This window comes from Mesoplodon densirostris, chromosome 10 (genome assembly GCF_025265405.1).
Source record: "Mesoplodon densirostris isolate mMesDen1 chromosome 10, mMesDen1 primary haplotype, whole genome shotgun sequence".
NCBI lineage: Eukaryota > Metazoa > Chordata > Mammalia > Artiodactyla > Ziphiidae > Mesoplodon > Mesoplodon densirostris.
Genome location: NC_082670.1, coordinates 6,213,942 through 6,462,519, shown reverse-complemented (window position 1 = coordinate 6,462,519; position 248,578 = coordinate 6,213,942). Strand labels below are relative to the sequence as shown.

At 45.4% G+C, this 248,578-nt stretch overlaps 2 protein-coding genes across 2 annotated transcripts; one reads left to right on the top strand and one right to left on the bottom strand.

Annotated features, from left to right (window-relative positions):
- The first annotated feature begins 73,481 nt into the window (after positions 1–73,481).
- TXNDC5 (thioredoxin domain containing 5) lies at positions 73,482–98,897 on the top strand. The gene is made up of 10 exons (XM_060109616.1): positions 73,482–73,789; positions 77,152–77,301; positions 82,233–82,338; positions 86,815–86,911; positions 89,453–89,568; positions 90,939–91,025; positions 91,618–91,761; positions 94,625–94,707; positions 96,174–96,303; positions 97,339–98,897. The coding sequence occupies exons 1-10, from the start codon at positions 73,518–73,520 to the stop codon at positions 97,459–97,461; spliced, it is 1,308 nt and encodes a 435-aa protein (XP_059965599.1). The 5' UTR covers positions 73,482–73,517; the 3' UTR covers positions 97,462–98,897.
- Positions 98,898–99,168: 271 nt separating this feature from the next.
- On the bottom strand, positions 99,169–245,400 carry BMP6 (bone morphogenetic protein 6). The gene is made up of 7 exons (XM_060109595.1): positions 244,797–245,400; positions 124,067–124,259; positions 110,027–110,175; positions 109,347–109,544; positions 101,634–101,710; positions 100,458–100,568; positions 99,169–100,366 (listed from the first exon to the last, which is right to left on the bottom strand). Exons 1-7 carry the CDS (start codon positions 245,398–245,400, stop codon positions 100,217–100,219), a joined length of 1,482 nt encoding a protein of 493 aa, XP_059965578.1. The 3' UTR covers positions 99,169–100,216.
- Positions 245,401–248,578: the final 3,178 nt, after the last annotated feature.

The window sequence follows — 248,578 nt, the reverse complement described above, 5'->3', positions numbered from 1 at the left end:
CTTACACCATAAAACTAGTAGAAGAAAACATAGGGGGTGAGCTCCTTGACATTCGTCTTAGCAGTGAGTTTTTGGATATGAAACCAAAAGCAAAGGCAACAAAAGCAAAAATAAACAAGTGGGACTACAGCAAATAAAAAGCTTCTGCACAGCAAAGGAAACATCAACAAAATGAAAAGGTAACCTACAGAGTGGAAGAAAATATTTGCAAACTATATATGTGATAAGGGGTTAATATCCAAAAATATAAAGAACTTGTATAACTGAATAGACACTTTTCCAAGGGAGGTTAACAAATGGCCAACAGGTACATGAAACATGCTCAACATCACTAATCATCAGGGAAATGCAAATCAAAACCATGATGAGATATCACCTCACCCCTGTTGGGATGACTGTCATCAAAAAGAAGAGATAGCAAGTACTGGTGAGGATGTAGAGAAAAAGGAACCCTCTGGCACTGTTGGTGGGATTGTATTGGTGTAGCCACTATGGAAAACATCGTGGAGGTTCCTCAAAAAAATTAAAACTATAACTGCCATATGATCGAGCAGTTTCACTTCTGAGTATATATCCAAAAGAAACAATCACTATCTGGAAGAGATCATCTGCACCCCATGTTCATTGCAGCATTATTTACCATAGCCAAGACATGGAAACAACCTAAGTGTCCATCAGTGGATGAATGGATAAAGAAGATGTGATGTGTGTATATATACACACACAATGGAATATTACTCAGCCATGAGAAAGAAGGAAACCCTGCCATTTGCAACAACATGGATGGACCTTGAAGGCATTATGCTAAGTGAAATCAGTCAGAGAAAGAGAAATACTAAATGATCTCACTTCTATTTAGAACCTAAAACAAACACAAACAAAAACCTCATAGAAACAACAGATTGGTGATTGCCAGCGGCAGGGGGTGGGGGTGAGTAAAATGGGTTGGAGGGGGTCAAAGGATACAAGATTTCAGTTATAAGTTCTGGGGATGTAATGTACAGCATGGTGACTGTAGTTAACAATATTGTATATTTGAAAAGTACTAAGAGCGGATCTTAAAGTTCTCATCACAAGAAAAGAATTCTAGATCAAATTCTTGACTTTTATGAAATTGTCCATATGTTTTAAATTACAGTTCTTCAGAGAAACAATTCTGTAAGTATTTTTAAGGCTACTATAATGAGTCCCTTAAAACAGAATTTGTAGAGAATCTGAATAGAAAGCCATACGTTAAATCTTTTTTTTTTTTTTTTTTTTTTTTAATTTCATGTACTCTGAAATGCTTAAGCAGCTTCTTTGGAGATGTATCTTTTTTAGAAAAATAGTTCATAAAATTACAGTGAGGTTGTGATCACACACACAAACCTTATGTGGTCCATTGTATATTGAATAAATTTATTTTAAAATTATATATCAAATATTAAGATTGAAACAATATTTAATTTTACTAAGAAAAATGTTGATGCTAAAGGATTTGTTTTTCACTCAGGATCTAAAATTTGTAGCTAAAAACCAGCAGGTGTCACTGTGATGACAAGATTTTTTTTTTTTCCCCACTAAGCAGTTTTGTGTAGATGGGTGCATACCATCTGTGAACAAAGATGTGTAAGAAATAATGAATTTGAGTTATATCCTGAGCAAAAATGTCAAAATTTAAGAAAGCATATATATAGTATCCCTGGAGGGTTAGGAGTACTTTTGAGAATTGTATTTTTTCCTAACTTTCTTCATGTTTCATACATACAGATTTTTAAATTATATTATTGATGTGAAGGTATTATTAGCAGTAAAAGTACAGTAAAATCCCTGGTGAGGCTTTGGACTTTATATTGAAGTGTAGAATAGTACACAATTGATTAGGTTACATCTTGTGTAACCAAAATTAAGTCAAGAAACAGAGCATTCCCCATAATGTTTTTAAATGGATTTGGGAAAAAAAAACCTTGGTTCTTTCCTCCAAATTATAGTTTTATAACTTCTAAATTAATTTTTAGAGACAAAAATATGGTAATTGGTGGAAAATAATAGTAGGAATTAAAGAGCTAGTTGTCAGGGTATCTTTTTCCCACCAACTATGGAAGCCAAAGTAGAATTTAATACACATTTATTCATTGAAGCATGGTGCTGTGACTGGATTGTATTCCAAGAGAACTATAGTCAATAATAGCACTCCATCTTAATGGAATTTATGATCAGTTTTGCGCATGTAGTAACGAAATAGAAAAACTAGGACAATAGTATTACACAGTATCATATCAAAGACCATGCTCTACCAAGAAAACAGTTTATGATTAAAATAAGCGAATTCCTAGTAGGAACTATCTTTGTAAGTTATAATCAGAGAATCGTTAGTAATAAAGATAAAACTTGAATTCAGTAGGATTTGGAGAGTGAGAAGATTGGCAACATATCTGGTTCAGTTTAGTTCAGTAAAGCATTTATGAAGCACCTGTGGTCCAGCCACTTTGTATTCCTAGATAAATTGTAGGGATTTTAAAAAAATGCATAAAGCTCCGTTTCTGCCCTTGTTTATCAAAAACGCAAATGAAAATACCGGCAAGGTCATACAGTAATTACTAGACTTCTTTGGTGTTGAAAATATCAGATAAGACTGGAAATTGGAAAGTGCACTTGTTTGAGAGTCAAAAGACCTCTAAGTTTCAGTTATGCTTCCATCGCTAAATTTACAGAGACTTAACATCACTTAGACAATTTACACATCACTTCCAACTTTATTAATTTGTGCATATCCTGTAGGTTAATGAGGCTGTGTGGCACAATGACGGTGTGACAGGAAGGTTGCTCTATAGACTCAGATGTGTGACTGATAGAGGAAATTGCTACCCTGCACGTGGGTTTTTGAGAATGTGGCTGAAAATAGCAGTTCCTAGTCTAGACAGGGCAGGGATAGCGATGAAGATCTCAGTTTGGAATTTAAGATCGTGAGAATTTTTAACATCCATATATAGGTATGTCTATGCACTGTTTATATTTCTTATGACAACAAAATTTAGATAATCAGCCCTGTTGCTTTTTTATATATAATCATAATTGCTAGCCCAAGTGACTGAATTTTTTTGCTTTTGAGAACAGCATCACTATTAGGAAGATCAAAAAGATGTTAAGATATCAACAAGATATCTTTATCTTTTAGATAAATATTTTGCTTTTATACATTAGTGAGAAAATACTATGGGCTTTTATTAGGCAGCTAGGCCTATTTAAGGATTTCCCATTTCCTTTCCCAGAAGATTAAGTTATTCAAGGACGAAGAATGTGTTTTGTGCTGTTCCTCTATCCCATGCTTAGAACATGTGCTGTGTGTTTAAAAAAAAAAGCGGGGGGGCGCTTCCCTGGTGGCGCAGTGGTTGGGAGTCTGCCTGCCGGTGCAGGGGACACGGGTTCGAGCCCTGGTCTGGGAGGATCCCACATGCCGCGGAGCGGCTAGGCCCGTGAGCCACGGCTGCTGAGCCTGCGCGTCTGGAGCCTGTGCTCTGCAACGAGAGGCCGCGATAGTGAGAGGCCCGTGCACCGCGATGAAGAGTGGCCCCCGCTTGCCACAACTAGAGAAAGCCCTTGCACAGAAATGAAGACCCAACACAGCCAAAATAAATAAATTAATTAATAAACTCCTACCCCCAACATCATCTTAAAAAAAAAAAAAAGCTCTCTCCATAGTATAAGGCTAGTAATGAGTTTGATTAAGTGAGCTTTGAATTACCCTTGCTACTTTTGTTACATTTGTGTTTCACAGTGGCTGAATATGAAGATAAAGACTAGATGAACATGTTCTGTTGTTTTTAGTCTACACCATCAGGTTTCTGGTCTGTCATCTGGCTTATAATATTTGCTATTTCTCTCAGGAAAGCTTTTTTTTTTTTTTGCGGTACGCGGGCCTCTCACAGTTGTGGCCTCTCCCATTGCGGAGCACAGGCTCCGGACGCACAGGCTCAGTGGCCATGGCTCACGGGCCCAGCCGCTTCATGGCACGTGGGATCTTCCCGGACCGGGGCACGAACCCGTGTCCCCTGCATCAGCAGGCGGACTCTCAACCACTGTGCCACCAGGGAAGCCCAGGAAAGCTTTTAAGATAAACTATATACTGTGAAAGTAGAAAGTTGACATCTTTTGGAAAAAACAGTGACTCCCAATTACCAAATATATATCTGTTTGGGAATGAATCTTCAGATAGAAACAATGATGTACATAGTGATTAGGCTTTTCTAGCCACAAAGATTATTGTGTCTCAAAATATTATAGTACCTGCAGCAGGACCAGTGATGTAAGCTAGTAATCAGCCACTATATTGAAGGCCTTTTTTTTTTTTTTTTTTTTTTTTGGGATGTATTTAGAGTTTCAACTTGTGGGAGCTGGACCGTAGCTCTGGAAGCAGTATTGCCAGGTAGGAACGGGGGTGGAAGAATCCATTCCTGAAGGGAGGCTTCTCTGGTAGAGGCCGAATCCTCCCTCATCCCCAGTTCCAGCCTCCCTGCAGTCTGCTTTCCTTGCTGTTGTTACACTCACTGCCTTGAAACAGAAAAGTTCTCCATCCCACTTCCCAATGAAGTATCCCTGTTTCTTATCTGGTGCTAAAGAGATGTTCAAGTTTTTTAAATGATTTGCTGAGAATAAGAGGTAGATGAGAGAAGAGAAGCGTCCCTCCTCACCACCACCACACACACACATTTTTAACATACTTAGGTGACGGTGATAGTTCTTTAAACGCACCACCGGGTAAAAGGAACCTCCATTTGCAGATTCAGTGAGCTCCCATAACTTTTTGTCCCTGGTCTTGTTAAGGTGGGATATTCTGTGAGCCGACCAGTTGGCTGTGAGGTTGTTGCCCATAGGCTTCCACTGGGGCTGGAGAAGTGACAGGGGGTTGGGGGGAGCAGCCCCCAGGGTTTATTTTCATTTCTTTTCTTCCCTTCTTTCTTGCCTGAACTGATTCCGCCATCCCAGACATGGGTTACCATGAAGTGAGTCGGTGCTGTTGGAGGTGCCGGGTCCCACTGGTGTCTACACGCCGAAGAGGATGACAAAACGCCTTCCTCATCTGTATCGGATACACGTGTTTGTGTGTATCTCTTGTATCGATTCTGGGTTTATTCTCTTATGTCATGGAGGTATTTCATTAGGGACACAGAGTAAGACCACACTTGAGTCCTGAAATGTGTGGACATTCCTAATGTTAATCACCCGAAAAAGTGGTGATTCTTAGGACCAGGCAGGTGTGGAAACCTCCCTCTCCCCTCCTGTCCCCTCCCCCCACTGCTCATCTGGAATTTCGGAAGTCTAGGCACACTTGATAGCAGCCTTAGTAGGTAGGGGTTACAGATGACCTCTGCCTCATATGGAGGTAGTCATGGAGTCTTTGTAGGAGGGCCTGGGCCAAAGATGAGTGAGTGATGCTTTATAAACCAGATTATCTGGTTATATTTTGTGACCCCCAGTCTTTAGTGAAACCCTTTTTTTTTAATGTTCCAACATGATCTCCGCTGTGTGGAGAGAATTAAGGAAGCTGACCCCCAGTCTCAAATATGCTTGGTGGTGACAGCAGAGAGAGGGGAGAGAGCCCCAAGGGGGAGGCGGGTGACGCACCTGTGAGGTGTGGTTTCCATTGCCCACCTAGATTCAATTTTAGTAAAGAAAAGGACACGTTCTTTTTTAAGTGTTCGGAAAAGGAAAACTCAAGGCTACAGCAAGTGAAAAGTAAGAGGCAATATGCATAGTTGCTGTGGCCAGTGGACTGGCTGAGTCAAGTCTAGGTCCCCATCGTATCTTAAACAACCACAAAACAAAACAGAAAAACAAAACTTTGATTAAATGTGTACAGAAGAAAAATGCATGTTTCAAACATTAGTTATATAAAAAAAAACATTAGTTATAATCAAATTAGTTTTATTTTTTAGAAGATGAAAAAATAAAAACTTAAAGATTATGCAAAATCATTAATTTAACATATTACAAGCGGGCACAGACCCGGGCACGAACCCGCATCCCCTGCATCAGCAGGCGGACTCTCAACCACTGCGCCACCAGGGAAGCCCTGAACCTGTATTTCTTTACACCTGATTTTTTTAAGGTATAATAAGAAAGAACTGAGGTATTTCTTAAACTTAATTCTACATTTAGTAATGGATTTTTAAAAATCATTTAAAGATCCTTAAGCTTTTGAATGACAATGCTAGGCATTAGACATTCCATAGAAATAGTTTCCTCTTTATTGAAGTATCATATATAGCACTGCAGCATACTGTTCCAGGGAAAAATAAAATCTCTCTACAGAAACTACTGGAAACTAAAGTTGAATTATAATAGAACTATAGTGTTTCTATTAAAAATATTTAGACTCTAACCAGAAAACGTTCGGTGCTTCTCATTTCATTAACAAACCATCCAAATAATAATCTCTATGAAGAGGAGATAAGATCGTTGTATCATAACTGAATCGGACAGAAGTGTCTGAGAACCACCAGAGGTTCCCAGAGGTGGGATAGTTGAGGGGTAAGAGTATTCACTACGGTTCAGATTCCACCTCTGCTACTTATTAACTAGGTGACCATGGGCAAGTTACCTAACCTCCCTGTGCCTCACTGTCCTCATCTGTAAAACATGGGTAGTAAAAGTACCAAAACCTACCTAGTTTGTTCTGAGAATTAAATTAGTTAACTTACGTCATATATTTTATTTATTTATTTTATTAATTTATTTATTTATGGCTGTGTTGCATCTTCATTTCTATGCGAGGGCTTTCTCTAGTTGTGGCAAGCGGGGGCCACTCTTCATCGCGGTGCGCGGGCCTCTCACTATGGCGGCCTCTCTTGTTGCGGAGCACAGTCTCCACACGCGCAGGCTCAGTAGTTGTGGCTCACGGGCCTAGTTGCTCCGTGGCATGTGGGATCCTCCCAGACCAGGGCTCGAACCTGTGTCCCCTGCATTAACAGGCAGACTCTCAACCACTGCACCACCAGGGAAGCCCCCATATGTCATATATTTTAAACAGAGCCTGACGTATAAGTGCTGTGTTTAATATTTGCTTGTATAACAGTTGTATTATCATCACCATCTATTCTAGATGTCCATTTAGGAATTTACTCTTTGTAATCCACCCATAAAAAGGCTGATAGGTCATGATCATAAGTAGCTTAAGCTTCTTAAAGAGAAGTCCATAGCAGCTCTCTCTTCTTGGAGCACTTAGCTAGATCAGACTGCTTTCTGTGATCCTAAAATACATATTAAAGCCAAAGAAATACTAGTTTTCTAAACCCTTAGATGGCACACCCATACAGCTGGTACCACAGATGATGTCACATGTCAGGAAAACCAGCTAATATATTCCATGGACTCAAAGGTACTTCTCAGGATGAAATGTGTTTTACTTCTAGTTCCCAGGCTGGTCTTTGATTCAGGCCCACATGAGAGAAAAATCAAGCCTTTCAAATAGGTCTCTGCTAAACCCATTTTGATAGCACTTAATTTATTGGAGTTACTCATTTGCTACATTTCGTAGTATTGGTGAAATTTCTCGTTTCTCAAAACAAGTTTTGCTTACACCCTTTCAAAAGAATGTTATTGGTATGTGGGTAGGTTGTCTGGGGCCAGTCTCTTATCTAGAGACCAGATTCAAAAAGTCTGAGTTCAGCGAAGTGACTTAGGCTGCATGCTTTTGTTTTGTTTAATAAGCATGTACGGGTCTGGCTAAAGCACAGTGCCCCCTCCCCCACTAGGAACAATGCCATACACATCATTTCCTGCAATAATGGAGTTGGAAGGCGATTATCTACTCACAAAACAGGCTGAAACAACAGTTCCTGATATTCTTCTCAAATACTTTAACTTCCCAAGGAATCCGGAAAAAATAATTCCATGAGACAGTGTTGTGAATGAAGGTATGACATTTCAGTTTCCTTCACTGGAACCCAGTGACCAGCAGAAATGAATTACTACCCACTTGGCGTTACTGAGAGGGGCTGTGGCTGGGTGAGTTGTCTGTCTTTGCTATGGGACCCTGTACTTGTGAGAGGATGGCCATGGGTTCCTTTCTGTCCATTCATGGGAACCATCCTAGAGATTACCTGCAGCTTTCGGAACTATACTTATTTTATGACATTGTTTCCCTTTACTCCTAAAGAGAATTTGAGACTTCTGTTTCAGACTTGCTGGACAAGAAATGTATACTTTCTAGCAAGAATGAGGCTACATGTTTTATAGTAGTGTGAGAGCTTTTTAAACCCTGCAGCTCCTTTATCTTAAATATGGGTTGGTAAATATTCATAATAAGAGCCTTCTTCTCTGTGACCCTTAACCGTCCAGGCATCGCCCATGTAGCCTAATGATGTGCATATGGCAGAAAGGAGCGATTAAGATGAAGGTTTAGACACTGCCTTCTGGAATTTTCATGTGAAGGGAAACTTTGCAACCAATTATTTCATCAGGGATGCACACATAGGTTTTCTTCACATCCTGAGACAAAATTGGGCACAGTCATTTGGATGCCAGTGTAGGATGCCAGTTGTAAAACTCTTTGAAAACTTCCAGGAGATTGCCTGCTTTGAATTTCATCTGAATATTTGACTTGGTGTTGACATACCCTCCCTACTACATAAAAGGTATAATATATTGTGTGCAAGTGTCACTGGGAGGGACAGTGAGCAGGATGAAGAGAAACTTGAGACACTGTAATTACCCAGGGAGGTTAGAGAAGCTGTCTCCGGAAGTTTGTCGCAGAAAGGTAGATGTTTTCAGGCCAGCTTGTTTGGGTTTCATAAATCTTCCTCCTGCCTGGAAGCTTAGGTATTGATTTAGTGTCTTTCCATTCAGATACATCAAGTCAAAGTGTTTGACATATTTCTCTAAGGAAATATATAACTTTTTAAACCGTAGTATGAAATTGGCATTGAAAATTGTTTCTTTCTGATTGTATCAGAAATTGGCCAGTTCTTCAGAAATAGTGGAAATAGCTAACCTGAGACCTTCTTCCCTTAAGACGTCTTTCCGTTTAGCCTGGCCCTTACTTGACAGTGTAGTTGGCAGCCTCCATCCAGCTCCTAAAGGCCACATGTCCACACTGTGGACTTGTCTCCTTTTGACTCCCACCAGCTCTGTTCAAGTCGAGAGACTCAAATTGAGAAACTGTAGGTGGAAATGGGTCAATTTGTTTTGGTAAAAAGGTGACAGGTAAAACTCAAGGTCTAGCAAAGGGTCCAGGATGAAGCTAAGCCTGACAGGAGGACTTGGGCCCTCACGTGGTAATGGACGGGAAGCAGCCACGTGCAGTCCTGGGACATGCTTAAGGTAGGCCCTGTGGGTGGAAAAGGGCCAGGCGAGGTCTTGGCACCCTCTTCCTTTTGTGGCGTCTGCTGGGCCGGATTTCAGTGGTCTTAGGCATAGTTTAGGAGCTTACGGAGAATAGACCGTGTCTGGAGCCTTAAGTCAGTTGCCTTGGCTGTTTGGCTCTAGTTTGTATCAGTGGAGTCATTTCTGGCTTCTTATCTTGGCTCACTGCCAGGACTGGCTTAATAGAATAGTTAGCCGATTCTATAAATCCCAGTTACCTTCATCGTCTTTCTAACGACCGCAGAGGGAAATCACCAGCTGTGAATAATCAACACATGGATGGAACACTTAAATCCTAATGGCTGCGGTATCTATCTAAGGATGGATGCTATTAATGTTTTCTAGTATCAACATGATTTCCTTGGTAATACAGCAGTTCAGTAAGATATATCAGTTAAGTTCCAGTTTGTTCCTCATTTTCAATTAATTGTTACCCGTGCTGGATAAACGATAGATTATGAATCTGCATTTACCATAATGCCTTTTTTATAAGCACTTTGAAATATAGAATGAAATTTTTCTAAAGCAAAATCTGTCTTAGACTGTATCCAGGGGCTGCATCGCTAATCCAGTCCACATGTATCTCGTTCTTGCAATGTACTTTGCAAAGAACAGGGGATGTAAATGTATAATATGTGGCTGCTGCTTATGAAAAACTTTGGGTGAAAACACAAAAACTAACTTACATGAAATGGTTGGAAAACAATTTGAAACTAAATTTTAGACCTCTTGGGTTGTACAGGAGGAAGAGACCACGGTGGGCTCCATCTGTCAAGGACCCTTCATGGAAGAGGCAGGATGTAAAAGATGAGGGGAATGTCATTGGACAGAAAGGAAAAGAGAGAAACATTTAGGAGCCTCTTTTGGACGGACGCCAGGCTCTTTGGTAGTAGCATCGTATACGTAATCTCATTAATCCTGCTGAGTAGACATTTATATCCCTGTTTATACATGAGAATATTAAGGATTAGAGAGGTTACATAGCTTGCTTAAGCTCATATAACTAGAGGGTTGCTAATGAGTAGCAGTTAAGGTTATTGGCTCTGAATTCCAGGAATTTTTGAATTTGTATCCCATCCGGACTGGCTATGCTTAATGTCTTTGAACTGCAGATTTTTTCGCCTGTAAACTGGGGACAATAACAACGGCTGCCTCTTAGATTTAGTGTGATGAAAAAACTAATGAGACAAAGAACTTGGCAGTTTCTGACATACTGTACCTGCTCAATAACTGTTTTAAAAATATATAGAGAAAGAATGTGAGTGAGATTCATACCTACTCTTGTCTGACTCCAAAGCCTATACCCTGTATTATATGACCCTGCAGAGGGAGCAGGTAGAAAATTCCAGAGAGGAGAAGTACAAGCAGTGTGTCTGCTAAAGAAAGGTGAAGTCCTCTTCGTGCTTGATGTAAGGTCGGGTTGGTAAAGTAATGGCACAGCAATGGGATAAATCGGGTGGACGCTGATTCTGTCGGGCCTCAGAGCTGGGCAGAGGGTTGAGGCTGGAGGCCACAGAGACCCCGTAGGCCAGCGAGCTGGCAGATGGGGCTGAGGGTGTGGCTCTCAGCAGTGTGGGTGGCGAGGGGGGCAGTTCTGGGACTCCGCTTGTGACGTCACCAAGGAAGGCGTGAGGTCACATGGCCCCACACTGGGGACAGGAAGAACAGGAAGAAGGGCCACGTGGGAGGATGCTGGCCCGGGTGTCACCACCTTGCACAGCTGGCAGCACAAGTGCGGGGCCCTCAGTGCCTCCCTCCTTGCTGGGAGGCCCCATCCCGCTGCCAGTGGCTTCCCCGCTGTGGACCTGACCTCCCTGACCTTCTTTACCTACCTGACCTCCCTGACCTCCCAACGCTTCAGTCAGCTTTAACTAGATATGATTTTGTCTTGCTTAAAAGAAAAAGTCAACAGTGTTTTATTCTAGATAATCACAAAATTGAATGAATGAGAAAAATATGGTATACCAGAGAGTCCCTTAGAGTATAATTTTTTGCCTTCGGCAAGCTCACGTACTATTTTGTTTTGTTTTGTTTGTTTTGTCTTAAGCCTCACATACTGTTTGAATGCCTACCTATAATTTACGGAAGATTTAGTAAAGTGACTACACTGCTCAAAAGACCTGACATTTCTAATTTTACATCCCATTTTTTACATTTTCACCAGATAAGATATGTTCAGTTGGAGTACAATAATGCTCAGACTTCTTTCTTAGCAGTATAGCCGAGTGGTTCTACCTAATAGGTCTTATGATTATGTACAAAGGTTAATATCTGAAGATAAAAAGAAATCAAACTGAATGTTTCCTGAGCAAATCCTTTGTTAATTAGACTAAAAGCTGGCATCTGTAAGCACAGGTATTGCCCACATATCAAAGGAGCCCAAGTCTTGCAAATTAATAACTATTGTATGTTCAGCCAGTGGTTGGAATGAAAATATATAAGAATTGTAGGAATAACAGTAATAATTATATCATGTTAGGAAAGAGTATATCCTAACGATGGAAGAATATGGGATCCCCAGAGAGTCATGGGGTTGAGTCCTGACCTCACTCCTCTCTAGCTGAATAAACTTTGCATGTTGTATCATAAATCATAGTTTACAAAAAACCTTGCTCACATGTTTATTTATCTGAACCGGTCAGTCCTGGGACGTAGGCAGGAAAGGGGTTACTATTCTTGTCTGACGTAAGGACTGAAGTTCAAAGAGACATTAAGTAACTTCACTGAAGTTAATTAATGGCAAATCCAAGACTCAAAATCTGGTGCTTTTTCCTCTCCATCGTTCAGCTGCACAGACCAAAAACAAGACAGTGAAGGAGCCCCGACTTCCCTGAATATAAGAGCAGGTCCCTCAAAGTGAGAGTGGCATGGACATATACACACTACCAAACATAAAATAGATAGCTAGTGGGAAGCAGCCGCATAGCACAGGGAGATCAGCTCGGTGCTCTGTGACCACCTAGAGGAGTGGGATAGGGAGGGTGGGAGGAAGACACAAGAGGGAGGAGATATGGGAACATATGTATATGTATAACTGAGTCACTTTGTTATACAGCAGAAACTAACACACCATTGTAAAGCAATTATACTCCAATAAAGATGTTAAAAAAAAAAAAAAAACAGGTCCCTGATAGCAGTGGTTTCTGAGGGCCGGCCCACAGACAGTGATGATGCATGACAGCATTTTCCTGTCTGTGTCATTCAGACTTGAGGGCTGATGGTGAAGTGAGACAATGTGGGGCAGAGTAGGGAGTTTTAAAGAGTTAAACTTATTCAATTTAAAGGACCGCCTTTTACTCTAAGGTTACACCTTTCCTACTTTTGGATGTTAAAATAGTCTTATAAAATGATGACAGAACAGGGCTTCCCTGGTGGCGCAATGGTTGAGAGTCCGCCTGCCGATGCAGGGGACACGGGTTCGTGCCCCGGTCCGGGAAGATCCCACATGCCGTGGAGTGGCTGGGCCTGTGAGCCGTGGCCGCTGAGCCTGCACATCTGGAGCCTGTGCTCCGCAGCGGGAGAGGCCACAGCAGTGAGAGGCCCGCGTACCGCAAAAAAAAAAAGAAAATGATGACAGAACATAGTAATTTGTTGTTGTTGTTGTTGTTAACATCTCTACTTGATGTAGTAGAACTTGGGCAAAACCATATTGGTCGACAAACTTTGTTTTAGAAATTTTTTGAGTCCAGAATTTGAGAATCAATGCTCTAGCGTGATTTCATTATTTTATGTATTAAGAGTGTAAGTTTACAGTGTTATTTAGATATCTACATTAAGCCATAAAATCAGGCACTTGAATTTTTATACACATTTTAATTTTCTCTTTCTTTTTTATTGTCTAAGTCAGTGATTCTTAGCTTTTTTGGCAGCAGTCACAGACCACTTTGAGAATCTGATGAAAACTGTGGATTCCTCTCACTACCCCACCCTCAGAAAGCACACACACAATTAAAGTAGTTTGCAAACTTGGCAGTACTGAAAATAAGGAGCCTCTAGGCGGCGCTAGTCGGTTTGATCATATATCCCATTCTGTTTTTTTCATCTTGTTTGTTTTGCTCTGTTAGGTATTAGGGCTTATACAGGGGACACTGGTTTCACGAGAGACAAGGTAGGGCTTCCTTGGTGGCACAGTGGTTAAGAATCCGCCTGCCAAGGCAGGGGACACGGGTTCGAGCCCTGGTCCAGGAAGATCCCACATGCCCCAGAGTAACTAAGCCCGTGCGCCACAACTACTGAGCCCGGGAGCCACAACTACTGAAGCCCACGTGCCTAGAGCCTGTGCTCTACAAGAGAAGCCACCACAATGAGAAGCCCACGCACTGCAATGAAGAGTAGCCCCTGCTTGCTGCAACTAAAGAAAGCCCGTGTGCAGCAACGAAGACCCAAAAATAAAAAATAAAATAAATAAATTTATATATAAATATATAAATTGATATAAAAAAAGAGATAGGGTAGAAGGCTCAGTGTCAGGACCCAATGTTTATTTGGAGGTCCCTATACCTCGTGTGGTTTTTCAGGTAGAGCTGTCATTTGATGGAAGATTGTGAATATTATTAGATGCTTTGGGCAAGCAAGTGGGGAGCAAGGGTTCTTACATACAGTCGTGACAGTGTAAGTTGATGTAATTTCTTTGGAGGGCAATCTGGAAATATCTATCAGCATTTAAAATGCACATACTTGTATGTGAAGACATGTATACAAAGGTCTTTGTTGGAGCTTTTCATATATGAGTAAACAACTGGAAACATACATATCCATCGGTATGAGACTGGTTATATAAATTATGTATTCAAACTAGAATACGATGCAGCCATGAAAAAGGATGAAGCAGCACTCCTGATGATAAAATGGAATGACCTCCAAAATATGTTGTTATGTGAAAATGCATTTTAAAGGGAGGAAATGCACACACACATGGGTTTGGCTGCTTCTGGAGTTTACACAGCAGTGGGTAATAATGACTGGCTTAGAGGTGAGGCCTGGGGAGACAAGGGTCTGCAGTGGGAGAGATACTTACTTTTTCTATATATTGTGGTGCCTGAATAATTTTAACTGGGTCCTGGTATTACTCAGTTTTTTAAAAAGCTAGGTTTCTTAAAATTTACTAATTAATTAATTTATTTATTTTGGCTGTGCTGGGTCTTCGTTTCTGTGCGAGGGCTTTCTCTAGTTGTGGCAAGTGGGGGCCACTCTTCATCACGGTGCGTGGGCCTCTCACTGTCGCTGCCTCTCTTGTTGTGGAGCACAAGCTCCAGACGTGCAGGCTCAGTAGTTGTGGCTCATGGGCTTAGTTACTCCGCGGCATGTGGGATCTTCCCAGACCAGGGCTCGAACCCATGTCCCCTGAATTGGCAGGCAGATTCTCAACCACTGTGCCACCAGGGAAGCCCCTAAAAAGCTAGTTTTTAAAAAGAACAAAATTTTAAAATCAGTATGCAATATGAGAAAAAGAGATGAAAGGATATTTAGATTAGATGAAATCTGCCTAAATGAAAGGGATGATGCAACACCAACAGACTTTTCTTTCTTTTTTTTTTTTTTTTTTTGTGGTAGGCGGGCCTCTCACTGCTGTGGCCTCTCCCGTTGTGGAGCACAGGCTCCGGACGCGCAGGCTCAGCGGCCATGGCTCACGGGCCCAGCTGCTCCGCGGCATGTGGGATCCTCCCGGACCGGGGCACGAACCCGTGTCCCCTGCACCGGCAGGCGGACTCCCAACCACTGCGCCACCAGGGAAGCCCCAGACTTTTCTTTTTAAAAAAATTTTATTGAAGTAGAATTGATTTACAATGTTGCATTAATTTCTGCTGTACAGCAAAGTGATTCAGTTATACATATGTATACATTCTTTTCCATGATGGTTTATCCCAGGATACTGACTGTAGTTCCCTGTGCTATACAGTAGGACCTGGTTGTTTATCCATCCTGTGTATACTAGTTTGCATCTGCTAATCCGAAACTCCCAGTCCATCCCTCCCCCTTGGTAACCACATGTCTGTGAGTCGAACAGACTTTTCTTTTCGCCTCGTTCGCTAATGTAAGAACAAGGGACACCTGATGGAGGTGAGAACTGGTAAATGAATAAATCAAAGGAAATAGCTTCTCACGCAGCGTGTGGCCAGTCTAAGGGATTTACCGCCAGAGGCATAGAGTCAAATATTGTGGCTGGAGTTTTTTTTGGGGCGGTGGGGAAGTCTGGTCACTTCTGTGCAGTCATAACACTGTCGTTACGCAAGAAAAGATAAGGGTAATCAGACCTGGTGGTGCAGGGTGTAAGCTGATCATTGCAAAGGAAGGAATTTCTCCCCAACCTCCCTTCTTTTTTGGCTTCTTCCAGTGCCTCAGAATAAACATTACACAATTGGCTAGGTCTGCTTTGAAGAATGGACAGTACTTCCTCTGAATCATTAGATATCATCCACAGCCAAAGGAAGGGTTCCAGACCTGCCAGGGCAGCAAAGCTCATCATTCTTTTCTTTCTTTTTCTGCACCCAGAGTGATGGGCCCTTCAGTCCAGAGTGAAGAGCTCTGGCAGAGCCCCCCTCCCGCTGCTGTGCTGCTCCTTCTTTTCCTGGGAAAGCACAGGCTCAAAGGGAAAGAACGGATTTCAGCTCCCCTCCCGTGGAGCTGGCAATCTCGTATAAACAACAAACCCCACAGGATTGAGGGAGGGACTGCATAGACATTCAGGAAATAATTCATGCTTTTTTCTCTTTCTCTTTCCTTCTTTGGCTCCAACTGGTAAGGAATCCCTCCACCAGGGGTAGACAGAAGACATAAACTAGTGCTGACCGATCTCATTGAGCCCCGGTTACCTAGTTGACATTGTTATAGGTCTCGTTTACCCACATGACTCAAGAAATGCTGCACCCGTGTACCTCTGTCTTATGTTTTAAGATTGAGAGTCACGTGTATCAGGTTGACTTGGATTTGAGCAAGTAAATGGGGTGTACAATAGAATAGTATGTCAAGGCGAGCAAGGTAAGTTGCACTTAACAAAACCCACCGCCGAAGGACTCCATTCTGTCCCTCCCATGTGATCAGGTCAAGGGCAAACCTTTAGGTGTCCAGTCACAGGAATAAGAGGACCCTCTTGTTACATTTCTCCCCCATTGTGGAATACAGTCGCAGGCAGACAGCATTTGTTCAGTGTGCAGGATGAATGCGTTTCCCTTTTTCTTTCTTTCTTTCTTTCTTTTTCGGCTGTGCTGCATGGCTTGCAGGATCTTAGTTCCCCAGCCAGGGCTCGAACCCGGGTCCCCTGCAGTGGAAGCGCGGATTCCTAACCCCTGGACCACCAGGGAATTCCCCGCTTGCCTTTTTCAGGGCTTTGCATTGCAAGGCCTTTGCTGTCAGCCAGTAGCTGGATGGTGTCTACACAATTAGTGATCCCGGGCCCACCTAGTGGCCGAACACAGGGGCACGGCGTCTTGTATGTCCTACAGACAAGATTCAAAACAGTCGGTATCCAAACACCCAAAGCCAGGAGACACTTGTTTCGGTCATTATTCTTTGGCTTAATTACATGCTAGAAAGTTCCAGCTGAACTTTTTAAAAAAGATCTCTCATTATATTTAATTAGAATTCCTTTTTTGCTAGCCAAACCCACTGGCACCATGTGCAATTCCAACTTTCCACCATTTTAGGAGACCCAGTCCATTTCCAACATTGTCCAATAGAACTTTCTGTGGTGAAGGAAGTGTTATGTATCTGAGCTGTCCAATATGGCAGCCACCAGCCCCATGTGAGGACTGAGCACTTAAGAGTGTGGCTAGTGTAACCAAGGAACTGGGTGTCTGATCTGATCTGCTTTTCATTGACTTGTAAAACAACGATGCCACCCCAGCTTCAGTGTCCCTTAACGTCTGAACCCATTTTGACATTAGCGTCCTAGCAAATATACAGAAGTGATACAGCTATTTTCTTCCTTCCTGGGCAGAGTACTGGCTCTCTTTTTTTTTGCCAGGAAGATTTAAAAGCAATGTTAAGATACTGTTTCTCTGTTTTCACACAGTTTTAGGGAAAGGGGTGAGGTCTTGTCACCGTGCAGAGGCTGCCATTGTGACTCAGGTGCTGTAACAAGACCTGTGACCCCACCTTATACCTGAATGACAACCTCAGTGAACAGTAGTGAGGCCTCGTTTTCTAAGTGGAATAACCTTGAGTAGAAATCTAAGAATCTAATGTTTGCATAGCCAAGAGCAACATGGTGTACTGGGAAATTCCATCGGTAAGGCAAGCAACTTCTTGGCAGCAGGAACCATGTCTTTTATCTGTTTCCTTCATTCCTACCATAAATTTTAATAACTGCTTCTCCAATGAGTGACATAGTATGTGAATGAACAAATGAATATGGCTCAAAAGGGATGCTAGTAACATAACCTCCCAGGAGTCTCTCATTAAAGTCTCCAGCACCCTAGCGGATATCTTTACTAGCAGAGATGTTATGGAGACACACAATGTAACTAATAATGTTTTGGACTTTTGCAGCAACTGATACAAAACCACTGCAAACTCCTCTGTGACTGCTTTGAGTACTGTACAGTTAAATGGTAACCTACATTTATAAAACCAATGAGTCCAGAAAAAAATTTCCATTTTCCACAAAAGTTTTATTTCTCTTTGAATGTGTTTTGTATGATGGTGCTCCTCCCTTCCTGGCCGGCCATTCCTTTTCGTCTTGACCTGCTTTTCACCATGGCACTGATTGATGAACATGATGTGGCCCACAGCCTCCCTTCGGTGATTCCTGCTCAGTTTCACAATTATTATGGTCAGTTGCATGAAACTGCTTTATAGGGACTTCCCTGGCGGTCCAGTGGTTAAGACTCTGTACTTCCGCTGCAGGGGGTGCGGGTTCCATCCCTGGTCGGGGAGCTAGTATTCCACATACTGAGATCACACACGTTGCTCGCTGCTCGGCAGCTCGGCCAGAAAAAAAAAAAAAAATTGCTTTGTAAACTAAAGCACAGGGTAGTTCCTTTTGCAGATAGCAAAACAAGAGCCTCACTTTTCTATTCTAAGATGCTTCCTTAACAGCGTTCACCGTCTGCATGTTTTTTAAGAGCTGGGCAGCCTGTCCACTTTCTTCATTGTTCTCATCAAAACAGTCCATCAGTTTCTTCACCTGATCAACCTATTTCTGCCTTTAAGCCTTTTTTTTTTTTTTTTTTTTTCAAGTTGTACCTAATGATTGGAATGTCCTATCAGGTCAAGTGCTCTAACCTCATTTCCTTCCTAATACAACATACTTGAAATTCCAACTCAGAAGTAGATGCTTTCAAACAGCAAACCAGGTTGTTATGGAAGGAAGAACTCAGAGCTCTAGGAAGTGTGATAACTGATCTAAAAATCTACTTGGGCCACTAGCTGGTTGTATGATCTTAGATAAATTACTCACCTTGCCTGAGGTCATTTACTACCTCTGTACTATGGGGAAAAAGAAGTCCAGGTGACCCAAATGATCCCTCCATACTGTAAAGTCTGTGGGATTAAGGTACACTGTCTGCTTCCTACCATCCTGTCAGATCCCACAGTGATGAAATGCTCTCTAACAAGTGATGCTGCAAATATATTCTGTAACAAATTAGAAATAATTGCACACTTCATTTACGTGCGATGTATTATGTACATTGCTATACTCTCAGCATAGTACCATGGATGGATAGGTATGTAACATGTGGCGGTGATAAAACATTTATGGTAGAGAGTTGCTTCGGTTAAGGGCAGACTAGTCAATTCAGATCAACCCCCCTCAGAGAACAAAAAAATATTTTTTTAGTTGGTTGAATATATGGAGCGCAAACAAGTTAGTGAATAATTATAGTGCCAAGATCAGGGAAAAGAAAATTACAGAGAAATGAGCCTTTGGGCCCATTTTTTCCTTAGGGACCTCTGCCTGTTCCAGAAGTGGTAGCTGAGAGATTGAAAAGCTGAGCAAAATTTTTGACAAACTCCCAGGACTGGGGATCCAGAAATTGAGTTTGGGGTCCATCATGGCAGCAGGCTGGCATACCTCAAACATTTTAGATTGGAAAGGAGTCAGTATGTACTGAAATAGACCATTCCTCACAGACACTGTAGTTCATCTGTGAATCACCTCAACCCCAGCTTGGATTAAGATAATTGAAACTGCTATAGCCCTAGATGTCTGTTGAGAGCAAATTTATATTCCTCTTTGGAGAAATATAGCCATCCTCCGTGGCCTTAAATTCTCTCTACAACATTTCATATAAAATTTCCATAATTCAGTCAAATATAATCATGCACATGGGAGTTAAGACAATGTGATTAAATCCCAAGAGAGACAGTACACAATAGAAATGGACTCACGGGGGATCTGGATAATAACATTATCTTACACAGACTTTAAAATAACTGACTAATATGTTTAAGGAAATAAGATAGGCTTTCTAGCAGATTAGATACAGCTGAAGCAAGAACTTGTGGAGTGAAAGAAACATCTTAAGAAAATATCCAGAATGAAGCATGGAAAAAAAAAATGTTTAGGAAATACAGAAAAGGGTGAGGGACAGGGATATAATGAAAAATATAACAGTAGGAAACAGTACAGTCTTTCCAATTATTGGCTCTCGGTGAATTGAATACCCACATGGAAAATAAAATGTGGCCCCAACTTCCATACCGTGCAAAAAATAATTAATCCCACATGGGCTGCAGGTTTAAATATGAAAGGTAAAATTATAAAGCTTCTAGAAGATAATTTAGGAGCATATTTTCATGAGTTTTGAAGGGAAAGATTTCTTACACAGGACCCTAAAAGTTTAACCATGAGTGACAAGACTTAGGCTTCCTTAAAATCTACAACTTCTGTTTTCAAACAATAACATTAGAAAGTGAAAAGGCAAACCACAGAGCGGGAGAACTTATTTATAACATCTATAACAAGGGATTTGTAGCCAAACAAATTAGTCATGGAGCCCATAAAGAGAATATCCAAATAGCCAATAAACATATGAAAAAGTGCCCAGTCACATTAGTCATGGGGAAATGCAGATTAAACTAGAGTGCAGCACTATTACACACACACACCAGAATGGCTGCAGTTTAAAGGATGGGCCACACCAAGTGTTGGTCAAGATGTGAAGAAGTGGGAATTTATATATTGCAGGTAGGAGTATAAACTGGCACATTCTGGAAAAACTGGGGCATTATCTACTAAAACTGAACATAGATCTGCTCAAAGACCTAGCAAGTCCATTCCCAACAGAAATGTGAGCCCAGGTGTACCGTAAGGCACACACAGGACTATTTATCAGAGCATGGTTTGTAAGACAGCAAATTGGAAGGAACCCAAATAAACATCAGCAACAGAATGGATACATAAATTGTGGTATGTTCATACAGTGAAGTAATATACTGCCCCCCAAGATGAACTAACTCAGCTATATATAATAGTATGGATGAACCTCACAAATGTAATGTGAGTGAAACAAGCTAAATATAAAATTATATATACGATATGGCTCCATTGATATCATGTTCAAAACAGTAAAACTAATATCTGGTGGTGATAGAAGTCGAAATAGTGGTATCCTTGGGGAGGTGGGAGAATGTAGTGATTGGGGCTTGTGGGGTGGTGGTAATGTTCTAATTCTTGACCGGGTGATAGTCATGCAGGGCTGTTCTCTCTGGATGATTCACTGAGCTGTACACTTTTAAAAGATGAAACCCTATGATTATGTTTATTCAAACTAGGATTTATCATTTGCTGAACTCTAGGCTAAATGCTAGAATTGGAAAGGTGACTCGGAGACAGAGTCGGGTGTCCAGGAATTCGGAGTCTAGCTGTGGACAGTGTCCACAAATTGCTAAGACAGGATGACATGCTAATTACATGATAATGTGCCATCAAGGATCAATATAGAGAATTAGATGAGGAGCAATCCTGATCCTCATCCCATAAGATAGGGATTGGTTTCTCTCAGGAGTCGATATATGCATTGGGTCTTAAAGTGTGATCGGCTTTTCAACAAATGAAGGAGACGGTTAAGGACGTTCTAGATAGAAAGGGTGAACATAAGTAAGGTTTAAAAGTGCAGGCATGATGGACATATATACACTACCAAACGTAAAACAGATAGCTAGTGGGAAGCAGCCGCATAGCACAGGGAGATCAGCTCAGTGCTTTGTGTCCACCTAGAGGGGTGGGATAGGGAGGGTGGGAGGGAGGGAGACGCAAGAGGGAGGGGATATGGGGATATATGTATACGTATAGCTGATTCTCTTTGTTATACAGCAGAAACTAACACCACTGTAAAGCAATTACACTCCAATGAAGATGTTAAAAAATAAAATTTATATGGAGACACACACACACAAAAATAAAATAAAATACTGAAAAAAACAGTGCAGGCATGTTCACTCAGCCACTGAAAAGATAATGAGAAAAACCCACACGTGTTCAGTGTGGCATCAGTGCTGGCGGCTGATGAGAACGCAGGGAGCATGGTCCGCTGCCGGTGGGATGAGGAAGGACGAGCGAGGGAGACGTCTCCCTGGTGGATCTTCAGTCGTAAAGAAGAGTGGACGTACTTTATACACGTGGTAGTGGCCAAGCAGCGACAGAAGTAAATACTGAAAATAAAAACTGTCACGTCTTTAGGGGAAAATGCAGGGGCTCCCGTGCCCCTGTTCACGCTCTGCCCTCCTGTGCTGAGGAGGCTCCCGGGGCACAGCAGGAAACACGTGTGCCCCACGGATTTATGGCTTTCTCTCTGGTCCCACCACTCACGCCACCACCGCCACCCCACCTGTGGGCCGGCATGTACCCCAGCTGATTCTCCAAGTGGGCGGGCGGCTCTTCCCTAAGCTGACGCTTCAGCAGCGCCCAGGTCCTGTTTTGTGCGTCCCTGTGCTGTGCATTTCACACAGGGTGGTCATCTACCCTGCATCTGTCTCACATTCATGTCCTTGTCCCTCCGCCTGGCACAGCGGCTGGTGTGCCGCTGGTGTACCCCGTGGTGCTGAACAAATGTTTGTTGAAACCACATTAAATAAAAGCCCAGGTGGTGAGTGGCCCTAATATTGCAGCTGTGGCATTAGGAGAGCTCATCTTGAGCCCCGATAGGGTGTGGACTGACAGGAGGGCTTACCATCCAAATAAAGACACTTTGGAGTGAGAAAAATGGTATTATGAATGCATATGCCAGGGTCAACCTAGGATTTTCTGGAGGAAACTGAGAGATTTGGTCACCCTCATATGATGGTATCTCTACAGGGTGACATGAGGTGTCCCTGAGTCCCTCAGGAAGTCTCATCTCTCCTGTGATCCCAGTCCTGTGTGACACCACTCTTGTCCATCCTAGACCTCTGAGAGGAAGGTGGTCCTGGGACTAGAGCAGGCTTCTAGTCCTGCATGTCCTCACGAATTCCACTTGTGACACGCCACACCTTCAAGGTTGAGCGCTCATCTTCCGCGGGCCCACGAGGTTCCTGCTGAATCTCTGAAGCCTGGTGTTTGGCCCCTGTGTGACACGTGCAGAGGCCAAGAGGTGCTTGGTCCCTGTGGCCAGTGATGGGATCCAGCATCATGTGTGTTTGTAGGGACACGCGATGTGCACCCACTCTGCCCTGTGCTTCTGCTTCAGAGACGGAGCCTTCCCCAGAGCAAGGGTTCCTGCGCGCCGTTTTTATCTCACTGCAGGCACTTCCGAGGCCACAGTCAGGATGGTTTCCCCGATTTCAGGGGGTCAGTTCAGGAGACTGTAAGCGTCTTGATAGACTGAGGGCTTCCTAGAATATGGGGTCCGACCAAAGGGGAGATGAATGACCAAGATATAAATTCGCCATGAAAGAAGAAAACAGCACTCCCCAGCACCAAAAAATACTTTCCGTGCTATGTAAGTAACACACAAACATCACAGCCAATTCGCACTTGATACACGATGAACTTCCCCATTTCTTTGATAGGAAGGCTGTGAAGTGAGATAAAGCAGAGGCATGCTGTGGGGGACAAACATCTCGGCATCCAGTAAACCTCCACGTGTTTCTTTTTCTGTTTTCAAGACTGGTTGCTATTTCCTCCGTGCCCCTTGTTTGTTAGTGTATTGACTCATCCAGAGTCGAGCTCCTTGTTTCCACACCAGAGAGACGGAGTCGCACATCTGCCAAGTAGAGTCGACAAGAGATAACAGCCAGCAACAACAATAGTCTTCCTCAGTCTGTCGGCCAAAAAAACTTCTGGCAGACCGGGCTGAGAATAACTTATCACCGGTGCCTGTTCTGGAAGCCCAGAGTCGTCGTTTGCCAGACAGAGATAACAAGCAGGATGCGACCAAGAGCCAGAATCGCTCTGGAAGTCGGGGCTCCACCTGGCAGACGCTGAAGAGGAAAGAGGGATGGAGCAGCCAGTTAGCACACGGTTTCCTGGTGCCCCGTCCTGGCTGTCAACACGTGCCAGTGTCCCTAAGTCAGCCAGAAGGATTGAGTTTATTCCTGAGTCCTGTAAAGAATACTTCATGGTTTATGCTGCAGGGAAGAATCTCCAGAGATGTGATTTAAAAAACAAACAAACAAACAACAAAAAACTACTAATGCAAGCAACTCATCTGAAAGAGAGAATCTGTTCATTTTCAGTTGCTTTGGTTAAAAGATACATGATGGTGTGATGAGATGAGTGTTTGATTGTCTTATAAATCACCCTCTCAATGTCTGACACATCCTTCATTCTCAAGGGGTGGCTTTGATTACCTAGAGATGTAGCTGAGGGTTTCTAGGAGCCTGGACCTGCTTATTCTGAGCTGCCGGAAGGGCATCTGAAACTAGCATTAACTGTTCTGCTCACCTCACTTGTCCTTAAATGTCGGGATGGTACACATTGCTCTGCAGGCTGTTTCAGCTTCAGAGGTTAGATGCACCAAGTGACACCGCCCTTGCCCGTTTCCGTTGTCAATGTCTGATGAACATTTCCTTCCTTGTCTCACGGAACTTTTTAGAGTGATAATTAAAACAGCAATAAAGGAATGATTGTTTTAGTAATAAGTTCAATACTGTGCTGTAAATCACTTAAACTACAAGTCCTGTATAGCGTGTGAGTGCTAATAAGCTTTATTCATTTGAGAGAGGGCAGTGGAGAGCAAGGCATCTGAGTTCTGTTTCAAAGTCACAGAGCTTGTTCTTCAACAAGGACTCAGCAGACGTCAGAGCTGCGTTATAGGAATCTTGATACATAATTGATGTTTACAGAGTGATTTCAGATTCCAACGTGAAAGCTCCCTTGTCAATGGTAAGTAACTTCATTACACTGTCTGTAAACATAGTATACTCTTTCCCCTCACCTAACACCCACTCTTGTTCTGTCAGTTATATTGTAAACTAATCAGCATCATCTCCAGGGGTTGTGCTAGGTCACCTAAAAATATCCCTCTGGATTTTACAGCCCTCCTTTCTTCTTAATATGTGGATGGGTTTGTTTTTGTACGTTGGTCATTTAAATCCCCTGAAGAGAGGGATCTCAGAGTATGAGCCTTACCTCAATGAAAGCCATGTTTCCTGGCTCCTCTGCAAAATATTTTCAGTAAGATTTTGGCAGGTGAAGATGAGGTTTAGCTACAGATTGCTTCGGTTTGGGTAAGGACCACACATCTTTTTTTTTTTTTTTTTTTTAGGTAATTTTTTAAATTAATTAATTTTTTTAACATCTTTATTGGAGTATAATTGCTTTACAAGGTTGTGTTAGTTTCTGCTGTATAACAGAGTGAATCAGCCATGTGTATACATATATCCTCATATCCCCTCCTCTTGCGTCTAGGACCACACATCTTGGTTGAAGCATTTTTGTCATTAGCCTCTTGCTCTGTTTAAGATTGTGGTTAGCTATCTGATATCAGTAGCAGCCCATTTCTTGCACTGGGCAGTTCACTAACTTCATATAGATAACTCAGAAATTTCAAGGTCAGAAAGGTATAGCATTGACTTGTTATGAGGGGATTTTAGTGCACAGAGCCCTAAAAAGAGAATTCTGAACCTTATGGATCTACCTCCCTTGGGCCGGCCATCTGGAGGGCAGGTGGGAAAGGACGTAGCAATCCAGAAGCCCTAGGGATGTCTTCTGAGTCATCTCCATATAGAAAAATAGGACCTAGTGGGGAAATGATACCTGCTCACTCCATGGAAGGCCTGCAGTTTATGTGTGTATATGAGACAAAGCTGGTTTCTGTCAGTATAGAAGGCACTAACGGGTAATTGGTGAAGAATTCTTTTCCAAAATTCAGTTAATGTGATAAATTAATTTTTTTCTGATTTTCAGAATGCTTATAATGGAATGAAATAGGCCCTTGTTTTATCTCAGCCACATTATCCCCCATCTAGACAGTTTTTTTTAATAAACAATTATGCTTTGAGACAGTCATATTTTAGAACAGAAAATGGATTAAGGGAAAAGTGATGACACTGAACACCTTTAAGGCAAATCATCTGAAAGTTAAAGGGAAGCAAAGACAATCTTAATTACTACTATATTGCCGTATTTTCTCAAATCTAAGATGCACTTGATTATTTTCTTACATGTTACATTTCTGAAATGAATAGCATCTTACAATGGATCTCTATATTTAATGTGACAGTGTTACTTTCCTTCCCCATCTCCCCCAAAAGTCTGTTATAAACTCATCATCTTAAAAATCAGTGGCATCCTAAAATTAATGGAATAAAGAGGCCTAGAATTAAGCCGAAATAAATTTTCCTATATTTCCTCAGAGTCTGTCATTTTACATATTAAAGTTTAAAGATTAAGTTTTTTCCTTTCTGATTTCATGATTGTCCTCAACGGAGTGTCCCATATGAGGGTGATCGTCTTAACTCTGTATTTCTTGGATAAAATGTATGCAGAATCATCACCCATTGTGACATTTAGTATTTCTTAATTATTGTCAGTTAATGGCTCAGAATGGTGAGAGAGAAAATATAAAATTCAGTCACGTTTCCATTTGGAGCTAGGCTTCTAAAAATCCCTGAACACCTTCACAACCATTGTGTAATACATGTGGCAACTCGGACGTGCTCTGTTTGCACACCAAGCGGGTGTCCTGCGACACAGTCTGACACCAGCTACCTGGAGTGAGTGTCACACTCCACAGGGTTAAGGGCTCAGTCTCACAAGCCTGCCCTCTCTTCTGACACCAACCCCAAGTCTCAGGCACCTGCGATTCTGACAGACAGGCAATAAATGTAAGGGTTCCCCTAGAATAAGTCATAGAACTCAGGAAACCGCTGTACTTATGATTACAGTTTTATTATAAGGGATACAAATGGAAGAGACACCCAGGGCCAGGTCTTGGAGGGTCTTAGACACAGAGCCTTTGTGCCTCTCCATGTGGAATCTGAGTGGGCCCCCTCCCCGCGCGTCAGGGTGTTCACCAACCAAGAAGCCCCAGGGTTTAGGGGGTGGTCTTATTAAGTAGGTACGATTGATTAAATCATTGGCCACATGATTGAACTCCATCTCCAGTCCCCCTTCCTGGAGGTTGAGCTGGTCCCCAATTCCAACCCTCTGATCAAGTGATTGGTCTTTCTGGTGACCAGCCCCAACCTGAAGCTCTCTAGGGACCCACCTTGAGTCATCTCATTAGCATAACAAAGACACTTCTGTCACTCTGGAAATTTCAAGGGTTTCTGGATCTCTGGGCCGGGAACTAGGGACAAAGACCAGATATATATTCTCTGTGGTACCACGGGGCATGATCCAGATTTTGTATAAGGTTCTAGCTTGTGTCTCTGGCTCTGTCCTTTTCACTGGCTTACTTACATAAGGCTCCTCAGGATGTCTTCCTGCCATCTGTAGCTCAGCAAATTCCAAATTATGCTAAGCTTCATCCCCTGAATTAGCTTGTCCTAAATCCCCCATCATGGTTTATAGAAACCACTGTCCTCCTGGGCGTTGAAACTCCAAGTTTTGGGTTCATCCTTGACTCTCTCTGGTTATTAAGATTTTCTGTTAGGTCTTGTCCGATCCCATTCTTTAGATCACTTTACAGCTTTTTTTTGAACGTAGGCTCCCTGCTACTGTGTTAAAAGATCCAAAAGTGAACAAGTCATTAGAACCCAGACCGTGTTAAACTCCACACACTTCCTCACTTGGTCTTTTGCCCCAGAGATGCCGGGAGGTCCCCTCTGGTTGAGAATCTAGGGGCTAGATGATAGCCAGATCACAGTCATCCTCAGCCCTTCAGAATCAAAGGTCATTGGTCATGTTCCAAGGGAACTTCCTCCCTGTGCCCTTGACCACACTGCCACTAGGTATCTCGCAAGGCAGGTTTAGGGACTGAACCCTGAGGTAGGGCTGGGTGGCTTGGGAGGGGCAGGGAGAGCTGGCAAGCAGTAGGAGATTGTAGGTTGCAAACAGACTCATCTCAATTTTCCTTTCCTTTTCCTTGGTATTCTGTTTTATACATCCCACCAATCAAAATTTCCTACCCCACTTCTTTAGTGCATCCATTCATGCACTTGATTGTTCATTGATTCACTCATCCTCAATCTCTTGAGCACTTCCTCTAGGCCAGGCACTGTTCTAGCATCAGGATAGAGCAGCATTTAACAAAACACAGCCCCTTCCCTCTGGGAGATCCCAGTCTGGTGGTAGGGGAGGTAAGTAGACAGATATACAAGAGAATTTCAAGATGTGCTAAGTGCTATGCAAACAGTATTAAACTAGGTTAACATGATAGACAGTGCTGGGGGGATGGGTGGCTGGGTGCCCAGGGAGGATTCTAGGATTACACTGCGCAGAAGCCAGGGAAGTGTGGTAGTTGAGAACGTGGTATTTGGAGGCGAATAGACCTGTTTTAGGACCACAAAGCACCACTTGCCCTTAACTCTGAAATTAGAGAAATTGGGCCAAACTTTGTTCAGCTTGAGTTGGCCTCTGGTTCCCATCAGGGAAACTCTGTGCTTTGAGAGAGGCCTAGAACTCTTTCCTGCAAGTCCAGTGTGATGAGGCCACACAATCCGCTTGCTGTGTCCTCCTGCATCACTTCCCTTACTGTCCCTAAAAGAGCCTCCAGGGGTCCATACTGGTTCCCTGCTCAAGTGAGGGCTCAGGAATGAACCTCTCCGCTTCTGTTCCTGCAGATTCCGTGCCCCTCCCCTTCTCTCTCCCCGCTCTTCTCTCTCCGTAAATAAACCTTCCTTCTGTTTATTTAGGGGGGGCGAGTCTCTATTCCCACACAAGGTCGCAGTCAGCCTCAGGGCCCTCCTTGAGGTATTCTGCATTCAGGAATCTCGGTGGGGGGCACCCCTCTTGGGATTAATAGGAACAGGCAGGGCAGTGACAGTGAAATGTGAAGAATGTTTGGGGGTGGGGAGCGCCCTGCAGGCCCGTGGTGCTTTTTCACAGGCAGGCAGCCCCTGGATGACTGAATGCCTTATTATTAAATCACGCAGGAGGGAAAAAGTCACTTTTGGCCTGAAACCAAATATGGGAACTTTCAACACCAAAGGCAACTTTCTCAGAATGTTTTATAAGGAGCTCTGTTTGAAGTTTCAAGTCAATGTAATATCCGGCTTAAAGATACACTTTTGTTGTAGTCCTTAATCATAACTCATTTGAAATAACAGGTATGTCCATTTCCAGTCGTCTGCTCTGATTCATCAGGACAATGCTATATTTAATCCAAATTAATGTAATAGATTATAAAATACCTTTTTTTTTTTTTTTTTTTTTTTTTTTTTTTACGGTACACAGGCCTCTCACTGTTGTGGCCTCTCCCGTTGCGGAGCACAGGCTCCGGACGCGCAGGCTCAGCGGCCATGGCTCACGGGCCCAGCCGCTCCACAGCACGTGGGATCTTCCCGGACCGGGGCACGAACCCGCGTCCCCTGCATCGGCAGGCGGACTCTCAACGACTGCGCCACCAGGGAAGCCCTAAAATACCTTTTTATCTATACTTGTACCCAGAAGGTCTGGAAATTCATTCTGGCTCCCTATTCTTTTCCTTCTACCCAATCCATGCCCACTAAGCACCCACATCCCTCTGCATGGCCTGGTAAGGATCTCTCACTTTTTCTCTATCTCATTCTGATCTCTGAGCAATAGAAGTAGAAGGAAACAGAAATTAAAAGAGCTTTCTCATAGAACTACCATATGACCCAGCAATCCCACTACTGGGCATATACCCTGAGAAAACCATAATTCAAAAAGAGTCATGTACCGTAATGTTCACTGCAGCTCTATTTACAATAGCCAGGACATGGAAGCAACCCAAGTGTCCATCGACAGATGAATGGATAAAGAAGATGTGGCACATATATACAATGGAATATTACTCAGCCATAAAAAGAAACGAAATTGAGTTGTTATTTGTAGTGAGGTGGATGGACCTAGAGTCTGTCATACAGAGTGAAGTAAGTCAGAAAGAGAAAAACAAATACTGTATGCTAACACATATATATGAAATCTAAAAAAAAAAAAAAAGTCATGAACCTAGGGGCAAGACGAGAGTAAAGACGCAGACCTACTAGAGAATGGACTTGAGGACACGGGGAGGGGGAAGGGTAAGCTGGGCCGAAGTGAGAGAGTGGCATGGACATATATACACTACCAAATGTAAAATAGATGGCTAGTGGAAGCAGCCGCATAGCACAGGGAGATCAGCTCGGTGCTTTGTGACCCCCTAGAGGGGTGGGATAGGGAGGGTGGGAGGGAGATGCAAGAGGGAGGAGATATGGGGATATATGTATATGTATAACTGATGCACTTTGTTATAAAGCGGAAAGTAATACACCATTGTAAAGCAATTATACTCCAATAAAAACGTTAGGAATAAATAAATAAGTAAAAGTCTAAAAAAAGAAAAAAAATACATAAAAATAAATAAAAGAGTTTTCTCACTGATGTTTCCTAGGGATAAGCTGGAGTGTTTCCCCTTCTAGCTACTGCTGAATTGATGGCTGTGCCCCGTGTGAATCCACAGAGAGAGAAAGTCAGCAGAGGAATTGACTCCAAACCAGAACACTAGTATCCACCTAGCTATACTAGAGCCGATTTTGTAAAGACTTCATTAAATATCAGGAAAAGCCTGCTCACAGATAATTAAATTAAAAGTTGCCCAGAAGACCACATTACATTCAAGAGCATAAGTGGTAACGGTGCTCCAGGTAGAAACAAACAAGCCAGCAATTCCCAAGACCTCTCTGTCAACAGCACCTTAAGCCTCCGAGAGCGCGGAGGCCTCGGGGGTTCATTAGCTCCTGAAGCCCTGTCCCAATACTGGATGGCTCTCACTGTTAGACCGTTTTCTCTTATTGAACTGAAATTTCTCTCTGCCCACTGGAAATAGCTCTGCGTCTGGGGAGAAGGGAAGGGATGTACAGAAAAGGCCCAATTTTTCTTTTGGGTTGAAAACACCCTTCTATTTTATCTCTGGGTTAAACAAACACATGGATTTAAGGAAATAGTTTTCCTTCTTTCTTTTTGTTTTTTAGCCACGCCGCGAGGCTTGTGGGATCTTAGTTCCCTGACCAAGGATCGAACCCCAACCCTCGGCAGTGAAAGCGCCGAATCCTACCAGGGAATTCCCAGGGAATAATTTTCACGTGAAGTTTTTTCAGGTCCCCTCAGCAACTTGCTTTCCCTCCCCCTGAATTCTCTGTGAGTTGTCCCTGTGTCTGTCACACTGTCGCATCCTAAACCCCTTCCTGCAGTGTACTCTCCCCTCCCATCCTGACCTTTTCCCCTGATGAAACCTGGGATGGTATCCACCACACGCTACCCCAACCTTTTAAATTTGCTTTTGTGGCTCTACTCTCTATAAAAACAACCACTTATGTTCCTAAAAACATGTGGAGTGTGTGAATGTGTGTGAATGGGAATATATATTCTTGGTGTTACTGGTAATTCACATGTATTTCTGTGTCTGTACAGCCTGGGAAAGGCGGCTATGTGGAAAACAGACAGAACACTCATCCAAAGGCCCTGTGACACTAATAATAGCATTTTGTGTTTACACTGAGTATTATTTGATAACGGCCACTGTTCTAAAAGCTTTACATGGGGCCTCCCTGGTGGCGCAGTGGTTGAGAGTCCGCCTGCCGATGCAGGGGACACGGGTTCGTGCCCCGGTCTGGGAGGATCCCATATGCCGCGGAGCGGCTGGGCCCGTGAGGCATGGCCGCTGGGCCTGCGCATCCGGAGCCTGTGCTCCGCAACGGGAGAGGCCACAACAGTGAGAGGCCCGCATACCGCAAAAAGAAAAAAAAATAAAATTAAAATAAAAGCTTTACATGGCTTCTCTCATGTACCTTAACCCTCAAAAACTTACCAGGTAGATGAAGAGAAGGCTTAGGAAGATTACCTAACTCATCCAAGCTTCACAGGCCGGTAGAGCCAGGAATCAATCCACCCTCACGCCGACTGCGGTATCCTCCAGCCACCTCTGTGGTCTTTGTCAGTATCCAGTAAACACTCATAGGTTTCATTCATCAAAACCTAACCCAATTTTGCCCATTTTGAGTGTTCATCTAAATAGTTTTGAGCAAACGCTCAAAGTGTGTTTGAAGTCAATTCCCTAGATAAAGATCCAAGGATTTGACCATATTAGGGCATGTGCAAAACTTCTGTGTTTTCTTTTAGACGTTTTGTATTTTTAACTTGTGCACTTAGGTCAAAGTACTGTCTTAAATTAATTTTTGTGAATTGAGGACTTGTAACCACTAGTTTGTTCTCTATATCTGTGAGTGTGTTTCCTTTCTGTTATATTCACCAGTTTGTTTTGATATTTAGATTCCACATGTAAGTGATATCCTGTAGTATTTGTCCTTCTCTGTCTGACATTTCAGTGAGCATCATGCCCTCCAAGTCCATCCATGTTATTGCGAATGGCAGACCTTCATCCTTTTTTTTTTTTTTTTGCGGTACACGGGCCTCCCACTACTGTGGCCTCTCCCGTTGCGGAGCACAGGCTCCGGACGTGCAGGCTCAGCGGCCATGGCTCACGGGCCCAGCTGCTCCGCAGCATGTGGGATCTTCCCGGACCAGGGCACGAACCCATGCCCCCTGCATCGGCAGGCGGACTCTCAACCACTGCGCCACCAGGGAAGCCCAGAACTTCATCGTTTTTATGGCTGGGTTGTCTGTTCATTATTTTTCTGCGTCTTCCACTTGTGGACAGCAACTGTGTCTCGTCTCTAAATGAATGAATACCTAGAAGACCCCGAAATACTTGCAGAATGACTAGTGCAGTACCACTCATAGGCAGTTTAACTGAAGGTATATGTTTGTTTCACTGTCTAAAATATTTAGCTTTGTTAATCTGTCTCAGTGTTCCAGGCTATAGGAGTAAACTCCAGTCCTTCCTGCCCAGCCCCTGCGCTTCCTCCTCAGTGGGACAGCATCTTTGGGCTGGGAGTGGGCGGAGAGTGGGAACAGGAGAGGGATGGTATCCCACAGGCCAGACTCCACTGCAGCCTGGAGTGAGACACATCATGACTTCTCACTTTTATGTTTCTGGCTCCTTTGATGTCTTGATTCTTGGTCTTGGGGCTGTTTCTGCTTTGCTCTGACAGTTCACCTGGGAACCTGGCCCCCGTGGTACCTCTGCAGGGCTCCTGGTGCCCCAGGTTCCCGGGCAGCCCCCACACTGTGTCCACATTGCTCAAAACAGTCTGCAGTGCCCGCTTCCCTTGCTAGAGCATAGACGTCTGACATCTGAATGTTAGGTTTCATCTTCTGGGGACTCCCGTTTGCATTCCATTTTAGCGTGCCCTAATTTTTCCTTGTCTTCCATCTGAGAGGATATTCTTTCTTTCTTGGGTGAATTACTTTCTCGTTTACGTGAGGGGTCTGCAAAGGGTGGCGGTATAGTACGTCTTAGAATTGCTCTAAATATGACATTCTGAAATACAGACTCTGATAGTGAAATTAAAACTGTTTTAGGATTGTAACTTCTCCCTGGAAAAAGTGATTTAGTGGTCAAAGCCTCTGCTGGATGAGAGATCGTGACCTTCTAGAACCCCAGAGTTGGGTCCTTACTGCTTACACTCAACTTTAGCTGGCTGTTGCCCTCCTTCTAAAGACTGTGATACCTTCTTTTGTACCTTAAAGCCACCAGCATTTATATGGGTGAACACAACCATCTGGGAAAGAACTCACTACTTAAACTAATACTCAGGAGATTGAAGTTAATTCCATTAACAATAGACAGATCAGTCTGTTTTATTTTTACTATTTATTTTTACTATTTATTTTACTATTTTTCAATAATAATAATTTTAACATGAGTGTTACCTTTGCTTTCTAGACATGAATAAATAGCTTTCTACCTTCTATATTTGGGAACAGTTTTTATACTATAGATTTTTTTTTCTTTGTGAATTGGATAAGATTCACCAGTAGAAATATAGAGCCTACTGGGAGGATTCTTTGATGACTGTCTACATTTCTTTCTTCATATTTGGTCTATTCAGAATTTCATCAGTTTCGGTAACATTTTTTCCAGAAATGTTTTCCATCTCCATGAGTTTGTTGAATCTGTAAGCATGCAGTTATATAGACTCCTCTTATAATTTCAGTGAATTTTCTGATTATTTTTAGAAAGTGAAAAAAAAATCAGGGAGATGGTTTTTAAGATTGTTTTAATATTTTATTTGGCCGGGAAACGCAGAAATCTCCAAGTCGGGCTGTGGTTCAGTCAGCCCTCTTTTCTGAAGAGACTCCAACGGAAATATAAGAACAGGGTGCAACAGCAAAGTGAAACAAAGGAAAGTCAAGTTTAATTTCATCTGGGACTTTGCCTTTGCCCTGCAGGGTGGGATGGCAGTAGGCTGAGCTGGGTCTGGGTTGCACGGCGTCTTCTGGGTCATTGAGAATGGGTAGAACCGAGCAAGTTTCCCCTCGTCCCCCTGCAGTGATCCAGACCAAGAGGAGGAAGAGCAGGCACGAAGCACTGGCCCCAGTGACGAGCATTGCGCGGGTCCAGGGGTCCGCCCCAGGACATTTCTGACAGGCCAGCAGTTGCCTGCCTAGCTGCCACATTGGCGAGAAGACAGAGGAGAGAGGGTGAGCAAGTGATACATCAGGAGAAATAAGAAGCCCTGAATTGTACTTTTTATTTTCATGTTTTTACTTAGTGCAACGTTATTTTTTTAAATTTATTTTATTGAAGTATAGTTGATTTACAATGTCGTGTTAATTTCTGCTGTACAGCAAAGTGACTCAGTTATCCATACATATATACATTCTTCTTCATGTTCTTTTCCATTATGGTTTATCCCAGGACATTAAATATAGTTCTCTGTGCTATACAATAGGACCTTGTTGTCCATCCATTCTATATGTAATAGTTTGCATCTTCTAACCCCAAACTCTCACTCCATCCCTCCCCCAACACCCTCTCCCTCTTGGCAACCACAAGTCTGTTCTCTATGTCTGTGAGTCTGTTTCTGTTTCATAGATAAGTTCATTTGTTTCATATTTTAGATTCCACATATACAGGATATCATATGATATTTGTCTTTGTCTGACTTAGTTCACTTAGTATGATAATCTCTAGGTCCATCCACGTTGCTGCAAATGGCATTATTTCATTGTTTTTTATGGCTAATATTCCATTGTATATATGTACCACATCTTCTTTATCCATTCATCTGTCGATGGACGTTTAGGTTACTCCCCTGTCTTGGCTGTTGTAAATAAGTGCTGCTATGAACATAGGGGTGCGTGTATCTTTTTGAATTGTAGTTTTGTCCAGGTATATGCCCAGGAGTGGGATTGCTGCATCACCTGGCAAGTCTGTTTTCACTTTTCTGAGGAACCTCCACACTGTTCTCCATAGTGGCTGCACCGATTTACATTCCCACCAACTGTGTAGGAGGGTTCCCTGTTCTCCACACTCTCTCCAGCATTTGCTATTTAGTACAACTTTATTATTATACATTTTTTGACAAATCTTAATACTGACATTATAGTGGAAGCACCGTCACTTCTCAGCCCTGTCAGCCGCTGGTTTGCTCCTGAGTCACTGTGATGCATATTTGCAGTATGAAATGGACACGTACTTTCAAAAGAGGCCAAAGAAAAGGCAGAGATTTGCGGGTCCAACATTTTGCTCTAACGCTTTCCTCTTTTCTTCATTTCTTATATTCTTTATTTTATCTGGTTCGAATAGGATTTATCATGGGTGATATTGTGCATGATTTAAGTATTTTTCCTCCTTGTGAAAATCTGATGGGGTGAAAATGGACATTCTGCTTTTAATTCATCTTCGTAAGATGTGAAGAATTGCCAAATAGGATTTTCTCTTTGGCCAAGATGAAATTTAAAACAAACAAACATATTGATATATATTTTTAAATTATAAATACTAACTGTTTTATTAAGAAAATAGGCTGATGATCTAATCTCCATTATATTCTTCTTCAAAATTTTATGACATGGGTTGGCTAAAAAAGAATTAATGTTTTCCCAATATCTACCTAGTCCACTCTCTTCCACAACTGTTTCTATTGCCAGCTTTGTTCTCTATGTGTTTAACTATTTGAGAGTCGTTTTGTTCTTTTTTGTACATAAATTAATGGTTTTCATGGACATCATTAATTATACCATTTTACTCTTGCATAGCAAATATATGTTTATATTTTAACTGACCGGTAGACTTTCAACCTATAAAGTATACAAAATTTTCATCTAAGTTTTATTAAGTGACTAATCAGATATTACCAATAAGTTGGAATGACACTGACATGTCTTATTTTATTTTATAAATTTATTTCATTTATTTATTTCTGGCTGCATTGGGTCTTCATTGCTGTGCGCAGGCTTTCTCTAGTTGCGGCGAGCGGGGGCTACTCTTTGTTGCGGTGTGCGGGCGTCTCATTGCAGTGGCTTCTCATGTTGTGAAGCACGGGCTCTAGGCGTGTGGGCTTCAGTAGTTGTGGCTCGTGGGCTCTAGAACGCAGGCTCAGTAGTTGTGGCGCACAGGCTTAGTTGCTCCGTGACGTGGGATCTTCCCAGACCAGGGACTGAACCCATGGCCCCTGCATTGGCAGGTGGATTCTTAACCACTGAGCCACCAGGGAAGTCCCTGACATGTCTTATTTTAAATCGATGTGATGCTAATTAGAAATTTTGGTCCCGTGGTCATTGATGTCATTCTCAAATTAAGGAAGAGTAAAAGTGAAATAGAATTCAGCCCTTTGGCCTTCCAGATGCCCAACAGCAAAGCTGAGGCAGAAGAGCACACTTTTGCCACATTGGCAGCTGCAGCTGAAATTTGGTGCATCTTAACATTTAACTTCCTATGTTTTAGATGTTTTTCTGAATAGTTATAATTATGGTGTTATATTGTTTTAACCACTTGTTATTCGGGAGAATGACTTTTGGAATTTCCAAATAGTTCTTTTTTATGCAAACTAGTACTTATTATATCTTCTTTGGGTATTTTGCATTTTTTCAAAGACACTTTTTATTCTCTTTGATGCATTTTGAATTCTGCCTGGTGTCAAATTCACATAGTTGTTCCTGATTTCTTTTGGTTTTTGTATGCCTGAAATATCATTTCCCTGTTGTTGTTGTTTTTCTTAATTGTAGTAAGATATACATAACATAAAATTTGCCATTTTAACCATTTTAAAGGGTAGAAGTTATTGGCATCAAGTACATTCACAATGTTGTAAACCATCACCACTATCCATCTTCATAATCCCACACAGAAACTCTGTCCCCATGAAACACTAACTCCCCATTCCCTCTCCTTCCGGTCGCTAGTAACCTCTATTCTACTTTCTGTCTCTATGAATTTGCATTTTCTAGGTATCTCATAGAAGTGGACTCATACAGTATTTGTCCTTTTATGTCTGTTTCACTTAGCATTATGTTTTCCAGGGCCATCCATGATGTAGCATATGTCAAAATTTCATTCCTTTTTATGGATAAATAATATTCCATTGTATGTATATTTATATTTTGTTTATCCATTCATCTGTCAGTGGACACTTGGGTTGTTTCCACCATTGGCTCTTGTGAATTATGGTGCTATGAACACTGGTATACAAGTATCTGTTTGAGTCCCTGCTTTGAATTTTGGGGGTATCTGCCTGGAATTGCTGGATCATATGGAACATATAAAGTTCTATGTTTAACTTTCAGAGGAACTGCCAAACTTTTCCACAGCGGCTGCTCTATCCTTTTATTTTTAACCATTCTGTGTGGGTCTGTTTTAGTTGTGTTTCTTGTAAGCAGTGTATGGTTGGCTTTTACTTTTTAACCCCAAACTTTCCTTGACTTTAACCATCCCAGTAATTTGGCAGATATATACTCTTTTTGTTTTATTAGGGCTTGTCTTTAATGTTTTTCAAAACATAGTCTCCAATCTATATTTTCTGACTCTAAAATTAAAAAATTTAAAAGATGCTTTTTGACCTACCTTCCTGCCTATAATTCCCATGTAAGACCTGAAATTTAAATTATTTTTGCTTCTTTATCTTTACCCTGTACTTTCACCTCAGATACTGAACTTCTTTAATATAAATAGGAGTTTGAAATTGAGGTTATTGTTACTATTTTATAGTTTTTGTAGGTGAATGCATGTTAATTTTCAGATGTTATGTTTCACATTTGCCTTGAGTTTAGCAACCATATTTGTGACAGTATTTTCTACAACTCTACCTTTAACTGACTTAGTGCTCACAGCTAATGCTTTTAGTCTCGTTTTCAGCATTTTTGGTTTCATTTCTTAAGCATCTCCAAATAATTTTTCAAGAGAAAATGAGTGCCATGTATATTCAGACCCGAGGTAACTTTTCCAGGATGTTTGTGAACTTTATGCTTCAGGGCTTCTCACTCATAACACCCCCGCCAGTGCCTCAGCCCTAAAGTTGCATTCGTAACACTACATACTTTTGAAAGTTCCCCAGATTGTACTTTAGAATCCACAGAGCCTGGATCCGCCCTTGATTCTTACTGATTAATCTCTGAGTACATTCATTTTTGGCTTTCTCATGGGAAACGATTACGGAGCTAAAGTCAAAAACCAATCAGATTTTTTACTCTTTCTAGGAACTATATTTTTCCTATCCAGAATTCAAGGGAGGTTGTTTTTGTTTGTTTGTTTGTTTGTTTTGTAATTCAAACATTTCTCTAGACTATATCACCCCCACCACCCACCAATTCCTGTGCTGAGTTTCTTCTTCCAGTGGTTACTGTCTTTGGATGACTGTAGAAAGAGAGCTGCCGGATGAGAAGGGGCACTTTGCTCAGCTGGTCTGAAGCATCACCACCAAAGAGGAGATGGCCAGATTTGAGAGTCCAGGCTTCTATTCCAGGTTTCAGACAGTGAAGTAGGAATGACATATTGGCCTATCTTCTTCCAAACATGGTAGAGCTGTCATAATTTGAGAGAGACATGGGTTATTTTTCTCAGTCCAGTTCCACTAGTCTTATAATTTGTGGAAAGATCAGCAGATTGTTTTTTAAATAACAGTGTTATTGACATATAATTCACATACCGTATGACTCACCCTTTTAAAGTGCCCAATTCAATGTGTTTTTTGTACATTCACAGATATGTGCAGCCATCACCACACTCGATTTTAGAACATTTTCATCACCTCTGAAAGAAAACCCGTACTCCTTAGCTGTCACCACCCCCAGTCCCCTTATCCATTCATTCCCCTTCATCCGTAAACAACCACTCATCTACTTTCTGTCTCTGTAGATTTGCCTATTTGGGACATTTTTTATAAATGGTATCATATAATATGAGGTCTTTCGTGATTGACTTCTTTCCTTTCACATAATGTTTTCAAGGGTCATTCATATTGTAACACGTACCAGTATTTTGTTCCTTTTTTGTCCAAATAACATTGCACTGTATGAGTATTACATTTTATTTATCCATTCATCAGTTGATAGACATTTGGGTTGTTTCCACCTTTTGGCTTTTACGAACAATGCTGATATAAGCATTTATGAAAAAGTTTTTGTGGGCGTATGTTTTCATTTCTCTTGGATAGACACCTAAGGGGTGGGATTTCTGAGTTATATTCTACCTCTACATTTAACCCTTTGAGGAACTACCACACTGTTTTCCAAAGTAGCTGCACCGTTTTACATTTGCACTAACAGTTTAGGAGGGTTCTGATTTCTCCACATCCTCGTCAGCACTTGTTGTCTTCTGACTTTTTCTTTATGGTGATTCTTGTGGATGTGAAGTAGTATCTTCTTGTGGTTTTGATTTGTATTTTCCTAGTGACTAATGATGTTCAGCATCTTTTCATGTGTTTATGGGCCATTGTATATCTTCTTAGGAGAAATGTATATTCAGATACCTTGCCTATTTTTATATTGGATTTTTTTGTGTTTTTATTGTTAAGTTCTTATTAAGAGTTCCTTATATGTTCTGGATACTAGCCCCTTATAAAATATGTGATTTGCAAATATTTTCTCTCTTTCTTTGTGTCAGCTTTTCACCTTCTTGATATTGTCCTTTGAAGTTTTTTATTTTGATAAAGTCCTATTTATCTAATTTTTCTTTTGCTGCTTGTGTTCTCGGTATCGTATATAAGAACCATTGCCTAACCCAAGTCATGAAGATTTATGCCTATGCTTTCTTCTAAGAGTTTCATAGTTTTAGTTTCTACATTTAGGTCTCTGATCCATTTTGAGTTAATATTTTTATATGGTGTGAGGTAAGGGTCCAACCTCATTCTTTTGTATGTGGAAATCTAGCTGTCCCAATACCATATGTTGAATAAAACTATTCTTTTCCTAGTGAACTGTCTTGGTACGCTTGTCAAAAATCAATTGACCTTAAATATAAGGGGTTATTTCTGGATTCTCTATTCTCTTTCATTGATCTATATATTTGACTTTATGCCACTATCACACAGTCTTGATTTCTGTAGCTTTGTAATAATTTTAGAAATCGAGAAGTATTAGTCTTCCAACTTTATTCTTTTTCAAGATTGTTCTGGTTATTCAGGGTCCCTTGCAATTCCATATGAATTTTAGGACCAACTTGTCTATTTCTGCAGAAAAGCCAGCTGCAATCTTTTTTTTTTTTTTTTTTTTTGGCGGTACGTGGACCTCTCACAGCTGTGGCCTCTCCCGCCGTGGAGCACAGGCTCCGGATGCGCAGGCCCAGTGGCCACGGCTCACGGGCCCACCCACTCCGCGGCACACGGGATCCTCCCGGACCGGGGCACGAACCCACGTCCCCCGCATCAGCAGGCGGACTCTCAACCACTGCACCACCAGGGAAGCCCAGCTGCAATCTTAATAGGGATTGCATTCAATCTATAGATAATTTGTGGAGTGTTGCCATTTTACCAATATTAAATTTTCTAATCCAGGAACACAAATGTCTTTCCATGCATTTAGGTCTTGTGAAATTTCTTTCAGCAATGTTTTGTAGTTTTCAGTGTACACGTCTTACACTTCTTTTGTTAAGTTTATCCCTAAGTATTTTTTTTTTTTTTTCTTTTTGTAGTATGTGGGCCTCTCACTGTTGTGGCCTCTCCCGTTGCGGAGCACAGGCTCCGGATGCGCAGGCCCAGCGGCCATGGCTCACGGGCCCAGCCGCTCCGTGGCATATGGGATCCTCCCAGACCGGGGCACGAACCCATATCCCCTGCATCGGCAGGCGGACTCTTAACCACTGCGCCACCAGGGAGGCCCCCTAAGTATTTTTTATGCTATTGTAAATGTAATCATTTTCTTAATCTTATTTTTAGATTGTTCATTGATGGTGTATAGAACTACAATTGGTTTTTTTATATCAGCCGTGTATTCTGCAACCTTACTGAACTTGTTTATTAGTTCTAATACTTTTTAAAAGATTCTTTAGGATTTTCTTGGTGCAAATAGTGTTAATATTACTTCTTTCCTCCTTTCTGGATGCATATTTTTTCTTCTGCTTGGCTAACTGCCCCAGCTAGATTCTCCAGTTCAATCTTGAATACAAGTCCTTGTCTTGTTCCTGATCTTAGGGGAAGGTTTTCAGGCTTTTGGCACTAAGTATGATGTTTGCTGTGGGTTTTTCATAGGTGCCCTTAATTGGATTTCAGAAGTTTCTGTCTATTCCTAGTTTGTTGAGTGTTATCATGAAAAGGTGTTGGAATTTTTCAAATGCTTTATCTGGATCTATTGAGATGATCATATGGTTTTGTTCTTTATTCTATTAATGTGGTGTATTACACTGATTAATTTTCATATGTTGAATCAATCTTTCATTACTGGAAAAAATCTCACTTTATCATGGTTTCTAATCTGATTTATATGTTACAAGATTTGGTGTGCTAGTATTTTCATAGGTATTTTTGCATCTATACTTATAAGAGATTTTGGCCTCTAGTTTTCTTTTCTTGTGAGATGTTTTTCTGGTTTTACTATCAGGGTAATACTAGCCTCGTAGAATGAATTGAGAAGTGTTCTCTCATCTTCTATCTTTTGGAAGTGTTTGTGAAGGACTGGTTTGTAAAGGACTTCTTTATACATTTGTCAGAATTCACCTGTGCAGGCGTCTCATTCTGAGCTTTTCTTTGTGAGTAATTTTTGATTAATAATTTAATGTGTTTACTGCTATAGGTCTGTTCAGATTTTCTGTTTCTTCTTGAGTCAGTTTCAGTAATTTGTGTCTTTCTAAGTTTTTGTACATTTCATCTAGGCATACAGTTGTTCATAGTATTCCCTTAAAATCCTTTTTATTTCTGTAATGTCAGTAGTAATGTCTCTTCTTTCATTTCTAATTTAATAATTTGAATCTTCTCACTTTTTTCTTGGTCAGTCTTCTGGCCAGATTTCTAATTTCATTTCACTGTGGTCAGAGAATTGTGTTTCATTTCAATCCTTTTACATTTATTGAGACTTGTTTCCAACCTGATATATTGTTTATCCTGGGTAATGTTCTTTGTGTACTTGAGAAGAATATGTATCCTATTGTTATTGGGTAGAATGTTCCATAGATATCCATTAGGTCTAGTTGGTTTATCGTGTTATTCAAGTCTTCTATTTCCTTGTTGATCTTCTGTTTTGTTGTTTTATTCATTACTTAACATAGCGTATTGAAGTCTCCAACTATGAACTGTTGGAAGTTCTATTTTTTTCATCAGTTCTGTCAGTTTTTGCTTCATATATTTTTGGGTCTCTGTTTATTAGATACACACATATTTATAATTCTTATATTTTCTCGATACCTTGACCCTTTTATCTTGACTCTTTTATTAAATGTTCTTCTTTGTCTCTGGTCTTAATGTCTACTTTGTATGATAGTAGGATAGCCATCCCAGTTCTTTTGTGTTTAATATTTGCTTAGTATCTTTTTCCACTCTTTTTCTTTCAACTGATTTGTATCTTTGAATCTAAAATGTGTCTCTTGTAGACAGCATATAGTTGGGTCATTTTTTTAAATTTTAATTTTATTTATGCATTTTTGGCTGTGTTGGATCTTCATTGCTGCATGTGGGCTTTCTCTAGTTGTGACGAGTGGGGGCTACTCTTTGTTGCAATGCTCAGGCTTCTCGTTGCGGTGGCTTCTCTTGTTGTGGAGCACGGGCTCTAGGCGCGTGGGCTTCAGTAGTTGTGGCATGCGGATTCAGTAGTTGTGGCTCGCAGGCTCTAGAGTGCAGGCTCAATAGTTGTGGCGCATGGGATTAGTTGCTCTGCGGCATGTGGGATCTTCCTGGACCAGAGCTCGAACCCGTGTCCCCAGCATTGGCAGGCGGATTCTTAACCACTGCGCCACCAGGGAAGCCCAGTTGGGTCATTTTTTTTTTTCCATTTCTGATCCATTCTGCCAGTCTCTGCATTTCGATTGAAGTGTTTAATCCATTTAAATTTAATATAATTACCAATAAAGTAAATTTTACATATGCCATTTTCTATTTGTTTTCTATATGTCTGTGTCTTTTTTTTTTTTAATTCCTGTATTCCTCGATTACTGCCTCCTTTTGTGTTAAATAGATAATTCCACCCTTTAGGAATGGGCCTTTGGACGAACTCCAACACCATCTGCCTCCTCCAGTGACTCCCAGTCTTATTTTCACTGTGATTGTGGAGCTGTTGGTTTACAAGATTATCACAGAGGCTGGCAAGAGGGATGGGTACATGGAAAGTTAAAACATCTCAAAGTTTGCTCTTCTTACTGAAATTCAGGTCTTTTTCTTAAACCAATGCTTCTCAGATTGTTGCAAGTCTTTAGTTAATTTCCAGAGTTTGGAAAAAGTTGATTTGGACAGATTTTTAGTGTTCTTATTGCTTTTATGAAGGGAGATGATTTTTAGGAGTTTTTACTCCACCATTCGTGCCCATGTCACCCCTTTTAAAACCTTTAAGCAGATTATATCACAACCTCCATAGAATCTTCCAAAGACTTCTCTTTACAGTTAACATTCCAGTCCCTAGCAGGGCCTGTCAGGTCCTGCACGATTGTGCCCCTGCAGCGCCTCTCACCGCACCGCCTGTTGCTCTCCTCCTTCTCACTACATAGCCTCTCCGTCCCTTCTATTGCTTGAATACGCTGGGCTGGTTCCTTCTGCAATTAATGTCTCAGCTCATTGTCACCTCCTCATAGAGGTTATGCCTTACCTCACCCTGTCCCTCTTTATCCCATTACCCTGGTTTCTTTTATTTTTAACATTTAGCACTATCTGAAAAGATCTTGTACTTTATTGTGTATTTGCTCTCTCCCTCACTAGACTGTAAACCCGATGAGAGCAAAGGCCCAATTTGTCTTCTTCTCTGCCACATCCTCACTGTGTAGAACTCTTTGGCATATAGTTAGGTATTCATTGTTGAATGAATTAAGACCTAAGTTCATGGTTTACAGGCAACAACAAGAGACCCACTTCAGTTCTTAAAAAGGATTAGAACTTTATTTTTCTCCCTTGAAATTTCTCCAATCTATAGTCTGGCTGTTAAAATGAAGTTAATAAACTTTCTCTTAAAATGAAGTTGAAACAGTTTTTTTTTAATGTTCTAATTTCACTCTTTTACATGTAGCTGTCCAGTTTTCCCAGCATTAAAACTGTTTTCACACTTGTTTTATGAAACTAGTTAGAATCTACATTAATTATGCCCGATATATATTCTCAATCCCTATTCACTCCTGGCCTCATATCTTAAGACCTCTGTTTATTTTAGAATTCAACGTTGTATATTATATAACCTCAAAGATCATTTTCCTTCCCTTAACACTAGGAAAAATATCACAGGAAATTCTGAAGAATTTTAGTCTCTAAAGTGGGAGACCTTAAGATCTGAAAGGAAATTGAACTCTAATAAGCTGTAGGAGGTAAGATCTGTGGAAGTTTGGGTTATAAATTAGGCTCTTCAGAATATGAATCTATTCCTCATGCTATCACTTAATTTACTCCGTGCTAAATTATTCCCACAGAGTAACCAAACCCAATCTGTGTTTAATATAAGGCTATGCAACATTTCCCTGCCATTTTTATGTTTAAGAACCATTTTTCCTCTTGCGGCATTCCTTGCAGAGATGAAATCTGTGAAATTATTGTGAGTCCTTTCTTAGGGTCCTTGTGGTGAGTAGTGAGGTGTGGCCTGATGACTCATCCTGTGTAACTAGCGCCACTCTATCCAGGAACCGAGCCATATCCATAAATATATGAGCTCCAACACCAGATGTCAAAAAGTCAGCATTTATTTAGGAAAGTAAATATGTCATTGAGTGATTAACTCCTAGAAGCAACAGTTAAACTTTTGAATCATCTGAATTTATTTTAAAGTGCCACTTTTCTTCTTTACTTCGTAGTTGGAATTATTTACTAGGCACTTGGGTTTTCAATGAGAAAATAACATGGACACCTGTCCACATCAAGAGTTTTCTCTTTGTGGTTAGTCTGTAAAATTAGCTGGAGAAACTCAGCAGTTAATCATTTCCTGCTTTGAGAGGAGCTTTTGAACCTTACCAGGATGGTACCTGGGTGGATTCCATTCAGGTGTCCATTCCCTGAGTCAGGAGCAGCCTGTACACGTGGAAGGATGCTGGGAGCCAGACGCAGGTGGCATAGTGACATGGCGGTGTAGGCTGCTTCTAAGAAGAGTTTCATTCAAGGAACATGTGGCCCCAAACATCTTTCCCAGTGGTTAGAATTCGACGCTTTCACTGCCATGGCCCGGGTTCAGTCCCTGGTCGGGAAACTAAGATCCCGCATGCTGCGCAGTGTAGCCAAAATAAATGGAGAGCACACGGTGGCTCTGCCCTTCCACTGTACACAAGTCACGGGATATCTCGTTGACTTGCACACCGCAGGCTGAGAGGCACAGGCAAGCCTGCTCGGTTGGTTTGGTTGGTGACAGCACGATGCTAACAGGGCCCAAGGATGCCCTGTCTGGTTTCCCTCAGGTCAGCTTGCCTGGTTCAGGGAAACAGAGTCTAACCCAAGGCCACAAACATGACCCTTGGCCATTCACCTAAACCCAAACCACTCAAAATCCTCTTACACAGTTACGTTCTTGGTTCTACAGAAGGAGATAATGGTAAACAGGCTGTAGAAGTCACTTTCTAAATGCTTTCTTGTTCATTTGTCCAAGTTCCAAGTTTAACTCTAGAAACGTTTCTTCATGTGGGTGAAGGCTTTTTTTTTTTTTTTAAGGCGATAATGACTCTTTAAAAAATTTCATTTATTTTTTTACTGTGTTTTCGGTCTTTGTTGCTGCGTGCGGGCTTTCTCTAGTTGTGGCGAGCGGAGGCTACTCTTCGTTGTGGTGTGTAGGCTTCTCATTGCGGTGGCTTCTCTTGTTGCGGAGCACGGGCTCTAGGTGCGTGGGCTTCAGTAGTTGCAGCACGTGGGCTCAGTAGTTGTGGCTTGTGGGATCAGTAGTTGTGGCTCGCGGGCTCTAGAGTGCGGACTCAGTAGTTGTGACGCACGGGCTTGGGCTGCTCCGTGGCATGTGGGATCTTCCCAGACCAGGAACTGAACCCATGTCCCCTGCATTGGCAGGTGGATTCTTAACCACTGTGCCACGAGGGAAGTCCCAAAGGCATTTTAATAGATACATAATGGGAGAATTATACAGATTGTATAAGACATATTTAAACATTTGTTAGCCTATTCATTTAACGTATACAGAGTATGTGTTTGGGACCAGGTTCTAAGAATACAAAAGCCAGAAAGAAATCATTCCTGCCTGCCCTCAAAAAACTTACAGTGTAATTAATACTGAGTTAATTGGAAGTTCGAGTTATTTGGAAGGCGGGGGGAGGAAAACTATAGGGGAGGGAAACAGTAATATGTGGTCACATGAAATTCAAATATTCTCACATAGTCCTAAAGGTAAGCTTTTTATTTCTTTTCTTCTCATTAAAACTATCAAACCTATTTCTCTTGTTGCTGAAAAATAAACAGTAAATAACTACTCTGAAACTTTATTTCTGATAAACATAATATACTCACATAATAATATATAAAAATTAATGCCAGGTACTTTTAAAAAGGAATATAAGTTGAGTATCCTATTTAAGAATATAGTTCTTAAAAAACCTAATTTTTATTAGTTTTTCATTCTTACATATTCATCGTAGAAAATTTAGACTACACAAACCAAAAAGAAGAAAATAAAAATTATCCATCATCCTATTACTCAGCTATAACCAGATACCACTTAGATATATGTTTCAGAAGGTACCTTCCAGCCTTTTAATTATATAATAATAATGAACATTTATTGTATATATAACAATAGTTAACATGTTAGCATGCTGCTAGGCCTATCACTTGCAGCATCTCATTTAATAAATGGCCTCAGGCTTTGCATGTGTTTCGTGGCAGTTTTTAATTTAATATATTGTGTGATGCTTTCCTTTTCACTAAATATTCTACTAAGGCATCATTTTAAATGGCTGCATGGCATTTTAACATATGATGCATTTAGCATAGATGTATTTAATCAAATGTTTAAAATTTTTGAACTTTTTCCTATTATGATAAATGCTAGTGATGAGCATATTGTTTATAATAGCAAACAAAACAAAACAAAACCCAACAAGCAAGAAAATATTTTGTAACCTCCAAAATTATTTCCTTAGGATAAATTCTTAAAAACAGTTCTGAAAACAAGCACTTGGATAATTTTAAGACTTTCAATAGGTATTGCCAAGAGAATATCCCTTTTTGCATTCAGCATCATATTTCCAGAACATAAGGATGGGCTGATATTTTTCCATCATGTAAACAATCTGTTAAGTTAGGACGCAGTGAACTATGTTACTCCTCTTGGTCTGTCCCTTCAGCAGCTGCAGCTTTGGAGTTGCCAGGAAGTCACCTGACTGGCAAAATCATGGACATCTTGGCCATCATCAAAAAGAACACAAATAGCAAATGTTGGTGAGGGTGTGGAGAAAAGGGAACCCTCCTGCACTGTTGGTGGGAATGTCAATTGGTGCAGACACTATGGAGAACTGTATGAATGTTTCTCAAAAAACTAAAAATAGAACTACCGTATGACCCAGCAATTCCACTCCTGGGTATATATCTGAAAAAAAAACAAGAACACTAATTTGAAAAGATACACACACCCCAATGCTCATAGCAGCATTGTTTACAATTGCCAATCTATGGAAGCAGCCTGAGTGTCCATCAACAGATGAATGAATAAAGAAGATGTGGTGTATATGTACAATGGAATACTACTCAGCCATAAAAAAGAATGAAGTTTTGCCATTTGCAGCAGCATGGATGGATTTGGAGGGCATTAAGCTAAGTGAAATAAGTCAGACAGAGAAAGAAAAATACTGTATGATATCACTTACATGTGGAATCTAAAAAATACAAGAAGCTAGTGAATACAACAAAAAAGAAGCAGACTAACAGATATAAGAACACACTAGTGGTTACCAGTGGGGAGGGGTGTGGAGGGGCATTACATGGACAGGAGAGTGGGAGGTACAAACTATTGGGTGTAAGATGGGCTCAAGGATGTAAGGATGTACAACATGGGGAACAGAGCCAATATTTTATAATAACTATAAATGGAAAGTAACCTTTAGATGTTGTATAAAAATTTTTTTAACTTTTTTTTTTTTGCGTTATGCGGGCCTCCCACTGTTGTGGCCTCTCCCGTTGCGGAGCACAGGCTCCGGACACGCAGACTTAGCGGCCACGGCTCACTGGCCCAGCCACTGTGCGGCATGTGGGATCTTCCCGGACCAGGGCACGAACCCGTGTCCCCTGCATCGGCAGGCAGACTCCCAACCACTGCGCCACCAGGGAAGCCCAAAAACTTTTTTAAAATAAAAAAAAAATCATGGACATTCTACTGGGTTCATGGTACCTACTTGTAACAGTAGGGGAGGCAATGCAATTGACTTTCTTTCAATTCAAAGAAATGAATCCTATTAAGTTTGTATAAATTCAAATACCTAGTGAAAGTTTTTATAGGTTAAAACATACACTGCAACTTTTTTTCCCATAGTCCCTCCTATCAACATAACATCCAGTTTCTGAGATGTGGCTGAGGAATTATCAAGAAAGGTTAGAAGGAGGTGGAAGTCTAGCCCATCAATGTGGGGATACTTGAACTTGGAGATCACACTGGATAATCTTACACCCTTCTGGGCTCTGGGCATCTTGAGACATGCAGTATCTACCCTGGAAAAGTCCCCAAAAGGTTCTGGATGTTCTCAACTAAGGCACTAAGGAGATTGCTTAGATCCTCTATATGACCTCACCAGTGTCCTGCAACAATTGATAAAATAAATTTGAAGATCCTATGTAATGTTGACATCAAATAGTAGAGACATTAAGAGGTCAACTCTAATAGACCCTTAACACAAAAGAAGTTTATAATTTTCTTTTAAGACCAAAGAGGATGCTGGTATTGGTTAAACATTAGAGAACTGTAAAAATTCCATCTCGGGAGACAAAAAAGAATAATAGTGTTCAAGGAAATTTGACTTCAAACCTCTCCCCCACATATATGCTTCCCAGTTGCCTCATTGGTTTAGATTTTATTCTGAAACTTTCTCTCTGGCATCATCTGGTACTATACTTGTGACTTCATTTTGTCCCCTAGAGAAAATGGTGTAATGTAATTAGAAACTTTAAAAACTTTTTTTACTCACAAAAATACCAAGCACAAAAATTAAAAACAAAACAAACAAAACCCTAAGTAATTATGAGTCTCTCCCCCTCCAAATAAATAATTAGACTCAAGTGTGGGTTATTCAGAAAAGGAATTCACTGATAAATGACTGGTAATAATAGTTCCTTTTTCTTTGCAGAATCAAACTGTAAAAAAAATAGTTAAATATCATTTGCACATGGGTGGGCTTATCAGTACTTTGTCAATCCACTTCCTGTGTTAGGTTAGAAGGTGGGAAGTAGTTACATATTTACTTTGGTCGCAGTGGCTGCTGTTTGAGAGTTCTAGTTTGTTCCAAATTATATTACTCACCAGTCATTTATAATAGGCTTCCTGCATTCATACTCTACCTACACCTTTCAAAGAAGCACTTAAAGTCAGTCCAGAATTATTTCTTAGGTTATAGTATTTTTAAGGCTAAAACAACTTCTTGTATCATCAATGGTACACTTAGTACATGTTCACTGATGAGCATGTGGTTTAAAAAATGAATGTTTTGCCTTGAGGGAGAAATAAAATCATGAATTTAAAGTAGGATATTCTTCTCGCTTCTGTTAGATTTAGCTAAGCCCCAAAGAATATAATTCCTGGTATAACATTTTAAGTCTCAATATTATACATTGAGTTTAAATATTGATGTTGCTTTCCAAACAAGTTTTCCATTGAAAGTGTTACTATTTCAAATTTGCATACTTCTTCACTATGGTATTTATTGCATGTTGGACTATACCTTCAATTTTATAAGGAAAGTTAATGATGATAAAATAAGCATAAGCTTATGTTCTCACCAACTTTCAAAAAAGAGCTCTACCCAATAAATGAGATATGACTTGGCTGGTGTGAAACCTATTAAAATGTACTGTAGCTTAAGTGATTATATGTAGTATTTAACAACATCTTTTTACTGAATTCAGTAGACTTAAACATTATTACGGTTGTTTATAGCCTGTATGTATGTATACACATGCACACACTTCTTAAAACTGGGCACAATATTTAAAAAAGAAAACATGATTCTTATATATTCAACAAGGACATTTATTAATCATGTATCAAACATTTATATGCCATGTCGTTACAATAATTTTTTTTCTTTTTTGCAGTATGCGGGCCTCTCACCGTTGTGGCCTCTCCCATTGCAGAGCACAGGCTCAGCAGCCATGGCTCACGGGCCTAGCAGCTCCGCGGCATGTGGGATCTTCCCGGACCGGGGCACGAACCCGTGTCCCCTGCATCAGCAGGTGGACTCTCAACCACTGCGCCACCAGGGAAGCCCAAACATTCATCTTTAAAATTGCACTTATGGCTCCTTTAGTTATTTGTGGATGCTTCCATTTTTAAAGGCAGCTTTACTAAAAGTTTTCAAGATATGTGGAGATGCTTAATATAGGATCCTCAAATTCTTTTTTTTTTGGTCACACCACGCAAGGTCTTAGTTCCCCAATCCCGACCAGGGATTGAACCCAGGCCCCCTGCAGTGGAAGCTCGGAGTCCTAACCACTTGACCGCCAGGGAAGTCCCTCAAATTCTTAATGATGCCCTCTTATTATTTTGCCTGTGTGTGTGTGTGTTTGCCTTTCCTTAAGCTCCTTCATTTCCCCCACAAACTCCCATCGTGTGGCTGGATCGTGAGAAATTTTATGCCTTTGAATACACCCAGAGTTGCTGCAAAATCCCTCTTCGTGACAATTCTTCCTTCTCTGATGGATTTCCTTTCAGACTCTCTCCTTAAAAGATGCCCATACCTGACTTTATTAAAACTAGGACTTCCAAGAAACATTTGGGTAATTGAAACAATATAGAACTTAAAAATGGGGGCAGAGGGGCTTCCCTGGTGGCGCAGTGGTTGAGAGTCCGCCTGCCGATGCAGGGGACACGGGTTCATGCCCCGGTCCGGGAAGACCCCACATGCCGTGGAGCGGCTGGGCCCGTGAGCCATGGCCGCTGAGCCTGCACATCTGGAGCCTGTGCTCCACAACGGGAGAGGCCACAACAGTGAGAGACCCGCGTACCGCAAAAAAAAAAAAAAAAAAAAAAAAAAATGGGGGCAGAGGAGACCAGCATCCAGGAACCTGGCTCTCCCCTGGGTCCACCTCTGGCTTGCAGCCCTTTCACGTGGAAGCTGCTCGTTCTCCCTCGAGGCGTTCCCAGAGCTCAAGAGATGCAGTGCGCATCCTCCCTGCTCCACACTGCTGATTTTCACAAGGAAGAGGAAAAGTAGTAAACTAGAAGCAGCTTTTCCACCCTCAAGCAAAAGATGGTTTCTCCTTTGAAATGGAAGAAATATCATCTTTGTCATTAATTCACAAATCTTTATGGAGGGTCCTCAGAGTTGTGTTAGGCCTTGGGGAAACAGAAATGCAGAAAAGACAACCTTTGACATCTCTGAGCTTCTGGTTTAGGGAGGGAGGGAGACCATCAACAGGTAATGATGCGAGGAATAGTCTCCAGAAAAGAAGTGTCTCCTTGACTGCTGAAGGCAGAAAATCAGGAATGTTCCCAGAAGTCAACACCTTTTCTGAGGGCATCATTCAATACAGCAGACACTTATTGAATTGGTACTTTGAGGAGAATATCAAGATAAACAAGAAGTGATTGCTGCCCCCAAGGAATTTGAATTATAGTGGTGAATGCATTTCCACTTAAAGTTAATGCAAATTACATTGAAATCAATGCTGTAACAGGACTATAGTCAGAGAGCAGAGATGGGTGAGGGTCCGGGAACCCTGCGGGGGAAGGAGGGGTCCAGACTGCCTGGGGGAGGTTGAGAGAGAACTGTCTTAGGTCCTGACATTTTCATTCCTTTTTCTTTCTAAGTAATACATTGTGTTGTTGACACCTTTCTGTGAGATCTAAGAGGCCCTAAGGAATCAGCATTCCCAAAATATTCCCAGGGTTCTGAGATGCACTTTAAGGGCTACCACTCCTTTAGAATTAGGGCGAGCAGTAGTGAAGAGTCTTCCGAACCAGAGGGGGCGCTGTTGTATGGAGGCTGTCTCACCCAGATCTGGTGTTCCCAAATTCGTTACCTGAAACGGTAATGTTAAAGCCCCCTTACTTTTCCCCCTTTGGTGGTTGATATTAAAACACATTGGTGGGGCTTCCCTGGTGGCGCAGTGTTTGAGAATCCACCTGCCAATGCAGGGGACACGGGTTCGAGCCCTGGTCTGGGAAGATCCCACATGCCGCAGAGCAACAAAGCCCGTGAGCCACAACGACTGAGCCTGCGCGTCTGGAGCCTGTGCTCCGCAACGGGAGAGGCCGTGACAGTGAGAGGCCCGCGCACCGCGACGAAGAGTGGCCTCCTCTCTCCACAGCTGGAGAAAGCCCTCGCACAGAAACGAAGACCCAACACAGCCAAAAATAAATAAATAAATTTATAAAACACATTGGTTGTAAGGCCACGCAAAAAAAGTAGTGGACAGTGAAGGAATATTTTATTAGTTAAGGAAATTTAATGTAAAAGAAGTTACTTGTAACTTCTCTTTGAATATAGGTAAGTTATTTGCTTTTCCCTTTGAATATAGGTCCACAACCCTTCATTGTTCTGTTTTATTGTTTGAAATCCAAAGAGCTTTCAAAACAATTTTTAGAATAAGTTGGATTAAAACATAATTAAAATCAGTTTTACCACTAAATCCTAGATGCACGAGACCAAGCCCTGAAAGTGAATAAATGGGAGCAGAGGAATTTTTTTCCCCGCAAAGCCTCATTTGTGTCCAGGTGACATGGTTCTGGTGCCATTTGTTCCTTTGAAATTGTACCTTTTTGATTTCTTTCCACTTTTATGATTACAGCATATACAGCTCCGTAATATGGATAGAATAGCATTTCCAGAATCACATGTAAAGAAGGTGTGTGTCCTTTAATGGAAGAGAATTTGAGCACAGAAAAATGTGTCCAGCATTCCGTCAAACACAGGGGAACAGCTGCAGGATTAGCAGGCAGGAAGCACCCTCTTTCTGACCTTTGACAACTTTGGTCTATACGTGGCACGTTTGAGTTCTGGCAGCCTCACTGCAAAGTCCCTGTGATCAGCGTGATATCAGGAATAGCTAGCAGAAGGGCTAACAGCACAATCGCACAGGTACTCTAAAACTCATAATTCCTCGCAGAGGGAGCATTGATCATGGCTCTGGGGGAAGCTAATGGCTTGTTGTCCTAATGGTCTTAATTTTATGGTACTGACAGTTGCAAAACCAAAAAAGAACACAGAGAAGAGATAACTGTTATGAAAATGTTTCCTCTCAAATCCACAGAACCTGTCAGTTTCATTGGAGTTGTCTTCCTTCAAGCATATGCCATCTTCCGGGCTGTCAAACTCCTAAGATTTGTGGGTGGCAAGATGATGTCATTTGTATTCAGCAGCTTGTAGTAATTTCCACTCCCAGCCCCGCTCAGAGGTTGAGATTATTGCAGTTAATGGGATCCGAGCCTGCAGATGAAAGCTTCACTTTTCTTTTCCATTGAGATCACAATACTCTTCTCTTTAGCAGGATGACAATTGTGCTGTCACCAGCATTACATCAGTCTGTCTCCCTTGAAATGGCATCATATAAGCGTGGGAGCACAGCTGTGAAAACAAAACATTTTACTGGGAGCTTGGTAAATCCTCAAGGCACAGATTAATTCATTTGCCTTTTTTTTTTTTTTTTTTGCTGTACGCGGGCCTCTCCCTGTTGTGGCCTCTCCCGTTGCGGAGCACAGGCTCTGGATGCGCCGGCTCAGCGGCCATGGCTCACGGGCCCAGCTGCTCCGCGGCATGTGGGATCTTCCCAGACCGGGGCACGAACCCGTGTCCCCTGCATCAGCAGACGGACTCTCAACCACTGCGCCACCAGGGAAGCCCTCATTTGCCTTTTTAAAGTAATATCGAAAATGTAATGTAAGAGAGATGGCTGCGACAGGTAGTCAAGAGCAAGATTCAGGAGCTCAGAAGGCCGGAGAGATCAGACCTGTGTGCAGTGGCCGGGCCCAGCAGATGGTGCTCGCATCACGGGTCTTGCTTCTGCGTGCAAGTGAGGGTTCCACTGCGGGCTGGGGAGAAGTGGTCCTCAACAGCCCAGTAGAAACCACCTACCCGCTATGCAAATTCATGCTTAGACCACAAAATGGGGTCCACTTACACCACCGGGTTATCACCAGGTGGTAACCGAAGGGTGATCACTGATTCCTGCATATTCTGGAGACGACGTCTACTGTGCTGCTGTTGAAATCTGAAAAAGTGGGTACCCTTTACAACTAGCGATCCCCAATCTAGAGACACGTCTCCAGGGAAGTAGAACAAGTGTACAGGGATCAGATATTGTCACCTAGCTGTGCAAAGCCAAAGAGGTTCCTGGTGTTGGAAGTAAGCTTCAGCCGACCAGCTGTTACACTGATGGATGGGAGAGGATTAGAAATGGCGGAAAGTGAATTGAAACGTGAACCTGAGGAAGGTTCACGTCCTTTATTCCATTGATGGCAAAAAGCTGTCTAACTCACCGACAGTGCCTGCTCCATGGTTACATGGAAGCAGCGGCTTCACCCATACTGTTACCGAGTCCACGCTCAGACTGCTCGCCGCGCGACAGGCCGATACATCGAGACATAAGTTTTGGGGGCCAGGAATGGCGACTTTATTCAGAAGCCAGCAGACTGAGATGATGACGGACTAGTGTTCCAAAGAACCACCTTGCCCAGGTTTGATGCTAGTTTCTTTTAAATAACAAAGAGCGGGGAAGCAAGGAGTTAAAGTAAAAAAGGTGGTACGTTGTTGCAGATACGTCCTGGCTCCGGCCAGACTCCGGAGGGTATGTGGCAATATCTTCTTTCCTGCGGCCACTCACAGGTGGACCTGGTCAGGCTGTTTGCTGAGAGCTAAACATAGGTATTCTAGTGTAGTGCTCAGGCGTGGGAGGCCCAAGCCTGGGAGGGTTCTGGGAGATGGGCCACTATGTATATTTTAAGTTATAGGCGACATCCCTTTAGTGATTAACTCATAGCAAAAGCAATAGAATACAAATGTCAAAAGAAACAGATCCAGCATCGAGTCATATTTGTTCTTCCCCATTAACAATACTTTGTGGGGGGCTTCCCTGGTGGTGCAGTGGTTGAGAGTCCGCCTGCCGATGCAGGGGACACGGGTTTGTGCCCCGGTCCGGGAGGATCCCACATGCCGTGGAGCGGCTGGGCCCGTGATCCATGGCCGCTGAGCCTGCGCGTCTGGAGCCTGTGCTCCGCAACGGGAGAGGCCACAACAGTGAGAGGCCCACGTACGGCCAAAAACAAAACAAAACAATACTTTGTGGGAAAAGGGCTCCTCCTGAGAACGCTGGGACATGTCTGTATAGTCACAGATGGAGTGGGCTGTGAGCAGGGTGGGCGGCTGCAGGCTGTCCCCCTTCCCAGGCAGCCGGCACCGTGGCTGGAGCTTTCTTAGTGACTTTGCTTGGTTTACCTCTCACTGGTCTCATATTTTGCTGTGTTAAGAAACACAGAGAGGAAAATCAGGAAAGGGAGTTCACTGGGATACCAGAGAAGACGTGGTTCCTTCAAAGAGCTGCGCTCCAAGGCGCAGAAGCCATCTAGGCTGCTGTCACTATCCCCAGGATGCAGGTCTCCTTCCGACACAGGAAGATATTCTGAGACTCAGTCTCACCCAGTGAAGGGAAGGCTTGGATGGTGTTTGACTCTGCTCAGGCCGCCACAGCAAAGGACCACAGACTGGGGGGCTTAAACAACAGAACTTTGTTTTCTCGTAGTTCTGGAGGTGTTGGGGTCTTCTGAGGCGTCTCTCCCTGGTTTGCAGATGGTTGTCTTCTCCCTGTGTCCTCACATGGTCTGTCCTCTGTGTGCACCTGTCCTAATCTCTTCGTCTTATAAGGACGCCAATTATATTAGATCAAGGCCGATCCATATGACCTCATTTAACTTAATTACCTCTTTAAAGTTCTCATTAACTTAAATACGGTCACATTCCAAGGTACTGGGGGTTAGGACTTCGCCATATGAAGCGGAGGGGAGCAGATTCAGCCCATAGATGACAAACAGCACCCCAGAGTCTGTGTCTCTCACCAGCTAAACCCAGGCACGCTTACTGGCCAGACAGGATGGGATGATAGTGGTGTAACTAAGAAGGACACCTCAAGGACCTCCAAGGCAGCCCCATTTGGACTTAGCTTTAGAGCTCTAGTGTCAAGTCCTGTCACTAGGCCTTTTTTTTTGCATTTACAGAAACAGCTATTGTCTTATACAGGGACCAAATTTAGAGCTGCTTTGGAAACACTTTCTTCTAAGGAAAGAGTGGATTTCTTCCTTCACTTCTTCCAAAACAAGAAGGGTGTAGGGCATTGCTTAAAAATCCATATGAGTCCCTTGCTATTGTGTCTGTTTTGCAGACAAAACACTTTGCCAGGAAGTCTTTGGCAGACAGCCCCGTAACTCAGAAATTCCAGGCTCCATGACAGATGTGAGTAGCTACCTTGGTGACGGGAGCTGCCCAACTGCACGTAGCAGGACAATGCCCCCAAGATGCCTGGTGTCTTCCTTGATAGGAAAGGGAGAATGCTGCTGTGGCTGTTGGGATTTGGCTGGAAGAACAGGAATAATACCACTATGTTAATGAAAAATGCAAAGGGAGTTTTAATGGAGCAGAAAAGTTACAGTTACATCACTGGGGTTTGCCCATCATGAAATACATTTGGTTTATTTTATATTATGTCTGACCTACGTGTGTGGGGCTGTAGATTCTTCCATGTTTAGTAAAGTTGAGCAAGAAGTCACAACTGACTAAATACTAGATATTCAAGACCAAGTTTTTGGTGTTGGTCAAAAGGTTCACGGTTCTCCCGTTATTTATAAGCATGGAGACTGAAGACCTGATTTTGTTGCCTTAATGGAATCAGTTATTAAAGTATCTTAAACTTTGGTCTTCTTTACACACATGGATTTAAAAAAAAAGAGAGAATAAAAAAATAGAAGATAATGACATATCTAGAGGAAATTAAATTTGGACTAAAATTCTTTAAAAGGAGATTTTTATTTCTATGGAGATATAATTTTACTAAAAATTTAAAAAGCAGTAGATGAAAATGTACTTGTTAACACAAGTGTTTATAAACAACTTTAAAATTAATTTCATTGCCTTAAGTGTCAGAAATTTTGAGTCAAACAAAGGAAATTTGGACCTGCTTATTAAATGAAGTAGATATACTGAATGAGGCATCATTCTTTGAAGAGGAATAAACTGATGCTAATTCTTTAGACACTTGAATGCACCAGCACTGAGAGGTTTTGTTGTTTTTTCACAGATGGGTGTTAATTCACTCTGAATTGGCATACATATAATAAATGTTAACAATATTTCTAAATCAGCTGTTCATAAAATAAAATACAATAAAGGCTGAGGAATCTCTCATTGGATGGTGAGGGCATTAACTTTCACTTGAACTTCTCAATTCAAAGGAAACAAATTCATGAATAGATTCTCTTTCATCATGAAGGCAGTATCTAATTTACAGTCTATTTATCTGTGATGCAAAAAGGGAATGAAAGTTATAATTTTTCAAGTTTAGAAAGTGCTTTTTAGGAAAACCATGTTGTTTAAAAGCAAAAGAAGGGGAAGAAAGCCCTGCTATAATCACTACACCTAAAGTAATTATGCTCTCATTAAAAAAAAAAGTCCCAGATTGCTATAGATTGAGTATTCATATCTCCCCAAATTTCATTTGTTGAGAGCCTAACTCCCAATGCGATGCTGCTACCAGGTGAGGCCTCTGGGTTCTGATTAGGTCATGAGGGGGGAGCCCTCATGAATGGGATTAGTACCCTTATAAAAGAGACCCCAGAGAGCTCCCTTCCCCCTTCTGCCATGTGAGAACACATGGAAAAGACAGCTGTCTATGAACCAGGAAGCAGGCACTCCTTACCGGACACCAAATCTACTGACACTTTGATTTTGAACCTACCGGCCTCCAGAACTGGAAGAAATAAGTTTCTCTTGTTTATAAGCCACCCAGGCTCCAGTACTCTGTCATAGCAGCCTGAATGGACTAAGACAGGGACTTTTCGGGTAAAGAGGCTTGGCTTTTGGATACAATTTATTTCTAAACACTTATCCGCCACCAGTTCCTAAAGAAATAATCTAAGAAGTATATAATTGGGGAAAGCATCCATTTACACAGAAAGCTAAGGAATCAAATCATCAAAATGGCAGAATAAACCCCTCCTGAAGGTATGGCATGGCCTTCTGGGGAGTAAGTGGGTAAAGTGCTGGCCCCCAGGAATCACTGGGCTTGGAGGGCTGAGCTCTGGAGAGGAGGGTGGGCTGTGAGACTAACCTGGAAAGCGCCCTGTGAAGGCCGTGGGTGTGTGGACTGTGGGGCTTCCCCACTGACAGTGTCAGTGCAAGACTCAGAGATCTAGGCTGCCCTCATTAGTGGAGAGCTGTGGTTCCCTGCTCTGGAGAGGAAGTTTCCCAAAGTGCAAAGGTGATTGTAATTGTAGTGATAAGTAGCCTGGTGAAATTGGGCTGGAGACCCCAGGGGGAAAGGACCACTTCCTTGAACAAGAGGCTGCTGGCAGCATCCCAGGATGGTGGCCAACCTTTGCTGACACAGTAACAGCTGTTTAGAAAAATTGGGCTGAAGAGGCAGATTTTCATGGGAGTTCCAGCCATAAGCCTGGGGCCGGGCGAAGTGGCTTCTCTATAGATAGAGGAGGAATTACAGAGACCAGACTCCCTCATCAGCATAGCGTGTGGCTCAGTTGCTCTTTGCTACCCTCATACTGGATCACTGGATTAGCAACAATCAGTAAGCAAGAATAAAACCAATGTGGTGTCTATGAGAAGATTCTTTATCATGAAGTCCTACCAGGAAGATTCAGAGAAAGTGTACATTTCTGGAAAATATTTGTGGCCAAAAACCCCAATGAATTTCAGATACCATCTGCTCTTTACTCTCAATAATATTTAAAAATGCTCCGCATAAAATTAGATGAACTGTAAAATGACGTGACAGTGGAAGATAATGTTGAGATGTAAGCAGCACTTAAAGGGAGATAAATGAGGTGTGAAGAAATGATTTAAAACTAAGCAGGTAACATCAGTGTTTCAAAACGTATTAGAAGCAGTAAAGAGCAGACTCAACCCTGCCAAAAATTATTTCAGTGATACAGAAGACAAGCTAGAAAAGATATATGTATATATAATGCAAACAAAAAAGAGAGGAAAAAATTGGGGGATTTCATGGTCATACATGGAGATCCAATATGTGGAAAACTGTACTTCTGAAGATGATACCAAGAACAGATGGAAGAAAAACAATATTTGAACATATATAAAACTTCCTAAAGACTGAAATCTTCCAATTAAAATGGCCCACTGGGTACTAGGCAAAATGAAGAGATTCAAACACTTAACATACCCCGGTGAAAGTTCTGAAATTTATGTAAAAGTAAAGAACCCTATTAATGCCATGAAAGAAGGTTATATATTTTAAAAAAAGAGAGAGAAAAGAACAAGGAAGGAAGAGAAAGAAAGATAAGAAAGAAAGAAAGAAACAGAAAAAAAGAAATACAAGCTGGTCTCAGGATTTTTTTTTAAATAATGCTAAAATCAATGATGCAGTCAATGTCTAGAGGTTTTTTTTTGATTTTTTTTGTTGTTGTTGTTTTTGCGGTACGCGGGCCTCTCACTGCTGTGGCCTCTCCCATTGCGGAGCACAGGCTCCGGACACGCAGGCTTAGCGGCCATGGCTCACGGGCCCAGCCGCTCCGTGGCATGTGGGATCTTCCTGGACCGGGGCACGAACCCGTGTCCACCGCATCGGCAGGTGGACTCTCAACCACTGCGCCACCAGGGAAGCCCTGTCTAGAGTTTTGAGGGAGAAACTTTGTGACCCAAAATTCCTTATGTAGCCAATCTTTCACCTGTCAAGAACAGAAAAAAACATTTTCAGAGATCCAAGGGCTCAAAACTTACAGTCCATGTGCAGCCCCTTGCTACTCAAAGTGTGGCTCACATTTAGCAGCATCGTATCATCTGGGACCTTGTTGGGAAGCAGAAGCTCTCCTCAGGCCCCACATCAGACCTACTGAATCAGAATCTGCATTTTAACAAGATCTCCATGTAATTTATATGCACATTAAAGTTCGAGAAGTACTGCTCTAGTAAACGAAGTAATTAATCAAAATGTAAACTGCACCCCCTCCCCCAGTAGTGAATCACAGTTGAGGACCACAGTGAACATTTAAATTAAGTACCATAGACTCAAATCTTAATAAGTGTATATTGAAAGTCTACATATACACTTATATAACATAAAATAATAACTTGAAAATAACTGTCTAAAATCTGATATAAATAGGGAAGGAGAATAGGTGACAGAAAATAAAAAGGCTATTGCATCATATGGTTCAGCAACATTCAATAAAATTCTTAACTTTTGGGACGTTTTATCCTTGGAATTGGTAAACAAGTATGTATATGTATGTGTGTGTGTATGTGTGTGTGTGTGTATATATATATATATATATATATATGTATATATATATATTTTTTAAATATGTTAAAGACAAATGATACCCAAACTATAAACTACCTTTAACAGAGGGCAAAAATTCACATAATGTAAAAGAAAAAAAATCAGAACATATTCTTTGTGAAAATAAATGTAAATGGGATAAACTCCCCTATTCAAGAAAGTAGGCAGATTTTTGTCAGTGAAAATAGCTTTATTAATTATCTTCAAATCAAAGAAAATATAAAGTACAGAGCAGGCACAAAAACTCTCCCGAGCTCCCATTATACACAAATAATCATTATAAATGTTCTGATGATCATTTTTCCAGAAAACAAATCCATCTGGTTTTTACAAATGGGACAATACGATGCATGTACTTTTTAAAACTGCCCATTAAATATGATATGTCTAGGTGTATTTGTAGTTGTTATTTGTTTGTTTCATATTTTCATGCTTAGGGTTCTCTGGATCTGTGGTTTGATGTATTTCATTCATTTTGAAAATTTCATTTAAAGTATTTTTTTCTGCATAGTTATCTCTCTCCTCTTCTTCTGGGAAACTAATTACCCATTGTTACTTCTTTTTCCAGCTCTTGAAGCTCTGTTATGTTTTATTTTTCACTCTTTTTTTTTTCTTTTTGTGTTTCAGTTTGGGTAATTTCTATTAACCTATTTTCAAGTTTATTGATTCTTTTCTCAGCTCTCAAGTCTGCTGAAGAGCCTATTGAAGGCATTTTTCATCTACAGTACCACAGTTTTCTTTCCCCTAATATTTCCATTTAACTTTCTCTTCTCACTCCCACTTCTCTGCTGAAGTTTCCCATCTCGTTATGCATGTCATATGCTTTTTTCCCCTAAACGTCTAACATATGAATGATAGTTATTTTAAATTCCTTGTCTGATAGCTCCTATACATGGATTACCTCTGAATCTGGTTGTGTTGATTGCTTTGTCTCTTGACTTTGGTTTTGCTTTGTTTTTTTTTAAATTTTGTTTTGTGTGTATGTCTTTAATTTTTGATTGAACGTTAGACATCATGTATAGAACAGTCGGCACTGAGGTAAATAGTATTTTCACATGTAAGTGGTCATGCCTCTTCGGTTAGACCTTTAGTGTGGGTGTTGAGTAAATACATTCAGGAGTTGAAGTGGGTTTGAATTTTCTTGTTGTTATGGTTCCCGTCCATGAAAACTGGCTTCAGTTCCTCTAGCATTAGCTTGTGCTTAGGGACTGGGGTTCCAGAGGGTCTTTCTCAATATTCCTGCTCTACCCTCAACTTCCAGTCTTCCCTGTGTACCTGTGCCAAAGAGGGGGAGGTATCTCTTCATGCTCTTGCCCCCTTTCTAGAAGTAGACCGTTCTTGCGTATCACTTGGTGCTTGCTAGCCTTATGGTGGGGATAGGGAAGGTTGTCCTGGTCCAGCTTCAATCTTAGGCTGATCCTCTCTGCCTGGGTCTTAGGGGTGGGGCTTTCACAGTGATCCCACTCCTTTTCCCATGATAGCCAAACTGCCTTGTATCTGTGGTGAGTCTTGTATGGGGTAGTTCCTGCCCCTGCCCTGGATATAGGAGACTTCTATTCAGTCCCGAACCAAGAATTGTTTCCTGCTCCTTCTCCAGAGGTAAAGGATGTTCCTTTTTTTTCTTTTTCCTTTTTTTTTTTTTAACTTTTCCCCAGCCGCCCCAGCTTACCAGTGTCCCAGCAAAATAAAACTTTTTTTTTGTTTTTTAATAGGGGATTAGGGTCCAATCAGAGTTTTGTGCCTTTCCTATAAAAGCAGCCACTCCCATTTTCAAGGTCTACACAATCAAAGGAGTTTCTCTCGGCCTCCTGCTTTGCTCCCGATCTTTCTTGTGAGCATTCAGTGGAGGTCCCTGTAGAAGACCCTGAATGTGAGTGCAAACTCCCTCTGTGTCTGTGCTCTCAGGGGATCTGTACTCTACTGCTAGCCTACACTTGGCCCTATGCAACTCATTTTAAAATCTAGCTGAATTCTTCTTACTCACGTGTATGGTCCCAGCATCTCTTCCTCCTGTGCTCTGCCGTAGATGAGTCAGTACTTGTGTCCCATTTTTCCTTGGAGGGGCCTGACTTTCCGTGCTTTTAAGGATACTTTTTTTGTGCTGTGGCCTCCGCTCTCTAATAAGTTCATGAAAGTTAAAATGTTGCCATTTTCTGGATTTTTTCCCCATTGTTCGAGTGAGGCAGTTCTTCCTGCTCTCCCCGCCTGAGGTGGAATCAGGCAGGGTTTGGAATGCTGTACAAGTAATAACTCATCACTTTCCTTCAACAAATCTATAAGGTAGATATTATTATAGTCCGCATTGAACAGATGAAGAAACTTAAGCACAGACATTTAAATTATCCAAAATCACATAGCCAGAAGGGCGAGAACTGAAATTCAAACTTAAGCAGTCCGATGCAGAGGCTGCACCATTCACCACGAAAATGCAACTGCCGTGCATATTGTAAATGGTCTGAATATACCATTTTTTAAAATCCAGTGCTCTCCTAAGGGATATTGGGTTGTTTCCAATAGTTTTCTATTATAAACAATGCTGCAATTAACTTGTGAAGTTATCTCCCAAAGATAAGGCCCTCAACCTGTTGTGGGTCAAGGGGTATACATGTACTTATTTAAATTTAAAATACCTGTTGTCAAATTGCAATCATTTCCTTCATTAAAATTAAATTTAAAGTTTTTTCAATTACAGAGTTATAAAAGTGATATAACTTTTTTTATAACGTGCTTACTGAAAAAAATTCAGATGAAAAATATTATATATATATACACCCATATACTTACGTATATATGTGTACACACACAGAGCTCACTCCAGTCCTACTCCAGTCCCACTCCTTTCTTGTACCTACCACTATCACAGTGTAGTATATACAGCGGTAGAATTTTGAAAAGCAGAGAGAGCATTTCATTCAGAAAGCATAGCATGAGCAACATCTGGCCGGGGCAATCAGGAAACCAGCCTTTCTGGAGCAGGGTTACACAGTATAAGAAACAAGTTTGCAAAAGCAGAGGGAGCTGTTAAAGCCGTGCAGAGGATTTGTGATTCGATGTAATAAGAAATAATAGAGCTGTTCTTTCTTAGGGGCAAAGAAGTGACATACTAAACCTGTTATCGCAAGATGATCTTGGCAAAAGTGGTTGCACGTGGTTTGGATGGGAATACACGGAACTGGTGATAATAGCCAAGATACTAGAAAGACAATCCAGGCAGGAAGCGTGGAATATGACTTCCCGATAAACTGACACGTGACCTACTGGAACTTACTAACTTATCAGAGATGTAACGAACTTGTGCATTATAGGTAGACACGACTATTACGACGTCGTAGGATACCTGTTTGATTACTTTAGCCTGCTTCAACTCTGCAGTCAAGTACTATCACTTCTCCCCTACCTACGCTCTCACTCTGCTGCTTCAGTTCTTTGCTGCCTCCCTTGGCGAAACCCAACTCCTCGTCTGCTCTGTGGCTGCCCTGCACAGTGGAACATACCTGGAGGAAGCCCAGGTGTGTCCCATTGGAGTCAGGTGGGTCCCCAGGCCAGCAGGCAGTCATGCCAAACCGCGCTGGTCCATCACTCTCCCATGCTCTTCTAGACCTCAGACTTCCTCTTCCCTCTCCAAACTCCAGTACTTCTTCCCCCATCTTCAGCCTCAGCTCACGATACTGGCTCCCGTTATGGTGACAAAATGGAAACCACCAGAAGAGAACAGATACAAGGGACGGGGGAGGGGCGGTGGTGGTGGGATGCATTGGGAGACTAGGATTGACATGTAGACACTAATATGTATAAAATGGGTAACTAATAAGAACCTGCTGTATAGAAGAATAAAATAAAATAAAATTTAATTCTCTCCAAAAAAAAAAAAAAGAGAACAGATACAAGCTCTCACCACCAACCACACCCACACACTTCTCGAGATCAGTGCTCACCCCCCTGTGCAGCCCTTCTCTTCTTACAAACAGCGGTTTGTACTCCTTGGGCCAGCCAACCTCTCCTCCTGTGCACCTAGTAACATCTCCCCACACTCACTCAGGGACATTGCCCCCCAAATTCTCCCTTCTCTCTCCTACAGCATCAATGTTGCCTTCTTTTCTGGATCATCCCCATCAGCTTAGAAACAGGCCGATTCTTCTTTCAGGTTAAAAAAATCAAAACCCTCTTGGCCGCATTCTCCCCTCCAGCTACTGTGTGTGCCTCTCCTTTTCTTTACAAGAGAAGTTTTTGAACGTGCTGTTTGCACCCATTGTCCCCGTTTCCTCCCTTCCTGCCCCCTCGAAGCCACTCCAACCAGACTTTGCTGCCACCCCTCCACCCAAACTACCACGATCGAGGTCCCTGGTGACGTACACACTGCCAAATCCAGGGGTAAGTGTGAATTCTCATCACACCTGACCTATCAGTAGGAGGACCTGTCACTTGTCCTCCAAACTGGGGCACATTTGAGAGTGAATAGGGTTGTAGCAATGATTAAACCCAGTCCAGGAGTATAAGCTGGGATGGTCCAGGGCAAACCAAGACAAGTCAGCAGATACGAAGCAGCTGCTCGCTCCCTCCTCTTTGCTCCTGGCCTTCAGGCCAACAGTTAGCAGGCTGTCCTCCTGCCTTCCTGGCTGCTCCTTGTCTGTCTCTTTTTCCTATTCCTCCTCATTGGCTGGTCTTCTTTTTTTTTTTTTTTTTTTTTTTTCATCTTTATTGGAGTACAATTGCTTTACAATGGTGTGTTAGTTTCTGCTTTATAACAAAGTGAATCAGTTATACATATACATATGTCCCCATATCTCTTCTCTCTTGCGTCTCCCTCCCACCCCCCCATCCCACCCCTCTAGGTGGTCACAAAGCACCCAGCTGATCTCCCTGTGCTATGTGGCTGCTTCCCACTAGCTAGCTATTTTACATTTGGTAGTGTATATATGTCCATGCCACTCTCTCACTTCGTCCCAGCTTACCTTTCCCCCTCCCCATATCCTCAAGTCCATTCTCTAGTAGGTCTGTGTCTTTATTCCCGTCTTACCCCTAGGTTCTACATGACATCTTTTTTTTCTTAGATTCCATATATATGTGTTAGCATACGGTATTTGTCTTTCTCTTTCTGACTCACTTCACTCTGTATGACAGACTCTAGGTCCATCCACCTCACTACAAATAACTCAATTTCGTTTCTTTTTATGGCTGAGTAATATTCCATTTATATATATACCACATCTTCTTTATCCATTCATCCAATGATGGACACTTAGGTTAACAGTGAGGTGCCACAGGGCTCAGCCCTTGACCCTCTGCTCTTCTGTATACTCGCTCCCATGGTGACTAATCCTATCTCAGGGCTGTAAATACCATCTTACATGCTGATGACTCTCAATTTTATCTCTGGCCCCATCTCTCCCCGGAACCCGCATATCCGGCTGCCTATTCTATGTATCTGCTGACTTCTCCAATGTAGTATGTTCACCATTGAGTGACTTTTTCCTCCCAATCCTGTTTCCATTAAAGTTAATGACACCTCAACCCTCCCAGTTGCTTTGTCTAAAAATCTCAAAGTCATCCAGAACTTGCGTCTTTCTCTCACAACCCTCCTCTGCTCAAGCAGAAAATCCTGCTGGCATTTACACCAAAACAGATCTAGAATCTGACTACTTCCGTCAACCTCCAGCCTCCACCCTGGTGTGAGTCACAAGCATCTCCAGCTGGGATTGTTGTAACAGCATATGTCCGCCCTTGCCCCCTCTCCATTCCTCAGCCCAGCTCTCGGAGCAACGCTGCGTGCAGAGGAAGTCAGAGCATGTTGTGTTCCTGCTGAAAACACTTCCCACTGATGAAAGCCAGTGTTCTCTCACACTGGTCAGAAAGGCCATCATCAAAAAGTCTACAAATAATAAATGCTGGGGGCTTCCCTGGTGGCGCAGTGGTTGAGAGTCCGCCTGCCGATGCAGGGGACACGGGTTCGTGCCCCGGTCCGGGAAGATCCCACATGCCGTGGAGCGGCTGGGCCCGTGAGCCATGGCCGCTGAGCCTGCGCGTCCGGAGCCTGTGCTCTGCAACGGGAGAGGCCACAACAGTGAGAGGCCCACGTACCACAAAAAAAATAAAAATAAAAAAAAATAATAAATGCTGGAGAGGGTGTGCAGAAAGGGAACCCTCCTGCACTGTTGGTGGGAATGTAAATTGGTGCAATCAGTATGGAGAACAGTATGGAGGTTCCTCAAAAAACTAAAAATAGACCTACCATAGGATCCTGCAATCCCACTCCTGGGCATACATCTGGAAAAGATGAAAACTCTAATTTGAAAAGGTATATGGACCCCAACGTTCATTGCAGCACCATTCACAATAGCCAAGAAATAGAAGCAACCTAAATGTCCATCGACAGATGAATGGATAGAAATGTGGTATATTTATGTAGTGGAATACTACTCAGCCATAAAAAAAGAATGAAATAATGCCATCTGCAGCAACATGGATGGGCCTAGAGATGATCATACTAGGTGAAGTAAGTCAGACAGAGAAAGACAAAATATCATATGATATCACTTATATGTGGTATCTAAAAAAAAATGATAAAAATGAACTTATTTACAGAACAGAGATGGATTCACAGACTTAGAAAACAAACTATGGTTACCAAAGGGGAAAGAATGGTGGGGGAAGGGATAAATTAGGAGTTTGGGATTAGAAGATACAAACGAGCAGATACAAACTACTATATGTAAAATATCAATAGATAAACAACAAGGACGTACTGTGTAGCACAGGGAACTATATTCAGTATCTCTTAATAACCTAAAATGGAAAAGAATCTGAAAACATATATGAAACTGAGTCACTTTGCTGTACGCCTGAAACAGTGTAAATCAACCATACTTTAATTTAAAAAGGAATGATTTTTTAAAAAAAGCCAACGTTCTCCCTTTCACTTGCCTCACTCTTTGCCCAGGACCTTCAGTCTTTTTCTTTGGACTTTCTCTGTTGAGAGCAATCCTTCAGCTCTGCCCTCTTCCTCAACAATCACATTTGAACCATCACAAAAGCTCCTTGAGAAAACTACGGTTTCTCTTCTTCTTTAGATGCACCTTCCAGAATGTTCTGACCAACAGTTAGAACAAGAGGATGTCAGTGCTTTCAGTACCTGCCTAAAAGTAGCATTTGTAGCCCAATAATAACTCAGGATGCACCTGTTAAAGAGGTTCAAATGGTGGCATTTCAGTTTCCATATTAAGAGAATGTTCTGTGGAGTCCTCTTCTCAAAGTGGCAACACATTGGGGGTTCATTTCAGTCTCAGCAGGTGGAAGACAAAAACTGTAGTTTTCCGCTGTCAGCAGCAATTCCTCCCAATGGAGCTCTTGGAAGGCTGCAGATTTACAGGAAGAGGGCAGTGTATCAACACTATTTGTTAATGGTGGTAACACTGATGTCCCTGCCTGTTGTCTTATTTGTTTGGGACCTGGCTATGATTGTGAGGATTCTTTCTCAAGGAAGCCCATCATCTGAGTGAAAACAAATGGGACCTTTGTTCATTCATTCCACAAACATGTATTAAGTGCCTTCACCAGACATTGTGTTCACATCTCACCCCATAGAGACTAGAGGGGAAACCTGACACTGCACAAAAAACTACACAAATACATAGTTACCGTTCTGTTTGGGGGTCCAGAGAGAAAGGACAGGTATTAGGAGAGCGTAGTGGAGGTGAGGGCTAAGCCCTGAAAAAAGTCTCCCCGGAGAGAACTGTATTTACTTCGTTGTTATAAAAATTCAATTTCCCCACTCTTAGGCTTTCTGGAGCTAGAAGGCAGGCTGCTCAGAGGTGGGAATCTAAGTAGGGGCGCTCCTGGCTGCTGCCCTCTGACGTGGCATGTATGTTCCAAGCGGGGCCTGGGAATTCAGAGCAAGGACAGAGCACAGCCAGCCGGGGATGCTGGGTCGTGCAAGAAAGGCAGGCCTGTGGTGGGCTCAGAGAAGAGGAGAGTCATTCCAGGCAAAGGGAGCAGCTTGAAGTCTGTCTGGAAGAGAGCACGTTATTTAGTCTTAGTGGAGCCTGGGAGAGACAGATGGGTAGAAAGAGGTAGAAGGATGGGCTCTACGTGCCAGGCGTGTGGGTTTCAGGGAGAGAGTGATGAACGTGACAGATATAGCCGTAAAGCTTACTGATGGAGAAGGGGGCCAGTCAACCAAGTGAGCACATATATCCGCAACAAGATGACATCAAATTGTGAAAAGGGCCACGTGGGAACTAAACTCGGAGGTGGTGGAGAGAGTGTGGTGAGCAGAGGGCAGTGGCTCCAGAGGGATGCTCGGGGTGGGCCGGGAGGTATGTCCCCCCCCCCCCAGAGGTGATCTGGGGGCAAGAGACCTGAGCGCACCACGAGGCCAGTCACCGGAAAAGAAGAGAGAGGGACCAAGCTCGGGCCTTGCAAGTGCAGAGGCAGGAAGTGTCGGAGGGGATTAGAGATAATCCAACAGCTAGAATCCGGGGCAGCAGAGGGCACGGGGTACTGGGTGAGATGGCATCTTTCCTGAAGGCCCTTGAAAGCCGAAGCGAAGAGTTGGGGTTTTATTCTAAGAGAAAAGGAAGCCACTGAAGGGAATTAAGTGAAAGAGTCGTATGATTCGTTTGTAGAAGCTGTGTGGACAGATTGGAGGGCCTCTGGAACCCAGCGGTCCGGAGACTCCCGTAAATGACACAAGGGACGTGGGGTAGTGGGGAGGGGGACGTTGACTGGAGCTGTGTTTCAGAAATGGAAATGACAAGCCCGCTGATGTGACCTGGGGACTGCAGTGGGACTGAGACCAGCAATAGGAAAAGGGGAGCAAAGTGTGCAAACTGGGTTTCTGGTTTGAGCCAACAGCAGGGAAGTACCGTTTTCTGAGATGGAGAAACTGAAGGCCAAGTGGGTTGCGGGGAATCCCACGTGTGGGATAGGCTGGTGGTGAGATCAAATAGACAGTGGGCGCTCAGAGGTCTCGGCTCGGCTCGTAACAGAAATGTTGGTGTCATCAGCTTGCAGGTGTGTGTCTTGCCAGGGCTGTGAATGAGGTCAGCTAGGGAGTGAGTGGACAGAGAGGACAAGCAGATTGGAGGCTGAGAAGCTAGCTTCTTGGGGCTGGGCTGAGGGGCTTGAGGAGAGATGCATGGGGTAGGAGGTACAGCAGAGAAGTGTTGGTCCAGATGTGGATCCAGAGGTAGCCAGTGCTGGTTGTCCCGAAGCTGCCAGGAAGCCCAGTAAGATGAGAGAGCGTAGCCTTCCTCGGATTTGCCAGCGTGGACATCTTTGGTGACTTTGGTGTATGGTGGGTGTGGAAGTCAGGGGGGCATGGGCTGAAAAACGAACTTACAGTGATGTGTGTGTAGTTCTGGAAAGATTTTGCTATGAAGGAAAACTAAGGAATTGGGATAGTAGCTGGGGGGTCATGAGGGCAAGGGATGTTTTCTATTTTTAAGTTAGGGAACGCTAAAGTATGTTTATCTGTGAGTGGGAATGATCCAACAGAGAGGGAGCGGTTGGTAATTAACGCAGGTGAGAGAAGTCTGCGTGGGAGCAAAGCCTGGAGCAGGTGAGGGGGGAGGGTGCCGGGGTTTTGGCTGCTCTAACAAACTACCATGAACCTGGGGGCATAAAACAACACACGCTTCTCCTCTTACAGCTTGGAGGTCAGAAGTCCAAATCAGTGTCACTGGACTAAAGTCAAATTGTCAGTAGGGCCAAAGGTCGCTCTGGAGGCTCTAGGGGACAATCTGTTTCTTGCTTTTTCCGGCTTCTAGAGCTGATTGCTTCATTCATTGCTGCTCCCTCCATCTTCAAAGCCAGCAGGGGAGGGTCTTCGAATCTGTTTCTGCTCTGGTCACATCATCTACTCCTCTGTCTTCAAATCTGTCTCTGCTCTGGTCAAATTTCCCTCTGCCTCTCTCCTGTGATTACATTTAGGGCCAACCTAGGTGTTCCAGAATAACCTCCCCACCTCAAGATCCTTATTAATTACACCTGCAAAGTCTCATTTTTCCTGTAAGGTAACACTCAGCCAACATGGATAGGCTGCGGAGCGCTGCGGAGGACTGGCCTTGGCTCGGAACGGGGAGACTTCCTTCCTTCTTGTAACTAGAGGGGAAAAGGGAAAGGGACCCGTGCAGGGCTGTGTAGATTTGGTGGCGCAAAGATGAAGGAGTTCCTGCTGTTGGCTTCAATTTTCTGCAAGAAGTATTGACAGCTGAGAGGAACGGGGACTGAGGGAGGGCGGACAGGGGAGCGGAGGGGGTAGAGGTCTGGAAGTGTTGCACGGAGTGGGAAACTTAACCACCTCTCAGGCAGGGTCCCTGCGAGAGAGCCTGGCCAGGTGTTAAGTATAGGACGAGAATCTATGGGATCCAATCAGGAGGCGGGGAAAACAAAGCAGCCGGGTGGCTTCTCAGGAGCCTGTGAGCAGAAGAGGGACAGGATCGAGAACGAGGGGACACTGAGTGAGAGAGCTGTAAGTACCAGAGGGGTTGGGCAGAGTGGGATATCGCTAATGCAGATTTTGGAGACAGTGCAGATTTAGGTGATGACAAGTTCTGGGGTTTCGCTGGGGGAGGGAGTCACTGGGGGACAGAGAGATGGGTCATCCACCTGGACGCTGAAGAAAACAGAGTGGGAAACAACCACCTCTCAGGCCTGATGCTTAACACCTGGCCAGGTGTTAAGTATAGGGTGAGATGGGTCATCCACCTGGTTGCCGGGAATGAAAACAGGACAGAGGTGGCCAGGAGTACTGTGAGACCGGAACCAAAATCTTCAGTGAACGGGGAGTGGGGAGCGACCCGGAAGAAGTTAGATGCTAGAAGAGGGTGGGTGACCGGAACCGGAAGAGCAGTGGGGTGCCCTGTTCAATAGCATCCGTGGAAAGGGAGCTGGTGGTTTGCTGGAGGAAGGAGGAGAAAGGGTGTGGAAGGAGCAATGCAAGCAAGGAAGCCCAGCTTTTCTTCCCAACTCGGAGGAGTCAAGGTGTGAAAGACAAACCTCTAACACTTGAGAGGGCTCCCGTGCTTCCATGTTTGTATTAAGATAAGGAAAGTAGCTGATACTCTAAGAATGTGTGCTAATGCTTTGGTGGGAGAGTTGGGAGGTCTGAGGTTGGTGGCACATTGGGTTGGGAGTCTGGCTAATACTGGATTTTTGGAGAGGATCCCTGGGCTTCCAGTGGTGAGTGAGTTTCACAGGACAGAGCACATGGAATCACATAGCTAAGGGCCTTGAGCGGCAGTCTGAAGACTCGTGTTTTACCCTGTAGATGGGGGCTGGGGGAGGGTGTTCACAGCAAACTATCATGGTCAAAGGCAGGCTTTGGGAAAGTTAACTTTCCAGCCTCGTGAATGAAAGAGGCCCTTAGAAGGCTACTGCACAGGCCAGGATTAAGGTCTGATCAGGGTATGAGCACTGAGAATGGTGGAAAGAAATGGTATTTGGCAAGAAATGTGGTTGGCTTGAATTATCAGAGATAAGGGAAAGGAGGGAGTAATTGGGAAACGACTCCCATGTGTTGAGTGTAACTGGTTGGGAGAATCGGTTTTGAGGGGAAATTGATGACTTGGTATTTGGCAAACCTTGGTTAAAGGGTGCGTAGTGGCCGGAGCAGCGTAGTGACAGGTGAATCACTGGGCGCTTCCCCTGCTGTGTCAGCAGTCACTGCCTGGAGTTTCCCAGACTGAGGATAAATCAAGGACAAGCAGGATCCCGGGAAGCAACCCAATGAGTCTCCTGATTTAGCTTCGGATCCCTAGGGCGGGGCCTAACCTTCAACTACCACGTGCAATCAGGCTTGCGCCAGCAGATGTGAATTGTGAGGTGCCCGATTCACACGATTCACACCTGGGGAAGCCTCGCAGTCTTTCCACGGGAGGCAGTGCAGCGAGAGTAGGCGTGTCTTTATACCCTTGATGCAGTTGGGGAGTTAGGGCGCCATAGGACGCCAGCCAGGCGTTTTTGGAGGAGGAGGAGCCCTGCGGGATTAGTGTCTAAGAGGATGCTTTGAGCTTTTCTCCTTCTCACCCTCAAGGTAAGGCAGGGCAGGGCACCCCCGCACGGGTTTCTCTTGTTAAGCGGCTTTTCATCAGTCCGTGAGCTCAGGCCCAGAATCACAGTTGAGGTCCAGCCAAGAATTTGACTCATTCAGGTGTAAAGCCCGCCCATTCTGCTCAGTTTCCTGAATTCTGCTGACAGCCGCTCTTTCTTCCTTTTGCCTGAAATCCTGGGGTCTTTGTGTACGTTGAGATGAACCGAGGCTGACATCCCCCTCTGTGGCCTCCCGGCGCTCCAACACTCAGCCCCGCTCCAGGCCAGAGCGGACAGAGCCTGGGTTTGGGGAGGCGCAGCGCCCCGCGGGAGTAACCAAAGCCGTCCCGGGAAGTGCTGGAGGCCGGGCACGGAAGGCAGTCGGGGGCCCGGACCCCCTCCTTCCACGGGCTCCCATCCAGGCTCTCCGGGCGCGCGCGGGCCCAGCCTCCACCGGGGAGCGGGCGCGCGCCGGGAGGGGCGGGGCGCGGGCGGGGCCTCTCCGGGGCGGGGGGCGGGGCGGGCGGCGCGGAGGGAACCGGCCGCCGCGGCGAGAGCGCGCCCAGCCAGCCGTGATGTCCGCGCGCGCCGGAGGCCTCCTCCCGCCGCGGCCCCGGGCCCTGGCGCCGGCCGCGCCTCTGCTGATGCTGCTGTTGTTGCTGCTGCTGGACGCCGGCGGCGGACGCGGGGGCGCCTGGGCCCAGGAGCCGGGAGCGGCGGCGGACGGGCCCCCCGCGGCCGACGGCGGGGACGGGCAGGACCCGCACGCCAAGCACCTGTACACGGCCGACATGTTCACGCACGGCATCCAGAGCGCCGCGCACTTCGTCATGTTCTTCGCGCCCTGGTAACTGGCCGCACCGCCCGCCTCGGGCTCCGCGGCGCGGGTCGGGCCCGGGTCCCGCAGTGTGGGCGCGGGGGGCGCGGGGCCGCGGCCTGGGGGCGCCCGGCGAGGGGCTGAGGGTCTTCCGGGCCGGGGGGCGGCACGCGCCGGGCGCTCGCGGCTGACGTGGCGCTAGGGCCGGGGTGGAGCAGGAGGGGGCGGTCCCCGAGGGCCGAGCCGGAAAAGGCCGCCGCTCCGGCTCCCGCGCCCCCTCCCCCGATCCCCTCACCGGGGGAGGGGAAGGGGTCGTCGCCCTTCGGGGCCGCTGGGAGCTCAGAGCCCGTCCGTCCTCTGGCCCCAAACTTCTGCGCCGGCCGGAGGCAGGCCGGGACCCGGAGGCCACGTGCGGTCGCCCCGGCGACCAGGCGCCCGGCGTGCACACTTGGACTTCGGAGGCTGTTCGCTCGCCGCACGGCAGACCTCCGGCCTGCGGGTTTAATTGAAACACAGGGACTCACAAGGCGTGATTTCCCACCCTGCGGGAAGGGGTGGCCCAGGCAGAAGAGGGTTCCTGCGCTCCCCCGGGGGGTGGAGAGCAGTGCGGGTTCTGGGGGCCTGTCCGCAGCCCCCGGGCGGTGGGGAGCTGTGCTCGCGGTGATGGGAGCCACTGGCCCCGGACCCAAGGCCGACCTCTGGCTCCTGCTCCTCCCTGCTCTCTTGGGGCCTGGTCGTCTGCAAAGTGTGAGATGGGAAAAGTTACTACGTTGAGCAGACGGTCCCCCTCGCCGTGGTTCTCGGGGGGCGGGGGGCTTTGGTGTGGCCTCGATGCCGAACCCAGAGACGTCTGCCCTGTGGGTTGTCCTACAGAAAGCCTTCCCGTCATCCGCACGAGCACAGGGACTGAGTGCCTTCCTCCTAGGGCCTAGATGCCCGCTGAAGGGGGTCCTCCGTGGGCGGAGCAGACAGCCAGTCTTCGGGCCCAAGGCCCTTTGCAGGCTTTACTGCAGAATTTGGCATTCTCCCCCAGAGCGGAGGAGGCTCCTTGAGATGTGGGAAGGGGATGCAGGAAGGAATAGGGAGAAGATGCCCAAGAAAAACGGCCTGTTCAGAACATGTGCTGGTGGAAGTTGGAGGAGACTTTCTCGTCCTCCCCATGTTCAGATGATGACTGTACTTCAGTTCATTTGGAGTTAAATCAGCACTTTTGGTCTGGGTCAGAGCTGTCCTGTAGATACATTGTGTTTCCAGCTCCCAAGAACCAAGAGTTGAATTTGTAGAACTACCAGTGGTGTAGAAAATACTTTGTAGTGTAAAATAATGGGCATCGATAGTTACTTTGTGAAGGGTATTATTCTCAGAGTAGCTATTCCAATTAAATACACTACTTAAGTGAAGCCTATTTTTGTGGAATAAATCTGCCCATGGAATTTTTTTCCTTATATTTTAAAGAAAAACTGACATGCAGACATCGTAGGTCCGTGCAGTGCCAGTGGAGTTTTAATTTTGGAGTCTCTGTAATACTCACCAGCTAGTCCTGGGCTGAGTGAGGGAGAGGACCGGGCACTTGGTATTAAGTACATTCCTTAAAGTAATGTAATGTTTCATTGTGTGTGGCTTATAGACTTTTAGGTGGATGCTCCCAGAAAAAGTAACTTTCAAAGTTTTTGTTTGCTTCTTAATAGTCTACTGTGAAATGCTTAAATAGAGATGTGTGGGTTTCGGTGACAACATTTAAAAGTTAGACTTTCAGAGCAGGTTGGAGCTCAGACGGAAGACACTGTGGGCTGCCCCTCCTCTTTCCATTTCAGTTTCTGGAACGTTGGGAGCCCACGTGCGATTTGGGGGCAGGAGCTAATGAAAACATCGATCTGTGTGTATCTGCTCTGAACTGGATAGTGGCCGGGCTGTCCTACTGCTGTAGATCTTGTGCCAGCGTCAGGTCATAGCTTCTCTATGGCCAGTTTTCAGGTCACATTGAATCTGGGGACAATGAGGTCAAGGTTGGAGCCGCTTCCTCAAAAGGACCAGGTGGCTTTGCTCTGTTACGTGACCACAAACTGCCTCTGAATGCAGCTGCCGTCTCAGAGGTTCGTGCTGTAGCCCCAGGGGTCCAAACCCAGAAGTGCCAACTGCACGGCACCCATGGATCCATCACTAAGAGATTGCCAAGCACTTCGTACGTGCCAGACACTGGGGATCCAGTGGTAGAAAGGATGATGCTTGTCTTCTTGTACCGTATATACTTAAATCTAGCAGGGGTTTTCCCTCACCATTGTCTTCCAGAAAAGAGGGATTCATGTTGTATTTGAACCTCTTATAAAGCAGGATTCTCTTCCCTGGCCAAGAAAGTGCTTAGGGAAGACAGGTTAGCTTGAAGCAGAATTTTCCGGTGCTTCCTTTAGGTGCTTCCTGGTGAGGTCATCTGTCAGAAAAGAAAAGAGGCAAGGAGACTTAACACTGATTTTATTGAGAAATTATTTTGAGGATGAACTCAGTTATTAAGTGTTGGGTGTTCTTACCACACTTTAGAAAGCAATACAGCAAGTAGTTACATCGTAGACATCATGAATACACACTTACCAGGTGAATGGGGAAAAACACCCCACATGCCATCATGTTTGTGTATAGTTAAATTCATACAATGAATATTATAAGTGTATGTTTGAGTATATCAAATTTAGAAGTTTGGGCCGGCCACAAGCTTTTTGTATGCTTCTCACTGGAAAGAATGCAGAACTGATTTCATTTCGAGGCTGCCTTGCATTTGGGGAGACTCGGTTACATGGTAGAGGTGACCTGACCGTAGAGGAGCCATGGCGAGGGGAAGTGCTGAGCCACTGCCACAGAGGTGGAGCGAGGGAGCTCTCCAGAAGAGGGGGAGAAGAGAGTGGACACCAGACAGCCTGGGAGTCAGGGCTGACTTCCTGGAGGAAGTGACACCCAAACTGAACAAATAGGAATGAGCCAGGTGGGTTTAGGGAGGAAGTGTCAGAGAGAAGAGGGTGCTGATTCCCAGGGCCTGGCCAAGCTGCGGCCCTTTCAGGAACCTGGAAACTCAGCAGCGTGGCCCAGCGGTGGGCAGCACGGGAAGGAGGGCAGTGTGCATAGAGGTCAGGTGGGCGGTCAGCAGGGGCCAGATGGAGGGGGATCGGGCACCTGGCTAAGTTTTGATTTCACGCTGAGAACAATGCGGCGTCTCTCCGGAGGGTTTAAGCAGGGGAGCAGGGTTCTGCAGACACTGTGAGCTGTCTGGCCCCGTCTCCACTGCAGTGTGAAAAAGGAGTTGGATCCGAGAGCCCCGCCACCCTGGGAAATGGCTGGGCGGGTGGGTCAGGCACCCTCTGACCCTGGCTCTCAGCGTGCTTTTCACTGTCACCTGGCCACAGGTGTGGACACTGCCAGCGGCTGCAGCCTACCTGGAACGACCTGGGAGACAAGTACAACAGCATGGAGGACGCCAAGGTGTACGTGGCCAAGGTCGACTGCACGGCCGACTCAGATGTGTGCTCCGCCCAGGGCGTGCGTGGCTACCCCACGTAAGTGACCGGCGCTCGCATCCTGTATCCGCCGGGTCCTCCTTGGCTTTTTGCCAGCCGCAGTCGGCCAAGAAAGTTCAAGTTAAACTTTTGGCGCCTTCCTTGTAGTTCTGAGGAGTGAGGGGATGCCGAGTTTAAGCAGGCACTCCCTGTTGTTGGGGAAAAAGGTTACATTTACACCGTGTGTGTATTAGGTGCCTTTTTTTTTTACTTTGTTTGGAAAAAGCCTTTAATTAGTCAGTTGAGTTTTCCTGTTTATAAAAGAACGTGTTTGCCAGACAAAAATGGCATTCTCCACGAGATCCTGTCACATTTGACGTTCACATGTACGTTTACACGATGAGCACTGACTGTCATGAAATCTTCGTCTGAATTTTTGGTCACTCTTAATTCTTAAGCCTCCTTTCTAGAGTTATTTCCCACGTGACTAGCCCACGGGCTGTTTTTGTTGGAAAGAAAGTGCAGCTGTTCTGACAAGTGATACTTGCTACCTGCTTCCTTGACAATTAAAATAATTTTTTGGTTTTAAGAACAGAAATTGAAACTGGCTTAATGAACAAAAGAGGGAATTAATTTGAAGGCTGTGGGGGAAGGCCTCTGAGGCTCGGCTCCATGGGTTTGGAGGTCTGTTTTTCTGCCCTCCCACCCCTTAAGGTGACTTAACTCCCTGCTCTGCATCTCTCTGTTGCTGTGGCGGACTTGGGCCCATTGGCCCAGCTTGGATGGAGTGTTCATTCCAGAAACTATGTTTGTGACCCGAGAGGCAGGATCTTGTCGGAAGACGACAGCCCCGCTCAGACTCAACATTTACTGGTGGAGTGAAGAGAGCTTCTCCAAAAAAGGGAAGATGCTCTTTCCAGAAGGGTGGGGGAGGGGTTGGGCACTGCAGGTCCCAAAATATTTGTTCAGGTTGACAAATGAAGTCAATCCTTTGGGAAACCCGAGCTGATCTTCAAACTTGAGAGGCCGCATGGAAAATGGCAGGAGCTCTGGGCTGGAACCTGGATGCCACGGTTTGGACCCCAGCTCTACCGTCTACTTATCCTGTAGCTCTGGCCACTCACGTTCCTCAACTTCTGAGTCTGAAGTAGGGTGCTGACGCACACACCCCCGTAACACTGTCGTGTGTAATAACGTGTGTGTAGAGACCAATCTGAACACACCCAATGATGTTAAGGTTTCCTGTAACCTTTGGAGATTTGGCATTTCCATAAAGGGCTCTGGAACTCTTGGTCTTTGGTGACTGCTTGCTAATGTGAGTGCAGTAACTCAAGTGTACATCACATCAGAGCAACAGAGACAAAATTTCCTGCTGTGTGTACCTACCTGTGGTCATCACTGTCCTTTGCTCCACTGCGTTGCCTTTAAAGGAAACTCTGCTTGTATGAAGAGCATCCCAAGGAAGCAGCCAGTGAGAAGTGGGACCAGTTACCTGTTGAGAACCTGTTACTTTCAAGGTGCAGGAGCAACAGAGATGGGTGGCCGTGGTGTCCACTCTTAAACAGCTGGCTGTGTGTGGCCCTGTGGCTCTGTGCACCGTAAACCACGCCATAGGGAAGGTGAAACAGGACCAGTCATAGGGCTGAGAAGGCAAGTGTCAGAGGGAGAGTAGAGGGTTCCACCTGCACCCAGTCATACGCGCTCTCTGGCTGCAACATCAGTCACTCCACAGATGCTATTCACAGATACCGAAAGATCCATGTTGGATCAGGTGTCCTGATTTGTTTTTTAGAAGATATGGTCTCCCCAAGAAAACCACGCACTGGTTTTGTGTTGTTAAAAAGAACTATACAATACAACGAGCTGCCACTACATGGTTTGGGAAGGAACCTCGTGACCGTCACAGCCCGAGAACAGATTTTTTTCACAGAATGCCGGAGGTAGGGTCATGCTGCCTAAAATGTAGTGGCCTTAGGGCATTCATAGATGTACCTGTGTGAGCTTTTACTTCTAGGGATGTTTCGAGGCCTGAATCAGATGACAATGTAAATGCTGAGGCGGGTTGCGGAGCGGGGTGTCAGCACATTAGCTTTTAGGTCACCCCTCCCCTGTCACCTTTAACTGGAGTAAAGGATTGGAGAGGGAGGGAGTTTGGGTTCCCAGGTCCCTGGAGAAGGCTGCCTACGCTCGGGAAGACGTTTTGAGGTCTTGCTGTTGAGCCAGTAAAGAATCTTTATCATCTGGGAAAATGCTGGCAGGGGCAGGGCTGAAGGAGGTTCCCTAGGGCTGCCATGCAGACTGCCACTGAAAAGAATAGAAACGTATTCTCACAGTTCCGGAGGCCAGGAGCCCGAAATCAAGGCATCAGCAGCGCCGTGCCGCCTCTGAAACCTGTCAGGGTCCTTCCTTGCCTCTTCCTGGCTCCTGGTGGTTGGAGGGCAGCCTTTGGTGTTCCTTGCCTTGCAGAAGCATCACCCCAGTCCCCTCCTTAACTTGGCCTTCTGCTGTTTGCATGTCTCTCTCTGTGTCTGAATCTCCCCTTTCTATACGTACTGGATTAGGGCCCACCTTCATGACCGCATTTTAACTTGATTGCCTCTATGCAAATCCTATTTCTAAATAGGGTCACATTCCATGGTAGCGCGGGTTAGGACTTCAGCAAATCTTTTTGGGGACACAATTCGACCCAGAACACCATCTCATCTATAGTAGTAGAACTTCCATCATGCTGTTTTCCAGAGGGACCCAGCAATGGGGATCTTTTCCCTTGTAGTCTCCTGACTGAGGAACAGATCACCAGGAAAACAAGCGCCCGTGTGGGGGTTTGGTAACAGCAGAAGAGTTTGGGGCCGTACTTGGGGCATGAACCCCATGGCCCGCTCTGCATTGCTGCCTTCATCTCCACGTACAGTGGGAATGAAGTCAGATGCCCCGTAAGGGAAGCTGTGCCCTCCCTAGGCTCCGTGAACTTAACCAGAATCTCAGACTCGAGCTGGTTAGAAAGATTTTTAATCCAACAACAGGAAGAGATTTTAAAAATTAGTTTTGCTTCGCTCAGTGTACACCACATGAGGAAAAAGTCACAGATTAGGTTTTACTGCATTTTAACCTTAGCAAAGAAATGGAGGATGGGTTCAACAACGCCTGGTCTGATTTCTGATTTTTTTTTTTAATTCTTATATAGTTTTATTGTTACAGTTAATATTTAAGTCTTCAGATTTTCTTTCTTTTTAACATCTTTATTGGAGTATAATTACAGTGGTGTGTTAGTTTCTGCTGTATAACAAAGTGAATCGGCTATACATATACATATGTTCCCATATCTCCTCCCTCTTGCATCTCCCTCCCACCCTCCCTACCCCACCCCTCTAGGTAGTCACAAAGCACCGAGCTGATCTCCCTGTGCTCTGCGGCTGCTTCCCACTAGCTATCTAATTTACGTTTGGTAGTGTATATATGTCCATGCCGCTCTCTCACTTCATCCCAGCTTCCCCTTCCCCGCCCCCATGCCCTCAAGTCCATTCTCTATGTCTGTGTCTTTATTCCTTTCTGATGCTTTGAGGATCCACTTGTTTCCATCCTGAAGCGCTTTGGTGGAGGGAGGCACTGGGGAGAGAGGGAGGGAGTGGAGAGGGACAGCAGCTGCCTCTAGTCCTTTGTGGGCGCAGCTTACGTTTCCAGAGCATCTCAAGGTGGTGGATGCGGGTGTTCACAGTCCGAGAGCCTGCTTTGGAGTCGCTTGAAATGTTAAACTTCGTGAAGGAGGGGGCATACCGGCCAAATCGAGTTAGATTGTGTCTTTCTGTCGTGGCTATATGAGTATAAGCTGCTAGGGAAGGGCACATACATTCTTCATGGAGACACATTGGGATGTCCCCTAGCCCATCACAGGATCTGAGCTTCTGGGTGAGGCCAGTAAGCCCATTTTCCCCTGAATGCCTTCTACAGCCAGTGTGTTGGTTTTCTTGTTTGGTGTGAAACTTCATTTTAAGACCTTTGTGGGGCTAGCTATCCAAACCCACAGTTTGATTTCTGTGTATCTTCACTTCTCGCACTCTGACACTGTGCATTGGGCATCTCCTAACAGAACCCACGTATGTGCCAGGAAGCGTTAGGGGTGTTTTAGGTGAGCAGGCTCGCCCCTGAATGCCAGCCTGTGTTTGCTTCCTGTCGGCGGCCGTATTTCCCCCTCCTTCCTGCTACCTTCTGTTAATTCTGTCAATAGAAGAATTATTCCCTCCCCTCCCCCCATTCCTTGACGCAGTCTGTTAGGTTTTACCTGGACCGTGTTGTCCCGTCACCAGTGGAGTGACACAGGGTCTGGACGTGTTCATCTCGGCCTCTGGTGGTGTCTTTGCTCCCCTCCAAAGGCAGAGCTCCTTGCTCTGTCTGCAGATACCTAGTGTGTGTGGAAAATAGAAAAGATTCCTTCTCTGGGGGCAAGTGAATGGGCCATATCAACCACTGTCAAGGTTGTCCTTATAGTTGGAAAGTTGAACTCTCACAGTAGCTGGATATTCATGCGTTGTAAGAGTTGAATAGCTGACAGTGTATCCTGGAAATACATTTACTGCAGAGCAATGCTATTTCTACTACAGTTGTAAATTGCTTTTCAAAGTGCAGAAGGTAAAAACTACTGAAGCTGGGGAAGGATAACAAATACGGGGCAGGGGAAAGCTAGAGAGTTCTGCACACCTGAACCCTCGTAGCTTGGGGTTTAACTCACGGCCTGATGTGTTCACCCCGGTTTTGTTTTTCAAGAATAACATAAGAAACTTTTAAAAGTTCAGGATTAAGTGAATATGTTATCGCCTAGAACATGACTTTTCTTTCTTGTCCAAGTATTATCAGAGAGGGGCAGGGGTGTGCTGGCTGCAGCCCGCCGACACCTCATTTTTTATGATTGTCCCGCTAACCGAGTTTGCTCTCTGCTCAGAGTGGTTTGAAGTGCTTTAAAATCTGCTGCAACTAATCCTCTGTTACTGTTTCAGCTTGAAGTTTTTCAGGCCTGGCCAAGAAGCTGTGAAGTACCAGGGTCCCCGGGATTTTCAGGCCCTGGAAAACTGGATGCTGCAGACGCTGAACGAGGAGCCCCCCGTGAGTGCACACAAAGCCGCCCCCTCTTTCTTCCTACATTTTTGGGGTGGTCAAGAGGCCAGTTTAAGTACCATCTTAAAGCAACTTTTATCATAAGTAAAGATTCACTTTTTTTTCTTCTCAGTTTTTCTTTTTATTGTGATAAAATACACACACTCTAAAATTTGCCCTGTTAAATAACTGTTTTTCAGCGTACAGTTCAGTGGTATAAATACATTCAGAACGTGGTGCCGCCGTCACCACCGTCCATGCACAGAAATTTCCCGTCTTCCCGAAAGGAAACCCTGTCCCTGTTAGACCCTGACTCCCCTCCCTCTCTGGCAGTCCCTGGCGCCCAGCGCTCTGTTTTCTGCCTCTATGAATTTGGCTCCTTTAAGTACCTTATGTAAGTGGGAAAAGATGAACTTTTAACAACTTTCTGTTATGGAAAAGTTCAAACAGGCACCAGAGTAGAAAGAAGAGTCCAATGCATGGTGGGCAGGAGTGCAGGGAAGGTGGCCCCGCGTGCCCGCCTGAGCCCCGACAGTGGTTCCCGTTCTGGGCCTTATCTTGTCTCCCCTGCTTCCCCGGCCCGCGTTTGGCTGCACAGTCAGTGTCATTTGTAACTATTTCAGGATGCAGCCCACAGATGAGGACTTACTACTTGTTAACATACCCTCTGTGCCCCCGTCACATGTAGTTCAGCTCACAGTAATTCCTCAGCACCCGAGATGGACTCGTGGCCACCCAGGGTCAGGGCCAGGCCCCCGCCAGAGCGTCCAGGCCGGGCCAGCCCCGCCCTTCCTCCCCCGGGACCTCACTCCCGCGGGCGGTACCCACAGTGTGAATCTTCCCTTTTCTTCTCAACCCTCAGCCCCACGGCCCTAAGTGGCTTTGCTGATAACCGAATTCGATACCCTTCACACTCTCCATGTCTTAATGGCCTCCCCCGTGGTAAGGATCATATCAGGAAATTGTGGAAACTATGAGTTCTGAGATTTCTTTTTTAATTGTAGTTGATTTACAATGTTGTGTTACTGAGATATTTTTTAAAGACATAGTTATAGGTAGAGTGTTACAGAGAAAAACCTGTACTCCTCCTCCAGCTGATGTCAGGAGCCTTCATTTTGTTATAAATCACTGCGATCGTGAGCCCTGCAGCAGCGTCCCTTCATGTGTGGTGCTTTCGGATTAATGCTGAATGCTCAGGCCCACAGAGGCTGAGCTGTATTTGGACGGGAGTAGAAAGATGGCCAGTGTTCCCATGCTGTACGTTTCTGATGAAAATATTAAGAGCATCTGAAGTCTTTGAATGTAATTTCCAGTTCGACACTGGACTAAGACCGTGGTATTGCATCAGGTAGGCGTTCCCTGACTTGAAGGTTGTCTGTGCTCCAGGGCTCTTTTGGGGGCCCTGGTGCTGTCGGTGTCATCTTCCAGGGTGGGGCCCTTCAGCTGTCCCCCAGATTCTGTGTACAGGTCACAGCTAATCAGAAACCCAGCTGCTTCCCAAGTGCTACTTAGCTCACATTTTTAAAAGTTTAGAACCACGTGAAGAATGTCGGCATACGGTACTGAATAAGTGTTGACCAGAGACGTGTCTAATTTTAGGCAACGGGGGAAACCACAAACCTCACAGAGAATAAATTTGCATCTTTGTCATGGCAAGAAAGCTGGAGGAGCAGGTGTAACTTTCACATAGATTTAAACTTCAAGTTTTTTTTTTTTTTTTTTTTTTTTTTTTTTTGTGGAATGTCCTCTGAGGGGAGGAAGCCAGTTTTAAAGGGGAGTTCATGGTCTCCAAAAACATTTAAAGTAAACTTTTCAGCAAAAAGCCAGTCTTCTATGATGACTTTATTCACGAAACCATCCGCCAGTGTCAGGATGGCAGAAAGACTTCATCTCATGAGCCGAACATCTTTCTGGGGAGCGGAGCCCAAAGCACAGGCTGGGGATGGGGCAGCCAGGCTGAGGCTCCCGTAGCCATCCTCAGCGGGGGTACCCCGGGGGCGTGGCCACATGGGACCCACCCCTCCCCACCTGAGACCTCAGTTACCCACTGGCCATATCTTTGTGTCTCAGAGCAGTGGGGATCTCAGATAATTGCTAGAAATGATGACAGGGTGCCTTATTATAGAAAAGTTCAAATATTCAGACTTAATATTGCAAACCGAAGTTCTTTTCAATATGAATTTTGCCTTATAAGCAAAAACTTTTTAAAAACGTCTTCATCTGTATTTATATCTAAATAACTTAATATATACATTTTCATCTTTAAACAGGATAAATTTAGATTTTTCCTTCCTAGCATTATGGCAGTATTAAAGGAAGTCAAAGAAAAGAAAACCTGCCATTTCTTAAATTTTACCCCAATTTTTATATTTCCATGTTTCCTTCTGTAATTTTTTTTTTCTTTCCAGCTTTCAAACCAGGTTTGTGGTTTTCCCTGTTGCCTAAACAGTCATAATCAAATAAACATGGTTCATTTCATTAATCTTTTTATATAGTTGAATCATCTTTATATTGATCATATTTTTATTTTTTTATTTTATTTTTTTTTTTTTTTTTTTGCGGTACGCGGGCCTCTCACTGTTGTGGCCTCTCCCGTTGCGGAGCACAGGCTCCGGACGCACAGGCTCAGCGGCCATGGCTCACGGGCCCAGCCGCTCCGCGGCATATGGGATCCTCCCAGACCGGGGCACGAACCCGTATCCCCTGCATCGGCAGGCGGACCCTCAACCACTGCGCCACCAGGGAGGCCCTTGATCATATTTTATCTCATGGATTTGCCATAATTCAGCTCTTCTCTGTCCATGGATATTTAGGTTATATATATTTTTTCTGTCATCAGAAATGCTATAAGGAACATTTTTATCTTTGTAAAGGATGGTTTTTTTTTCTACTTTGGAGTGACTTTTTAGAATATATTCCCAGACATAAAATTGCAAGGCAGAAAATAAAAAAGCAAGACCACTTCTATGGCTCTGATGAATACTGCCAGATTGCTTTCTTAAGACTCTAAGCCCACATTGTCACCAGCCCGGGGAGAGGGGAGGGTGCCCATTCTGTGATACACTGTGGTGTTCCCATAATGGCCATCCCTACGTGCCACCGAGGGACATGCTCCTTCGGTGCCATGAATGGACATTTTACTACTGCGAGCCCTTTGAACATCTTACACAGGGTGACACATAGTCTTTCGTTTCACGTTATTGGAACTTAACTGACTGTTCACTTAGCCGTCACTCTCGGGCATCCTTTGTCTGGCTACTTAGCACTTTGAAAGTTTTGTCAAGCCAGCAGTGGAAAAGAAAACTTCATGGTGTTTACAGCCCAGCTTTGAGCTGTCAGCACTTGGAAAGCTTTTAAAGACTGAACTTAGATATATTCTTTTTTTTCTTTTTAAGTTGTTTTTTTTTTTTTTTTTTTTTTTTGCGGTCCGCGGGCCTCACTGTTGTGGCCTCTCCCGTTGCGGAGCACAGGCTCCGGACGCGCAGGCTCAGCGGCCATGGCTCACGGGCCCAGCCGCTCTGCGGCATGTGGGATCTTCCTGGACCGGGGCACGAACCCGTGTCCCATGCATCGGCAGGCGGACTCTCAACTACTGCACCACCAGGGAAGCCCAGATATTCTTTTTAATAGAAATATGAACCGCTAGATAAAAACTGAGTAATACACACCCACATGTCTATAGCACAGTGGGGATTCAGTGGTCTTCTCTTCACCTCTGCTTGCAGGCCGTGGCTGTGTCGGCCTAAACAATTGAGACATTTCGAATGGTGTGGTAGAGTGGTTAGTAGTTAGTTGTCACACTGGTGTCTGCCAGGTACTGGAGAAACGCCACTTCTTGTCCGTTCACTGTGTGTTTATGTCCCAAACTTAGCCCCATGAACTATATTCTTGCTTAAAAGTGCAGCCCATGTTTGCCCTGTGGTTTTCTCTTTGCTGCCTCCCGTCCACCTGAATCTGCTTTCTCGTCACCTTTCTCTTTTATCAGCCCTTCAGAGTTTTACCTTCCTTCCGAGGTTTTCTTATGTTTGTGTAGATAAAGGATGGCCAGGCCCTCCTGTTCTCTGATGGTTTCCTGTTCCCCGTTGTGTCCCTTTTGCTCCCTCTGTGTCTTTGGGTGCTGCTTCCTTCTGTATTCTGCAAGACGTCTCAGGTCATGTTTCAAAGGACGGGACAGGGTGCTGGTTTGGGGTGGCCCATCCTTCAGCTTGTCTGCTCTGTTGGGTAGGGTTTGGGGACAGCAAAGGACGGGTTGGGACAGGGAGGCCATCACCCAGCTGCCTGGAGCATCGGTCCTCGAGCATTTGCCAAGGGTGACAAAGTCGCTTCTTTGCCCGGGGCGCCACCTCAACACAGCAGTGTCCCTCGAAGCCTCGAGGTGGCAGGGGAGGGAGGAGAGCATAGAAGGTTCCAGACAGAAGCCTCCATGGGCTCCACTGGGTCTTCACACACACACCCAGTGCCTCTTGTTCCGTCTCTTCCCATCAGACGCCGGAGCCCGAGGTGGAGCCACCCCAAGCCCCCGAGCTCAAGCAGGGCCTGTACGAGCTCTCGGCCGGCAACTTTGAGCTGCACGTGGCACAAGGTAGGCGGGCGGGTGCGCCGGGTCTGCACCTCTGGGCACCCCTGCCCGGGCCGTCCTCCTGGGGGGCCTGGCTTTTCCTCTTGCCACTTGAGGGCTGGTGGGTCGCAGCATGGGTGGCGCTTGTCAAGAGCTTCTCTTCCCCAACCCCGATGACATCAGTGTTTAATGCTCTTCCTCTCGGAGATGATTTCTCCTTTTGTCTCTGTCCTTAGGGAAAGGCCAGTTCTAATACTAAGCTAAAGCCTCAGGTGTGGAAAGCTCACTGATGGTGAGTGGGTGCACTTACTTGTGTACTGGCTGGACAGTGCGTCCTTGGATAAGAATGTGTTTGCTTATGTTAATGTTAATGTTAATCATATGCTTATAGACCTGAGGCAGAAACAAAGGTTTCTCTTACCTGTTTAAACCAGAATTTATTGGGACCATTGTAACACACAAATCGAATCAGCGTAGGTGTTCTTTACACTTAAAATATTTTTCGATACCAAATCTCATTTTTTGAACATAGTCTCCTACATGTCAGAATGACCTGAGGACGACTTCTAACGTTAACAACGTCTAAGGCCTTGCTTCACACGTCCGGAAATGCTGGCTCAGCAGTGAAAGGCCTGAGAGTGACTTCAGCCTCCTTGCTGACCTGCGCTCTCAGAGGCTGTCATGGAGAGAAATCCTCCTGGGAGACGGGGTTGGAAACGCTCTTAAAAGGGCTTAAAATTGTGTCCGGCCCTGAAGCTTCCTGCTTGCTGGGAGTTGAAATACACCCCATTTAAGGTCTGACATCGCTTATGGTGATGCTTTCAGTCGTTTTTAATTAAAGGTGGCTGGTTAATTGGTACAGATGCTCTGACAGGGTTTCTATCCTAAGGGGAGTCGCTTGAATTTGAGACGGGCTTGGGCTCCCTGCAGGATGCACGCCCGGGGCCACCCCGTGGCAGACCACCGTCCGAAGCCCGGCCCTGACCCTCCCTGAGCGGGTCGCCCACCGAGGGGGCCATGTGCCCGCGCACCGTGGCCTCGTGCTGCTGGCATGAGGGTCTCTCCTCGGAGAGCGGTGCGGCCCCGCCCCGCCTCAGTTCCTGTTGATGCTCCAGGAGACCCTGGAGCTCCTGTCTCCACCTCAGCACACAGTAGCGACACACCTGTCTGGAGATGTGGTTTCAGCCTTGCAGATCAGCTGCTCATGTATATTTAAAATGTTTTCATTTAAATTTCTTAACTGGAGTATAGTGGATTTACAGTACTGATTTTGAAGCAAGTTTTCCCCCATTTCCCTCGAACGCATCATTGCAGCGGTGACAAGATGCCGCCGTGAGCGTTGCCATGGCAAAGTCCGACTCTGAGCCTGAGTCACACGTCAGCGTCCGTTGGTTGGTTCTCTCCTTGGCCACAGCCTGATTTCGGTTTGGTCTCAGCCTGACACCGTTTTGGCCCTAGGCTGGTCAAGGTAGAAGAGCCTAGATAAAAGTTTTCAGTGCCTAAATCATGATGTTGTGAGGCTTGTTTTTATCCTAGCCAAGGGAGTGATATTCAGTCTTTTTAGATCTTCTATCTTATTGTGAAATAAAACCCAGATACAGAAAACAATGTAGGGTGTAGTGAATGGTCATAGAGCGGTCACCCGGCTCAAGACAGAAAACTGCTCGCTTCCCGTGCCCCGTCCCAGCCCTCCCCCCATCCCCCAAAAGGCACTGCCCTGGCTGTAGGGAAGCCGCCACTTGCTTCATGGTGTGGAGTACAGTCTCCCTGTCCACATCACCCTGATGTCTCTGTTCCCTGTGAGTTGGCCGTTGAATCTAGGGACTTTATCACTTTCTGTTTGATGTTTTGGGGGGGTGTGAGCAAGACTACATAGCTGGGAAGTCTGTGATGTCAGTGGCCTCGTCCGACACCGCCTAGAGCCGTAACTCACGAGGGATGCAAAGCCTGCTGCTGTAATTCAAGCATCGCTTCTTCATTTTTACAGCAAGAGACACTTGCTCTCGTTTATCACTTGGTTATCCAGCGGTGCAGTTCACGTGGGAAAGACAGGCTAAGTGCCTGATTCTTTCCCTTTATTGCCCGTTTTCCAAATAATGAGTTGGGTCCCTATTGTCCTCCAAAGATGACAGATTAGTTTTCTTTTGTTGTTTTTTTTGTTGTTTTTTTTGCGGTACGCCAGCCTCTCACTGCTGTGGCCTCTCCCGTTGCGGAGCACAGGCTCCGGACGCGCAGGCTCAGTGGCCATGGCTCACGGGCCCAGCCGCCCGCGGCATGTGGGATCTTCCTGGACCGGGACACAAACCCGTGTCCCCTGCATCGGCAGGCGGACTCTCAACCGCTGCGCCACCAGGGAAGCCCTGACAGATTAGTTTTTAAGGATCGTTATGAACTCATGGGTAGAGACATATCTGATGGGGAGTCACTTTTTACCAGTTCAGGGGTTCATCCTGAACTGAGCTTTGCAGGAGGACAAAGATGAGACGCTTCCATTCATGCTCTAGTCGGGTGGATGTAAATCACACTCCTCTCCCTTTCTCCTGCCTTCCTCCCCCACCCCCGAAGGAGACCACTTTATCAAGTTCTTCGCCCCGTGGTGTGGTCACTGCAAAGCTCTGGCTCCGACCTGGGAGCAGCTGGCTCTGGGCCTTGAACATTCCGAAACTGTCAAGATTGGCAAGGTAAGTGAAAGCCCTTATTAAACCAGAAATAGGTCGCCTTTGGCTGGATTAATTAGCTGAGTAGCCCATTATTCATTCTGTGCACAAAGTCGCAAATTTGATTTATTAATTCCATTTAGCGTGCCACTTGATAATTCATTTCACCTTCACAGATGGCAGCCAGGTTTCGAGTGTGCTGGCTTTTCCACAGTCTAGAGATAAATTATGGCTTTGGCTCCTTTGTTTATTTTGAAGCAATGGCCAATTCTGAATTGGCAGCCCCAGAGCCCTTTCTGCAAAGATATGGGGCAGAGCCTTAGAGAACGTTCACTGGACGTACTTGGAGACCATCCACAGTCGAAATCACCCAAGAGCTCTTTCCTAAAAGGACCTTCAGCTCTGTGCTCACACCCTGTGCGCAGCCTGCGTGCAGAAGACCCGCCCGTGGGGAGCCTTGGCTTGCCCTGCTGCCTGGAATTCTTTCCCACTTTACGGAGGGAAGCCAGAAGTGATGCCTTGACAACTGGGTTTTCGGGAAATATCTAGAGCAGCTTCCGGGCCTTCAAGCACTTTTAATCCGTCCATCCTCCAGCACCTACCAGACACCCTGCCTGAATTGCTTTTATAAAAATCTCATTTTCTACCTTGCCGGGGGCTGATTTGTATACAGAAGTAATGCTGCGTGTTCAGGAACTGTAGCTAATAAGGTGATGTGCCCAGCACAGTGAGATGGCCAAAAGCATTAACGTGGGATTCGGACAGACCTGGCCAGCCACCCTCGAGCAGCTTCTCCACACCTCAGTCTCCCCCTTTGCAAAACCAAGATGAGATCTGACTGGGGCGGTGGTGAAGGTAATGGTAAAATGCTGAGCACGACGCTGGGCACAGAGCAGATGCCTAGGAAATTGTAACAGTTGTTAAATGAATTTTTCACTGTTGTGTGTTAAACACTTAATTTGACATCTTTTCAGTTTTATCTTGATTATATTCCAAATGTTCCTATTTAAAACTCCTGAACCTGAGAATACATTTCTGAGCTAGCTTTGTGACGGGCGTGGGTCTCTGTCCACGACAGCTGGCCGTCCCCTTTTCCAGATGTCAGGCGAGGCTCCCTCTCTCCATCTGCTAACCTCCTCAAGGTAAACTGCTCCCCCAAAACTGGCATTTTTGAGTGAAAAGAAATCATGTCTCTAAATCCCATCACTCTGCTCCCTAAGCTCAGGTGTATTTTGGGGTAAAGTCTCTCCAAAAGCTGCAACTTGCTGGCGGAGATGCTACAGATGGGGAGTTTTAGAAATTTTCTTTCTTTGAAAAAGTACTAAGTGTCCAAGAGCCCATTTACCAGGAAGGCTGGCAGAGAAGCTGACTGGGCGCGTGATCTGTATCTCTAGGTTGACTGCACGCAGCACCATGGACTCTGTTCAGGAAACCAGGTCCGAGGTTATCCTACGCTCCTCTGGTTCCGAGATGGTGAAAAGGTACGTTCTTCAGGTCTTAGTGTTGAGACAAGATGTGTGTCTTAACCACGGCTGAACGGTTGAGTGGTTTAACAGGGGTGGCGTGTTGCCAGCACAGATTGTTTGGGCACTGGTTTAAAGGAATACGCATCACGGAGCGAGAATGTCTCTCTCTTTGTTGGTAAGGCCTGGCAGGTTGAGAGAAACCGTCAGGCGTGATGCACTCCCGGAGCATCTCAGCTGGCTCAGGTTAACTCTAGAATAAGCCGGATCGACGGTCCTAGGGTAACTGCCCTGATTACGACCTTTGAGAGGGGTCAGCGCTCGCTCTTGGTAAAAAGGCTCCTAAATGCTGGCTTCGTCCCTGGCCGGTGGGCAGTGCCCAGACTTTGGAAACGCTTAGCTCTGCAGAAGGCAGGCGCTGTAAAGTTCTTTGCCCAGAGCCACACTGCGGTTGATCATCTCTGCTTTGCCTTCACCTTTGAGCAGCAGACACCACAGAGCCGGGACACCCAGACAGAGACGTCCGATGGGGGTGGGTCGTGCGTGGGCAGGTGGAGGGTTGAGGATTCACATCCCTGACGTGTCTTCGTGTGGCCCGTGTCCCGGACAGGTTGATCAGTACAAGGGGAAGCGGGATCTGGAGTCGCTGAGGGAGTACGTGGCATCGCAGCTCCAGAGCACGGAGAGGGGCGCCCCGGAGCCCACCCAGCCGTCGGAGGCCCCCGCGCTGGCCGCTGAGCCCGCGGCCGACCAGGTGGGTGCACGGTCAGCTCCTGCCTCCAAGCGATGGTGCATTCACATGGTGGGCTGGGGTCCACTTTTCAACACAGCGTTTTCTTGAACTCCTTTTACATGCTTGTTAGGGGGTCAGCGTAGACAGAGCTTCCCTTTAAAGAACCTGGAGTGGGTGTGAGACAGGATCCCGCGAGCATTTGGTGTCAACATTTCTGGACAGTTCTTCCCTTTGGTTCAGCACTCACTAACTTGAAGGTATTTGCTGTGAAAGCTGGGCCGTTGCCTCTTGGGCCCGTTCTGCTCGTTTCCATAACTTGCTGCAGTCAAGGTGGTAAAGGCCCCTGAAAGAGCTGCAGCAGAAAGGCTCTGCGCGTTGGAATGTCAGAGGCAAATCACTGCAGGATATTTCATTTGTCCAGACGATCGCTGACTTATCGAGGTGTCCTCTTCATATATTCAGAGCCTAGGGCTTCACGTTCGTTCTGCGTTTATCAAGCCCTTGTCGCGTTCCAGCCACCGTCCTAGGCCGCCAGGACCCAAAGCGAATAAGGCCGTTTTCCGCCTGTGGAGAGCGGCGGGTGGGAAGGGGGACACGCGCGAAGATGTCGGCGCTGCGACGCAGGCCGGGGCGGGGAGGCAGGGAGCCCGCCCCACGGGTGAGTCGGTGTCCGCCGGAGAGCCGTGGGGAAGGCCGCCTGGCGGCGCGTCAGCCGGCGGGAGCGAAGAGGGTGCGCGGAGGCCAAGGGCACCGTGCGGGACGCGGAGGGAGCCGGCAGCCGGCCTCCGGAGGGCCTCGTCCGCCAGCCGGGGATCTCAGGTCTGCAGGGAGCCAGTGGAGGGCTTGGAGCCGACGTGGACTTTAAGAAAGCCGGCTGGCTGCAGCCTGTGTGGACGAGACGGAAACCGCTGTATCTGGAGACGAAGGAGGCGGGGACGGCGGGCAGGGGCGTCCAGCTCCCCCTGCGCAGTCGGGATGGGGGACGGGAGGCAGGGGGAGAGGGGCTGGAGGCGCCGGGCGGGGTTCTGGCGTGTCCCAGGAGTGAGATGAGGACCGGGTGGGAGGGAGGGGGTGGGTCCATTTTCAAGGTGTTGGTTCCAGGGCTGTGGCAGTCTGCAGGTGGCGACAGGTAAGAGTCCGGAGCTGAAGCCGGATGCCTGTCTAGACGAGGAGGTTCCCACATCCACTCCTGTAGGTAGAAACTGACGCCGAAACCATGGGTGAAGATGAGATTATTCGGGGGAGTCAGAATAGTGTTTTCCCAGGAAAACAGTGCTCGGATTTCCTAGCTGAGAACCATAAGGCCTGTTTGTCAGTTTATTTCCAAAGCTGAATCCTTGTGTTGCCGCTTCAGTTCACACAACTACACTCCACAGCACGTCAGGTTCTTACCCGGGACAGCGGGCAGGGCAGCCCTGGTGCTGGGGAGGACGCTTCCCTGGTGACTGTCCAGCCTCAGTATTTACAGGAGCCATCGTGACTCGCTGGGGCCGTCATGCCTGGGGCCCGGGGATCAGACTTGGAGGATCGGCAGCCGCCGGCCTCATCCTCCCAGGGTGGGGCTGTGATGGGGCCTCTGCCCCCCAGGCCCAGCCCCTAGTGGGACGCTTGTAGGTTGGGGACTGCGTGGGTGTTAGTTAAAAGTGGAAGTTTTGGTTTAAGAAGTAAACAAACGATTTCGTAGTTAAGGGACCACGCGTCAAGGGAGCATGTGTCATGGTGGTTATAAAGGTCACCCCACATCGAGTATAATTATATACTGTGGATGTTTTTGTCAAACCCAGAAGGGTTTCTATTTATAATAAGGTTTTCCACCACTAAGTGGGTCTTTCAGTGAGTGTGGTGTCATGTTTCCGGACATAAAGATGGCAGCGTCTGGATGGCCCCCTCAGTGCCCCTGCGTCCTGGTCACGGACACATGGTACTTGGTGCTGGACTCGAGTGGGGCAGCCCTTTGCCACGTGACACGCCATCCATATTCTTGTTTATTTATTTATTGTTTACTTGGCTGCCTCGGGTCTTCGTTGAGGCATGCAGGATCTTCGGTTACGGCGTGTGGGCTCTGGAGCGCGTGGCCTTAGTTGCCCCGCAGCGTGTGGGATCTTAGTTCCCCGCCCAGGGCTCGAACCCACGTCCCCTGGATTGGAAGGCGGATTCTTAACCACTGGACCACCAGGAAAGTCCCCATCATCCATATTCTCAAGAGAGGATCACATATCCGTTTTTGGAGGAAAACACATAGACATAATTCTGTGAAAAACCTTCAAGATAGAATCGCTTTAGAGCAGACTGCCATGTGGCACCTTTGCCCTGAATTCTCCAGCCTGAGTTCAAATGAGCAGTTTTCACATTTTGAATTTAAAAATGGAAAGCAGCCTGTTATCTGTAAAGCACATATTGCCTATGCTTGTGTAACTAAGGTCCTTCTATCACATAGAGAAGATAATTATGAATCTGTAGGCTGAGAGCGGTAGAGTCAGTGGGGAAAGCAGTGTGTACAGACTTCAGGGAGGCCAGTCAGCTTGGGCTTCGGTCAGTGTCCGAGGCTCCACGCCCAGGAGGCGCACACTTGGGCCCTGCCCACCCAGAGCCCTGGAGACAGCGGCTGCACCTGAACCTGCCTGGGCTGGCTGGGGGCAGAACGCTGCACGTGTCCTGTCCCCTCCATGCAGCATCTCCTGGGCTCAGGACCGTGGGACTGGTGACGAGTCACTGCCCTTTTGTGCTTGTGAAAAGTGAGTTGTGTAGGTATTTGTGTGTGGCCTCGGAGCACACGTCACAGCATTTTAAAAGATGACGGACTTGTATTTCTGCGATCCCAAAGCATGATCCCCCACTCTGCTCTACGTGGTGTATTTGACTTGTGGTTTTTCCCTCCCCCAAGGGCACTGTGTTGGCACTGACGGAAAATAACTTCGATGACACCATCGCAGAAGGCATAACCTTCGTCAAGTTTTATGCCCCATGGTAAGTGGCTGTTGAATTAGAAACTTTGTCGTCGTGCACTTGAGTCACATCCTATTTTTCAGCTCATAGGCCAACCCTGCGGACTCCGTGTTGGGCAGATACTACATTTACTTGTAGTTATACTATAGGGAAAAAGGAAATGTTATGGTGTGTATGTTAAAGTTCGGTGGTATTCATAAAGTTATGGAGAATGAGGTTAACTTAAAGTTCAGTCTGCTCTGGAGAAAACAAAAATGGAGGCTTATTATTGTGGCCATATAACACTGAAGTTTTGTGGTATCTGGGCACTTTGCCAGATAGATGGCTTTTGGGGTTAAAAACACCGTGAGCATCATGAGGTATTAATAGCTTTGCCCCTTCGTCTCTGGATGTTGTAGAGAAATCGAGTAGAGCTCAGCTTTCTGTTAGAGCCATGCGGTCTGTCAGTCACCTGACCTTCCTGGCCCGTGGCCCTCTGGGACCAGGGCAGAGACGGGCTGCTCGGAGCCGGAGACCACGGCAACCGCGATCGGCGGGAAGACGATAGGTTCCAGGGTGTGCCGGGAACCACTGCGGCTTTGGATGCCCTTTAAATCCTTTGAACCCAGTCTCCTCAGCTGTAAAACGGGGAGAACGCTTTGTCTTGAAACAACCCATTTGGAAAAATAGTGTTGAGGAGAGAGAGATCCTGTTTCTGAACACAAACACACACGTGCCATTTTCACTGTTTCATTGCGCGTATTCATGAGAAACAGTAACAGCAGAGATAAAAAGTTAATGAGTGACCTGTATGACTTGCGCAGGTTTTATTCTTAAAGAGTAGAATCACTAGTAAATGATGCCTTTAAAACTATCATGTATTTTCTATTTTTTAAAAAAAAAAAACTAAAGCTGTACAGATCACGTACAGAAGAGCCCCTTTCACTGAAGGGGAGCAGGTCCTAGAGGGGAAGGTGGTCAGGAAGCGGGTAGAGTAACAGGTGGAAAGAGTTTGAACCAAACTTAGGGCCTCGGTGCTCACACCACATCCTGGAAGCTTCAGGGAAGCTTTGAAGCTCTTGTGAACATTTAAGACCATAAGAAATATAATCTGTTTTTGGCATTCAGGTGATTTTTAAGAAAGTGTCTGGCGTCTTTTCTTTTGTTTCCTGCTCACGGTGCATTCACAAACCAGGGAGCCCACAGTTTACCGCATCGTAGAGATGGTTGCAAAGCTGAAGCTGTTTTCAGACCATCTTGTTGCTATCCGTCAGGTTATCCGAAAGCCTGCTCTGGCTTGGGTTTGAATTCCGTGTTTGGGGTGGGAGAGGACGAGCAGGTGCGGGGTGGGTGGGGGGGTGTTAGCGCACCCCGCGGGAGAACCTGCCATTTTATCAGCGTGTAGGCAGCTGTTGGCTGCTTCCGACAGAAGAAACAGGCTGGGCGGTGAAATGCAGGCGCGTGAGCTGGACGGGACCCCAACAAAGCTGTCGCTGTTCTGTTCCCAGGTGTGGGCACTGTAAGAACCTGGCTCCTATCTGGGAGGAGCTCTCTAAAAAGGAATTCCCTGGCTTGGCGGAGGTCAAGATCGCCGAGCTGGACTGCACCGCAGAACGGAACATCTGCAGCAAGTACTCGGTGAGTCCACATGCATGGAAACTCATGGGGACAGAACTGGGGGCGGATCCCAAGTGGAGCTGTAGTTTGGTATTGTGGACTCAACCAAGATAACTCATCCTCTCAACGAAGAGTTTTTTGTGTCCTTTGGGGATTTTTTTTCCATTTGAGAAGCAAAAGAGCTGCTCTCTCAAAGGAAGCCTGTCTTCTGTGAGTGCACACAGTTCAGAGGGGGTTTTTCAGGCCTTGCCACCCGGGCGAAAGGCTGGCAGTACCTGAGACTCTGAGCTTGAGGGCAGGGCGCCACCTGCGTGGCCCTTCTCATTGGCTAAACAGTCAGCTGGCTTGTAGCCTTCATCGCACACACAGACACAAGGCAGCACTCCATGCAGAAAGTATTTGATCCTACACTTCCCCCTGAGAGGGCCACACCAGTGGGCCAGGCTTGGGTTCTTTATGTAACTGTTGCCTTCTTTCCAAGCTATTAGCACCATCGAATAGCCCAGAAGATTTGCAATTTATATTTTTCCATTTGTGGTGTTTTCCTTAAAACATTTTTGAGGTCTCTGGAGTTTATTAGAATAGATGTATGTAGCACAGACGTCATCTACTTACTAGAAGATGCCAGTCGTTTTTTAAGATTTTTTTAATTTTTTTGATGCTTTAAAGAGAAAAGAGGTGGAGCTGTAGCTGACACGTGTGTATCCTCGAGGGTCTTGCTGCCACTCAGCACGGACCACAGAGCACCCTGGTGTCGCCAGGGAGCTTGTGGGCAATGCAGCCTCAGGCCCCCGCCGTCCACACCAGCTCCCCAGGCAAGACTCCACTCTCCGGTGAAGTCACTCCTTGTTGCTAATCTTGAAAGTAGGTTTGGGTTGGAAACTGAATAAAGAGCCCCAAGGCTCTGCTTTCTGAACTCTTAGGTACTTTTTTGATGGTCTGTACGTTCTGAAAATTTAACTATAGGCTTCCCTGGACACGACTCTAGGATCTTTTCTGATTTTATTTAAGAAGCAACTTTGTGTCCGTTTTCAATTTTTTTTTTTTTTTTTAAAGGTACGAGGTTATCCCACATTGCTGCTTTTCCGCGGAGGGAAGAAAGTCAGCGAGCATAGTGGAGGCCGAGACCTGGATTCCTTGCACCACTTTGTCCTGCGCCAGGCGAAGGATGAACTGTGAGCTCGGCTGGAAGCTGTCTCCTGCCTGGCCCTGGGCAGGAGCTCAGTCCTGCGGCCGCTGCCCGGTCCCTTGCGGTGGTGACTCAGATCCGAACGTACTAAATTTGTGCTATCTCCTCCATGTGTGTGCTTTTTAAGCCAACACACTCCACAGATTCTTTCTTAAGTTTCTCTAAGTGAATGTGTAACTCATGATCCCTTTGCAAACTAAATATTTTCAGTGGCAAGCTACCATCCATCCCCTTTAACCTTCTCTCGGTGAAATCTCAATGGTTTCCTTTGAGACTAAAATAGAGTCAAGGAAATTCCAATTGCCAGACTGTTTTTGGCTTTGGAGTAATTTTGGTGAAAGCATCATCCGATGCATAGTTTTCGAACCATCCACGCACAATTTCTGGAAAGGTGGCCTTGCCTTGTGGTGGTATTGCGTTGCTCTGATCTGAAGGTCCCAGTTGACTTGTTAATAGTGTGGTTGGTCCGTAGCTTGGAGCAGATTTAAAATGCAAAACCCCGTCGCCTCTGGAAAAGCCACCTTCCCAGCCCCTCCTGGATCTTCTGCCTCTGTTGATACCTCTCTCACGGAGAGTGGTAAGCCATAATGAACACAGTGGTAGTCCTGACGCGTGCCTGAGTAAGATAATGCTGACGCCATAGTCGTGTGTGTGTTGATACTTGACCAGTTGCTTATTACTGTTCAGGGGATACTTCTGTCCTTCCTGAGTGAGAGATTTCACTAGTCAACACGAAGCCAGAGTCCACATGAACTTTAAGGTTCGATGTCTCACGTGGAAAGTTCCACAAGGCTTGTCCCGACTATTCTGCTAACTCCTAGGAAGGTTCTGGTTGGCTTGGCCACCCGGGGCAGGAGGACTGGATGAGCTTCCCCAGGTCTGGGTGTCAGGGACTGAGGAAGCCCCGCAGCCCCACGATGGAGCCCTAGCCAGAAGCAGCTTCGGACTCAGCAGTCCTTTTAGAGGCCGTGTCCTGTACTTCACCTGCCTTTGAGGAGGTCAGTCTTCTACTGTACGAAGAGTGGGATGAACTTGACCTCAAGGTCACAGGAGGAGGGAGGCAGGGCCGGATAGGCCGCATTACCGGCGTCCTCGTAACTCACGCCGTCCTGGTGGATAAGGAGCACGCGTACCCTCACGCTTGGAAATCAGCAGCTGCAGGACCGGGCTCCCTCCAGGGATGGGCCCGTAGGTTCTTCGCCATCCATCGCTCCTGTGATAACACTCTTCACCCCACCGCCCATGCTCAGGAGATGTGGCCACTCAGCACAAAGTACCTGGTGGTAAGGACCTTAGAAACAAGACCCCGTCCGCTGTCCACGGCAGACAACAACAGCAGGATCCCGGCCAGCCTCTGCCTTAAAGGAAATCTTTATTAATCATGTATGGTTCACAGATGTTCTTTAAAAAAAAAAAAAAACAACTTTCTAGAGAAGCACAATCCTCATGAGTGGGTGGATTCATCTTTGCATCATGAGTCTTGTTTTAAAAAGAAAAAGTGGTACAATTTGTTTACACTATGATACTTTCTAAATAAACTCTTTTTAAAAAAAAGAAAAGTCTGGTCTTAAATGTTACAGCAAAAGATACAAAATAGACAATAAATTATAGTTTATATTTACAAAAAAGCTGTAAGTGCAGTTATAGATCATAAATGTATTATTTAATCAGTTTAGTATGAAATTGGTTTCCGAGTACATGATCGTGAAAAAGACATTTAAAAAATATTCTCAGATTTAATCTGAGTCTTACTTTCTACAGGAGAACACCGTGATTTCGGTTTCTAGACCGCATACCCATCCTAACCTCTTCCTAAGGCTGGGTGCCCTTGCTCAGCTCATCGCCTTTGCTGGTCTAACCCCGAGATGCAGGATGCTGTCCAGTAAGGGGCAAGGAACCGTTTTACCGACATTCCAGATGAGGGCCGACATTCCCGACGTAAACGTGCTTTTTCAAAGAGCCGTCCCTCGAGAAGAGGTGCGGGCGTGTAGCTCGGTTAAAATGATGGCTTTAAAAGGACTTCTCATCCCCGGAGCCTCGCCTCAAAGTGGGATCACTCTAGTCTCTGTTTTTGGTCCTAGCAAAGAAAACAGCAAATGCTGGTGGGGGGGTGGGGGGGGGCGGTGGAAATGATGTGGTTGAACTGAGATAAGGATATTTTCACACGGACAAAACGCCCGCACAAACATGTAACAGCACGACTGAGACAAAAGGCACCTGCGGGCTGCCCGGCTCCCTCCCGGGCTGTTGATCCCACGTGAGAAACCGACCTCCCTGGGGTGAGAGCTCAACAGAGACGTTCTTCCCCCATTCCCGTTCTCTGCAAAATCTCCCTGTGAGCAACTACTGAGCCCGCTGATATCTGAGCCAAGAAGAATTTTACTTTAAGATTATCTTCCCTATTTACTTACTAAAACCACGAAGAGCTTGATCTAAAGCAAAATAATTTGGGTGGGTTTGGGGGGCAGAAGGGAACCTTCAAAGTTAGGTTTCTTCAGTCACCAGACTTCATGCTACAGACACTCAAACTCAGCTTCCTAGAGACCGACAACTACTCACGACATTTACTACGTGAGCAGGTTACGGACAAGGTCCTTTAAGATGTCTTAGGGCGGAAAGGCAGCAGCCAGCACGAGATGGTGTCGGCGTCTTATCCCGCTTTCTCGGTGCTTCCGGGCGCCTTTTAAGGCGGATGTGATGCAGGAGTCCAAGGCAGTGCGTGTGTCCCCAGCAGCTCGTCCCGAGTCAGTGGCACCCACAAGCTCTGACGACCATGTTCCTGTATTTTTTCAGGATGACATTGGAGTTGTCGTCAAAGTAAAGCACGGAGATGGCATTCAGTTTCGTTGGCGCACAGCACGGTTTGGGGACGTACTCGGGATTCATAAGGTGAACCTGTTGCAAACACAGAAGGAGGGGAGGTGTCGTTAGGAACAATACCTGGTCCGGGCCCACTCCCCAGTCACGTGGAGATGCCGGCGCTCACCAGGGTCTGCACGATGGCATGGTTGGTGGCGTTCATGTGTGCGTTGAGAGGGAAGGAGCATTCTCCGTCACAGTAGTTGGCAGCGTAACCCTTGGGTGCAATGATCCAGTCCTTCATTCAAGGCAAAAGGAAGCAACAGAGAGAGTGATGTACACACACGCCTCGTATCACCTGTGCCCTCAGGAACCCTGCGAGAAGCTAGCGCTCACATGGGGCAGCCAAGGAGACGGACACGGCAGGTCGAGGTCACACTCGAGGGGCAAAGCGAGGCTGTGAACCCGGTCAGTCCGACTCGGGAGCCCTCGCTCCTTCCACAGGCCTGCAAGGGCCTGACCTGCTCCTGGCCCGCCTAGGCCTGGAGGCCTGCAGGTGGCTGGCTCCATGAACTTGGACCAAAGGAGCCTCTCCAGGAGCCCGGGTACTCCCTGTCACCGCAATGCCACCTGCACACGGGAACGATCTTCCATCACTGGACGCCTAGCATCTGCGTCTTCTCTCCTGAACTAGCAATGGCCCCCCGGAGGGCGGCGGAGCAGTGGTGTGTTCTGGTCTGGGCGAACCGGCCTGCGGCCCTCGGAGAGGGTCACCGTGAGATGCTCCTCCAGCCCGTTCTCAAAGCACAGTGGACGCTTGTGTAAATGCCCAAAGCAATACAGGCCCTGTGGACCCTGAGAGAATGAGAGAAGAGCCCTGGGAAATGGGCTACGGATTGGGAGGGACAGGGAGCCTGTGCACCTGGAAAGGAGCCGGGGGGCTTCATGCACGAGTGGGCGGGCCTTTTGCCACCCCACTCCAAGACCCGGGCATCTGGAAGGGCTGCTAAGTACCCTCACAGGAGGAACCTTCTCAGGCCTCAAGTTCAAGGTCTTTTTTTTTTTTTTTTTTTTGCGTTACGCGGGCCTCTCACTGCTGTGGCCTCTCTCGCTGTGGAGCACAGGCTCCGGACGCGCAGGCTCAGCGGCCATGGCTCACGGGCCCAGCCGCTCCGCGGCATGTGGGATCTTCCCGGACCGGGGCACGAACCTGTGTCCCCTGCATCGGCAGGCGGACTCTCAACCACTGCGCCACCAGGGAAGCCCCAAGTTCAAGGTCTTTGATGATGGCTGCCGCCTCTGGGATGAGCAGAGACTCTGCTGAGAGAGGGCCCCCGTCCCCCTCGCTGTCCAGAGCACCCACCTGCCAGCCCAGGTCTTGGAAGCTCACGTAGAGCTCGTGCTTCCTGCAGGCTGTTTTCAGTTCGCTGCTGTTGTAATCTGTTGGAGGTCAGAAGATGCAACAGTTAACTCGTTCATTCTTCACTCACAGACTTACCCGGACAGTTAACCACGGGCCAGCCGTGCACAAGGCCCCCGCTAGACACAGCTGGGGCGCCCACAGCTCTGCAGCCTGCCAGCTGCTCAGGTGTTTGACTTACTCCGTCTCGTCCACTCTGGGGTCACTGCCGGGCACACTGGCACACGACACGTCATTACTGACCTGAACGGACTCCTTTCAAGCAACAGATGTTTGTCGTGATCCCCTGTTGGACCAAGATGCCCCAGACACCCCGGGGCCCCAACTTGGAGGACATCGTATTCACAGGCAAGACACACCAGGCAGGTTCCGCTCGCTTTCTAAAACCGGGACTGTCCTGAAGCTGCGCAGGGGCTGGGAGGACAGCTGCTGGGCCAGGAGAGCCTCCCGAAGGGGGCGCCCTGGAGCCAGGCCTGCCTGGGAGGCCGGGAGTGGGGACGGGGCGGGAGCACCGCGTCTGCTGAAGTGCACGCACCTGCTCTGTGTGTCAGGACCTGCTAGCCTGGCTTCATTAACCGACCGCTGGCAGGAGGACAAGGGTGCCCTGACTCATCTAGGCCAGACGGAGCGGCTTCTATGTGACGTGCCCTCTGTGAGGTGCCACGGGAAACACGAGAATTCGTTAGGCAAGGCTTCTGGCCTCCAGCGACTCGGGGGACGGACGGGGTGCCGGGAGACGTGCAGAGCTCACGCCAGTACAAAACAGAATCTGAACGCCGTGCGCAGGGGCTGGAGAGAAACCCCACCGGGAGTTCAGAGAAGGGACAGTTAAAGAGGGAGAGAGCGAGGAAGAGAGAGCGGTTCTGGTGGAATGAAGCGAAGGACACGTGAAGAGCTACCCAAACCGTGGAATTTCCTGTGTGATAATCCAGCTCCTAGTGGGGCCCCGGAGAGCTCAGGATGGGGCTGCTCACCAGAAAGACCACGTGATCAGAGGTTGGAACGCGGGCCAGCCTGACCTCCAGGGAAGGGAGGACGACTGGAGATGGAGTTCAAGTCGTGAGGCCCACGTGACAAGTCTGGACACGGGGCTCGGGGGGTTGTTGGGTGAGCACGTCCGTGCGCGGGGAGGGCGGCCGCCGGGTCCTCTGGGGAGGGGGCTGCCCCTCCTCCGCGTCCTTCCTGATCCAGCTGGAGTCCCAAGGGGAGCACTTTCCTGCGTCCCGTGAGTTGCTCCAGTGAATCAGCAGACCCGGGAGGGGGCGCTGCGGGAGCCCCTGAATCTCACCGAGTGGGACAGAACCGCAGGTGGCATCGGCAGGGGGCCAAGCCCTTGACCTGGTGGCATCTGTGCCCCCCCCCAGGCCGTGAGGATCAGACGGAACTGGGCTGCAGGACCCCCAGTGGGCGTCGGGACGCAGGCAGGGACAGTTGCTGCTTCTGCCGGACGGAACCAAGAGGGCGTGGGGAAGGGCCTCGGCCAAGAGCGCGCTCTGGCTGACCCCCCGCCGTCTCGGCAGTACGGCCCTTGCTTCCCTTGGGCAGAAGAGATTCTCAGGAGAGCGGGGCTGGGATGAGAAGGGCAGGGGCCCCATCACGCCGCAGGCGGGGCCGGGCGGCCACCGGGGAGGCGGCTGCACCTGAATCCCTGCGGCCCCAGCTCGGCCCAAGTCCCAGGGGCCCAGGTAGCCGGGCTGCTGTCCTTTCCAGCCCCAAGAGAAGAGGAGAGAGGAACAAAGGGGAGACTGGAGAGGCGAGGAAGCAGGAAAGAGAGAGAGTCAGGGCGGCCTGAGAAACCGGGGGTCAGGGGAGGAGCGGGAAGGCTTCTGCAGACGGGCCGCCGGGGCCGTGCAGGGCTGACCGCCTCCCCTGCCCCAGGCCACACCAGCTGCAGGCCCCATGCTCGGCCAGGAAAACACCAGAACAGCAGGAGCACAGAGCCTGCTGTCCGCACAGCCCGGCTTTTCGGAGCTCAGGCTGCAGCGTCTTCCCAGAGGAAGCTTGGCTTTTAGAGGGAACAATTCGCTGCTCTCATTTCCTTCTCTCCTAGAATGACAGGGGCAAAGAGCAGCTGGGAAAATGGTACCCCTGCCTGCACTGCGCTGGCCGCTCCTCCCCAGTCTCCGGCCTGAGCCGCCCAGCTTATCCCAAAGGCATCTCCGGCTCCCACGTACCCCACAGAATCAGCGGGGCCTTAAGAACCTGCGCGAGGAAGCCCAGCTCCCGTGCCACTGACACTGTGGGACCCCGGGACCACACTGGGATTTTGATTTCTGGTGTCAATAATCTCGTCAAGTGTTGGGCGGGGGGCAGGAGTGGGGGGACAGGTTGCTTTTCAGAGGCTCAATTTTGTTAACTACAAGACGCTTAGAATGAAAGGCAACAGTGAAGTCCTGTTCCTTTGTGGCTGCAGGATTTCAAGGTCTTACAGAGCTCCATTGAATCTGAGCGGGGCTTTGATCTCAGCCTCGGTCTTGATTATAAAAGAATATGAGGCTGAGTATCTTGAAAACAGACAGAGGCTCTCCTTAAAGACTGAGCCCTGAGACTCCCTGCTTCACACATCTCTGTCCCTTCCTAGAGGGACCCTGGCCCCCAGTGCCCTCTCTGGAGTTGGTAGTAGTTGGTGAATTATTCGGGCATCTTGCAGCACCTGTTCACGCCTCTTTATTATTCAGCATGACCGGCCATTAGCACATTCATTAGGGGTGAACCTAGGGATGGAGCACAAGGTCAGGTTCTAGTTGGCTTCACTCCTTGATAACTTTTATCCTAAAGGGGCGTAATGGCAGACGAGAGTCAAGTATTATAAATATGGAATTTGGAACAATTCTAATTTTCCAATCACTCATGCCCTGCCTGTCCTCCACAGCTGTGGAGAATTAAGTTCTGATTTCATTTAGAAAGCCCTGGACGAGCCTCTACCTCTTGACCGAGACATCTGGGAGCCGAGCTCCAGGCCCTAAAATTTGAATTTAAGATCAAAATGACACATTAAAATTCGCAACGCCTTTGAAGAACTATGAATGGCTAAGTCACAGCCCTGACCCATGTCCATTCTTCCCAAGCGTTGGGTGTCCACGGTGGATGAGCCCTCTCATCTTTGGCATGTCAACCCATGGAAGCAAGTGCTGAGCTAGAGGGGACACCTGCCAGGAACCAAAAGGCCAAGCAAACATTGCTCTGGGAGAGTGAGACCCCCTAGTCTGTGCACTGAAATTCCCTGAAATCTACAGCAAAACATGTCATAGTCATAATAAAGTACCCACATCACTGCTTTGCAAGCGTTGAGTTCTGGTTACCTTTCCTATGCTGGAAGCCTACTGAATGGTCCCAACTGGAAAGTTCAAGGGATAGAAGATATGAACCAACGAGAAGGTCACCAGTGTATTTACATGTACCAGAGCCACCTCTTCTCCCAGGACCCTTAAGGATACATGTTTGGGGACTTACCTGGTGGTACAGAGGTTAAGATGCAGGGGATATGGGTTCAAGCCCTGGTCCGGGAGGATCCCACATGCCACAGGGCAACTAAGCCCGTGCGCCACAACTACTGAGCCTGCGTTCTAGAGCCCGTGAGCCACAACTACTGAGCCCGCATGCCACAACTACTGAGCCCGCTCACCTAGAGCCCGTGCACCACACAAGAGAAGCCACGGCAATGAGAAGCCCGTGCGCCGCAACAAAGAGTAGTCCCTGCTCGCCGCAACTAAAGAAAGCCTGTGGGCAGCAACAAAGACCCAACACAGCCAAAAATAACAAATAAATAAATAAATAAAAATTTTTAAAAGGATACATGTTTGGGTGGGTTGGAAAGAGACAGGAGGAGAATTTAAGAGATGCTCACAGGTAGCATGTGAATCGATGAAGAGCTCATTCCAAAGAAGAGAGAGGGTCTTGAGAAGTTGCTGGTTCAGAGACAGTCGGCAGGGCTGAGGGACGGCATCATGAACATCAAGGGTGAACGAGGCCCAAAGGTCAGCTAATCCAACCTGACATGAACTGTTCAAAGTGTCAGAAAATGTTTCAAAACTATTCATCTGCCAAAACAAAGAGCCATTCTCAGTCACGGTGCTGGCAGCCAGCTGGTGGACGTGGCAGAAAACCTCAGGCTCACCAGCTGAACTGAAATCACATTCACTACCCCACGCCCCAAAGATGTCTTGGAGAGATCTTGGAAAATGAGCTAGAACAGAATCTAGAATCACCACATGGAACCATCCCTCAAGGCCGTTTGTTCACAACCTTTGTAATGGGTCGGTCAGGTGGTGCCAGTCCCCGAGGAGACAAAATCATGGATGCTGAGAGAAAAATACCATGAAAGAGGGTGAAAGGCAGCAGGTAGAAGGAGACCACCCAGTGAGAGCTCGGGGGGCCGTGGATGGGGTGAGGAACAGTGGGCTGGCTGGTACCTGGAGGCCGAAAAGAATGGCCAGAGGCACTAGAATCCCCAGTGGGCTGCACAGCACGGCTTGGACCAGGCCTAGTAAAACACGTGTCAAACGATGAACAATATGGTCCAGACAATATCCAAGCCCACTGGAGAAGTGCGACACGGCCAACAGCGACAGAGAAGCCAGGGCAGGTCAAACCCATCCAGGGAGACTTCGGTCCAAACCCCGTGCTTGGTGCATGTGTTTGGGAAGTCCAGCTTGAAGGCCAAGGACAGGTGTGAGAGCAGATTTTGGTGGGCAGGGGGCAGGGGAAGAGGCGGGCAGGCTCCTGGCCTCTCCCTCACTGGGGACGGGTCCCGCCGTCTCCGGCATCGGCAGCTCAGTTCCAAAAATAGCCACGGGTTTCCCTGCCATGTTTCACCCTGATGACAGGCAACTGGATGGATGATGCTGACTTCTTTACCCAGAGGCAGGATGGTCTCTGGTGGGCTGCTGCTGGTGTTTGTTTCAGTGGAGAAGTGTGAATTCCCTGGGAGCAGCCCACTGTGGAAGACGGGGGGCAGCAGAGGCCAAGCCATCTCTTCCTTCAACCTCCCGAAAGATCTACAAGGGGCAAGTCCCGCCTGGAGTCACACCCGAGACCACAGCTTTTTGTCTCGGCAGCATCTACCTGGTTCACGAAGACCCAGCAACATCTGGCCCCACCGTAGCCCGGAAAGAAAGCGCAAACCGATGGTCCGTTCCCCTGGGGAGCAGGCCATCTTTCTGGAAACACCGTCTCCAAGATCAATCCCCTCTGCACCTCCATCCCCGTTAATGGCAGGAATAAGGAAGCAGGAAAGGGCCAAACGGATAAAGCACTTTAGTGAGCCTAACCGGGGCCACTTCTCGGACCAGCTTGAGAGAGTCTTTGAAGAAAGTGGGAGGGAAGGAGGACCCTCCGTAGCAATACTTTCTTGGGGGTCTGGGCCTTGCAACAGGTGAGGCCAGGCCCATTGGTTATGAACTCTCTGCCTTAGTGCTGCTGAAAGGAACAAAGCATGTTTGAAAGTACGGGGCTGGGGGGTGGGAAGGCCAAGAAAAAGCAGATATACTGGCCTCTTCTTACAAATTAGACCACCTTTACTGTTCATACTTAATTGAAACTCATCAAACTGAAAACAAAATGCTGAAAGGGATTTGGAAGAGAATAATTCCGTGATGCCACGAAAACCCAAATCAGAGATGACATGTTTTCTCGATTAAAATAGAAATGTATGTGTGTACTGGTGGGGGAGGGGATGTGGAGTAAATCAAGTGAGATTTTCATTTTAAAAAGCAATCGAGGGCTCCCCTGGTGGCGCAGTTGTTGGGAGTCCGCCTGCCGATGCAGGGGACGCGGGTTCGTGCCCCGGTCCAGGAAGATCCCACATGCCGTGGAGCGGCTGGGCCCGTGAGCCATGGCCGCTGAGCCTGTGCATCCGGAGCCTGTGCTCCGCAACGGGAGAGGCCACAGCAGTGAGAGGCCCATGTACCGCAAAAAAAAACCAAAACAAACAGAAAAAGGCAATCGACACCTCAAGAGCCACCTTCAGGCCTGAGGTCCCAGTACCAAACTGACCACAGTTCATGAATGAATGGATGCCACTGGCTGGCCGCACCACCGTACCCTGAGGACAGCACTGCGATGATTACTGCTCAGCAGGTTTCCTGCCAAGCGGATAAAGGCAAGCAATCATTTCTTCTTCTTCTTTAAACCCCAACCCTGACTGTTTCTAGCGGTAAACACAGGAACACCCATGCTGGGCGAAGCCTCCAAGAAACACCAGGGGGACAAAGCAGCAAAATGTCACATCACACCAGGTGGTGCAAGTTCCACATCCAGGTTACTGGTAACAGAAACCGCTGAGTCAGAACCCAAAATGAAGACGCTCTTTCCCAAAGGAAAACGGGGAGCTTCGGAAAGTTCCAAGAACTCTTGCCGGCCATGGAAGATGACACCGTTAAACAGTCACCTGGAAGAATCAATGCGTCTTCCGGAAGTATTTTACATCCCTTCAGAGGAGTCTAACATACACCCCGAGACCTTGCCATGCTTGGAGGCAACTCATCTTTGAGCCAGAGCAATGCTTCTCATTTAATTCCAGCAAAGCCACCGAGGATCAATCATCCCCACTGAACAGCTGGGTAAACTGACACTGAAGTAGATTAGGTTTGTCCAAAGTCACAGAGTAGTAATGAGGGAAGCAAGATCTCCAACTGCAAATCCTACAGCAAATCTTACTTTGTGCTTGATTTCTGGGCTATTTAAAGGAAAAGGAAACCCAGAACTTGAAAGCACCAACTTTAGAGTAAGATGCACCTTGGTTTGAATTCAATACTGACTAGCTCTGTGAGCTGGGTGTCAGGAGGGAACACCTGCTACCCCCCACCCACCCACCGTGTTCTGATGAGTGGGCTTCCGTGCCTCTTCCCCAAAAGGCATGGCATGGGAGGGAGCATTTTGGAAAGACCTCTGAATTGACACTCGGGCAGCGGGAGCTGTTTCCTCTCTCCTGCACTTTGACCCTGCCTGTTCAGGGCAGGAGGGGGCTGACTCCATCCCCTACCCTCCACGGGGTGACCGGGGCCCAACCTGGCTGGCTGAAGCTACCACGAAAGAGGTGCTTTCTTTCTGAGGCTGAGGTTGCCTTCTGGACCACCACATCAAGACAGGCTTTCTGAGAATACCACCAACAGAGGAAGCTAGGAAAAGATCGATTCCTAGTATCACCTGAGCCCACGGATCTAAACACATCTGAAGGCAGAACCCTGAACCTGCCAGTCAAACGCACCAGTGAAATCCATCAGCGAGGGCCGCTGGAGCTGACTGGCCACACCACTTCCAGCCAAGAGCACCGACGAACGCCAACCCACCTTACACGGATATACCAAGTTTGTAAGTCACGGTTTCCCCGGCGTAACACAACTAGGAGAAAAGCTAGGCGCTCTAAGGCTCGGCACGGGCATGAAAAGAGGTGGAGAGACCTGACCAAACAAAAGGACGCTTTTCTGGAAAAACAGACTCTGAGGCTGTCTGCAGCCTGAGACAACCTCGGGGCAACAAGTGCTCCCCTCTGACGGCCTAGGGACCGTCTAGGTTATCGGGGGCTGACCAGGCACCTGCAGCCTCCGTGCGCGTCTGCGGAAGCCACGCAGCGTCTGCAAGCCTTGGCGGGTCCTGTGTCCTCACGGACGCCCCAGAGCCCACAGGGTCCTGCAAAGATGGGGTCGCCCAACCCACCTGAGGCGCTGGAGGCCCGCGACACGTCCTGGGCCGGGGCGGAGCGGTTGCGGCTCTGCTGTCGCCGCCGGCCGGCAGCCGAGCGGGTGCTGCGCACGTGGACCTCGCTGGCCTTGAAGAAGGCCACCATGAAGGGCTGCTTGTCGTAGGGGCCGTCCCTGCCCACCAGGCCGGCGGCTCGGGGGTTGATGTCGAGCCCTGGAAGGCAAACCAAAGCAGGAGGGCGGTGGGACCCCCAGCCCCCCGGTTGTGCTGCTCTCGCCCCGGCCTGTGCATCCTTCTTCCCGGTCACGTGCCTCCCGCCGGCGAGGCAGCTTCACAGGCTCCGGGTGCCGGGCCCGCGGGCCCAGCGGGGACCCGAGGTGCGGGGAGGGCGCCCACTGACCCACGCGGTGTCGGCGCTCGGACCTGCTCCCACCTTGCTCTCTCTCTCGACGCGCCCCGGCCTCCGCCTGGGCACTGCCCTCCGCGGGTACTCTCGGACCCTGGACCATCTCACCGTCTCCAAGTCCTTGCCAGGAGGCTTGGAGGGGAGGCCTTGCTGGCCCACAGTGGCTCTGAGGAGACAGGAAGCCAAGCCATCCTGGAGCACGGGGCCCACCCGGAAACCACGGCTCTGCCGCGCCTGCCGCAAAGGAGACGAAGGCCGACGACCCTCGGCCCAAGCTTGGCCAACTCACCATCCCGCGTGACCACACTCAGCTGCAGCCCCATGTTGTGCTGCGGGGTCAGGACCCACAGGTTGCTGGTGGCTGTGATGTCAAATTCCAGCCAGCCTTCTTCTGAGGCCCACACGGCGCGGGTGTCCAACAGAAACAGGTCAGAGTCTCTGAAAGAGAGAAAAGGTGGCAGGGTGAAGGGTGCAGGGCCCCCAGCTCATCCCCACTCCGTCCTGCCCGGTGTCAGACGACAGAGGCCACCGCACGGACAGCAGCTGCCTGCTGACATAGGGGGGCCCCTCGGTGTCACCAAAAGCCTCACGACAGCTGCTCGGGCCACATCTTCTTTAGAATTAAGGTAAATTCAAAATAAATAAATAAACAGTCCTATTGTCGCATGCTTTGCAGCTAATGAACTCTAAAAAGAGAGGCAGTGGAGGGGGCAGTGAGGAAGAGGGTTAAGAAAATATTAAAATCAGGATCAGTAACGATGAGCATTTACTAAGTTGTACTTTGTTAATTTTTTTAAAAGCTCAGAACCCGACAATCCTCACGTGAGTTCCTGTGAAAGGAGAAGCCAGGATTCACGTCCTCTTTCTGAGTAATCATCAATTCTTTTCTTTTAATTAAGGCGTTTGCATGGCCTGCGGTGACAGCCGCGTCCTTCCCCACGTGGACGGGGAGTTTCAAGTCTGTCCTAGCCCTGCTGGGAGCCACGCTGGGGCCCTTTGAGGCAAACTCACCGAGCCCGTTCCTTCCACTGGGCTCCACTTTTACTTTTTTTTTTTTTTTTTTTTTAACAGTTTCCAGCTGATATAACTAGCGTGGGAAGATGGGGTGAGGGACCCACATGCCATGACAAGGCAGCGTGTAGGACGGTCACCTTGGTGTGTCGCAAGGACACAGTCTGAGTTGACGTCCCAGAGACACTGGCACGAAATGGCCTGGAATTCCCATGACAGGGAAGGGGGAGGTTTTAGCCATGGAAAGAGTCAAATCCCCTGGTGCTGGAAATATTTTGCTGCAAGAGCTTACAGAACAGAAAAACTACTAGAATTCAATACTAAATTTAAGATGACCATCACAATACTAACAGTGTACATTTATTTATTTTATAAATTTATTTATGTATTTATTTTTGGCTGCATTGGATCTTTGTTGCTACGCGTGGGATTCCTCTAGTTGCGGCGAGCAGGGCTACTCTTCGTTAAGGTGCGCGGGCTTCTCATTGCGGTGGCTTCTCTTGTTGCATAGCATGGGCTCTAGGTGTACAGACTTCAGTAGTTGTGGTGCACGGGCTTAGTTGCTCTGCAGCATGTGGGATCTTCCTGGATCAGGGCTCGAACCCATGTCCCCTGCATTGGCAGGCGGATTCTTAACCACTGCGCCACCAGGGAGGTCCTAACAGTGTACATTTAAATCGGTCATAAAGCGCTTGCATCTACTTTGCTTCAACCATCCTGAAAACTAGGTAGAATATCATTACCCCCATTTTACAGCTGGGGAAACTGAGACTCAGGTGTGAGTTTATGGACACATGACCAGTAATTGCAAGAACAATCTGGTGAAAAGAAAGTAAGTGGATTCAGAGTTTTCCACAATGACTTCCTGCCTTTTAAGATTATTATGAAAGACAACCTGTGACAAATGAATACAATGTATCTCTAGTCCATCAAACGTTTGGGAGGCCAGTGAAACATCTGAGTTAAAAATGTTAGACTTCTCAGGGGGGAAATAATTTTTCCTGTTTACATGGCTCAGAGTTAGAAGGCAATGCTATTGTCATCTTTTCCAAGTTCCAAGCAGTAGGTGTGCCTACACGTCGTTTACTCAGCTGGTGGACAGAGTCTGCAGGGGGCACACCGCCGCCTGCCATCTATAAAGCACCCCCCCTCCCCGCATGTGTCACACACCCTGCTGAGAAATTACCCCCCCCCGCATCCCTGAGGTGGCTGTGGGCAGGCAGACAGGGGGTGTTCGTGGAAAACAGCAAGAGGGGGTGGCGAGTCCAAAGCTTTGAAGTGAAGATGTAAAAAGACATCAATGCTGGTCTGGAAGGTTGGAGAAGACCTTCATCCAGAAATAACACAGACACTATGAACGGCAATGTGGGAAAAGTCACGCTGGTCCCAAAGGATGCACAAGACATGTTCTTGTCAGAGGGGCGGCTTCTAGAATGAAGACGCGGTGAGAATGTCAGGGCGTGAGGCTGCCCCTGAGGTGAAGAGGGTCCGTGTGGGGTTAGAGCCGAGGGCCACGGGTCACTAAGAGCTTCGACGGGGCCACCGGTACATGTTTTCAGGTCTTGTCACAAGGATGCAGAGAAATACAGCCCAAGATATGAGCGTAGCACAGCTGGTAGAAGGAGCTAGAATGCGCTTTTATATTTAAAAAGAATTAATGATGAAGGAACGGGGGAGTCTGTTAGCAGAGAAAGAGGGGGAATGGGCCAGGAGACCGTCATCCAAAAACGGGAGAGAGAAGCAGAGAAGAAGGAAGAGAGGAGAAGGGCACGACATGAGGACGGAGGAGGAACAAGGCATAACCACGACGGGGAAGAAGTGAAGTCTACAGGGTGGGTGGGCTTTGGGGGACACGGGAGCCCGCGTTTCTACCCTGACTCTGCTCCGGAGTCACACGGGGGTCCCCAGGGCTTGGTGGTGCTTCTGGGCCACACCTCGCTGACTGTCCAGCGAGGACAACGCCGGTCCTCACAGCTTAGGAGACCCGTGGATCCACCCACGCGGGGTGGCAGCTGAGCCTGGAGACGGGAAGAGCTCCGGGCTCAGGGCACCGAGGGCGAATCACATTCAGCCACTTAAACCTAGGAGGCTCAGGTCCCTTAGAAGGGAAGTGATGGAGAGCATGGGCTTGAAACAGCTGGGCTCAATGGCTGGAGGAACGGCAAATATTTCCCGTGTGCTTTCACCAAGCGGGGCCTCGAGAAGAGCTCCCGCTGCTCCAAGGGAAGCCCGGGGAAGGCAGGTCCTATTACGTGTCTCTCCTAGAGCTGAGGGCATGCAGCCTGGAGAGGGTAAGGGTGTGAAGGCCACATAGGTGTTAAGTGGGGTAACCACAGCTTGAAACCGGAGTTCAGGCTTCAAAAGCAGAGTCAAGAAAAGTAGGGCTTCCCTGGTGGCACGGTGGGTGAGAGTCCACCTGCCGATGCAGGGGACATGGGTTCGTGCCCCGGTCCTGGAAGATCCCACATTCCGTGGAGCAGCTGGGCCCGTGAGCCATGGCCGCTGAGCCTGTGCGTCCAGAGCCTGTGCTCCGCAACGGGAGAGGCCACAACAGTGAGAGGCCCGCGTACAGCAAAAAAAAAAAGGAAAGTATAGGCAGACAAATATCACATGATATCACTTATTTGTTGAATCCTAAAAAATGATACAAATGAACTTATTTACAAATAAGAGACTCACAGATACAGAGAACAATCATGGTTACTAAAGGGGAAAGGGGGTAGGGATAAATTGGGAATTGGGGATTAACAGATACATACAACTGTATGTAAAATAGATAAACAACAAGGACCTACTATATAGCACAGGGAACTATATTCACCATCTTGTAATAACCTATCATGGAAAGGAATTTGAAAAAAGTATGTGTGTGTGTGTGTGTGTCTGTATGTACACACACAAAACTGAATCACTTTGCCGTATACCTGAAACTAACAAAATATAGTAAATCAACTCTAGTTCAATAAAAAAATTTTTTCTAAAGTACAGGGCAGAGGTAGTAATTACCCAAACAAGGGCTTAGAAGAAAGTCAGAGTTTAAAATCCACTGCACATCAATGCCAATGGCGGCTGGATACAGAAAACACATTCAGATGCTCAGGGCTGGCACAGGATGAGAAATCATGAGTGACTTCTCATGTCAGGGTCAGTGTCGGAGGGGGTGAAATGTCATGCAGGAAGTAAAGGTTGAGATGCCCAACGCCTGCTGCTGGGACTCCAGTGGCCTCCCGGTCTCACCCTCCTCCTCTTCCCAGGCACAATGCCCTCTGTCTAGGCTGCAAACACCACCGACACACACTCAGACAGGGGGAGGAGCTTTCAAAAAGAATGACAGCATTGAGGAGGGACTTCACTGGCTCAATGCTTCCAGTAACTCAGGTATTTAAGAGACACTATTTATGGCAAGTCACTAAAATGGGTCTGGTCTGACCCACATCTATTTACTTTTCTTCAATGACACATGACCTTCTCAGTCTACACGCTCTGTCAAAGTGTTGCCTCAAACAAGACGCTCCTGATTTTGCTACGCAAACAGCAGGGGTTCCCTTCTAAACCCCTCCAGTGGCATCGAGGTCTTCTTTAGGCGAGAAGTACAATTTTCAGATAGAATGAAAGTCAAAAAGCAATGAAAATTAGACAGTAAGGCAAGGATTTTTACTTTTTTCTTATGTAATGTATATAGAGGATTACGTCTAAACTTTTACCAACTAAAAAGACAGAAAGAAATAGGATATTTGAAAACAAAGCATTACAAATCAGAGTAAACTACACACACACACACACACACGTGGATTTGAGTAACAAGGGTGAATGAACATTATTATTATATAATCAGCCAAGCTCTCATTGATTTTATGGCACTTGAATTTACTCAATTTGCACCTCTAGGATGAGCATAAAGAGGAAAGGCACTTCCACTCTGTAAGGGATATTTCATCAATAAACCAGTACAAGTCACTCTGCTGTCAGGATATTAACACAGCTCTGCCCTTACATGGTGTTTCCCATGTAAACATATGTAGGACTGCTCCTACATATGTTAGCTTCTCACGACCACCCGAAGAGGCAAACAAAATACTATTCATACCACCACAGGTTTACAGAGCAGGAAACTGAGGCACATATGGGTTAAGCAACTTGCTCACACTCACTCAGCTGGATTTGAACCCAGGCAACCTGGATCTTAACCATCATAGCAGAGGTTCTCGAGGTCAGCCTGCATCAGAATCCCCTGGAGGCCTTGTTAACACACAGACTGTTAGAGTTTCTGAGGCGGGGCCTTGCAAACTCGCACTTCTAGCAGATTCCCGGGTGATGCTGGTGCGGCTGGTCCGGGGACCACACTCAGAGGCGCTGTCCTCCAGCACTCTCCCTCTCGAGTGTGAGGAGAATGACCTTGGCCTGCTTTTTAGACTTAAGGTTCAAAGCTGTCGACTCTCAAAATATCTTGCTCCTGTCCTTAAAATCATGCAAAGTCATGTAGGCTTCACAAGTGTTTGATTGTCTTAGGGGTTGGCCTTACCCTCAGGGAGTTAGCGTTAGACTGATAATCAGAACCACAGGTTAGATCAAGTCCAAAGCAGCAGTATTATTAGACGGCTTGCTTCTATGTGTCCAAGAAAGGGAGAGAGGGGGAAGGCAGAAGATTACTTCGTACAAGTTCATGGCCACCTAACCTGTCCTCTTTGGCCACGCAGACACAGTAATGTTCCCAGACACCGGGGCAAATACTCCAACACGCCCTAGTGATCGAACACAGATTGAATGAAGGGTCTGCCACCTTTTAAACATGTCATGGGCAAATCTTACATGTTTTAGTTCTTATCACCAACCCCACATCCATGTCCTTGCCCAATATGGGGAATTAAAATGGTAAAAATACTGTTAATTTGTGATTTTAAAAGAAATAGCAAAACAAAATCTTGACCACAACCATGGCCCAACTCCCACAAAGCTGGACGTCCTAGGGGAGATTCTGGCAACCAAAGCAACCTGTTTCTGTGAATGAATAATCCAGAAGGCATAGTTCCAGAAACAAAGACCTATGTTCTTTCTTTTTAAAAATAAATTTATTTATTTTATAAATTATTTATTTTATTTATTTTACTTTTGGCTGCATTGTGTCTCCGTTGCTGCATGAAGGCTTTCTCTAGTTGCAGCGAGCAGGGGCTACTCTTCATTGCGGTGCACGGGCTCTTCGTTGCAGTGGCTTCTCTTGCTGCGGAGCACCAGCTCTAGGAGCACAGGCTTCAGTAGTTGTGGCATGTGGGCTCAGTGGTTGTGGCTCACGGGCTCTAGAGCACAGGCTCAGTAGTTGTGGCGCACGGGCTTAGTTGCTCCGCGGCATGTGGGATCTTCCCGGACCAGGGCTCAAACCCATGTCCCCCGCATTGGCAGGTGGATTCTTAACCACTGCGCCACCAGGGAAGCTCAGACCTATTTTCTTTTCTCTGCCACATTTACCAAGTGGATAAACAGTTCCAAGCAATAGTTCCTCTGGCTCCCCATGCCCTGACATCCCCCTCTCCCCAAACTTAGCATTATTCTGAGTGTATCCAATTCTGTGTGATAATGTTAATTCCTCTCTAACCCTCTCAGCTCCCCTGTGCCCTTGCAAAGAACAGAACGTAGACAGGCAGAGGAAGAAGATTTGGTAGCTTCCTGAATCCTTTTTTTTTTTTCTTTAACTTCAGGGAGATGATTCTAAGTCTAAGGAATATGTTCTTGACTAAGAAGATGAAACGAACGGGTTACATAACAGCAGTTGTGGGTCAGTTACATTATCCCCTTTTCAGGGGCAAAGGAACAAATACTGAAAAGTTCAGTGCTTGCCCGGGGCCCACGCTGAGTGCGTCAGAGATTATCAAGCCAGCAGTAAGACTGCAGGAGTCCCTGGGGATGGGACCTGTGAAAGCCAGATACAGAAAGAGAAACAGGTGTGGCTGGGCACAGCGATAAAAAGGCTTTGATTTTCCTCCACCCAAACGACAATAGGGTTCTCCTATTCCTGGCTTTCTCAAGTTTGCCCTTCTCTTCATAAAAGAAAATGGTCCCAGGTATCTCACTTTCATGTCGGTGGAGATAAGAGTTCACGTTACTTCACTTTGGGGAGGCAGCATTGAACATCCGACGGAATTCACACAGCAAATCCGTTTATGAGAATCAGTCTATGAGAAATGCTCTCCTAAGAAAACCACTCGCCTAGATCCCTGGCTCAACCACCGCATTCAGGTCTGCTTTCCAGAACTATACTGTTTGGTTAATGACTCAAATGTCAACATTTGTGGGGGTTCATTATAAAGATTTCCAAATAAAAATAATAAAAATATGATTACTTCAGAGGTGGATGCTTCTGGCTACGATGTATCAAACTAACACTCCTGCTAAGACTAAAAAACACAAACCTTTTTGAAGCCATCTTAGAGCAACCGAGAAAGGCAATGGTTGATGAGGCAAGAGCTCAGAGAGAAGAGAAATGCATTGAGGTGAACCCTGTATTGGCTGTTGCTTTTTCATCTCAGGGTATTTGTTAATTCCTAGCATGACGCAAGGATGTCAAACAGAAAGGAGAAGCAGCCAGGAGCCTGGAGCAATATCGCTGGCTGGGGACGCAAATTGGAGCTTCAGGAAGTTATGACTTGAAGGGCTAAGGTCCCAGAGGAAAGAGGCTGTAGAGAAGTGAGCTCATAAAAGTGATCTCATAGAAGTTTGGGTTCACTTCCTCTAGGACCTTGGCTCTTCAAGTCCTGGTGTCCATGAACTCCAATATTTCCATTTGAGATGCCTGCCAAATATTAGACTGTGTTTGCATGCAGGAGGAAGCTGAGAAAACAAGCAGAAAGAAACTGCTTAGAGGATAAAAAGCAAAGCAGAGTTTTTGGCAGTCTCTCAATACTGGAGAGTTAAAAAAATTAGAGTTCAGAGGCCACCAAGGAAGTGAACTTCTGGTAAACAACCTAGATCTTCAGCTGAGACCCCTAAAGAGCTAAACTGTAGGAGAAATGGAAAACCAGAAACAGAGAAGCCTTAACACATCTGGAAACCCAGCCTCAGTTAAGACAAAAGAACAAGGTGATCTGCCTGTCTGTATTTTTTCTGCCTTCCAGAAGAAAATGAAACCCAGTCTGGAAGGAGATACCAGTATCTAGAATTGATTTCATAAATAATGCCCGGAATTTAATTTTAAAAAATTATCAGGCATGCCAGGAAATAAAACCAAATGAGGAAAAACCAAGGGAACAAACAGATAATAGAAATAGACCCACAGGTGATCCAGATAATAAAGTTTTCAGACATGATCTTAGAATGTAGCCTTATATTAAAAGGATAATAAATCACAAGTTGGGTTTGTTCCAGGGCTGTGAAGTTGGTTTTACACTTGAAAATCATTTAATGTAGTATATCACATTAACACTATAAAGGACAAAAGTCATATATAGACATCCCTCAATATCCCTGGGGGACTGGTTCCAGGACCCAAACCTGGATACCAAAAACACCTGGATACCAAAATCCCCATATGCTCAAGTCCCTTATATAAAATCATGTACAGTATTTGCATATAACTTACCCATATCCTCCTGTATATTTTAAATCATCTCTAGATTACTTATAATACCTAACACAATGTAAATGCTATGTATCAATAAACAGTTGCCAGCACACATAAACTTCAAGTTTTGCTCTTTGGAACTTTCTGGAATTTCTTTTCAAATATTTTGATCCATGGTTGGTTGACTGCACAGATGCAGAACCCATGGATATGAAGGACCAACTATAATCATCCCAAAAAATTCAGAAAAAAGATAAAATCCACATCAATTTCTAATTTTAAAAAACCCATAGCAAACTAAGAATAGAGGAGAATTTCCTTAATAAAATAAAGAGTATCTACAAAAACATTTATAGCAAACATTATCCTTAATGGTGCAATATTAAACATTCCCCCCACCTTAGATTAGAAATCTGACAGAGATTTCCAATCTGAGATTAGAAATCTAACAGAAATCTGAATGGAATTCAACATTGCACTGGATATCTAGTGAGCACAATAAAACAAGAAAAAGAGAAGTAAAAATATAAGAATTACAGAGGAAAAAATAAAAATATTTATAGATGACATGATTATATTCATGGAAATTCTAAAATTCTGCAGAGAAAAATTATTAGAATTAATATGTAAATTTGCAAGGTTGCTGGATATAAGGTCAATATATAAAAATCAATTGTATTTCTATATGTGGGCAAAAAAGAATTAGACACTGAAATTTTTTAAAGCTAATAACATCATTTACAATAGGATAAAAACTTCAATTCCTGGAATAATTCTAATAAAAACATTCAAGACCCCCTAAACTGTAAAATGTTATTGAGAGTAATTAAAGAAAGCCTAAATAAACATATTCTTGGACTGGAACACTCAATATTAGGGAGAGTCAATTCTTCCCAAATCAAGCTCTAAATTTAATGAAATTCCAAACAGAAGCCCAGCAAGTTTCTTTTGTGGAAATTGAAATGCTGGCTTTACAATATATATGAGAATGCAAAGGGCCATCAGTAGCCAAGAAAATCTTAAAGAACAAATTTGGAGAACTTACACACCAGATATTAAGACTTATTACAAAACTAAAAGAATGAGAGTTTTTATTGATACAAGAAGAGAAAAATCAATCAACAGAACAGAATAAAGATCTCAGAAACAGACCCAAACACATGTGGTCACCTGATACATGACAAAAATGCCACTGATGTGCATGGAAAAAAGATAGTATTTTTAATAAATGGTCCAGGGTCAGTTAGGTTTTTCTATTCTTACACAGCTATCTAACCTACATCTGTAGTTCACCTGTGATCTCAAATATCCATTCCTGTAGAGTTTGGCTCCTTCTGCTGATCTAAGCACTCCCATATCCCACTGCCTCCTGGGCGTCCAACCACGACTCAGACATGTCCCAACCCGAACTCATGTCCACCCCCCTTCCTAGACTTATTCCTACATTCCCTGTCTCTGTGAATGGTTCAGAGCAGCAAATCAAATTAAAAATTTTGGAAAACTGTTTTTTTGCCTTTTGACAGTTACTTTCTCTCCTGGGACAATTACATTCTATCTTAAAAAGCAGGTCAGAAATGGTGAACTTGGTCACAACTTTAAACAATATATCAGTCTGGCATTGTTTCTGGGGACTCCACCGGCATGGCCTCTGGGTGGCCTAAGGAAATCTTTCTTGGTTTTAAAAACCAGCTTTTAACACAGCATTGCCCTGTTCCCTTGATTCAGAGATGGACATCTTCCAATCCTAAGGATTCTGAAGTTAGGATGAAACATATGGACCAAACTGGAAAAAAAAAACAAAAAACAAAAACCTGCTTTGCCTGTCTGCAAACAGAGTCGTGATATCGCTTATACCAGGAGGAAGTGAATTTTGAATTTGGTAATTAATTCTCACTTTAAATGTCTTCCAAAGGACTGCACCATGATAGAACACAAAAAAGAAAAGTTATCCTATACACAGAAGATAGATGATCACTGCCAGGCAATACAACTGCCAAACCATAGAGAGTAGAATATGGGATGTCAAAACTATCAGAGGCACGTGTGGCCAGTTCATGTACCAAACAGAACCATCTTTCAGACACTGAAAAAATTTCCGGCTGGCTTTCAAGAGATGCTGTTTGACTTTGACTTCCAGATATACAGAATTGAAAAAGAAGAGTCAAAGTATGTCTTTCACCAGATAGAAATGTAGATGCAAATGATATTCTTAAAGGCCCCCAAACTGCACTATTAATCTATAGGTGCTATAAAAGTAAAGATCATGAGTACTTGTTATGAAAAGCAACATGCTACCATCACACTACTACACATGACAATGGAAGGTTGACCGTTAATCTGAGCAGCCTTTACCCTCCAAGTATGAAGACAGCTTAGTGTGTATGAGATTCAGGAGAAAATGGTAACATAAATGGACAAAGATATAATACTGTGAATAAGGACAAGTACTTTTATGTACATTTATTCTAGTCTTTTTTTTCCTCCACACCCCCTCCTCTAGAAGAACTGCTACTAGATCCACGGCTGACCAGAAGGTTGATGAAGGTTTGCAGAGGTTTTCCATCGCAAGGCCTTAAAAGCCAAAGTATCAACACCAGGGCCTGAATTCTAACAGACACATTTTTACCCCCAACGGAGCTGTCTCCTATGCCGTCCAAACAGAAGCATCCTTGAGATGTTCGCGTCCAAGCTAAGGAGATGAAGATGCAAGGCATGCCATAAGGGGACCGCTTACCTCTTTCTGGCACTTCACCTTTATCTCGGGACTGTCCCCATGTCACTGGCATGACTTTGAGGGAATCAAAGCAGATCACAGCTTAGGCCTAATTTGGACTTGGCAAAATCCATATGTGCCACGTTTCATCCTTCTAAGGATAACCTGCCTGCCCAGCTGTCTGATGGGGTCATGGCTAAATCCTAAGGAAGGAACATGGGGGAAGGTCTTTCCCAAACTCTAAGCACTGTATAAATGCCAGTTTCCACCAAGGTCATCATAAAGACATAACAATTTCTTACATCAGATAGTAACACCAAACTCATCTTAAGATATCAACCCCACACCATACTCTAGAGTAAAATTTTGAAATAAACCACAAAGGGCCCCCTGTGCTCCTCCGATAGGACCGCGTATGCTGTGGGGTCGCCAACCCCACTCCACTCCGTGAGATGCTCCAGATCTTTTCAGGACTTAGATTCCATCTCTTGGCTTAGTCTCAGGTTTTGAATACGGTATCAATTGTTACCCTGTCCTACCTCAAAGCACCATCTCTTCAACTCATCACTCTTTTGAACTTACCTGGTCCAGTGATTTCTTACCAGTCAGAGAAATAAGGTTTCTGCAGAGCTCACAGCAATGGCCTATCTTCCAAGAGACGTCTCTGACCCTCCCTGGGTCAGGCGCCCTAGCTGCCCTTTACACGAGGAGGCCCAACACAGAACTGCTTCTGCCTCAGCTGAGGGTATGACTCAGCACTGAAACACCTGCCTTTTTTCTTTTCCAAGGAGGCCAACGCTTTTGCAACACACACGTGTGTTAAGCTGATCCATCAAATGCTACAAATTTCACTGAAACAGATTAGACAGCTACGCTTCTTCACAGGCCTGGAGGGTCCTTTTCAGCCAAGACACCCCAAGATGGTACAGATGGGGAGATCGAACCTTCCCCAGAAGGGGTCCCACAGTTCAATCTGGAGGCCTCTGGAAGGACATGAGCAAACCACAGGCAGCCTGGGCTCCAGGCCCACTGATAAGAAAATCTTCTCCTGGCCAACCTGGAACTCTTGAAAAGCATGAAATTCTCCCAATTCTCCCAGGATTTCCCCTTGCCTATGCACAAAAATGAAACACATCCACTCACCAAATGCTCCCATCCTAAAACGCAGAGAAATTACAACTGTGCTTTGACACGGAGTCAGCAAAGGTTGGGACCATTTGGGAGTTTTGTTTTCCAAGCTCGCTGCTGGCCTGAAGGAAGCATGACACCACGATCTGAAGCTCAAGGCAGCTGTTCGTTTTTGGCTGGAGTTCAGTATAAACCTTACAAATGGTCTGCCAGCGCGTGCTCTCTTTTTTAAAATAATAATAATTTTGAAAAAAATCCATAGTCACAAAACCTCCAATCTAGTGTTTTCACTCTAAAGCTTTTCCTGCAGAACACAGAAAACTATGTTTTCCAAACAAATGTCTGAGCCAAAAAAGGCACCAGCAGGTTATTTCCATCAGAGAAAGGCAATGGGACCAATACTTAGGCAGATTGAAAATCAATGGCTAAAGCAGTTCCGGAGAATCACTGAATAGCAATTCTCTCTGAAATATTGAAAGATGAAAATCTAGCAATGAATACTTTACTTTTCAAAAGAGGCCCTTAACAGGTAAGTCAATGAATACACTTTTATTTAGGAGCAAAAATCAGACATCAGAAAACCTGCCTTGCATTCTGAAATTTTGGTCTGTTATAAAGATCCTGCAACAGCTCTGTTTTACCTACAATTTAACTGCCACAACTAAGAATTCATGTCCAACACCAGGACATGTCCCCACAGCCTGGCATGTCCCTCCTCCTCCAGTTCCCTCATTACAGACTTGAATATGCATCAGGGCCAAATGTTGGCAGTGCTCTCAAAATGGTGTTTGTATGGGGCAAGTTCATGTTTGTTATTATTTTAGTGTGTGTATTTGCGACAGACCCACACACAGATCCATAAGTTCAGGAGAGATCCAACTCCTTCCTTTGGACCTTCTTAATCCAAACTTTTGGACCTTCTTGGGAAATTAACAGATTTCCAGGACCAAAAGCAAGAATCTGGAGGTGGTTTATAAAACAAAAGCTAATAGAGGACATAAATGTCCCTCCTCCTCTGCATTCTCTTCCTTTCCCTTTTATCTTCGTATTTACCATACAATTGCCAGAATGTCCTATCACGGGCCGAGTTCCTACCTGCTGCCCGCTGAGAACCACGGGCAGTGCTAACCTCTGCGTCGGACTCTCTGTTCTGGCCAAACCACTCAACTGAGCCTTACATACAAGCAGAGTTCAAGGTCATGGGCTTGTTTTCTGTGTGCCGTATGTAGGACTGAAATAACTACTGTAATACTTCATCCCAGCCTCTCCGAGGCTCTAGAAATCACTCCATGGAAGTTTTCCTTTATTTGCTAGGCAGCCCCAAGAACACAGTTCTTCTGTAAAACAGTGTGGCCTCATTTCAGGAAACAAGAATAATATAGACATGGGGAAAAAAGTCTACCGGTCCCTTGCAACTACATGATAAAAAATACATTTGAGACATGTATACACACACACTCACTTACTCAAAGACATATTATATCATATATGTGTATATTATATGCACAAACACACAGCCTTCTATTCGCTTGAATCAGCAGCATTTGCAATTAAGCATCCTCATAGAATTTCCGTGTGCGAACTTACGTTAGCCACCCTCATCCACCATTCGAAGTAGGGACTAAAACATAGTGGGAAACATTTTAGTCCCAGTGAGTTATATGTTTTCCAAACACAAAGGATGCTTAGTAGATACCATTCGCTGGCTTGCTTCGGAAAAGAAAACTCTTCGGGAAATTTTCACCTTAAGAGCAAAAAAGTCGTCTTGCTGGCTCAACGCGACCATTGGGAACACAGCCCCCGTCACACCCGTGTGCTGCCCTTGAACTCCAAGCCACCTTCCAGAGACAGAGTCGGGGTTATAAGGTGATGGGGTGAGAAACGGGGGCCAGCCCCACCCTTTGGGGTTCCTCGAGCCTCCATACCTGTGCTGCTGCTCCTGTAAGACTTGGTAAATGCCGACAAGAAAAGTTTGGTTTTTAAAACTCCCAACAACACAGTCCTTGTAGATTCGGAACTCTGCAGCCGTCACCGCCTCACCCTCAGGAATCTGGGATAGGTTGAACTTGAACTCTTTGTGGTGTCGCTGGCGAGGGGAGAACTCCTTGTCGTCCTCCACTATAGGATTAAACAAGAGAGAGTGACAACTATCGTTACTTGGCTAGGTGCCACAGGCTCACATCTAGAAAGTTCCCCCGTGTTCATTCCTAAGTGGCTTACCGTTACCCTTATTAGGGGGATTAGCGGGTGGTGGAAAGGGCCACGGGCGAGGCTGCCAGGCTGAGACTAAAAGCCTTCATTCTCCCCAGGGATTAAATAAAATGCTTAGATTCTCTTTAACGACTTGAAACTATTTAACCAAGTTGCATAACAGCAAGTTATTTAAACTCTTGTCTTCCGGCTTCCTCATCTGCAGCACGAGAGGAAGAGGGCTTCCCAGGGAAGCTGCAGGGACCCAGGCAACAGTGACTAAGAACGCCTCTGCCGTCCTGGCCCCGTCGTCCCTTCCCAGCCCCCCTTTCCTGCCGCTGCTCTCTTATCCCCTCAGGTTGGTTCCTTCTCTCCCCACCAAGCAGTTGCCTAGACCAAGGGCAGCCCTGAGCTAACCTTTGCTGGGGGAGGGGTGTTCCGTGGTCGGAGATGGGGGTGGGCAGCGCCTTCTGCCCGGGTCTGAAGCTCGAACGGTCCTCGTATTTTGCCTGATGTCCAGGGGGAGTTTTTGTTGAGGGGTTTAGTGTGAAACTTCATAGAAAATATTGCTCTAACTGAAGTCCACTGCCCTCCCTCTACTGGAGGAAACTGAGGGCTGAACGCCTCTGAGGGGAGGGACCCTCTGGGTTGTGAAGCTGCCGGGGTCTCCATTTAACCTGCCTGTAGAACCCACGTATGAGGACAGAGACGCAGAAACACATCACCAACGGGATAACATGCTATTGTCTAAGGCTTTTTTTAAAAACTGGGAAAGGATCGAGTCTAAAAGCTTTTTTTTTTTTTTCATATTTTGGCCATGCCACGTGGCTTGTAGGATCTCAGTTCCCCAACCCGGGCCATGACAGTGACAGCGCCGAATCCTAACAATTAGGCCACCACGGAACACCCTAAAAGGTTTTTTTAAATGAAATCTTTTCCCTGCATAAAGACAAACTATGGAAAACTACAAACTACTGATTACCATGCTTCAGAGTCAGCCTTCAGATGGCTATACAAAGTCCTGGGTGAGAGAAACACTGTCAACCTCGGATGCTTAACCCATAATCGTTGTAGGAGAGAAAAACGAGCACCCTGCTTCCCACCACAAATCCTGACTCTTTTCCCCAGAGCTCAGAAATGCTTCTGCCCTGCTGCTCCTGTTAGGTTTTTCTTAATGGCAACCGCAGTAAAATCTCATGAGCAAATTAATCCTTGATGGCAGAGTTTTTCCAGGGCTTGTGGGTAGGAAAAAAAAAAAAAAGATCAAGTTATTTGCCACCTCCAGTGGCCCACTTTCTCCCCCATGTGCTGTTCTCCATAATCACCAGAGAAAAGCTCTTCAGATTAAGCTCCTTTAAAGCCAATAACTTTACACGAACTTGAGACCTCGATGGCATTGCAGAAGCTTGGGAAAGTTAAGCCATCCATCGGTACAAGGTTTTTAAATAAAGAATTTCTGAAACTGCCATGTGACTATGCAACAAATCTTTTAGATTCAAGTTATCCCTTTTCTGGGGGCAGGGCAGGGAGGGAGTTGTTAAAAAACAGTAAGCTTTGGCTTGTGTAAGAGCTTGAATATAAGTTTAAAAAAAAAAAAAAAAAAGGTCCAGCCAGAAAGTAAACCATGGTTCAGTCCCAACAAGAGAACAGGTTTTTTAATTAGTGGCTAAGCATGAAAAGCAATATTGTTGGGGAGTTCACCCAAGGACACCCACACCTGATGGTGGATCACTTTTCCCTAAAACTGATCTGCCTTTTCAGTTTGATATGTTATCATCAGTGGTTAAAAAGTGAATCGAATCTGATTTCCCAAAAAGACTTTCTAAAAAATAGTCACACAGCTTTTCTAGAGGGCCTCTTGGGTGCTTAAAAATGTCAATATCAAGAAATGAAAGCATATTCTTAAGATTCTTTTGAGAGAATGCATAAGAATTCCTCAAGAAGTCTTCCAATCACTCCTCACATAAACAACAGAAAGAAAAACTATGGATGCGAAGCAAGATATAAAACAGTGACTTAAAAATAAAAATAGAACAGTGACTTAAGATATTTCAGTTATAAGGAGGAGAGAAGGCACAGACATTTCAATACATGAGAAATATGTCAGTTAGTCTTTGGAGAGGTATACCACCCCCAGTAAGCCACACCTTCCTGTATGGACACCCTTAGGGGGTCCCTTCTCCCCTGGGCTGGTTCTGTGACCTTCTCTGGACCAATAAGAGGCAGCAACCGTGGTGCTGAGTGATTCTGAGGCTAAGTCATAGCTTGGAACTTCCATTTAGGTGTCTTGGAATGCATGTCTAAGGAAAGATGGCTACCACGTAAGAAGTGCAACTACTCTGAACCCCCTAGACTATGAGGAAGTCCGAGGTAACCACATAGAGAGGCTGGGTGGCGCACAGAGACACAGAGGGAGAAGGAAGGAGGGAGGGAAGGGCCCAGTCACCTCAGCTGAGGCACCAGACATGGTATGAAGATGCCATCTTGGATGTCCAACCCACTGGAGCCTCGGGATGACCCCAACCCCAGTGACCACCTGACTGCAACTGCATGAGAGACGCTGAGGGGGGGCCACCCAGTTCATCCTAGTCTTTTCACCAGACCGTGAGAGATGATAACAGTACCTCGCTGTTTGAAGCCACTAGGTTTTGGGTGATTTGTTACACAGTCAGAGGCAACTGACACAAGATGAGAAGAGAGGGAAAGAGAGAATGAGAGGGGAAGAGGGAAGGGGGGAAACTGCATGCAGTTCTTAAGAAGAAGGGATTCTGAAATCCTGGGAGGCAGTGTGTGTGACTAAGGAAGGATCCTGGCAGCCGCTCACAGACAGATGTGAACAGATAGATAAAGAATCTAAAAATGAGAAAGTGGAAGTGCAGTTCAAAGCCTTCCATTTTATTACTGTGCGAATTAGAACGCATTGCCTTATATGTACATTTCCCCAGTTCTCCTCTGGTCTGTCTTGAAGCACTCCACTTTCTCCTGCTTTTCCTTAATCCTTCTTGGAGGAGAGGCGTGGTCTCCTTAGCCCCCCCCCCCCCGTGAGTCTCCGATTGCCGCCCACCTCGTTATAAGCTCTCCCACCTAAACTCTATTGTCGCCTGAACCTCTCCTCGTGCCTCGTAGCTCAAAGCTACGCCATCTTCCTCCCTCTTCCCACCAGACCTCAGCTACTGGTCATTGGAGTTTGCTTGGAATGCCTCCTCTCTCCCCAGATCTTCTGCCCACAATTAAAGTCACACAGTGCATTTGCTAATGTCTCATAGGGATACAAGAAATAAGTACAATTAGGTCACTGCCTACATGTGCATTTGAAGACCACCACAGTAAAATGGTAATGGTTCCAATGAGATTAGCATTTCCCCTTGGAGCTCTGTGACCTGGGCTCCTTAAACATCAGACAGTTCAAGAAAAATGAGAGATGGCTGAGGTGGGGATCCAGCGCTCAGTACCTATTTGTAGCCCCTGCATCTGGCTTCTCAAAGATGGTGCCGTGTGTGGAATAGGCAGTAGCGAGGTAGTGGCCAAGAATGTGGACGAGATGTGATGCTGACGACACGGTTTTGAAATCCAGCTCCCCGTCATCTTACTCAGGTGATACCGAGCAAGATATCAGCCAAAGTTTCAGTTATCAGTTAAATGGGAATAACATTTCTGAGGATTAAGGGAGACAATCTGTACAAGACAGTCAGTGATAGAGGAAGGGCTCAGCAAATGGTCGTTGGAAGCATCGTTAGCGGTATTTGACAATCCAGCTCCTCTGAGCTGAGAATATGTCTTTGCTGTTATTCAAATTTACTCACGTCTCTCAATGAGCTTTTTACAGTGGAGGACTTACATTCTCTGGAAAGGGAGGTGAGTGAAATCACTGCCCTAAGCCATCCATCGATACAAGGTTTTTAAATAAAGAATTTCTGAAACTGCCATGTGACTATGCAACAAATCTTTTAGATTCAAGTTATCCCTTTTCTGGGGGCGGGGCGGGGGAGTTGTCCTAAGTGGCATCAGCCCTGGTGTTTGGCTACTGAGCACAGTACTGTGTTCTCTGAAGCAACAATTCCTAGAATTTTTTATTTCAAGGACCACTGAAAACATTTTTTTTAATGGTAATGACCTTACACAAGGACATCTACTGTTTCTGTTTTCCTTTTGTAAGGACAATAAAACAAATAAGACAACAAACTGCACCCTTTTAACACTCTGATTTTATTTTTAAAGGTCCTTTTAACACCAAATCAAGTAGGGAGGATGTAATTCAAGAACATATACAATCCTTGAAATCCAATCAATTTCGCTTTATAAAACTCACTCTGTTCTCTCTCTTTGCCTCAGACGATACCAGCTGAAATTTCAGACCAGCACCAGACCTCTGGTCAACAGGCAGGAGCCACAGCCCAAAAGAATAAACGTTACTAGGTTAAGATTATAAGTGTAAATTATGTACTATTATACATGCAAAAGTATGTATATATATGTAATTTATGGAGGTAATGAAACATAATAATGAAGCACAAATGAGACTAGCACCCAACCTAAAAACTGGAAGGTGAACAGTATTCCTCCCCGGTGCCATCCCCCACTCCCACCCACAAGGGACCTCGGATCATGAATAATGACTGGCAGTCCCTTGCCTTCATTTATTTATTTATTTAATCTGGGCTTTCGAGACTTTAGTTCCCTGACCAAGGATTGAACCCATGCCCTCGGCAGTGAAAGCATGGAGTCCTAACCACTGGACCGCCAGGGAATTCCCAGTCCCTTGCCTTTGAAAAAGTTTTACTACATATGTATGTATCACTGAATCATAGAGTGTTTTCATTTTTCTTTTTATCTTAAAGTCTTTCCTTTCAGAGACATGATGGAAGTTTTACAGGCACCCAGGGAAAATCTAGTCACGGCCACAGCTAAGCTTGAAGGCTGCCCAGGCAGGGGGTTGTGCTGCCCATCGGCTGGTGGGGTGCTGAGGTTCTCTGGGGATGGATGACTAGCAACTTTTCTCCTTCTGCAGCCCTACCACGTGTAGATCTATTACAAACACGGGCATTTTCTTAATATGTGCTGGTGGGGATGTGGAGAAAATAAAACCCCTGTGTGTTGCTGGTAGGGATGTAAAATGGTGCAGCTGCTGTGGAAAACAGTGGAGTGATTTCTCAAAACATTAAACAGAATTACCACACGATCCAGCAAGCCCACTTTTGGGTGTGTACGGGTACCCAAAAGAATCAAAAGCAGGGACTCAAACAGATATTTGTAGACCATGTTCATAGTAGCTTTACTCACAAAAGCCAAAAGATAGGAAGAATCCAATATCTACAATGGACGAATGGATACACAAAATGTGGTCCATAAGTACAATGGAATACTGTTCAGCCATAAAAGTAGAAATTCTGATACATGCTACAACGTGGATAAACCTTGAGGACATTTTGTTAAGTGAAATAAGACAGTTACAAAGGGACAAATATTGTATGATTCTACTTGCATGAGGTACCCAGAGCAATCCAATTTGTAGAGACGGAAAGTAGAATGGTGATTTCCAGGGGCTGGGGGTATGACAAGTTAGTGTTGAGTGGGTACTGAGTTGCAGTGAGGGAAGATGAAAAAGTTCTGGAGAGGATGGAGGTGACTGTCGCACAACAATGTGAATGTACCTGTACCTCAAGTGGTAAATTTTATGTTATGCATATTTTACCATTGTTAAAAAATAAAAAATGGACATTTTCTTACACAGTCACAATGTATGATCACACCTCAGTTAAAATAATTCCTCATTGTCCTCCTATACCCAATCCATAATTAAATTTCCTCAAATGCCTCAAAAATTGTCTTTCTACATTGGGTTTGTTGGAATCAGAAGTCCAACAGGGTCCATTCCTTACACTTGAGTCTCTTCTAAACTAGCAAACCAGCAGGTGGTGGGGATGGTGGTGGTGGGATGAATTGGGAGATTGGGATTGACATGTATACACTAATATGCATAAAATAGATAACTAATAAGAACCTGCTGTATAGCACAGGGAACTCCACTTTGCTGTACGGTAGAAACTAATACATTGTAAAACAACTATACCCCCCCCCCAAAAAAGAGCTGCTTATCCAAAAAATAAATAAATAAATAAATAAAAATAAACCAGCAAACCAGGAATAGAAAGAACTCCATTAACCTGATAAGAAGTCAACATAAAAACGTACACTAACAACAGTCCTAATGGTGATACGTTTGAACCACTTCCTGTAAAACAATGAAGAAGGTGAGGGTGCTCATTTCAGTCTTGTGTTGGAATCTAGCTCAGTGCTGCTAAGGTTAAACAATTGGAAAGGACGAGGCACATTACAAACTGTGGACCTAATAAGAAGTTCAGCAAACTGCTTCCCTGTCTCAGCGAGTTGTAACTGCTGTAACAAAAGTACTACAGACTGGGTGGCTTAAACAGCAAACATTTATTCCTCACAGTTCCAGAGGCTGGAAGCAAGAGATGAGAGTGCCAGCAGGATGGGGTCCTTGCTGAGGGCCCTCTTCCCAGTTAGGTCCTCACATAGCCTCCCTTGGTGCATGCTCGCAGAGGGAGAGAGTGTGTGGGAGCTGGAGTCTCTTTTTCTTATAAGGACACTAATCCCATCCTGGGGCCCCAACCTCATGACCGTGTCACCTAGACCTATTTATCATCCAAAGACCCCACCTCCTAATACTGTCTCATTGGGGATTAGAGTTTCAACAGTATGAATTTCAGGGACACAAACACGCAGTCCATGACGTTGACCTGAAGGTGTCACGTCATGTGTTCCACTACCTTTCCAATTTATGGTTTGAAATTTTTGCATTTGTTTTCATAAGTGACCCTGGTGATGGTCTCATATCATCATGTTGTTTGGTTTCAAGTTACACGTGCTCTTGGCATAAGTTGGGAAATGTTCTCTTTCTTTTCAAGAAATGATCTCTTCCTGGAAAGTTTGACAAACTTATCAGTAACATCTGATCCTGGAATTTCCTTTGGGGAATATTTTTAATTACTCATTCATTTTCCTTTAAACATATAGAAATATTCAAGCTACCTTTTTTTTAAGTCAGTGTGTATTTTCTAAAATGTGTTAATTTGGGTTCAATTCTTTAAATTTATTGCCATAAACTTTTTCAGAGTATTCTCTTATTATTTAATCTCTGCTCTATTTATGTTTTTCTCATTCTAATATTGTTTATTCGTGGATTTCCTTTCTGACTCATCTTACTGAAGGTCACTTTTTCTTTCTCACTACTGCTTAATTTGATCGTGATAAAGATATGTTAATATAGGTATTTTCTGAACATCATTCCACAAAATCTGAATTCTATCAATTAAAGTTGTCTAGAGAAAAATAAAGGCACCACCTACTTCAACTGCAAATATAAAAGAAGAAAGAGGGAGGGAAAAGTATGGAATACTCGTGGGATAAATTGGGAGATTGGGATGGACATATATACACTACTATGTATAAAATAGATAACTAAAAAAAAAAAGAAGAATGGAACACTCTAATACATTTAAGAGAGTCCATATTCATTACGTTCTCACTAACTGGACTCACTCGGTGGTTAATTCAGTATAGCTCAGTTCAGGGAATTACAGTTGACCCTTGAATAACTCGGGGGTTAATCTGAGTGTGACTTAGAGCTGGCCTTCCACATCCTCAGTTCCTCCAAATCCATGGATTCAACCAACCACGCACTGTGTTGTATGAAGTATTCACTACTGAAAAATATCCCCAGGTAAGTGGGCCCACGCAGTTCAAACCCCCGTTGTTCAAGGGTACATTCATTCCACAATAAATTCTACATTTTCCAAATGCTTAATGCTTCCACTTATAGACCAAACTTGAAAAAGCTGAAACCCTTTTTTAAAAAAATTACCATTCCATTGATAACTATAAACATTTTTTTTCATGCTATGGCACAAGTTGATTTCATTTTAGGCAACATAGAAAGTTCTGGCTAGTTTTCCAAGGGTTGTAACAATGGTGGCCTTTTGACTTCTCTGTTGCAAGCTTGCAACCTTAAATAGTGACAGAGACACTGAGTTCAACTCTCCTACTCACTTTTTTAACCACAGTGCCATGACCCTTCCCTCCAGGGTTCACCAAATATTCCTAAATATTTGTATTCATGTTCTATGGGAATCACAGATATCAAGAAGAAGCTATTTTCCTGGCTACCATGCTCTAAATGACTTTTTTAATCTAAACTTTACTTTTTATTTTAAATAATTATATAGATCTATTAAGTGGTTGCAAAAATAGGACAGATTTTTTTTTTTTAAAAAGCAGAGAGGTCCCATGTAACATCTTGTATAACTAAGAACAATAATAAAACCAAGAAACTGACACTGGCATTAATACCTTAGCAAGACTACAGACCCTCTCTCTGATTTCCCCAGCTTTATTTTTATTTTTTTTTAATTGGGGTATAGTTGTTTTACAAAGTTGTGTTAGTTTCTACTGTACAGCGAAGTAGGGTTCCCTGTCCTATGTAGCAGGTTCTTATTAGTTATCTATTTTGTACATATTAGTGTATATATGTCAATCCCAATCTCCCAATTCATCCACCTCCCCCACTCTACCCCCTTGGTGTCCATATGTTTTTTCTCTACATCTGTGATTTCACCAGCTTTTACATGCACTTTTGTGGGTATGTATGTATGTCATAACTCTATGACATTTTGTCACACGTATAGATTCCTCTAACCACCACCACAATCCAGATCCAGAGCAGTTCAGTCACCATAAAGGAACTCCCAAGGCTGCCCTTTGATTCCCAATGACTTTTAAGACCAGACTCAGTGCATATATTATTAAAAGATTTAGGACCAAAAATCAGTGCCTACATACCATCATTAGGAGTAAGGGTTAAGCAAGTCATTTTTTTATTTTGAAAACCTCATTCTAGAACCTTCTTCCCTACCCCAACAGATGTTAAGCTCACTTTAGGCTGGGAAGAAGTTCAGTCACTTCAACCACACATGTCTTACAGCAGAAACAAGGCACAGACCTCAGCTAACACGAGGGAGTGCACTCAGGCTCCTAATAAACATGTGTCACCAGGAAAGACTTAAGCTGAACAGGGGCAGCCTTGATAAAGTCCCATGGATAGCAAATAACCACCATTTTGCCTCCTTCTAGGGACTGCTATAAAGAAGCAATCAGATTACATTTAGTAAACATCAGCATACATAACATGCATTTTTCCACAAATAAATTGAACATCTTCAGTCAAAACAGACAAATGGGACGGCCCAAAGAGAAAAGTCAACTCTCCCACACCTCTGGTTTCAACGGCACAGCAATATCGGGCGCGCAGAATGTCCTCACTGTGATGGAGAGGAGAAGTTAAGTCTGTATTCATTACACCAGACTCATCATTTCTTTTTGGATGATCTGGTTTCTCGGGTTGCTTTTATGTCCTTGTGCTTGCTGTGCTGCAGCTTCACTACAATGCCCTGAGCTGTGCGTTTCCTTTTATTTATTGTGCTGGGATGACACTGGGCTTCATATGTCTACGGCTGCCTATCTCCCATCGGTTCTGAGAAAGTCTTAGCCACTAGCTCATTGAGAGTGGTCTCTCCTGGCTTAACTTCAGTTTCCTCTGAGATGAAAGTTAGATGCATATTATATTAGGCCTTCTCATTCTAATTTCTGCCTCTCTTAAATGCACGTTTACATCACTTACCTCCTCATATGCGGGCTGAACCATCTCTCTAGACCCATCTACAAGTTCACCAATTCTCTCTTTGGTATTTAATGTACAGTTTAAGGCATATATTAGTTTGTCATTTAATGATTTAAATTTTTTCCCAATAGCTTTCTTTGTTGTTGTAGTTGCTCTGTGGTCTACCTGGTCATTTTCCATTGTTCTGTATCACTATTATGTATTATTATACTATTCTTCATTTTTTGTATTTCCTACATAGTTGTCTTCCCTTTTCTAACTTGGTGTCTGTTTTCTAATATGTGAAATCCTTGGGGAACTTAATCCACATTGCCCTCCCATCCCTCTGATGACTTTCCTTTTGCTGGTTTTACCTCCTTGGGTGTCTGGAAATTTTTAGGTAATTTTTGATGGAAATTCATCCTGAATGTTTAAACTGGTGTTGCTTTTCTTTAAAAGAAAAACAAAAAAAGTACATTTGCTTCTGAGAGGACTACAAAGCTGGAATCAGTGATCTCTTCTGGAAGCTTGGAGGGCCCTGGCTTCACGGGGGAGCCTCCAGGACCGCTCTCCCACCTTGGCCTGGCCCCTGAGCTGGTCTCGTGATCTGAGTGGTGTTGGTATTTGCACTCGCAGACACCGGCTTTTATGTTTGTTTGCTCACAGTAACAACCTCAAGGGAGCCCTCCAAGATGTCTCGGAGTCCCTGACATTCCTGACGGAGACATATTTGCCTCTGTTTATCCTGGACTAGTCATCTTTTAGCAGGAGGGCCTGATGGATTATCTAGCTTGCAACACTTCCAGAATTTGGGGCCTTTATCTTCTGTGTTTGGAAAATAACATTTGGGACACATTCCTCTCCACTCCGAACGATGTTATAAAACCCGCCTAATGTTTGAAGAGTCTACCAGCACCGCCATAGACATCGTGTCATCTGTTTCTCTGAACAGTCCCAGCAGGCAGGCAGAGCAAACAAGATCACCACGGTATCAACAGGACTCTGAGGCCAAAGGCAGTGAAGGGGCTTCCCTAAGCTGCTCACTTTTATGATTTCTGCTAGGATTTTATGCTGATGCCTCCCACCTGGCATCTCCAGCCACTGCTCTCCCTTAAGGAATGTGTTTGTCTTACTGCTGTGTGCACGTCATCGTCCAGATGCCCCTGGTCCCCTGGAAGCCCCAACACACACAGAGGAAACTCATCCATCCCCCAACTGAGCTGCGCTGTAGCTTCACCTCTGTCCACCTGGCCAGGCCCAGCTGGCCGATCAGTCCCCGGCTTGTGTGGGTTTCACCTTCTAGAAACGTGCTGTAGCCACGAGTAGCTATTTAAGTGTAGAGTGGTTAAAGTGAAAAGTGCAGTTCCTCTGTCACACCAGCCACGTTGAAAGTGTTCAGGGTGGGGCTTCCCTGGTGGCGCAGTGGTTAAGAATCCGCCTGCCAATGCAGGGGACGTGGGTTCAAGCCCTGGTCCGGGAAGATCCCACATGCTGCGGAGCCACGAAGCCCGTGCGCCACCACTACTGAAGCCTGTGCTCTAGAGCCTATGAGCCACAACTACTAAGCCCACGTGCCACAACTACTGAAGCCCACGTGCCACAACTACTGAAGCCCGCACGCCTAGAGCTCGGCTCCGCAACAAGAGAAGCCACCGCAGTGAGAAGCCTGTGCACCACAACAAAGAGTAGCCCCCGCTTGCCGCAACTAGGGAAAGCCTGCAAGCACCAACAAAGATCCAACGCAGCCAGAAATAAGTAAATAAATTTATAAAAATAAATAAATAATTTTAAAAGCGTTCAGTGGCCACATGCAGCTGGTGGATGCTGTACCAGAAAGCAGGTCGGGGAACACTCCCGTCGTCACAGCAAGTTCTCCTGGACGGCACTGCTCTAAGGGTCTCTCTGACCCACCCGTTCTACTCCCTCCACGCCCACTGCCCCTGCACAGCCTGTGCCACTGCCCTCACTTCTGCCCCTTGTCCATCTATCCCCACACCGCAGCTCGTACCACAGTCACACCCCTGACCTATGTTGCGGCGTGCCTGCCTAGAGCCTTCAATCCCGACCCCCCAACCGCCTTCCCGTCCCGCCCCTCACCTTCCCCTGCCTCAGCTCTTCTTAGGAGGAATTAAACTGCTCTGTTTTTCTGACCACACTCCCCAGAACCTCATGCCTTTGCCTTACTTATACAATCGCCTTGCCCTTTCAAAGATCTTTCAGATGAATGATAAAGAAGATGTGGCGTGTATGTATACACACATACACACACACACACACACACACAATGGAATATTACTCAGCCATAAAAAAGAATGAAAACTGGCCATTTGCAACAGTATGGATGGACTTGGAGGGCATTATGTTTAATGAAATAAGTCAGACAAAGAAACACAAATACTGCATGTTTTCACTTATATGTGGAATCTGAAAAATAAGATGAATGAAAACAACAAAACAGAAACAGATTCACTGATATAGAGAACAAACTAGTGGTTATCAGTGGGGAGAGGGGTGGTGGGAAGGGCAAGACAGGGGTAGGGGGTTAAGAGGTACAAACTACTATGCACTAAAATAAGCTACAAGGATACATTGTACAGCACAGGGAATAGAGCCAATATTTTATAATAACTTTAAGTGGAGTATAATCTACAAAAATACTGAATCACTATACTGCATACTTGCAACTAATATGAAATTGTAAATCAACAATACTTGAATTATAAAAAAAAGATCCTTCCCTCCCTCACCTCCAGGATGAAGACTTTACTTACAGGCCCCCAATTTTGAAAATGCTTTGGGGCTCCTATGTAATGCTAAAGAAGGACAATTTATTAAAGCCAAAAAATAAGGGGAGGTAAATCAAAGTTCTTATTTCCTCTGTAATTACTAATGCTTTGGTGAAAAATATCAAAGTGAAACTCTTTTTTAAAAATGTGTTTCCACTCAGTTTTAAGTGTTTCTCTTTTGCTAGAACTAAAACCATTACTTGCAGTACTTCATGGGCAATCGGCACTCTTTTAATCAAGGCTGAATTCCAGGAGGCCTTCCTTAACTGCCTTCCTTCTCCACCCTACCCCCATCCCCACTGGTTTGGGGACCCTCCCTCTAAGGTCCCATAACGTCCCATGGAAATTGTACCCCGACCTTATACTACGATGGCCAGCTGCTCATGTGGCTGCCACCCTCCCCTGCTAGACCATAAGCCTCTCAAAAGCAGGGTCCATGACAGGTTCACCTTCATACCCCCAGGAGGGCTCAAAGAATGAATGCAGAAGCCAGGACTGAGGCCTGCCCTGTGCCCTTTCCTGGGCACCACAGTGTCCCCAACAGGCAAAGGGAGCCAGAACAAACTCAGGCTTTGCACTCTAGCCCCTGCGATCTTTCCTCAAGCCCCAGGGGCATCCTCCAGAATACAGCGAAACCAGGGGACCGACTGGACACATCTGTCCAGCTTTGTTTTTTGAAGCCGCAATACTCTGGGCCCAGAACACCAATTTTCATATTGCTTTGCACTCAGCGTGCAGGATGCAAACTCCAAGCATTTTAAATGTTAAAGAGCAGAGGGAAAAAATTAATCAGCTCAAAATACTTCAATAATGCTCAAGCCATATCACAAGGTCACCGTGCACAAGACAGAATGGATTTTTAATCTCATCCTGAATTCAGAGAAACAGACCTCTGACATTCTCCCTCCCTTCCATTCTTCTTTTTTTTTTAATTGAAGTGAAATTTACATAATAAAACGAACCATTTTAAGGTGAACAATTCAGGGGCGTTTAGTACATTCACAGTGTTGTGCACAACTATCCCTATCTGGTTCCAAAATATTTTCATCACCTGAAAGAAAACCCATGTCCATTAAGCAGTAAGCTCCCCATAAGTTCCTCATTCCCCCCTCCTCCTCCACCTCCTGCAAGCAGCAATCTTTGCCCTACCTCTATGGATTTGCATATTATAGATATTTCATATGAATGGAGTCATACAGTCCTTTGTGACTTGCTTCTTTCACTTAGCATAATGCTTTCAAGGTTCATCAGTAGTGTTAGCATGTATCAGTATTTCATTCTTTTTTTTTTTTTTTTTTTGCGGTACGCAAGCCTCTCACTGTTGCGGCCTCTCCCATTGCGGAGCACAGGCTCCAGACGCGCAGGCTCAGCAGCCATAGCTCAAGGGCCTAGCTGCTGCATGGCATGTGGGATCCTCCCAGACCAGGGCACGAACCCATGTCCCCTGCATCGGCAGGTGGACTCTCAACCACTGTGCCACCAGGGAAGCCCACTTCATTCTTTTTTGTGGCTGTATAATATTCCACTGTATGTACACACCACATTGTATTTACCCATTCATCCATCGGTGGACAGTTGGACCATTTCCACCTTTTGGCTGCTATGAATAGTGCTTATAAGAAGGTGCATGCACATGTATTTGAGTGCCTGTTTTCTATTATAATACCTCTTTCATTCTCTTTTGTTCTTCCTCTTTTTTTAAAAATAAAATTTATTTTATTTATTTTATTTTTGGCAGCATCAGTTCTTCATTGCTGTGCGCAGGCTTTCTCTAGCTGCAGCGAGCAGGGGCTACTCTTCGTTGTGGTGCGCGGGCTTCTCACTGCAGTGGCTTCTCTCGTTGCATAGCACTGGTTCTAGGCATGTGGGCTTCAGTAGTTGTGGCGTGCGGGCTCAGTCGTTGTGGTGTGCAGGCTTCAGTAGTTGTGGCGTGCAGGCTCAGTAGTTGTGCTGTGCAGGCTCAGTCACTGTGGCTTGCAGGCTCCAATAGTTGTGGCGCATGGGCTTAGTTGCTCCGTGGCATGTGGGATCTTCCTGGACCAGGGCCCGAACCTGTGTCCCCCACACTGGCAGGCAGATTCTTCAGTGCTGCGCCACCGGGGAAGCCCTCTTTTGTTCTTCCTCTTCATCTCTCCTTCTCAGCCACAACTTCCCCAGAGTTCATGCTGGAGCCACTGAAAATGCTCTATTAGAATTTAAACACAGCCTGTCCCCAGAAGCAGGGCGATTAGCTAAAGCCCCTCCTCAGGACCAAGCTGGGCAGGACCTCTGAGCAGAGAGAGGCTGGAGAGTCACTGAGTGTCGAGTGAACATGCCCGGCACCGTCTCTGGCGCATAGCAGGTTCACAATAAATGTTTGTTGACTCTGATTACAAAGGAGGTTAATTCAGAGGAGTTACAGGAGGGACCACGAGAAGGAAAAATAGATGCACAGACCAAGCAAGTGTCAAGAGAAGAAAAGGGCACCTCAGAGGGCAGCAAAGTGGGCAGGGTAACAAGAGACTGAAAATCAAGCTCTGATGAGAGAGGCACCTTCTCACCAGAAGACATCCTGGGAAAGGTGGAAAGGGAGGGACCCTTATCAAAGGGCTACCGTTTCCTTTTTTGAAAGTCCGAAGTCTAACATGCAGGAAAGAACACAGGACCAAGAGGTGGGGGCTTCTTTTTAGCCTGTCAGCTGACCCAACTGTTTTCAGTCTCTTGCCACATCTACAGGGCAGCCTTAAATCTGCAAACAGGGGCTTCCCTGGTGGCGCAGTGGTTGAGAGTCCGCCCGCCGATGCAGGGGACACGGGTTCATGCCCCAGTCCGGGAAGATCCCACATGGGCCCATGAGCCATGGCCGCTGAGCCTGTGCATCCGGAGCCTGTGCTCCTCAACGGGAGAGGCCACAACAGTGAGAGGCCCGCGTACCGCAAAAAAAAAATCTGCAAACAAAGATAATATTACTTTATCAGGTACTAGAACGGAATATCAATAACCCACTTAGCAGGGGTACTAGGCCTGTGTGTACCGACTTGGTGACCACCCTCCACAGGTGAAGTAACTTCCATCCATGAGGCAGAGAGAATTCAGACCCTGTGCACCAACATGCTCAGGCAATGCCCGGCAGGGCTATAAAGTACTGGATGATGCGTCCTTTTTATTAAGATCACGCCCATCAGGGGTCTTCTTCACATCCACCCTTGCCCGGCCAATACACCCTACCTCTTCCATCTCCTTTTGCAGAGACCGGGCAAGAGCATAAAAATCCACAAAATGGAAAATCAGTCCTTAAATAGTTGAGAAGTGAACTATGTGGGACTGGTTTCTCTCGCTGGGTGGCAGCTTAAATAAACACTAAATCCTGTCTTTTTCCACAGTGGACTTCTGACCATGACAATGGAGCTATTTGGTTTTGATGAAACGTTCAAGTTTTAAAGTTAAGAGTAACTGGCAGCCCAGCTCCTTGCCCCGGTTCCCGGGGTGACCGCGGTTTCAGATTCCTGGTCAGTTACACCGCATCAGATGACCCGTTATTAGCCGAGGCCCAGTGTCGGACATGCCAAGCAGGGGACGTGGGGAGAGGCCTTTCTCATGCTCCCGTCCAAGCCCCGGGTGGCCTGACAGCGGGGGCCCGCAGCACACGACACTGCCTCTTAACCCCAGTCACGCCCAAACCCGGGGACCATGGAGAAAGAAAACGCGTACCGATACTGAGGGCGAGAACCGCTGCCGGTGTGCATGCACAGGGGGCGGGGCGTCTTGTCTTGTCCCCTTCTGTGTCTGAGCGCCTGGGCCAGCAGCGGCACAGAGCAGGGGGCCAGTGTGTATTCGCTGAGTCAGGGAACCACCCACATGGAGGCAATGGGGTCACACCTTCCAGAGCACGGGCCGGCCTGGCCGCAGTGACAGATGCTTGAACATCTCCTGGTCAAGCTAAGCCCTCGGTTCTAAACTCAGATGTGATCACGGCTGCCGTGTTCTAAACAAGAGAATGGAAGGGTCCCCCCATGGGGAGGTCCCCGCAGCACGGCCCAGCCATCTGAGCGCAAAACACAGAAGAGGGCTGTTCCTTCCCTTTCAGAGACAAAACTTGGATCGCCATATCCTTGCAAAAACACAACAAGACACTTCTCTCAGGGCTGCTCCCGGAGAATCTCTTTCCCTTTCTGGGGCACCAAGCTTTCCTGCCCGCCGGTGTGTTTAGCCCTAATTGACTCCAAGTGTTTATCGGCAACACTTTCTATATTAAAATAACACAACAGAGACACCAAGGTTAAGCATTTGAATGTATGATTTGGAAGAAAAAAAAAACACAACAGAAAACACCTATAAGAGGCTCCAAAGAGTGGAAAACACAGGACCTCACTGCTCCCATCTTCCTGTTTCTAAAAACAATTATCATGCAACTTCTGAGTGAAGTGGCTAACTAACACTGACCTGAACAATGTAATTTCTCAGGCAATTGTATTTATTTATAAGAGTAAAACGGACTCCGACCTACCAAAGTGCTTTTGGGTCCTCAGAGATGATGAGGATCACAGATAATATAAAGTCAGAAAGACAGATATGAGCTGGGAAGTGTTCAAGTGTGACAGATGGGTGGTATGCACTTGTTTGTTTTTTTTTCGTTTGGTTCTGATTTCCTCACTAACAAGTGCTACAAGGAAAACATCTCTGGGTTGAGCTAGAAGCTCAGGTCCCTGTCTCCTCTTCCTGGAGCCCCCGTGAAACCGTCATTTTGGAGGCACTGCTCTGGGATAATTTCTGTGTCTAACACGGCCTTGTCAATTCACCGCAAGGCTGAGTTTAGGAAAAACCAGGCTGGAGAAGATTCTTATCCAAGCATCTATCTGTGGGAAGGCAGGGGAGGCAGAGGAACAAGGCAGTGACAGCCAAATGTTTCTCAGTAACTCTCCCTCCCTCTCCTAATTCAAAACATTATACTTCATTATTGCTGTAGCACCAGAGTACATTCTTTGCTCCGGTGATTCACTTCATTTTCCTGAGAACACAACGGAGAGAGGCTCCCAGTGTAGAGTTACTGATCTGCCTCCAGATTAAGTCCAAGCTAAACTGCTCACTTAACATTTTGTTTTCCCCGAAGCACAGCGGGTCCACAGGGTGGGGGCAGTCCACAGGGCGGGCAGCTCCCTCGGCCAAGTCACAAGATCTGGGTTCTTTCGGGATCTCAAATCACAGGCTGAGGAGACCAGCAAGCAGGCTTGGGAGAAGCTGGGCTCCAGAAAGAAGTGAGGTGGCCTATGGTGCTAATGGTAAATCAGTGAGGGCTCTTGCCTTAGGAGTTCAGATGCACATGGGGCTGTGACTGATTTGGACCAAGTCCAGCCTCACTCGGGCACTGACATGATCACAAGTCGCGGTTCACAGGACAAAAAAAGACAGGGGAGAGGAAATGAAAAGAGGCTGCCTGGGGATCCCAAAGGGCACCCCACATAAGTCAGGCAGCATGGCGTTAACAAGGAATCCACCACGCAGCCGTGGAAGGATGAGGCTGGTTCCCATTCAGTGGGTGGTTTTGCCCTGGACCCCGCTGTACTCTCAATGCACGGGGCTGGGGCCCGTGCACAGTGGGTACCACCAGGTGCCGTAGCTTGGTTCACCCACATCGGTCTTCCCCTTGCTGTTTCTCTTCCTGTCTGGCATTGGCAAAACTTAGACAAACCAAGTCCAAAGGAGAGTAAGAATGAGAAAAAGTCACGACTAATTTTTCAAGCTACCTTTGATCATCAGTGCCTGCCCCACAGAACTCGTCACCAAAGTCATTAGCAATCAGTGCAACTCATGGGCTGGATTTTAGCCTTTCTCTTTTTAGAGCCTTCAAATGCCCCAGGATGGCAGCAAGGAACCCATCCCCAAATACACCATGAATGAAATAACTAGTCCTCAGGTAATTCAAACCCGGGCTGACAACAGCATTTCCAGAGCCCCTGCAGGTGCGGGACCATCCCGGCCCTCTGAACTCGGCTTCATCCTGACGATGAGAAAGCCACCTGGGAGATAAACACACCAAAGGCCTTCGCCACACGGGAGAGGGAGAAGAACAACAGAGAGTGACACGTAGGACAGGAAGGGCTGATTGGCTGGAAGTGATCTGTCAAGTACGAGAAAAGGAAGCTGTTGCTTTACGGCCCTTTTGAACCAAGAAGGAAGTCCACCCAACTGGGCTTGGAAACAGAGGTAGTCAGTCGGCCCCAATCCTCTCTGAGTGTTCTGGAAGGATCCACAGCCACTGTGGCATGCTCTCAACTCAGATACTGGAGTCCACACCATCTCTGAGGTCCCCCTTCATCCTGCTCCTGGCTGGAAAGCCTTATGAGTGGGACCAGGCAGGGCCAAACAGGGGGAAATGGACCATACCTATGGGTGCGAAGCTACAGAAGAGTTCGGAATGACATTCCTTTTTTGTGGCTCTGCCTCAGACAAAATGCTGTTAGGGAAGAAAGAGAAGATGGGAACGTTCTCTGGGACAGGCTGCCACTGGACTATGGTAGATGGCGCTTCTGATATCCACGCGGTTGGAAAAAGCAGTGCATACTTCAGATGACAACTTGGGAAAACACTTTGTCTCTTCAAACTATTAACGCTTTAAAAGTTACCAGATATGGCCAGATTTTATGCTGACCTAACGGTGTCAGCAAATCCAGCAAACGAAGACCCTAGAAAGGGAGCATGGGTTGAAGGTTTGCACACGTTCAATGGTGCAACAAGCGTGTGAATCCTGAGACCAAACGCCTGGGATTCGGCCCGGAGATGCTCCTGCATGTTTCTGGCTTCCTCAGCGGGGAGCCAATGGTGTCTTCTGGCGAAGTGCCTCCACTTTCCACTTTTCCCATCTCAGTTTCCTCATCAGCAAAGAAATGGAAACGCCAACACTAATCCCACCTGAAAGTGAGGTGTGACTGATCACCGGTACCCAAAAGAGGATGGAAATATACATGTTCCTGAAAAAGCCAACACTGGATATTCACCTAAAAAATAAATCACTAAATTCAGCTAAATATTTACCGAACATCTATCATCTATAAGGCATGCTAATAAGCCTTTGGGATTATCAGAGCATCCTCTATAGAGTTCACATTTGCACACGAATAATTTTAAAGGTCATTAATGGGCTTTTAAGGATATTACCAATACTAAGTGACATGTTTAATTGGATATTCCGTTAAAGCTCCCCCATCCCCCTCCATGTCCTTGAAATAAATTAAAAGATGACACAACAATAACATACTAACCCCTCCCCTCTATTGTGTTCCAGTCAGAAAGGATCAATAAATGTCTATGGTCAAAGTGGGTTTGATAGAGGGAGAAAGGGGGTCTTGTAGCAGCCATATCACTTCTTAGAAGACTCACAATGGCCATGGGGAGAAGAGCCCAGCCAGAGGAAGACCACTGCTAGTCACTGACCCTTGCTCAGAATGTTCTGGAAAGAAGGCCAGGAGGGGCGTGTCACTCAGGAAGTCTGGACCTGCCATCCGTCAACAACGACATCATATTACATCCCTTCCTGAATTCTTCCTCTGAGCTTAGAGCCCTTCTTGACCCCCTCTTTCTCTCACAGCCTCCTCCCCGACTCCAGCCAATCCTGCCTGCTCCATCTTCAAAATTGACCCAAATCCAGCTGCTCCCCAGCTCCCCACTGTTATCTAAAGTACTGCAGTAGGCCCCCACCATGTGTTTCTGGTTCTACTTTGCCCCTACGGCCTATTCTCCACACAGTGGCCACAAGGACGCTTTTAAAACATAATTCAGATGATGTCATCCCCAGTACATAACTCCCTAATGCCCTCTCTCTAGGAGCTAGAATACAATTCAAAATCCTTAAGGTGGTACACAAAGCCCCCCCGCCCCCGATTCAGGCTCTGGCTTGCTCTCTGACCTCACTTCATACCCTTGAAGGCGTTTTTCAATAGGGCAATTCCGTGAACTCGCCAAGCACGTGCCTGCCACAGGATCTTTGCACTTGCTGCTTCCTCAGCAGTAAGATGCCCTTACTCTCGAGAGCCCTATAGCTCACCCTCTCACTTCCCATGTCTGCAGGCTCAAATGCCATCTTCTTGGAGAGGCCTTTCCTGACCACCTAACTGCACATCTGGTTACTCCCCATCCTTGTTGGTTGGGTCTCCACAGCATTTGTCACCACTGGGCATTATACTGAATTTATTAACTCACTGTCTGTCATCTTGTCTAGAAAGCATGTTCCATGAGCACCGGAAGTCTGTTGTGCATTTTTATATCCCATGTGCCTAGAACTGGGCATGGCATGTGGTTGACAGCCACTGATCCTTTTGAATGAATGAGTCACCTCCTTTGTTTTCTTCATTGGCAAAAGGGAGGTAATAGTAACTCACCTGCTTCCCAGAACTGTTCAATACTTAAATGAGATAATACATGTGGAAGCATTTTGCAAAGTATAAAGTGCAAAATTCTCTAAGTGAAAGGTATTATTTCTATTTACCCACTGGCCTGGGGACAAAGCAGAGCCAGTAACTCAATCAGCATCACCTACAAGTGAGCTGCATAGATAGATATTCAGGAAAACATAGTTTTGGACATGCAGTGGTGGTAACTGCAATCCCTCAACTGAAAAACCTGTTCCATGCAAAAAAAAAAAAAAAAGAGAGAGAGAGAGAAAAAAAAATCAGGGAGAATGTAAGATAGAAAAATGTAGGGTACTGAGTATTATAGAAAATGTGGAGCAGGCCTGCTGTAATATTTGAATTCCATATTCACAAACTTTAAAATGAATCAATACCAGAAAAAAGGAGGAGGTATATTCACTGGGACAAACACACACAGCACGGATCCCGCTGCAGCGCCGGGGGTCCCGCCGCGGTTTCCACAACTAAATGGCCTGGAGGAACCAGTTGCTATGGCTTAAGACCCCAGCACATCAAAAGCCTGAAGGCGGCCCTGACGACTTCTGTCACTGGAGCTTTGGAAAGTCACACCACTCCTTTGGTAATTTGTACCATTTTGCCCCATTTTGTCCCGCTGCTCCCGGAGAAGTGGTAAACAATTAAGAAGGAGCATCTAACAGAGGGTGAGAAAAAGGAGTGCCTAGGGCTTGACTGTGCAGTAAGAAGAGGGAGGGGTGGGCCTGAAGGGTGGCAGGAGGCCGTTTCCACACCCACCCCCAGGACGAAAATAAAACCCACAGAAATAGGTCAGCGAAGCAGCTCCGGGCTGTGATCTGGTGTGAGATGAGGCTCAGGACCAGGGCTCCAGGGGGCAGGAGGCGATGTGGGGAGAAAGGACTTGAGCAAACCCTGCACAGAGAAGACAGAGAAGGCAGAGAAAGGAAGGTACCTCCCCCATCAAATGCCAGGGCCCACGGTCAGGACACCACGCAGTGAGTCCTCGGCTGCACAGGGAGGAGGGAGCATATGCAGGGTTGAAATCATAACCTTCAGGCCTGTGTGGGTGAAACCCCATTCGCAGCAGCTCTTCCTCCTCAGATTCCACATGGCCCGAGTCCCTCTTAGACCCCTTTCTAACGCCCCTAGTGTCGAATATTCTTACAAAGTAGGGAATGTCTGGGCTTCCCTGGTGGCGCAGTGGTTGAGAGTCCACCCGCCGATGCAGGGGACACGGGTTCGTGCCCCGGTCCGGGAAGATCCCACATGCTGCGGAGCGGCTGGGCCCGTGAGCCATGGCCGCTGAGCCTGCACGTCCGGAGCCTGTGCTCCGCAACGGGAGAGGCCGCAGCAGTGAGAGGCCCGCGTACCACAAAAAAAAAAAAAAAAAAAGAAAGTAGGGAATGTCTTTCTTAAATAAAAATATATTAAATATTGGCTGTGTGCTAGACAGTTTGCTAAGTGATGGACACACACTGTCCTACCTAAGCTGCATGATGCCTGAGTACAGCCGTCACTGTTACTCCACCACTGTCCATTTGGGAAGATGGACTCTCAAAGGGGCAAGGAACCTGCTCAAGGTCACGTGAGTGACAAGGACAGCACTGAGACCTGGCCCCAAAACTCATGCCGTATCCTCACCCTGCAGCTACAGGTCCTACGAGAGAGATTCTGGGAGCACACGTGGCCTAAGAGCTGCCCCAAGGCTTGGAAGTCTTGACGGGCACATGTGAGAACCCTAGACGTAACCCTGAGTCCCCCGCTCAGACTAGGTGAAGCCAGCCCTCAGGTGGGGAGGGGAAAGTCAGAGCCCAGGGCCCCAAAGCTCTAAATCTTGGCTCCAATAGCCAGACCCTGAGGGATGAGCAAAGCAGAGCCTCTAAGATGCCTGGGGGTCCCGTTCAGCTCAAGAAGGTTGAGGTTTCGCTGCAATAAAGGGCCACCTGGAGGAACAGCCCACGACAGGCAGGAGGACGTTCTCGGGGAGAAAGGGGCCTGAGGAAAGTACAAGATGAAGCAGGAAGAACTTCAGGTCTAGAGAAAGGGCTGCGCCCTTCCCCTGGGCCAAGCTCACCTGCCTCAGGGGATGAGTGGACAGCCCTTCACCCGCCCCCCCTTCAGGAGCGCAGGTACTGAAGGTGGTGACAGTGACTAGGCCATGCCACAAAGCACTCAGAGCTAGAAAAGCTCCTGGACACGGCTCGTTCGGGTGGGGAGAGGGGAAGGGGCCACACGAGGCAAAAAGAGCAGAAGTGTGCAGGCATCAGCAAGTCCTGAGACCCAAAGGGAACACTTTTCTGAGAGCATCTGAGCTTCCCAACCCCTCACACACCCACCAAGGTTTGAATTTATTGTCTAGAGGTAAGAGCTTTAATCCTGCATAGAGAACAACACAACGTCCAAAGCGATCTTGATAACGAAAAAGAAACTGCATTGCATATTTGAAAGTTGCTAAGAGTGGAGATCTTAAAAGTTCTCATCGCAGGGAAAAAACCTTGTAACTATGTATGCGGATGAATGTTAACCAGACTTACTGTGGCGACCACGACCACTTCGCAGTATATACAAATACTGAATCATTATGTTGTACACCTGAAACTAACCTAACATTATATATCAATTATATCTCAATTAAAAAATGTTTTAAAAGAATAAACCTTTACAGTGTATCTATTTACTAAAGTGTATGTCATTTGTAGCACACATATATATTAAAATGTACATACATACACTTTTTAAAAGGCTGAAAGGATATACAATAAAATTCTAGTTAGCAGGGATGATAGATTATGGATAATTTCTATTTCTTTATTTTTGGTTATCTCTATAAATTACTCACAATGTCGTCTATTTACAATAAAAATCCACTGCATTATTTAAAATAAAAAAGATTTTTAAGTACATCACTTAAGTGGACCACAAAGGCCCCTCATTTCACCAGCCTCCTAACTTTATCTCTCAAAGAAGTTGTTAAATATTCTCAGATGTCTAGAAACACAGTTGGGATGCCTCTTTCCATCTGATTAAAAAAATTACTCACTGTAGGCCAATTTATGGTAACTCTACTACAAAAAATGCAACGTATGCTTCTGGTTGAAAATCACAGCATTACCTCAACTTCAGCTGGAAGATAGAGAAACAACATTTAGGATTGAAAGACTGAGTTTTAGAAGAAAATTGTAATTGGAAAAAAGAAATTAAATACAACTAAAAAGAATTTCCAGAAAGGACTCTCGGCTCCCACGGAGGGGCTTACTTTGGTCCAGTGTCATTGCGGAGACCTTCCAGGTAGGGCCTAGGCAGTTCCCCAGTCCTTCCCGTTCTCCCTTCTCTCCTCCTGCTTTCCCCTTTCACATCTCTCACTGCCTAATTACTGGCCAAGTTCAAACAATTTCTAGATCTCCAGACCTGGTAGTAAAATATGCTGTGTCGTCAGGCACGCAACCCCTAAACATTAGCACATAAGCTGACCTGGATGAACTCCAGCCAGCCAACTGCAAGCGATAAGACAGGCAAAGAAATAGGTGTGCAACATGCCCTGTCCACTCGGGTTTGAAGTTCCTCTGGATCATTTTCACCAGCTGGATCTTAAAGATGAATCTATAAATAAGAGGTACCCTGACTTACCATGCTGGTTTGCCCAAGTCTGATGGGTTTTCTAGGACACGGGCCTTTTAGTGCCCAAACTGGGATAGTCCCAGGCAAACCAGGACGAGTCGGTCACAGTACTGCCATAGGACATCTATGCCGATAATACCTCAGACTCTAGAAGTTACCTGGTTTAGAGATCATACGTATGTGCACATGGGCACACACCTCTCAGTCACATACACATGCCTGTAGGGACGTGCCTGTGTACATCTCACACCAGAGCTGGTCCCTTTCTTTCCCTCATCTTCTGCTCCAGCCAACTCTCACAGTTCATCTTGTCATTATAAATGATGTTTCTCCCTCTGATTACTCATGTGTTTCCCTGGTTAGACATGGGATACTTCTCTCTGAAACCTGAAAAGAATATCTTGCCAATTTCATGTGTTTATGTATTTCTTAAAATAAAATGCAAGCATCAGCTCATTAAAAGGATCTCCTTTCCCCAGATTGTGATGGGCTTTTCCTTTTTTAGATAATATCAACATGTCTGCACATGACCTCTGACCCAGGGGGACCCTGACAACTGTATGTGACGTGATCCTGAAGATCAAGAGCAGCTCCATCCCCTTTTCACTTTGAAAACAAGGGCTATGGAGCCAGATTCCAGGACCCCAAGCCCTGGACAGGGAAGCCTTGTTTGAGGAGAGGAAAATCAGGGCCCTGGCTTCATGTGACTGTGACCACACCAGCCGGGAGCACTTCCCTTTGGGGCTTGTTTGTGACTAGGGTTTAATCGTAGACAGGGTCCACAAGAAAGGAAACCTCAAAAAGTACCAGGCCACAATGCAAATCACTCCAGTTGTCAACAATGTACAACTCACATAGAGATGTCAGTTACTGCCCACAGCTGCTGGCAAGTTTGGGGTAAAAAACTCCCCAAATCAGGACTAGAAGTGCTGAAATATTCACAAGTGGTGGTAGTGAGCTAAATAATATGATCCTACGAGGAGTATTAAAGATTCCAAAATCCCAGGCTTCCCTGGTGGTGCAGTGGTTGAGAGTCCACCTGCCGATTCAGGGGACACGGGTTCATGCCCCGGTCCAGGAAGATCCCACATGCCGTGGAGCGGCTGGGCCCGTGAGCCATGGCCGCTGAGCCTGCGCGTCCGGAGTCTGTGCTCCGCAACGGGAGAGGCCACAACAGTGAGAGGCCCGCGTACCACAAAAAAGGAAAAAAAAAAAAGATTCCAAAATCCCTTCTGTTTTCAATCTCCTTCAGTGGAATATAAAACATCCCTGAAATATAAAACAAACATGATGCTCTCTCTCATCTGACATAAAAAAGCAATGTTTAGGAACGCTTTTTTATACTTCCATGTCAGTGAGATAAGCAAAACTGGACCTCTTCCCTGGCTCTAATTTGTATGTATTTGCTTACTTTTGATTTATGCAGTTCTTTGTGTTTTGTAAATTCTGAGAAAAATCAGCAGAACAAAATAGTCTAAGCCACGGATTTGGTCTATTTCATGCTCTGAAAAGATTTCTCCAAGTAAAGAGTCCAATTATAAATGTGTTTTAAAAAAATAAAAGCAAAAACAATGTTTGGGCATGGAGACATGATCTAAATGTATTCACCTGTTGGACCCGTAACGTGATTACCCACAACAGACGGGGACCAGCTGAGTCATGTTGGGCAAACAGCCTGACATTCCGGACCTCTGTTTCCGCACTTTCGACAAGATGATAACCAAAGCCCATTTTTTCCAACGCTGCATTTCTATCATGACAGGAGGTGTTGGGGAAAATCTAATATTTGAGTCAGATGAAGGTGCAATAAAATTTTAAGAAACACTTCTAATTCAGCTTTAAAACATAAGGCAGTTTTCTGCCTTAATAAACATACATCATTCTTTAACAACTGAGGCTCCTGCAGAATTATGGTAGCTCCTACTGAGAAATAAGGTCAGAAGAAAATAATGTTGTCTGGTTGAAAGAATCCTGAAGACACAGCACACACCTCTCTCCCTCACACACGCACAAAATATAAGAATCAAATGAGCTCATTCACACATGTAAGAACATTTTGTAAACTGTCAAGTTCATGGGCAGGGCATTATTTTAAATTAGACTGAATGCTTGCTTTGCCAAGGACCTACCTAGAAGTTGGTTTCTCCAGAGTGATAAAAGTGGGAGCCTAAATCTTTGCTTGCCTTTGTTTTGTTTTGTTTTTTTAACTGAAGTATAGCTAATTTACAATATTGTGTTAGTTTCAGGTGTACATCAAGGTGATTCAGTTATACATACCTATCGACATATATACGTATATATGCATATATATTTTTTTTTTCAGATTCTTTTCCCTCATAGATTACAAAATATTGAGTAGAGTTCCCTGTGCTATACAGTAGGTCCCTGCTGGTTGTCCAATTTATATATAGTAGTGGGGATATGTTAATCCCAAACTCCTAATTTATCCCTCCCCCTCCTGTTTGTTTCTGAATTTGTCACTTTCTTTCCTTAGTAGAGTTCAGAATAATAGATAATCCTGATTAACTGAAGGATCTGTTCATAGTCACTGAAGTATTATCACAATACGAAGATCAATCAGCTAATAAGCAGTATTAGAAACAGTAGACGGATAAATTTTTTGCATTCTACAGGATTTTCTCCTGATACCATAGTGGGTTTTCTTTTTTTTTAACCTAATATATAACCCTATAGGGAAACTGGACATTAAGGGGAAAAAATAAAGTCAAAAACAACCACCAGGAAAACAAACAGACTATACTCTGATGTGCTCACGCAGTTTGATAAATAGAACCAGTTCAGAGTTTAATTAGTTGGTCTAAAATAGAGGTCAGCATACACAGACAATGTAATCTTTCCTAATTAGGAATTGTACTTTGGGCCAGAATCTGAAGTAATATACCAGTGGAAAATGCATGGCTTTTTGTGGTCAGATAGATCTGGGTTGAAATTCCAGCTCTATCACCTATCAATTCGTGTGATCTTGAAGAGTTATCTGACCTCTGACTTACCTTTAAAATGGGGAGCAATCTACTCTGCAGATTCGGGAGAGGACTCAACTAATGGAAGCAGGTGTCATACAAATGTAAACACCATCCTCTTCCCCCACTTCATCTACTTATTTTTCCATTCTTTTCTTTTCTTAACATACCTGTCAGGAAAACATACACACAAGCCTCTCTAGAAATTTTCCATCCTACTAGTTGATGACTTTGCAACCCAGAGGGCAGGACTTCCGTAGGTTCGCACTGTGGGAAATGTTTAACATAAAAGTCCTCAACCCCTCCAAGTGTCACAGACTCTGACTGCAGTCACTCTGCCAGCAAGCACAGGTGAAGCTACATCGATACACAAATGATCAATAAATGCCCCAACAACCATTGGATTTATGGCCAGAACTACTATTTCTATGCTACTATGTTCTATTTCCTCTTGCTCTATTTTTGGTTAAATGGGTTGTATTAGGAAGTCCAGCAACTGGAGAGACAAAGGAAAATGTTAATACTAAGCACATCCTTGCTGTGAAATGCTCATTAATTAATTACAATGGGAATGAATTTAGCCATCTTCCTCCATTCTTAAAGACCTCACTATAGCATTTACTTTTTGAAAATTTAGTATTAATGATTCAACTATATGACCCTCCTATGTTCATGTCAACCTTTGAAATGTTTCATTATAATGTGATTTTAACCAAGACTATGGTATTGCTATTGCCACTATTAATTCTTAGCAGCAAAAACAATAATACCAACTAGTTATTGAATACTTGCGTGCCAAGCAGTGATAGGCTCTCTACAAACATCTAATTCATTTTTTGCAACTCCCAATATCATTCTAATTTACTGATGAGAAACCTGACCAGATTCCCAAAGCTTATCACCGTCAAAGCCAAGATTTCAGGCCATATATTTTTTATCACCAAGTCCACGCTCTTAGCCTCTCTGCTATTCTGCATGCACAGAGGAGTTACCACTCACCCAGCATCATCTCCACACCCATCAATTCATCAGCGTTTTAGTACCACAGCTTCCAGGAAGCACCTGGAGTAAAGGCTGATTGCTTAGTGAAAGAATCCACGGCTGATCCTTTGATTAAATCCCAGGAGTTCTTGGTCTTATCATGAGAGAAAAGACCCCAGAAAGAAAAGAACAAATAATCTCACAATAGGTAACTTAGGAGCCTGGCATCACATAATTTGAATATCTTGAAAGACATTTAAATGAGCTCATTTTATATCCTAAACAGGTTAACTGAGACATGTTTGTTCCTGCCTGCTGAGGACACTAAGGGATCAAGTCGCATCCTTGTTTTAGGGACAGACTGGGCTTCCTGACTCAGACCACTACATGGCTCCTCCCAGTGGCCTGAGGAAAGAGTGAGATGTAACTGTGGTTGTTACTGAAGAATCCAGAGATGACAACAAAAGATAAGATTAAGAGGATATGTGTGCTTTATGCAAAGGGATAAAAAAAAACACCTGAAATAAAACTGAAGAACAGGGAATTCCCTGATGGGCCCGTGGTTAGGACTCCACGTTTTCACTTCTGGGTTTTCATTCTGAGTCCCCGGCTGGGGGACTCAGGAGAGGGGAGAGGGGAGCAGGGAGGGGACCATGGGAGTGAGGAGTTCAATACCTGGTAGGGGAACTAAGATCCCACAAGCCACATGGCACAGCCAAAAAAAAAAAAAAAAGATCAGCAGAAGGTAATGAACAACAGAAAGACAGAAAGGGGGAACACAAGAAATACCATCTTAAGGATGAAAAAAGTTAAGGGTTTTGGCATTTGGCTGTGGCAGGCAAATTCCTAAAATGGACCCCATAGACCTCTTGCCGTAATCCCCAGGAATGAAAATAGGATGAGGTATCACACCCTGATTATATTACCTGGCAAAGGGATTTTGCAGATGTAATTAAGGCTAATGATCAGTTGATTTAAAGTTAATCCAGACAGAGGTTACTATCCACGTGGGCCTAATCTAGTCCCCGGAACCCTTTAAAAGTAAAGTTTTCTCAAACTGGTGGCAGAAGGTGAAATCAGAAAACTTCCCGGCATGATGCCATTGCTGGCTCTGAACGGGGGGAAAGATGGTCTGTTGAGACTGGCTGACAGTGAGCAAGCAAACGGGGACCTCAGTCCTACAGCCACAAGGAAATAACTTCCTCCCAAAACTTGGACAAGTTTCAAGGTAGATGCTTCTCCAAGCGTTTTCAGAGAAGAAGCCAGCTTGGCCGATATCTTGATTTCAGCCTTATGAGACTCTAACCAGAGCACCCAGCCAAGCCCCGCAGATTTATGATCTACAGAACGGTGAGCTAACACGTGGATGGTTTTTGTTTTGTTTTGTTTTGTTTTCTGCAGTACGCGGGCCTCTCACTGTTGTGGCCTCCCCTATTGCGGAGCACAGGCTCCGGATGCGCAGGCTCAGCGGCCATGGCTCACGGGCCCAGCCGCTCCGCAGCATGTGGGATCTTCCCGGACCGGGGCACAAACCCATGTCCCCTGCATTGGCAGGCGGACTCTCAACCACTGCGCCACCAGGGGAGCCCTGGATATTGTTTTAAGCCCCTAAATTTGTGATAATTTGTTATGTGGCAGTAGAAGACGAATATAGTGTCTGACTTGGGTTCAAATCTTAGCTCTGTCCTTTCTTCAATTTGTGATCTTGGGCACGTTACTTTAGCTCTTTGTTACCCCATCTGTAAATGGAGATGATGAAGTGCAGCCCAGAAAGTTGGTGGGAGGACTGATTAGCTGCCTGGTCCTGGCACCTAGAAACTGACCACGTCTGCTACCTGTGAGGAAGAATCAGAATAAACTAGCTACCAGGTGGTGCTACCAAACACGAACAGCTGGGTTTTCATTCTGAGTCCCCGGCTGGCCCAAGAGAGAGGAGCAGGGAGGGGACCACGGGAGTGAGGAGTCGATGTCTGGCTATTTATACCTATGACTGTTCACAACTCCAGTGTACAGAATCAAAGGGATTTCAAAGGTAAACTGCAGAGAGATGCTATGGAAAATCCGCAGAATTTGTAAACTATTTTATGTAATGATCTACTTAACACCCGTGTCATTCCAAATGTATTTGAGGTAGTCTACAAAAAAAAAATCGTATACCAGGATAAAAATGAATAAGCGAGGAAACTGGGGAAATGGAAAGAAAACCAGAGATATACAAACTGAGTGGAATTAAGATCTTTTACCCACACTAAGGACTGTGTTTGATCTTCCCACTAATCACTGAAAACAAGGGTATAAGGACAGTTACATCATTCACAGAGAAAGTTGCTCAGAAAAAGTGTAGACCTGGGAGAGAGTCCTCTTCTGGGTCCTTATAAATGGGACACCACATCATATTGGGAAAGAGTTGTTGAAAATACACCATAGACACATATTTCTTTCTCGATGTTTTTTTGGTGACTTTTGCATATTTTAACTTTGAATTTAGTATTTTTCTTCATGATTTGTATTGGTTTGTTATACAAAAAGAATACCTTTTTGTCTTATTTGTTGCTTATCATATTTGCAACAAATACACCAAGGAGTTAATATCACAAATGTATTTATTTTAATTTTGCTTATAGTGTGACATGAGTTTTAAATTTTTATGTAGTCTAATATGTAGGTATATATATTCCTTACATATATGTGTAAGGAATATATATACATAATGTACATATATATTATACAATTTCCTATTACTTTATAGCTAGAATGCATTTTTCCATCCAGAGACCAGTTAAATAATTACCTCTTTCTTCCAGTTTGTAACGGTTTAATTTTTTAAATTTCTGTTGCCTACTATTTACAATAGCCAAGACATGGAAACAACCTAAATGCCCATTGACAGAGGAATGGATAAAGATGCAGTATATACACACAATGGAATACTGCTCAGCCAAAAAAAGAATGAAATAATGTCATTTACAGCAACATGGATGGACCTAGAGATTATCATATTAAGTGAAGTAAGTCAGACAGAGAAAGACAAATACCATGATATCACTTATATGTGGAATCTAAACTATGACACAGATGAACCTATCTATGAAACAGAAACAGACTCACAGACATAGAGAACAGGCTTGTGGTTGCCAAGAGGGAGGGGGTGGAGGAGGGATGGATTCAGAAGTCGGGGTTAGCGGATGGATAGGATGGATAAATGTGCTCCCTTAGAGCACAGGGAACTATATTCAATATCCTGTAATAAACCATAATGGAAAAGAATATGAAAAAGAATGTATATATGTATAACAGAATCACTTTGCTGTACAGCAGAAATGAACACAACAGTGTAAATCAACTAGACGTCAATAAAATTTTTAAAAAGAAAATCTAAGAAGCTGGAAAAAAATTTCTGTTGCCTATGACCATTGAATTTCAAAATGCATCTGAGGTTCAGGCCAATGTTCGTGAGAACTGGGATGGGTAGTGTTCTTTCAGCAAATAAAAGGAAACTTTTTCTAAGATTGAAAGTTTAGATACTTGTTATCTGGAACTAATTCACTATCGGTCCTGAGAACAAGTAAACAGATTCCCTTATTTCTTCTCCCCGAAGTCCTTCCATTTTCTCAATCCAATTATAACACAGCTCTATCAAAGTCTATAAAATGTACCAAAGCTTGATCTAACTCAACCCTAACCCAAAACAACTAAATTGATGTTGAATTTGGAATCTCAGCCCTTGGTCCGCTATCCCCGCCCTGTTTTCCCCACTTGAACACCTGCCTATGTTTACACAGAGCTCTGAGCAGAGGCACTGCCCCGTTCTCTCATAACCATGTGCAGGCAGTAATTTTCACATATACATTTTTCCCCACTTACTTAGGAATCCCAGTTTAAAAACAAACACCTAAGTACTTGCATCACCAGAGGCTTTTATGGCCAAAGAAAAAATGAGGCGCTTCCATTAACAGAAGTTATCTGTAGAAAGACTTTTCACCTCCGTAGGAGTTTAACTGAAAAGTTTAACAGGAGGGCAGAGAGAACCCATGTGAATTTAATAAAGGGGAGGGGGGAAGACGTTAGAGAGACAATGATGAGGCCTGGAATCTATTAGGTCAAATTATACCCTGTGTTACCGTCAAGTGGAAGAACAGAAAAGAATACTACCCTGAACTTGGACCCTATTTCAGAACGCTGAGTACTATATAAACAATGTCTCCTAAGTCACATTGTCTCAGGTAGACAGGGGGTCAGAAAGGGCCCCCTGAAAACACTTCTCTGTAGGGGATAGACATATGCCCCAACAGGGGGCCCATCCCCATAGCAACTAGTTATCAGGCCAACAGTTTTGCCTACAAATCAGACCTTCTTCCCAAATATTCTTTTCCCATTCCCTCTTCCACCGCTGATTTCCCCCACTCCTGTCATTTATCCCCAAGCAAGCATTTCCCACTCCACGACCTGCCATGTACCCTGAATCTTGGCCCCCATGGGCCTCCATGCCCGTCTGACTCTGGCTCCAAGAACTGGACCCTGGGGACCCCCAGTTTATGCCCCCAGGGGAGCCAGGAAAGCAGGGCATCTGGGTGGTGTCTTGGATTTCTGGGCACAGGAGAGAGTGGGGTGGGAGTCGGGGGGCAGTAGACATGTAGCATCATTGCTACAATACCAGAGGACCGCGGCCAGGGAGGGTGTTAGGAGCCTGGGATACAAGGGCAGGTGGGTGTCATCTGAAGAAGACAGCAATCAGTTTACCTATGACCTCTGACACCATTTAGCATGAGCTCCATCATTCACCAAATGGCACTCTCTAGCCACAAAGTGTGAGCTGAACTGAGGTAACCGTGCACTTTTCAGGCCCTTGACATGGCATTTCCCAATCAGAGGAAAACATACAACAGCTGGGGGCGGACAGCCCTCTGTTTCAGACCCAGGGTTTCAAAGCACAGCTCTGGCTGGGTCAGAATCCCAAGCCCAGCAGTCAGATTCCACACAGTTGCTACCCCCATGGGAACACACCAGAAGCCCGTTTCATCTCAAACGCCCCGTCCCTAGGAGTCACTGCTGGCCAAGGGGTGGCTTCTCTCATACCCTCTGAGATTCCCCTTCTCTCAAGAATATATGTATCTTGACACTTTACAAACACTTTTAGGAAAATACAATGAGCACTACTATTACATAGAATGAATCCTTCACAAAATAACCGTCCTAACGGATCCTCTGGTTAATTTTCACACTTTGCAAACTTCCACTCTGCAACCTTCAAGGAAGAAAGATCTCAAGGCAGAAACACTGTGAGCTACACCAGGGCGGCGACTTTCCATTTTGTTTCTTTATTGTGTTAGTCATTGAATGCAGCACTGGGGCTGGAACCAAGTCAGTACCTCCGGAAGGGTTTGGTGCCAGTCGAGCACCTACCCCGAGGGAGGCAACACGGCCCCTAGGCTTGGCAATCTCCCCAGCTGCCTCTGGTGCCTTGGGACAGCCACTTGAGCTAAGCTCCGTGTTCTCATCTGTACATTAAGGCTAATGAACTGGATCTTCTCGAATACCTCTTGGAGCTTTAGGATGTTCTGTTCCTGTTTTCTGAAACTTTGGGTGTCACACAACTTGAGTAGCACCATTTTATTATAGATGGATGAGCAACTCGGCATGGAGAAAATGTCTCATTCTTATTCTTCAGTGAGCCGGATAAATGTATATTTTTACCTGTTTTTTTCTATCAATATGTACAGTTAACCAAGAAAGTTAGATCTAACTTTGGGAATCCATAGAGCAGGCAATGGAAATATAGGTCCATATATTTTTTTAATGGCTTAAAAGATTTAGACTAACAATGTCTAGCTTTGTCATAATAAGCAGCCATCAAATATCTGCTCAGTGAACAAACGTATGAATAAGTGACTTCACCATGTAAGAGATTTGGGAGAAGTAATACATGTTCATGATCAGATTCTGTTTCCCTTAATTTTGCTGTCTCTGATGTTTTATCCCCTAGAAGACTTCCGAAGCCATTCGGGCCACTTCGGCTAGTTTGTACACAGCCTTTCTCTCAAGCCGAGTGTAGTAGAAATTCAAACACGATCACGTGCTGTCTGCCGTTTGGGCTCTAAACCCTAAAATACAACAAATAGCCTTTGCAGTGATAACCGCGGCCACATATTTCACAGAGTCTGAAGGTCTCCACTGGATGGCGGTGGGTGGGATATCGTCAGTGGTCGGCAGTATCTCCTGGATTATGTGCCTTCTGGCCTTTTTCAGAGAAGAGCAGTTAGTCTGCATTTAATTTTTAAACCGTGTTTCATCCCTTTCCACCTCTACACAACCACACGCAGGAAAAAAAATCCTGTTGCTCTTGCTATACGTTCTTTTTCCAGTTCTTCTGGGCTGTTCTTCCATTTCTGCTTAGAACAGCTAATCTTCCCCAAACCAGGGCTGAGTGCAAGAGACACATCTCGCATATCTCTAATCACACAAACAGAAATAAGGCTTGGACACCGTTAACCCCTTGAACAACGAACAGCTTTCTCCTGGCCACAGACCCAAGGAAGGTCCAGGAAACATATGATATCTATTTCCCACTCATCCCAATGAGTTTAGTACAGGGTGCAAAAAAGCTGCCAGAGAGTTCCATTTAAAGAAACTCAAGCCAGAAAATTTTTAAAGGATGAAGGTTTAAGCGTTTGCTTTTAAATCTGTACCATCATAGACATTCAACAGGGGTATATTTCTGTACTCTATGCCCATGAGAAGAAACAGGGCCCCTGCCAAAGCAACTTTTTTGTATTTAAAAGAATTAGTTCTAGATTTTCCTATGATCATAAGTTCTCTGGCGTCTCAAGGCCCAGAAGTGCTTATGGGAAGGGATGGTTCTGATCCCAGTAGCTGGACCTTCGCCTCGTTTGCTCTGTCAAGGTAAATAAAATCTGACAAGTTTTGTGCTTGTTGGAAAGGCAGAGGGGGAGGTGTTTCAGAGACCAGCTAGGTCTTTAGACCTCCCATGTCCTAAGAATAAATGCAAAGTTGAAAATGGACAATTCAGAACTTGCAATCTTGAGAAATTAACAGCAGCACAGAAGTTCCAGGCAATTGGTTTTGGCATGTTGACAGTGGTCCGCCATGTCCCTCAGGAGGCACTGAGCAGCTTCCGGTCAACGGAATAGGGGTTAATTGGTCTACCTGAGAAACGCTTCTCCATTCATCTATCAGCAAATGTCCAGATTTTATAGAAATTTGACTTCTACCAACCAAAAGCATAAGCTGACTTTAATTCTAAGTACAATCCCTTAATATGCATACATAGTTTCTTTTAACATTTAAAACCTTTCAGTAACACAAAAAAGAACAGGCATCGTTCACAGGCATGGGGGTACAGTAGGGTGGCATTCCATGCTTGACTTCAAGATGCATTTGGAGTGGGATGGAGGGCCAGGGAAGTCTGCCCTTCTTGGGGTGATCCGAGTTGTCCTCTGCCCTTTGGGACTGCCTCTCCCCAGCTTCCTCTATAACAAGGCTTCTCAAACGTAACATGCCTCAGAATTACCTGGAGAGTCGGTTAAAAACACCAATTGCTGGCCCCAACTCTAGAGTTTCTGATTTAGGAGTCTGGGGAGGGGCCTAAAAGTCGCAGGTCTAACAATGCCCTAGAAGGTGCCGATGGAGCTGATTTGTGGACCACACTCAGAGAAGCACTGCTCTCTGTGTATGGAAAGGGTGGAGATGGCTCAGGACATATAAGGTTCCTCGGGCACTATTCTCTCCATCAGCCACAGTCATAAGGAAAGCATTACATAAGAGGATGACCCACGGCTTCCTACTCATGAGAGTAAATGGAGAATTGATGATCTGAAGCAAGAGATGTTGAGACTAGATGTTTATAGAGTTGTACATGTTGAAATGGCATGGCAGGGAGATGGTGGCATCCTCTCGTCAGGAAGTTACTAAGACTAGAGGCAACTTTTAGTTCAATGCTATGATTTAAACTGAAGACGGGGGTGTAAACCAATCCTTTCCCATCCCATGATAGGTGAAGTTTTTCTTTTCCTACCTGCCTAGCTACACCAGATTAATCAGCCTCTTGATAAAGCATGAAACTTTAAACGACATTTTTGTTTTAAAACGTAATCTAATTAAGATGGACTATTAAGTGGAAAAATAATTTCATTAGGATGTAAAATATTTAGAGTTGTCCAACTCAAAGAAAGAAAAAGATAATGGAGAAAAGGCCTTGGTATCCATGGATTTACTGCTTCCAGGACCCACCTTGGATACCAAAACCCTCTGATGCTCAAGTCCCTTAAGTAAAATGGTGCAGTAATTGCGTATAACCTACGCACATCCTCCTGGAGACTTTAAATCATCTCTAGGTTACTTATACTTAGTACAATGTAAATGGTATGTAAAATAGTTGTAAATACAATCTAAATGCTATGTAAATAGTTGCTGGCGTGGCAAATTCAAGTTTTGCTTTTGGGAACCTCCTGAAATTTTTTTTCCCAAATATGTTCGATCCCAGGTTGGTTGACTCCATAGATCTAGAACCTGTGGACACAGAGGGCCAACTATTCTCTATAGGCTCCTTTGATACACTCTCTTTATTCAAATCGCTTTCTTTTCTACTTGTTAGGCCCAGAAGTAGTATGTGTTCCTTAGAATCAGAGAAAGTATCAAGAGCCAATAGAATACACTTGTACACCCACGAAAGCCATATACTTGCAAGTCAAAAATCTAGGTAGGGAAGAAGTTAAAATTTACACATGAGAAAAGCTACAAACATTTTCAGGATGAGAATGCAAAGGATTATAAAGATGTTTGTCCACAAGGAAATCAGCTGGTGAGCAATCCTAGAAACCGAACGGAGAGGAGATAACTTGTAGGTTGCTTACACTTGCTGTAATAGGTAAGAACCTTTGTATTCTATTACAAGTTAATCACTAAAGGGATGTTGCCTATAAGCTTAAATTATACATAGTGACCCAACTCTCGGAACCCTGACTCCCAGGTCATGAGCATTAAGCTAACATACCTTTGTTTAGCTCACAGGAAACATCCTGACCAGGCCCACCGGTGAACGACTGCAGGGAGGAAGAAATGAAGGCACCCCTTCCGGAGGCTGATGGGAGCCAGGAAATGTTTGACTTTACTCCCTCCCCTTTTAGTATAAAAGAAGCATAAATTCTAACTCAGGCAAGATGGTTCTTTGGGGCATGAGCCCACCATCTTCTCGGTTTGCTGGCTTTCAGAATAACGTCACTATTCCTTGTCCCAAGAACTCGTCTCTCGATTATTGGTCTGTCGTGCAGCGAGTGTAACATTGCTAAGAAGAGATCACTACAACAGAAATCGATGTCCCCGAGCTGGGTGGGTAACAATGCCTGTGTCACCATCAGGTGAAGATCCTGTGCCCCAGGTGAGATGGAAAGTCCGCAGGGGCTGGGACTCCAGAAAGTGGTGATTGCCTCCTGCTGCCGGGCCCCTGGGAGCCTGGCACCAAGCGGTCAACTGGACGCGCTGAGCAGGCTTTGCAGAAAATGTGTTCGATGTTAATCTTCTAAAAAGCGTCCAGCCGCATTGCTGACCCCACGTCTCAGAAAGCAGCAATGCTCACATGTGGGAGCCTGCCTTCTTTCCAAGCGGACACTTCACACTTGAGCAGTAATGAGATGCAATGTGGCTGGAGTTATGTGTCATTCCAACCAGAGATAAACAGACCCAAATGTGCTGTCCATGAGGACCCCGTTCTGTGTGGGAAGCCTTGCTTGGGACATTTTTCACATCGCAGAGTATTTAAGATTTTAATGGCCTTGTGACTTCTGTGCTAGAATATTTTATGATCTCTGCTGACCCTCAAAATGCTCTTTGCGGGGTTTTACTTTGCCTTACATGGTCCGACAACAGCTCTTCTAAAACGGAAGCACTCTTGAACCCAATATTGACACTGTTTGTTTTCCCCAGTCATAATGAAATATGTGCTCGCTGGTTCTCATTCATTCCTGTTCTTTGAAACCCACCCCTCCCCCCGCCCGCACAGAACTCTAATGGGGTTAGATCTGCTTTCCTTCCAGAGTATGCGATGCAGCCACACAATTAAAATTCCATCCAGCCCGAACCATTAAAGTAAGACAGGCTGGACTCGGTTCTTTAAGTGAACTTCGGAGAGAACCACAAAGCATAGTAGCATCTCAGTGTCTCCAATTAAAACGATACACATCTCAGGCTACTTCTTAAGATGACTGCAACTGCGATAAAAAATGTGCTGAAGAGCTACAGACCACTTCACATACCTGTATGTCAGTGTGTAGCACTGCAATCCAAAAGATAACATTTATGAATTCCACATCACACACGGTATTGACAACGAGCTCAGGGATAACTCTGGCTCCACTGCACGGATGACAGATGGAATGACCAAGGGAGCTCTTTGACACGGGACAGACTCAGGCGGGCCCCTGAACCTCTGGGTCGCTCTCTGTCTGCTAGATCTGATTGACTCTCTAGACTAGGGATGAAAAATTGAAATGGGCCAAGAAAATTTACAGCAGATCAACAACAGTAAATAGGGTTACATTTTGCACAATAAAAGTGCTTCAAATAATAATTTGCCTAAGAGACTCACAGACACAGAGAACAGACTAGTGGTTGCCGGGGAGGGTGGGGTGCGGGAAGGAAGGATTGGGAGCTCGGGATGAGCAGATGCAAACTATTATACATAGAATGGATAAACAACAAGGTCCTACTGTCTAGCACAGGGAACTATATTCAATATCCTGTGATAAAACATCATGGAAAAGAATATAAAAAAGAATGTATGTATATATATATAACAGAATCACTTTGTTGTACAGCAGAAATTAACAACATTGTAAGACAACTATACTTCAATTAAAATAATACTTTTCTTTCTTTGAAAGACTCTATCACTCTGGTGTGACCTGTGAGTGCGTTTACAAGCATCAGGTTGGTGGAGAAAGGGGACAGTATTTCTGGGTAACAGTTGTTATTTATACACTAAAAATCAGTCACAGAAAAAGATGGAAGGTATTTTTTAAATCACCCACTCCAGTCATGGAAATCACCTAACTTCAATCAATCCAGTACAGAAGGTTGTCTACACATGTCTAATAAGAGTCCTAAGTATGCTCTTTCTCACCCTAACACTGTAGATAAAACCTACTAACCAACTCTGTGTTTAGAACAGAAGCTGCTTGAAGGAAGGGAACCCATTTTTTTTTCTGTGTTTTGTGAACCCAGCATAGTAACTGGCATGCAGAAAACACTAGATGTTTGCTGAATGAATGAATGGATTTTCCAATAATGGGGAAAGAGAAGTCTTCCAGCCTTGCCCATGTGTCTCTGAGATCTAAAATCTTTATTCCCACTGAAGTTCAGGTTGAATGTGAAGTTACTAATTTAAATAAAGGCTTTAGAAGAGGCACATGAAAAGATGCTCAGCATCACTAATTATTAGAGAAATGCCAATCAAAACCACAATGAGGTATCAGCTCACACCAGTCAGAATGGCTATCATCAAAAAATCTACAACCAATAAATGTTGGAGAGGGTGTGGAGAAAAGGGAACCCTGTCACACTGTTGGTGGGAATGTAAATTGGTACAGCCACTATGGAGAACAGTATGGAGGTTCCTTAAAAAACTAAAAATAGTTATCAGATTAACCAGCAATCCCACTCCTGGGCATATATCTGGAGAAAAACATGATTTGAAAAGAATACACGCACCCCAATGTTCACTGCAGCACTGTTTACAATAGTCAAGACATGGAAGCAACCTAAATGTCCCTCAGCAGATAAATGGATAAAGAAGATGTGGTACATATATACAATGGAATGATACTCAGCCATTAAAAAGAATGAATTAATGCCATTTGCAGCAACATGGATGGACCTGGAGATTACCATACTAAGTGAAGTAAGTCAGACAGAGAAAGACAAATATTTCTCTCTTGTATGCAGAATCTAAAAAAATGATACAAATGAACTTATTTCCAAAACAGAAAAATAAATAAAGCCCTTGCGTAACGGGTCCGATAGTCACTGAGCTGCCTGAAAATTCTGCCCGGACATTCATTATGTGTAAGGCCGGGATCTCTACTGAATAATAAAGAGAAAAGCAAAGAAGAAAAGGGTGGGAGTGTTGAAAGTCAGTTTACACGGCAAGATGGCTAGTGGCAAAAGAAGGTAGGATCTTTAAAAATCTAAAATGTTTTAAGTGGGGAGAATCATGAAAAAAAAAAAAGAAAAATCAGAAGTGGGGCTTAAAAGCAAAAGGAAGGTAATAATAACCCCCTCTTATGTTTTCACTTCTTAGTTAAACCTCTGCTTTAATTTCCTGCTTCAGTGGCTTAGTTCAGGCTGCTATAACAAAAATACCACAGATTGGATGGCTTATGGACAACTTATTTCTCTCAGTTCTGCAGGCTGGGAAATCCAAGGTCAAGACACCAGTGATTTGGTGTCTGGTGAGAGTCCGCTTCATGGTTCACAGAGGCCACCCTCATGCTGTGTCCTCACATAGCAGAAGGAGGAAACAAGCTCTCATGACTGTTATGAGGGCACTAATCCCACTCACGAGGGTCCACCCATATGACCTCACCTAACCCTAACTACCTCCCAAAGACCCCACCCCTACTGTCATCACATTTCACCACAGGAATTTTGTGGCGGACACAAGCATTCAGTCCGTAACAGTGACTTTGCATCTAACTTGTTGTCTGAGATAATCCTAAAGAGAAGATCAAAGTTCTTTAGCTTGGGATTTGGACTCAACTAAACTGGTCACCTACCCCGTTCTAGACATTTCCAGCTCTGATAATGCTCCAAGTAGGTCCCTCTGATCTCACTGGAGTAAAATTATTGCTTCCTGCACATTTTTCTCTCATTTATCATTTTAGGTTCATTATGGAGCAACCAACTTTGCATGTCAGCAAGTGTGCTTACCTTGGAATACAGAAAGGGGTACCACGTGGTCCCTGAACTCAGAGCCCTCATTTCAGGAGGATAAAATGCAATCATATTGATTACAGTAGTACACAGTAAACTGATTACCATGTTTCATCCAATCTAAGATTCCATTGGTTGTAAAAAAAAAAAAATTATTTATGCAACTGCTAAGAAAGTTTAAACCTCTGCCAACTAAACTATGATATACCAAGTGTCAGGCACAACATAACTTCAGAAGTTAAATGTGGAAAAGAAGTTCATCTCGAAATTAATAAACTAGTGGCAGTCAAAAGCTGGTGGAGAAGGGAGATGACATCCAGTCTGGGAAAGCTATGAAGGAAAGGTGTGGTGAAGGGGACGCCATGTGAACTGAGACTCGACGGGGGTGAGTTCTCTAAAGATGGAGAGAACGACAAGTACAAACGCTCGAGTAGGAGAGCACAGGGAGGAGACGTGGACAGGACACTGGACCTTAGTTTGCATGAAGCAAGAAGATAAAACCCAAGACAAGGGGCTTCCCTGGTGGTGCTGTGGTTGGGAGTCCGCCTGCCAATGCAGGGGACACGGGTTCGTGCCCCAGTCCGGGAGGATCCCACATGCCACGGAGCGGCTGGGCCTGTGAGCCACAGCCGCTGAGCCTGCGTGTCCGGAGCCTGTGCTCTGCAACGGGAGAGGCCGCAACAGTGAGAGGCCCGCGTACCGCAAAAAAAAAAAACAAACCCAAGACAGGTGGAAGGACACTGAACACTAGCTGCAAGCTGCTGGCGGGTGGTCCCCAAAGATTTTATGTAACATAGTGACCCACAGAGACCACTAATCTGGTAGAGGTATCTAGGATTATGTCACAACTGTATTCAAACACTTCGATGGAGTCTAGTTAGGACAGATCCAAACTCCTTTTCAAGGACTCTAAAGCCCTGAATGATCTGGCCACTGCCTCTCTCCTCAGCCTAACCTACCTCTCCCACTGGACCACTGATCCAGCCGCACTTGAACCAGCCAAGGTCGCCTGCCTTAGGGTGTTTGCACCTGCTGTTCCCTTTACCTGTGATGTTCTTCCTTGGCTCCTCACAAAGCAGGTCCTTTCCTTCCTTCAGTTCTCTCCTCACCTCCTCAGATGGAGGGACCAGCCCTGGCCAACCCCATCCAAAGACTGTTCTTTTCCTATTCAACCCTTTCTACGTTTCCCTCCTAGCACTCATCAAAGCTTGAGGTGATGCTATTTACATTCTGTTTACTTGTTTCTAGTTTGTTTCCCTCTTAGAATGCAAGGTTCATCAGTGGATGGACCAGGTCTCTCTTCACTCCTGTTGTGTCCCAGCCCCTGGCAGTGTCTAGCATGAAGCAGGCACTCAGTGCAGATCTGCTGATTGATGAGTAAGCGCCTGACCCACTCCTCCCCTCCGGCACACACACTCTGAGCCAGGAGGCCAGATGGACCCCAGATTGACCCAGTCTCAGCATCTGGAAAGAGGGCGTTGCCTAAGGACGTCTCTCTGGGATGGAAGAAACCATGGTGATGCTTCAAGGTCAGAAGACCATCCAGAGGAAAAGTCTCGGTCCACTCAAGGGCACTAATCCCTCCCTCTCCTTTTAGCAACCTGCTCAGAGGAAGCCCATGCTACCGACGGCTGCACCTTCTCTACTGGTCAGGTGTCCACCCTGCCTTCCTCCCTCCCTGGTGGAAGGTGAAACTCAAGCTTATCAGGTAAGAGTGTTCTAATTCCGCCATGATTCGAAACCAGGGCCACGCTGAACTCCATGCCCCATCCATGAATTCTGACCACTGTATGAAAAGCCCCTTACTTGTGAATCTTCTAACCCTTGGAAATCAGGGTTCAAGAAAGATGAGCTCTCAGGGCTACCCTTATGAATGACACTCTGTTATACAAATCAACAGCCTGCAGGACAGGGACACATCTGTTTAATCCACCACTGCATGTGGTGCCAGGAACACAGGGGGACTCAATATTTATTGACCGAGTGAATGAAAACTTCCAATAAGACACTCTTCTCATTGGACTCAGTCACAGTTTTCTTTTAAATCCAAAATATCTGTAAACAATCGGGCTTTTCCTTTAATAACTGATGATACTAGCTGCAAGCTGCTGGCGGGTGGATGAGAGAGAGATGAGCTGAATTAGGTAGTGAATTATCTGACTCACATAAGGCTCTCATTCATGCTGAAGATCTCTTGAGTGGTCCTCCAAATGCCTTCTAAATAGCCTGCTGGCCAGCTCTGTGTTCAGGAAGCTGATTTGGAATTTGCCCTCTGGATCTCTGTCTGGTTAAGGGCACTCTATCTCCCTGACAGAAGGGGCTTTCTACAGATCTCAGGGCAGCACACATGTCACCCTGACCTAGATCAAGCTGATCTTATCCACCAGTTCCACTACAGAACCATCTGCATCCCACCTTGCTAGCTGTCAGGCAGGCTGTTGCTTCTGCCAACCAAGAACCACATTTGCTGTGTCTTCTCCAGAGCTCGCTGTCATGAGAGGCACCCCCGGGGCTTATGTACAGAAACCGTGTGGAGATACAGAAGGCAACTGTACTCCTGGCTGCACTCTGCAAGTGCTGAACTTCCACCCACCCCAGTCTGGCACACAACTCCCAAACTTGGGGGGGGGCAAGGGGGGGAAGTGGAGGGAAAGTGTTTCCTCTGACACTGCTCTATTATCTGGACAGACCTCCTTCGTCCCTGAGCTATTTCATGAAACCACCTGAGATCACGGGGGTGCCAAGCCCCGTGGGCAAGGTATGACTGGGCAACATCCAGTTGTCCCCAGGCCTCCATGTCTGACCACTGTGGACCTCAGAGCTCCATGCTGACCAGAAGGAAATGATTTCCTGTTCACCTGGATTTGCCCTTAAGGATGTATTCAGGTCCAGCCTGGCAGAGCCCAGCCCGAACGTCAGACGCTGCAGGTGCGTCTCTCTCGAGTTTCTCAGTGCGTCACTACTCCACGATGAAGAGCCGGATTGAAGTCCAATGGTACCAGGCAATGCCAAAAATAAGAGGACTGGTCTTCCAGCAAACAATAAACAACGCAGTTGGGGAATTCGGCAAGAAAGTTTTTCAGAGGATACGGTTTGAGTTCATAAATGCTCTATTAAAACGTTAATGCTAAGCCACCAGAATGAAGGAATACTATTCATCTGCCCGGGAGGGATCATCCATTCGGAGATATTTTGCTTCATCATTTTTGCCATCATTACCGCATTCTGGGAGACGTATTTCTCCTTCCAAATTAAGTGGCCAAACGAGAACAATATCAATTCTGAAAAGCTTATGTACAGCTCCTTCCAACGTGAAGCGAGCTGATGTTTTTCCCCAAAACTGATACAGAAATGGTTGGGATTGACCAGCTCAACTGATTGGAGTCAAGGCCAAAGTTCAGGATTTGTGGCCCACCTTTGATTTGTTTTATGGCCACAACCTGAATACCTCCCCCTGACCAGTTCAGGCAAAGACTCACTGACACTAGAAAATATGCATCGAATATAATTTTTTAAATTAATGAAGTATTGTTGACAGCGATCCCAATTCTAGACATATATCTGATGAAAACTCTAATTCGAAAAGACACATGCACCCCAAAGTTCACAGCAGCACTGTTTACAACAGCCAAGACATGGTAGCAACCTAAGTGTCCATCAACAGATGAATGGGTAAAGATGTGGTATATGTACAAAATGGAATACTACTCAGCCATAAAAAAGAATGAAATGCCATTTGCAGCAACATGGATGGACCTAGAGAATATCATACGAAGTGAAGTAAGTCAGAGAAAGACAAATATCATATGATATCACCTGTATGTGGAATCTAAAATATGATACAAATGAACTTATTTACAAAACAGAAATAAACTCACAGACATAGAAAACAAATTTATGGTTACCAAAGAGGAAGCGGGGGGAGGGATAAATTAGGAGTTTGGGATTAACATATCCCCACTACTATATATAAATTGAACCACCATCAGGGACCTACTGTATAGCACAGGGAACTATACTCAGTATTTTGTAATAACCTATAAGGGAAAAGAATCTGAAAGAAAGTCAATATATACATATGTATATACATATGTACTCGGTGTCTTGTAATAACCTGTAGTGGAGGGGAATCTGAAAAATGTGTGTGTGTGTGTGTGTGTGTGAGAGAGAGAGAGAGACTGAATTGCTTTGCTGTGCACCTGAAACCAACACAGCATTGTAAATCAACTGTATTTCAATAAAATTATTTTTAAATGTGAAGTATTATTGAATCAATTTAATCAGTTGGTTTGAAAAATAGTCATTCCAATAAATACTTCCACTATGCTCGTGAACATGGAAATAAAATGGACAATAAAAGGAACCCCAGAATCCAGAATTGCTAATATATAAACTCACCCCCCAAAGGAAAAGACAACTTTAGTTAGTAGAAGAGCTACTCCTGAAACCCCAGAGCTTCATAAGCACAGAACCAAGAGATCCCACCACACAGATATGGTTTCAGACCTGGCTTCCAAGAACTGTGCAGCAAGAGGAGAGAGGCAGAGGAAGAGTAGTTTCAGGATATAGGTGTTAACAGATTTTGCGAGCCAAAACGGCTCAAAGGCAAAGGTCAATATGTGGCAGTGCATGAGCTCTAATATTTGATGGACGTTAATGATTAGCTACAAAGTTTTCCACTGAAACTACTGGACTCCATGAGACAACTTTTTTTAAGTCTGTATGGAAAAGCTCTCTCCTTAAAAGTTCGAAGAATGTTCATATTTATTCTCTCATTTGTCTCTACTACTTACTGTGAGGTAGGAAGGACCAGGATTATCCCATTTTACAGCCTTTATCGGAGCTAAAGGATAGCAGCCCATGTGAGGTGCCTGGAGGGGGTCAGGAGAGGAGGGAGGACGTCACAGGGTAGGGAGACTGCTTTTAGATAAAACACACATTCACACACCTTCCTTTATTGTAATAGCATTCGCCTCTTTGGGATAAGAGAAGAGAGACTGATAAAGATAATATAAACAACACAAAAACTCAAAAAGCATCAGCCCTAGAACCTCATCAATTCAGGACTTCATTCATTTGGCATGTCTGCTTTCTGGATGGCGCCTATCGACATTTGCACTTATCCATAAGCAAAGGGTTCCCTAAGCAAATGGAAAAATGTTCCCTATCAAGGGAACAGGCTCAGCTGTTAATGAGGGTGGGGATTAAAATCAAAGCTTTCAAGTTTTAAAGATTCTAAGATTATCTGCTTTGAAGCCCTGTAGACAATTTTTTTTCTTTTTTTTAATACAAACACTATAATACAGGGAAAGTAGTTTTGGCTGGTGCTCTTGTCAATTCTAAATCACAACTGTTTATTTATAAAAGTGAGCTGATTGGTCGGGATGCGTGATTAGCTACATTATCAGTTACTGCAGGTATTTTAAGTGATGGCCCCGTGCTTATAGGGTGTTGGCACTGCAAGAGACCTTAAAATTCATCTTGGTCTATCCTCCTTCTTCACAGGGAAAATCCGAAGCCCAGAAGAGGTAAGTAATTCACACAACGACATTCAGTTGGCATCAAATGGCCTTTCTTTGAAAAAAAAATATTATAACTTTAATCTCTCCAATAATTTCAACAGGCTTTCCCCAAATTAATCCAAGTTACTGGCAGTTTTCTGAAATTGACTTTATACAAAATTACCGATTTAGCATCTGACCCTCTGCTTTGATTGGCTGAGACTTGGTGACCATTGAAAATCCACAACATAAATAACCCTTGAAATGGATAACTGCGAACCAAGTGTAGTAATTTTAACAAATTAGCTTGGCACTCAGGCCTTAAAATGAGGTTATTCTGTTGAATAAGCGGCTCTCTCCTCTCTGCCCCCTTTGGAGTCTTTGCCAGATTTTACCATCCGAACCTGGGAATTCGCAGCAGCCGAAGTTTTCGTGCTCTATGTTGGAAAGTTCATGTAGGCTTGTTACTCTTAGGCTACTGACCAATTAAAATCAGTACATGATGTGGTGTGAGAGAGAGTGAGGTCAAGAGGTAATAATTAAAAATGATGTAATGAGATGATCCAATCTCCCTAGCCCCGCCAGAAGGTCCGTCAGTGACCACGTCCCTGGTTTGCCTGTATCACTCTGGCGTCTGGCCGTGGAATTTGTGAAATCAAGTCACCTCTAATCCTAGCTGGGGTTTCTCTGGTTCCCGAGCTGAGGCAAGTCATTAAGGCTGAATGTAAGGGAATTACTTTATAGATCGTCCTCCTTGGGCTACATGTGGCGTGAGGATCGAGGACTACTTAGAAATACTTCACATTAGCTGGTGTATGATGGGTCTATGCACCCTGACCCTGAGGCCCGTGTGTGGCACCAAGCAGGTCCGAGCACAAGTGTGGAAGGAATATCTGAGTTCCCACCCTCAAGATGAACAGGACTGACAAGATGCCACCCTTTGGGAGGAGGAAAACACAGACCTGGGAACACGTGGAACATGAACACTAAACTGGTGTGTGTTTGCTTGCTTCCAGCAATGATCTGGGATGTTTGATGAGACAACAGGAGGGAACTGGACTGGATGGTGGTCATCCAGCACCAGCTCTAAGAGCCTGCATGACTGTAAACAGGCACTTGACCTCCTCTGTCTCAGGTCTGCATCTGTAAGGCGAAGATGATGACCAAGGGCATCTCTGCTACAGACTGAACATTTGTGTTCTCTGCCCCCCATATTCATATGTTGAAATCCCGACCCCCAATTTGATGTGATGGTATTAGGCGCAGAGCCTTTGGGAGGTGCTTAGGTCACGAGGGTGGAGCCCTCTTGAATGGGATCAGTGCCTTTAGAGACCCTGGAGAGCTCCCTCGCTCCTTGCACCATGTGAGGACACAGTGAAAGATGGCTCTCCAAGCCTGGCTAGGAAGCAGACGCTCACAGACACCAGATCTGCCAGTGCCTTGATCTTGAACGTCCCAGCCTCCAGAACTGTGAGGAATAAATGTCTATTGTTGATAAGCCACCCAGTCTGTGATATTCTGTTATAGCCACCCTGACAACTAAGACAATCGCTGGGGGTCCTGCTGAGACCCCAGTCCTCAGCCCTCTGGTCTCCCAGCCTGTTTGAAACTTAGGACTCATGGCAGGAATGTGGCTCGTTCGGCCTACAAGTAGCCTGTGGCCCTTAAACTGTAAGAAGACTGATGGAATCTACAGAGATAAAGGTACTCCGTCCATTTATGTCCATACATGAAATACAGGGTGATTGTCATATTAAATCCAAGACTTGGTCTCCTGAGTACTTCACTCAACCAAACAAGTCAACTAATTAAGAGACCAAGATTAGACAACTAGAGAGTTTCTAGAGGCATATTTAGCTTAAGGGAAAGGATGATGGACAAGCATGAGGTTCACAACATAGTGGCAGGTAGAAGTCATGTCATCCCAGGAGAAGGATGGACCCACTGACACGTCAGATCTCATCAACTGCTAGTTTCTGCATTTCTCAAAACATCGTGATGAAAGAAATTATCATAGAGAAGTTCATTTAGTAAAAAAAGAAATACACAAGAAACAAAAGAGTCGAGTCTAAACTAATTTCTCTTTCACCTTGGCGCCCTCGAAAGCTTGCGTCAAACCGGTTTTTCGTTGCTGTTGAAGTCTAAGAGATGAACCAAGCGATCTCCTGGCCCATGGAACTTACTACTCATGCAGTTTGTCCTCCAAGAAAGAGATTTACGGACCCAGCGAGAAAAATAAATCAAAGGTACGCCTGTGAATAATATCCAACGAGGACAGTGGTGTGATGACATGTCGCCATTTGAAGTTTGATGGTTTATTGCTCACTCTCAACACCCACTCTTGTGTCTCACCTAAAACACAATTTCACATTGAAATAATCTAAGTATCAATTTGAAGGCTGATTGCTAACCTTCACTTTTCACGCAATGAATCTGTAGGTGTTTGTTAGGATTTAAACTACATCACCTCTCAGAATATTAGTTCTTTGCCTTTAGATGCCAAGAGAAAGTCGAAGCAACTATACACTTCATTGCTTGGGATCTGTCACAGCCCATGTTTTGTGGTGGATGGAAGGGGTGGGGGCTGCCTCACCAGATTTATTTTGGAGCCTGAGAACTTAGGGGCACATTAAATAGAGCATACATTTAAAAATAAGCACCACCTGAAATTTCCAGTGTGTCATCTCCACAAAGAGTCTGATGATGTATATTTGTTGTAGTTACTGCAAAGTTTCCTATTGCTTTACCAAATTCCCCTCATTATTGGATTTGTTAGCCTACGTTGAAGCGTGTTACGAATAGGTAGTACTTTAAGAAGACATTTACGTCCAGAATTTTATAACTTAAATTGATAAATAAAAATAAATCCCAACCCACGTGACCTCCCCCCACAAAAATAACTACCCAGGGCTCCGTTTATGTACCTCAGAATGTGCCAATATCTGGAAAAGAGAACCAATTATCCAGGAAGATTTGGATAGCTATGACTTGAGAATCAGAAGATGATTTCACTGAATTATTTCACTAATTTACAAAATTTAAAGATTTGATTTGTGAATCCAGCAACTTTTTGTTTTAAAAAATCTGCTATTAATTTCTTTACGGAGTAAAGATTGTATGAAATGGAACTAAAATTCCGTTATGTATTGATTATACTAAGAGTAAAGCAGTGAAAAAGAAAACATTGTTTTCTAAGTATGACTTTTCCCTGGCAAAATAGAAACTCCTTCGCTATGATTTCTGGGCCCCATAAAAGTTGACATTTGACACATATGGATAATTTTCTCTTTCTCTAAACAGACTGTTCATAATATAACTGAAAAGAATTGACGAAAAATTAGCTAAAATATTCTGGCATCAAGACAAATCCCAGAACTAATATTCCTACATATGAGGAAGGGAGAGATGTTATTTAACATGCCCTCATGCAACGATGTGGGGAACCAGGTGAAAATAACATACTATTTTTCCACCAAGGCAGAAGGATTTTCCTGCTGCAGAACCAAGGCCTTCACAGCCATGATGGCTGTGGTCTGGCTGCATCCTCGGAAAGGCTGCCAAGTATTCCTCCCTCTGGTCAAGTGAGCTCCCCACTGGCAACCAAGATGGCCCTCCCTGTCTTCTTCTTTCAAGACTTCTCTGCAGTGTGACATTATTGATCCCACCCGCCCTCCTTCCTGAATGCTTTTAGATTTCATGCATTTCCGATTCTGTTCCGCCTCCTTCCCAGGTTCCCAGGATCGTCCTCTTCCACGTGCATAATGAAGGCACGTTCTGTCTTCACCCTAGGAACTCTCCTTGGGCAATGGCGTCCATCCCATGGTGTTAACAATCGCTCCACGCTGCAGACTCCAAATCCTACACTTCTAGTCTTGACCTTTCGTACAATTACAGACTTGGTTCCAACTGCCTGCTTGATATTGGGTGACCAAAAAGTGCCTTCGGTTTTTAAGTAAAAATAAAAGACACATTTTTCATTTTCAACCAAGAACTTTATTGAACAACGTATTCACCCTTTTGTTCCACTACCTTCTGCCATTTTTCAGGCAACTTCATAATTCCATCTTCCCAAAACTTTTTATCTTTTTGAGCAAAGAACTGTTCCAGGTGTCTTTTACAGTCTTCCAGGGAATTGAAATTTTTTCCATTAAGGGAATTTTGTAAAGACCGAAATAAATGGAAATCTGAACGTGCAATGTCTGGTGAATATGGCAGATGAATCAGAACTTCCCAGCCAAGTTATGACAGTTTTTGTCTGGTCACCAAAGAAACTGCGGTCTTGCGTTATCCTGATGGAAGATTATGTGTTTTCTGTTGACTAATTCTGGATGCTTTTCGTCGAGTGCTGCTTTCAGTTGGTCTAATTGGGAGCAGCACTTGTTGGAATTAATCATTTGGTTTTCCGGAAGGAGCTCATAATAGAGGACTCCCTTCCAATCCCACCATATACACAACATCACCTTCTTTGGATGAAGACCGGCCTTTGGTGTGGTTGGTGGTGGTTAGTTTCACTTGCCCCACGATCTCTTCTGTTCCACATTATTGTACAGTATACACCTTTCATCACCCGTCACAATTTGTTTTAAAAACAGAATGTTTTCATTACGTTTGAATAGAGAATCGCATAAGGAAATACGTTCAAGAAGGTTTTTTTCGCTTAACTTATGTGGAACCCAAACATCAAAGCGATTAACATAACCAAGCTGGTGCAAATGATTTCCAACACTTGATTTGGATATTCTGAGTATGTCGGCTATCTCCCGTGTGGTATAACGTTGATTGTTCTCAATGTCTTGATTTGATCGCTATCAACTTCAGCTGGTCTACCGGACCATGGAGCATCGTCCAGCAAGAAATCTCCAACACGAAATTTCTCAAACTGCTTCTGAGGCGTTCCATCAGTCACAGCACCTTCTCCATACACTGCATAAATCTTTTTTTGCATTTTGGTTGCATTTCACCTTTCTTGAAATAATAAAGCATAATATGCTGAAAATGATGTTTTCTTCCATTTTCAATATTAAAATGGCTACACAAAAATTCACCAATTTTGATGTCTTTTTTTCAATGCACGCTGATATGACAGCTGTCACATACAATCTAACAAAATGTTTCAAATGAAGTTAAAGACAACTAAGTGCTGCTAGAGCCATCTTATGGAAAAAATTGAACGAACCTTTTGGCCCACCCAATCTTTCCCAAGGGGACTTCAAACTCAATGTATGTCCAAATGAACTCATCATCTTTCCCCCAAACCTACTGTTTCTCCTTGTGATGATAAATTTTATGGGTCACCTTGACCAGCCACTGAGTGCCCAGATTAAACACTGTTTCTGGGTGTATCTGTAAGTGTGTTTCCAGATGAGATGAACATGTGAGTTGGGAGACTCAGTACAGAAGGCGGTCCTCCGATAGGGGTGTGCATCATCCAATCTCTGGGGGGTCTGAATAGAACAGGAGGCGGAGGAAGGAGGATCGTGCCCCTTTTTCCCTGTATCGTTGCCTGAGCTGAGACATCTCATCTTCTCCTGCCCTGGACTGGGATTTGCACCGTCGGCTCCTCTGGTACTCAAGCCTTTGGACCCAGACTGAATTATACCAGTAGCTTTCTTGGGTCTCCGGCTCACACATCCTGGGACTTTTCCATCTCATAATGGCATGAGCCAATTCCTCCTAACAAATATCTATCTATTTATATAAATCTATAATATATTGATGATATATACTTTTAACATGTAAATATATACTATATGAATTTATATAAGTATATAAACCCAGGATGTATCCTAACAGTTCTGTTTCTCTGGGGAACCCTGACCATCACAGGCCTCATCCTCTACCTCATTTAGAGGCATCACCTCCACCCACACACCCAAGACAGGCGTCTGGGGTCGTCTTCAACACTTTCCTCCCGCCCCACGCCCTTCCCTTTCCAATCAGTGCTAAGTCCCACCAGCTGGACTTCCCTGGTCTCCTGAGAACTTGCCCCCTGCTCTCCACCCGCACTGTCACTACCACGGCCCCGGCTCTCATCTCTCTGCTTCCCACGGTCACGTTCTATCCCATGAAGCCTCCTCACTGCCGCCCAGCAGTGCACTTGGTCATGTCACTCCTGATCACATTCCTTCCATGGCTTCTCACCACCCACAGGGCTGGATCTAAGCAGCTTCGTGACAACCTGGCCCTCTGTGGCTGTGACCCTGCATCCCTGTCCTCCCCGAGGGAGCAGGGCACCTCACACCTCTGTAGCCCTGCCCGCCCACCTCCTCGGTCGGGAGGACCCCCTCACCGCCCAGCACACCCCCTACATCGTCTTCCTGGGCCAACTCCTCCTTCCTTAGGACTTGACGCTGTCTTCAGGCTTAGCTAATCAGTTGAAGGCCTTAAGAGCAAAAGCAGAGGTTTCCCAGGTGATAAAAAAATTCTGCCTCAAGACCGTGGCATCAACTCCCACCTGAAATTGCAGCCTGTTGGACGCCCTGCAGATCTGGAACTGTCAGCTCCCACCACTGTATGAGGCAATGCCTTGAAATAAATGTCTAACCATCCGTCCATCCATCCTTTTAGTACTGTTTCTCTGATTGATACAGGAACCTAACCTGTCTTTGTGAGGTCAAGGAAGTCTGTAGGGTACTGACCTTTAAATGAGATGAAGGGTGGGGAAGGATAAAAACAAGTAGACTGGGAGACCTCCCTGGCAGTCCAGTGGTTAAGAATCTGCCTTCCAATGCAGGGGACGAGGGTTCGATCCCTGGTCAGGGAACTAAGATCCCACGTGCCACAGGGCAACTAAGCCGGCGCTCTGCAACTACTGAGCTCACGCGCCTCAACTAGAGAGCTCACGTGCTGCAACTACAGAGCTCGTGTGCCACAACTAGAGAGAAAACCTGCACGCCACAGCTAGAGAGAAGCCTGCGCACCGCAACTAAGACCCGACACAGCCAAAAATAAATTAATTAATTTTTTAAAAAAGTAGACAGGTGTGAAATACACTAAGAAGGTAGAATTGATATGATTTGGCAACTGAAATGGGTAGGTGGAGGATAAGAAAAAGGAAAAAATTAAGATAATACCCTCTTTGCTGGTTTAGGAAGCTGAGTGTGTGTTGATGTCACTCAGTAGCCGGGGAACACTCCTGGGCACGGAAGCCTTTTTGTCCCCCATTTCTTTTAGACAAGACTCCAGCCTCCATGACCTTCCCTGAATTCCAAAGGGCAGATTCGAACAGTTGCCAATCAAGGGAGGATCAGCCAAGAAACCACCTGGGGCCAGATTAAAGGGACCAGAGAAGCCCATCAAGATGAGGAGACCCTGCACACACCCTCATCTTGCCAGCGACCCCAGCCTTGAACTATTCCTGTAAAACTCTTCATCAAATCCTACCAGGTTGGGACACATAGTTTTCAAGGGCAGGAGCCCACTGTGGTCCCCCTTTGCCTGGCAAAGCAATAAAGCTCTTCTTTTCTACTTCACCCAAAACTCTGTCTCCAAGATTCGATTTGGCACCGGTGTACAGAGGCCATTTTCAGCACTGAGAGGAGTGGCAGGCTTGGGGGACGTGATGAAATTAAGTTTCCTATGTGTTGAATTTGAGGGGCCTCTAGGACTTTCCAGGGGTGATGTTCAGAGGGCAGTTAGGAGGGTCTGGAGGAGGGGGAGAGAGAGAGAGAGGGAGAAGGAGAGAGGGAGGGAGGGAGGGAGGGAGAGGGAGAGAGAGGGAGAGGGAGAGAGAGAGAGAGGGAGGGAGGGAGGGAGGGAGAGAGAGAGAGGGAGGGAGAGAGGGAGAGAGGGAGGGAGAGGGAGAGAGGGAGAGAGGGAGGGAGGGAGGGAGGGAGAGAGGGAGAGAGGGAGGGAGAGAGGGAGAGAGAGAGAGAGGGAGAGAGAGAGAGGGAGAGAGAGGGAGGGAGAGAGGGAGGGAGAGAGGGAGGGAGGGAGGGTGAGTGTTAGAAATACAGACTTAACAGACATCATTTCAGTGACAATCGAAGCCCTGGGAGAAGGTGAGGTTGCCACAAAGAGCGAGAAGCCACGCAAAGGGCCCAGGGCAAAGAGCAAAGAACTCTAACATGTGAGCCATCTGTGAAGATGTCAGGGCGGGGGAGGGAGCCAGGAGGTACAGAGGAAAGACGGGGAGCAGCAGCACGGACACCAGGGGAAGGCGATGCTTCCCAAGGGAGAGAAGCCACAGCAAGAGGACATCAGGGCGCAGCCTCGCTATGCTGGTGGGAGCAGCCATGAACACACCGCAGGGTGATGTGTCTACTGGAAACACTTCAGAATCGTCCAAAGTAGCTGAAATTGGTTAAGTAAACTGTGCAACAAGATGTGACTCTGTTTGTGCTGGGAGAGTGTAAAAATCAAAATTTGAATAAAGAAAGGAAATAAAATGTTGCCACCTCACATGCAATCACGCACCCGCCATCTGACTGGGGGACGCAAGACAGGGGTGTCCGGGGAGGCGGGGGGGTGGGAGGAGCCAGTGCACTGGCCGAGGGGGAGGGAGAACCGACGTGAGCCTGTTTTCAGGCTCAGGGAAGGAGCCTGCAGAGAGGATGGATCTGAACCTGTGGACGGGCGGGACCACCAGTGGGTATGGGGAGATGGGAAGGGCAGGACCTGGCGGACAGAAGGCGTCAGAGCTCTTCCTGTGACAGGAGGAAAAGAGAAAGAGACGCTCCTTAGAGAAGCTTAGACATGCGGTGGCGGGAAAACCTGCAGGAAGAAGAACGTGGAGGTGCAGCAGCATCTTACAGGTGTTGAGAGACGAACTGAGTGGCTTTTGTTCTGTTCTGTTTTTACTACAAAGGCCCGAAGGAGCACGATGAACACTGCCAGACTCTGCCAACACCACCGACTTGACACTCGCTGCCGCACGCTAGGAAAATTCTCCCCACGTCGAAGGGGCAGGAGGGAGGGGACCATGTGCAGAAAACACTTGAACACAAACTGGAATAAACCACCCCCCAAGTAAGAACAGCTGTGCATACGAGGTCCTGAGCCAACATCACAGCAAGTGGTCCAGGTTGAGAGACCCGGCTGAGTGAGGCAACTGGTAAAACACAAACAGCCTCCGGAACCCAGGGCATCACTCAGAAGAACGGACAGACGGGATGATCCCAAATGGAAGCCTGATGAATACCAAGCCATGCCTCCAGCACGGGTGACACTGAGAAAGCAGGGGACGGGGGCCGGCTGGCAGCCTCCACCCCAGGCCAGTCGGAGGGTGTGAGAGCAGCATCCCCCAGTTCTAGAGAGGCCACTGCACACTGGCCAGGGTCAGCACAGGCCCGGAAGAATCTTCTGCATCTTGAAAAGATACGAGGGTCATTATTTAAAGGCCAGTCAGGGAGAGTCTCTGAAGAAATCCTACAAGCTGGGAAACGATGACCAGCCCAGAGCACTGCCAGCAAGGAAGGTGTCAAGACATTTTGGAATTGGCCAACTAGGAGCAAGTTATCTGCTGTCCATCAGCCTCGGAGCGTCTGCCAGACTGTCTGTCTGTCTCCCCCACTAACATTATCCCTACGTTTTCCCTCCAAGGTCCATGTGAACTACAGTCTCCAGTGTTTCACTCTGCTTTGCATTTTACTACCTATTTTTAAACTTCCATCTATTCTTCAGATATTTTAATTTTACTTTTTTTTTTTTTTTTTGTGGTACGCGGGCCTCTCACTGTTGTGGCCCCTCCCGTTGTGGAGCACAGGCTCCGGACGCGCAGGCTCAGCGACCATGGCTCACGGGCCCAGCCGCTCCGTGGCATGTGGGATCTCCCCAGACCGGGGCACGAACCCGCGTCCCCTGCAATGGCAGGTGGACTCTCAACCACTGCGCTACCAGGGAAGCCCCTGGAGGCCCTTTTCCTTGACCTTCCTCTCTACATAGATGGCTGCCAAGAGTCATGTGCTCTAAATCAGTCATCTCCCAACTGGGGTCCACAAGCCCTGGGTGGGAGGGTGACAGATTTTCTGGAAGGGGAATGAGCACGGATAGTTTTTAAGAGTAGATTCCATTTCCAGAACCTCAGTTTCCCTATGAATCCTTTCCTAAACCTGATTAGTCTGAGATTCTGTTGGTTCTCCTTTGTTACCTCCTCTTCCTTCTTGCCCCTCCAGAATCTTAAAGCACATTGACAGGGGAGTAAGAGCATCTGCGGTGCCGAATAAAAAGAGTAATTCAAGGATGCATTCCTGAGGGAGAGCTCTGGAGAGGAAAGTACAGAAAATGTCTCTGTAAAACAAAGACAGATGATAATAATAAGGGGGGAGGTGTCTTATTTCTACCAGGTGACACATTCACTGCAAGGCCCTTGACTTTCCAATCTATATATGTTAGAGCTTAAATTCAGAAGTCAGACGGTTGCTTGGAGATACATGTTGACATGTTTACTTAAACTGGAAAAACACAGTGACCACTTCTGATCTGCCTGATTTGTTTTACAAGGAGGACTGGCTTTGCCATTGTTTGTTTTATGATGAGGACTGGCTTTGCCACTGTTAGTTTCACATTGGTGGATGGTTTCCAAATATGAAAATCCATAACTTCCACATTTTGATGAAAATATAGTTAAAGCATATATACACTGTTACAATGGACCTTTAAAACTATTCAAGTTTATAAGGAATCTTTAATTGTTGGCTTAAAAATGTATAAAGGGGTTCCTGGTTTCTTTACATAAACATGGAGGACGGTATTTGGAGCACGTGACTAAGCGTCTCCCCATTTGGCACTATATACAATCTGTATATGTATATACAATAATAGACGCCGTGTTCTTTCTTTGAAGTTGAAGTCACTCTCAGTATACATAGAGTTTAGCTGGGAAGACCGATACATAACCCCTGGTACTTTCTATATTAGGTTCAAAGGGTGACTCGCCTTTCTCTAGGGCTTATGAGCACTAGACAAATTACTTCCAAGCCTCTCTGCCCAGGAATACCTGAAGGTCTAAATTCAATTGATTGAGCACCAGCAAAATGCTTCTGAGGACTCCATCTTCTTCCACAGATTTAAGAAATGTTCTCTAAGACACACAGATGGCCAATAGGCACATGAAAAGATGCTCGTCATCGTTAATTATTAGATAAATGCAAATCAAAACAATGAGGTACCATCTCACACCAGTGAGAATGGCCATCATTAAAAAGCCTACAAATAATAAATGCTGGAGAGGGTGTGGAGAGAAGGGAACCCTCCTACACTGTTGGTGGGAATGTAAATTGATACATCCACTATGGAGAACAGTATGGTGGCTCCTCAGAAAATTAAGAATAGAGCTACCATATGATCCAGCAATCCTGCTCCTGGGCATATACCCAGACAGAACTATAATTCGAAAAGATACATGCACCCCTACGTTCATAGCAGCACTATTTACAATAGCCAAGACATGGAAACAACCTAAATGTCCATCAACAGATGAATCAGTAAAGAAGATGTGGTACATATATACAATGGAATATTACTCAGCCATAAAAAAAGAACGAAATAATGTCATTTGCAGCAACATGGTTGGAACTAGAGATTATCATACTAAGTGAAGTAAGTCAGACAGAGAAAGACCTATTATACCATATGATATCATTTCTATGTGGAATCTAAAACACAACACAAATGGACATATCTACGAAACAAAAACAGACTCAGACATAGAGAACAGACTTGTGGTTGCCAAGGAAGAGGAGTGGGGTGAGAGAGGGAAGGATTGAGAGTTTGGGGTTAGCAGATGCAAACTATTATATACAGGATGGATAAAAAACAAGGTTCTACTGTACAGCACAGAGAACTATATTCAGTACACTGTGATAAACCATAATGGAAAAGAATATGAAGAAGAATATATATATATATATGTACAACTGAGTCACTTTGCTGTATAGCAGAAATCAACTCAACATTGTAAATCAACTAAACTTCAATAAAATTTAAAAAAAAACTTTTCTCTAGACTTGAGCAAGGACTCCCCATACAGTAGGGACTGACCACTCTTGTAGCTAAACATTAATCATCAGTTTCTATTATTTCTAACAGGTCACACTTATCACATATGGTGTGAAGGAAGCCACACTTGAAACAGGCACCCTGCTTGATGTAATTTTATCAAAATGACTTTTGATCTAAAAAAATCAACCTACCATAGTCAGCAATCCAGAAGGTGGATAAAACATGCCAAATATAAAATGTGAGCCCACCAAGCAGTAAAAAGGAAGGAGAACTCTAGGAGGAAATGCCAGGATCAAGTGATTTATGGGATTCTGGGTAAGCAATCTCGTTATTACCGTAATGAAAGTAATAAACATTCCATAGGAGTTAAGGAATACGAATTCCAGAAAAGTTCGACCAGTGTCGAATAGTTACTAAATTGAGAGTCTTCATTCCAACCTAACACACAAATATGCCAGAGTCAAGTGTGGCCTTGACCCTTTCAGACAGAGCAAAGAGTGGCCAAACGGCTCGCCACGCGAAGCAAGCGGCCCCTTGCCTTGCTAACAGGGTTGCAAGGAAACAGCTCCCCAGTTCTGAGAGTGGAGTCTAGCAGATTCCTCTTCGAGCTTTTTCGCAGCCTGCAACAATTCATCTGTCAAACAAGTGCATGAATGGGAAAACTCCAGCAGCCGAGCCAAGCACTGTGCTGCACGTGTCCCAGAGTTTTGAGAGCTGTTCAAACACGCCTTTATGGGTTGTTTTCACTCTCTTGGCTTTGCAGCCCCTCACCCCGAAATCCTTGCTAACTGTTTTAGAGGTGCAACTCCAGTTCAGACACCGACTCCACTTGGGCACTTTGAGAGAAATCCATGCACATTTTTCAACACAGATGGTGTCTTGGCATATGGACCACTGGCCAAAGGACAAGTCAACACATTTTCCTTTTCCTGAGGGCTGATCCACACTTTGCGAGCTCGCTCTTCAAGGACTGATCTCCCAAACTCCTTACTCCCATTTCCCTCCCTGCCCTCTTCCACAGGACCTTTGCTTCTCCCCACTGTCCTTCTCCGAGGATCGGTGGAAAGGGAACAAGAGGAGGTTGACCTCAAACTACATAACTGAGCTCCATGTGGCAGCTCTGGGGAAAAGATCACGAAAGGAGGATGTGAACGCCATTACCCCAATTTGGGGATTGTCTGTGGATCTTAATTACTCCTGTGCTTCCTACCTCGAAAGGTCAGGGACGATTAACAGCTGGCTGCTGGTGGAATTCCAAGTGGGACAGCCTGTCAAAGTGGTGGACCCTCAAGGCAATCCTTCCTTTGACCCCTGAACTAGGTCACCTGTATGGGCTCTTCTGCTGATGCTCTGAGTATGCGTTATAAATCATTGCTTTCCCTTCTTCTTTCTGGGTTGCCTCCTGAAACGCTCAGGACGGCTTTCTTGTCACGGGGGGCCATCTGTTCCAGGCCGATTGAACCTACAGGGGTTTGGGACATATACACAAAATTCTAAGTCACAGAACAGCAACCTGCTAAGGCGATGGCCAGCCTATAGTGACAGGGCTGGTCAGGGGCATGGCATGGCGAGGAATGTGAGGGCTTTTACTAAGGAAGCACTGCCAAGGATGTGAGCTGAAAGGCTTCCGGAGGGATTTTATTTAAAAAAAAAAAAAAAAAAAAAAGGAAAAACAGACTAAAGAAGGGGAAAGCAGCTGTTTGGAAATAAACTGTAAAACATCTGTAGCACACGAGCAGAATCCTCCAAGTATGAGCATGCAGTTTTAAAGGGACCTCATCTTGCAGAAACAACACTCCGACTCCATAGCAGACACCAAAAGCAATCCATCCTTTGAGGTGCTCCTAGCAGGGCAGAGGAAAGGTGTGGCCAGATGTGCTGAGAGGGGAGAATCCAGTTTTCCTGGCAGCCCCTGAACACAACTGTCCTCTACCGCACCAAGCCCCAAAGAAGGGCAAACTCAGAGGGAACTTAGCAACCTGGAACTACTGTCGTATTGTGGATGGAGCTTAAAGGGCCAAACACGCATGGACCTGCTCTCTCTCTATTGGGAAGCCTGGGCTTCTGCTTCGTGCGTTTTCAGGACTCTTTGGGGTACTTTCGTTAACAAAAAGGCAAAGAAACTTTCTGCATAGTTTCTTGGGCTTCATTTGCATCACTGCAATAGAATTCAGAGATTTTTTTTTTAATCAAGGTTCAAGGGTCTAAGTAGCTCAATTTATTTTCAGTAACTAAGTTACCAGAAACTTGTAGCGTGGCTGTATTTATTTTCTGAAGGAGGCTCCAAGTTGGCAAAAGGGTCCTTGGAAGGACATATTTCTTCACGTTCTCTTGATCTCAGTGTGTGGAGATTCGCTTAACAGCTGTTTTATGTACAAGTGTTTTTTCAGCCATGTCCTCCCCCTCCATAAACAGACTTTTTTTTTTTTTTTTTCAGGCAGGAGAAGCCTGCAAGACACAACAAAATATGAGGCTGCTCCTCACGCCTCTGCCAGCAGCAGACAGAGGAAGAGTTTAAGAAGATCGTCGTGTGGCATGTCCCCATTTATTCCTTTCATAGCCTGAGACGAAATTGGAGTTGAAAGATGCTCCCTCTCGCCTCTGTCAGCCACAGAGGCCTCTCCCCACTGATTACCTCTCAAAAAGACAAATCATAATAAACACGCCAATTCTACTAAGTGTCTGACAATTCTGAATTTCAAACACAAAGACCCTTTTCTCATGTATCAAGGAAGCTCAGAGCGAGGACTCAGAGTTGTGACACATGAAAAGAAATGAAGAGGAAGAAGCCAATTAAGCATCACTCTTTACACTCTACCTTTGTATTAATTACAGCAATAATTCCTTACATTTTTTAAAACATTTATTTGAAGAGTGCCAAATTCAGTAAGCCTGTTAGCTTCTTTCCCTCTGTAGCCCTGGTGGGTAGGAGACAAGTACTGTTTTTGTAAATACGGAAGAGGATCGTCACAGCCATCTGGTATACCACCACACACAAACCTCGACGGCCCTCCTCCAGCTGCCTGGAACAGGTGTCTAGGGGGGGCATCTGTTTCCTCCAGAATTCATCTAAACTTTCTCATCTCCATGACCACTCCTCTTGGTTTGCCAGTGAAGTATTAGTGATGCCTTGTTAAGTAGGTGGCACATGGGTCTAGGGACCTCCCCTTCCTGCACTGAAAAGCCCACCTCAGACCGTAATAAACACAAAACCCTCCTCCACCTCCTCAGCACACTCTGGAGGCCGGGAAGGAGGAAGTGGCCAGGTGACTGGTGATCCACGGTAAGGGGCAGCCGGTCTCTGTGGGAATGACAGAGACCTCTGCTGCTCCTATAAGCTCAGGGTTAGCATCCTACTGAGAAGTAAGAAGAATTCTAACACCCCTTCCAAGATCAACTTACTACACTTCCTTCTCTTCTGTGTTTGATCTTCTCTCATGCTCGTATCAAATACTATCATCTGAAGTTCAAAGGATTTTCTAAGAAAAAGTGAATTTTGCCAAATGTGTTAATTGGGAAAGTGAGGGAGTGTGGGGGGCAGAGGAAGTCTGGAAAAAGTATCTAAGTTGAGGCATGAATTTTTTAAAATGTATCCTGGCACAGAAAAGCTTTATTTTGCAATAATACTCGTGATAACAGTCTGAACACATTACTAGCACATGATGTGAACACCCACTCAGACACATATACCTAGGCCCATTAAGCTACACTTAAGACAGCCAATTCATTTCAAAAGAAATAGGCACTGAAGATTACTAACATTCATATCTCTCTTAAAAAAGATTGATTTAGATAATATGCAGGGGAGATTCAAGAAGATGAGTCACACATCTAATAATGAATTGCAAAAAATGTCAACAATCACAAAAGGAAACTGGAAAGGAGGAAACCAGATCTTAGAGCATTATGTGTATTATAGACTGTGAAGGTTAGAAATAAAGGCATCTTGGGGCTTCCCTGGTGGCGCAGTGGTTGAGAGTCCGCCTGCCGATGCGGGGGACACGGGTTCGTGCCCCGGTCCGGGAAGATCCCGCATGCCGCGGAGCAAGTGGGCCCGTGAGCCATAACTACTGAGCCTGCGCATCTGGAGCCTGTGCTCCACAACAGGAGAGGTCACAACAGTGAGAGGCCCGTGTACCGCAAAGAAAAAAAAAAAGAAATAAAGGCATCTTAAGACATGGAAAGGAAACCATAAGCAAAATGAAAAGACAATCCACAGAATGGGAGAAAATACTTGCAAATGATGCGACTGACAAGGTATTAATCTCCAAAATTTACAAACAGCTCATGTGGCTCAATATCAAAAAAACAAACAACCCAATCAAATGGGCAGGAGACCTAAATAGACATTTATCCAAAGAAGACAGACAGGTGGCCAAGAAGCACATGAAAAGATGCTAAACATCACTAATTATTAGAGAAACGTAAATCAAAACTACAATGAGATATCACCTCACAGCAGTCAGAATGGCCATCATCAAAAAGTCTACAAACAATAAATGCTGGAGAGAGTGAGGAGAAAAGGGAACCCTCCTATTTTGTTGGTGGGAATGTAAACTGGTACAGCCACTATGGAGAACAGTATGGAGGTTCCTTAAAAAACTAAAAATAGAGCTACCATATGATCCAGCAATCCCACTCCTGGGCATACATCCAGAGAAAAACATGGTTTGAAAGGATATATGCACTCCAACGTTCATTGCAGCACTGTTTACAACAGCCAAGACATGGAAGCAACCTAAATGTCCATCGACAGATGAATGGATAAAGAAGATGTGGTACACATATCCAATGGAATATTACTCAGCCATTAAAAAGAATGAAATAATGCCATTTGCAGCAACATGGATGGACCTAGAGATTATCACACTAAGTGAAGTAAGTCAAAGACAAATCTCATGATATCGCTTATATGAGGAATCTAAAAAAAATGATGCAAATGAACTTATTTACGAAACAGAAACAGATTTAGAGAACAAACTTATTGTTACCAGGGTGGGAAGGGTGGGGGGGGGGATAGACTGGGAGTTTGGAATTGAGATGTACACTCTGTGATATTTAAAATAGAGAACCAACAAGGACCTACTGTACAGCACAGGGACGTCTGCTCAATACTCTGTAATAACCTAAATGGGAAAAGAATTTGAAAAAGAATAGATACATGTATGTGTATTACTGAATCACTTTGCTTACACCTGAAACTAACATATTCTTAATCAACTATACTCCAATATAAAATAAAAATTTAAAAAAGAAAAGAAAAAGAAAAAAGGAAAGAAAACACACAAAATAAAACTTACAAATTGTTTATTTCTGGAATTTTCCATTTGTTTCCCAATGACAGTTGACCTTGGTAACTGAAACCTCAGAAAGTTAAATCATGGGTAAGGGGGTACTCGTATATACTCTTTGGATTAGAAAATTGCAAAGGATACAGGGTAAAAATATAATTGTCTCATATTTAATAAATACTTATTGACCACTTACTAGTTAGAAGCTGTTTAGGACATAAAAGAAGGATTTAGATTAATTCAAGGATTAAGGAAAACTAATAGAGTTTGAAGGGTCTTCCTTGCCTTTAAAAAGTACCAAAAATGCTGTTGTGGTGGATGGTCAGTCTGGTACCATAGACACAGACCAGGAGACGCGGAAATAAATTGGTCACAGAAACACATCATATGGGTGAGAGCATCTCGAGTCCCCAGAATAAGTTATGACACATTAACACTACAGTTAAGTAGAAGCAGCACAGAAATAAATGACTGGGTGTGTACGCTATCTAGATTTGACTTAATTCAAACACACACACAACCACACGCAGCCTATGAAGTAAGGTAGAATGAGGTGAACCATAGCTGCAAATTGGTTTCCCAAAGGCAGCCTGTGGTTTCAGGGAGGAAAAAGCATACGCACCCAAACCCTCCCCCCAGACACCACAAAAAGACACAGTGAGCACCAAGGAGGCACCAGTAAAAGGCTGTTTCTCATCAATCCCTTCTTGACCTCAGATGGCATCTCTCTGCTATTTAAGTATCCTCCCTGCTTTGGTGTCCCCATCTCTAAAATGGGGCTAAGGGCCTCGCGAGAATACACTGCAGAGGAAGTGAAACAGCACACCTGAGAACACTTTGGAAAATATAGAGCTTTATGTAAGAGCAGTAACACTTATGACCATTCTTAGTAAGTACACAATTTGCAAATTAAAAGCTCCTTAGAGATGAAATCCACCCAGGTGAAGAGTGGAGGTTATAACTTGAGCATCCCCCAGAGGGCACCATGGCAACTTGGCATTATGGCCAGCACACCTGAATTTAGTGTCTGGCTGGTTGGGTGCCCACCACAAACACCTGCTGAGCTGTAACCTGGGTGGCAGGGTAAGCACGCGGGTCCTCTTGTTCAGCTCCTTTGGGCGACCCACAGGGATCCAGAAATTGCCAAAATAATCCACCCACCAGCACCAGAGTCAGAAAATACTACTACTACTCCCCAAGTTGTATGGCGTGCCTAATGTTACATCACAAATATTTGAATACCTACAAGTCTGGGGGGCTGGACAATGAACCTGGGGAAAAACAAAGAAGTTGGACAGTACCCGTCCTCAGAATGTTTATAATCTTATTGGAGAAATAAGACATGAACGGAGAAGAAGATAATCAGCAAGGCAAGAAGATGACTAAATACCTAAAGAACGAGAGAGGTCATAGAAACAACAGATAAGGGGGAAGAGTCTGGTGTCCCAGACTCCAGACAAGCTCTGGGAAGTCACTTCATAGAACCAAACTCCAGGGAAACAGTGCAGGGTTAAAACAAGACCACCTCAAACTCTTTTCTAGGTGTGAAATCCCAAGACTGTGAGAGCAGTTCCAATTTCTCTACTTCTTTCAAGTTTTTCCTGTCCTTCATTTAAAGAAACATTGCAGCCACAGAAACCATGTCTAGGAAACAGCTCCACGTTCACTCATTTACAGAGAGGCAGAATCCTCCAGTGGTCAGCGGGTGGGGTGTGGAGTCAGACACACCTGGACTCTTGCTGTCACTGACTCTGAGACCCAGACAAGGTGCTGGGCTTCTTCACAGGTGGGTTTAACACCAAAACCTCCAGGGTTATCGTGGAAATAAAATCAGACAGCACATGTACAGAACGGAGCACAGTGTTCGCTGCATCGTACTCAATACAGGTTAGCTGTTAATAATGGTTGTGTTTTAACATTACACACACACACACACACACACACACACGTCTATTTCCCTACAATGTGCATTTATCCTCTGTGTACTCCCACTGCTTTGAGATGAGGGTACTTAAAAGGTATGTCACATCTGGTATGACACACCTCTCTCCCCACAGCCTCACACTGTGCCCTGAAGCTTGGCTGACAGTCAGTAAACAGTTATTTAAAGCAATTTCCAAATGGCTCAGCCGCCCACTCTGAGGAGGTGCTCCTCTGAATGGAAGCAGGTAACCAGCCTTCTGAACCACCAGGTCATGTTCCTTATATAGAAGTTATTAGCACTCATTTTGGGAAAGGAGGGAAAACAGAAAGGCGATGCCATCACTGTTTGACGTTCCAGAAGCCAAAGGAAACATCAACATATACAGGCGAGTCCCAGGGAGGCGGGGGCCACAGGGCTCAAAGTCACTGCCTCCCAGGCAAGCAACCTCCAAGAAAGGTCACCTGAGCTGCTCCAGCTCTAAATAGAAAGGTGTGTTTGCACAGAGTACTAATTTGGTAGTTCTGATGTGTTTGCTCGGGTTTTACGCTTTACTTTCACCTTTTTTTCCTCCCGTTTATTAAAAAAAAAAAAAAAAAAAAAAAAAAGATGCGAGAAAGATACAGGTCTTCATTTGGTTGATGTGTTTGCTTTGCTTTATTTTAATACTGGCCCCAGTTCCCTCTCTTCCCAGCTTCTCTCCTCCACCTCCCACCTCCCTTCCCCAGCCTGCAAATGCCAGACGTCTTCTAAGAAACAAGGCCCTCCCTATGCCTTCAGCTGGCCTCGGGGAGCTCCGTGTACCCTCCATCTCCCTGTCTCAGTACATGTACCAGAGGGAGAGGGGGCATTGCCTCTGAGCTGGTCCCCTCGGGGGAAGCTGCAGAATGCTCTAAAGAACATGCCCTTATAAAGCAAGTATTCATGGATTACTTTGTATGATTTTTTAAAACCACAATGTGTAAAAATGTACCAAGTCCACTCTCTCTTAACCTGATGGCTGCCTATGTGAAGTATACGTTCGCGCACACTTGTGCAGTGCACACACAGGATAGGTGTTAACGGTCTGGCAGCTGAGGTGCACTCGGGGGCCACCTGCCGGCACCCAGGGCTGATGTGACCAACCCAGCCTCTGTCTCCCTTCACCTCGCCATGCGCCCTGACCGAGAAGATGCCTCCCAGTTCCGAGGAGGACCTTCTCAGCTGGAAGGTGTCTTTCCTTGACAAGGCATAGCAAATGCTCCACTTTCTGTGGGACCCCTCAGGTGAGGCTGTCATTCAGAAAACTATGGGACTATCCCTAGCTCTACAGCATCAACAGTTTCTGATTATGACCTCCCCGTGTTGGGGTAATGAGGGTGCTTGACCTTCTAAGAAAAGGTCTGGGACTAGATTTAAGTTGTGACCATATTAAATCCCTAAGGTCTCGATTCTCACCCTACTGTATGCCTTTTTTTGGTATATATACATCTTCTCCCTTTCTCTTCACTCCTACTGTCATAAGGAAGTCAGGGTATGACCTGAGTGACTTCCCATATCAATAGAAATATTAATGTAAGATACATTATCTAAATATTATAATTAATACTCTTTTTTTAAAATTAATACTCCTCTTTTTTTTGGCTGCACCATGCAGCGCTCAGGATCTTAGTTCCCCAACCAGGGATGGAACCCCGGCCCGCGGCAGTGAAAGCACAGAGTCCTAACCACCTGACTGTCAGGAATTCCCTAATTAATACTCTTTTAATCTGACAGCAACCAATAGTAAAGTTGGGAAATGAGGCATAAGAACAAATTTGGCAGAGCAAAGCACTGAGGAAACAGCCCTCGTGACCAAGCTGACGCTGTGAGGTTCTTCCTCCTGAAACACTGGAAATGGGCAGGGGAGACTTGCTGACAAGATAAAAAGGAGGGGTCCCTTGGGCACCATCCTTTTTCCTAGGGACCCAAGAAAGCAAGCCACATAAATAAAGCAGAGAACCTAATGTCACGTTACTTTCATCATATCAAAGTCTCTATGAAAGTCTCTTTTAAATGTTCCAGTCCAGTTCCAGCTAGTTAAAGCTCTTGGCCAAAGTGAAAACATGGAAGGGGCAGTGTGAGAGGGTCTGTCAATGCATTCATGTAGAACTTGGGCAACTATCTCAGTGACTGGATTCCTTATTTCAGCTCTGAATTTTGCTTAATCAAAAGTAAAACATTTCATTTCCAAGCACTGCAATACTTGCCTCTGATTCCCTCCCTTGGCTATAAAACAAATCAGGGGTGCTGTCTAATAGTTTCATTAATATTTTTAAATTAAAGAAAAATGTAGAAAGTCCTATATTTGAAGTACTATTTCATCCTAATGTGAGCAGAATGGATGGAAAGTAAGTTACTAAAAATGTATGTCATTTCTTATTAAGAGATGGTGAGGGCTTCCCTGGTGGAGCAGTGGTTGAGAGTCCACCTGCCGATGCAGGGGACACGGGTTTGTGCCCCGGTCCAGGAGGATCCCACATGCCGCGGAGTGGCTGGGCCCGTGAGCCATGGCCGCTGAGCCTGCGCGTCCGGAGCCTGTGCTCCGCAGCGGGAGAGGCCACAGCAATGAGAGGCCCGCATACCGCAAAAAAAAAAAAAAAGAGGTGGTGAATATTGATGCCTTCTTTGTTGCCCTAAATGTTTACCTTAGTTTTAGAATCACGGAGGAGAGATTATAAGTACTGAACTAAGTCACTGGAATGAATGAAGAACATTAGCAATTTCCTCCCCAATAATCAGGAAGAACTAATATGACCTGGAATGCCAAGCAAAGAAGGCGTCATTATTTGCCTTTGATTTGGGATGCAAGATAGTGGGAAGGTGACAGAATCAGAAGTGACCTTCCACATTCCTCCAACTGGGAGACATAAGCCCCAGGTCCCTAGACTCTCTGCCAACGAGTGGTCAGCTTCATAGGCTAAGGGTGCATCTTTTTCCTGGGGATTCCATTTTACTCATTAGGTGACAACTTACCACATTATTTTACATTTAAAATAAACAAGGTGTACTATGGACAGAAAGCAAAATCTGCATGATTTTTTGAGTGAATGCAAGAAATTTAAAAAATATATATCTTAGGCCTTTGGTGATGGCTGTGGGTGCTCCAGACCATTCCAGAAGACAAACTGGGTCTCCACAGCCACTGAGGTCATTTCAGCAGCCCTGTGAGTCTCAAGATTTCCTATCAAGGTCATCCTTGGAGCAGAGAAGAGAGTTTTATGACCAGATATCTCCAGCTAAGCTACAAGTCCACAATTTAACCTTTCATGCCTTATCTTAAACATTCATCTGAATTTCCAATGTGTTTCACAATATTTCCATATTTGTTTTAATAAAGAAATAATGTCTTAAGGCCTTTACCACTGAGGAAAACAGAGGGTCTGGGAAGATGTGCTGTGTGATCCTTTGTACCTCAGAAATCCTCCAAGGCTATGTTCTCCCGTGGAAGCAGCCGGTGGAAAGGACCCTAGGCGGGAAGTTGGAAGGTCTGGATTCTATTTCAGTTCCTGACACTAGGTAGCTGTGGGCCCCTAGGTCAGTCACTACCTCTTTGAACTAGATAAGCTCGGCGGTGATAAATTTTCTGTATCAGCTTGACTGGACCACAGGGTACCAGATTTTGGTCAAATATTCTAAGTGTTTCTGTGAGGTTCTGGGTGTTTGGGGATGAGCTTAGCATTTAAATCAATGGAGTGCATAAAGCAGATTGTCCTGGGGACTTCCCTGGTGGCACAGTGGATAGACTCCATGCTCCCAAGGCAGGGGGCCCAGGTTCGATCCCTGGTCAGGGAACTAGATCCCACATGCATGCCGCAACTAAGAGTTCACATGCCACAACTAAGGATCCCATGTGCCACAACTATGGAGCCCCAGAGCTGCAACTAAGGAGCCCGCCTGCTGCAACTAAGGAGCCAGTGAGCTGTGACTAAGGAGGCTGCCTGCTGCAACTAAGACCCAGTGCAACTAAATAAATAAATAAGTAAATATAAAACTACTAGAAGCTAACACAGGAGAAAAGCCAGGTGACATTGTGCTTGGCAATGACTTAAAAAAAATAGGCAGATTGTCCTCCCTAATGAGGGTGGGCCTCACCCAACCAGGTGAAGGCTTGAATATAACAAAAGGCTGACTCTCCCCCAGGTAAGGGAGAATTCTCCTGCCTGACATCCTCAAACTGGAACATCAGCTCTTCCTGCCTGATGAGCTGGGACATTGGCTCCTGCTGGTTCTACAGTAGCTTCCAGTCTTTGGTGTTAAATTGGGACATTGTGTCTGCAGATTTTGGACAGGCTAGCCTCCAAAACTGCATGAGTCAACTCCTTATAACAAATCTCTTTCTATATATGTATATGTACACACGTCCTATTGGTTCTGTTTCTCTGGAGAACCCTAATAAATACAAGCTCTAAATCTCCACCACCTCCAAAGTATTATAACCAGAATTATACATTCAATGCTTTTCACTGCCTCTCTCCCCCACCCAAATTCTAAAAATAATTGGCACTTACTTATTGGACACACTTTGCTCCTTCCTTCTTCTAGCTTTTGTAGCCCTTGAGCTAGTATTACTGGGGTTGGGAGGGGGAGAGGGGAGTGGAACTCCATTTTTTTTATGTAAAATATGACAACATTTCTTAGAATTTCACAATGTACCTTAATGTGAAAAGACTAAGTCTTGCAGAAATAAATCTTTTAAACTGTTTGGAATCCTTCTCTAAAAAAAAGAAAATATAATGTCTGTTAACTCTACCACCACAAAAGTTCAGCACACATTTTGAAAAATGGCAAACTGGAATAACCATTCACCCCCCATACAATGGCCTCTCTCTTCTCACCTACCACCCTATTACTGCAGACACCAGGTAACTAAGTCGTGATTCACCCAGGTGGCCATACAGAGGGAAGTAGGTGGCTCGACTCTTACTGAGAAAGTGTTATGAAGTTCCCATCTTATATTTCTCCCTGGGACTTATCAAGGTAGTGACAGGGGTGGAATTACCCCTCTTCACCTCAATACCCTCCAGCTGCCCTTGGCTTCCAGTGGAATCTAAACTCACCTGTAGGATCCAGGATAATTTATCCTTGACCCACACCCCCATTAGGATGTGCCTGCTGGTCAGGGTTGCCATTTATCCTCTATCTTGTCCTCTGTCCTAGGAACCAAGAGTTTCATCCATCCTGTATCCCCTGGCACAGTGTTTAGAATAAAAAAAAGCACTTGATAAGTATCTGTGGAATATATAACTAAATGAATAAAAGTGCAACACAGCACTTGAAATGCTGGAACTTTCCACAGTGTGAACCTAATTCTGACAGCCTTTTGGCAATGATGGTGAGAACCCATCATAGGGTCCTTCTCTCCATGGATCTCAAACTCTTCCTTCATGACAATAACAAGGAATAAGTAGCCCCCTAGGATGTCGGGAATGCAAGAAGGATATACTGAACAGTATACGGAGAGGACAACACAGCGGATTGGTGCCAACTTGAACACTTATAAGCTACAGCTTGAACTCAGACTCAGCGAGGACTCCTCGGCATGGGGGGGTGGGCGTCAGGACAAAATGAACTCAGCAGGCACAGGGGGACATCCCACCTATTGTGTGACGTGGATCTGCCCCTCAGCTGCCCAAGAATAAATCAGGCAACCAATGCTATTAGGATGGCAGCCACGGGGGCCAGTAATAACTTACAGATTGAGATATTTAAAGCCAGAAAGGATGCCAGAAGGATCTATTCAAACCCTATCATCCCACAAATGAGAACAGCAAGGCCAAGCGTTGCTAAATAACTCAGCTCAAGTTTAAGATTTCAGAGCAAGGACTTACACCCAACTCTTCTGGTTCCAAGTCCAGTATGTTTCCTACAACACCACTCTGCTTGGGCCTTGCTCAGGCCTTAAACCTGCCGCTGAGGCTTTTAACACAAATGTTTTGAAATTGTTTTGAGCAATTCTTGGAAACATCTGCTGACATTCTTTCAAGCTGTCAGAATCTCCAGACCCCATGTGCAATCCACCCAACCACAACACACAAGGTTACTGATGTTTCCCATCCCACTGCAATTACTCATCTCTATTAGGACACCAGATCCGCCAGTGCTAAATGATAACATCAGCACCTGCATATAGAATTACTACGAAAACATGTTGTTACAAGAACGGTTTCACTAACGGGGTCTGTGGGGGGGGCCAGGTAGCAGGAACGTAACCCCAGGAGCACATCTTTGCTACTTCTACTACATGTTCATCATCCAGCGTACACGTGAACTAAGCAAGAGGCTGACCCAGGGTTCCTTCGATGGATTTCCTTTCTGTTCCCAGTACTTTGGAAATGCTTTTCTTCTGGTTGGAGAAATGGAAAGGAAGATACAGGTTTCAGGTCTTCCTCTTGCAAAACATGTACATGGTTATAAATTCTTTCATCCGATTCGGTTAAACCATTTAACAGACATGACATCACAGCTTTCTTTTTTTTTTTTTTTTTTTTTTTGCCGTACACGGGCCCCTCACTGCTGTGGCCTCTCCCATTGCGGAGCACAGGCTCCGGACACGCAGGCTCAGCGGCCATGGCTCACGGACCCAGCCGCTCCGCGGCATGTGGGATCTTCCCGGACCGGGGCACGAACCCGTGTCCCCTGCATCGGCAGGCGGACTCTCAACCACTGCGCCACCAGGGAAGCCCTCTTTCTTTTCTTTTCTTTTCTTTCTCTCTCTCCCTCTCTCTCTCCCTCTCTCTCTCCCTCCCTCCCCACCCCCCCTCTTTCTTTCTTTCCTAAACTTATTTCAAAGTAAAAAGTTTAAAAAAGAAACAATGGAAGAAGGCAGGAAGAAAGGATGGGAGGTGGAAACAGTCCCATGAGCACAGAGCCTTGCCTGCTGTGCCATCCTGGCAGGGAGGGTGTCTGGGTGCCACCAAGCAGTGACTTGTCTGTATAGTCGGGGGTCAAGTGCAGACACAGAGCCAACCAAGCAACGTGAGGCGGAAAGGATCTTAATTCAGGCAACGAGGTGCTTATAAAACTGGTGGAAGAGCTGAAAATGCAGGCTCTGGAGTGAGCAACAATCCAGAGTCACCTGCCCAAGGGCGCTGCCAGCAAGGCAGTCAGGAAGTTACTGCCCCATCATGGCCCCTGGACCATCTCAGCCACCCTCAGAGAAGCTACCGCCGGCCCAGTTGGCTGGCTCCAGAGGCTCACAGGGCTCGAGAGATCGCACCGACCAGCGAGTGGGCGCCTCCCACCCCCGAAGTCGGTTCCGACTTCAGTTCCTCCACAGTATGTCAATGGGGGAATGTACATCACATCTAGAAAGGTACTCTAGGAGGAGGATGGAGTGGATGCTGACCAGGCCGGCGTAGCGTACGTCCTGCATCCACCAGCCAGAGAAAGAAAGCCCTCCTTCCACGAGCAAACACCTCGAGGCAGGAGGTCGATCCTCACTCCTTTCTAGAGGATCGTTGCTCCAGTCCAAGCCCTCTTCCGAGTTAGCCAGATCTCCATAAAAACAACAGGCTCCAAAGAACAGGTTCCAAAAAAGACATCCAAATGGCCAACAGGTACATGAAAAGACATTCAACATCACTAATCATCAGGAAATGCAAATCAAAACCACAGTGAGATCCAGTTATAAGCTAAACAAGTACTAGCGATGGAATGTACAACATGATGAATAAAATTAACACTGCTGTATGTTATACATGAAAGCTGTTAAGAGTAAGTCCTAAGAGTTCTGATAATTTTTTTCTATTTCTTTCATTTTTTATCTATATGAGATGACAGATGGTCACTAAACTTATTGTGATAATCCTTTTATAATATATGTAAGTCAAATTATTATGCTGTACACCTTAAACTTATACAGAGCTGTATGTTAATCACATCTCAAAAAAACTAGAAGGAGCAAATAATGAGAGATCACCTCACACCTGTTAGCATGGTTGCTGTCAAAAAGACAAGAGATAAGTACCGGTTGGGAATGTGGAGAAAAGGGAACTCTTGTGCACTGCTGGTGGGAACGTAAATTGGTACAGTCACTATGGAAAACAGTATTCCTCAAAAACTTTAAAAATAGAACTACCATATGATCCTGCAATTCCTGTTCTGGGAATCTATCAAACAGAAATGAAAACACTAACTCAAAAAGATATCTTCACCCCCATGTTCATTGCAGCATTATTAACAGTAGTCGAGACATGGAAACAACCCAAGCGTCCATCGATGGATGAATGGAAAGAGAAAATGTGGTATATATACATGCAATGGAATATTATTCAGCCAGAAACATAAGCAAAGCCTGTCATATGGACAACATGGATAGACCATAAAGGCATTATGCTAAGTGGAACGAGTCAGAGAAAGACAAATACTGTATGATCTCATATGTGGAATCTAAACAAAGAAAACAAACAAACTCATAGATACAGAGAACAGATGGGTGGTTGCCAGAGGTGTGCCCAAGTGTGTGTATGTGGAAGGAGGTCCAAAGGTACAAACTTACAGATATTAAAAAAAAACAACCACCCAATAGGCACAGGGCGATCTCACTGGAGTCGTCTGGAGAGCAGACCCTGGACTGCCCACCCAGCCACCCCGGCCCAAGCCAGGAAGCCATCAGGAGACTGACCGCTGCTAGCAACTGCCCTCAGTCAGGCCCCCTGTCTGGGCCCACTTCCCTCTTGGATACCGGGACTGCCCTAGTATCACCGTTGAGACTGGGATCCCACTCTACTCCCGCTCCCAGAATTCCCGGGCACGACTGTTCTTCCCTGACCCCAGTCACTCGAGCTGGACCCTGCCACCTGCCACCTGCTAAGTGAGCCAGCGGCTCTGATGTGATGCAAAGAACAAAAGAACTGAGTTTAAATCCTGGCGCTGACACTGACAGCTGAGTGGACGAAGCGAGCCCGCCACACACTGAGCTTTAGTCTTCTAACGTGTAAGACCGCGAGCCTGGTCCACCCAAGATGTTACAAGACGTTGAGACAAGATATCCTAGGGCCTGGTGGGCCGGGTCCAGAATGAGCACTCAAACCGTGCTTCATTCTTCAGGTTTTGCCCACGGTGTATGGCTCTGTCTCCACCTTCCTTGCCCCCAGTGCTTGGGGATGAGCAGGGCACGCCTGCCGTCAACGGCCCACCTCTCTGGACCTCCCCTGACCGCCTGCTGCCTGCACCGTCCCGGCCAGCAGCCCCTTCCGGGGCCTCTTCTGAGCCTGGTGGTTTTTCAACCACAGTGAGTCATAACCAGATGTAATAAAATACTGGAGTCTGCAAAAGAGTCACTTTTTTTTAAATAAATTAGATGAATCAAGGCTATCCCCCCAGTCTTGCTCCTATCCTAGCACTTTCTTGGGTGGAAAGGAAGAAGTCAGGTCGGGAGCTAGCAAGCTGAGGATTCTGTCACAGACCTGATGGAGCCACCCAGACCCTGGAGCCGACTGGGCACCACGTGGATCTCTTCCTAGAAAAGCAATTGCTTCGGGGAACCTTATTCCAGTGTGTAGGACCCACTTGGCAAAATCCAAGTTCTGTCACTAATTGCCGTCCACTTGTTAGCTTGGCTCAGGACTAGCCCTCCCTGGGCCAGCAAGGATGGAACGACCTGGACCCCTCTTCAGGGCTCCTGGCCCTTTCATACAGTCCCAAGAAATCATTACAAATGGATTAACAAGCCATTTCCCCCAAATTCCAAATAAGCTCAAGAAAAGGGTCTCTCCCAGAAGAAAGAAATAGAGGGAAAGAATCTGTTCCACTACCTCTGCCCCAATATGAAGACCAAAAGCAGGAGAGTAAACACGTGTGGAAACTCCAAACGATCCACTCACCTGCACTTGGATTAATGGCACCAGAATACTCACTTTAGGATTACCTACCATTAACATTTTTTTGTTTTTTTTTTTTGCAGTACGCGGGCCTCTCACTGTTGTGGCCTCTCCCGTTGCGGAGCACGGGCTCCGGACACACAGGCTCAGTGGCCATGGCTCACGGGCCCAGCCGCTCCGCGGCATGTGGGATCTTCCCGGACCGGGGCACGAACCTGTGTCCCCTGCATTGGCATGCGGACTCTCAACCACCGCGTCACCAGGGAAGCCCCACCATTAACATTTTTAAGTCCTATGTTTCAGTCTACCCGTTGTTCACATTTCTCTTTGTCCCTATTCCTTTAAAAACCTTTGGCTTTAGGATGCTCTTTTGAAAGTCTGCAAATGCACACACACGCTAATGGAAAGAGAACTACAGTATACACTCTATAGTCATTTGAATAATTTGCATATTCATTGTGAGCTTATGTTTATGCATGGTCCAGGCCTGTGGCCAAGTCTGGCTCACCTGTCCATCGTTTCCCTGTCCCTGACTGTGTCTGTATGGTATGCTGCACAGCCACCTCTGCTGTCCTGTTCCTCCCCAGACTCTGCCCAAGCACACTCACCAAGAAAATGCACTGTGCTGAGTGAACACAACTCATAGCAGATGTTCTCTCCGCTTCTGTTCCAAAGGGAAATAGGACTTACCTGGCTTTGCCAAAAATGCCATCATAAAACTGGGTCTATTGGGCTGTGTACATTTGTGTAGACAGAGGTGGGGGGCAGAGCGAGGGTTATACTGGGGTTTTATGTGTACCACTTGAGAGCATGTACAAGTGGAAACTACAGAAACAGCATCCATTGGGCAAAATTCTATGCAAACTGAGAACCTAGGTTCTTCTAAGCACCTTTCTTTTGTCATCTTCCTGACCATGACCAGCACAGAGGGGCTATAGTGAGAAATCCCCCAAGAATCTGAAATAAGAGAAAATTGCCTTTGGAAAATGAAACTTTAAATCAACTTGTAATGAATCCAATTAAGCCACCATAAAGAGAAAGCCTGGTTCCCAGGCTTGCAAGGCATGAAAATAATCAGATCAAATGTTCTGTAAAATATCTAAAGAAAGAAGGTAGGAATGCACTAATCGACAGTGAGCACAGTGGGTGCCTGTCACTACTGGTCACGGGACCTTAGGAGGGAAGGGTCCAGAGATTCAGACAGACAGGTTCTACCCAAGCACGTCCGGCGTTAGGGGAGCCCTGGCCTTGGGGATTCCGGGAAGAACCCTGATTTTAGAAGCTCCTGCTTTCTAGCTCCTGTTCTGCATAATTACCTGTTATAATGTGATTCCCAAGGCATCACGAGAGGCCCAATGCCTCTCAGGAGAGCACGTCCCGGGGGGAGGACACAAGCACTTGATCCCGTTGGCTGTATCAATCTCACTGTAAATCAATAAGCTGGCATCACGCCTGGGACTTGGCTTTTGCTGACAGCCCCACCCACAGGGGGAGAACGTCCCCACCATCTGACTATGTTTGTCTGGTCCCCTCAGTAGTTATGGTCTCATCATAAGTCAATATATTCATTAATGACTGAACGGCCTGTGGGCCTTTACAGCTATAGGACAGACTCAAAATTCAGCAAGGAAAAGACTCCCCGACAGGTGTGAATCTGCACGTGCGAGAGTGAGAAAAATGATATGGGAACATCCCCCCCCCATGAAAGATGACAACAAAATGGAGGGTGTCCCCATTTCCTGGGGGCCCCTCGCTTGGCTTAGGATCTGGATGAGTGTGGCAATGCTGGGTGAGGGCGCGAGTGCATAAGAAAACAGAGGAAGATGAACGTGGAGTTCCCAGGGGTGATCCTGAGAAGGGAGGATGGGGACAGGGGTGGCCGGTGCTGGCACTGCCGTGGGCACAGACCAAGTGACAAGCCCCTTTTAGCGACAACTAAAAGGACTTCTAGTAAAAGGAATGACTGGGGGAGGTTTCAGGTTTCCACTGTGCCATCACCCCTTGTGGCCCCCCTCGAAGCCCTCTGTCCAAAGCCTTCAGTAAAATCTACCACTCAGGCACGATCACGTGACTATAAACAGCATCAAACCACAGACTCTGGGGCTGGGCCGCGTGAGCCCGACGCCTGGCTCTACCACTTACTGCTGCACCTTGGAGAAATTTATGTAACCTCCCTCTGCCTCAGCTGCCCCATCTGAAAAATAGCACTAACGACGGCAACGACCCCACATAAGGGCTCTGTATTGGTGGCATTACTATGTGCGAGCGAAGATTTCACAGCCGGGTCCACTCAAGGCAGAACTTCTAGGCACCAAAGCAGATCCCCAGGGACTGTGGCCAACAGAACCAACAAACACCAAGGCAGCAGAGAGCTTGAGGGGGATGTGGAGGGGAGACAAGGCAATCAGGTCTAGGGCTTAAGGAGCTGGATGAGCCCAGCTGACGCCTGGATTAGACCAATAGTAATGAACGTTTACTGAACATTTACTACGGGGCGGGCACACACCTGTTTTCCTGCAGAGGTTTAACTTGGTTGACCAGTTTGATTTTTAAAAGAATTAAATCAAAGAGAGAGGAGGAGGAAAAAAATAAACATCAGAGCAGAAGGAGGGTCTCCGCCTCACCCCTGTTATGCAAAGAGACAGAATCTACTCAGTTACATTGATTTTCCAACAAGATGAGGAATCGACGATGGCTTCAAAGAATTCCGCTCAGCTCTCGGGAATGCTGAAGGTCAAGGACCCTCAATGCTGGTGCTGAACATTTAAAACGCCCGATGACCAGCCTGCTCCCGAGAGATGGAGTCATTGGTGGGTGCAGCCCTGCCACAGGAGTTCTAAAATTCCCATTTGATTCTAACATGACTTCAAGGTTGAGAACCATCGCTGTCATGAATTTTTTTTTTAACAGCTTTATTGGAGTATAATTGCTCTACAATGGTGTGTTAGTTTATGCTGTATAACAAAGTGAATCAGCTATACATATATCTCCATATCCCTTCCCTCTTGCATCTCCCTCCCACCCTCCCTATCCCACCCCTCTAGGTGGACACAAAGCACCGAGCTGATCTCCCTGTGCTATGCGGCTGCTTCCCACTAGCTATCTATTTTACATTTGGTAGTGTATATATGTCCATGCCACTCTCTCACTTGGTCCCAGCTTCCCTTTCCCCCTCCCCTGTGTCCTCAAGTCCATTCTCTACATCTGCCTCTTTATTCCTGTCCTGCCCCTAGGTTCTTCAGAACCTTTTTTCTTAGATTCCACATATATGTGTTAGCATACAGTATTTGTTTTTCCTCTTTCTGACTTACTTCACTCTGTATGACAGACTCTAGGTCCATCCACCTCACTACAAATAACTCAATTTCATTTCCTTTTATGGCTGAGTAATATTCCATTGTATATAAGTGCCACATCTTCTTTATCCATTCATCTGTCAGTGGACATTTAGGTTGTTTCCATGTCCTGGCTATTGTAAATAGAGCTGCAGTGAACATTGGGGTACAGCTGTCATGAATTTTAATCTATTTCCAGGTAGTTTTGTTTCTCAAGCTTTCCTGATAGAGAGCACCGGGGATAACTGTTGAAGCTACAGATTTCCCCAGCCCCTTCTCTAGGATTTCTGAATTAGTAAATCTAGGATGAAGCCCAGGAACCTGCATGTTTACAGGCACCCCAGGTGATGTACATACTCAGGGAGGTTCAGAAAACAGGTTGTACTTTTAGGAGAGCGCGGAGACAATATCGTAAAATCAAAGGGGAAGTTACGTTGCTAATAACAGCTCTAAATACAGCTGTGCAGCCCCAAAGTACCCTCTGGGGCTTAGTTCCAGGACCCCCACGGACACCAAAACCCACAGAGGCTCAAACCCCTTACACGGGGCCCCCTGCATCCATGGGTACGCGGGGCTGGCTGTATACATGTTTATATCCCTCTCTGGAGTTGTTTTCCAATCCCAATCTGCGTCCAGGACTTAAATGAAAGACAAAATGTGAACAAAATTCCCAGTCCTGCAGATATTCGATCTTTACTCGGTGGGCCACAGGCCAAGAGAAAGAAGAATCATTGTGACATGTGGTTTCTGCCTCTTCTTAAGGGATCATTTTTTTCACTATTATTTGGACCAAATCACCAGGACCTAGAATTTGAAATTCATGTAAGCTATACACACATCACTGAATAAGCACTCAGACAGCAATTCATGTAAAAGTATATTCAACTGCGTAAAAACAGGATGTGGCTTATTTTTATTTTAAATGTTTTATACTGTATTATTTAAACTGTTCCATACACTTTAAAAAAAGGCAGAAAGCTTCCACATTCAGTTTTTAAGTTCACACTATAAGTAGCTATATAACCCTGATATCAAAACTGAACAAGGATAGAAAATAAATGGAAATGCATAGCAATCTCATTTGACTATATCCAAAGATCCTAAATATAGGAGTCTATTTAAATATTTGTATATGAGAAGGGTTTATTCCAGGATGCAAGAATGTTTCAACATTAGAAAATTTGTTTATGTTAAATCACTACTTTGAAGGATGCCCATTGTTGCCATAATATTTTTTAGGAACTCTCAGAGGTCCTAGACAATGAAGGACAAGGAAAAGACAGTTATGAATCCTGGAAAGAAAATTTCAAATTTATCTTTATTTGTAGATGATATGATGGTCTACCTCAAAAATCCAAGAAAATCAACCTCTCTGCATTGTTTTGTTTCTGGTTTGATTTTTTAAAAATAATTGCAATTATAAATTATGAATTATAAATTATGATAATACTTTTCCAAATATTTTTTCCCTGACATTCCAAAATGCTTAGAGTAACTACCTTAAGTATTTTCCCACGCTTGATTTCTCTGTGACCCTACCAGGTAAGTCTTTCAGATGTTCAATTCACAGGCTAGAAAATGCAGAAAAACAAAAACCTGGCAGAGGTCATAGGAATAGGGATGTGATGATCGCAAACACCTGTGCTGAACTTGACCCCAACTCAACACATCTGAGCATAAGCCCCTGGCTTTCCAACTTTGCTGCACCCCTCAATCCGCTGGGGTATCTTTAAGAGATGTGTGATACCAGCTCCCACCCCAGACACTGTGATTGATTTAGGGTGCAACCTGGGCACCGGGTTTTTAAAAGCACTTCAGGTGATTCTAAAACCTAACAAAGTCTGGGAACTGCTGACTTCAGCGGTTCCCAGGCTGCTCGTCATTTTGGCAAGTCTGGGCTCTGAAGAGCTGAGAGCATAGCTCTGCTTCGTCCTTTCCAACATCTGGCTCAGGTCCTTTTACCTATAACCCATCTCTGTTCTAGTTCAGAAACTACCTGCGACATCTGAGCACCTCTTTGGCCTTTGGCTTTGTTCATCCTATCTGCACTGACCTACTAACACGTTACGTACTTACTGAGTATGTTGGTTTGGGGGGGAAGTGTGTATCCCTTTAGGATGGTTTATCTAGTTAGTACAGCAAAGCTCCTATCAGATTTACTGACCACCTACTGTGCAGGTGCTGTGGGGTGACAGCAATGATTAAGGCCCCATCTTGAGCCCCCTGGTGGTCACAGTTTACCATGTGGCAGAAGAAGACACAAAATAACCATAACAACAAAAAACATGACTGAGCATAATGAACTGAGATAAGTACAACAAGAAAGGCACAAATCGGGACTTCCCTGGTGGTCCAGTGATAAAGAATCCACCTTCCAATGCAGGGGACGCGGGTTCCATCCCTGGCCGGGGAGCTAAGATCTCACATGCCACGGGGCAACTAAGCCCAAGCGCCACAACTACTGAGCTCACGCACCTCCACAAGTGAGCCCACGTGCTGCAAACTACAGAGCCCATGTGCTCTGGAGCCCATGCACCACAACTAGAGAGGAGCCCGCACACCGCAACTAGACAGAGAAAAACCACACACTGCAACTAGAGAGAAGCTGGCGTGCCGCAACGAAAAGATCCTTCGTGCTGCATGCCTCAACAAAGACCCCACATGCCGCCACTAAGACCCAATGCAGCCAAAAACATAAATAAATAAAAATTTTAAAAGAAAGGCACAAATCAAGGGAAAGAGAAATATCCCTTTACGTCGCAAAATAATGAGACGGGAAGAAGTAGAAGTAGCCAATCCTAGAGGGTTTCTCAAACAAGAAAGAGGAGACTCTCAGGCCCCTGGCAGGGTAGGGAGGTACCACAAGGTGATGCCAGCCTGGCAGGGGTGACCTGATGAGCACACGTGGTGAGGAAGTCAAGATGTGGCCTCTACAAGGCTGGAGACAGGTTCAAAAGCAGCTAAGAAGACAGCCTGGAGAAGCAGGTGCAAAGGGGGCAGAGCCCATGGGAGACGTCAGTGTGTCTGAAAAAACCCAGGGGACCCAGCTCTGACGAAGGCAGGGCACCAGGTGCAAGTGAAAACCAGTCACTTTCAGTTTCCGGTTTGGCGTGTAAGGATTTGGAAGTCACCAATACATCCTAAGAACAAGTGAAAAAGCTAACAAATTGAAAATCAGCAACTCTTCTTGAACTCATCAGAGAAGTGAGGTCAAGGGCAAGGCACTGCCCCAGAACTTGGACAGACAAGCAGAGACAGAGGATTGCAATTTAGGAGAGCAGAGACTCATGAGCAGAAATCGCTATGGGAACCAGCGCTGTGGTAGGAAATCCTGAACTGTAATGGATGAATTGCTGGTGGGTTTCTGTGAACAATTCTGAGAATTAAAACTCCAGGGGGACCCCATGCTTCTGTGAGTTTCACCTTCTTCGGGAACTCGATCAGGTTCTCACAGTGAAGATCAGAGAATAATCCCCACGTGCTTTCAACAGGAAGAGGGCAAAAGGGGTCATTTTGAAGTATACCAGAGCGCTCTGTTCTTAACAAGGCCTGAAACCATGAGAAATTATTTCACTAGAGCCCAACCAACCTGGGAGAAAGGAAATACCCGACTGCTGGCCCCTGTAGCCATCCTGTCCCACCTAAGGGGGAAAAAACCACAGAGCCTGGTGAACTTCAGGGCCTGGGGCACAGGTTCACTGCAAGATGGAGATCTAATCACAGGCCTGGAGAACACTCTCCCCTCCTCCCATCTCACCACCACATTCCTTGGGGCTTATTTACCCACAGTTCCTGTGACCCAGTACGTCATGTCTATCTTTCAACAAAAAATTACAAGGCATACTAAAAGGCAAAAAACAACACAGCTTGGAGAGACACAGCAAGCCTCAGAACCAGGCTCCGACATGGCAGGGATGTTGGAATTATGAGATCAGGAAATTAAAATAACAATGACTGTCAGGTAACAAAAGATTTGCCCGCTAGTACCCGAATAAAAACTATCCCTGGCTTGAAGGCACTAAGAGTATTACATTTTCACCTAAGATAACAAATAAGAAAAATTACAGCTCTGTACCTGGGAGAAAAACAGCTGACAACTGAGTTTCCTGAGCTCGCCCCCACCGACCTATTAAATCCGACTCTCCAGGTGGGACTCAGGATAGGGATGGTATGTAAAATATCTTCAGGGACTTCCCTGGTGGCGCAGTGGTTAAGAATTCGCCTGCCAATGCAGGGGACACAGGTTCGAGCGCTGGTCCAGGAAGATCCCACATGCCGCAGAGCAACGTCTCAAGAGAAGCCACCGCAACGAGAAGCCCGCACTCGCCACAACTAGAGAAAGCCCACGCACAGCAATGAAGACCCAGCGCAGCCAAAAATAAATTAATTAATTAATTTTTTAAAAAATCCTCATCCATGTCACCCGGCAAAGTCTCCTGCATAAAGGACATGCCTTCAAATATATATATAGATTTTATTTGTGTGCATTATTCTAATAACAGCAAGCCTACATTTAGGCACAAGTAAATAGTCTGCCATTACATGCTTTCCAATTAATTATTTCTAATAATCCACTTTAGCAAACTCATCATTAGAGGTAGACTTCAAAACCACTCAAAATCTGCAGATAAGATACAATCCTAAAAAACACTCTACAGGATCTTCCTCAAAAGACCACCTGGGAGCACATACTGAATGCAGAAAGAATCTCCCACTTAAACATGCTCAGCCATCGCAAGGCATCAAATTTACTGTAGCAGACAGAATAGTGGCCCCCAAAGATGGCCACGTCCTAATCCCTGGAACCAGGGAATGTGTTACCTTACACCGTCAAAGGGATTTTGCAGATGCGATTAAGTCACAGATTTTGAGATGAGGAGATAATCCCCGGTTATCCAGCTGGGCTCAATGTGGGACACAGGAGAGTCAGGAGGAGAGGTGATGAAGAGGGTGAGAGAGATCTGAAGATGGAGGAAGAGGTCACAAGCCAAGGAATGCAGGTAGCCTCTAGAAGCTGCAAAAGTCAAGGAAATGTATTTTCCCCTAGAGCCTCCTGAAGAAACACAGCCTGGCTAACACCTAAAATTAACCCAGGGAGACCTATGTCAGACCTCTGGTCTACACAGCTGTAGGGGAAGCTCATGTTGTTTCAAGTCACTCATCTTGGGGTAATTTGTTACAGCAGCAACAAAAGCACGCTTGCCATCTACCAGCATGTGCCAAAGTGGGTCAGGCCAGCGAGTTAACATGAAAACAGGAACCGGGGTCCCTCACCTTGGGAGGTACTGATGACGGCAAGGTGAGGAAGGAACTTTGGTTGATGGCTGCTTCTGATGCACTTACATGTCCTTGCTGATGGGAGGTGGGATCTCAACACAGAGTTAACCTGCCTCAACCAACTGAACCAAACAAGGACTGACCACCCAAGTTGTTTGGTTTTTGGAAGGGCAGGTGAAAGGGACTCTTCTCTTATCCTGTAACAGTGAGAGTTGATGCAATTACCTCTGTCCTTCTTAAAGTCCTGAGAAGCAGGTAAGATCATGAATATGTTGAAATGAACTGGCGTTTCCCCTCCCTGGGAAGCAGGCTTGACCTCTTTGAGAGATAAACCTACAAGACCGGGCATCCCCGGGCCAACCTATCAGGAGGGAGATGCAGAAACCAATTATCCATAAATTCAAGGCTTTAAAGTCTCAAGACTGGTGCATTCCTGGAACATTTTGTAAGTCACCATTTGTTAGAACGCAGTTTCACAACGAAAGGGAATGAGATGCGTCCCAGTGAGAGTGAAGCAGGTCACTGTGTATGTGTGACCAAACCTTCATGGTGCAGCTGGAACCCCAGGTGACACAGTCGCCCCTCACCCTTGGAACACACAGCATGTCCCTTCTGAGTGGCCAGCGACCCCTGCAGGGTGTGCCCCACATTGGTCTCTGCAAAACCAGCCACGAAACACCCGCTGATTGGTCTTAACAACTCCAAGGAACAGCTAAGGAATAAGACTGGATTTGCACTGTGGAGGGCATGCAAGTTATTCAAGTCAAACATTTTAAAAGTTCAATCTATGGGGCTTCCCTGGTGGCACAGTGGTTGAGAGCCCACCTGCCGATGCAGGGGACACGGGTTCGTGCCCCGGTCCGGGAAGATCCCACATGCCGCGGAGCGGCTGGGCCCGTGAGCCACAGCCGCTGAGCCTGCGCGTCCGGAGCCTGTGCTCCGCAACGGGAGAGGCCGCAACAGTGAGAGGCCCGCATACCACAAAAAAACAAAAAAGTTCAATCTATGATCCCTCTTTAAAGGGGCCAAGAGCCAAGGTGACAGTGACACACTATGAATGATATTGCATGTAGGCAGAGGAGAGGAAGAAGACTGGGAATGAGACAAAATTCAAACGTGTCGCAAGTCTCCCACTATGGAGAGAAGATGTGAAGTCAAACTAATTCCCTGCATGCGGTAAGTATTTAACACAAGTCTATTCGGTGAAGGCAGGAATAGAACCCTCAAGCTGTCAAGGTGACAAGATCTCCAGGCACAAAATAAACCCCTGCTTGGCTTCTCTCTCCCAGTCCCCCTTGGGCCTCCTTACTGCTGGGGACCCTGCAGTTCCAGCAACAAGAATGTGGTAGCAACTGGACCACAGAAATCTGACCTGCACATAATAACATCACTGGAATGGACCACTGACGAGCATCCTCACGTGTGCTCTGTGTGCATTACAGACCTCCTCCCTACCAGACAGCAAACCTACGTTTGTGCAGTAAAGGGGGAAGAAAACGGGAGTGTGGTCTGAGACTTCATCTTAGTGGGAATCGTTACAAATACAGGTTTTGGGGCCCATGAACTTCTAACGTCTTCTTCTCGAAGTTGCAGATGATTTTAAAACAAGTGGAGAAAGATAAACACCCCCTTCCATCCCCTCCAGAAAAGGACAGCTCCCTGCTTGAATATTCAATAGAGGTTTCATTTGAGGAAAGTAGATGAAATTTCAGACTCCCTTCCCCCCAAAGCATTCCCACACGAATCATTCTAAACCCTTGAACCGCCTGAGCTGAAAATCCAGACTCACCTCTCTACCTGCCCCGTTTCCCCCAGAGCGCACGGCAGATACCCAGTCACGTAACCTCCCTCCCCCGCTGGGGTCCCCCTGGCAGGGCATCACTATGTTTTTTCACCATTTCTGAGGACAGATCCTTCACTCAACAGCTGTGTTTGTTTACAGGATGAGAAATGAACACGGGACACACGCACTTGATCCAGCAGAGTTTTCCTTTTGGCATCTCCCTCTCCAGACTACACAATATACCCGACCTTGTAGTCCGGTTAGAATTTGCCATCGGCCGGAGCCAAGAGGGTGGGTAGAGAGGACGTCGCCATGGAGGGGAACCTTGAATCATTTGCTCTATAGACAGACATCAATTTTTCCTTGAAGCGGCGCCAACAGGCCACCCCGTGTGTCCCTCCGAATCTGCCATTTCTCTACAGCGGAGGGACAGGGTCCCCACTTCTCAGACACCAGGGGATGGACGGCTCTGTGAGTCCCTCAAGGTCCTGCCCAGGCACGATGGAGCCAACTTGGCTGTCCAAGGCCACAACCCACACTTCCATATCTGGCAAACTGTCGCCCGTAGCAAGGTGCTCTTTGAATGAAATTCACCAGGCTCCTTTCTATGTGGTGTTTTAAAAAGATGAGGGTAAAAGTCTCCTACATAAAAGAAAAGGCAGATGTTTTCTTGAAACTTTTTCTGTTCAGAAAAAGACTTTGCTTTTGGTGGTTTCTTAAAATTCCCAAAAGAATGCTCCCTCAACTTTTTAAAATAAAATCATCTGAAAGAGGATCACTATTCTATATAAAAATACCAAACTTTATCATTCCTTTTTTTTTTTCTTTTTGGGAAGCGTATACTTCCGATCTTCTTGTTTCAGAGTAATGAGGTGTCTTGTGCTTTCATTTCTCTGCAATGTCTTTTGGATTATTCCTCACCCAGGGCTGGCTGCAGAAAGCAGAGGCTGAAAACACTGGTGAACTGTCTCCAAGTTTTAAATTCACTTCTGGGATGTATGTTTTGTCTTTCAAAATGCGGGTTTCTGAAAGCTCACCTAGTTATCTAAGACTTAGGGAATCCACAGGAGTATCTGCAGAGCAGAGCGTGCGGTGCAAACACGCAAGGGAGTCCCAAGGGCAGGTGGGAAGTAGGGCCAACATACACGGCCACGTTTTATGGGCTGCATCCCAGGTGTTCAAAGGCCCAGCCTCTAGGCTCCCAGGACACCGCAAATGCAAAGCAGACGTCAGCTGGCTGCACACTGGTGTCACTAGGCAGCTTAAACATCAAGCCAAGCATGGAGATTCCTTTCTCATCTTACTGCTGCTCCCCTCGAGGGGCAATATGAGAATATGAATGCACAACCAGCGTTCTCATAGGATGCTGTGGTCGCTGGAACAATACTTAAAATGTGTGGACACACACACACTCAGACACACACAGTGAGTCGTATCTTTCTATTAGAGCAGAATATAATATCGTTATAGACGCTCTAACATTTAGAGCCAGAAACAATATTTCATACGCCACAGATTAAGATTAAACTCACATTTCTAATAGTATGTGTTGACTGTTTTACTCAGCTAGCTCCTAGAATATATTTATGTCCTAACTTTTTGTTTTATATTCATCTTATCTCCCCTGATAGGCTGTAAACTCCAGGAGGTCAAGGACTACTGCATAAGGATTTGAACCCTAGTCAACCCTTAGCAATAGGAGGGGCCCAGTAATACGGTGAAAACTACCTCCTTCTTAAAGCAAACCTTCAGGTCTGAATAAAATGTCAACCCAGGAAGTCACTGGTGAGGCCCAGACACGTCCTCTGAAAAGTAACACGTAACACGTCATAAACACATGGCTGCTTCCATTTTAATGAAGACACCACCTCTTCCCTACACCAAATGCAAAGTAAGACCCTGCCCATGTCCTCCAGGAGGTGACAGATGAGTGGGGATGGGAAAAAGTGAACAAATGACAGCCGAGCCATCAGGAAGTGCCAACCAAATGCTATGAAGACTTCGAGGAAAGGGAGTTTGCATCTACCCCAAAGAGGTCAGTAAAGGCTTAAGGAAGGAGCTACAATTTGAGATGGGCCTTGAAGGGTGGCTAAGAGCACGTAGGAAGGTGGTGAGGGTGGAGATACAGAGCCCACTTCAGCGGCTGCGTCTGGGTCTTGAATGCTGACCCAATCCCTTCAAACACAAACCATGGCTGCTGCGGTGGATCACCCCTCAGCAGGACTGGAATTTTCTATGCTATTAGCTGATCACACTGAGTCCACCACAGAATATCATATGTCCTTCTCCACCTTACAAAAAGAGACTAGTGCACGTGGAATTCTATGTTAAAATAATACACTGGGCTCCTTCTGTCTCCAGCCCAATTCTATGATGTTGGAACACTCTGCTGGAAAACTTGCGATAATGACCAGCCAGGGCTGAAGGGCATAATGTTTCGATTGTCAAGCAGGTTTTTGCTCATGATGCAAATCTATGACTTCAGACGTGATTTCACAAACATCTTGGTAACAGCCATCTGACTCATAAGCTCCAACGTAGTCTTATAAAGCAGCTGTGTGTGTAAGTAATCCAAAGATGGTCCTTGAGAAATGTTACAGAGAAAAGCATAAAATAAGACAAGAGAGCCTGAATCTTGAAGAAGGTATCATTTCGCAGTGCAACTTTAACACTCAACGTAAGGCAAGGGCCAAGCCAACCATGCAAAATGTGCCAGTGCAGGGCATCGCTGATCCAGGGGGAGAGAACACATGTAATAGGGTTATGTGATTTTACAAAATTAATGGGAGACTGGCCACCCGCTGATTACAGCACTAAGCAAAGAAAACTCACTTGGAGGTCCCATAAGACAATCCTTATTTCACACAGAACGTTTTGATCCATTCAAGACTTTTACTTTGATTTTTACGTTTTATTCTCCAGGCATCTGTTGTTTATGTGTTAAGAAGCTATGGCCCAGGAGAGGTAAGTGACTTGCCCAGGGTCGCCCAGCAGTCAACTCAGGGTGGGGGGATGGTGTCTCTCACTCCACTGATTCCTTCCCTTTCATCCACATGCAGGCTGACAAAGACACTCAGGAAAAGGGCCAAATATGTTATAATTCTGCATTTTCTGTTTCAACTTCACTGCTGTTTATCACACCAGCTCAAAAAAATGTGAAAGTCTGGTTTCTTAAAAATAAGAATGGAGGGCTTCCCTGGTGGTGCAGTGGCTGAGAGTCCGCCTGCCGATGCAGGGGACGCAGGTTCATGCCCCGGTCCGGGAAGATCCCGCATGCTGCGGAGCGGCTGGGCCCGTGAACCATGACTGCTGAGCCTGCGCGTCCGGAGCCTGTGCTCCGCAACGGGAGAGGCCACAACAGTGAGAGGCCCGCGTACCGCAAAAAAAAAAAAAGAATGTCTAACAGCATCTCCTGAATCACTGAGTGAGTCCCCAAATCAGCAGTGAGAATAGCATTCTGAAAAAGGAAAGCCTTCCTTGCACCAGGTTACCATTCAGAAGGTAATTCCATAGCTAACGTGTGCCAGGCTCTGCGCTCAAAGAAACACAGGAATAAGACAGCCCCTGCTCCTAGGAGCTCTTGGTCTGGCTGGAAGCACTGACGAGTGAACAGATCACTGGCGCTGGTCTGACATGAGACACCTCTGCTCCACCACTGCCCACCACCTCTCCTCACACCGCAGGTGCACCTGTGGGCAGGTGAGCAAACAGAGAAGGGAACATGGGCTCCACCTCCCGTGGTGCATGTGAGCCCGTGGTAGGCGGCTGGAGAGAGGGTAAGGGGGCTTGTTGTTGGGTCAACAAAGAGACTGGACACCAAAATTGCTAAGCACAGCCTGACCCAAAGGCTGCACTCTTCTCATGTGTCAGGTTTGGCAATGGGCCTCCTGTGACCAGCCCCTCTGAAGCATCCCCAAGCTTCACCTTCTAGCCACTACCACCACAGCTATTCAAAAGAAGTAAAAATGAACATGCAAAGACCACAAAGCACTGTAGGGAAGAGAGAGGGTTTGTTGATCCTGTTTTAAATAGGTTTGGTTGCAAACCAGAGCTGTCGGTATGACCGTTTTCAAAACACAAATCTGGTGAGGTCCTACAAGGACCTAAGAGGAGCCCAGATGAATTTCTTAGTCCTTAAATAAATGCCTGGGGGTGAGTGTTCAGCAGAATTCTCTAAATCTATTCCTGATTCTGCCAGTCATTCCTAGGCTTGAGTGAGAATCTTTGTTCCTCTATTCAGCTCCCTGCCTGGGTGGAGCAGGGATATCATTTATCTAAGGGTGTTGGCTACTCAACTTGCATTCACATCCTCGGTGTGAATTCAGAGATGCTGGAATCTGCACAGATCACCATCCTTCCAGAAAGAAGCCGAGCTACAAGTCCAAAAGGTAACGTGTGGAATGTTTGTGGAAAATGCTATATATTTGGTTGGTGGTATCCCCATGCGTGAGCATTCTTCTCTAACCAGAAAGACTACTTTGCCATGATTCTATTTCTCCTCTGCAGAGCCTTGATCTAGAAAAGAAGCCACTTCTAGAGAAACGGGGGAGATAATTTGAGGCAGGATTCCCAAACACGTGGACTTTCAGAGAGTGGCCATTTTAGCAGGCTAGGGAGTGGAGACCACCAGTCATGACTGAGGACTGTGGAAAGAAGGAAGAGGAATCCTTCCTGCTCTGCAGAGCAGGGAGCCTTCAAAAGGAGAGAGTGCAGGAATATCTATGAAGACGAAGCTCTGGGTATAACCATAAAAGAACACCAACAGGTTGCTGGTAAGGTGGGGAGACAAAATGGGAGAGGTCTGGAAAAGAAGCAAGCAGCATCTCTGAAACCAGTCTTGTTTCAGCATAAAGAATTTCCTCGTCAAGAGTAATCGTTGAGGTGTGTTCCTTTTTCTCTGAGGGAGAATGAAGAAATTAGAGACAATTCATAGCTTCAAGGGATCAAAGGAACTTTGGGGACTCACAGTTGCCATATGTATTGAGTTGGACAGTATCCCCGCAAAATTCATATCCTTCCCAGAACCTCAGAATGTGACCTTATTTGGAAATAGGGTCCTTGTGGATATAATTAGTTAAGATGAGGTCATAACTGGAATAGGGTGGGCCCTTAACCCAATATGACTAATGTCCTTATAAGAAGAAGTGAAGAGACATAAAAACAGCAGAGAGAAAAAAGAATACCACATGAAGACAGAGGCAGAGATTGCAGTGATGCTTCTACAAGTCAAGGAATACCAAGGACAGCCAGTAACACCAGAAGCTAAGAGAAGGGCATGGAACAGATCCTCTCCTAGAGCCTTCAGAGAGCACAGCCCTGCCAACTCCTTGATTTCAGACTTTTAGCCTCCAGAACTGTGAGAGAATAAACTTCTGCTATTTAAACCCACCCAATTTACGGTACTTTGTTGTGGAAGCCCCAGGAAATTAATACACCATACTATGCATTTTGCAAATGAAATAATATAACTAGTACAGTCTTTAATTTGACTTCTTTATACCACACAATGGGAATTTCCCTTCTGTCCATGAAGACTAAACACTATGGAATTGCACTCCCACCATAAAACAATTAGAAAACAAATGAATAAAAGTTATGAAACAAATGATGTGAGCCCTACGATTGCCCCAGATCACTGCCTAGAGAATTTCAGATGGGGGGGGTCATACAGAGCCCAATAATCTCACTGAGTTCAACAGACTGAGACTGGAGTTTGGGGAGGCCAACGTAGCTAAATTTGCAGGGCTGAATACCAGAAAAAAGGGAGTTACACAGAGAGAGCAAGCTCCAAAGATATGCAAAGGAGTCTTCTCTAGCCTTTAGCTGAATTCTGAACTGCTCATGTCTAACAAAACCTCCAAGACATGGAAAGAACCATAGCAAAAACAAAAAAAAAAAAATTACCAGAGCTCACACAAGGCTGGGAAGTTTGTATTCCCAAGAACCAGAGTGTTGAGACATCATAATCTATGGAGCATTAGGTAGAATCTTCAAAAAGAATGTGCCTTAGTAGGGGAATAAATTTTTCCTAAAATAAAAGCTGACCTGTGCCCACTATAACAAAGCAAATGTCAAAAGGATCCTCAAATAGATCTGCAAGTAACTTAACAGCATATCAAAATAAAATTTACCTTTCCTTAGTGGAACATAACAAAATCCAGCAGCACACAACACACCAAATCAAAAATGAATGGGCATGCAAAGAAACAGGAAAATATAACTCATAACCAAAAGAAAAATCAATCAATACAGACTCTTTTAAAAGAGATAAAGAGTTATAATAGTAATAGTAGGCAAGGGCCTTGAATAGCTATTATAAATCTTAAATATATGCTCAAGAATGCAAAGGAAAATATTAGTATGTGGAGGAAATAAATGGAAGCTATAAAATGTGCAAATGAAACTTCCAGAAGTCAAACAAAGAATACACTGGATGAGATTAACAGCAGTTTAGATAATGAAGAAGAAAATATAAGTGAAGTTGAAGTCGTAGCAACAGAAACTGTGCCAAATGAGACAGAACAGAGACAAAAAAAGACTGAAAATAAATGAACAGGGTTTGGTGAACTGTGGGATAACATAAAGCAGTCTAGCATTTTGGGAATTTCAGTCCCAGAAGGAGGGGAAGAAAAGGGGAAGACTGAAAATTGATTTGAAGAAGTAATGACCAAATTAAAAAAAACAAAAAAAGAAAGCAAACAAAAAAACCTATGAACTCACAGACCCAAGAAACTCAAATAACTCCAAATAGAAAAATCATAAAATAACACCAAGGCACACGATTAAAAAAAATTGATGAAAAACAGTGATAAAGTTAAAAATCTTAAAAATCAGCCATATAAAAAAAGACACATTACATACAGAGGACAAAGATAAACGTGATAGCAGACTTCTCAACAGGCCATTCAGAGTAGAAGTCAATAGAATGATATCTTTAAAGAGATATCTTTAAAGACATATGCAGAAAGAAAAAAAATACTGACAACCTAAAATTATAATTTGAAAAATTAGAAGTTGAAAGTGAAAAATCTTTCCAAAATGGAGATAGACTTTTTCAGACAAATAAATGCTGAGAGAATTTATCACCAGTAGACCTGTGCTACATGAAAGTTTTTAAAAAAGTTCTTTAAGCAGAAGGAATTAGAAGTTGAAAGTGAAAATTTTTCAAAAATGGAGATAGACTTTTTCAGACAAACAAAAGCTGAGAGAATTTATCACCAGTAGACCTGTATTACATGAAAGGTTAAAAAAAAAGTTCTTTAAGCAGAAGGAGAATGGAAATTTAGATCTACATAAAGGAATAAAAAGTTCAGGAAATGGTAAATACATAAACATAAAAGACTTTTTAAAATTTCTTTAAACATAATTGACTGCTTAAAACAAACAAAAATAACAGAATATTGAGGACTTGTAATGTATGCAGAAATAAAATATATGACAACAATAACACAAAGGACCAGAGGGAGAAATTTAAGTATACTTTGTGAAGTTTTTAGAGTATATGTGAAATTGTGAAGAATTTGAAGGTAGACTGTGATAAATTGATGGTAATGGAGATCAAATAAAATCATAAAAAATACACCATTAATCCAAAAGACAGCAAAGAAAGAGGGGGAAAGGAAAAAGAACAGACAGGACAAAGAGAAAACAAATAGCAAAATGGTATATTTAAACTCAACTGTGTTAATAGTTGCATTAAATTTAAATGGTTTAAACATTCCAATTAAAAGGCAGAGACCACCAGATCACTTAAAAAACCAAACAAAATCTAATTACACACTATTTACAAGAAATCCACTTTATGTATAAAGTCTAAAGATACAAATACATTAAAAGTAAAAGGTTGGGGGCTTCTCTGGTGGCACAGTGGTTGAGAGTCCGCCTGCCGATGCAGGGGACGTGGGTTCGTGCCCCGGTCCGGGAAGATCCCACACGTCATGGAGCGGCTGGGCCCGTGAGCCACGGCCACCGAGCCTGTGCATCCGGAGCCCGCGCGTCCGGAGCCTGTGCTCCGCAACGGGAGAGGCCACAACAGTGAGAGGCCCGCGTACCGCAAAAAAAAAAAAAAAAAAAAAAAAAAGTAAAACGTTGGGAAATTATGCCCTGCAAACACTAATCAAAGAAACTATAATGGCCATATTAATTTCAGATATAAGATGGCTTCAAAACAAAGAATATTACCAGAGATAAAAAGGAATATCTCATAATGCTAAAGAGTCCAGTTCATCAAGACATGTAACAATCCTAAAAGTGCATTCCCCTAATAACAAAACTTCAAAACACATGAAAGAAAAAAAAAATGATAGAACTGAAAGGAGAAGTGGGCAAATCCTTAATGATGGTTGGAGATTTCAACTATGAGTAATCAATGAAAGTAGATGGAAAGTCAGTAAAGATACAAGACTTGAACAACACTATCAACCAACTTAACCTAACTGCCATTTATAGAACACTCCACCAACAGCAGCAGAATACATGTTCTTTTTAAGTGCGCAAGAAACATTCACCAAGATATGACTCCAAAACAAGACTCAAATTCAAAATGACTGCCATCATCCTGTGCTCTCTGACTGCAGTGGAATTAAATCAGAAATCGGTAAATCCTCAGATATTTCAAAATTAAACAACATATTCCTAAATAATCAAAAGGTCAAAGAAGAAATCACAAGGGAAATTGTAAAAATATTTTGACCTGAATGCAAATGAAAACATAACAAGAGGAAAAACTGGTGGTGAGGGGGAAATCTATACCATTTAACGGTTATTTAGAAAAGAAGAATGGTCCATACACCAGAGTGATGAGAGTACTTATTTATAATTTGGGCACTCAGAATTAATTTTAATTTGTAGATTTGGGGGCAGAGTCTCAATGACCTTGGAAGCCTGACTTCTCTCCCCGGCTTATCTCCCAAGAAAGGAACTCAAGCTCTTTTTAAATAGGGGCATTTCTGAAACAAAGATACCATCCTGTCAGCTCTGTGAAGAAGGAAGGCTGTGAACTAGCTCAATACCTCTCAAAGTTTAATTTGCCTATGAATCACCTAGAGATCTTGTAAAAATGATATTCTGAATCAAAAGATATGGGATTAGGCTTGAGATGATGCATCTCTAACAAGCTCCCTAGTGAGACAGACCACACTTCCAGCAGCGGGGAACAAGAACCCTCTCCTCCAAACAATACATCAGCCTCTTTTTAACCAGGAACAATTTCTCCCACTGAATCTGACTTTTTTTTAACTTCCTCTTGTGTCCTCTTCCCTCTCTGGAGAAAATGCCAAGAAAAGGTCCGTAGGTGATGGGGGCAAAATTACTTAATAGAGAAGAGACAGGGCTGGCCACTGACCATTTGATCAGTTAAGTAGTAGGTGCTTGATTGAGATCAGGACTGGCTTTAATAACCATTATTTTAAAAGTTCTGAAACCTTTTTGAATGCCTAAAATTACTTTGGACTCAGACCAGTTTTTTTTTTTTTTTTAAGACCAGTACTATTACCACATATAATGAGAAATCTTAAAAACGAGGTTGGTTCTGTGCTTAATATTACCTGCTCCTGCAGCTTGATAGACCCTGACTCCTAGATGACCCTGTTTCTTGATCCCCTGAGCTAGGTGTAGGTGTTCATTATACCCAGCAGATAATACTCAGGCACACCATGGTCCTATAGAAGAGGCTAATCAGTAAAGAGGAAAATACAAAGAGCAAGAGAAGAGGGGAGACCACGTGAGCTGGGCTTCAAGGAACTATTCTGTACATCCATCCACAGTGATGAAAGGATGGCTGTATTCAGAGCTGTAAAATAGTTTGCACTTTGGGGGACAAAGATTTTTGTTCACCTGCATCTTCCTTATCTGCAAATTGCCAATCCCAGCCAAGAAACCTCAGTGATGGAACACTAAAAGCTCTTTTTTGAACTTATTGCTTCCTGGCATGGAAAATTATGCAGAATTAAATTTATCCCCATTTAAAAAAAAAGAGAAAACTTTAATTCCAGTTATAAATTCATTTCTATTATGACTTAAAGACTTCTCTAAGATAGATTGAATGACTGTAGATAGACTTTCTTAATTAAGTCATCCAGCAGAACAAATGGAGAGTAAGTGCCCCCATATATGTCATGGAACCAGCCTAGAATTAAAAGTTTAAGTAATTCATACTCAGGATCTGGATTATACAGCTTTAGAACAGAAGCCAGCAAACTACAGCTCATGAGCCAGCCACCTAGTTTTATAAATAAAGTTTAATGGGAATATATTCCAATTAAACTCCCATTTTTTTGAAGTACTGCTTTGCACTACTGCAGCAGAGTTGAGCAGCTGCAGCAAAGACTCTGCCTGCATCAGGCCCTTTAAGAAAAAGTTTCCAACCCCTGCTCTAGAAGAATGTGCAAGGACCAAGAAGTTTGAAGGAAGCAGAAAATTCTTACACTGAGCAGAAAGCTCTCAATATCACAGTACGAAATTTAAATGAAGCATCTTTGTGAAGTAGTGAGTTTCCTGTAACACAAAGGGTTTAAGCAGCTCCTAGATGACCACCATCCTAGAACTGTGGTGAAGGGGATGGAGGGTTTCTTAAGTCACATCTGTGATTCCGCCTCATCTTATGCTATCAATGGCACAGAGGCCCACACTGGACTTCTCGAAACATAGTCTCACTTGACCCACAAAGAAAAATATCTTACGTTACAGCGAAGAGAATCTAAAGAAAACATGCATCTTGAAAAGGACAGCCCTGGGTACCTTCTGGTGGCCAGTTTGTCTACAATTGGCCCACAAAAGTGACTCTGCTGGACAGAAGCCATGTCTAATTCTGTGGCCATTACAGCTTTTAACATGCCGTGATTGCTCCACAGAGATTTGTAAATATAATTTAATGATGTCTCTGTGTAATCCAGATTGCCAAATCTTTCTGCAGTCTTACTCATGGGCACAGAATGTACGTGTCAACCCAATTATAGACTTCAAAATATGTGCGGCACCACTGGATCTTTTACAACAGTTAAGTATTGTTTTCTAGAAATCCAGGTGGGTGGGCTCATGGAGAAAGAAGGCCTAAAAAGTCAAAGATTTATCTTTGTTTTTCACTTCTTCACCATATTGCTTTTATAATGTAGCAAATTAAGTGGGTTTTTTTTTTTTTGACGTTTCCAATTAAAGTATTTGACCTGTCTGCTGCATTTTAGTAGACTGAGCTAGGCTCCATTCTTCTGCCAGAGGAACACACTTTGCAATTATCAAGCCAATTCTTTCTCTGACCAATTTGGCAGTGTGATTGGCTGGGCTTGCAGGTAGTAGTGAGAGCGGAGCCCTCCCAGTAAACCGTTCATTTTTATGGTGTTGGCTTTCACCTAAGTATCAGCAGGAGGCAATACCACTTGGTCAAATCTGCCTTCAGGCGACATCAAAGGCACTGAGCTTAACGTGGCTGAGTACGGACTAATCCAACAACATTTGAAGCTTTGGGTTGTAGCCAAGGACAAGTAGGTTGACACTTTCCATTCTGGCTCTAGATTAAGAGTAGCTTAGGCAGCATCCTGAGATGGACCCATTCCCCATCACAGCTGAGACAGTGCAAGAAGAGACACAAAGTAGATAGAATCAGAGCTCTGACATCGCGGAATTGCGGCAGATGTGGAGGGAAGGAGGTTACGTGACGCTTAACCTCAAAGTGTTTGATGCCCATGGAAACCAGACTAAAAAAGAAATGTTTAGCCAAGTTATTAAAACTCTTACCATTTATTAAGGCTCTCTTGCAAATAAAGAATGTTCACTTTGTTTTTTTAAAGAACAGAGAATTAAAAATATCAAAGAAACTTTGATTTTATTTTTTAACTTCAAATTCCAGAACCAGCTGGAAAAGTCTCAAGATACACCTACTGGAGGTCCCTATATTTATGGAGTTCATTTAATTAAGGAGCGAAGGGACAGGTAAAACACAAGCAAACCAGCCAATGAAAATGAAAATTTACTGTAAGAGTCACTCTGGGGCATCTCAAGGTAAATCACGGCCATTGTGCAAGTTCAGAAATTCAGGAGGAGGAAAATACCGGCTCAATATCCAGATCCAGAACCCTTCTGCTTCCTCAAGCTGCGCTTACCATTCCCTAACTGATACACCCCAGACAGATTTCTATCACAGAAGCTCTACACTCCTGAAGTCCTGTGTATCTACGCATCAGCCGCTTCCTTCTGAACAACCTTCTGCTGGCATGATGTGGTCTCTAGATTTCAGTATCCTTGGCGCCTGGCAAAGCAGCTGGCACATAATAGGCACCTCCAAAGTTTAAGGGGCTGGATATACAAATGGCATTGACAGTAGGAAAAGTGCCCTCAGCATACATGGGATCCCCTCTTTAGCCTCCCTGTCACCCATTCTTACCCAGTATCATAATTTGTGCCTTTGCTTCTATGAGTTCTATCATCTGCTTTTTTTTTTTAACATCTTTATTGGAGTATAATTGCTTTACAATGGCATGTTGGTTTCTGCTGTATAACAAAGTGAATCAGCTATACATATACATATATCCCCATATCCCCTCCCTCTTGCATCTCCCTCGCACCCTCCCTATCCCACCCCTCTAGGTGGACACAAAGCACCGAGCTGATCTCCCTGTGCTATGCGGCTGCTTCCCACTAGCTATCTATTTTACATTTGGTAGTATTTATAAGTCCATGCCACTCTCTCACTTCATCCCAGCTTACCCCTCCCCCTCCCCATGTCCTCAAATAAGTTCTCTACATCTGTGTCTTTATTCCTATGCTGCCCCTAGGTTCTTCAGAACCTTTTTTTTTTTTAGATTCCACATATATGTGTTAGCATACGGTATTTGTTTTTCTCTTTCTGACTTACTTCACTCTATATGACAGTCTCTAGGTCCATCCACCTCACTACAAATAACTCAATTTTGTTTCTTTTTATGGCTGAGTAATATTCCATTGTATATATGTGCCACATCTTCTTTACCCATTCATCTGCTGATGGACACTCAGGGTGCTTCCATGTCCTGGCTATTGTAAATAGAGCTGCAATAAACATTGTGCTACATGAGTCTTTTTGAATTATGGTTTTCTCAGGGTATATGCCCAGTAGTGGGATTGCTGGATCGTATGGTAGTTCTATTTTTAGTTTTTTAAGGAACCTCCAAACTGCATCTGCCTCTTTAAATCCCACCCGCCCTTCTGGGTACAGTGCTTCTCAAAGTCCGGTCCCATGAACAACTTGACTAAAAACCATTTAGGATGCTCCTTAAAATGCAGATTCCTTGGTGCCATAGCAGACACACTGCTTCAAACCATCTGGGAGGGAAGCCCAGGACGGCACATTTTAAACAAGCTCTTGAAATTATTCTGACACCCATGATCTACAGACAAAGCATGTTTAACGTCAAGTCCAACCTGCCTTTAGAGGTCATCAACCAGGAGATGTCACATTGTCGGCTCTGCACTGGGAACTGTGTATGACGCATAACTATTTGGCAAAAGACTCCAGCCCTGGGGCTTCCCTGGTGGCGCAGTGGTTGAGAATCTGCCTGCTAATGCAGGGGACACGGGTTCGAGCCCTGGTCTGGGAGGATCCCACATGCCGCGGAGCAACTAGGCCCGTGAGCCACAACGACTGAGCCTGCGCGTCTGGAGCCTGTGCTCCACAACAAGAGAGGCCGCAACAGTGAGAGGCCCGCGCACCACGATGAAGAGTGGCCCCTGCTTGCCACAACTAGAGAAAGCCCTCGCACAGAAACGAAGACCCAACACAGCAAAAATAAATTAAAAAATAAAATTAATAAACGCCTACCCCCAACATGTTCTTAAAAAAAAAAAAAAAGACTCCAGCCCTACACACATGGTGGCATAACGGGGTGTGGGCTGTTTCTTTAGAGGAGCGTGCCACAGGCCTGGCCATAGCTGTAGGTGCGGGACCAGTGGCTCCCATGATGGTTCCAGGCGATGGTTGCTCTGACAAGTTACTACTGATCTTGGGAAGCAATTTATTTCTCCCCCACCTATGCTGAAAGCAGATCTGAGACAGTTCGCAGAAATACAATTTTACAAAATACACACGAGGGAGGGGTGGACATAGGAACAAAAGAAAAAGAGGGCAAGAACGTAAGACAAGGTTAATATAGAAAAACAAATACCACACAATAAATGGAAATAGTTCTGAGTTTCCTAGTGACCAACAAAGATGGGACCGGAACCATGTACAACATTCTCGACATTCACAAAATAAGACAAAAGCTGGTCAGAAAAAAAATCCTGAATTTCCCTAATACTGGCAACTTGAGCTAAGCAAAGCTTTGTATTCTGAAAGGCATAGCCATAACACAGAATGCCAATCCCTCCCCCTCCCCAGTGGAGGTGCAGTGGTTCATCAGTGGTTGCCTTTTGTAGATGAAACACACACTAGATAATGAGTATCCACAGGAAAGTTCTAAGCACTTCAACTGAAGGACAGAAAACCAGTGGCATCGATGTGGGAGTTCAAGATGGTAGAACTAGAGATTATTCCTATTTTACTAAGATGCCTGATTGCCTAAATGATGCAGGGATTTCCAGTATTTTTCACAGGTTCATCCTCTATTGATCCCAGGCATAGGACATCACTGTAACACAGCAGCATACTTGCAGTCCTAGAGACTAAGGCCATCATGGGATGCAAGAAAATTATAGACTATGGAAATCATGGGACTACGGAATTACAAAATTATAGGCCTATGGAATTGGAATGTTTCTCAGTACATGACGATTCAGACATCAACAGTGAATCTTGGATCATTCAGCTTGAGTAGGTTTAGTAACGGCCAACGTCTCCACCCAGTCAGAAGCAGACTGTTGGCACTGAGCTTATTCACAGGGTATCTGTGGTCCCCACAACAGGTACAGCACCCAGACATCCTCCTTTATTTTACCTTATGATGACATAGTGCTTCAGCTTTATAAATCTCTCTCAAAAACATTATCTCCTCAAGTTCCAGAGAGCACATAAAGCCTAAGAGCTTTCCAGAAGAACTTAAGAATCTATATGTACTGCCCAATGTTTTCCAGTTTTCTTTTTGGATGGTTTCCTACCCTCAGCATCAGAAGATGATGTGTTAAATAGTAGGACAAAGAACATGAAGACTTTCTTATATGACCTCCAATTGGAAACACATCCAATAGCAGCATCTAACTACCGAGCACTTAAGATGTACCAAGTGCGGTGCTAGGCTCGCTACAGGGAATATCTCAATTAATCCTCATAAGCACCCTGAGAACTAAATGCAATTGCTGCTTCCTGTTTCTACCGGTGATAAAATTAAAGCACAGAGAACTAGCGGGTAAGGCTCATATCCAAACACAGGCAGTGTGCCTCCACCATTCAAATATTCTAATTCAAGGGATCCCAAGGAACCGAGATGAGTACCAAGACCCTGTGTAAATACCACCGTATCCATTTTTTATTGCTGCTGTAACACATCCCCACAAACTCAGCAGCTTAAAACAATGCGTATCCATTCTCTCACAGTTCTGTAGGTCAGAAGTCTGACATGTGTCCCACTGGGCTCACATCAAGGTGTCGACAGAACCGCTTTCCTTTCTGGAAGCTCTAGGGGAGGGTCTGTTTCTTTGCTCTTTTGAGTTGTTGGCAGATTTCAGTTCCTTATGGTTGTAGGACTGGAATCCCTGTGTCCTCGCTGGCTGTGAGCTGAGGGCCGGTCCCAGCTTCCAGAGGCCACTGCAGGCCCGGGCCTGAGGCTTCTTCCTCCATCTTCAAAGGCAGCAGAAGTGGAAGAGTCCCTCTCACCCCTGGAACCTCTCTTCCTCTCCCTCCATCGCATCCCTCTGGCTCTGCCGCCTCTGCTTCTGTTTTCAAGGGCCCCCATGAATCATCATCCAGGATAATCTCCCTAGTTTACAGCAGCTGTCTAGCCATCTGAATCCCCTTTTTGCCATGGAGGGTAATATATTCCCAGGCTAACACCAGGGGGCAGGTACCACAAAGGCCAGAATCCTGCTACTGCAAACACTCCCAACGGTGACCATCCATACGTGTCTGAACCAGCTCTCACACACAGGGTGGGCCTGTGAACTGTACACTGTAAATGAAACTTTCTTAGGAGTAGGTCCTCATGTGATTAACTGGGGACGTAGAAAGGAGAAGAACGTGTCACCTGCTTGGATTGGCACTGGCTAGTTCCCAGCCCCAGGAGATGAAACCTCTTTCACGCTACCTGTCACACGTATGGGTTGGCCAAGAGACTGGAGACAAACCAGGTGGCAGACGAAGCAGAATTTCCATCTGGTCAGTTCCATCAGGCGAGCAGCCTGTGGACGAGCCTCAGGTCACTGCTGAAGTCTCCTCTTGAGCCTGTTCATTTCAAAGACAGGAACGTTCTCTGCACCTTGACCACAGTTCTACGCTCCCAAGTAGGTGTTTTTAATTGTGAGGAGAAAAGAGGGAAAGCGTTCCAGGAAGACCAGGTTAAGTCTAGTCAAAAGTCTATTTAAATCATAACCTTTCAGATTTTAGTTGCTGGAAGGAGTCTTTATCCACCAGTGATCATCTCGTAGGTGTGACTCATGAATCTGTCACCTAATTTCCCCTCTTTATTAAATCTTCTAAACTTAATTGAAGGAAAGGAAAATTGCAGGAATGCCTGTGATTTCCAAATTCATCAGCAGAAACCCACTCCTCTCTACCCTCGGCCTGAAGGTCACGTCCCCCCATGAATTAATCACATCCTCCTAGATGCTCCCATAATATTGTTTTTACCTCTATCATAGACACCACAATACAAAGGGGTTTGGGGTCAGGGTTAGGGGTCTATGCAACTCCACCTCTCCCTGTCCCTACTGTGGTCAGCACCTAGCTGGGTGCCTGCAAGGGACTCCATAAACACTGGACAAACAATTCAACCTGTCATTTCTAATATGGAAGATAATCCCTGGGTTTCAGGAAGCTTTTCTTCAGGGTGTTACCACCCAGGATGCCTCAGATGCCATCTAGTTAGAGGCACACTCTCTACCACTCTATCTCCCAAAATGTAAAATGATGCAACAGTAGAACCAACATCCTTCTGTCGTCATATGCTATCTGTAAGCCTTTTACAAATAGATCTTTTTTGCATTCTGTGGAGGGTACATAGATATTCACTATAAAATCTTTCCATTTTTCAGTCCGTTTGAAAATGTTCACAACAAAATGCTGGCCAAAATTAAGAGATGAATCATAACTTGGAATTCACTTCCTCAAAAAGGTGTGGAAGTCAATCACAATGTTTGCAAGCATCAACAAGGAGGAAGCCAAGAACTCATCGTGGAATTATAAACGAAGAGCTCTTAGGTAAGGGTTTGGTAAAACATGTTTGCTGCCCAGTAGGAAAAAACATGTACTGTAGTTGACCTTAGAATCATGGAAATAAATTCCTCATTCCAGTGAAACGTCCTGGTGACATATTTTATTTTTGCAGAGTGAAACAGGGCTACCCCAGTTGTCCCTGTGGTGTTTAGGGTTGTCCCTGTGGTGTTTAGGGATGCAAGGTGGCACTTTGGAAGGAGTTTCGATTCTGAGCTCAGTTTCCTGTGAGCCAGGCCCCAAGCACCAGAAGAGCCACAGAAACGGATCGCCAGATGGGGGAGACAGAGGGATCAGGTGCGTGGGAAGGAGCGAGCATTTCCACTGTCCTGAAAACAAAGGCCTCTAGGAAAAGAGAAGCCAAAAGGATGAACCATCTGCTTCAGAAAAGAGTGTCTCATGTCATCCAACCCTGAGAGGACAGTGGAAGTGCCCTGGTTAGAGAACATCCTACAGATGCAAGATAAATTGTGCTCCTTACAAGAGCCAAACGGGAAAAAAAAAATGAGGGGTAGATAGTACAACAGCTGAGACACCGTAACCTTACAATTCCCAAATAATGCAACATTACACACGGTTACTTGTTCCTAAAGACGGCCAAAGGTAAAAATAAAAAACAAAACAGTCAACTAGCCAGGATGTGGAAACAATCTAAGCGTCCATCAACAGATGGAAAAAGAAAACATGGGATATACATACAATGGAATAGTATTCAGCCTTAAAAAGGAAGGAAACCTTGCCATTCTCAACCATGTGGATGAACCTGAACATGATCCTAAGTGAAATAATCCAGACACAGAAGGATGAATACTGTGTGATCTCACTCATATGTAGACTCTAAAATAGCCAAACTCGTAGAAGCAGAAAGTGGAATGGTGGCTGCAAGAGGCTGGGGGAGAGGGGGAAACAGGAAGATGTTGGTCCAAGGGTACAAAGTTTCAGTTACACAAGATGAATGGGTCCCTGAGATCTCCTGCACGGCGATGTGACTACTATAACAATACTGTAATGTATACTTGAAATCTGCTAAAATCTTAAGTGTTCTCACCACAAATTAAAAAAAAGAAAATGGAAATTATGTGAGGCGATGGATATGTTAATTGCTTGATTGTGACAATATTTCACAATATATCAAATCATCACCATGGATGCCTTAAATATATACAATTTCTATTTGTCAATTACACTGCAACCAAGCTGGAGAATATATCAATAAACTATTTATTTGGGGTTGGGAGGTGTAAAGAGAATGTCAACTGTATAATATATCTTCCTCTACATTTACCTATATTTAAAAGGTATAAAATTCACAAGGTTATCACTTAAGATGGGACTTACAAGTCTCGAATTATTTTCATAGTTCCCGTGGCTACATCCTCGCATTTCATCAAATAAAAATGTGAAAGTGAACTAGATCTGCTACTTCTCTGGCCTCTATCAATGCCATCTCTCCCCGTTCCCTCCACGCTAAGGCTAATATATATCCTGGAAATGAAAGTGTTTATGTCTAGCAGACTCTAGTAGTGAGCGCGAAATTGAAGTGGGATAAGGAAGAAAAAAAAAAAAGTTCTCTGTTCCAGGACCTACCTGTCCTCGTTATACATAATTTAAGTACTGGAGAGTTGTTTAATTTTAAACAACTTTTCTAACAGCCTATAAAAAGAAACATCCCATCTTGCATGCGCTTACACTAATCTGACATTTTTTCCGACCTATTTGGACGCACTTGCGCCCACTTAAGCCGTCTCTCTGGATTGGCCGCTCAGAGTTTTATTCTGCATGATTCGTTTCACCAATGGTCTGGAAACACAAGGAGGCGATAATGCACGTCTGTTTCGGACACCCACCCAAGAGACCACCCTCCCTCTGGCCAGACCTCACTGCTCCTGGGCAGGGGTATCTCAACTCTGCCCTTGGCTTTGATCTGGCTTGGGTATTTAAACGCTCCCTGTTGCCCAGTGGGGAGCTGAGTGACTTTGATTCAATAGACATGATGTCACCCCCTCAGCCCTTATGTAAACAGAGTGACTAACACCTTCACGACAGAAGCCAAGCCAGCCGCCTCCTGGAGAAGCTGACAAGATAAGTATTTGGCGTTGACACCTGCAGGCAGAGTCGTGGCATAAGCAGGAAACTTAAATTTAGATCCAGCGGCACTTCTGACTCCTATGAATACTTATTAAAGCCATAACGACATCAGAGAGAGGGAAAACAACATCTCTCCTCCCTGAGGCCTTTTTTTCCCCCTCCACCATCTAGAAAGTCACAGAACATAAACCCCAAAAGAAGACAACATTTTTTTTTTTTTTCTTTTTGCGGTATGCGGGCCTCTCACTGTTGTGGCCTCTCCCGTTGCGGAGCACAGGCTCCGGATGCGCAGGCCCAGCGGCCATGGCTCACGGGCCCAGCCGCTCCGCGGCATATGGGATCCTCCCAGACCGGGGCACGAACCCGTATCCCCTGCATCAGCAGGCGGACTCTTAACCACTGCGCCACCAGGGAGGCCCAGAAGACAACATTTTGTTTTATAACCACCAGTGAAATGGAAGTTCATAAGCATTCCTCAGGTCTGCAGTGTTTCACCATTTAGAATTCTCTCATTCAAATAACTGATGTGATTCGCGTTGAGAGAGAGAAGGAAGACCACACACAGTCATATTTTAGGGAAGCTGATCCTCATCCATCCCATGAGCACCTATTGAGTATCATGTAAGGTAAGGCACAGCGCTGGGTACCTGCGGGGAGAAGGGGTGTTGAGAGGAACAAAGCACTGCATGACAAAGACTCAGAGAAGTCAGTGTTGAAGGTGATTTGCCCAGATCTACCCAGCTGGCAGGTGGAGCACCCACACTGGAACTTAAGGCTCCCAGCTCCCTCCTCTAGGCCACAAGGAGTTCATCTGCAAACACATCTGAACTGCGAATGCCACTCCATGCTGACCTGCACTGGGGAAGGTCACTAGACCCCAAATGTTCTTCCCAAGAGTCGTGGCACATGGTAAGCAAATTCCCAAAAGGATTCCTTGCTAAGATGGCATTTGAGCCGGGGTTTAAAGAACAGGTCGAACTGAGAATGTGGAAATGGGAAGTGATGCAATGTAAATGGGAGAAATCAGGAGAAAAGGCCACAGGAAGGAAATCACGGAGCAGACTTGGTTGGCTGAATGACAGTGGGGACAAGAGGAGGGGAGAGGATGAAATGGAAAGGGCATGGAGTCAGAATGGCATCCTGGCTTCCTTCGGGGCCATAAGGATCCAATGAAGGTGATGGAGGGGAGATAACAGATCACATCTGTGCTACAGAGACACCCAGCTGGCGCTGATGCAAGGGTGGATTCGCAGGAGGGCAGGCCAGCACAGAAGTCCAGGCCAAACTCATAAAGACCTCACCTGGGAAACGTGGGGAGAGAGTGGAGGAAAAAGATGGGGGGACGCGCGTGAGAGATTTCAGAAGCAGAAACAGTAAGTCCAGCAACTGCTTGGGTGTGGGAGTGAGGACAGAGATTGAGGGTGACCCTGAGCAATGAGCACCCCGGCTCTCAACCCTCTGTCAGCACTCTCACGTGCACGTAGGCTTGTTCAAGTGTAGATTCCCACAGCAAAGCCCCCAAGTCCTGGCGAGTCCAAGAAGGTTTTCATTGCATGTGAATAAAAATGAAAGATCTCTGGGCTTCCCTGTTGGCGCAGTGGTTGAGAGCCCGCCTGCCAATGCAGGGGACACAGGTTCGTGCCCCGGTCCGGGAGGATCCCACATGCCACAGAGTGGCTGGGCCCGTGAGCCATGGCCGCTGGGCCTGCGCGTCCGGAGCCTGTGCTCCACAACAGGAGAGGCCACAGCAGTGAGAGGCCCGCGTACCGCCCAAAAAAAAAAAAAAAGAGAGAGATCTGTGCTGACTCACAAACTCTGCGTGACTGTCCTGCAGTGAGACGAGTACAAAAGGGAGACTGTCCAGACAGTTTGGTAGCAACTTGACCAATCATTTTATATCGATGGAATCTGATTAGAAATTGAGGCTTGATTTTATATGTATTTTGCTTTTTCCATGTCACCTCTCTAATTGTTCATTTTTAATGAATTTGACAAAAGTATGGGTCCACAGAAGTTTAGACATTTGAAAAAACCCAACTGGGTCTTGCACAAAGACAGTCTGAGAAGCAAACTTTGACTACACTTTGAAGGCTGGGTAAGCAAAAGGGAAGTACACGAGGAGGGACTCTGAGCTGAGATACCTTCCTGTCGCTGACATCTGGCTGCCTGAATCCACCAGCTGCCAGGGTCCCCATCACCACGGTCCACTCAGCCTGCACGCACATCACTGAAAGCTGGCACCTGGCCACCATCACACCTTGTGGCTGCACGTTATCTCCTAACTCCTACATCTGCGTGTGCTCCCCCCCGAAACTCACGGCCATCTCAGCCCCATGTGTAGGTTGAGTGCCACATGCCAACCCTCTGAATCTTTTGCTGTTTTTCAGGAATGTCCCCACACAGCAATCTGGAGGATAGAGAAAGAACGAAGAGGGTGCAAGCAGAGTTACAGAAGCTAAGGAATTTCTCAGGACTGTACAGCGGGGGCTAAGGAGTGTCAGAGGGAAAAAGGCTTCCAGAGAGGAGGGTGAAGACTCAGGACAGAGTGGTTAGTTGCCCCTGACAGAAGAATGTCCCCACAGTGATGGGGACAGAGGTCAGACGGCAATGGGACAGGAGAAAATGGGCAGCAAGGGAAGAGCAGCTTCCCTGAATGGCAGGGAGGCGGGGCAGAGAGCTAAGCAACTTCACCAGACTGTTCTATCGTGTGACTGGGTGCTATCTGGAACATTAACACTACTCTAAATAATAATTTTCTCCCCAAATCTCCAAATTCTCCCCTATCTATCTATCTGCTTTTATAGCTGTAAGTTTGAAGCTATAAATGTCTGTTTTTGCCTTGCTGAGGTAATAGGATAATAAGTGACATCAGTCATTCTTTAAGGCAAAAGGCCATAAAGAAATACAATACTGACATGTTCTTACCACCTGCCCCCCACCCCCACCCCCGCAAAAATGCAGTTCTGTTTAAGCTTACAGAACATTTGGAGAAGGATGAGCATAGCGGGGGGAAAGTTAGGAGTAAACTGGAGTCTACTTTCGTAAATTTCTTGGACCTGTGCCCTACCTCAATTGCCAGAATTTAAAACAGAAACACAAGGAAGCATCTTTGTGATGTTTGCCAGAAGGATCAAACCTTTTCAACTTGAGGACTGAGAAAGAAGATGCCAATAGGATCATTAACCATGCCAAAGTGCCCCAGATGCTTGACGTCGAAATTAGAAGAGATCTGCCTAGTTTTATCACGAGCTCCTAAAATAAATATGGGAGGTAAGATACAGGATCGAGGCCAGTCACCACAGCAAAGAGTGGGCTTGACCCCAGAGTTCTCTAATCCAAGAAAACCATTCACAAGCATCTTCAGCAAATTATATTCTTAAGGATGTTCAAGGCATACAAAAGCATGAACGGCAAGGGCATCAATGAAAGATGGGAATTTTCACTACGCTTCCTGTGGGCTAGGATATTACTGCACTTCCTGGCATAGGCAACTGTTTAAAAGAATAGCTCTGGATACATTCACTATCTTGATTGCGGTGATGGTTTACAGAGGTGCTTGTATAAGTCAAAGTTTACCATATTTATACTTTAAATAAGCAGCTTACTGTATGTCAATTATACTGCAAGAAAGCTGTTTAAAAAAATAATCAGAGCTACACAATAGAATTACACTCCTAGAATTAATTTCTGAACATTATATAGTCTGGGGTTTCTCTGCTGTGTTCCAGAGAATTAAAAGGCCATAGCAATCAGGGTCCAGCCAGCGAAAGAGAAATCCCAGCAAGTGTTTACAACAGAGGGAGTTGAATGCAGGGGACTGGAGGCATCACAGTGGGGAAGGCAAGCAGGTTGTGGTGAGATACCCCATGGATAAGCAATAGTCAGAAGCCACTTCCATCCTCAGGAAGAGAGCCTGGGGCCACCAGTGGAAGATGGCACAAGGCAGCCCTTCCAGAGGGAGCCAGAGACACAGAAGGGTAGTAGCAGCTGGAAAGGCAGCCTTCTGGGGTCCCATCCCTGCTCTACAGAGAAGACCAGGGGAGGGTCAGGAGTGGCCCTTGGGACAGAGAGGCCCAGGTCTGACACAAGGATGTTTCGGGGGAAAAAAAGGGTTAGAGAAGAAAAGTCGGTTCAGAAAACTCTATTAAAGCAAGTTAGCAGACTTCCCTACTGCTGGGCTTGTCAGGGCTTTAACATGCTCCTAGACATGGAAATCTCAAAGAAAAGAATATGACATAAAGTGCGTCCACGCTCTTCCTCTGCAGAGCATTTGGGAAAAGTGTTCCATGAAATGCTATTTGGAAAATGTTGATCTAGCCCAATACTCACATTTTACAGACAAGGAAAGACTCAGAACTTTGGTTAAGTGGCTTGAACATGCTACTGTAAAAAGGGATAACACGAAGACTAGAGGCTTAAGCTTCCCGAATCTCAATCAGGTGCTCTTTCCTCAACTCTATACTGAAGAGGCCTTAAGCACTTTCTAGCACCATCAAGAAAACCAGCTACTTAACCATTCTAGTGAATGATGCATCGTTTTGGTGGTAGAAGCTACCAGAATCCATGGAGATGTATACAATCTGCTGTTAGGCCAAAGACAACCAAAGGCATCAGCACTACGGAAAAAGAACACATAGAAAATAGGAAAAAAATGCAATGGAGTTGCCAAATTTATTAATGGGAGGAAAAGAGAAGAAAGGGAAAAGCAAGAGGAGAGAGGGAGAAAATAAGCTCCAGTGGGTACCACCTGCATCCCCGCAGCTATGCTGGCTTCCACATCTTAGAGTGATGACATGTATGTGCATGTATAACAACAGAGACAAACAACCTCAATTAAGTAGAGGAAATAAGCAAGGTGCCAGATTTGTGGGACGAGTTCCCAAAGCTGGTATTAGGGGATTCTGCCCTAAACAGACCCCATAAAAATGCAAAGGCCTGTTCCATGGACCTCGGGAAAAATGCAACTCTCCAAATATCTTCAACTGAAGACAACTGTGTCTTCCTCACTTTAACCTCCATAATCTTAGCCCCACCCTTTGGTATCACTTCACTTTTGGCTTGATTAAACTTCTATCCTACCAGACAGAGAGGTGGTTAAACCACAGCGCGTACCAAGTCAGGTGTTAGAGAACAAAGCTGAATTTCTCAAATCCACTAATCTGGCCCTGGTCCCAAGCTCCTCTTTTTGAGAGGTCTCATCTCTGCAGGGATGTGGGGGAAATAAAGGAGGTTATTTAGCTAGAATTCAGTGAGAAGACATCCCAATAACACGGAGAGCTGACACAAGGAGACCTGGGGAGAATTCATGAAGTGTCTCACCTGTACAGTATTTGTAAAGAAATGCTCACAAGCTCCCAAACCACCTCAAATGAATTGCTAACTAGTTGTTCAACAGCACTCTTTAGGGTTACCATGTTCCTTGTTTACATTATTGCACCTTCTCATTTATTTACCATTAATTTGTGTAGCCCTTTCTCATAGAAAACAGTTCAAAGCAAATGAGCCTCACCCACAGAGACCTCTGGTTTACGGAGTCTCTATTAATTTAAGTTTAATCTGATCTAAACAGTCTCTCCTGAGGAAACCTTTTCAAGTCCCCGATCCTGCCACTAAGGCCACGAAAAGGTATTTCTGTGAGTTTTTCAATGCAGTAATCACACTAAGTTTTAACAATATTTTTTCTTCCTTTCTGAAAACTTTAACCCCTCCCCCAAATTTTAATAATTTATAAGCACAGAATTCCTCTAATTCTTGTTCATTCTTCAGGCCTCTTTCTTTCACTCGCCCAAATCCCGCCAAGCATGGATCAAACAGGGCACAAGCCAGGGAGAAATTTAATCGCTCATATCTCTGCCTGAGGGATTGTCTAGGTACTATGGTGACAGACACCTCACTGAAAGTATGTGGGCGAAAAAAGATTTTTAAACTCCCAGACTAAAAAAAAAAAAAAAGAGATTTCTAATGGATTTGGTGTCAACACACAGAAGCACAAAATAAGGCCTACGTAGTCCATCAAAATTACTTATACACTGATGGGGTAAAGCAGCAGAAACGAAATATTGTTCAACAAAGGTATTTTGTTTGCCTTCCCCCAAACTCTTCATATTTTGAATTTTAGGATTTTTACTGATTTGCTTTTCTGGCTAAACGTACAGTTTCTCCTCAGAAGATTTTTAGGGCAGTGAAAACTACTCTGTATGGTATCATAATGATGGATACATGTCAGTAGACATTCATCCAAAGCCACAGAATGTCCGACACCAAGAGTGAGCTGTAATGCAAACTATGGACTTTGAGTGATAATGATGTGTCCATGCAGGTTCACTGACTGTAACAAATGTACCACCCTGGTGGGGAATGGTGATCCTGGGAGGAGTTGTGCACATGCGGAGGCGTGGGGTTGTGGGAAATCTGAGCTTTTCACTCAATTTTACTGTAGACTTAAACTACTCTAAAAAGTGTTTTTTTTTTTTTAATGCACAGCTTCTCTGCTAATTTATCCTGATAGAGTGTTCGATAAAATTTGCAAAAACAGTAAAACTTTCAGTCCTTCACTGTGTAGTTTACAAGGCTGTCTTTAGAATATTTCAACTCATAGACTGAAATGCGGGGGGGAGAAAATAAGCAGTCTCAGAGATTAAGCAAGGCCGATTATAAAAATCTCCCGGCCTCATCAGCACAGAGAATAGCTCACGCGGATGATGCAGTTAGTTCATGCTCTGCTGAGACACGAGTCAATTTTCTGCCAGCCCATGTTCATGAACAGGAAACCAACAAGACTGTAAACACAGAAATAACAATCAACAGGCGCAGATGTTTAAAGCTGGAAGTTACATTCTGGACAAGGTGAAAAGGGTAAGTGGTAGGAGAGTCATAATAAGGCTGTCGGCGGATATCAAAGTGCAGCGTGGAGAGGGCTCCTGGGCAGTGCTTTCTGCCTGCTGTGAAGCCACCCGGCTGCTCCCCCCTCGGAGCTCTCAGATGATGAGAAAACAATCTGAACATAAAATCAGCACTACAGAGCAAGGACATTTCAGGCGTAGGACAATCCCCGAACTATCTGGCAGGATCAGGAACCAAGGGCGTGTGCCCAATAAACCCAAGAGCCAGGAAGGCTCTCCCACTCAGAACCAGAACCTCATTCTGCAAAAATGTTTGAAGGGGAGTCTTCAACCCAGTCGTCTGGGACTGGGTTAGAGATAACAGGACCGTGGGGACCCATCCAGGAATTACCTGATGCAATTTAGATAGCATCTCTATTATGGACCCAATCTCTTTAATAATGGATATGGGCAGGGCAGGAAGAGAATCAGTGCCTGCGGACATCAGTAGAACAATGCCGCTCAGGGCAGCAGGGTTTTCAACTCATTTTTGGAGCAGAAAACAATTCTTTAAGGTCAACAGTCCTTCGACATACCGAAGAGGGTGGATATTTTTAGAGATGCATAGTTTTTTCTTTTCTAAAAGCAGAGTTCTAGGAGAGAATGCTATCCACTAAGAGAAAACCCACAAAATTCCAGATTTGGGCTCCCCAACTCTTGCTGTGGGCTGTGGTCTTGCATGCTTTTATAATTTCTCCTGAATTATCCACTCACACCTGACCAACAACTCGATAGCCCTATTCCTCGGATGCGTTAGGCTCTCTCTGTGGTTCTGTTGGTTGTTCCTCAGCCTTAAGATGTACCAGCAGCGAGGAAGAAACCGTTCTGAGTACATCTAACAGACGTAACTGCAAACACAACAGAAAACATGATATGCAAGAACCTTTCAAGCTGTAAACTCTAGGACCCATGGATAACACAAATGGACCAATCATCCCCAACTGCCTATTGATAGAGGAAACCCAACTTAAAAAACAGGTTGTCCGTTGTTGGGCATGTTCCTCCAGAAAAACAACAGTCATGGAAGGTAGCTATGTGATCCCAGACAGCTCCAGAGTCTAACTTCATAAGGAGGCTGAAATACTATATATTTACAGTGGAAAAAGTAATTGCAGAGAACAATATTTTCAAAACACTAGTAAACTGAGCCAAAATATCCAATCTGCTTCAGCGCACTACAATGTCTTATTTCTAAAGCTTGGGATGGGGAGGATAAATTAGGAGTTTGGGATTAACATATACATGGTTACTATATATAAAATAGATAAACAACAAGGACCTGCTGTAGAGCAAGGGAACTACAGTCAATATCTCGTAATAGGGCTTCCCTGGTGGCGCAGTGGTTGAGAGTCCGCCTGCCGATGCAGGGGACATGGGTTCGTGCCCCGGTCCGGGAAGATCCCACATGCTGCGGAGCAGCTGGGCCCGTGAGCCATGGCCGCCGAGCCTGCGCGTCCAGAGCCTGTGCTCCGCAACGGGAGAGGCCACAACAGTGAGAGGCCCGCATACCGCAAAAAAAAAAAAAAAAAAAAAAAATCTCGTAATAACCTATCAGGGAAAAGAATCTGCAAAAGAATCGATATATATGTATAACTGAATCACTTTGCTGTACATCTGAAACTAACACATCATAAATCAACTATACTTCAATTTAAAAAATTTTTTTAGATAAAAACACACAAAAAATTAAAATAAATAAAAAGCATTTTTAAAAATGCTTGGTGGGGGGGAAGACATACACGTATAACTCTGCAGCTCCGAGAATTTCTGGCACGCACAAAAACTATAGAGGTTGATATGGCCCTGGTTCTTTAGTAACTAATTTTTGTGAAAACGGGAATGGCTTTCCTTCTCCTTGACATAGTCGTCAGCACATTCATACATTCCAGGTAGGACTGGGACCGTTTTCTGGTCCCAAGTTTCCGGAGGGCAAGAGGTGGAGGAAGGAGGAGCCAGGAAGTAAGGGTATTATGAGAAAATGTGCTTGAATAAGAGCAACTCAGCTGTCATGATGAAAACAGAAATGAAGGCAACAGAACACGCCAGCTCTTCGTGGGGAACACAAAAGGGGAGGAGAAGATGCCACCTGCCCACCCTATCAGCCCCTGGGTGACGGCTGCTCGGCCAGGACACTATGTCGCCTCCCTAGGATGCGGCGGGGTAGTGTAATGGCCTGGGGAAGGTCAGGGAGAAAGGTTAATGGAGCACAGCTGTTTACACTCATGGGATTCTGTAAAGGACTCACATCTTAGGAAGTGTCTATGTTGGTTTCTACCCCTTTTACTCAGATACTTACGGAAGCTTAGTCTAGTCAGGAATGCAATGATCCGATTAAAATATTGCCTACTTTCCCTCCTACTGCTGGAGGCGCTGAAGGTGGTGATGTGACAAATTCAGACAAGAGGAGAGGCTTGTCCTTATTCAGAATAAGGCTCCAAATGGAAAAGTTAAGAGAAAACTGCAAGGGGTGGGGTGGGAGGAACTGGGAGATTGGGATTACACACTATTGATACTATGTATAAAATGGACAACTGAGGGGAACATACTGTACAGCACAGGGAACTCGACTTACCACACTGTGGTGACGTACATGGGAGGGAAACCCAAAAGGGAGAGGATTTTAAAAAAAGAAAACTGCGAAGGCTTTATATTAAGGAAAAAAGAGCATTCCATGGAAGAATTCAGTTTTAAATACAGAATGGGAAACAGTAGAGGACTGACTTGAGAAAAAACTTACACAAAGCTGGTTAATTACCCAAGAAATTGTACTCACTTTGCTTTGCTTTCCTTTCCTAACTCGGCTTCATAAACAGATGAGGGAGAGGCAAAGGCGAGAGAGCCATTGGTTACCTGAGAGTTTGCTGTCCTACCTTTGATATCCAGTATTCACCCTCCCACTGCCGCATCCAAGGAAAATACTGATGTGAAACCCAACATTTAAAGTAGCTAAACTCTGAAGACACAGTGATGAAACAATTACATGCTGAAGAAAGTGCTGAAGTTTGGGGTTTTTTCACTTACACAGATGTTTATATCACTAGGAGTCCTTCCTCCATGCTAATCAGAGGTAAGCTCTCAAGTAAAGGAACCAAGAATGATTCAGCACATTTCAAAAGGATTTCTACCCATTCTTAGAAGGACAAGCAGAGGAAGCATCATCCAAGGTCTAAACAATGATATCTGCTTGCCCTTTGATCCGAGTTGAAGAACACTTTGTACAACTTTTTCTGTTGAAATACCACTGAATCTCACATTTACTATTTGAAATCTCTTTAGGAGACTATCTACTCCTTCTTTTTTTTTTTTTTTTTTTTTTTGCTGTACGCGGGCCTCTCACTGCTGTGGCCTCTCCCGTTGCGGAGCACAGGCTCCGGACACACAGGCTCCGCGGCCATGGCTCGCGGGCCCAGCCGCTCCGCGGCATGTGGGATCCTCCGGGATCGGGGCACGAACCCGTGTCCCCTGCATCGGCAGGCGGACTCTCAACCACTGCGCCACCAGGGAGGCCCCTACTCCTTCTTTAAGCCACACAATTGCAACCAAATTCTCCAAACTATTTTTGCTGTGAATAGCTTGCAGGCACGGATTTATTTTCTGCTAACAAAAATCTTCCTAAGTACAGGCAGCTTAAATGAAAAATAGGACCACTGATCCTGTGAGAAAAAGACAATACAGTGTATCTAGTTACAAATCCAAGTAGGGAGTATTCCATTTTTCTCCTAATTTATGTTTCCCGAGAGTAATTTTGTTCAGAAGATTGCCAGTATTTTTAGTACAATAAGTTTCTTGTTACTTGTACTAACACATGCTGATTCCTTTTTCTGACCATAGTTTGAGTTTTTTATTTCATTGTATCCTAGCATCTGTAGGTCAATACCTCATTAATTTAAAATAAATAAATGAAGTCTGAAATGCAGAGATTTAATGAAACCTTTGCACTACTCTCAAATGTAATGCGTATTACAAATTACTATACATATGGGTAACTAATAAAGAGGTATATTAATAAAGCATGATGATATACATCAGATATCATGAATCTCAATGTCCTAAATGTCTTCACTTACCTCAAATGTTTTACTTAATAAAAATCAGGTATACCATTTGTAAATGATCTAAATAAAACATCAGATATACCCTTCTAGATTAGTGAAATATGAATTGTAAATGAATGTGTCTACTTTCATTCAATCTTGATTAAGCACCTTCTGTACGCAAAGCATTATGTTAGGAACTTAGGTTACAACAGTGGATAAGCCTGGTTGCTTTCCGAGGCTGACATCCTAGAGGGGTGACAAAGGAATGAGTAAGCAAATTTTAAAAGAAAAAAAAAATACTCCTTGTGATAAGTGCAACCAAGGAAATAAACAGGGTGCAGTGATGGTACATAAGCGGGTGAGGGTGAGAGCAGCGCCAGTTTCTATGGAGCGGTTAGAGAAGGCTTCTTCTCAAAGGTGAATTTTAAGCCAAGACCTGAGCTATTTCAGGATATTTCTCCAAGGTCACCAAATAGGCAGGCTTGCTTATTAGGCTGCCAAGACACTTTTTAGCATTAGAAAACAAGTAGAAAACGGCATGTGTTGCCCAGATTGAATGCAGGTTCACGAGTGCACCAAGCTTGCCCAGCGGGCACTCTGCACACCAGCCAGTTAGGACAAAGGAGGTTACACATCCCCAGACTACTCACCCAGAGAGGGTGTAAAACCGTCAACATAAACAATAGTGGGCCAGTCAAATGACCAGCCTTTGGGATATACAAGAGAAATGTATCCTGTTGATTCATACTTCCTGATAACCACTCTGACTGACAAGGCTCAAAGCATTTTCAATGTATTTCATGAGTAAGTTACTCCCCTGTCCCAGGGAAGAAGGATGTTTACAACTATGTAACATATTCCCTTATTTCAGTTTGTAACTTACCTAACTCAGCAGATACAAGAATACTTTAAAACCCATGCTGTAACCTGTTTCTTTCTGTAGGTTCTTTAGAGTCATGTAACGCAGTAGCTAACATGCCATTGACACAGAGTAAGAAATCTCTGGAATTCTCCCAGCGTCCGTATTTAGACGGTAGTAATTGCTAAGCAATTACTTCCTTCAGATGAACTGTCCTTATGCTCAGAGCTATGATAATCAGATTTTATCACATTTTTAGCCTCTCATTATGAAATCCCCCTTTCCTACTGCTAAATGGATTAATATTAAATGGAACTGCTTGACTGGCAGGTGGCATAGCTTGTGACTTGGAGTCTACATACCTGGAAATGATTTTCTCCTCTAATCGCCCATGTGGAGTCCAGGATTGGACCTACAGATAGTTATAACTTGCAGTCAGAAAGCCCAGTGGTATGATAGGAGGGGCATGGGACAGAATTCCCATGGGACAGAATTCTTTTTCCTTCTATATCAGCCTGTCCTGGGCCTGAAATGACCCTACTGTTGAGTTCTCTTGGAATTTTTCAGTGCTGTTTTTTGAATCTTTAAAAATCTTTCTGAAAAAGGAAAATATCCCTAAGGAGATACTACGTTAAACCATCGCTTTAGCAGGATTCGTTGACAACTAGCCTCAAGCAGTGTGACTCAGAAGCAGTGCCTACCTGTAGACCCGGAAAGGTCAGAAAAGCAAGGAGTGGGGAGAATTTGCAGGTCATTAAACACAATAAATGTCACCATACTTTACTCAAGCTAATTCTCACAATTTCAAATACCAGTGGTTCCCAAACACCACTAGAATCACCTGCGGAATCTTTAAAAACGCGGATACCTGGCTTCCACCTCACACGTTAACTAGTGATATGGGGTACCACCTGGGCATCTAGACTTCAAAAGCCCCCAGGTAATTCTCATGTACAGCAATATTTGGGAGCCACTGACATAGGAAGCATTGCTCTTAATTGCTTTCTGGGATGCTCTGATTTCCTTCAGACATTAGGATCTCCCACACCAGTGTTTCTTGACCATGGCAGCACATTAGAAAAACCTAAGGCAAAAAAAAAAAAAAAAAAAGCCAGAAACTCACCAGCTTAAGCTTCTGACTTAACTGCTCTAAGGAGAAGCCCAGCATCCCTTACTTCTTTCCATGCCCCAGGTGATGCTAATGGTCAGCCAAGGTCGAGAACCATGTTGTAAAGCCCAGGGACTGTTTTCTGGAGACTATGATATGATTGTCCCTGGAGGAGCCAGAAGTGCCAGTCTACCCACTTCGTTCAGGTTGGGACTACCCCCAAAAGGCAATAACACATTTCCCCAAGGCTGTGGGGAAACTTAGGGGAGGGCGGCAATGGGTAGAATTTACTAAGCCAGAAGCAGCAGAAATGTTAGAATAAGGAAAAGCACTGGTCCCTCTCCTCCCGCCCACGCTCCCCGCCCCCCAACTTTACTGACTGGCATGAGAATTTCCTTAGAATACTTCTTGGAGGTGGCTCAACCCTGGATTTTGTCCCAACACACTGTGACATTTCCTGTCCAATCAGAAACCCTGGCACTGCAAGAAGCAAGACTGGCCGGCCTGGAGACTCCACTCCCTGGGCCATGAGTCTCCCAGGAGGATTTCTGCACCACCTGGATACAATCGTCCTGCTCTACATGCTCCCGGACCTCGCCCCTCAGCCCCACTTCTCCTTGCTTCCCCCAACGCTCAGCGGAGTTGAGAATCATCTCCTAGAGATACTTGTAAAAGATTCGCTTCAAGTTTTTACCTGGGAATCATTCAAGTAAATAATGTCCTTAAAAGACGGACGTCTTCGACGTGGCTTGGAGACGTGGGTGCTACTTTGGTAAAGTATCTGCTAACCCACTTTGGGGCCCGGCCAGAGCCACGCGTCTCGCAGCGGAAAGGAAGTCCGCGGAGACCCACCCCACCGCGCTGCTGCGCCCACTTGGGGCGTGGTTACTGCGCCCCTTTTCTCCCCGCAGAGAACGCGTCCCCTACATCGCTTTGTCTACGCTAAGCTGAGTCAGTTTATGAATGAAGAGTAGCACAGATCGGAGGCACTGGTTCTGGAAAAAGTCTTCCTTACACCATTCTCATTAACAGATGAGAAAACTCAAGGGGGTAAAGGCTCTGTGACTCCGTCCGGGTTTGCCACAGAACATTTGTGGCTGAGCCCGATTTAGCCGCCCTTGAATTTCCATTCTGTTGCCTGGCAACCGGTTCAGACCAGCTCAGGGCCCAACCCCGGCCCCCAACCCGCACCCTTTCCCTGCCCATGCAGCTGGAGCCTCACTGATGAAAAGTTCGGCCTTCTGGGGCACTGGCCAAAGGCATGTGCGCGAAGGCACTGGGTGGGTGACCCCAACTGGGCTCGGGGTCGGGCCCCAAACCCGCGCGAGCTCCGCCTGGCCGGGACTGGCGCGCCTTCCGCGGTCCTTTCGGGACCTCCTTCTGAATCCCTCCTCCCCCAGTTCCGTGAATACCACTTAACGCAATCATGTTAAGTTTCCAGAGTTCTCAGCTGCTCTCGGATTCCCCAGAGTCCCGGTGGGAAAACTGGCACTCAGAGCGTTAAGGATGCAGAACCAAAACAGGAGGAGAAAGTGCTGAAGAGCTTTCTCCTTCCCAGCTGGCTCCACTCGGGCCGGACTTCGCTGCCACAGTTGGGCTGGCGTGGCCCGAGCCGGACACCAACGGGAAAAGCGCGGACTGTGCTCCGGCCGCTCAAGGAGACGCGCCAGCCAGCGCCGCTCTCGGGACGCAGCGTCCCAGCCCGCCCGCCGCAGCAGCGCTCAGCCCCGGCGTGGGGAGCGCACGTGCCGCCCCAGGCCGCGCAGGTGGCGGGAGGGCAACCGGCCCGTTCCCGCGTCCCCGCCGCGCCAGCCCGGCTCCCCAGCGCCAGGAGCTCCTCCACCCTCTCACTCCCCTCCCCGGGCCCGGGAGACTGGGGGGGGGGCGAGGGGAGAATGTGCCGGTCGCTACGCTCCCCCAGATCCTTACCCAGGTTCACGAAGCTCATGACCATGTCGGCGTCGTTGAGGAAGGCGCTGTCCTGCGCGCTGGTCAGTGGAGACGCGCCGCCGCCGCCGGGTCCGGGGGCCAGGACGCTCCTGCGGCCGAGGGCCGCCTGCCGGGGCTGGGACGAGCCGGCCCCTCCGCGCGGCCCGGGCTGCCGCCTCTCCTCGTCGGAAGCCCCGTCCTCGTCGTCGGCGGCGGACAGGGCGTTGTACAGGTCCAGCATGAAGAGAGGCGCGGACTTCAGCCGCCCGGGCGGGGGCTCACCGCGAGGCTGCTGCTGCGGCGGCGGGGGCGGCGGGAGCGCAGGGGGCTGCGGCTGCTGGAGGCCGTGCAGGGGCCGGGGCCGGTGCGGGAGGCCCAGCACGGCGAGGATTTCCTTCTGCATCTCCCGCTTCTCGTGCGTCTTGAGCCTCCGGTAGAGAAAGCCCGAGGAGGAGGTCTGCGGCGGCGGCGGCTGCTCCGCGGGGCCGGGGCGCCCGCCGTCCCCCAGCAGCGCGCCCCCGGCGGCGGGCAGGGGCGGGGGCCCGCAGCAGCCGCAGAGCAGTCCCCACCACCAGCACAGCCACGGCGCCCTCCGCCCCAGCATCCCCGCCGGGCCGGGCTGGCCCCGCGGGCCCCGCGAGGCGTGGAGCGGCGGAGCGAGGCCGGAGCGCGGCCGCGGTGGCCCTTGGGCGTAAAGAGCCCCGCCACCTCTCGGCGGGCTCGCTTCCCCTTCCTGGCCCTCAGTCCGTATCTCTCATGGTCGTCTGGGGCGCCCGCAGTTGCCCAGGCTGGAGGGGAGGAGAAGGGGGCGATCCCCGGGAGGGCCGCTGGAGGGGCAGGGGGGGAGCCCCACGCTCCCGCGCAGGTCCCCGGAGGCGCAAGCTCCGGGCCAGGTGTGTCCGAGTCGGGGCCGCGCGGCAGCCGGCGCCCTGGCTCCTGGGCGGGTCACGGCGCAGTCTCTCCGGGGTCTGGCTGCCCGCGCACGTGCGCTGCCTTGCGCCCTCCGGGGCGGCTGGACGGACGGCGGGGCCGCTCACCAGCTGGGGAGGATACCCGGCATCATCCCCGCGCACGCCTCTCCCCGGCTTGCACGGTCGCCGTGAAGTTTACCCCGCCGCAGGGCCCCAGCCGTGGCGGACTAGGCGTCCCAGGATGCCCACCTTCTCCGCGAGGCTTACACGTCCTTCTCCCTCTCACAAACTCCGCGCCCCCTCCGCCCTCGGGCACGGCACTGTCGCTCCCCCTCAAGATCTCGGCGCGCCGTTCCACTCCCCAAGCGGAGGCGGTGAGGCTCTTGCTTTCCGTTCCGTGCTCGTTCGGCTGCCCTGCAAACCCCGCTCGCAGAAGGGATGGGAGAGAAGCGGACCCGTGCGCGGAGTGGCGGCGTCAGCGCCGGAATTCGCAGGCTCCCGCCTCTCGGAGCCGCGCTCCCCGCAGCGGCCAACGTGGGCTTTCTGGTGCGCGTCTCGCTCAGGTACCGCACTCCAGCCCCCGGGTCTCCCCGCCCTCCTGGTAACGGACAGGCAGGCGGCCAATGAAGAGGCGAGTCTCGCCTGTATTTAAATAGGCCCGCCCCCTTCTTTCACCCTCCCTCTCCCGGGAGGCATCGCCTCCGCCGCGCGTAGGTTTCAAGTACAGAGAATTCTCGGAGGCACCCGAGGAGTGGCGAGGTGGCAAAGAAGTCACTGCTAGGAAGAATGATCTGATCAACACCCCGATGGGAACCTTTCCCTTTAACGATCCCATAAATGGCCTAAATTGATGCCTTAACTAAATAAAAGTAAAATCAGCTGTTAAATCAATGCCACCTGAATCAATTGACGAAGAACAAAAAACCATCACTTTTCCCCATTCCTTCCTTAGTTTCTCTAATTGATGTAATACAGGCGTTGAGCGTGCACGTGGCTTCCAAAGGCAGCTGATGGAAGTTGGGACACACCCTCGGAGAAGCCGTTCCCAAACGCCACAGAGAGGGCCAAATATAAGCCATACCCGTCGTCCTGAGGGCTTGGGCTCCGAGTATTGTGATTTATTTCTTCATTTGGGCTTTGGCTTCGCTTCTTAAGCTACCACCCAAAAGAAAGAGGGTGTAATCAGAGAGTGTAGTAAAAAAGCCCCTCCCCGCCGCCCCCAGCTTCTTGGAAATGTTTCAGAGCTTCTCCAGTTTGTCTGTGAACGTTGCATTTTAATGTACTGAAAGACAATCGAATTTACATGATGCAAGATCAGTAAAACTTGAGGAGAGGTGGTAAAGGTGATTTCAGTAAGCGTAGGGGCTTGGCATGTCCCATTCAGGATCACAGGCAGGGCCCTGAAACTCGGGTTGCTGGGAGCATTAGACAAGGTCAAGCACGTAAAACCCGTCGTAATTTCATGGCCGGCTCACTTCTCAGTTACAGACACTGCCCCCTCCCCCAAACAACACCACCACCATCTGCCATTCAGCATGCACATTCACTTGCCCTTACCCTACCCAAGAAGGCCCAGTTATTGGTGGTTCCTAGAAAGAAGTTCTCTTAAAACGTTATGATCTTTTACCTGGTGAAAGCGTGTGCATTAGAAATCAAAAACTGCAGTGCTGACCTGGCAGTCTTGGTTCACATCGTCCAGGGCATTTGGGAGCCAGACCAACCAAATACATACAGACTATGGAATTTGTGAACTTATAAGATCATGAGGCTTCTGCTGATCCAAGCCTTTTAAGCATTGTTATCTTGTTTCAAAGAGTCTGTGTTGAATGGGTAAGGGTCTTTACCTCCCACCATCCCACCATCCACTGGTTCCCTCTTAGCTGTCGTTCTCTCTTGGTCCAGACACAGTGGTCTTTAGGACAGACTTTAATTTTACAAACGTCCCGTAGCCATTGATCTCAGGCAAGACAACATCAGCAACACTGAAGGCCAATCTGTAACCACCTGCAGGGATTCTTTTCATCTGAAAAGAGGAGTACATCACTACATGGTCTGGGATGCCAGGCCCCTTAGAATTAGCCTCCATCACTTCTTTCTCCTGTCTGGGACTTGTTACCACCATAAAATCATTGCAGTGCATAAAATACCAGCAGCCGAGAGCTCTGATCAGAAGATCTGGAATTTCGGCAGGTATCTGTGGGCTTCCTCCCAAGGGCCTCCTCCTTTCTCAAAGCTAGTCACACCTTCTTAAGACTTCTAGTGGGACACAAGCAGAGTAAAAGCAGCTCCAGCCCATCAGGGCAGTGGGTGAAGTACTGGAAAGCTGTGAAAACCTTGAGCATAGGGCATCTAGGAAGGGCTATGCCATGTAAAACACAAAAGCTCACTGTGACCCATCTATTCCAGGTGCACCTATTATATATGCATATCTGACCCAGTGGAGAACAAGCACAGACACACCGCCTTCCCCTATTCTTGGATACTTGGTAAGAGGTAGATGGGCCTCTACGACATGGGTCTAAAATGGCCCTTAGTGATTTGCTATCAATTAACATCTGAGCAGCAACCCTGATTCAGGTCTGCCATGGGCTTCCCATCTCAACCAAGATGGACTCTCAGGCCCTGTTGCATGACAGAAGAAAAAGGGGGTGCCTCCCGATGACAAACACAAGAAAAGCACATGACTCGCTTAAGAGCCAGAGGGGAAATATGTGACCTGAGTTATGACAACGATCATAAAGATGGTGACATTCAACCGAGGACCACAGAAGAGGGCGTGCTCTCCTCACGTCCCCACCGCCTGCAACGTGTGCACATATTTGTCAGAAAACACTCAGACACGACCTTGGATCCATTAGGGTCAAAGGACAT

Coding starts and splice junctions, on each gene's coding strand:
- TXNDC5 (XM_060109616.1), top strand. CDS start 73,518: ATGTCCGCGCGCGCCGGAGGCCTCCTCCCGCCGCGGCCCCGGGCCCTG. Junction 73,790..77,151: donor GTCATGTTCTTCGCGCCCTG/GTAACTGGCCGC, acceptor ACCTGGCCACAG/GTGTGGACACTGCCAGCGGC. Junction 82,339..86,814: donor CGCTGAACGAGGAGCCCCCC/GTGAGTGCACAC, acceptor TCTTCCCATCAG/ACGCCGGAGCCCGAGGTGGA.
- BMP6 (XM_060109595.1), bottom strand. CDS start 245,400: ATGCTGGGGCGGAGGGCGCCGTGGCTGTGCTGGTGGTGGGGACTGCTC. Junction 101,711..109,346: donor GCGGGCCTCCAGCGCCTCAG/GTGGGTTGGGCG, acceptor GACCTCCAACAG/ATTACAACAGCAGCGAACTG. Junction 100,367..100,457: donor ATGCCATCGTGCAGACCCTG/GTGAGCGCCGGC, acceptor TGTTTGCAACAG/GTTCACCTTATGAATCCCGA.